The 238,530-nt window shown below is 42.6% G+C and overlaps 4 protein-coding genes and 1 long non-coding RNA gene across 8 annotated transcripts in view; 2 read left to right on the top strand and 3 right to left on the bottom strand.

Annotated features, from left to right (window-relative positions):
- The window catches only part of SLC16A4 (solute carrier family 16 member 4), a 16,520-nt gene extending 330 nt beyond the window's left edge, over window positions 1-16,190 (top strand). Inside the window, exons 2-7 of one of the 2 annotated variants that reach the window (XM_061630416.1) lie at window positions 2,483-2,626; window positions 4,515-4,676; window positions 7,139-7,702; window positions 9,539-9,750; window positions 10,530-10,623; window positions 16,035-16,190. In XM_061630416.1, the coding sequence (XP_061486400.1) occupies window positions 2,483-2,626; window positions 4,515-4,676; window positions 7,139-7,702; window positions 9,539-9,750; window positions 10,530-10,623; window positions 16,035-16,114 (1,256 nt within the window). In that variant the 3' untranslated portion in view covers window positions 16,115-16,190. Of the gene's footprint in view, window positions 1-2,482; window positions 2,627-4,514; window positions 4,677-7,138; window positions 7,703-9,538; window positions 9,751-10,529; window positions 10,624-15,983 lie in introns of both variants that reach the window. The other variant, XM_061630415.1, reaches the window with a different exon arrangement.
- A 23,079-nt stretch (window positions 16,191-39,269) lies between these two features.
- On the bottom strand, window positions 39,270-46,258 carry RBM15 (RNA binding motif protein 15). Its single transcript, XM_061632608.1, has one exon. The coding sequence runs from the start codon at window positions 46,169-46,171 to the stop codon at window positions 43,343-43,345; it is 2,829 nt and encodes a 942-aa protein (XP_061488592.1). The 5' UTR covers window positions 46,172-46,258; the 3' UTR covers window positions 39,270-43,342.
- A 69,756-nt stretch (window positions 46,259-116,014) lies between these two features.
- Window positions 116,015-173,015, bottom strand: KCNC4 (potassium voltage-gated channel subfamily C member 4). Of its 3 annotated transcripts, none has more exons than XM_061632605.1 (4): window positions 170,930-173,015; window positions 154,736-155,678; window positions 149,576-149,770; window positions 116,015-116,144 (listed from the first exon to the last, which is right to left on the bottom strand). In XM_061632605.1, exons 1-4 carry the CDS (start codon window positions 171,569-171,571, stop codon window positions 116,098-116,100), a joined length of 1,827 nt encoding a protein of 608 aa, XP_061488589.1. In that variant the 5' UTR covers window positions 171,572-173,015; the 3' UTR covers window positions 116,015-116,097. The 3 variants fall into 3 exon arrangements, with proteins under 3 accessions (XP_061488589.1, XP_061488591.1, XP_061488590.1); XM_061632607.1 differs by lacking the exon at window positions 116,015-116,144 and adding an exon at window positions 117,056-117,768; XM_061632606.1 differs by lacking the exon at window positions 116,015-116,144 and adding an exon at window positions 127,705-127,779.
- Window positions 173,016-173,296: 281 nt separating this feature from the next.
- LOC133387567 (uncharacterized) lies at window positions 173,297-194,318 on the top strand. The gene is made up of 3 exons (XR_009763514.1): window positions 173,297-173,686; window positions 189,806-189,901; window positions 191,297-194,318. It is a non-coding gene; the product is annotated as an uncharacterized LOC133387567 (long non-coding RNA).
- On the bottom strand, window positions 191,227-237,268 carry SLC6A17 (solute carrier family 6 member 17). Its single transcript, XM_061632604.1, has 12 exons — window positions 237,196-237,268; window positions 221,525-221,924; window positions 207,403-207,560; window positions 204,031-204,157; window positions 203,127-203,308; window positions 202,266-202,376; window positions 199,022-199,263; window positions 198,416-198,608; window positions 195,796-195,988; window positions 193,455-193,614; window positions 193,020-193,182; window positions 191,227-192,292 (listed from the first exon to the last, which is right to left on the bottom strand). The coding sequence occupies exons 2-12, from the start codon at window positions 221,802-221,804 to the stop codon at window positions 191,924-191,926; spliced, it is 2,178 nt and encodes a 725-aa protein (XP_061488588.1). The 5' UTR covers window positions 221,805-221,924; window positions 237,196-237,268; the 3' UTR covers window positions 191,227-191,923.
- Window positions 237,269-238,530: the final 1,262 nt, after the last annotated feature.

The raw sequence follows: 238,530 nt of genomic DNA, 5'->3' as shown, positions 1-238,530 counted from the left end.
GCCGCTCCATAACAAAGTTCTCTGAGTGGCTTACAATAAATATTAATTAATTAGTATCCCACCCAGGGCAGCAATAGGTAAGAAAACAACACCTAAGCAACTACTGTCATTAACCTATGTATGCCCCAGTCCTAAAGCTTCTAAGAAAGGTATCTAACAGCACATGACAGAAGATGCATACATTATTAAGCACAGACCCATATTTAATTTAATATCAATAACATCCTCACAGCAGCATTTCCCCAATAACTTTTCTTGAGAGCCAGTGTGGTGGGCAGACCAGGCTTATGGAATCTACTTTCTTTTTTTATTTAAACTCTGAGGTCCAGCAGCACAGCCAGGAAGGATATATACTTAGAATTATAATGGTGGGGGCATTTAGCATTAAGAACCAGGGTGCCTCCGAGTACATGCTGAGCTCAGAAATTTGTTTTTAGGATCAAAACTGAGCTCCTAGTCCTTCCACATAGAAGTCCACACCTGGTTTCCCCTATTTCAGCAGCCTAACAGACAGATTTTTGTTGTTGCTGCTGCTAAACCACTGGGAGTGAGAAACTCTTGCCAATCTACCACAACTGCCAAGAGCTCAACCAGTAGATCCAGAGTTACCTTCGGTCCATAACTGATGGATGGAAATTCTCATGCAATCAGCAGAGCTCAGTGGGTGACTTTGGGCTAATCACCATCTGTCAGCCTAATCTACCTCACAGACTTGTTGCGAGTATAAAAAATGCATACATCTCTGAACTCCCTTGAGGAAGGACTGGATATCCATGTGATATGAAAGTCCACTAATGTTAAAGACTTCTTCCCAACTATAATCAGCCATGTTGAACCAAGAGTTTTTATTCTCAGCGCTATTCACACTACACAACATATTCTCCTTACAGCTCTAATTTTTAGTTCCCCAAAACTCTTGGATGAAACCGATTATCTTGATCCATTTCAATCCGGTTTTAGGCCCGGTTTCGGCACTGAAACAGCCTTGGTCGCCCTGTACGGTGACCTATGTCGGGAGAGGGACGGGGGGAGTGTAACCCTGTTGATTCTGCTTGACCTCTCAGCTGCTTTTGATACCATTGACTATGGTATCCTTCTGGAGAGACTCACGGAATTGGGAGTTGGAGGTACCGCTTAGCGGTGGCTCCGCTCCAACTTGGTGGATCGTATCCAGAAGGTAGGGCTTGGGGAACATTACTCGATGCCTTGGACTCTCCATTGTGGAGTCCCGCAGGGATCGGTCCTGTCCCCTATGCTCTTTAACATCTATATGAAGCCGCTGGGAGCGGTCATCAGGAGCTTTGGAGTGCGTTGTCACCAGTATGCTGATGACACGCAACTCTATTTCTCCTTTTCATCTTCTTCAGGTGAGGCTGTTAATGTGCTGAACCGTTGCCTTGCCGCGATAATGGACTGGATGAAAGCTAACAAACTGAAGCTCAATCCTGACAAGACTGAGACGCTGTTGGTGGGTGCCTTCTCGACCCAGGTGGTGGATATTCAACCTGTTCTGGATGGGGTTACACTCCCCCTGAAGGAACAGGTTTGTAGCTTGGGGGTCCTTTTCGATCCATTTCTGTCGCTTGAGGCTCAGGTGGCCTTGGTGGCATGGAGTGCGTTCTACCATCTTCGGTTGGTACCCAGCTACGCCCCTATCTGGATAGTGATGACCTCGCCTCAGTCGTCCATGCTCTGGTAACCTCGAGATTGGACTACTGCAATGCACTCTACGTGGGGCTGCCTTTGAAGACAATTCGGAAACTACAGCTAGTGCAAAATGCAGCAGCCAGACTGCTGACGAGAACCAGACGGTCCGCACACATAACACCTGTTCTGGCGCGTTTGCACTGGCTACCTATTTGTTTCCGGGCTAGATTCAAAGTGCTAGTTTTGACTTATAAAGCCTTACACGGTGCGGGACCACAATACCTTGCGGAACGCCTCTCCCGCTATGAACCTACCCGCTCACTACGTTCAACATCTAAGGCCCTCCTCCGAGTCCCATCCCATAGGGAAGCTCGGAGGGCTGTTACTAGATCCAGGGCCTTTTCAGTGGTGGCCCCCAAATTATGGAACAGTCTCCATGATGAGGTGCGCCTAGCGCCTACTCTTCTATCTTTTCGGCGCCAGGTTAAAACCTTTTTATTCTCCCAGGCATTTTAATGTTTAATGTTTATTGTTAAGTTAATTTTATTCCAAGTGGTTAAATGCTCAAGCTGTATGTTTTTAGTGATTTTACCTGATTTTTATTTTACTGTATTGTATTTTATTCCTTTCTGTGAACCGCCCAGAGAGCCATAGGCTAAGGGCGGTATAGAAATGGAATGAAATAAAATAAATAAATAAATAAAACTAAGCATATGCCAAGTTCAATATTCTTAAAACTGGCATAAACGTATGCTCCCTCAATAGTCTCTCCTCTTACATATTGCACCGCACTTTCCCAAGCTATTATGGAGCCGTTTTTCCTTCTCTGTTGCAGCACCATTGGTAACCACAGTATGTGAAATGCTAGGGGAACGGACAGCTTCACTGATTGGGGCTGGCTTGGTTGGCACTGGCTATCTTATCAGCACATTGGCCACAAGTATCTCCTTTCTTTGTGTGTCTATGGGATTCCTATCAGGTGAGTGTACCCTGTCAATATAACAAGCCAGCCATAATAACTCCTACTGAAAACAAATGCTTACTGAAAACAGAAATCAGATGAATAACCATCTAATTGGCTAATGCTGGGTTTTGGGTTTTTTTTTGCTAAGACACAGGGCCCAAATTAGGGAAAGTTAGGAATGCTTAAAACCATCACAGACAGGTACTCTGTGCCTTGGGCTACTGGAGATCCCTACAGGCAAGTGCTCCCTTGCATTCCAGTGTTCTCCATTAGGTAGACAAAAACAGTTTTGTTGTTTTCCCTTACCCCCTCAAAAAAAATTAGTAACCTGAAGCAAGTGAGAAAGATCTCTGCAGTTCTTTTCCTCAGTGTTGTCAAAAGCTCTTTAAGAATACTTTTCAAATTGAATACATAAATGATCCTTATTTTAAATACTAAGATTTACCATTTTGGATTGTATCCAATGACAGAGTTCTGCCCATGAGTGCTTTCCACTTGCCCAATGGAAGTTTCCCTCCCTCTCCCTGCACAGCACCCAAATCTGGGGATTCCCCAAACCCTTCGTAGAAGATTTGGGGTGGGTATGGGAGGAGAGGTAGGGGAAGTTTCGTTCTGCAAATAGAAGTCACTGGCAAGGATAGCTACTTCTTAATTTTAGCAAATACATTAATAGCACACATATTACTAATTAGCCTTTAATGGTGTATATGTGTATATACTCAACTTGTAATTTTAAAACATTCTATCGTAATCATTTGATAAGTGATATTTGTATAAAATAACATTTTACAAATAAAGTGCATATGTCTATGCATGCATACATGTGTGTATATATAAATATAGGTATTTCCCAAAGCTCTTTGAAAATGTTTTTCAAACTGAAAGAGATAAAAATACAAGGACAAAACAAAGCTATGGATTTTCATACATAAATAAAAATCGCTTTCTTTACCTCACTTTAAAGCTGCCTTATACCAGGTCAGACTCTTCGTCCACTTGCTCACTTGCAAAGTCCACCTACTTTGCTCTGACAAATAGTAGCTCAAGCAGCAATCTCCCCCATTGCCTGACACATGATCATTTTAACCAGTGATGCCAGGGACTGAACCTGGGACCTAGCATGCAAAACATCTATTCTATCACTGAGGTTTGGTCCCTAAATGTCTCTTACCCCAACATTTGATTTGCACCTTAAACAAATTAGAGTTTAAAATGAGTTAAGGGATTGTTACCTCCAGCCACCCTACTGGTATCTTCAGGGAATCCTAGAATATAGTATTGTCAGACCAGTTATTCATTGGTTCCAACAGCAACATATGGGGCCATTCATTATGAGCCAAACTGCATGTAATGCTAATCCATCCTGTGGCTTAGCATGAACCCATGAATGCATGGGCTCCCACAGAGGAGATCACAGGTGTTTTGCTCCTCCTCTGGTCCTGCTGCTGGTGTTATGAGCTATGCTGGAATTTGGCTTAGCATATTATCTGAACCAGGGCTTGTGGTTTTTCTTGTTGGGTTTGTGATGTAATCAAGATTTGTTGTTGGGTTTACAGCACTTGGCTTGTTTGGAGGAGACAAGCCATGAGCCAACATTAGGACAACACAGAACGTCAAACCATGGCATAGCTCACAGCAGTGCAGCTGCAGGAGGACCAGGAGAGAAGCACAGCACCCATGCTTTATTCTCTGGAAATCTGCACATTTGTGCAAAACCATGATTTTGGCTTAGCAGTACATGCAAACCAGCTCAGTGTGCCAGATTTGTTTTCTTACATTGCAGTAAGTCCATATATTGCTGTTTTTAAACTGTGAATGGCTCCATTTCAATTAAATGAAGAAAACAATTACACTCAAGTAAGAGTAAAAAAGTCCTGTTCTTATTTTTCTTTCTTCATTTTAGGATTGGGTTTTGCTTGCTTGTATCAGGTAGCAGCTGTGATGACTGTTAAGTACTTCAAGAAACGCCTGGCTCTAGCCAATGCAATTGGCCGTTCAGGAATGGGACTGAGTGTTGTGCTAGCACCACTTGTTCAACTCCTGATAGAAACATATGGATGGCAAGGTTGGTAAACCTTCACTTCCACCATTTCATTTTAATTGCCAACTTATTTGTATCAGCGTTGGTCGCCCTGATGGATGACCTTTGTCAAAAGAGGGACAGAGAGTGTGACTCTGTTACTCTTACTCAGTCTCTCAGTGGATTTTGATACCATTCACCATTGTATCCTCCTGGACCAACTGCTTAGGATGGTTATTAGAATCACTATTATAGTAGTTTTGTTACTACCTGCACAGTCAAATCCCAAAAGTAGCATTAGGGGAGTGTGCTTCAGCCCCTGAAGGAGCAGGTATTTAGCTTGGGGGTACACGTAGATGACATATCTTTTGTCATTAGAGGCCCAAGTAATCTCTGATGCTAAGGGAGCCTTTTACCAGCTTCGTTTGTTATGCCACTATGGCTGTATCTGGATCAGGATAGCCTGGGCACTATGGTCTATGTATTGGTGACCTCAAGATTGGATTACTGCAATGTAGTCTATGTGGAGCTACCCTTGGACCAATCTGGAAGCTCCAGCTACTGCAGAATGCAGTGGCCTGACTACTGATGGGGGCAGGTGGCCAATAGCATGCGGCACTTTTGCTAAACCATCTGCACTGGCTGTCCATATGCTACCGGGCCACTTTGAAAGTTCTGATTAATATAGAAAGCTCTGAACAACTTGGGTCAGATTACCTTGAGGTCATCCATGTTGTTGTTCTCTGTGTTTCAGAAGCCCAACTAGCTCCAACTAGAAGTCAGGTATTTAATGACGCCAGTCCCAAGCTCTGGAATATTCTACCAGCAGATATGCAGCAGGCATCCTTTCTGCTAACCTCTTGGTGTCTCTTGAAGATTTTTTATGTCAGCAGCCCTATTCAGTTGTTTATGCTTTTTAAATACGAGCTAGTCATTTTGATTTTATATTTTTATGCTATTTCATGATTTCTGCACTTGTAAAAAACCCTGATATTTTATATGAAGAGTAGTCTATATATAAAATAAAACATGGCTACAACTTATCTTTTTTGTTCAAACTGTTCATGATTGAAATTTGGTTTATATTAAATCTGACCAAAATTTAGTTAAATCAGGGGTGGGGAGCCTTTTTCACCCTAGGAGCAACCTTCCCTTGTGGACAGCCTTCACAGGGCTGCACGCCAGTGGCAGGTGGGACTTGAAGGAAAAGGTAGATGGACCAATGGATGTGACTGTTGCCTTTTTACAGTGGGCTACATTCCAGCCAGGTTACTATACCTGGCCACACATATTTCCATCCTTTATCCAGGCAAGGGGAGTTTCTGTAAGAGCGGTGAGAAACCAATTCAAATTCGATGGAAACCTGTGGAAGGGGCAGGGGAGGTTTCTCTGAACCCTTGGAAGAGAAAGGCAAGTTGGATGCTTCTTGGTTTGACTTCCTAGGCAGTGGCCATTTGGATCTGGATCTTGTAAAACTGCATGACCTGGATGCCAACTTGCAGGAGGAAAAAGGACTGTTGTGGTATAGCTTTACAATCCTCTCTCCTACTGTAGTAAAACCATCTCTCTGAACAGCTTAGTGCCTGCAAAAGCAGTTCTGTTAAGCCACACTTAGGATCACAGACTAGCATCCCCATCCATCAACCAGATGTTCCAGCACGTCACCACATGTGCCACCATTGCTCCCAACTACAACTGAATAGCATCCATCAATGTGTTGGTCAGTAGAGCTGCTGATGAGATCTTGTGAGGCCCATTCATGAGTTGTTTGGATGATGGGTCCAGCACTGCCACTTCTTCCATCCAAAGAGAAAAAACTCTGGTGAACACAGAGTTTGTGATGCTTGCTCTAAAGGCCACTGCCAAGGCCTCAAGTCCACTATAGAGAGCTCCCTCTACTAGCTTGTCACAATGGTCCCTTAGCCCACCTTTGCCATCGATGGAGACAGCTAGGGATGAAGTTAGGACTGCCACTGCAGCACCCACCACTGGTACCTTAAAGAGGTCCATGATATTCTATGGTAGCACATATCTTGTTAACTTAGGTGATTATACAACCTGCTCCTTCGTGAGTTAGCCCATTCTGCATTCCAGACTTTGTTGAAGGACTTTGCAAAGGAAACTGTAATGTTCCTTGGCAACTCATGTAAAAAAGCTGCCTTGGCTCCCTTGGTAGTGGTGTGTGTGAGTATGCGTGCTAGCCTCCCCTTATGGCCTGTCTTCTGTGCCTACTTAACCCAAGGGGAGAGATCCTGAAGAATGAGTGAATCAGAATGCCCTTGAGGAGTCCTGGGACATAGGGGAGAAGAGTAGAAAACCCTCTGTCACCTTGTCTTAAATAATGGTAATCTTCTCAGCCTGATTGAAAATTAATTTATTTTGGACCCTCTGAGTCACCAAAAATGTTCCTTCACAGGAGGTGCTAATAAAAATATTAACAAGGAAATTCTATTTCCTTGCTGATGCCATGGAAAAATCACACCTTAATCTCTGTCAATTCAATTTAGGAGCCCTACTGATATATGGTGGCATGATGCTGAACCTTGTTCCTTCTAGCATGCTACTACGGCCAATTAAAATGAAGAAAATGAAAGTTCTAGGTACTAGCCATGAAGACAACCAAATATCTGCACACCATAAATTTCTACAAGTTGTTGAAGATGACCTAGATGAAATTTGCACCACAGAATTGGACAGATTGGATCCACTCAATCAAGAACGCACCAGCAGAAATGATCTACAACAGATTGGAGAAGTACAGTTAGACCCAGAAAACTATACATGTTCTGAAGTGCCAGAGAAAGACGGCCACATGAACAGTCATCCATATTGGAATGGTAATCAAAATTACCTTCCAACAAACTGTAAAGAAGATTCCAAGCTGCGACCTTTTCCTTATAAGCAATGCCATATTGATTTTTCCCAGCTGAAAAACCCTTTCTTCTACATTTTCACATGGTCTTTTCTCTTCAGTCAGCTAGCCTACTTTATCCCCACCTTCCACCTTGCAGCCAGAGCTAAAACACTGGACATAGACCTAATGGACACTGCTTATATCATTTCAGTGGCTGGTAAGAAAAACTCATCTTTTTAAAGTGCTTTTCTTAAGATCTCAGTATTAATACATCACTAATCCAATTCATTTTGGGGTGGGGGAGGGATGGGGGAAAACTAAGAACATAAGAGCACCCTGCTGGATCAGACCAATCTAGTCCAGCATCCTGTTCTCAGTGGCCAACTTGACGACTAATTATAATTCCTGTAGAAAGGAAGCACAGGATTGGACATTATAAGATTATAGTTCCTTGTGGCTCAAGATACAACTAAAAAAAGAAACCCAGAGACCTGTTGATTTTAACCTCGAAATCAAAACATTAGTTTAAAAAAGATCTTATAGAAATACAAGAAAGGATAAAAAAAACTGCAGCACAACAGGCATGGCATTGGGAAAATTAATTTTAGATTACTAAATAGCTTCCTGAAAGCATCAGCTTGGGTGTGCTGCAGCCACTAAGAACATAAGAAAGAGTTGCTGCTGCTGCTACTAACAAAAATAATAATAAATAAAGAATTCTCATTTTGGTGTGTGTACTCTGGGATCTCATCTATACAAAAAGAAGAATGAAAAATATGTTTATACTAACTTTTAAGTAAAACTGTTCTGAACAGAATCTGCTCCCCACCTTGAGCAATATTTGTAGTACAAAATAAGAAACAAACTCCAATAATTAAAAAGATTTTATTAATTGAAGCTATTTTCTCTCAATTAAATCAACTCTTTAATTTTTCATTTAACAATTGAAAGACATAACAGGCACAGCAAGTGGAGGTTCCAAGACCAAAAGCCAGTCCCCCATCCACCCACAAGGAATAATCTCCACCCCCACAACAAAAAATTGCCAACCAAAGGCCAAGAGTGATATATGAAGACAGCAGCATTGGTGGCAACAAGACTTGCAACTTTGAGAGGTAGCAACTTTGAGAGGTAGAACTTGAAGCCTTGGTCCTAACCCAGAGATTGCATGTAACAAGAGTGGCTATTTAAGAAATCTAGCTACCGACCAGGGATACAAATACGAGTCGTTTAGACCGAAGAGAATGGAATATGGCTATAATGTCAATGTGCCTACATTTTCTCAACAAAAAATACCTGGTTCCATGCATACATGTGATCTTATACACACACTTGCTAGATAGCAGCCAATCTACTTAATTGTAAAAGGAAAGCGGGGAGGGGAAAGGACAGTAAGGGCTCTGGGAGTCTTAATATTGCTTCACAAAATTATTCACAAATGATGTATGATGATGTGGCAATTTCTGAGACCCTTCAGGGTGGATTACCAGGATATCACTATTGGCCATTGATAGTAATCAAATACAAAATTGTAATGGGTGAATGACTTACCTGTCAATTAAGCAGACCAACAAATCAGTCCTAAACAAAACTGTATCAGTGAGAGGCACTGATGTTTTCATAAGACAACAGGTAAGCAAATTTAGAAGTAGCATAGAAAAGAATGAGAGCTACATGAACTGTTTTCATTTTATTTGGGGAAGATACTGTAGCATAACAGAAGTCAACACAATCAGGTTATTCCCCCATATTCTTCTAGTAGTACTTAGTGTATGTTATTACCTGTTATATGAACTCTAAGCCTATATTTTAGAAGTATTAGATGTTCACAAGGAAATATTAAAGGAGGAAATAAAAGTATTAGAGTAAATTCATTTCTTTCATGTATACTGCCATCAATCTTTGGCCATGAAATTTTGAATTTTCACATGCATTTTACAGTTACATCCTTTAGAAATGCAAGAAGGATCCCTTTCTGACCTTTTATATGTCCTTTGAAAAAATTCTAAAAACAATTGTTTTGAGTATTCATGATTTTTCTGCCTCCCTTTAGGTATAACAGAAACAATCAGCCTCTTGTTCTCTGGTTGGATTGCAGATCAGAACTGGATCAAGAAGTGTCATTACCATAAGACGTACCTTATTCTTTGTGGTGTCACTAACCTGCTGTGTCCTCTTGCCACAACATTCCCATTACTTATGTTCTATTCTGTAATCTTTGCCATTTTCAGTGGTGGATACCTGGCTCTGTTGCTTCCTGTATTGGTATGTAGAAAAAAGTAATTTGTCATCAAAAGACTAACAGTAAGGCAGCACTTTACACTTCCAATGGATGGTCTCTAAAATACACAGAATTCTGTGATCCACTAAAACCATTCCTAGAGTGGTTTAACAATTAATCCCGCTTCCCATGGAACTCTAGGAACTGTAGCTCTGTAAAGGGAATGGGGGGTGTCCTAAGAACGTTCAACACCTCTAACAAACTACTGTTCCCAGGATTCCTTGAGACAGCTTTGCTGATCTGCAGTGGAAATATGTCTATTTGGGCATGCAGTTTGAATATAAACCATACCTGCAAACAGACAGAGCAAGACTTCCTGTCAGAGCCAATATGCTGATTGGTGCTGACAGCAAACCCCTTTGAAGTTGTCAATTGACATCATAATGATGTCAAGTGATTGACCTTACCCCATAGGCCACATTGACAGGTAGAAATGTGAGAGGTTAGGATCTAGTCCTTCAGCTGGAAACAAGGTTTTCACCCGCAATATATGCCACAGCCAGGCTCACGTACCGATCACCTCCCATCCAAGAATGTCAGAAGCTTCCACTGGCTGGGCCACAGACTGGTCACCCACCACTTAATTGTCAAGGCTAGAAATTAATCCTAATTGTTTTTTCCTTATATATCATTGCAATTGTAACCCTACAACTTAAGTGCAACATTCAGTTTTTTTCAAAATGGGAGACAACATGTAGCTGATGTGCTTATTTGCAACTTTACAAAACACACATGAAATAACAAACACTGGTTGCTTCAACAGGTAGATCTTGTAGGTGCCTCCAGATTCCACAGCGCTTTGGGACTTGCCTCATTCATTGCTGGATTTGGAGTTCTCGCTGGACCTCCTATTGCAGGTAACATAAAGAGCAACCTCTTTCTTCCTTTGAAAGAGTACCCTAATTCCATTGTTGTCTAAAGTGAGCAAAATCGAGAGGCATCTAAAGATTGTATACAATGAAGTAATTGGGCAAATAGAATGACTTCTCATTGTGGAACAGAACTTTCTTTCCCTCTCCTCCTTCTGCATACTTCACATACACCCTCAAATCTGCTCTGAGGTTTTCTCCAACACTCCAGAGCAAATCTGAAAAGTTCAGTTGCGTGAACGGAACTCATTCCGTACATGCAATGACTTCACTGGATTCAATCTTAACACTGTAATTTTTTTCTACGCAAAATGCAATCAACTGACCAACCTATTTATGGACTTTCATTCATCTTATAGTAACAGCTGGACAAAAAGAATGTTTTCTTTAATCCTGCTAAAGGAGGATGGAAAGGGAAAATAAAACATGCATTTAAGTTTCTGAGGCTGCATAGCACAAGCTTTTTGGAAGGAAAAAAGTTTCCTCCCTGGGTTGAGAGCATGTCAGGGGACTAAGAAGGATGTGGATCTGACTCTTCCCCCTAGTCTGCCTCCAACACATGCCCCACTGGTAGGAGAAGGGCTGCAGGGGTTTCCACAGCGGCAGGAAATAGGTACCCAATGTTGGATCTCCCTCATGGGGAACAGTGCAATACAGGACCCCTACTTCACCAGATTATAGAAAACCTGAAGACACTTGTCACCTCTGACTAAAATGAAAATAGAATCTGGGACTGTGTGCAAAGACAGCGGTGCAGTCAGCAACAGTTCACTATCAGAAAATAGCCTGGGAACCTGTTGAAGGGCAGGGTATAACCTAACAAGCATAAAAATGAAATGGACTGCCTTCAAGTCGATCCCGACTTATGGCGACCCTGTGAATAGAGTTTTCATGATAAGTGGTATTCAGAGGTGGTTTGCCATTGCCTCCCTCTGAGGCTAGTCCTCCCCAGCTGGCTAGGGCCTGCTCAGCCTGCCACAGCTGCACAAGCCAGCCCCTTCCTTGTCTGCAACTGCCAGCTGGGGGGCAACTGGGCTCCTTGGGACTATGCAGCTTGCCCACAGCTGCACAGGTGGCAGGGCACGTAACCCCTGAGCCACTCACTGAGGGGTGGTCTTTAGCTGGCCCTTGACGCCCAGGAGATACGAGCCGGGATTTGAACTCACAAACTCTGGACTCCCAGCCAGGCTCCCCACTGTGCTATATGATGAACATAATGTTAGAGCACTACACACCAAGTAAGATTTGGCTAAATGCCTACCTCCATGAAGGCAAGTAAAGTAATCCCATTGCCCTCTGAAAAGTGTGCATGTAAGGCAGTTAGAGAGAAAGAGACAGAAAGAATAGGAAATGAATCCCATTTGCCCAGGCAACCAATGCTAATCCATGTTATGCTGGCAGTTTTACTTCCAGCCAGCAGAGACTTTCATCCCAATCTATCTCTAGTAATGCATGACTGGGTCAGAATGTGGATGGGGATGCACAGCTGTATTGCTATTCACCTTCTTGCAACTAGATCAAGGTTTCATTTTTCTGTGGTAGTGCACGTACTGTGGAATCATCTTCCCTCTGATCTTAGGCAAATGCCAACATCGATGATGTTTCAGTGACTACTAAAAACATATTTGTGCTCCCCAGGGCATTGCTAGTGCTTATCTCCAGGAAGATAGAGATAACTCTGCTCTGAGTTACCAGCTGCTTTTGTATTTGTGATTTTAGTCTTTGATATGTATTTTTAAATTGCTGTATACTATTTTGTGACTGATGCAGGAGGCAGTATAGAAAAGTTATACTAAGTAAAACAGAAGTTGAAAGGGTGTGGGTAAAACCCCTTCAGTGAGCTTGGAGATTATGTAAAATCATTGTAACAGAAGATCAAGTAAAATGTATACCATGGAGTGGAAAGGGTATGAACAAGTCCAATAGGATACCAGCATGGCTAAATAGCAGTGTGAAGAAAGTCATAGATGGCAAGAAGGCTTCCTTTAAAATAGGAAGAGGCAAAGTGGTGTCCTCCGGATGTTGTTGAACTACAACACCCATTCTTTCTGATCACTGCCCATGCTGGCTGGGACTGATGGGAGCTGTAATCCAACAACTGCTTTAAAAAGTGGAAGTCTTGCCCCAATGAGGAAAACGAAGGAAAGACATGAGTTCTGGCAAAGCAAGTGTCAGGCAACGAGAAAGCAAACAAAGGAAATTGAGAGGAAAATGGCCAAAGGGATAAAAATGAACAAGGAGACATTTATTTAAATACAGCAGGAGCAGGAAACCAAATGAGGGAGACAAAGTACCTTTATGAAAGGAGTAAAAGTAGTACCAAAGGCAGAAAGGGAAATTGCAGAGACTAAATGGAATCTGTGCAACAATTTTCAATGTGGCACAAGCTGGATAGAGATCCAAATCAGAATCCATTGTTTTCTCAAAGGGCATTTGAGGACATGTGCCAAATAGAAGCAACAAAGAAATATTTTTTTAAACCTAACTGACAAAGTACAAATTGACAAGTCACTGGGAAACAGTCTAGTCACATTACTTGAGAGTTCTCAAAGAACTCAAAATGTGAAACTGCTGAACAAGTAGCTGTCATTTATAGCCCCTTTTTATTAGCAGTTTCAAGACTGTTTATAGGACATGTGTGTGCGCGCGCATTAAAACAACCAAGAAGCAGTTCAAATCAATATAAAGATTCCAAACACTAAAATACAAAATACAGCAACAAAACAGCAGTAAAATAACAAGAAACAATAGTAAAATGGATTAAAAAAACATTCAAACTGTAAAAGAGCAGCTAATGGGAGTTCAGATACATCAACCATTTAAAAGCTGAAGGGTGGAATTCCACAACTGAGGAGCACCACAGGGAAAAAGCCTTTCTCTGTTCACTAGCTGGTTAACTTTTGAAAGTGAGGCTATCTGTCCTAGCTAAACTTCTAGAAAGAAATATTAAAGTTTGAACTGTAAAACACCTAGAACTGGTTTGGAGAACCTGTGGGCTTCCAGATGTTATTGGACTCCCAACATCCATGTGCCCTAGCCATCAAGGATGGGAGCTATAATCCAACAGTATCTGGAAGGCCACAGGTTTTCTGTTCCTGGTGTAGAAAAAGCCTGGCAGAGGACAATTCAGCATGGCTTCTGCAAAATGATGCCCTGCCTCATCAATGTTTTAGAATTATTTGAGTGTGTCAAAAGCAGTCGGCAGGGGAAATCAAAGAGCCATATACTCACAAAAGGCAGAATAAACTTAGTATGAGATAAAGAGGATGGTTTCAGCTGGTAACACAGTTAAAGAACAGGAAGCAGAGAGTGGCAGTCTAAAGACAGTTCTTACAATGGAGCAAAATATGCAGTGGGGTCCTCCAAGGATCTGTGCTGGGAAGATCATATGCTATTTAACTTATTCATAAATGAGCAGGAGCCAAGGAGCCAAGGGTGAGCAACACTCAGGGTGATGAATCCCAAAACAGTGAAGAACTTTAAAAAGATCTCTCCAAACTGGGTGAATGAGCAACAAAAGTACCACAAAGATAATTCAGAGGAAGTGCAAAGCTTCTTATATACAGTAATGAGGTCTTAAATGGATGAGACTAATGAGGATAAAAGATGTTTGCCTGTGGTGAACAGCTCACTGAAAATGTCAGCTCAGGACACAGTAGCAACACACACACAATGGTGGGAATTATTAGGAAAGGGATTGAAACTAAAATGGTTACTGTCTTTTTGTATAAATCTAAACTGCGGCTGCATTTGGAATTCAAACAGGGCATCATAACACTGGAAAGGGCAGAAAGAGCAACTGAAGTGATCAGGCAGCTGGATATCCTTCCCTATAATGACTATGAAGGCAGTAAGACTTTTTAGGGTTTGGGGAGGCAGGAGATGACTACAGTGTGACATAAAATATGTTTATAAAATTGCGCATGGTATGGAGAAAGCTGATAGAAAAATAATACTCACATGGGATCTCTCAACAAAATTGATCAGCAATAGATTCAGAATGGAAAAAGGAAGTACTATTTCACATAATACAGTCAATTTAAGGAATTCACTGCCACATGAAGTGGTGATGGCCCCTAGCTTAGAAGCCTTCAAAAGGGGGTAAGGCTGCAATTCTAGGCACATATACTTGGAAGTAAGTCAAGCACAGTGGGACTCATTTCTAAGTAAATAAGCATAGGCTTGAACAGTTGGACTAATTCATTATGGTCTATCAGTGACAATTAGGTATGATAGCCAAATGGAACTACCACATTCAGAGACAGTCTACCTCTGATGCCAGATGTCAGGAACACACAGTGGAGAGGGCTGTTGTCTGCATGTAGAGGGGATCTGGCTGGCTGGCCACTGTTATAAAGAGGATTCTGGACAAGAGGACCTCTGAACTAATCCCGCAGGGCTCTTATGTTCTCTTTTGATTCATATGAATGGCATGCAGAAGCATCCCATGAAATGTAAATCAGTACAAGCTGTCCTCAATCAGGCCTCCATTTCAGAAAACCTTGAAAAAGAAGTCTAGTATACCAATGTAGAAAAAGAGTAGGCCCTCTGGTGGTCATTTTGAAAACAGCTTAGCAAAGGACAAAAACATTGTGCAGAGAAAAACTGGTAGTGTTACCAAACAAGGCCATAGGGATTTATTCCCAGAGATTTGTGTGTACAGTACACCAATCAGATATCACAAAATAAGAACATACTTCATCCTACTGCAGTGTGGTCAGATTAGTGTTGCATGATCCAAAATTTATTGTTCGATAAATGCTAGGGATGGGATAAGAACTTACCTGAGGCCTTCCAGATGTTGCTAGATTTCAGATCTCATCAATCCCAGCCATCATGGCCAAAGATCAGAGATTATGGAATATGGAGTCCAATAACATCTGGAAAGTCACAGGTTCCCCATCCAATTTAAAGTCTACAAAGCATCATATGAGGAGTATCTTCCTCAGATACAGCACCTCTATCTCTCTTCCTCCAATAAGGCTTACTAAAAATCTGGTTGCTGATCACCAGTGCAGACTACTGAGAAAATTGGAAACAAAACAAAAGTATTGTTTAATAATCATTACATGAGGAAATGTTAAAGGAACCTAAAATAAAAGAGGTTAGCAAAACTATGAAGAACAGTATTTTCTTACTCCTACATACAGCAGGGCAAGAAGATATCCATGTTAGATGATGCAACATAATCCTCTCAGCTGTTTTCTTGGGTCTTTCTATATAAACTCTACAGTAGTAATGCCATGGGAAAAGGTGACAATCAAGATAAGTGATCTTTAATGGGAATATTTTCATCTTGGAGAAAAACTAAATACTTTAAGATCTGAATTCTGATATCCCTCCTACAGGTTGGCTACATGATTACAGTCAGACATATGCTTGCTCCTTCATTTTTGCAGGCATCTGTTTCCTTGTTTCTTCCATTTCACTGTTCCTCGAGCCTGTAGCCCAAAAATGGAAACTTGAACTGACTACATGAGCAAGAAATCTACATGAAGAAAATACTTACACTACATAAGCAAACAAAATTCTGAAGCAATCTGAAGAAACCATATCATGTGACATTTATAATAGTTTGTTCACAACGTAATAAATAGAAATAAATGATTTTCCAAAAATGTATCCTTTCAAAACTGTTGTGTCTAAATATCTGTGTGATAGTAAATTTATACCTCATGCAAACTGAAATAAGTTTAGTTCAAATCCTGAACATACTATACCTGAATGCCTTTGTTTTTTTGTTCTTAGTTCTTCCAAATGGTTAGTTTCAAAACTGTGTGTGTGTGTGTGTATGTCTACAGGCAGTAGTAGGGGTAGAGACACACTCACTGATCTGCCAGTTCCAGTGTGTCTCCACCTCTCTCTTTTGAAAACAGGAGCATACAACACTAGTCAAACCCTGACCCTTTTTACCCTGGTGGGAGCAGCTTAAGTGCATTTTTTTATTTGCTTCAAAGAGATTTCACAACTGATCAGAAGATCAATCTGTTCTTCCTCCAGGTGTGGCCGATAGGAATACTTTGCTATAGGTGATTAGTGTGCTCACAGCCATGGTCTAACAAACTTGACACCCCTTTCCTTCCCATACTTTGAAAGTTGCCTAATCATCCACTAACATTACAAAACACAGGAACAGCTAAATAACCTGTGAAGGTTATATCATGAAAGTGTGAAAGAGTTACACTACTTTAAGAGTAAGCAGAAACCCAGAGAAGTAAACATTGCTTAAGGGAATGAAAGAAAATTCACAGCAAATGCCCCTCCCCCAAAGTTAATTCCATTCCAAGAGTTATCTGTCACATACTAAAACTCTTGAGAATTTGGACAGAAAGTAACACTGCTGGCTCTCAGCACACTGCCTCCTAGAAGGGAGTATTTATTTATTTATTTATTATTTTATTTATTATTAAATTTGTTAGTCGCCCATCTGGCTGGTTGTCCAGCCACTCTGGGCGACGTACAAGATAAAACAGTATATCAAACAATTAAAATTTAAAAACAGTAGAAAACTAGCCCATCTCAAACGCCCGCCTAAAAAGCCAAGTCTTCAGGGTCCTGCGGAAGCTCATTATAGACGGGGCATGGTGTAGGTCACTAGGGAGAGAGTTCCAAAGGGCGGGGGCCACTATTGAGAAGGCCCTCTCTCGAGTCCTCACCAGCCTAGCTGTCTTGACTGGTGGGATCCAGAGAAGGCCCTCTGAGGTTGATCTTGTTGAGCGGCATCCCTGTCGATGCTGGAGGCACTCCTTCAGATAGGCTGGGCCACAACCGTATAGGGTTTTAAAGGTTAAAACCAACACCTTGAATTGGGTTCGGTACACAACCAGTAACCAATGCAACTCCTTCAACACAGGAGTGATGTGATCTCTACGGCAGCTGCCTGAAATCAGACGCGCTGCTGCATTCTGTACCAATTGTAACTTCCGAACCGTTTTCAAGGGTAACCCCACATAGAGTGCATTACAGTAGTCTAGGCGAGTGGTGATCAGGGCATGTACCACCGGTGGGAGCAGATGATTGGGAAGGTAGGGGCGTAGCCTCCGTATCAGATAGTTGATACAGAGCTGCCCGGCTTACAGCTGAAACTTGAGCCTCCATAGACAGCTGGGAGTCAAGAATGACCCCCAGGCTACAGACCTGGTCTTTCAAGGGCAGTCGTACCCCGTTAAGCACCAGGTCTATATCTCCCAACCTTCCCTTGTCTCCCACAAACAGCACCTCGGTTTTGTCAGGATTCAGCTTCAGCTTATTCCTTCCCATCCAGCCACTCACCGACCCCAGACACTTGGACAGGGTTTCCACAGCCAACCTTGGTGAAGATTTAAATGAGAGATAGAGCTGCGTGTCATCTGCATACTGATGACATTGCAGCCCAAATCTCCTGATGATTTCTCCCAGCGGCTTTATATAGATGTTAAAGAGCACTGGAGAAAGGATAGAACCCTGTGGCACCCCACAAGTGAGGGGCCAGGGATCTGAAACCTCCTCCTCCAATGCTACTCTTTGGTATCTCCCAGAGAGGAAGGAATGGAACCACTGCAATACAGTGCCCCCAATACCTAACCTCTGCAGGCGGTCCAAGAGGATAGCGTGGTCAACAGTATCAAAAGCCGCTGAGAGATCGAGGAGGACAAGGAAGGTGCCTTCGCCTCTATCCCACGCCCTTCTCATATCATCTACCAAGGCAACCAAGGCTGTTTCAGTCCCATGTCCCGGTCTGAAGCCCGACTGAAATGGATCCAGATAATCCGCTTCTTCCAAGTGTGCTTGCAACTGCTTAGCCACCACCCGCTCAACTGAGTAGACTTAAAGTTAACTGCAGTCATCAACTTTCAAATTTCATCAATCCCCCCGTGACGATCCCTCAGCTGGCTCTACCTGTGATACTCCCACCAGGGCCACCACCTGTCAGGATCTCGGTTTTTGTTTGTTCTCTCACCGGCTCTAGCACAGATCTCACAAGACCCACTGCTAGGCAGCACCACCAGCCATTCCCTATTTCACAATATTGCCTGGGGACTTTGCCTTAGTCTCCCTCTGGCTTATTGCTACTTAGTGTCTGGGTGCACTTGCAGGCCACAACCCCCCTGTATCTTTGTGCCAATAAAGCATACAGCCCTGGGTTGCCCTGGATACCCGATGATACACTATCTCTTCACCGCTGCCACCATCGATACTGTTTCCCAACCTTGGTAATTACCCTGCCCACACTTCTGGTCTGTGAAAGCCCCAGCAGAGGATCAGGCTTTTGGTAAACAAATAGAAGTATTTATTTGATAACACCACGAAATAACAAGATTACTTTAGGAATGTTTAACTAGCATATGGTTTCATTTAGTGTCACTTTTTATGTTTCCAGTCATATATATTCTGTCTAAATACCAGCCAAATATAATCCAAACCTCCCTCAGAACTCTGCCAATCACTCCTCTCAACAAATCTCCTCTCCCCAGAACCCAACTCCACTCCCTCTCTTCAACAACTCCCCCACAACTCCCCAACAACTCAACTGTCATCCTCTCATTTATACGTTCAGCCATTCAAACACTCAGCCAATAATCATCCAACATTCTCCAGCATTCTAGCCCACGTACTCCCCTCTCACTCAGTCACTTACCATATCGCTTAATAAACCCGCACTTACCATATATATAGATATTAAAATACAGGGACATCACACACACAGCCAAAATTTGGATGCAATGTGCCACTATAGAATATGCCCTTTTTAGGTTATATGTGTGTATGTGTGTGTAGGGGGTTAATATGGGGGGGGGAAGCAATAGTTTAAGAACAAACAACATTCCAAATATGAACTTGTACTTCCATATGTTATAGGAAAACATCTTTCCTGGCTAATTACTCAAAAGGAAACTGAGGCAGAAAAAAGATGAACCATCAATGTCACTTCTTATGACCTACAGGGGATATCATGCAAAACAAAGAGGGAAATCTGTGAACACTCCTGTTAATCTAATGATCACTAATTTCTGATAATAATGCACACAAGCGTTTTGCTGCATTTAGCTATCATCAAATGTAATGATTCCTACAGAGGATATAAATAAGTGCTTTTGATGTAAGAAGTTTGCAACATGTAAAGTGGCTCTATGTGAGAGCATTTTTCCGGTGGGCAAGAATGAAGTATTTAAATAAATCTTGTGGGATTTTTATCTTGTTCCCTTCCACATTTCCACTTGCTAATCGCATGAACAAATATCAGGTTGATGGCATCTGGAGCACAACAACTGACTATCCCTGCACTATCTGTTCTTGTACATAGTACTGCTCCTCCAAGTGTCTTTCCAACAGAATGGAATGCATAAAAGAGGAACTGCCATTTTTAACATTATACAGACTTTAAGACTTCTTAGCAATGAGGAAGAGCTGACCAAAATGAAAGGTATATAAGGTATATAAACCCTATAAGGTAGCAACTCCGAACATATATGCATACATAAAGCTTACATCACAACAGGATAGTGCATACTTTTTGTGTAAGATCTCAGGCAACTGCAGCTAAAAATTTAATACAGCCCTACATCTATGAACTGTGACCTCACACATCCTGGGCAACCTCTCTGTTTTTACAGTCCCAGGCAAGAACTTTATCATAGCCCAGTGAACCACCTTTCTTGGCTGTTGGGCTGGATTGACTTGATAGGTCTCACATTGTACAGGCTGCACTAGGTTAAGTGGCCCACTCATCTTCATTTCATTTGAATTGGTCTGATTAACTATACTGCAGAGGCTATTTGTTTAAGTTATTCCATTCTTTTCAGCAGAGAAACATACAAACACAACTAATAGAAACAAAGAAAATTAGGATCATGTATATTTATCTAGACTTGATGCTTAGGAGGTTTAAAGGCCACCCGTCCTACTTCAAATCTGATGCTTCTACTAAACGGAGGTGGAGTGGTGTAGACCTGCAGACAGGAAAATATAGGAGACCTCATTACCAGCAATCCTCAGTTGGGCAGACATTGTCCAGCAGAGAGGAAGAATTCCTGACCTATACCAATCTGTATAGACTCAGTTTCACAAGGACACCAAGACAGATATTCTGTTCCTCCAAACAGCAGGTCTCTACCTTATTTACTAGAGATGCATGCTACAGAGAAATCCATTGATTCCAGTTTTTCAACATAAGCATGGCAATATGAAAATTATGGCCAAAAATCTTATTTAATCTAGAAAGCACACTACCTGTACCACCTAAACATTTAGTAGCACTAAAATGACAAAATATGGGTTTCTAAGTAGTCTCTGCTGTTTGTGTTTACGTACAGATGCACACTGGTCAATGCACAGTTTGTGCGGGGGGGGGGAGGAAGAATGCAAAATCCGAGGACATACTGTAGTCCATTTTTACAGACTCTCTTTACATTGGGAGATGGTTCATTATCCATATTGTCAACTATTTTCAAGGGTGTGTGTAGCCCATACATCAATGGAATCCCCAGTTCCCTGCTCTCACCAGCATGCATGTGTGAGAATGAATCTAGGTCAGCTGTTTTTCATGATCAACTGCTAATGAATACGCAAAGAGGTGTCAACTACACTATAATGTAATATTGGTCACTCTTTTTCAAAACAGTGCTTCACTTCTAGGAAAGTATGTGTGAAGGTATGTATAAAGAAGCACAACCATTCCCACAACTAGTGTAAAGAGCCATCTCCTCCATAGCAATTCTATGTATTTATTCACCCTAGATACGAAACTAATTTATCAAATGTGCAACTGACCATTGAACAATTCTGGAACCCAACTACTTCACAATATCGTCTCATAACCTCATGACCCCTCTTTTCAGATTGCTAATTGTAGCGCAATTAATGTCAGCAATCTGTATGGAGAGAGTATAAAACCAAGGTTATCTTAGCAATACAAAAACCTGCAATTACCACAGGAAGAACCATGTATGAACTGGAAATGTGTGTAGGTTAGTTAACTGGACAAATACACAAAACAGGAAATTTAATACAGTAAGAGTGTTTATAGACACACCCTGGTTACCATGATTTTTTTCCTGTCTTGCCCATTAAATGTATGTTTCATTGTGCTCAAGGGTATGTGAAAATCACTTGCCAATTGAACTCATGCTCATTGTAGAATAAAAGAATGATTAAGGCTAGTAGTATTAACCAAACAGAAGAACAAGTTTTGTAAAAAGGAATCAGCATACCTAGGAGACCACACAAAAGAATATGAAGTTGACATACCAATGGATTCTTTGAATGACAACCTTGTGCGGTTGCTTTCCCACAGCAAGGTCAGGTTAAATTTCCTCAGAATGGCAGAGCTCCTGGAGCAGGAAAGCGAATCTGTGGCCCTCCAAATGTTGTTGGACTCCAACTCCCACCAGATCCAGCCAGCATGGCCAGTGAACAGGGACTAGGAGAGTTAGAATCCCCACAGCACCTGGAGTATCCTATCCCTGCCTTAGAGAAATCCTAAATCCCACAGCAGATCTCAACGTTAATATGGTATTTTAGAAGTACACATTCTTACTCACCTTACTACTTAAAAGCCTGTCCCTTTTCTATGTGCAATATTAGACACATGCCATTCTCCCTGGTGGTGATGTCAGGGTGGTGAAAGTGGAAAGATTCTTGTATATGAAGTAGCAGGAGGGGATGCTGCTGCCTGGTTATCCCCCTACAAGTTTTACAGTGGGTGGTATTCAACTAAATAAAAGCGCTAGCACAACGATTACCACTAGTGCAGTAGGAATGCCCCCACAATGCCATCCCCAAATTTACTCCAGAGGGTTGGGGGAAAACCCAGAACAGATTTGAGGGCGAGGGGGAGAACATTCCATTTTGCAGGGAAGAATTCTTGTGCTGATCGAATGTTGACCTTAGTACTATGTTGAATACAATCCAGTAGTTTTAAACATTGGCATCAATGCTTTTTTTATTGTTCAGTATTTCAAAAGCCTCAAACCATGTTTTTCATAATCTCATAAAGGGGAACGGTACATCCATAAATAATGGACATGGTTTTGCAAGATTATACTATGCCATTTCTTAATTATGACTATTGATTTCATCTGGAAGAACCTTACCTATACAGTGGCTTCTTTTACTTTGCAGAGTTCTGCTTCTGAGAACCACCGCAGACAAAACACATTGATCTAAAAATCGCTGCTCTTCCCTTCAAAGCCTCAACCATATGTCTACATTGACATTAATCATGGTTAGTAACCAATCACCTTTTTAACTATGGTTTTACAAAAGTGCTACAAACCCAACTTAAGAAGAATCTCATTTGTGTCATTGTAGCCATGATTAAGGTTGGTACAAGTATAACCCTTAACCATGGTAAAGACTGTGGAGTAAAGGACACAATGAATTTACAACAGAGAGGGAACAGATATGATACTGACAGGATGTGTAATTTCCTAGATCTTATCCTGCAACCTGTTTTGTAAATGGGTTGTTACACTGGTTACCTTCCAATCCTCTGCTTAAGGAGGACAAGTTTAGGAATACAAGATTGTAGTTAGATAGGTTAGTTAACGTAACAATTATGGGGTAAGAGAAGCAGCACACAGGAATCATAGAATAAATAGTAGTTAAGTAAACAGAAGTTCTACCATCTGTCTTAGTTAGCACTGGCATTATTTAATTTATTCATGAATGATATATAGTCAGCAGAATGGAGAGTGAAGTAACCAAATAAGTAGATGACACCAAATTATTCAGGGTAGCAAAATCTCAAGCATGCTGTGGTACAAAAATACCACAAATTTCATACAGCTCTTACACTTAGGTCCTGTTTGCAGGCTTCTCATAGACATCTGGTTGACCATATGAAAAAAGGATGGTGGATGGCATGGACCCATGGCCTGATCCACCAGGCTCTTCTTATATTCTTAATATATATGCTTCTGGACTGAATGGGTAACAGAATGCCAGAAGACATTAGAGGCATGCATTAGCTTCAAACAATGCCCAAACCAAGAAGCAAAGCAGCCTGTTTCAGGCCTTGTCCAAAGTGGACTGCTCTCAAAACTTCAGACCTACTTTGGAAACAATGACACCCCAAAACAATCCGTTAAATGCTGATACAACCCCCAAGCTCTCCAGAAACAAAGCATCCTGGGGGAGGGAGTGTGCATTTGTGACTGGCAGCTCTAGCTTCCAGTCAGGGCTCTCTCCACTTATAGTACTTTCGGGAGGAACATATCAGAACAGTTCCACCAATTTCCATTGCTGTTTATTAGTTCACTCTCTTAGGAGCAAGAATTCTGAAAAGAGTTTGGGGTGGCATGCTGATTGCTTTGTGTCTTATATAATCTAAACCAGGGATGGAGAGCATACGGTCATCCAGCTGTTGTCATGCCTCCAACTCCCAGTGGACCCAGCCAGCATGGTCAATTGTCACATCTGAAGGGCCACAGGTTCTCCATTCCTGATCTACATTTTTCTTATTCCAGAGAAATCATTTTCTAAAAACATCCCTTTAAAAAAATCCCTTGTATTCTTATTTTGTTATTGTACTTGCTGTTTGTATTTTTTCCACTTGAGCATTATTTATATTACTGAGGCATTTATAATTGTGAGGAAGGGCCATTACTCAGTACAGCAGCTCCTTTGCATGCAGAAGGTCCCAGGTTCCATTTCCAGTGGCATTTCCAGAGAGGGCAGGGAGAGGCTCTTCCACTCTGAAACCCTGGGGAGCCACTGCCAATCACTGCAGGTAATACTGAACGAGATGGATTAATCATCTGAGTCATGTCAGGCAGCATCCTGTGCTCCTACATTAGAGCTGAGTCACTTGCTTTCACCCCGGCTCACTCATTCTGGCCCAAGTTGTAAATGCATTTGATTTTAACTTCAGACTTTTGTGAATATCTCTGTGTGTCTTAGTACTGTAATCTTTCTAACAATGTGTACTTTGTTGCATGTGACTGCGTTATATATCTGCCTTGTTCAGGTATTCATAGACAGCATTAGAGTGAGCATGTAGGTGGTGCAGGGACATGCATGGAGACGCTCTCCCCCACGTCCCTGCTTTGTCCATCTCCAAAAGTGGGTCGTCTGACAGGGATTTCTAAGCTCACTCAAGTGAATGCACTTACTAAGCCCCCTTCAAAACTATTGGTCCTTTGCACTGCAGGCTCTTTGCCTTGAACCACGTCAGAGAAGCCCAGCTTCGCTTTGGTTCCAAAACAGAACCTTGCGGTGGAAAATCTGCAGCTTTAGCCAGGAAGGATGGGAGTGAAACAGACAGGGGGACATTACAGCCCAGGCTGGTAAGCACACTTATATGCACTTTTTGCCCTTGAGTATTTTTTGAGCACCTCAGCAGGGTTATAATGTTATAGCTGTAGACAAGGAGTATATTGCCAAGTTTTAGTAAAGTGTCATCCACTCCATCAAGGAAAAAAACAGGAGGGTGCAAAGCTCATGTTGTCCCCAAAGCAGTTTCTGGGAAGAGAAGCAAAAAGTGTCAAGCTTAGTCCACCCCTGCCCCAAAAGTCAACTTCAAAAGGGACCTAGCACAATAACCCCTGCGCCTATCTGTATGAAATGTGGCAAGCGTTATTGTTCCTGCTTATTGCATTTAATTGTTGAAAAAGGAAAAAATGGCTAGCTGTTTATTTCCCCACACTAGTTAACAGGACAAAGCACCAAATATTTTTTCTAAGCAGACCCCTCAAGTATATTCCATATAAGTGAAACACGTAAGTGCAACACATCCTGACTTTACACATTAAGATGACAATGGATCCAAATTGGCAGTAGCTCTCCAGGAAACTTCTTAGGATCACAGAAGAGTTCAGCTCTGTGTGTCAGAGTACCGAAAAAGATCAGAGTTAAGAATTACTGGGGAAATGACTGAAAATAAAGCTTCAAGGTTCATAAATGCCACATAGATATGTGATAGAGCCACATTAGAACTCTATGTACAGTTCAGTCAACTTATCTAAAAAAGGATACCATACAGCTAGAGGAGGAACTCTAATGATGAAATGGGATGAAGCATCTTCCCTAGGACAAAATGGTAATGCATTTGTGGCCTTATTGTTTATAGAAAGTTGGGAGGAGGGAAGAAAATTGGATCATTTAATTTAATTCAATTCAGTGTTATTCATTTATTCCGTATTTTAAAATGTTATGATATTTTAATGACTTTACTGCACACTTCCTTGATATTTTTAAGAGTTGGTGGTTTACAAATATTCTTATAAATAAATCAGTAATTTTGAAAAATCATGAACACTGTAGAGAAGCAGAAACTTGTGAATTGTTTTTCTTCTGTCTCACTACTAGAAACTAATATCACCCAGTAGAGTTGACTAGAAACAGATTCAGGACAGACATAAGGAAGCATTTCTTCACAACTCACATTTAATGGAGGGACACTTTATGATAACAAGTAATGGCCACTAATTTAAACTTTTTTAAAAAACCTTGGACAAATTCATATCCTTTCTGAGATGGGATAACCAGAACTATACACCGTACTCTAAATGTAACTGCACCATAGCTGTATTATAATGTCTGTTTTATTTTCAGTCTTTCCCAATATTAAATTTCCCTGCTTCGTTCCAGTGATTTACTCACTAAAAGGCTTATTGACTTTCCATGAGTTACTTGCACGTATACAATGGGGTAAAAACGTTTTAGCTTACTGCAAGTTTATGTCAATGGGTGGTATTCAAAAAAGTCATTTCGGTAGTCCAAGGTCTTCCACCTACACAACACAACTTGCTCTCCCTTTCCTCACTTTGTGCACCTTCTCCAAATCTGCTCCAGAGGATTGGGGGAACTCCCAAAACAGATCTGGGGCACAAAGGGAGAGGAGAGGAAGTTCCATTCCGCAGGCAGAAATCCTTGCCCTCTGAAGTTACACAGAAGCTCCTCTACCATTGTACTGCATTACCTTGAATAATTACAGTTCCCCCCAACTCAAGATCATGCTCCAACCTGAGTAATATAGGGTGAAAGTCAGTGTGACACGAGTGTCCAGTTATACAATGGAGCTTTCCCTTCATTATACAATGCTTATGCAATGGGGCTTTTCCTTTGCCTCTCCTGCCATGCTCTGCACACACCTAAAATATGCTCCAGAGCAGACTGGGGGCTGGCAGGGTAAAGGGAGGAGAAAATAAACCAGATATTGGGGGGGTGCAGGAGAGAAGAGAAAACAGTCCTATTGTGCAAGTGGATTTCTGTTGCACAGGCAGGTAGATATCATTGGATATTGCCCATAGTGTTTGGTGCCAGCCATGTTTATTTTGGCCTTGTGTGATTCATTTCTCTCCGGCACTCAGTCTTCTCTAACTCAAGTGAGTATCAAGACTGAAGCACTCGATTTGGATGAAAGGAAGAAACAGTTTGGTGCTATTATGCAGATTGTACTAATCACCATTTTTCCATCCTGAAGGATTTTACAGGAGGTGTCCTAGGAAGGCGATGGGCAGCTGCTCAGTAATACAGACCTCCCTGAAATACTAACTTCCAGGCAAAAGCCCCACTTCTCTATGCCTTTTGTCAGCCAGGACAGGCACGGCTTGAATTAGCAAGAGACATCCTACATATTCTCAAGTATACAGGGCAATATTGTGAAATCCCAATTCTGCATGTAAATAGGATTCCTCAATCCAGACTGAATGTGGTATTTTTCTTACACATAGTATCAGTCAGCGTGTGTAGAAATGCATCGTTCCTGGATGGGCAAAGCTCAGATTTACGCTACTCACTAATTGGAACTTTCTGCCAGATATCATTTTACAGAAAGCAGCAGAGATCTCTTTGATGCCTTTATTGCAGCAATCATCTCCCTTTCAAATCATTCAGATCCTCCATAAACCAGACACATCAACACAGGATAACTGGTAGTCAAGAATAACCATGAAAAGCTGCGCTGAAGATCTTGGTCAACCTTTTATTCTATGCAACAATGAGACCGGTAGGATAAATTCTTAGGTTCTTAGGATAAATTCTTAGGTTCGTTTGTTCCCTGACCTCAACTAAACCGCAGTCCCCAACCCATTGATGTAATAAACCTTAAACAAAATTATGCAGGTAAGAAGCCAGCAGGGGTGTGGGGGCTTTCCAGTGTTTTGCACCGCCTGCAGCATGTACGACTATCTGCCTGTTGGACAGAAGTCGTGGGTGTGCTCTTGGTGCAATGAGCTTCTGGCTCTCCGGGAACGACTTCATTTCCTTGAGGCCAAGGTGGCGGACCTGGAAAAGCTGAGAGAGGCAGAGAGGTGTGTGGAGGAGGCCTTCCGGGACGTTATAGCTGTGTCCCACTCCAACGATGATAGCTCTCCTGCTATCATGGAGAACAACGGTCTCGGGGAAGGAGAGCATCCAGCTGAGGAAGAGGGAAACGATCCCTTAGAAGGGACCCATTCCTTGGGGGATGAGCAGCTGTCCTCTCGTGCCGAGGATATATCTCCAGGGGGTGGAGGGATCCTTGTAGTGGGTGATTCGATCATTAGGAACATAGACAGTGGGGTGTGTGATGGGCGTGTAGACCGCAAGGTGTTTTGCCTGCCTGGTGCGAAGGTTGCGGATATCACCCGTCGTTTAGATAGTTTGGTAGACAGTGCTGGGAAGGAGTCAGTGGTCGTGGTGCACGTTGGCACCAACGACATGGGGAAATGCAGCCGTGAGGTCCTGGAAGCAAAATTTAGGTTGCTAGGTAGGATGCTGAAAGCCAGGACCTCCAAGGTGGCTTTCTCTGAAATGCTACCGGTTCCACGCGCAGGACCAGCCAGACAGGCCCATCTTCGTAGTCTCAATGCGTGGATGAGACGATGGTGTCGGGTGGAAGGGTTTGGATTTGTTAGGCACTGGGGAACATTTTGGGACAAGCCAGGCCTGTACAAAAGGGACGGTTTCCACTTGAACCAGAATGGAACCAGACTGCTGGCACTTAAAATTAAAAAGGTAGCAGAGCAGCTTTTAAACTGACTGAGGGGGGAAACCCGACAGGAGCTGAGAAAGGTCCGGTTCGGAATAAACCTCCCCCCTGGGATAAAAACCAAAGAAATGATGAAATTTTAAAAGGGGTAGGCCTAGAAGTAGGCATTGCGAGAGCAGGGGCACAGGATATAAATTCAGAAGAGCAAAATTACCACAGGCCAAACCACAAGTGCCAAAGACACTTGAAGAGAGACACTGCTTACAAGTGCCTGTACGCTAATGCTAGGAGCCTGCGAACCAAGATGGGAGAACTGGAGTGCTTGGTCTTAGAGGAGAGCATTGATATAGTGAGCATAACGGAGACCTGGTGGAATGGAGAAAACCAGTGGGATACGGTTATCCCTGGATATAAACTATATCAGAAGGACAGGGAAGGACGTATTGGTGGCGGAGTTGCTCTATACGTGAAAGAAGGCATTGAATCCAGCAAGCTCGAAACCCCAAAAGAGGCGGACTCCTCCACAGAATCGTTGTGGGTGGTGATACCATGCCCCAGGAGGGACCTAATACTGGGAACGATCTATCGTCCCCCTGATCAAAATGCTCAGGGAGACCTTGAGATGAGATATGAAATTGAGGAAGCATCCAAACTAGGAAATGTGGTAGTAATGGGTGACTTCAACTACCCGGACATAGACTGGCCACATATGTGTTCCAGTCATGACAAAGAAGCAAAGTTTCTAGATATTCTAAATGACTATTCCCTAGACCAGTTGGTCATGGAACCGACCAGAGGGACGGCAACCCTGGACTTAATCCTCAGTGGGGACCGGGACCTGGTGCGAGATGTAAATGTTGTTGAACCGATTGGGAGCAGTGACCACAGTGCTATTAAATTAAACATACATGTAACTGGCCAATTGCCAAGAAAATCCAACACGGTCACATTTGACTTCAAAAGAGGAAACTTCACAAAAATGAGGGGATTGGTAAAAAGAAAGCTGAAAAACAAAGTCCAGAGGGCCACATCACTCGAAAATGCTTGCAAGTTGTTTAAAAACACTATATTAGAAGCTCAACTGGAGTGCATACCGCAGATCAGAAACAGTACCGCCAGGGCCAAGAAGATGCCAGCATGGTTAACGAGCAAAGTCAAGGAAGCTGTTAGAGGCAAAAAGTCTTCCTTCAGAAAATGGAAGTCTTGTCCGAATGAAGAAAATAAAAAAGAACACAAACTCTGGCAAAAGAAATGCAAGAAGACAATAAGGGATGCTAAAAAAGAATTTGAGGAGCACATTGCTAAGAACATAAAAACCAACAACAAAAAATTCTATAAATACATTCAAAGCAGGAGACCATCTAGGGAGACAATTGGACCCTTGGATGATAAGGGAGTCAAAGGTTTACTAAAGAATGATAAGGAGATTGCAGAGAAGCTAAATGAATTCTTTGCATCTGTCTTCACAGTGGAAGATATAGGGCAGATCCCTGAACCTGAACTAACATTTGCAGGAAGGGATTCTGAGGAACTGAGACAAATAGTGGTAACAAGAGAGGAAGTTCTAAGCTTAATGGAAAATATAAAAACTGACAAATCACTGGGCCCGGATGGCATCCACCCGAGAGTTCTCAAAGAACTCAAATGTGAAATTGCTGATCTGCTAACTAAAATATGTAACGTCCCTTGGGTCCTCCTCCATGCCTGAGGACTGGAAAGTGGCAAATGTAACACCAATCTTCAAAAAGGGATCCAGAGGGGATCCCGGAAATTACAGGCCAGTTAGCTTAACTTCTGTCCCTGGGAAACTGGTAGAAAGTATTATTAAAGCTAGATTAACTAAGCACATAGAAGAACAAGCCTTGCTGAAGCAGAGCCAGCATGGCTTCTGCAAGGGAAAGTCCTGTCTCAGTAACCTATTAGAATTCTTTGAGAGTGTCAACAAGCATATAGATAGAGGTGATCCAGTGGACATAGTGTACTTAGACTTTCAAAAAGCGTTTGACAAGGTACCTCACCAAAGGCTTCTGAGGAAGCTTAGCAGTCATGGAATAAGAGGAGAGGTCCTCTTGTGGATAAGGAATTGGTTAAGAAGCAGAAAGCAGAGAGTAGGAATAAACGGACAGTTCTCCCAATGGAGGGCTGTAGAAAGTGGAGTCCCTCAAGGATCGGTATTGGGACCTGTACTTTTCAACTTGTTCATTAATGACCTAGAATTAGGAGTGAGCAGTGAAGTGGCCAAGTTTGCTGACGACACTAAATTGTTCAGGGTTGTTAAAACAAAAAGGGATTGCGAAGAGCTCCAAAAAGACCTCTCCAAACTGAGTGAATGGGCGGAAAAATGGCAAATGCAATTCAATATAAACAAGTGTAAAATTATGCATATTGGAGCAAACAATCTTAATTTCACATATACGCTCATGGGGTCTGAACTGGCAGTGACTGACCAGGAGAGAGACCTCGGGGTTGTAGTGGACAGCACGATGAAAATGTCGACCCAGTGTGCAGCAGCTGTGAAAAAGGCGAATTCCATGCTAGCGATAATTAGGGAAGGTATTGAAAATAAAATAGCCGATATCATAATGCCGTTGTATAAATCTATGGTGCGGCCGCATTTGGAATACTGTGTACAGTTCTGGTCGCCTCATCTCAAAAAGGATATTATAGAGTTGGAAAAGGTTCAGAAGAGGGCAACCAGAATGATCAAGGGGATGGAGCGACTCCCTTACGAGGAAAGGTTGCAGCATTTGGGGCTTTTTAGTTTAGAGAAAAGGCGGGTCAGAGGAGACAAGATAGAAGTGTATAAAATTATGCATGGCATTGAGAAAGTGGATAGAGAAAAGTTCTTCTCCCTCTCTCATAATACTAGAACTCGTGGACATTCAAAGAAGCTGAATGTTGGAAGATTCAGGACAGACAAAAGGAAGTACTTCTTTACTCAGCGCATAGTTAAACTACGGAATTTGCTCCCACAAGATGCAGTAATGGCCACCAGCTTGGATGGTTTTAAAAGAAGATTAGACAAATTCATGGAGGACAGGGCTATCAATGGCTACTAGCCATGATGGCTGTGCTCTGCCACCCTAGTCAGAGGCAGCATGCTTCTGAAAACCAGTTGCTGGAAGCCTCAGGAGGGTAGAGTGTTCTTGCACTCGGGTCCTGCTTGTGGGCTTCCCCCAGGCACCTGGTTGGCCACTGTGAGAACAGGATGCTGGACTAGATGGGCCACTGGCCTGATCCAGCAGGCTCTTCTTATGTTCTTATGTTCTTATGAATCTTACCAACTCCTGAAGCTTTCCAGGAAGAACCAAACTTATCTGCTCCTCCCCTAGTATGCAGAAAGGGGGAGCACTTATGCCTCCAAAAAGTTGCCTAACGTTCTGTCACAACCTATAACTAGAGTATCAATTTTCATACCAGTATAAATACAGGTTCCTGGTGTGTATCTTACTACACACAGCAGCCCAAACAGCTAGGTAAAAAAATCCAAAATGACTAAGGGCTTCAGGAGTCCCAGGCCTTCCTTGGAATGCCTGCATCAGCATTTACTGAAGTCATCCAAACCTATGTTTGAGAAAGTTCCAAAATAACCTAGGATACCAAGAGCTCTAATTCCATGAACAGAATTCAATGCCAGGAACATTTGGCACATTCTCTTTTTATGACGAAGGCCTCTTAAAAGACCACTGCTGCTGTCTTTCACCTTCACACACACATACACCACCCCATGTGATACAGAGTGCCTGGCTGGCTCCATCAGGGCACATGCTTCCCTTTGCATAGCCGGATCTTATAATAAACAGTATCAACAATCTCAGCCTTAAATTATAGTTTGTTGTTTTGCTCACTACTGGTCCTATGTCCGCCTGAAACGTTCCCGATGATCAGGAAATCACAAAAAGTTTATGCAGGACAAGGAGTAAGGCATTTTCTTCCGTTGCATTTTGAATTTTCTCATAACTTCAGTAGCCACAGACTAAATTCTGAATGGCTGCAAATGGAAAGCTGTATTGTATGCACTAAAATCAAAATTCTGTACCAGGAAAGCAGAAACAAATGATCGAGTACCACCATCAATGTCAACTCCTAAGCATCCTGTCACAGGTAGGACAGGAAGTGCTTCTGTCTCATGACCTTAAAGTGCTTTTCTTCACTCTGCTGTATCTTTTACTTCCCATTCCAAACTCAGTTGCCTTTTAGCCCCAGCCCCAACATTCATTCACTTCCCAGGCTAGAAATTGTTAGATTCAGCAAAACTACCATGTTATAGGCTAGAAAGACGTAAAGGTAAGGTACACAGCGTAGAATTAAGGTATGGAGCAGCTAGAGGCAGGGTGGGGAGCCTGTGGCCCTCTAGATGATGTTGGACTCCAAATTCCATCAGCCCCAGCCAGCATGGCCAACGTTTAGGGATAATGGGAGTTGTAGTTCATTAATATCTGAAGGGCACCAACTTCTCTACCCCTGATCTAGAGAAATCCTTTTCTCTATCCCTTACCATCCTACAACCTTATTCAACTAGGCTGATAACAGAAGAATTCTCTTTCTATCTGGAGAGAGTGTTAAATATGGAAAAGCAGAACACTCCCAAATTAATGCTGTATTTGTTCAAACTGAGATAGTACTTAGTTCACCAAATCCTCGGTGCTCAGAATAGGAAGGAAGGAACACAGTATACGGCTAGCGCTCAGTACATCACACGCTGCACTGTGTTATGCATGTGAGGGTGGATTCTCACACTTTAGAAGAAAAAAACGGTTCCCTATGAAGGGAAATTCTGTATGAGCCACAGAGATAAGTATCTGTGCAGAAAGCTCAAGTATGACTGGTAGCTACTGAACTGCAACCAAATTCCCATCTGTGATAGCTTTTGATGTTACACCAGCTAATTTTTTTATACTGCTCCAATTAGATTTGCAGTCCCAATATCAGAAATGCACATCAGTGTGTCTAAAAATCTACCTCCAGTATGCAAGGCAGGATGGAAAACAGAAATGGATATGCAAGCTATGCAAGACATCTTTGTGCACATATCGGAACTGATTCAGTTCCTGAACAAATGGCTACCAGCACCATTTTGACACGCACTGGCCTAAGTAGTAAAATATTATTACTACCCACAAGCACGCAGAACAAGGTATTATCCATTTGACTGATTCTGAAGATTGACCATCAAGGTGCTCATGACAGGCTCCTGGAAACAGCAAAATTTCCTACGTCATGCGTCCAAATACACCAGAGGTCCACCTGAAATGCTCACGCTGATCAGGAAAGCACAAAAAGTTAATATAGGAAAAGGAATAAGGCATTTTCTTGCTTTGTATTTTGAATTTTCTCATAACCTCAGTTGCCAGACTGAATTCTGACTCTGCAAATGGAAAGCTGCATGCACCAAAATCAAAATTCTGTACCAAGAAAATATAAATGTGGCTAACTATAAATTATGCATGTTTGCATTTGCTTGCTTTATATTGCATAATTTAGTCTGGTTTAGTTATTCATGAGGAACACGAAGCTACACAGGGCACCAAATTTCTACCTCTAACCAGTGGAAATCCTATTCATATACCCTTCCCTTCTACTGAAGACACAGTAAACATGTCCACACATATCTTCACTCCCAGTTTCAACGATGAAAGCAGAAATCCTCAGGATGCTGCCTTCTGTGCAGAATTTTTTAGTTTCAACAGGATTACAGCACATAGCATGGGCCAGTAAGACACTGCAGCATGGATTTATTATGTATAACAAAACTCTGTATAACATAACCTGGTGTGGGGAACCTTTTTCCAGCCAAGGACCACATTCCCTTCTGGACAACTTTCCATGGGCCACATGCCAGTGGTGGGCAGGGCCAGAAAAAGCAGGTAGAGCAATAAATGTGAATTTTACCTTTGTAGGGTAGGCTAGTTTCTTCACACTCACACAGCCTTCTCTATCCTCCAGACAGACAAGCCAGAAACATTCCAGCTGGGCAAAAATACTTGAAGGTGCCAAGCAGTACTGGTGAGAAGTGTGGCCTTGGAGAGAGTCCTGAAGGCTGGATAGAGAGGCCTGGAGGGTCGCATCCCCAATACAAGCAGTAAATGGATGCAACCTATAATTGCAGACATCCCTGACATTAAGTTTCCGAGGTGCAGGCAATCTAAGTCATTTCACTATACATCCTTTCACACACTCAAAGTTGATTTCTGACCAAAAGCCCTATTATTTGGACAAGCAATTTTGAATTCAAGCAAGGATTACAGTACCACTCTGGTTACCTGCTTGTTTGATATACTCTTTGAGAAAGAAACCTGGCATATCTTACGTACCTATTTTGACTACCTCTACAAGATCAATTAACTGAATCTTTTTTCTGTTGATTGAGAATTCCTGATCAAGAAGCATCACAAGGCAAAGTCCTCACATTGTTAAGATGTACAAAATGGGGTCCATAAACCTTGCATACCTTTCACTGGTTCAAGTGCAATACTGACAGCATGTAATGCAGAGGTGGAACCTGTGGGCTTCCCAATATAGCTGGACTACAACTTCCACAAACCCTCACAATTGACCATGCTGGCTGGGAGTCCAACACTATCCGGAGAGCCACAGTTTCCCATCCTTGACTGAGTGGTATCATAACTGATTTCTCATGATCTGTTACTCTAAAGCAGCCTTCTTCAACCTTGGGTCCCCAAATGTTGTTGGAATACAACTCCCATCATGAGGAATGAAGAAAGCTGTAGTCCAACAACACCTTGGGAACAAACGTTTCCAACTGCTCTAAACTCTTTAGAGAATACAATATTCAAAGCTAAGGGTAGAACAGCTTCAGTCTCACATAATTGATCTAACTCTGCCTTCGTCAACCTGTTGCCCTCCAAATGTTTTAGACTATAACTCCCATCAGTCCCTGTCCAAATCATCTGGAGGGCATCACACTGGAAAAGGCTGGTCTAACCTTTTTAAAAAGTGCAGAACTAGGAGCCCCATGGTCCAGCAATTAGTTTTAAATTAACAAAGCAGGAGTGCATACTTAGGGTATCTTCAGTTAAGGCATACCTAACTTATTTAATGAGTGCCTTGCTGGTTCATTTCAGGGCCTACCCATTCCAGCTTTCTTTGCAAGAACCCCAGCAAGCAACAGGCACAAGGTCTGCCAGAAAATAGTCAGTGATCTACTAATGGATCACAATCTACTTTCTACTACAGTCAACTGCCAGAATTATCAGTTGACTAATCTTTAACATATTGGCTTCAGTAATGACTTTAGACTTTTTTGTTATCTTAAGGTTAACAATATACCTGGGACAGAACCACACTTGTATTAGAATGGATATTTTAGATACGCTTCCATTGAGAATAGCTTCCAACCAATTAACTTTGACATTTATCAGCTTAACAAAAAGGCAATGGGTGGTATCTAACTAAGCTGTACTCAAGAGTCCATTGATTTCAGTGAGTCTACTGAGAGTTAGATACCACCTTATGAATACAGGGTAAGCTATTTTTGTATTCTATTAGCTCTTGTTGCGAAAGGGTAACAGAACATCTAAAACTATATGCTGGCATGTAAATTCTATAGGGATCTAATGGATACATCTTAAAGTTAAGAATCAGTGTTTCCCCAGTTCTTCAAAGACACTACTGGGGCACACAAATGAGAAACATAACAAATCGTTATTTGGCAAATATTCAGAAACAACAGAAGTAACAGGGTATGTATATGAGTGCAAGCCATCTCTTATGGAAGGACAGAAATATTTTATATTGTTCATCATTTATATAGTTTAATGAAATGCTTACAGCCTGAAGATTTAAAGCTTTGGATTGGTAGATCAAAGTTTACTTTTAAATGTTAGCAGTTAATTTTTAAGTTGATTTTGTCAACTTAAATTGTTTTCCTTTTGTTATCATTTTCTTATGTCCTAGCGCTAAAGAGATATGGTTAAGCACCTTCCAGTTCCATTTTCAGTGAGAAAATAAGCATTCTTATCTCCCCTTAATGAAACAGAGCCTGTTACTGGATCATGCTCTTAGTACACTGAATGGCAACCACATTGTGCAGTTCAAGATGAACAAGTAATTTCAAAAAGATTCTTACCATAGAAGACATAGTTCTAAAAAAACAGGTTGTGTTCAAATAATTTCCTGTGTCTGCTTGGCATGCTTACAGAGTTGAATCCATTTTTTTCATATTCTGTTATGCCATTGCCCAAGCCAACTTAAGGGCAGGATTTCAGTATTTTAAGAAAACTGTAGTTACCTTTCAGATAAAGATGTCCCTCTAACCAATCCAGAGGGGCTGACCAATCCTGTGAAGAAATAACTCACTATTATGGAGCAGCCACTAGAGCATTCCCCAGCATCACAAATGAACTGCAGTTAAAAGATACTGGGGTAAACAATAAGAGGGACAGTACAATCAACTGTGTAAGGGAATCAACACAATTTACCTGAAGCATCTTCTGGGAAGTCAATATTAAAGGGATACTGCACATACAGCAGCCTGCCATTCAAACATGAATATCTAAGTCAACGGTAGCATTCACTCCATCAGAAAGTTTGGAAAGCTGCAATTCTATGCACATTTACTTAGGAGTAAGTTCCACTGAATTCTGTAAGATTTACTTCTAAGAAGACATGTATGAGTTGCATTGTTGGTGGTCCTAATTACTCAGATTGTAACTACAGAGGATGTTTAACCACACCTCTTTATTCTTCTCTGGCTGCTTTCCTACAATACTAAAAGACATTTGAAATTCCAATTGCTTGCCAAATTCAGGACAGTTGGGACAAAATTTAGAATTGTGTCTGTTGGTACCAAGAAGCTGTGTACTAATTTGCTGCAGCATTCCACAAGCAGATCTGAATCACTTAATATCTAAAGATGACTAGCCACCTCTTCACATACAATGACTTTCCTACATATATTCCATATAGGAAAGGGCACGATTAAGCAATGAGCATGTTTATTTTGCTAGGTATGCACGCAGCACCAAGTGTGCATTCTCACAATTGCATTTTTTTCCTACAGCAAAGTGACATTTTGGACCATGTAGAAAGTCATTAGGTGTGAAGCAGTCCTTTTCGCCAGCACTTTAGTTTACCAAACAGAAATGTCAGCATTTATTATTAGGATCAATAGTTGGTATCCAACTAAGTCACGCTCAAAATACACCCATTGAAATCAATACTTAAGCCCACCATGACTAAATCTACTGATTTTAAAGGGTTTACTCAGAATATGACTTAGATGGATACCACCCAATATCTCAAACTATTTGCCAGTTTAAAGAAAACTTCAGAAACAAACTAAAAAGTGGCATTAAATGACATGTTCAAATTAGTACTCAGCCATGTTGGAAGTCATTGCAGTTGGGCAAAAGTGAATTAGTAAGAGTTAACCAGTAACCTAAGGACTTGGAAGGCTATAATGAGAAAAGCCTAAAAGCAGTAAATCCAGTTCCCTAGAATTACAATTTAGTTTGACCTCTTAAAATCCCTTACCTGTTTTAAGAGTTTTAAACAGCAGTTTGCCATGGGAACACAAAATTTGTGGAACACAATCGTTGCATCCTTGTGTTGATAAGCACCTGCTGCCTAGCAATCATCCTGCATGGATACAGGACAGTGCTAGTGTTCTTTATCCACAATAGGTTAACAATTTCAAGGCAACCAGAGCAAGCTTGCATTTCAAGATGTCTTCCATCTGCATGTCAAATGGCAACTAGTTAATTTTAAGACAGACTGGCAAACAAATGCAGTTTCTGCAGCCACGGTGCAGGTGCAGCACTGTTCGCTTCCTCTTGACATCTGGTGGTATGACGTCAACTGTGCCCCGAAGTCTCCTGCAGCAAAGAGTTGTACTCCTGCACAGTGGGAACAGCTTTCCAAAGCTCAAGGTCCCCAAATGCAGGAACTATAGCACATTTTTTTCAAAGTTTCACCACTTTTTTCCTCCTCTCATCATCATCTGTACTACAAACTACAAGTTTGCAGTGGTACCTACGAAACGATCAAGGTTGCATGCACATCCAAGGTGTGTAGACAATTTGCTTCAAAACTGGTCAAGAGCACAAATACCAATGGTACAGGTTTTAATGACAGCATTCTAGCTCTCAGGAACTCTTCATCCATTCAGAACTACACCCAGGAGTGCACAACTCTGGTGAAAAGCCCCTGGAGGTGGAGGAGCTCTTCAAGTGTGTCTGGAAACGTGCTATCACTTACTTTTTTATGAGTTACTTTTTCTTTTTTCAATTTGGTGAAAAGGTTTTTATGCACAAGATGCAAAGCAATTTCAAACTTTCTTCAAACTAAAATCAGAACTAAGGCCAAACAAGTTAGGTGAACAAAACAAATCAAGAACTTAAAATTCAGGAACTCCAGCTCTTCAAAATCAATAAAGTCCCAGATTTGTACACTGTTCTGAGACTTAAGATGCTTTCCCTGCTTCTTGCATGCCAGCAACAGCACCATTTCCTCGTAAAGATGAGGAGATAGCAGCCATTGATCCCCATTCACTGTAAACAATGGGACACAGCAACACAACAGACTAGATTCTTCAGATCTGATACAACAGGATGGTCAATATCAAAGCGTAGGTCTCCCTGCTTCTTGTCTGAGACCCACAACTATCAGATCGAGGAGGAGGAGGAGGAGCAGCAGCAGCAGCAGCAGCAGCAAAGTACCCCCACAGCTACAAACAAAGGGGTCAAAGGTTTGTCGTCAATTCATTTCCAGGCAGAAAAACCACTTTCCTCAAAAGAAACAATTTATTTAGAATGAAACAAAATTAGCTCGACTGTGAGCGCATGTTTTGAGTGACAGCTACTTTAAGCTGTGTGAGCCATAAAAAGGGTTTTTTTCCTTTACTTTTGCAGAAATCTTGTGTACACAGCACAAAGCAAAGAGGTCAATTTTCCACTTAAAACACGGGCATTGGCATCACAATAGCAGATACACAACTTTTTTTAAGCTGCCATTTTAGTAAAATGCACAAATACTAAACAGACAAGCTTTCTTCCATGAGGCCCATGTAAATTCCACACAAGCCAAAGCTTTTCTTCGCAAAGGTCCATTAGAGCTTGGAATCCCTTGTTGTCTTCAGCAATTCACCAGCCTTGCTTTCAGGAGGAAAGAAGAGGTTATTCAGTACAAGTGTTTACAACAGATTTGTCCTCTCCTTATATTAACAGATAGTTTACAGAACTACAAGGCTTTTCCTGAATATTCTAGGGAAAGTCTGAAAGTACCAATCACCCTTCACTGGCACAAAACTTTTGAAATGAATTAACATCTATATATAGATGCACAATGAATAGCTCTGGGGGTTTAAAACATAGAATACAGATTGAAGACATTCAATTGACCTGATAAAAAAAGATAAAAACCCAGGAGAAGAATCAACTGAGTTCTTTCACAACTCACACAATTTCTCTTTTTCAAAAAAGCAACTCAAACAAGAACATGAAATTTAGTGTTCTGTTTGTGTGTATATTTTCTCACTTTACTGTGTATCTCCAGCAGCAAGCTCATCAGTTACTGGAGGGGGGGAGCCAATGATGTACATTACATCCCCCCCCCTCTTCATCCTCAAAATAATTTCCCAGTTTTTCCAAAATATTGTAATTCGGTTTAGTACAACCGGAAATATTTATCTTCCATGACACATCTGGAGTATCTATTATTTTTATCTGCACAAAATAAATGGAAGTCAGGCTAGACTACCATACATCTTGTTATTTTTACATTGATTTCTTCCAATTAGTTTTCAAATTTTATCAAGTGCCTTCCAAGTACTGTTCCTGAATATATTTTAGTGGCAACCTCTAGCATTTCCATTTATCGTTCAATTGCAAGAGGTCTTTCAGATGCATTCCATGTACACACTCTAAATCATGGCCACACTCAGGCTCCTTAAGTCGTCCAAATAAGTTATTTCCTTTCCCTCTTGCACTCCTTGGGAAGTGATTCACACCGAAGATTTAAAAATGCTATAATCTTGCCTCCACTTTCAACGTTCTCATTTGGACTTCCCAAAATAGGAAGCCACTATATAGAACACAGAAGTGGATCTCACAGTAATGAGGTAGCCTTAAATTCATGCCACATTGTCAGCCAACAGCAGTCTATATGCTGAACCTTCAAGCATGCACAGTTGCTGGCTACCAGCCAAACAGCTGTTTAAGTTTCCAATTGTAAAAAATTTAAGTCTTAATGACAATAGACCACTTCAAAGTTTTTTTTTCCCTAAGCAACAAAGTGGCTATTAAACAATGTTTCAGAAAAAGACAATTCTCCATTCTAAGGCAATACACTGCAATGGATGGAAACAGTTGTGAATACATGCAGCATTCAAGTATGCATTGCTCCCACAGAAGCTCCATAATGCCATTATATAAAGACAATAACTCCACATTAATCTGTGTAAAAGTGGCATTAAACTCAACTTTTGCTAGGACTGAACTCTTACCCAGATGTCTCAAAAAGGATAATTGTGCTACTATGCAAACTCAAGAGCAAATACAGTCCCCAAAATTGGATTTAGATTTTATGGCAGTTTTGATTAGGTACTATGACATAAAATGTTGTTCTTCAATCATTTCACCCTATAAAGGGCTTTTAAAATTCTAGGTTTCCTTTTCTAGCTACAAATGAACCAGATTTTTTTTATCAAAGCAAACAACTTAAAGGATTTGGAAAATCTGAAACTGCCCATTTCATGTAACCTTAAAACACTTCAGGTCATGAAGATAAGCAGCAATGAACATAATTTGTTTTCATTTTCACGGAGGAAAATAAGATGTGGAGTTTTTCTGACACCAGTTGCCAGCAGCTTGCTAGTAAGCAAGTATATTCATACACTTTACTTCAAATTCAAGTTCGGTATGGCTTTAACAAAGTAGAGCACTGCATTTTGGAGAATGCACACTAAGCTTGACTCTTGAACCTGAACAAGTTTAAATGTTTTGAAGGGTTACAAAGGTGGCTTTCTGTAAGTGACCCATGAACTCAACACAGAGATCTGACTCCTTCTCCCAACAAATACAGTAAGAGAACTCACTATGTCACCAGTGCTTGACAAGTGCAATGGCATGGTTAACCCCATAATATTCATGTTATGCAGTAACTGTCAACATAGACTTGTCTTATTGACTTTGTCTGGAAGCAGGGAACATATGAAACACCTTCCTTGAAGTTGTTACTGTTTCAAAATACTACACAATTCTCAATAGTAAGAAAAGTGGCTAGATTTTGCATGCATGTTGAAGGGCTCTTAAGCCCACAATTCAAAGTTTTCTTCCTTTATTACAGGACAGCTGATATTTTCAGTATGCGTTATGTATTAACATAGTTATATCAAATCTGTTAGCACTCATCATGGGGTTTAGGGTGCTAGAGCTATGTTTTTTAAAAAAGTTAAAGAACCAACTGGTTTCAGAAGTCAGGCTTTGCTCTAAAAAGTGACTTTAACATGCTTCTCAATATAAGCTTTTACCAAGCAGTATGTTTTTTTCCCATCCAGCCACATTTCAAAAAATGTGAACCTTTATACCTGGGCAGAACCATTTTACATCAAATGGAAAACATTATTTGTTACTCAGAGTAATGTCTTAGAGGGCTAATAAAATCTTTGAATGAAAAGGTAAGGCAAATGAAGCCACACATTCTACTCCCCCCCCCATCCTTATCAAGGTATTTTTGTAGGGTTTTTTTTTTAAAAAAATTGTTTTTTCCAACAAATTGTGTTATTTGAATAAACTGAACTGCTTCTCCACCATTTGGAAATGCAAGATGATTGCAAAAGTGTCAGGATTAAAACAGTGCTATCCAGACTATAAAACCTTGCATAATGCCCATTAAATTTTACCTGAAAAATATGTACCAGGTGGCATTCCTTTCTATTTTTGTGGGTATAAAATAATATTGAAAGGGTTGTGCAGCAGAACCTTTTACAAAAGTTAAGTGCCATCTCTGAAAATTATATTTCCAAATTACATTTTGGAATTCACTATCCCTACCACAATTACCAAAGGGCAATAATAAAAATGCAAGCAATCGCAAGTTGTCTTAAAAGCACCTGCTTCTTGCATACTGAAGTACAAGATGTTTATGGATTGTAGAAAAGCTCGTCTCTTTATCATGTATTGTGACTACAATCCCAAATGCACCAGAGGTTCAAGGGTACACCTGTTACACATTCTTTGTGGGCTTGGCAAAAAACTAATACCCAGTGAAAGAAGTCTATAGTGTATCACAAAAGCTTAAGTATTAGCTGCCTCTGGGAAATCAACCTTGAATCAATTCAAACTCAAATTTTATTGTCAGGTTCTTGGGGAAGGGATTATTCTGATTTCAAGGCTACAAATCCAAGGCTTTCACAGGGTTCACAATGGGCATTTGCTTGTCTTTTTAAGCATGTGATTCTGTATGAGCCACAAATCCTTTAAATCTGGCCACTTAGATTTATATGCACAGGGAAGAGATTTTTTATATCTACTTTAAAGTTATGAAATGAAAAAGGACTAGTTAAAAAGCTTTTTAAAAAAACAGGAGAGAAAGAATCTTGGTTTGGGTTTCATATTTTAGTGAAGCAGACCTTCCCATCAGCAAGACAGTCAAGGTAGCCTAACCATACTAACAGACAGCTAACAAGTCTGCCTTCTAAAGAGTTTATAGAAAAATGAGGAAAGGTAAGATGAACTACATATCTAATTAAAAATTATACTTGGGGAACTGGCTAAGGCTCATCGCATAGCACCTGGCAGACACTGGAATGGGGGGGGGGGTGAAGCAGCAGGACAGAGCACAGAAAGTATTAGGGCTTTAAGATGCACCACGGACAATGATCATAACCAAATAGTCATCCTCTGATTTAGCCAGGGCCTTGGCTGTAGAATCCAGGAACTGCTGAGAAAAATCACAGGGTGGAAAAGCATGCAAGACCCCGCTGTTTTCTTTGTCTTTGTTGCCCCCTACTGGGAGGCTTATCACCCCAGCTGCCTGTTTTTGTTTAAGATAGGACACCAGGTTTCTGAGCGGCCGCTGTGTAGAGGTGGTGTTAGCTTCACCAGCCCCAGATGAGACACGGTTGTCTGTGGTACCAGGCACAGCCAAGAGAATAGCATATCCATTGGGTCCTGCCACTTTGATACGACGAGTAACTTCATCCAGCTTGGGCTGGTCCAAACGGAGGCGCTGTGTGATCTTTAGCTGGGCCACTTTGCCACCAGTTGCTCCTTCCACCAGGAGACTGCTGGCCACACTCAGATCCCCCTGAAGTAGGTGCATGTTAGATGGAAAGTTGCTGTTCTTCAACAGAAGCATTCCTTGCCAAGCCAGGCACAGTTTAGAGGATGACCCAGACTTTGAGGTTCCATCCTGCTGTTGTTGCTTTTGGGGTGGAGGTTTCAGCCGAGATCCTCCACCACTGCTTGCTTCAGATGCATGCTCATCCTTTTTTGCAGGACTCTTGCACTCTTGGGTAGTAGCCGTTATAAGCGTGCGATGTTTTCGTTCCCTTTCAGTGTTCTTGTGGTCACGCTTCTCACTCTGGCTTCTCTCCAAGCTACCTCTCCGTGGCTCTCTGACGGGTGAAGGACGATCTAGCAGGAGCGACCGAGAGGACGGTCGTTCTGTATCACTACTGTAGCGGTCTCTGCCCATACTTGGCTCAGGGCTACGGTCTTGTGGAGAGACTGCAGGTGGGCAGTGACGCTTGCGGGATGAAGACGATCGTTCACTGTCTGGAGAACGGTCCAAATGCCGTCCCCCATCCTCCACTAGCCTTCGCTTCCTAGGTGGGTCCCTACTGCTGCTGGCTAACTCCCTTTCCCCACGAGTTCTTTCTAGAGACCAACCATCTCGCCGACGTTCCAGACTTTCTAGTGCATCATAAACAGTTGTTCTGTTCCCTCTGTCCCGAACTGGAGGTGGGGGAGGCACCCATTCTGTTTCAGGATAGAGATCTCTATCACGATCTCCATACAGCAGGGGTGGGGTCCTATCCCGAGCACCTCTGAGTGGATCTGGTGGAGCACCACGATGTGCCCCAAAGGCAGATGTCTCTGCTACCAGTTCATAGTGAGCAGGGGGTGGAAGTGGCAATGGCTGCAAATAAGGTTGCTGGTAACGATGCTCAGTGTCAGCAAAGTCCACCCGTAGACGACGGTCTGGCCCACCCAAAGGAAAGCCACGCATGTGGGTACAAGCAGCTTGTGCAGCATCCAAGCTCTCATACTGAATGTAAGCCCATGAGTCACCTTTACGATAGTCAATGGTGCGAATAGTGCCAAAACGGTCAAACTCCCTGGCAAGGGCAGCTAATGGCACCCAAGGCCCCAAACCACCCACCCAGAGTCGTGTGGTAGGGGTGGCTTTACCATAGCCAATTTTGATAGGGTTACGCAGCAGCAGCTTGCCAGACATGGCAAGTTTAGCCCGGTGGGCCATATCCAGATTTTCAAACTTGAGAAATCCGTAGGTGGTAGTCTGACCTCGGGATGGCCTCTTGATATCCACCTCAGTGATAACCCCAAAGCGATCAAAAGCCCTGCGGAGATCTGATTCAGTCACTGATATATCCAGATTGCCCAGGAACAATGTACGATTGGCTCTCTGGTCATCCTCAGGGCTGATCTCTTCCTCGCTGGCAGTTCCTGTGCCACCAACTCCACGAAATGCAGCTGCTGCCACACCAGCAACTCGATCCAGACTGTATGCAGGCCTCACACGGTCATAGAAGCCCCCATAATCTCGTTCTCTTTCCAACTCCCTAGGCAGAGGTGGCGGTGGCAGGCGGCCCAGGGCAAGCTGCTGGAGCCTGAAGTCTCTGTATCCCAAGCCTGCTCCTCCACCAGCAGGAGAGAGGGCCCTCTGGGTAGCCCCGGTAGAGGGATGTCTGATAGCTGCAGGTGCAGCGCCTGCTACACCCACCGCTGTGGCTCCATAAGGAGACTCCTTGTCCAAAAGGGCTGGAGAGCGGCTGGCACGACGCCGGCCACTTCCTCCTCCACTATTGCCCCCCACATAGACAGCCTCGATCTTCAGTGGCCGGTCATAGAGAACCAGGCGCCCGCGAGCATGCTTGGCAGCCCGGGCATCCTCCGGGCGGCGGAAGTTGACAAAGGCCACCCGTTCGTCGCCAGCTCCAGTACCGGGCGGGAGGCGGCTGATTTTGACACTTACGTCTCCGAAACGCTTGAACTCGTGGAACAGCCCATCCTCGATCGCCTCATCGCTCAGCGCGGAGCCCAACTCGCTGATCTTAAGAGTCTTGTACTCACTGCTGCTGCCGGCGTCGGAGGGGGCCGCTCGGGAATCGCCGCCGCCGCGGCTGCCACGCGAGGACGAGGAGGACTCCGCGTTCTTGCTACTACTATTGGTGCCGCTGTAGCCGTGGCGGCTGCTGCTCCCGCCGCCCCCAGAGCTGCCCACCGTAGCGGAGTCGTACTCGCGGCTGCTGGCCCGGCTGGCCTTTTCCAAATGAAGACTCCGCCGACTGCTGCTGCTACCACCCTCACCAGAGCCGCCACCCGCCGATTTCCCGCCACCGTTGCTTGGCTTCTTACTGCTCCGCTCGCTCCGTGCCGAAGACGAGTCTTCGCCACCACGGGACCGTTTGGCCTTGGCAGGAGAACGTTCCTTGCCCTTCATGACGGCGAGCGCCAGCAAAAGGGAATCGCGCGGCGAGTATCGCGCCTCACGCAACTGCCGCCATCTTGAAACCTCCCGCAGACTCTAACTCCGCCCACTTTGCATCCATTGGACAACTTAATCGGAGCCCATCACTCTCATTGCACAAAGAGCCTGTCAGTAGGGGAGGAGGGAAGCTAGCCGTGCAACTCAGCACCCCGGAAGTAGAAACCCTCCTTCCTAAATCGCGCTCGTTATTCGATTAGATGAAGCGGTGGTTGCTCCGCGATTCCATGAGCTCGATGGACCGGAATGGCAAGAGTCACTACATAGGTCGACTATTGAAAGGCTAAAAGCACAAGTTCAGACTGGGTTGGACAAAAATTCATCAGTCCCAGGTTATCTGCCTCATTCATAGCCTGTGTTGTCCAAGCATTTATTGGCCATTTTCTTTGAATCAGTAATCCTACTCTCCCTGTTCCCATGGGGGGAGGGTCTCGCGCAAGCACTTTTAATTTGATTGGATGTTGGCGATGCCTATCGCAACCTTCTCAACTGGCGGCTCCGATTACCACCCGCTCATTGGTCAATCAACGGTTCTCGCTAGGAATTAGGCGAGGCTTTCTTCGTTTAGTTTGGTTGAGGCGCGAAGGAAGTAGGCGGGAGCAGGCAGCTCTGGAGGTTCTCTGACAACGGGAAATCGTCGCCTCAGATTTCGCACAGGGAGAATGCGGAGACTAGGGGCGAGTTGGAAGGACAGCACAGCACATAGGGAGAACAAACTGCTTCATGCACACAATGTCCTCCGCTATCTTCACAGGCTTCGTCCAACGGAACTTCAAACTCGACTGCCTCCGTTACAGGAATGCGAAGAACCGTCAAGAACTCCTATGGGAAGCCCCACATTTATAATAATGATAATATAAAACGTGTTAGTCCTGGCTCTTAGAGCAATGTATAACTGAAGACATTTAAACTCCATAACGTGAATACAATAAGTTCAGAATAATAGTAAACATCAACTTTAAAAGTCCTGGGGAAATAACAAAAAATATCTAGCGCCAAAACCCCACAAACAAGTCCCGCCCCTGAGAAGGTCTCGTTTCCCGCCGCACCTCTACCCAAAACCTTCACAACAGCAAATCCTAGCAACTGACTTACCGCTGTAGTCTGTTCATCTTTTCACTGAACTTTTTAGGTAGGCTGTTTGCGTGATACCTGCTGCAATTACTTTAACTGCATTGTTTTTGTAAGTCCTGGGGTATCAGTGGGGGTAGGTTCATTGCTCCCACCAGTATAATACAGCCACGAGAGGCTGTATACTATAGTCAGCATGGATTTTTTGCATTCAGCAATGTTAAACTGAAAATACCACCATGCCATTCTGATGCTTCCCATAAGCTCATTTCAAAACAAAACCTACAAAACGTATAGTCCTGAACTCAGAAACGCTTGCTTAACAACCGTCTAAATTTTCATGGTGATACACAAAATAGAGAGTCGAGAGTTCAAAGTGTAAAAAGAGAAAAAATCCAGACTCCTTTTGAACTTTTTTCTGTGAGAGTTCTCATAATCTGTTGAAATTAATTAAAAATCAGCCATGTTCACAGAGTACATGTAATCCTATTACTCACCTTGCCCCATACTCTGACCTTCATCTTCTGCAGTTTAAAAATTAAAAAATTGCTTGGCTGATTTTTAATTAATTTAAGAAATTTAGCATTGAACTCAATGAGGCCAGGAATGCTCAGTAAGAACCAACTGTCAATGTTCTAAAAGACACACAGCAGTTGGGCTTGGCTAATCAGGGCCACACCCATACTGAGAGGAGACTTACTCCCCTGACAGAGCTCTAGTGGCCAGAGTGGTTTAACAGTCAACCACTCCGACTGAAGGTCTGTGAAGAGAACAGGGCATCTCCTAGCAACTCAACACCCTTCACTAACCACACTTCCCAGGATTCTTTGGGACAAGCCATCACTGTGTAAAGTGAAATAAAGGTCTGGTGTGGATGTGGCCAGGGACAGCTTTGGTTTAAATTTGGGTTGGAGACTACATATGCCTGCTGTAGAAAAAAAGGTGGGAGAAACCCTGAAAAACAATGATACTGATTTCCTTCCCTCCTTCCCTCCCTCCTATTCCTGCTCCCCTCCCTGCCCTTCCTTCAGGTCAGTTTCACATATCCTAAGCATGATTGCACAGGAGTAAATCCTGCTGAACTCAAGCATGCAAATGATCAAACCTGCCCTCCCCCTCCTATCCCCTCCCTCTTGCTCCTTCCTTCACCCATCCCCTTCCAATGCCCTCCCCCCAGCCCCCCTCCCCCATGGTTAGTTTTACCTATCCGAAGCATGATTGCATGAGAGTAAATCCCATTGAACTCAATAAGCATGCAAATGATCAAACCTGCCCTCACCTCCCTTTTGCCCCTTCCCTCCTCCTTCCTTCACCCTCACCATCCCCTTTGAATCCCCCTCCTTTCCCCTCCCCCTCCTTCTGCTCCCCTCTTCCTCCTTTCCTCTACTCTCCCCTCCCTTTCTCCTCCCCCATGGTCAGTTTTACCTATCCTAGCCATGATTGCACGGGAGTAAATCCCACTGAACTCAGTAAGCATGCAAATGATCAGACCTGGCTTTCCCCTCCTTCCCCTCTTCTCTTCACCTCCCTTCTTCCTTCCCTTCACCTCCCTTCTTCCTCCCTTCCTTCTTCCTGCTCACCCCAGGCCTCCCTCCCCATGGTCAGTTTTACCTATCCTAAGCATGATTGCACGGGAGTAAATCCCACTAAACTAAATAAGCATGCAAATGATCAATCCATTCTCAGCAAACTTGCACAGGATCCCATTTCTTACCTCCCAGATTAAAAAGCAGAGAAATTCACAAATAGGCAAAAAAACCCTTAAGAACATACCTATAGCCCACAGATATTTCTATCAAACTTTAAAAAGCAGGGAAATTGGGCAGCTATAGTGAAAGCACCAGGGGAGCAGGAGACCGGACCACTTCTCTGAGATATTGGACTGCCCTACAAATTTGTCAAAATGCAAATGTGGGTTGGTCTTTCACAGTCCAATCCACTTCCTGTGTAACATGGTAACGTGCCTCTGAGTATATGGTGAGTGGTGGCAACACCTGCAATCGGCCCAAATGACAGAAACAAGACATAGAATCATAGAATCAATCATAGAGTTGGAAGGGGCCTATAAGGCCATCAAGTCCAATCCCCTGCTCAATGCAGGAATCCAAATCAAAGCATTCCCGACAGATGGCTGTCCAGCTGCCTCTTGAATGCCTCCAGTGTCAGAGAGCCCACTACCTCTCTAGGTAATTGGTTTCATTGTTGTATGGCTCTAACAGTAAGTTTTTCCTGATGTCCAGTCAAAATCTGGCTTCCTGCAACTTGAGCCCATTATTCCGTGTCCTGCACTCTGGGACGATCGAGAAGAGATTGAGCCCATTATTCCGTGTCCTGCACTCTGGGACAATCGAGAAGAGATCCTGGCCCTCCTCTATGTGACAACCTTTCATGTACTTGAAGAGTGCTATCATATCTCCCCTCAGTTTTCTCCAGACTAAACATGCCCAGTTCTTTCAGTCTCTCTTCATAAGACTTTGTTTTCAGTCCCCTGATCATCCTTCTTGCCCTCCTCTGAACCTGTCCCAGTTTGTCTGCATCCTTCTTGAAGTGTGGAGACCAGAACTGGATGCAGTATTCAAGATGAGGCATAACCAGTGCTGAACAGAGGGGAACTAATACTTCACATGATTGGGAAACTATACTTCTGTTAATGCAGCCTAATACAGCATTTGCCTTTTTTGCAGCCACATCACACTGTTGGCTCATATTCAGTTTGTGATCAATGACAATTCCAAGATACTTCTCACATGTCGTATTGCTGAGCCAAGTATCCCCCATCTTATAACTGTGCATTTGGTTTCTTTTTCCTAAGTGTAGAACTTTGCATTTATCCCTGTTGAATTTCATTCTGTTGTTTTCAGCCCAATGCTCCAGCCTATCAAGATCCCTTTGAATTATGTTTCTGTCTTCCACGGTATTAGCTGTGCCCCCCAATTCTGTATCATCTGCAAATTTGATAAGCATACTCTGTACTTCCTCATCCAAGTCTTTAATCAAAATGTTGAAAAGCACTGGGCCCAGGACCGAGCCCTGTGGCACCCCACTCGTTACTTCCACCCAGTTTGAGAAGGAACCATTGATAAGCACTCTTTGAGTATGATTCTGGAGCCAACTGTGGATCCACCTGATAGTTGTTCCATCCAGCCCACATTTAGCTAGCTTGCTAATCAGAATATCATGGGGTACTTTGTCAAAAGCTTTGCTGAAGTCGAGATATATTATGTCCATAGCATTCCCACAGTCTACAAGGGAGGTTACCCAATCAAAAAATGAGGTGAGATTAGTTTGGCAGGATTTGTTCTTCATAAATCCATGCTGGCTGCTAGTAATCACTGCATTGCTTTCAAGGTGCTTACAGATTGACTGCTTTATAATCTGCTCCAGAGTTTTTCCAGGGATTGATGTTAGGCTGACTGGTCTGTAGTTCCCTGGCTCCTCCTTTTTGCCCTTTTTGAAGATAGGGACAACATTAGCTCTCCTCCAGTCATCCGGCACTTCACTAGTTCTCCGTGATTTCGCAAAGATAATAGATAGCAGTTCTGAGAGTTCTTCAGCCAATTCCTTCAGTACTCTAGGATGCAGTTTATCGGACCCTGCCAATTTGAACTCATTCAAAGTGATCAGGCATTCCTTGACCGTTTGTCGATCAATCTCAAGCTCTAATCCTGCCCCTTCTACTTCATGTTTCCCGGGAGGGTCATAGACCCTTTTTTGGAAGAAGACAGAGCCAAAGTAGGAAATGAGCACTTCTGCCTTTTCTTTGACATCTGCCATCTTCATTGAGTAGCTGTGCCACCATTTCGTTTCTCTGTCTTTTACTACGGATGTACCTGAAGAAAGCTTTTTGTTTGCTTTTAGCATCCCTCGCTAACCTCAGCTCATTCTCAGCCTTAGCCTTCCTGACACCATCAAGTCGTAATTCCCCTCCTTTATTAAGAGTTTAAGTTCGTCCTGCTTGTTTCCCATGCTCATGCATTAGTATACAGACATCAAAGACCATGTGATTTGTGGCTTGGCTTCCTTACTATATTTTTCTGAGGACTGCTACTGGGCCCTATTAGAGCCAATCTCTCTGTTCCCGTTACTGTGCACAAGCCTTAATCAGTTGTCACCACCAAGTTTACATCTCCCTCTCCCTTAGGATTCAGTTTAAAGCCCTCCTGATGAACTACTTCATGCTGTGGCTACACACATTCTCCCAGTCCTTGTGAGATGCAACCCATCACTTGCCAGCAGTCCATTTTCCAGGAAGCATAGCCCATGGTCCCAGAATCCAAATCTCTCACTTCGGTAGCACCTTCGTAGCCATTCATTCTCATGGAGTATTTTTCTTTCCCTTTCTACTCCTCTTCTACGTACTGGAAGGATGGATGAAAAAGCTATCTGGGCCCCAAAGTCCTTGAGTTTCCTTCCCAGAACTTCAAAGTCTGATGTGATTTCTTCATAGCTCTGTTTGGCAGTATCATTTGTTCCCACATGGATGAGGAGAAGGGGATACCTGTCAGTGGGCTTGATGAGTGATGGCAACCCTTCCGTCACATCTCTAATCCGTTCTCCTGGTAGACAGCATACCTGGTGAGTCCATTAATCTTCTTGGCATACTTGGGTTTTGATCCCACGCAGTAGGGAGTCTCCCACTACTAGTATTCTTGTTGAGGGGCGTGGTTTCATTGCCCCTGCTTGATTGAGCTTCAGCCTCTTTCTTGTTGTCACATGGGGTCTCCTTCCACTACAGGCTGTCCTCCAGTCTCATCCTTGAGTGGTTGAAAGCGGTTCCATAGTTCCACTGGTGAAGAGTGTCTTCTAGCTCTTCTGCTCCTAACTGTCACCCTTTCCCACGGAGTTTCCTCCACTTAGTTGTTCTTCTCCAAACCAGTCTCCTCTTCTCAGAGCTTGGAAGATTACTTTTAAAAAGTAATAAATTACAGTTACAATTACATGGCCCAAAAAGTAGTAATTACCGTTACAATTGCAATCGGTCTGAAAGTAACTGATTACTTTACTTTTTCTCAAAAGTAATCACTATAGTTACATTTCAGTTACTGTTTTTTTTAAAAAAATGCCTACAAGGTGCTGGGCTTGGGTGCTGCACATCTAAGTAGCCTAAAACAACATTAAAATTAGGCACACACACACAGAGGGTAGTAGAATAATGTGAAGTGTGCCCCCATCTCCTCCCTATCTTGCAAGATCCCCCCAGTCAGAGTGGAAGTAAGCAGGTCGATAGCACAATTTAAAAAGATCATATTTGCATAATTTTTGCTCACTGAATAACCCTGCCTGGGCCAGTCTAACCTAGCAGAGTTGTTGTGAGAAAAAATGAAGGGGGGGAGCCATGTACAATGAATTGAGGTAGGATTTGAAGATGATGATCATAGAATCATAGAATAGTAGAGTTGAAAAGGGCCTACACTTGTACAAGTGTATAGAACACAGCTTGTACTTTAGTTCAGTGCAATGTGTGAACAAGCTTTCAAAGTTATTGTTTTACATGGCAAACAAGACCAATGAATGGCTTCTAGGACAAGCTTCCCCAGCTTGGTGTCTTCCAAATGTCATTGGACTCCCAACTCCCATCAGCCCCAGAGAAAGCATGGCCAATGGTCAGGGATGATGGCAGTTGGAATTCCAAAATGCTCTACTCTTTTCTGTCTCCCCTGTGGGATGCTATAAACTCACTTTGACAGCTAACCCAATTCCTGTGAATAACAACTGACAGAGAGAAAACACACATGGTTTGGTCTACCTTCACAGGCAGCAGCTTGGGAACAACAGCAATTGTAGCCATGCTGCCCAATGTGTGAATTAACTTTTACCACAATTGGGCAAGTAACAGTCATGCAAACAACAAGGTGCATCATCAGTGGCTTTAATGGGGTTGAGCGGAGCGCCTGGAACCACTGTTGTTGCTTCTATGGATGAAAGGGAGTGAGGATAAAGGTAAATGAAATGCAAATAGAAAAAAACAAACAAAAGACAGTGATGGTTTCCTAAATGCAATATCATACCATCCACAACAAGGTTCCTATAAGTAGGGCATTGGCCATGGGCTACTCACTATCTGTCATCCTAATCTGCCCCTCAGGATGAAAACAACAGAGGGGAACCATTAACACCCCAAGGAAGAAGGGCACACTGAGCATGGGGTTTAACTATTATTTTAACAGCCTTACAACTCACAAAGCAAGTTTACAGTCAGGAAGTCAGTTCCATAACTAGGAGCACAAGTACTCAAAGCGACTGCTTGAGCATTTAAATGGAAACAGACTGCCTTCAAGTCGATCCAGACTTATGGTGACCCTATGAATAGAGTTTTCATGATATTCAGAGGTGGTTTACTATTGTCTTCCTCTGAGGCTGAGAGGCAGTGACCGACCCAAGGTAACCCAGTAAGCTTCATGGCTGTGTGGGGATTCCAACCCTGGTCTCCCAGGTCATAGTCCGACATTCTAACCACTACACCACACTGGACTTCCCTGCAAATGATCAGATACATGCTCTGAGAAGGAAGGAATGCCTTTCTTTATATTAATGCCTCAAATAGACTTTACATGCATTTTAATTTTATTTAAAAATGAATTTGTGGGTGGAGAAGGGAAATTATAACTATCGTAGACACTGGTAATTCATTTATCTTGATGCTGATCAGTGAATACAGTAACATCAGTAAAAAATATCAGTTTGGGCCAAAGCTTGTGCAATCCACCATAAGCCCAAGGAACACAATAAGCCAGAAACTGAAATCAATAGCTGTAAGAAGTTCAATAGAGAAAACTATGGGTGCAGGGAGAGTGAAAGTAAATCCATCAGACTGGCTGAGAAAGCAAGACGCTAATAAGGAAGAAGCAGCTATGGAATTGCAGATGTGCATGGAGAATTACTTATCAGCCCAATCAAGGTTCTGCAATGATCCTTCAAGTCCCAGCTACATGACAAATGGCCTTTAAAGTTCCAGCTGCTCCCTCAGAGACACTGCTTGTGAGTTAAGTCCCGCAATGGCAAGGGGGCGGGGAGAAGCAGGGGCAGTATACAAGGTCAATGGCACTTTTAAACAGTAATTTTGAAGGCACTTTCTGTTAAGCCTCCCAGTTATGGGCAGTAAGAAACAGCTATCTTTACAAAATACCTTTCAAAGGCAGAACCTTGGAATCATTTAGTCTCAGCATAAACATAGCAATGCTTGAAGCAAACTTTCCTGTGTTTTGCCAATATTAAAACGTATCAGTATTAGATAAATACGCAATTTTTTAAGGACAAAAGAAAAACATAGGGAGGGGGAAAGGAGGAAGAGGCGGGCAGAGCTGCAAAAGTAATGACTACAACCCTGAAATCACAGCCATTAATTCCACATGTGGAGGAGCATCTGGGTTTCAGAGATGCAGGGAAGGCACACTGCATTGTTAGGGCTGGATTCCGCTTGACAGCAGCTTTGATGGCAGAAACAGGGATCCAGAGCTCTCCAGTCTCAAGCTTACGAGCTCATAAACGCAAATAAATGGAGATAGAAGCTCTGGGAGGGGAGAGGCAGTTACAGAGCAACGCAATTCAGGCGGGAAATTTGAACGAAGTCTTGGATTCTCTGACCTTTGCAGCTGCCCAGAGCCTGAGGGGCTCCTCTCTCGACAAGAATGCTCAAAGGTGCTGGCTGCACTCTGAACGGGGAAAAGATCTGCGCCCATGTGGTGCGGGGTCAGGTGGTGACATGCCTGTGGGAACAACATGCCTGTGGGAACAGCATGCCTGGCACCGGCCCTGAGTACCGCTTACCTTGCCCTCCCCACGCTTCTGTTCTTTTCTCCTCGGCTCGGAGGGAGGGGGCAGGCACGAGGGGGAAAGTCGCGAGGGGAAAGCCGCAAGGGGAAAGCTGCAAGGGGGCGCACGCGCACACACACACACCATCGTCACTCACCTCAGCTCTTCACCTCCATTCTGCTGCTTACTCTCTGGCACGGTCTGGCTCTCCACTTCCTCACTTGTGCTTCCTAACACAGAGCACGAGGGAAGAGTTACACTGCGCAGAAGAGCAGTGCGAGGCACATATCTTTTGTCCACCAATCACAGGAGCAGAAGGCTTCCCCTGCTCCCCCCTCCTAAGTAACGTCCAAAAGTAATGTCGGAAATGTTATTGTTACTGCTAAAAAGTAAGGAAATTGCTAGTCATTCTGTTACTAGCAAAATGTAATGAAGTTACCCACTCTTTACTTAAAATTGTAATGAATTACAAGTAACTCATTATTTCTAATGAGTTACTTCCAAGCTCTGCCTCTTCTGCTACCACACACTATTGCTCTTCCACCTCCACTTCTCTTTGCTGCTGTTGTTCCAGCATTCTGTCTAAGAACTCTTCATCTTCTCTTATAGTCCTCAATGTGACCACCCACCGTTCCAGGCCTCTCACTTTTTCTTCCAACAGTGCCACAAGGTTGCACTTGTTGCACATGTACGCCATGTTGTTCTCAGACAAGAAAACAAACATGGCGCACACCTTGCAGGTCACAACCACTGGAGTATCCTTCTCATTCATATTCTCTTCTACTTTTTGTTTCTGACTACTTGTTTTGGAGTGGCCTGTGCTTTGTCCTGTCCTACTTCAGGGTAAACTTGAGAGTTCCACTGGTATGCGGTGCGCTGTACAAGGAGAATTAGTAATGTGCTGTGCTGATCTTGTTTTAGCAGGGAGGAAGCAACAATATTAAAACAATTTATATAGTTCAGATAGTCACTTTAAATATGTTTGATTTACTTTGCAATTTTAGTGACGTTTCCTATAGTAAATCATTTTCTTTTGCTTCTGTTTGTGTGAATATGAGAAGTACAGCAACACTTTGCAACATTGGAAAAAAGCTCCAGAAATAATTGTGGAATAATGGCACTGACTGTTCTACAGAATAGTTTCCAATGGACATGAGTGTCTCAGTTTGCACAAGATAAAACAGTGGGAAGTGAAATATATTCTAGCAAAATTCTAGGTGTACTCTATATCCACCTTTCCTTAAGTGGAGTAGTTTAAGCAAAGCGGACTGAAAACATGTTGGAATAGTCAAATGTTGCATGTTTCCTTTAAGGGATATTTGGGGAATATCCCATGTACCTGTTTTACCATGATGTAACTTCCTAATGGGTGGGGTTACTTACCTGACTTCCTCCTCCTTTGTCCTGGGGGATTTTTGAATATTCTCCATTGCTGATCTATCCACCATTGAGAGAGGCTGCATGGCACAGATGCTCTCTCTGAGAGCATCAATACTAAACCACTAAAATGAACTGAGACTCCTATTTTCTTTCTTCTAAGCTAGAGCCTATGTTCCCAACATATGAGGTCGTAAGTAAACATTCTTTTCTTTTACCTAAAAGATTGTGTCTGTTGTTGTTTATATAGAGAAAGGTGGGGATGGTTTATTCTCATTCTGCTGCTTGAAGTTTTTATATCTCTGCTAAGAAATAGGACCAACCAAATTAGTTCCTATTTCTCTCTGGTATTTTTATAATACCGAACAAAACATGCATCTTGGACAGGCCAAGTTTGTTGTTTCCAACAGCTAGAGTCATTGCTTAAGTAGCAACATATTGTAATCAGTCTGATTTTACATCAAATTGCAGTTGCAGATTCAACTGTTAGTGTGCCCAAAATAGAAATAGAGCATAACCTCCAGTTTGAAACGCAAAAGGCTGTGTTCACCATCATATGACATTGACCAATAAAAAAGTTTTGAAATTAATAAAAATAAATTTGACACAGATGTCTAGGATGAATAATGAGAAAAATAATTTTAGGTTAGGTTAGATTCTCTGTAGAAGTAGTAGTAACACAGAAAAGAAGCAAAGTTAGAAGAACACCAACAAACATACAAAAATGCAATTCTCCATCTTTGGAGATGGCAGGTGTTGCTACCACTCCCTATAAACTCAGAGGCACATGTTACCAAATTCTTCCAAGCTACACAGGAAGTGGATTGGACTGTACAAGACCAACCCAAATTGTGTTTGCATTTTGACAAATTTGTAAGGCAGTACAATATCTCAGAGAGGAGGTCAGATCTCCTGCTCCCCTGGTGCATTTACTATAGCTACCCAATTTCCCTGCTTTTTAAAGTTTGACAGAAATATCTGTGCACTGTAGGTATGTTCTTAACCCGCAAGGTTTTTTGCCTATTAGTGAATTCTTATGGGAGGGCTTAGTAAGTGATGTTGACTACTTGCATCCCAATAAAATTTTCCTTGAGAGATGAGGGGGTAGTAAGGATAACTGATTATCATATTTGGAGTTGGGCAGGGAGTTTGTTTTCAGTAACAATAGTGGCAGTACTGTTTGAAAATAATGCATACAATCTAAAGTGGGATGCTACACATGTATATGCCAAACAGAAGACCCATTGAGTCAGTGAGACTTACTCCCAGGTAATTCTGGATAAGATTGCACCCATAAAGTAGCATGAAAACATTTTCCAGCAGATGTACTAACTTTTCACAGCCACACAATATGACACTATTTGTAATGGAGAAATCCAAATACATAAAATAACACAATATGCATGGATTCATGAATCCAGATAACTGTGCCAGTTCTAATGATGCCCCATCCTGGAAACACAACAAAACCTAACACTTCGATGTATCTTTAGTACGCCTAGGAGGAGTCAAGTGATTATTCCTGCAATAAGTCCTATTGAATGTAGCAGGCCATGAATAAGATTATACCATTGGGAAGACCAGATGCAAAAGAGATTAGGGCTCCTGTGGGGTTGTGTTCAAGGAGAATTTTAGTAGGTGTAGCATATCATGCAGGCTCATACCTACTGAAAGTCCCTCTTGTACATCACTTAAAAATACAGGAGCCCAGTTGTCTTTCATCTGACCATCCAATATACTGTATATATTACTGGATCCCACATTCTGAACTGAGTGAAAGCTGTTGATGGTAATTGGGGATTTTATCTAATTCTTTAAAACGTTTCAGTTCTACTTGGCGTTTTCAGGATTTCAGGCAATAGGTATCAAAAGAATAAAAATAATGTATAGTAATGCCAGAAAAGTGTTCAAACAGAATGTGTGTTTATTGAGCTTTAATTTCATGTCCTACTTGTAATTTAGGCTAGTGGGTTCTCTTTTTAGTAAAGTTTTTAAAGAAAAAAATGATACAATTTACAGTCCTTAAACTTTGTATTATTTTATTTTTAAATGTGGTTCAAAATACCTTTGTTATATCAAAACTCAGTGGCTGTGAAAGCTCACTCCATTTTAAATGTCTTCTGTACACGTCTACTCAGAAGTAAGCCCCAGAACAAGTTCCATTGAGCTTGTCATGTAAGCTTACACCTGCTGAAAGCCCCTTATGTACATAACTGTTACAGGTCTGATCACCCTAAATTCTGGTGAGCTGTAAAAGGATATTCATCCTACTCTAGATGGGTTTGTACTCCTCATGAAGGAGTGGGTATACAACTTGGGAACACTGTTACACTACAGATGTGAAGGCCTGAAAAAAATTAGGAAAAGTAAAAAAAAACCAGTTTTTTTTTTCAAAACAAATTGAAAAATGGGGAAACCCCAAGATTTCCCCACATTTTTCAATTCCCCCCTGCCCGGGCCTTCACATCTCTATCCTAGACCTAATGTTTTCTCTGTATGCAAAAGGTAGAGACAGTAGCCAGCGGTACTTTTTATCACAGACTGCATCTATAGGCAGTTGATTTAGCAGCTGTAGCCTATCAGAAAGGACCAACCTAACATCAGTTATCCATGTGTTAATTACTTCCAGACTAGACTATTGCAATGTCCTCTGTGTGGGGATGCTTTTGAAAACTGCTTTGAAAGTTTGTTTGTTTATTTATTTATTTGTTTGTTTATTTATTGAATTTCTTAGTCGCCCATCTGGCTAGCTATCCAGCCGCTCTGGGCGACGTACAAAATAGGTATACAAATATAATAGACATTAAAAATCTGAAAACGATGACGATAAAATCTAGCCCACCCCAAAAGCCTACCTGAAGAGCCAAAACTTCACAGCCCAGCGGAAACTCATTATAGAGGGGGCATGGCGGAAATCATTTGGGAGGGAGTTCCATAGGGTGGGGGCCACAATTGAAAAAGCCGTCTCTCTAGTCCTCACCAGTCTGGCTGTTTTGACTGATGGGATAGAGAGAAGGTCTTTTGAGGCTGATCTTGTTGGGCGGCATAGCTGATGATGCTGGAGGCGTTCCTTCAGATAGACTGGGCCAAGACTGTATAGGGATTTAAAGGTCAAAACCAACACCTTGAATTGGGCCCAGCAAGCAACTGGTAACCAGTGCAATCCTTTTAGCACTGGAGTTATGTGATCTTGCCGGCAGCTGCCTTTTATCAGGCGTGCCTCCACGTTCTGTACCAGTTGCAGCTTCCAGACCGTTTTCAAGGGTAGCCCCACGTAGAGCGCATTACAGTAGTCTAGGCGAGAGGAGACCAGGGCATGCACTACCAATGGGAGCAGATGATTGGGAAGGTAAGGGCGCAGCCTCTGTATCAGATGGAGTTGATGCAGTGCTGCCCGGCTCACAGCCGAGACCTGAGCTTCCATGGACAGTTGGGAGTCAAGAATGATCCCGAGGCTGCGGACCTGGTCTCTCAGGGGCAATTGTACCCCATTGAGCACCAGGTCCAAATCCCCTAACCTTCCCTTGTCTCCCACGAACAGTACCTCGGTTTTGTCAGGGTTCAGTTTCAGCTTATTCCTTCCCTTCCAGCCACTCACCGACTCCAGGCACTTGGACAGGGTTTCTACAGCCAACCTCGGTGAAGATTTAAATGAGAGACAGAGCTGCGTGTCATCTGCATATTGGTGACACTGCAGCCCAGATCTCCTAATTATAGTCCCCAGCAGCTTTATATAGATGTTAAATAGCACTGGGGAGAGGATGGAGCCCTGCGGCACCCCACAGGTGAGAGGCCAAAGTTCAGTTCATCCAAAATACAGCAGCTAACCTCTTTGTCTAGTCCTGAAATTCAGAGCATCACTGATATTGTTCTAGATTTATTGACTGTGTGTTTATTTCAAGGCTCAATTTAAATTTCTATCATTGTCATTTAAAGCCCAGACTAGTTTTGGGCTTTGAAGGTCATCATTGTGAGTGACTGAGCACAAGAAGAGACAAGACGATCTTGGTGGTAGCTCCAAGACTTTGGAATATCCTTCCTGTGGAGATTTCCTGAACTCCCTCTGATATATTTTATATAGAAATTGAAAATGTTTTTATTCAAATAGGTTTTAACATCTAGTTCTGATAGGAAAAGGGAGTGTGGCCCAGGAGAGCTTTGAGGGACAGACAGAGAACAGACTCCACTCCTGCCCAGAACTGTTTAAAAGCAGTGTATGTTCTTGAACCAGTCACAGTCTCTCAGCCTAACCTACCTCCTTGTGAGGGTTGTTGTGAGGATAAAATGGGAAGGAGAACCATGTACATTACCTTGAGCTCCTTGGAGGAAAGGCAGGAAATAACAACAACAACAGGTCTAGTTGAGCATTAACTTGTGTTTGTATTGTAGCCACCTATATTTAAGCTAATGTCTGTGGCTGTGATTCACAGATTGGTGAAGTCTGGGTACTGGACCTGGTCATAAATGTGTTATATTGGGGGCGGGACTTCCTAGTGAAATGGAAGCGCTATTTCAATCCAACTTAGAAATTTCACCCAGTTTAGAAATGGGATGTAAAGATCCCTTTGGGGCTAAATGCAGGCTTTTCTAGCTTAACTGGATGGTGGATTGGGCTACAAAGTTTGTTCTTAAATCTTACACTGAATTAGTCTGCGATGTATTAATCTTAGAAATCAGTGCCAATAATTTCACTTTTCAGTATAGGCTAGTTTCATGCAGATAAAGATTTAACTGGCTGTGTGGGAGACAGGCAGAAGAATATACTCAGACTGGGTGTCATAGAAACGAATTAATGGTTAGCATGAATCTATTTTCAAATCACATTGACAGAGCTTCCATTAATTTCTATTTTGAGCTGCTTTACTGGGTTTGGAAAAGAATGACATAGCAGAAGAACATACACAACTTGCTTTGATCTTAATAGAATTTAGATCGGATTGTCATCTGCAGTAAACTGTCATTTTACATCACTTTTGAATAGCATGCAGTATTGTTGAATACTATGCTGGATCTATCAATGGCTTAACCACTTTTCTCCCCCATCTTTTTTTAATTAAAATGCATGTAATTAAAGTCTTAAGACATGCAAAATGTATTTATTTATTTATTAGATTTATATCCCGTCCTTCCTCCCAGTAGAAGTCCAGGGCAGCAAACAAAAGCACTAAAAACACTCTAAAACATCATAAAAACAGACTTTAAAATACATTACATCCTTTAAAAAATGATTATTTTATCACTGAGAACACTTCTAGACTAATACTCTTTCCATTCATAAGGGAGGTCATGCAATGTTTAATATAATTTCAATTTTTAAAATTTCATATCTCTATCTAGGACATCCTCTGTCAGAATCACAGAAAAAAATTCATTTCTGTCCATTGTTATCACATGTTGCTGTTGCGGGCAATGAGGAGAGCAGCTGTCCCACTGGCACCAATACACCAAAAGAACAAGGAATACTTGGTCCTAGGGTATGGTCTCAAGGCTCATGAGGCCACTACCTTGCTGTAGCTAAGCAGGTCTAAGTCTGGTCAGTGCCTGGATAGGATATAAATGCAAGAAAATATAGGGAAAACATTAGCGAGTCTGGTGTACTTCAGCATTCAGCAAATCTTAGGTAACTACTTTAACAAAAGCTTACAGAGCAATCCTCTTCTTTCATTATGCTGGGACTGGAGATATGCTGCCTCTGTACCAGTGAAACAGCCACTATATCTGATGCATGTTCAGTCAGGGAGGGGAAAAACAAGCAACAAGAGAATATAAAAACTGCCTGGGCACTCAGGTGGTACCACTCCCTCACAAGAGACCTATTATGCTTCCAGGTCCAGGGACTGTGCTCCAGCTGATGACTGCTGCTTGTTGTCGTATCTGAATTGCCCTTTGCCCTCCATAGGCTGCTGTCCAACAGATGCATGATTCATCCTACACCTTGTTCTATCAGGCAGGACTGGGAGGCCCATCCCATGATTCTGTGGAGGCTAGGAGGGAGGATCATCCCATGATCAGCAGTAGCAACCTGGATGCTGCCAGCTATTCCTTTGTGGAGTTGATATCCTTGTTCCAGGCAGGCTCCTGTACACTTGCAAGCTGTATGACAGACAGTTATGCAACAGGTAAAAATTTTCCTAACATGGAGCTGTTGCCATAAGGCACATTGCACCTCAATGGAGACTGGTCCATTAGGGCAAATGGGGCACTGCCCCACCAACCTGTTTGCTCTCAGCTGAAAGGAGGATGGGGACAAAACTACTTGGCTCTGCCTGTTATTTACCTTTAGCTCCACCTACTGTTGGTCCCCCTGCCTCCTGCCCTCCTACTCCTAATGGGCACAACAAGCAGGTTGCACCTGCTACCCAGCTGCCTGTTGAGCCACTGTCTAAGACACAGAGACCTGCTGGAGGAACTGATTAGCAACCCCACATATTTGTCTTTCCCTTTCAGGATCTCCTTAATCTCAGGTGCTTTTTAATGTAGGCTATGACTTTGCCACATCTCTTGTTTCTTGGTTGCTAGGGAGTGGTAGATAGGGAACCCTTTCCCATAAGTATGATCTGGCTCCATTTGGCCTCAAAAAGGGGTCATGAGACTCTGAAGGGATGAGTAGGAAGTTTGATGGGCTCAGGGCCAGTGGTCCCTCCGCTATCTGCTCACTCAGCAGGATCCCTGGTGTGTGAGGGGGGACAGGCCTCACAAAAGTGGGATGTCAGGGTAAATGAGGCGGTCGGGGGGGAAGCTAAGATGATGAGGTGGCAGGACAATGCGATCTGCTGAGGTGCTACCTAGCAGGGCTAGCTTGTCAGGTAAAATGGAGGAGGAACTCACATGGGTTGCAACACTCTTTGTGATTGCCTCAGGTGTGCCTGGCTGTTGAAATGCCCTAACCACTTTTCCTAATTTGGGGTTGTACCCTAGATTCAATCCTGGGATCCCCTGAGCATAAATCATAAACTGTTCCTCCTGGGTAGAGCTCCTCCTGCTACCCTTGTGCTCTAGGAATCTATGGCTGGGTGTAGACAAATGCACCATGATGTGCCCACAGCCTGTTACTGTGGTTAGGGAACTGCTCTGTGGACCTTGCAATGTAGGTTTGTGTTCTCGGAGTTTTCTCTTGTCACTAACATGGCTTTAGGATGAAAGGGGGGGGGAGCAATCCCACCCATCACCCATCCCATGCAGTGAACCACTAGACATTGCTCCTAGAGGTTTGGCTCTGGCTTTCCTGGTTGCATGTTCTGAGAATCTTTCCCTTCCTGTGTGGGTCTTGAACCATTGACCCAGGGAAGCCTGCATTTGTGCCTACAGGCCTCATGGCAAGGAACCCATATTGTTGTGTGGGATCTCCTTTGAGTATTGTGCTGTACAACACTGGTTGGGAGCAGCATAAGATTCAAACTTGATAGGAGGCTGACTGTGTTTTGGGGGTGCTATGGTATCATCTTGTGTATTGTGTTTCAGAGGTGTATGCTGGGATTGTGGCCTCATTGTCATGAGTTCATTGACTCACATCATGTTATGGATGGTTGGCATGTGGGCATCATCACTGGCACAGTCCCTGATTGGTGGATTCTACTGGAACCAGGGGGGTGGGGTGGGAGGATGTGGCTGCTGTATTTACACCATTTTCTGGGTTGTGTGTTTTCTCCTACTCTGCTGGGCTGAATTGGCATAGGATACAATGGCTATTCTCCTGGTGTAGCAGTAGCACATCTTCTCTCATCCCCTGCCCCTGACACAATTGTATAGAATTGTTTGATGAAAGTATATTGGAACAACCGGCATTTTCTCTTTACCACTGACCAGCAGAGGGCAAAGCCTGTGTAGGAATTTCCTCATTGTTTTTCCAAACACACTTTTCCATCTGCGGTCTGGCCTGACCCCTTAGATAATAGTAATAAGAGCTTCCAGAATCTGAGCTGTATATCTATGTAAATGTCTCCTCTTACCAGAGTAATTCTGTCTAATTGTACCAGTCCCACTTATGTTTTGGGTCCCCCCACCCAATCAAATGGCTGCTGGTAATGCTGAGTTTTAATAAATTATAAGACCCATAAATGCAATTGCTGGTCACTTTCTTCTAGTGTTCTGTTACTAATGGAGAAAAGTTGAGGAAAGTGGCAAGCTAGCCAGCCAGCCAGAAAGGCTGGGCTATTGAGTACTACATGAACCAGAGAGACTGTGGAAGTTCCTTTGCTAGAAGCTGCTGAGAATGATTTTTATTTATTATATTTTATTTTTAAAATGTGTATACTACCTTTTGTCAAAAGACTACAGGGTGGTTTACAACACAGAACATAGTGTTGAAATTCTGTCTCTCTCTCTTTAAATTCATTTTAACCAAAAGCAAAATAAAACAAGGACTCTTTAGTGACATCTGCACTATTAACTCTGTTATTACTGTTACAACAGAACCAGTAGCATGGCCAAATATCTCTGCATACAGACAAAAACAAAGCAGTGGTGGCTGGCGTCCAGTTTAGGAGTGGATGGGCAGAAGGCAGGAAGACCAACAGTAGGTGGAGCCAAAGACCAACGGCAGGCAGAGCCAACTCGTTTTGTCCCCATCTGTCTCCCTGCTAAGGGCAAACTGGTTGGTGTGGCATTGCCCTCATGGACCCGCCTCCACTGGTGGTGTGGAAGAATCCTGCACTGACATGGGTCTTCTTTGCACTCCAAACCAATATAGGCCACATGCAGGGCCCAATTCAAACTTAGTTTAAACAACAGGGATTAAGCGATCTCTTGCTCAGATTTCACTGTTTCCAGATTTCTCCTGCTCAAAGCCTTCATAGTAACACTGTCTTTATGCCGAGGCCTTTAATTTGGGTGGAACAATTGCTCTTTTTTCTTTCCTTCTTTTATGGTTATTATGTGTTTTGCTGGTTTTCTCTTCATTATTATAAAAAATTGGGAACTACTTGGACTGGTATTGGGAAATATTTTAAATATGCAGTCTAGATTTGTTTAACTGTCAATTAGGCCTTGAACAAAGGTATTGGTTTATTTTTTCAGAACTGAAAGGCTATTTTAAAATTTTTGAAAGATGACACAAAAAATAACCTTTTGTTTTTCTGGCATGATACTAGTACATCAATTGTTCCAGTTTAAGTTGTGCTGCCTTAAATGGTCATTTTTCTGGAGGGGCTGATCAGTTTCTTCCTCTTGTTCTCCCCCCCCCCCCCGGTCCATGCAATAAGTCTCTTCACTATATTGACTCCTGCCAAGTTTTTGTCTATGGTGAAGAATATTTATATCATAGGTCACTTTGAAGGTAACCATCTGCCATTAATTTATTCTTAATTTTCTCGCATTCTCTATTCTATTTTTTATTCTATTCAGACTAATGTTTTCTCACTGAAATGACAGAAAATTATAGTGCTGATAAAACATGCAAGTCATGCAGATAGACACCATATGTTGAGGCAGGAGCTCTATATCAGAAATGGAGAGTCTGGTGCAATCATATACATGTTTACTCAGAAGTAAGTCCCACTTCCTGATAAGAATAAATAGGATTGTAACCTGAGGCACATTCATAAAATACACTTCCTTAAGAACATAAGAAAAGCCCTGCTGGATCAGACCAAAGGCCATTTAGTCCAGCATCCTGTTGTCACAGTTGTCAGCCAGACGCCTATGGGAAGCCTGCAAGCAATGCCTGGATTTCATTCTTGGAGTATTGGTGGCATATAGTCTGAGGATGGAGATAACAAGATACTCTAAATGTGATAGTATTGATGCCCTATTTGTGTACTTTCAGTAGCTGATAGAAGACCCTACATTGAGGCTCTGGAGGTGTATCGATGCAGATTTTGGCCTACACATCTGTAGGAAATTCTCCATCACGTTAAGTAGTTCCTTCTGGTATTCCTCAGCAGTGTCTGAGGATAGGAGCCTGTAAGATGTGGTGTTGGAGAGTTGCCTCTCAGCCTCCCATATGTAGTCCAACTTTTTTAAAGATGACAGCTCCTCCCTTTTTGTGGTTTCTTTACTGTAATTAAGATGTCAGGATTGTTTCTGGGGCTGCGGATGGCATCATGTTCTGCACAGCTAAGACTGAATAGTAAACAATGCTGCTTACTGGTTACCTCATTTGGGTACAGTGGCAGATGCACTCTAGGTACTAAAAATCAAAATTGTCTCTTCAATGATACATTTTTGAAAGTGATTGTGTCAATGCCCCCAAGCAGTACTATTATATGGTGATTATAATGAACCATTAAAAGTTTTCCAGAGCTAAATCCACAAGCAGAACCTGACTGAACTCTAAAGTCCTATTTATGATTTTATCCTGCAATGTTGCAGTCTCCATGTAATGTTTCTGTATGGAGGTACCCATGTGGAAAAGTCTGTCCCTTGCCATTTGAGCCACAAATGGCCTTTTTTTACTCCCAAGAATCTGGCTCCAACTTGCTTTAGGTCTAACCGTACTTTATTTCCTTGACCATGCTAGATAGGATTTGGTGAGTGCTAAATTGATAGTCAAGCAGAGACCATCAAGAGCTCCACGGAGCTGCATGGGGCCCATGTTTCCCTCAGTCATTGGATCTTTTATGTTACTCTTGCAAAGATGGGAAGCCTTATTTGGGATGGTTAACCATCCCAAAATATAGGAAGGCTTTTTCCCTAGCAAGGTTTAATGTTCTCCTTTCTAAATTACTCGATGGCAGATATAATAAAACTCCCATGGATGCTAGACGTTGCCCCTGTCACAATGTAGAGGTTGAGTCCATCCTGCATGTTCTTTTGTATTGCAGTTTCTATCAAGGGGCCAGGAAGAACTTAATATATCCTATTATCCAGTCTTTCCCTGGTCATTCTAGCAAATCTCATATGATTATATTACTTCAAGATACTAGCAAGTCACTTACGGAGCAAATTCTTGACCAACTGTGTGTTATTTGTTCCTTTGTAATTTTTTTAAAGTATTATTTCACTTATTTATATATGTTTCATTTATATATGAAACATTTTGTTAATATAATAAAAACCTCTGTTTGGTTAATCACAATTACGTTTATATATATTTTAGGTGATTAACGGAATCCTTATAGGGATCCAGAGCAAGCTTGAGTAAAGTTCTGTTTGTTGCTTTCAAAACTGTTTCATTTATATATATATATTAATTAGGTTGTAATAATATGTTTTTATCTGGTGATTCAATGGTCTGTTGACAGGACAGGAGTGGCATTTCTAAGGGATGGGGCAACGGGTTGATGAAGGGAATTTCCTGGAAGAGGACCATAGCAGTATAGAAGCATTCCTAGTAGGCAACCACTGTGGAGGTCCTCCAGCTAACCCCCATTCCAAGCAGCAGCTTCTACTTTGGGATTCCTTTCTGCTAGTGCTGACTGAAAAAGAGATGGGGAAGAGAAATAAAGTATGCCTGTATTGGTATGATAGAGAGATGGACAGGATACACTTGTGGGTTATGGCTGGCAGATTGCACAGGTCACCAGTCACCTGACAGTGGTTTTGCACCTGATCAGCAGTCATGTCTGCAACAGATACACTGGGGTTTCCTGTAGAAAATGCATAGTGTGTGGAAAATAGGCATGTGTACTTTAACACCCATATACATTGTCCTGGGAGCCCTAGTTAGGGTACAACTCCAAAATACATGTGCATGGATATTAAGGATGAGTATCTATCGTCTACACTAGTGGTTCCCAACCTTTATTAGTATGGGACCCCCTTTGTAAGCTCAAAAAATGTTGTGACCCTGCCCCAAGCTAACTGTAATTTTAGTCTCTGTTAATTGAAAAAATGGTGCATGGCAAAATCACATCCCCAAATATCCCTTTCCATAATGCAAAGATCCAATCAAATTGTACCCCCCCAGTCTGTACAGTTCTGTCTCCCAATACCAGTGGGTTACAGTATTGGACTAAGATCCATGTTCAAATCCCCACCCAGCCAGGAAGCGCACTGGGTGACCTTGGATCAGACACAGTCCCCCGTAGGGTTGCCAGGTGTCTGGTTTTTGCCTGGAGACTCAGAATTTTTGGGGTCTTTCTGGGTGAGTCAGCTTAATCTCCGGACTCTAAACTTTCATTTAAAAAGAAAAATTAAGTTTCTAGGTGGTCTGGTTCATGAGATATACACCAAAATGTCAGCCAGCCACCCCCCGCAACTTCTTTAAAATCTTAGCTGGCTGCTGTAACCCTACCCTTTCAGGTTTGTAGCCAAGTAAGTGAAGTCAGGGTTGGGATTGACAAGGGATTTCTGGGCCTCCATTGCAAAGGTAGAAAACTGTTGTTTTTTTCCTGCTTATCTGAAAATCTCATAAATTGAGTAAGTATATAACTTTCAGCAGTTCCAAAAGTCTTTTTTCTCTCTTGTGTGCAGGAGTCAAGTTTAAATTTTCCTGGGCTGTTGAAGAGGGCAATGTTTTGAAAACCTTCCCAATATGAAGTTTTAATGCAATACTTGCTTTTCTGGGAGTAAAGCTGCAGTGCTAATCCCACATACCCAGAATAAACCCCATTGAATGCAATAGGATTTATGTTGACATGGTTAGGATTCTGTTGTAAATTAATGGGACTTTTGAGTGAACATAGCAAAGGATTGTGCTTGTGTTGTAAATATTTCTCTCCCCCTTCAATCCTATTTTTAAAGCAATTAGGCAGGGCTTACATAGATATCACTGCTTTTACTATGTAGGAAACTAATACTGATTTTATTTTATTTTTTAAATGTTTAGCAATGACCAACTGGTTTTGACAATAAACTGTTATATGGGGTGTATGTATTTTTACATCTCCAGTGTCTTTGTGTATATGGAGTTTTCCCAACAACCCTGTCAGGTAGGATTGCCGATTGGAAACCAGGGGAGCTCACAACAAGAAATAAATTCCTTTAAAATCCGATAACCATAAAAAGTATAAACAGTTGTAAAATAGCTTCAAGTGGCATGTTTCTGAATTTGGGGTTGGTTGAATGAAGTTCCTTATCATTTGAGGCTGCAGTTCTCTCCACACTTCCCTGTTTAAGTAAGTCCCATTGAATACATTGGGACTTGCTTCTGAATAAACAAACACTGGATTGCACTACAGATATCGTTACAGGTTGTGTAAACAATAAACATATTTGACAGCCATGCTTATGTAAATATTTCTTCATACTATGTCCCGATAAGTATTTGATTTCCTACTATGGTTGTGCATTATTACTTCCTCTACATTTTCAGTGTGCCCTTCCTTTGGTGGTCATGGTTCCCCTCTGTTGTTTTCATCCTGAGTGGCAGATTAGGTTGAGAGATGGTGAGTAGCCCATGGTCACCCAGTAAACGTTATAGCTCATTTCCATTTTTAAAAATTCATTAAAATGATTTACATGCAGGCAAAGTTTGTTAAGTAGATCCACACAATACATTTAAAGCACATCCAACTGGCATTTAAAGCGCATGACTTCCCCTAAAGAACCCTGGGAAGTTTAGTTTCTCCCTCATAGTTATTGTTCCCACTACCATTTAACAAACTACAGTTCCATGATTCTGTGGTGGGATTCACGTGCTTCAAATGTGTGTTTAATGTGTTTTAAATGAATGATGTGGATCTGTCCTAAGTATGCTGTGCATTCATTAGTTAACTGAAAAGAACAATTTTAAAAGATTTTTTTTTAAAACAGGGGAAAGGGCTGTAGCTCAGTGGCAGGGCATATGTTTCGCATGCAAAGGTCCAAAATTCAATTTCTGGAAAAGACTATTGCCTGGAATCCTGGAGAGCCAATGCTAGTCCATGTGATCAGTATTGAGCTAGATGGTATCAAATGGCCTGAGTCGGTATAAGGCAGATAGATTCCTTTGTTCCTAAAAGTGGAAAGAGACCCAAGGGCCACAGTGACTCCAAAATTTATTGATGTATTTTATTTATAACCTTAATATACTGCTTTATTGTAAAAATCTGAAAGCGGTTTACAGAAAGAATTAAAAATAAAATTATTGGCAAAAATAGTTAAGGACAGGTATTTAAAAAAAATTCAAAATAATAAAACCAACATGTAATAATATTCAAACATTCAAACAAATGTTCAAATATTCAAACAAATAATATTCAAACTTTCAAAATAATAAAACCGTAACATGGAAAGCACACTTTGAACTTGGCCTGGTAGCAAATCGGCAACCAGTGCAGAGGTATTATGTGCTGATAGGGTCTCACTCTTTTCAGCAACCATGCCACAGCATTCTGCAGTAACTGCAACCCTCAAGTCAGGTTGTGCTGCATGGGGATTTCTGTGACCTTGGCTGACTGGCTGCCAGGATTTTTTTATTTTGGTTTTTAGTTAGCAATCCTGATGTTGTGGAATGCTGAGTTTTCTGCCTTACTCATGGGAATTTTGTTGTAGTTGGTATGGTATTGCATTTAGGATATCATCAGTCTTTTGTTTTCCTTTTGCATTTCATTTACCTTTAACCTCACTCCCTTACATCCATAGAAGCAACAACAGTGGTTCCATGTGCTCCACTCAGCCCCCTTAAACCCACTGATGATGCACCTTCTTGGTTGCATGATGGTTTGTTTCTTGCCCAATAGTGGTAAAAGAGAATTCACATCCTGGCCTGTGTGGCTGCAACTGTTGTTGTCCTAATCTGTTGCCTGTGACCAAACCATGTGTGTTTCTGTCAATTATTACTCACTGTAATTGGGTTGGCTGTCAAAGTGAGTTTATAGCAGCCCACAAGGTAGACAGAAAAGGGTAGGGAATCTTCTTACTCTTACTCATTTCTCAGACCTCTTTCTGAAGGGAAAGGTCAAATCTGTAAAGAAGTTTTGGAGCAGCCATGTTAAAAGGTAGAGGCAGGGCATTTCAGGCAGGGGGTTGCCAACCCTGCTTGGATATGGATATCTTGGCAGAGGATCCCTAGTCAAGCTTTACCAACAGCACAACCCAAACTAGGGAAGTGAGGAACAACAAAAAGGGGTTTTTCAGATATGTTTGAAGCAAGAGAAAGACCAAGGAAATGGTGGGACTGCTGCTCAATGAGAATGGCAAAATGTTGACAGATAACAAGGAAAAGGCAGAACTGCTCAACGCCTATTTTGCCTCCGTTTTCTCCCAAAAAGGGAACAGTGTGCAACCTTGCATCGGTAGCAATCTCAGTAAGGGGTCGGGATTCCAGTTCAAGATTGATAAGGAGATAGTCAGGAAATACCTAGTTAACCTAAATGAGTTCAAATCTCCAGGGCCTGATGAACTGCATCCCAGAGTATTGAAGGAACTTGCTGATGTACTCTCGGAACCTCTTGCCATCATCTTTGAGAAATCCTGGAGAATGGGAGAGGTGCCGGAGGATTGGAGACGGGCAAACATCGTCCCGCTCTTTTAAAAGGGTAAAAAAGAAGATCCGGGGAATTACAGGCCGTTCAGTCTGACTTCAATACCGGGAAAGATATTAGAACAGATAATAAAAGAGTCCATTGGCAAATATCTAGATGACAATGCTGTGATTAGTAGGAGCCAGCATGGGTTTGTCAAGAAAAAATCCTGTCAAACTAATCTCATCTCTTTTTTTGATCGGGTCACTAGCTTAGTAGATGGTGGGAAATGCTGTAGATGTCATCTATCTAGATTTCAGCAAAGCGTTTGACAAAGTCCCCCATGACCTTTTGATTAGCAAACTGGTCAAATGCGGACTAGATGGAAATACTGTCAGGTGGATTCACAACTGGTTGGAAAACCGTACTCAAAGAGTGGTCATCGGTGGCTCTGCTTCGGACTGGAAGGAGGTCTCGAGTGGAGTGCCACAGGGTTCTGTCCTGGGGCAGATACTCTTCAACGTTTTTATCAATGACTTAGATGACAGGGTGGAGGGAAGCCTTATGAAGTTTGCGGATGATACGAAACTGGGAGGGATAGCTAACACAATGGAAGACAGGAATAAAATCTAAAGGGACCTGGATAGACTAGAAAATTGGGCTGAAATTAATAAAATGACATTCAATAAAGACAAATGCAAGATTCTGCATTTAGGCCACAAAAACAAAATGCACGGGTACAGGATGGGAAATACCCGGTTTAGCAGTAGTGCGTGTGAGAAGGACCTTGGAATTGTAGTGGATTGCAAGTTGAACATGACCCAGCAGTGTGAAGCTGCGGCAAAAAAGGCAAACGTGGTTTTGGGCTGCATAAACAGAGCTATAGTTTCCAGGTCGAGGGAAGTAATAGTCCCACTATATTCTGCATTAGTCAGGCCTCATCTGGAATACTGCGTTTAGTTCTGGGTGCCTCATTTTAAGAAAGATATAGACAAGTTGGAGCGGGTTCAGAAGAGGGCGACGAGGATGATAGCCGGTATGGAGAACAAGTCTTATGAGGAAAGGTTGAAGGAACTTGGCATGTTCAGTCTGGTGAAGTGAAGGCTGAGGGGTGACATGATTGCACTCTTTAAGTACCTGAAGGGCTGTCACATAGAGGAGGGTACAGATTAGTTCTCTGCTGCCCCAGAGGGTAGGACTAGGTCTAATGGTTTTAAGTTGCAGGAGAGTAGATTCAGATTGGACATTAGAAGGAACTTCTTGACAGTAAGGGCAGTTTGGCAATGGAACCGACTGCCTAGGGAGGTGGTGGGATCCCCTTCGCTGGATGTCTTCAAGCAGAGGCTGGACAGCTATCTGCGGGAGATGCTCTAGCTGTGGATTTCCTGTTGTGAGCAGGGGGTTGGACTCGATGGCCTACAAGGCCCCTTCCAACTCTATGATTCTATATCTACTCAGAAGTAAGTCCTATTGAGTTCTATGTGGCTTAATAAGTGTGTTTAGAGTTGCAGCCTTCAGGGGCATCCATCTTTACTCCTGAGTGCTCCTATCTAACATCTCCACAACACTAGGCTCCTTTCTTCCTACAGTGGCCTTCTGGTGACTGGGCTGGCCTGTGGGCACTTAAACCCTTTTTGCCAGAAGCAAGTAGGCTAGATTAAATGTTCCCTACCCAGGCTCTATCTTTTAGCTAAGATTTCGATTTTAACTTCCAATCGGGTATATTTTTTGTTTGAGTGGTATGCTCCAAGTAACTGTGGTTGATGCTTAATGTAATCAATTGGGCCCATCCCTGTGACATCACTTGGGCCCGACCCCATGACATCACTATGACCTGCCCCCGTGACATCACTAGGGCCCACCCCTGAAATCTTAGGGTTTGGGATCTTTCTGACCTGGCAGCCCTATTTCCCAGCCTGACCTATCTCACAGAGTTGGTGTTTGAATAAAATGGAAAGGGGAGGAACCATGTGCCCCACCTTGAGCAACTTGGAGGAAAGGTGGAATATTGTTGTTGTTGTTATGTGCCTCCAAGTCGACTACGACTTATGGCGACCCTATGAATCAGTGACCTCCAAGAGCATTTGTCATGAACCACCCTGTTCAGATCTTGTAAGTTCAGTCTGTGGCTTCCTTTACAGAATCAATCCATCTCTTGTTTGGCCTTCCTCTTTTTCTACTTCCTTCTGTTTTTCCCAGCATTATTATCTTTTCTAATGAATCACGTCTTCTCATGATGTGTCCAAAGTATGATAACCTCAGTTTCATCATTTTAGCTTCTAGTGATAGTTCTGGTTTAATTTGTTCTAACACCCAATTATCTGCCTTTTTCGCAGTCCATGGCATGCGCAAAGCTGATGTTTTTTAAAATAAAAGTAAAACTAATAAAAAAGCAGCAATGTGGTAGTGGTGGCTAGATTGTGAAGACAAAAGGGAAGATAGATTGAGGAGGGGGTGAGTGCTTTTAGGCCTTGGGATGGTCATCAGAATCATCAATGATGACTTGGTTAGCATGCACTTGGGGAATGAGAGTGGAGCAGAAGACAGAGCAGTGCACAACACACTTGCCCCTCTACAAGCAACTGCAGATGTGCATGCATTTGGGCACAGGGGAGGGGGGAAGCCCTCAACAGCATCTTGGAGAGAGAGATTGGGGGGGCGATGTGTAGGTGGAAGAAAGGGGGGACGCTGGCACACACACTTAGCCTCAGAGATGAGGGGTTGAGCAAGTCCTGAGTTTCCTCACTGGGCCAAAGGCAAGATCTGCGCAGCCTCGCAAATAAGAATACTTTTTAAAAGGAGGTGACAGTGAAGCAGGAGCCAAGAAAGGCAGGCAGGTTAGCTGCCAGAAAGGAAGGGGAAAGCAGACTTTCCTTGCAGCTTTGCTTCTTTTTGCTTCACGAAAAACCCTCTCCTCTTATTCTGAGTAGTCATCAGCCGCAGCAATGCGAAGAAATGGGAGTCAGCGACAGTAATCCCCTCTTCTTCCTGGAAGCTCCACCCTCAGCCTCCTTTGGCATCTACCATATGTTTTATAGGCAGATGCTTGTCCTTGGTGTGCCTGAAAGACACTCTGGTGCTTCAGCAAAAGTCCTCCCCTCTCATTTGGAGCAAGAGGGAGGTCTCATCTGCTGCAGCAGTGCGGAGCAGACATTATCCAGGGAGTGAAAACTTTTTTAAAAATAATAATAAGTAATTCATTTCTTTACTGTTCGTGGCCTGCTCTGGATTACTTTGTAGCCCCCATGGAGGTCCCAGCCCTTAGGTTGGGAACCACTGATCTACACTTTATGTATGTGTCTGTTGTGGGGATCACCAGTGGGACATCAGGTGAGCATGACGCTTGTTTAAAATGTGGAGGTGCACCACATTCTGCTCTAGTAACAGGGATTCCAAAACTACCATGCTGAGCTGCCTCTCCAACTAACTGTCAGATTCGTGAGACATACTGAAGTGGGGAAGGAGGCGTTGAATGTCCTAAGGCTGCACATGCTACTATTTGTGGGGATGGCAATTCAGCACTATGACCTAAGATGCAGACAAAATTGTACTGCAAGTGGTCCAAGAGTAGTTTTCACCTCTCTCCATGCCTCCTCAAGCTACTGTAGATATGTATTGAAATATTTTAACACATCAGACAGATCATAGTTTGTTAGAAGCCGAGAACAGATATAGGCAAAGTGTGTCACATGGGAGATGCATATAGAACAAGGAATGTGTCAGCTAAATAAAAATGACTCAAGCAAATGATATGTGCCATAAGATGGCATGAAAATCCTCAGTTGGAGCAACTCTTGGGTAGAGTTTGCACACTACTGTGTTAAACCATTTCTCGTGTTGGCCTTCATCACATGCATTCCTGTGTAGCACCACACGTGGCTGGGTAATTATTTTGAATGCACAGCAAACATCTAAAAGAAAAAGCATGGAGGGGGAAATGGCCAATCTGCACAATGATCCAGAGCCACTGGACACAAATGGCCGTCTATTTGATAACTGCATTGGGACATAATTTGTAATGTAGCTTTCATGTGAGAACCACAATATACAAACCAACAAAATGTGTTAATTGAACTAAATACTCTTGTTTCTAAAAAATCAAAACCTACAAAATGTGCCTATGATTGTTTCCAGGAGATCTGTTTCCTGAGCATTTGTTCTGATTTGTTTGCAGGGAGATTATATGATGTTGTGTCAAGCAATTGTTATCCCACGTGTTCCAGCACATTTTCCTGCCACTTTCCTTACCCAGAAAGACCTCTCTCTTTTTTAAAAAGCAGATTTGTTGTCAAAAGCACCAAATCCACTTTAATTGCGCAGCCTGAATTTGCTGGTATCCAATTGAGTCCCACCAGCGAAACAGCAACAGACTAAACACACCGTAACAAGCTTAATGTAGTTCAAAAGAGAAGACCATTTTAGAAATTGTCCTCTTGAAGTTGTTCTGCTGTTGCTGTTGTTGGTTAGAGTCATGTAAAAAGGAGGGTATATCTTTTTATTTGTGGAGGGAGAAATGAACCAAATTATGCCTTTGAGTCAAAAGGAGACTTGTAACAACTTTTTTTGTTATTAAACAGTACTGGTGTATGGGCACAAATGAGTTTAAAATGTCTGTTCTTCAGTTACAGTAACAGGAATGTCTCCCCCTGAGGAGAACTGTGCTCATATGACTGATGTTAACAGTGTGCTTGTATTTTCTCTTCCCTCACAAGCATATTCAGCTTCTGTCCAACTTAATTGAATCATTCTGCACAACCTGATTTCAAATCTGTGTTTCCATTCTAGAACACAGGAAGGTTCCACTCACTCTAGCACACTTGCTGTGGCATGTCAGCAAATAGAATTTCAACAGACTTGGAATGATCGCCTGCCTGCAGCTCCAAGCTTATGGCAACAAGACCATGTATAGTGTGCTAAGCCACTTGAGAGCCACCATAGCTAGAAATAATAGAGAGCCTTCCTGTGATACCATCCAAGAACGAGAAGGAAGCGTGACTTTTTCCATGCACAGATATCCTAAATGAAATGCAATTTACCTTTTTTTCTTACAAGAAAATAAGACATCCTTCAGACAAGTGGATATAGCTGGTTCGTTTTCTAAACTAGAACCAGGAAGACACTAGCTTGGGTGTTTAATTTTATATGAGATCACTTGGACCCAATAGTCTTTTTCAAGAAGTTTGTTCCTTGGTACTACATGCATAGATGGAGAAGAGTGTCTTTAAGCATGTACAGAGTGCTTTCCCCTCACCATTGTGCAACCACACACAGGGAATGGTGGGAATAGGATTGTAAGGCAGGTGGTATAGCATTCAAACTAGCTTGTGCTTCAGCCTATTTCACTTTACAAGTCAGCATCAGAGCAGGGGTATCCAACATGATGCCCTCCACATGTTTCTGGACTACAACATCCATAATCCCTGACTATTGGCCATGCTAGCAGGGGCTGATGGGAGTTGGAGTCCCACAGCATCTGCAGGACACCATGTTGACTAGTCTGCATTTGAGGTTCCAGCTAGGAAATCTCAGCAAGAACAGATAACCTGGATTTAGTGCAGACAGAGGCAAGGGAAGCAGACCAAAGATACTAACACAGCAGGACCAGTCATGTGTGTGTTCCTCTGCCTTTAATAACATGATTACCTATTCAAACAGCAGTAGTTTACTTTCACGTTAAATCTGAACAGTAAAGTACTTCCCTTTTCTAGTGTTAACCTCACCATGAGGAATAAACTGCAGGTGTTCCTTTCTGTTTTCTTCACAGGTTGAAGAGAAAAGTAGGTGCTATCCCATGTTCTTTTTAATTACATAAAGGAGTATGGGCTGTGATGGTGCTTTTGATTAAGATAAGGATATTTACCCAATTGTTGATGCCTAAGAAGACAGAAAGAACTTCACTGTGCTTCTGAACCACTTTGCTCTCCTGTCAAGAAGCCTAGGAAAAGAAAAGAACAAAGAACTAGGAATTGTGGGGAAATGGGGCTTAGGAGGTAGAAATGAAGCAGGAGAAAGATTTGTTGAATTCTGTGAAGCCTATAATTTGTTTCTTGCAAACACATGTTTGAGCAACCAAAAAATACACATGGACATCACAAAATGGTCAATATAGGAATCAAATTGATTACATAATTGGTAGCAGAAGATGGAGAAGTTCCATACTTCCTGTGAAAACAAGACCAGGAGCAGACTGCGGCACAGATAATGAACTGGTAATATTGAAAATCAGAGTAAAGCTAAAGAAGAATAACAAAGCAATTATAATGCCAAAATACAGTTTAAATAACATCTCAGAAGACTATAAAGATCAAATAAGGAACAGATCTGAGGCTTTAAACTTAGTTGATAGAGAACCAGAAGAACTGTGGAGTGAAGTCAGAGACATCAGGGAATAATGCAAAAAGACAATACCTCTAGTTAAAAAAAGAGAAAGACCTCAAAGGATGACTGAAGAAACTCTTACAATGGTTAAAGAGAGAAGGAAAGCAAAAGCAAAAGGAGACAGAAAAATGGTTAGAACCCTAAATGCAACAATACAGCGACTAGTATGTAGGGACAAAGAGAACTATTACAATAGTTATTGTACAGAAATAGAAGAGGACAACAAAAAGGGTAGAACAAGAGCCCTGTTCCAAAAGGTTAGAGAAATGAAAGGGAAATTTAAACAAAGAGTAAGGATGTTGAATAATCCACAGGGGAACACACTGACTGACTGAGATGAAATAAAAGGAAGATGGAAGCAATACACTGAAGAACTCTGTAAAAGAGATGCAAGGATGACAGATTCATTCATGGAGGAACCATATGATGAAGAACCAGAAATTTTAAAATGTTAGGTGAAAGCTGCTCTTAAAATACTTGGAAGAAGCAAATCACCAGGAACAGATGGCATACCAATAGAGTTGCTACAAGCTACTGAGACCGAATCTATCCAAATATTGGCAAAAAATTGTCAAGAAATATGAAAAACTAAACAATGGCCCACAGACTGGAAGCGTTCCATATACATCCCAATTCCAAAGAAAGGGGATCCCAGGGAATGCAGTAATTACTGAACTATTGCCTTAATATCCCATGCAAGTAAAGTAATGCTAAAGATCCTACAACAAAGGTTCTTAGGATATATGGAGCGAGAAATGCCAGATGTCCAAGCTGGATTTAGAAAGGAAAGAGGCATCAGAGATCATACTGCAAACATACTTTGGATAATGGAATGGAACAAGGAATTTCAGAAGGAAATCACTCTGTGCTTTATAGATTACAGCAAAGCCTTTGATTGTATAGATCATGAAATACTATGGAATGGTTTAAAAGAAATGGGGGTGCCACAGCATCTGATTGTCCTGATGCGCACCCTATACTCTGGACAAGAGGCTACTCTAAGGACAGAATATGGAGAAACCATTGGTTCCCAATAGAAAAGGGTGTGAGACAGGGGTGCATTTTATCACCCTATTTGTTTAATCTATATGCAGAACATATAATACAGAAAGCAGGATTGAACCAAGATGAAGGAGGTGTGAACATTGGAGGGAGGAATATCAAAAATTTAAGATATGAAGATGATACCATACTACTAGCAGAAACCAGTAATGATTTGAAACAAATGCTGATAAACGTTAAAGAGGAAAGCACAAAAGCAGGACTATAGTTGAATGTCAAAAAGACTAAAGTAATAACAACAGAAGATTTATGTAACTTTAAAGTTGATAACGAGGACATTCAACTTGTCAAGGATTATCAATACCTTGGCACAGTCATTAACCGAAATGGAGACAATAGTCAAGAAATCAGAAGAAGGCTAGGACTGGGGACGGCAGCTGTGAGAGAACTAGAAAAGGTCCTCAGATGCAAAGATGTATCACTGAACACTAAAGTCAGGATCATTCAGACCATAGTATTCCTGATCTCAATGTATGAATGTGAAAGTTAGACAGTGAAAAATCAGTTAAGAGAAAAATAAACTCATTTGAAATGTGGTGTTGGAGGAGAGCTTTGCGGATACAAAGGACCGTGAAAAAGAAATAATTGGGTGTTAGAACAAATTAAACCAGTACTATCACTAGAAGCTAAAATGATGAAACTGTGGTTATCATAGTTTGGACACATAATGAGAATACATGATTCACTAGAAAAGACAATAATGCTGGGAAAAACAGAAAGGAGTAGAAAAAGAGGAAGGCCAAGCAAGAGATGGATTGATTCCATAAAGGAAGCCACAGACCTGAACTTACAAGATCTGAACAGGGTGGTTCACGACAGATGCTATTGGAGGTCACTGATTCATAGGGTTGCCAAAAGTCATAATCGACTTGAAGGCACGTAACAACAACCAAGGAAAAGCAACAACCATAGTTAAACACCAAACCATCACTGATGAAGAGCAAGCACTATAGTAGAAGTAGACATCCAGCAGCAATAAATCAGTGGGTAAAATGTCTGTGAACAACCCAGTTTTCAAAGGCTTCATTTCTAGCACTTAGTAGGCTTCTTAATGCCCTATCATAGCCAAACAGGCAACATCTAAAGTCAGCCCATCATAAATCTTTGAATCTGTTTCTGCACTGTAATTCCTAGGAGCAGAGGTACTAATTAGACAAACCATGGAATAAGATAAGGGTCCTTCCCAGTTTGTCCATGAAAATCCTGGTGAATCTCTTGACATTTTGCTTTTCCACAGGGGAAGAACTGTACCTGGGTCCATTTTAGCAAAGCTAGTGGTGTAGCAGTTAAGGTGTTGGACTACAACCTGGGAGACAAGGGTTTGAATCCCCACATAGCCATGAAGCTCACTGCGTGACCTTGAGCCAGTCACTGCCTCTCAGCCTCATTATGGGTCGCCATAAATCGGAATCAACTCGAAGGCAGTACGTTTACATTTAGTGGTTGTTCACAATCTTTTTTTCATCATGCGCCTGCCAGCTTTCCACATGGAATGAATTTGTAGAAAGCATAGAGAGAGGAGTAATTTTTCTCATTTTTGTGTGATAATATGCAGGAAATGGCTGTCAGGTTCCAAGCACACAACTGTGCCACCCCCTTTTTCCTTCTTGCTCTCCAGCAGTATCAGCTTCTGTGCCACATGCACAAAATCTTCATCAGAGATGTTCATGCCATATACACTAAGTTAGTCTGTGTTGCTTAGAAATGATGTGTAGATCCATAACTAGTGCTGTCATTTCTGTTTGAAAAGCAGCTATCATTACAAACATGCTTCTGATCTTCTCAACAGAAGGAGGGCTTTGGCAACTGAGCACACCTAGCAAGAGATACGCACTTTTCACCATCCTAATAAGTTTGTGTCCTTTTTCATTTCTTGATGCTTCTAGACCTCTCTGGCTCCTTGCCTGTCTTGCTGATACTTCCTAAATATTATTTCCTTGAGACAACCTGCCAGCTTCAGCTTCCTGTCTTTGGCTGCAACTCACTGGGGACAAGGGTTTTGATTGGTTGTACACTTCCAGTCAATAGTCAAGTTTGTCCATGTCAGTGTCAGAGAATAACAGCTGGATCTAGTGCTGTGCACTGAAGCCTGTCCTCCAATTTCTCCAATTTTCTTCCCCCTATGAAAGAGGTTTCTCGTCTCTCCCCCCCCCCCCATTTGCAGTGTGCTTTAGAATTTCAGATCTGGGGTTAAGGACAGGGATAAATTCAATTTGGTTTGCATTTAAAGGCAAATTCACCTAATTCACACTTTCCAAACAATTCATGAATCAAAACACAGCCAAATTCACACATCTCCCAATTTGGCAATGCTAAGTAACATGCACAAAATGTATATACTAGGATAATGTGTGCATAAAAATATATTTATTAATTAAAATAATATACAAAAATGCATTCTATTGGGACAAAATGCTTTATAAAAACATGTATATTAGGCAGAATTACACACAAAAAGTGTAAACAGAAATTTGCACTACATTGCTGATGTATTTTCATGAGGACTTTAAAAGAAAATCACAAACTGATGTGGAAATGTAGAGAATTGAACTTAAGCTTGGAAAAATGAGAAACCAAAACTGATATATCCACCAATCTGTTGTGCTGTGAGGTGGCTAAGGGTGAATTTTTTTCTTTCCATTAAATATTTCTCCAGTGTTTTGCAGTCTTAGTAGCTGCCCGCACTTCCAAATTTGAAAAAGCCCCATGGGAGAAGTTACTTTACAACATCTTTCCCCAGCTTTAATTGAAGTGTGGGAAGCCCTGGAGGCTGGCTACTGTGTGCCTCAGTTCCATGCACTCACTGATTTTATTTGTAAAGGAAGTCTTTTACTTTTGAAACATATTTCTACATTGATTTTACTTTTAAACACCATTTTTAAAAAATGAACAGCTATCAGGGGCATGGTAGACAGCCTCCCTGGCTTCCCCCACTTACAGGACAGCCCAGCTGAGGATATCATGGAGTTTTCAGAAGCTGTGGGTACCTGACAAGTCTTCAGGCCACTGGAGATATTATCTGTAGAATGATAGAAGTTACACTAGCAAAACCTCTTGACTACCTCAAAAGTAAGGTAAGCACAGCAAACACCGTATACCCTCTCCTTTGATAACTCTTGAATACATTTTTTTCTCATTGAATGATGGAGAATGGTTTTAAAAAATGGAAGAAATTTTCAGCAACAAGCTGGATTATATGTTGCCCTTCAAGACTTATCTGGAGCAAAAACTGGGGTGGGGAAGTATAAAGCTTTTTTTCCCTTAGCATGTTACAAATGGTACTTGGAGGTGCTGCCCTCCTACAGGCAAATAGATGCCTGTAACTGTAAGTAAATGTGCATACCCCATGTAGGGTTGCCAGGTTCAGGGCCTGAGACTTGATCCTGTATCTTTAGAAGAAGAGAAAGTCAGCCAAGTGCAGGTGTTCTTGCAACACTGTAATGGGAAAAACCACAAGGTGGAATTCTCCCTTCCCCCTGCACAACTTTTAAAGATACAAAAGACCTCTTGGAGGCTGGGCCTGGCAACCAAGAGGTCTTCTGTATCTTTAAAAGTTGTGCAGGGGGAAAGGAGAATTCTGCCTTGTGTTTTTTCCTATTACAGGGTTGCAAGAACACCTGCACTTGGCTGACTTTCTCTTCTCCTAAAGATATAGGATCATTCTCAGGCCCTGAGCCTGGCAACTCTAGCCCCAGGCCTGTCCTTAGCATGTGTGGGGCCCAGGGCAAAAGCATAGTTGGGGGCCCCCCACATTCTTTCTCTCTTTCAAACCTCCTGCCCAGAATAAGCCGGCAAGCACTGCCTGTAAATGTGCTGCACAGCTGATGAGCAGGCGGCAGGCAGCAGAAGGAAGCCACTCAGGCAGGGGATTCAAACCTCCCGCCTAAAATTAGCTAGCTAAGTGCCACACGCATACCCGCTTCACAGCTGATGAGCGGAGAGGGGGAAAAACGCTCAGGCACGCAGCCGAAGAGCAGGAGATTCCCCAAGAGCAGGAGATTCCCCAAGAGCGGGAAGCGGCTGGCGAGACTGCACGGCTGAAGAGAAAAAACCCTGCCACAGCCCAGCTTCTCATCGCCAAGCGCGGGGGGCCCCTAAAGCATGGGGCCCGGGGCAACTGCCCTGCTTCCCGGTGCCTAGGGGCGGCTCTGCCTAGCCCCATGGCATCTTGGAGATGGCTCACTACTACTACTGCTGCGCCAAAGCACCAGAGGATGACAACCACATCCAGAGGAGGATGTTAAATGGAGAGAGGTAGAGAATGAGACCAGTACAGGGAGAAGCAATGTTGTTGTTTTCCACTTCAGGCATCAAAAAGACCACAACCAGTCCTTCCTGCATAGTTTTATAATTCCACACGGTTCCACTAGTTCTTTTTGCCTGTGGAAGCTCATGTTAAGCAAACCACTTAGCTTCTAAAATGTCACAGTAGTTTTTCTGTTCCTGCTGTTTCATTTTAACATGAGTACTTTTAAAAAAAAAATGTGTTTGTTATATACATGCACACTTTCCGTCAGAAAATAAATAACACTATATCCTACTTTAATATTTTAGCCTTTTGCCAATAAAACACCACCAATAACCCGCTAGCATATACTTTAAAGACTGATGAAGCTGAAACACCACCACTGTCTTCAGGGTCAGATGATGACATGTGAAAACAGCAGGTGTCACGAGCCATTTGTCAGAACTGCAAATGACAGCATTTGAGCCAAAATGCATGCCCACCACGACTACAATAGGAAGCAATAAGAAAACAGAATGTTACATTGCATATACATTCCAGTACAGTGGTTCTTTAAAATGACAGAACTTAGAAAATAATCCCTGCTAAGTAGTACTCGCAGAAGTAGGGTAATACTCTAAGCAAGGTGGGAGACAGGAAAGGCAGTAGGTAAGTGGGAAAGAAGACAGAAGGAAAGTGAAGGATGCTCATTGTGGAATCAGAAAAAGGGTGTAAGCCACATGAGTCTCACCCATCTGAGTTTGCTTCTTCTCACCTCATCAGTGATATGTCCATCAGAGCTTCTCAGCTTTTTGGCTAAGATGAAGTGTGGTGGTGTGGTTTTTGATAAGGTGACTGAGGGACAATTCACACATGCACAAAATCACTTGATTGCTCATCACTATAACTTGCAGTAGAATGGGTGAGCGTCTTATATTGAAAAGCTTTGTCTGAGTTGTTTGATTTGTGTTGGCTTTTTCATACATGCACATTATTCACAAATGTTGCAGGCAGGAAGTGATGAAGAAGCCATAGTAATCTGAAGCAACTGTATGTTTTATGCCAGTAAAGACCTTGAGTCATTTGAACATTCTGCGTCTAATTAGCATTCCACTCCTATAATGTTTCTTAGCAGAGAAGTCAGTATTTTTTTTAAAAAAAATTAATTAAATTTATATCCCACCCTTCCTCCCAGAAGAAGCCTAGGGAGGCAAACAAAACATTTAAAACATCTTAACAGAGTTTAAAATATATTAAAATAAAACATCTTTAAAAACATATTTTTTAAAAAGTTTTAAAAACATCTTAAAAAGCAATTCCAACACAGATGCAGACTGGGATAAGGTCTCTACTTAAAAGCCTTGTTGAAAGGGGAAGGTCTTCCGTAGGCACCAAAAAGATAATAGAAATGGTGCCTGTCTAATATTTAAGGGGAGGGAATTCCAAATCATTGTGCCTCAACACTAAAGGTCCTCTTCCTATGTTGTGCAGAACAGACCTCCTGATAAGATGGTATCTGCAGGAGGCCCTCAAGGGCAGCCCCACATAGAGTGCATTACAGTAATCCAACCTAGAGGTTGCCAGTGCATGGACAACAGTGGTCAGGCTATCCTCATAAAATGTGTACTAACCTACTGAGATGTCTGTTATGAATGTTTGGCCAAACACACCATAAAACCACTCACCTCAGCTGTTGCCCCAGCCCTCAAGTTCCATCTTTAGTGGGACTTAATCAAATCTAATTTTATGCAGATCGATCTCTGCATCAAACTTCACTTGTAGATGCATATTCTGTTCTGTTTCCTTGGCTTTTAGTCTTGTGTGCACACACAAACATATCCCTCATGGGGGGACACACTAGAAAAGCATTGTGATATTTATAGAGGCATTCAGTTTTTCCCATGCACATTTGGCTTTAAAGAAAAAAACCTAATCCTGCTCTGTAACCAGGGGTGCAGTCGTGCAGGGTCTCAGACGGGTCTTAGACCCCTTACTTTTTCGGGAGTAGGATCCCAGCAGGGTCCCTATGTCTCCAGCATCCTACAAGCCAATCAGCATGAAAGGGGAGTGTGTTAGCCACTGAGAAGAGTCTTCTAACATGCTTCCTTGTCCTCTCCTGTGGATTGGAGCCAATCAGAGTGAAAGGAGGTGAGTCAGCTGCAGAGAAGATTCTCCTCTTTCATGTTTATTGGTTCCTAGGCATTATCAAGGATCTAATTTTTAACCCCACAGCAAAAAAAAAACCGGGAGGGGGATGGCTGTGATTAACATAAAGGGACCATGCACTGCTGAATTTGACACTACACTACTTTCTGTAACCACCCACCGATCCAAAAGGAGGAAACACATTTATATGATAGACCCATTAAGTCCTGTAGGAATTTCAAGCAAGAGCTGGCAGGAAACAAACTTAGGTGTTAAGAAATGTCAGAAGAAAATGATACTGTTGCATGTACCCCAATCTCCAAGCAGTGAGAGCCTTCAGAGCCTTCCAAGAGTTCCAGTGCTTACCCAGGATTCAGTTTCCTTGGAATAAATATAAGCTGAGAGTGTCTGGATAGGGTTGCCTAAACAAAGAAGTTTTAAGCAGCAGCAGAAAGTAATACTGTGAAGGCACCTGCCTGATGTCAATAGGCAAGGAGTTCAAAGAGTAGGTGCTGCCACAATAAAATATTTTTTTTACAAGTACTTGACAGACACATTAACTTAAGTAAGAAATGGGCTGGATCAGTTCTGCAGGTTTCTCTACTGCAGATTCCAAATTTCCAGATACAGAATTACAGGCTTAGAGGGTACCCAAAGGCATCATCCAGACCAACCCTCCAATCCTATAACAATACCTTCAGTCAAGCCCAAAGGCTTAGCTTTATCTCGTACGGCATCATCCATTGAACACCATCAAATATTATAACACAAAGGGACCAAGTTGTGTCATCCCTGCTGCTTTGACCTCCTTAGAACTATCACAAGTACACTGCTGGTATGTGATCTGTACCTGCACAGAGATCATCCCAGGAAGTTACTTTTTCAGAAGAGTTTGATGATGTGTCTTGTGCATGTTTCTGGTGAAGCACCTCAAGGATGAATTCAGGCAACATGGTTTCCAGAAATCGGATGACTTCTAAGAGGATTTTGTTCAAAGCAAGATTATAGATCCAGGTGTTCTGAAGAAGCAATTTCCATGTATAAGCTGTTCATCCAACATGTGTCAAGTTACGGAAATGATTTGCAGCATCTCTCTTATGCTTGGATTTTCTGCTGTATGAATTAACCCTAACCTGTTTGAGCTTTGACAAGGTCATAGAGGCAAGATGGTGTTGCCTGCTGCAGATTAAACCGTGTCTAATACAAGAAAGACAATTAGGAGTTTCAATCCATATGATACTATGTCCTCGAGACAGCCATTTCCACATTGTTCTGACTACCCAGTAACCTGAGTTATTAATGGGCACACTCTGATGGCGTAACAAAAGCTACAGATAATCTCTCTGAAGGTAATATAAACCCTTTCCCTTTTAACAACAAATGCTCTTTGGACTTCAGTACCTAATATGATGGTATCACTTCCATCAACAGAAAAGGGTATCTTTAATTAAAAACAATCTTTCCAAGAATTGTGTCCCCCCCCATTTTTCTTTCTTTTCACTTATAAAGTCATGCCCACATGTTGTTTGAGATGGTGCCTTTTTCCTTTGGAAGCAATCACAGGCCTGATGTGTGCTGGCAGATATGATCAAAATGTGTCTACAGAAGGTTTTTCTATCCTGATCTTGAAATGTGTTCTTTTTAAAGCGAAATGTTTCAAAGGTATTTTGCCACTTAAACATTTTTAATGATGTGTGCCTTGTCACCTCTGCTTAGAAATGAAAGCCTTTAATGTCTGAGTCCTATTTTATTACACTGTGGGTATCTAAGGTGAGTACTCCCTTCTCTTCCAAAATAAAGAAGCTAAATTTAGCGCTATGTAGAGATAGTATGAATTAGGGAACTAGGAAACGAAGGAGAGAAACTACAGAGAAATTAAAAGGTTTTGCTTTCTGTATGCACAGGAAAATACAGTGTAACTCCAAACACTCCAAAATCTTTTGTTTCAAGTGTACTTATTTATTCATTTCCATATAATGAGTATTATTGTTATATCTTTGAAGTCCTAACTTCAATATGAAGGCCCAGAAAAAAAAAACCTGGAAAATTCAGGAAAAAACCTGGGGGAAAACAGTTGGGGGGGCAATGAGGGAACAGAAAAATTCAGAGGTGAACTTTTTTTCCTGAATTTTTCTGTTTTTTTCTCAGACCTTCACATCTCTAGTCCTAACAATAGTTCAGCAGTGTGTTTCCGTCTTATTTTGGAAGAAAGGAGTTGGTACTTCTGACTTCAGCTTGATTATTTTGATCCACCAGATACAGAAAGAAAGAACGGTTGTGCTGGAAAATGGTTGACCAACCATTCATACTATAGCATCCTTTGTACTATGCTACTCTTTACACTATGGCTCTTGCACTCAAATACTTATTACATAATAGTCCATATATTTCAGACTTCATTTAGGACAATGTGAATTCCATAATCCCATGCAAGTGCCAGAAAAATACAGAATTTGGTTTGGGGTACTGAATCCAGATTTTTTTTTTAAGTTTCTAGTCTATATGCTTGCAAGATTATAGGCAATGTCTAGTGAAACCTCTGAAGCTACAGAGGAGTCCAGTAGACTTCCCAGTGTTCAGAGGTTATGCATTTAGTGGCTTACAGTGCAATTGGTGGCTTCCAGTTGATGCGGCCTGATGATGTGGAGAAAGTGCTTGCGATGATTTGGCCAACAATGTGTCCTCTCAACCCTTGCCCTTCTTGGCTTATTAAAGCTTGCCAAGGGGGGTTGACCAAGTGGATCCACGGTGTAGTCAAAGCATCATTGCAGGAAGGAGTGGTTCCAGTTGCCCTGAAAGAGGCGGTGATCCAACCACTCCTGAAAAAGTCCACCCTGGCTCACTGGTTTGCGACAACTACTTCCCAGTTGCAAATACCCCCTTTTTAGGGAAGGTGATTGACAGGGTTGTGGCACAGCAATTGCAAGTACTCTTGGATTAAACAGATTATCTTGACCCATTCCAATCTGGGTTCAGGTCTGGTTATGGGACTGAGTCAGCCTTGGTCACCCTGATGGATGAACTTTATCGGGAGAAGAACAGTGTGACCCTGTTATTCTTATTTGATCTCTTGGTGGCTTTTCATGCCATTGACCACGGTATCCTTTTGGACCAATTTTGGTGGGATGGGTATTGGAGGCACTGTTTTACAGTGGTTCTGATCTTATCTCCGGAGTTGTTTTCAGAGAATAGCATTGGGCGATTGTCTTTTGGCCCTCTGGCAGTTGTGCTGTGGGGTGCCACAGGGTACCGTCTTGTCCCCCATGACATCTGTAGTGTTGTGAGTTTGGATGTTGGAATGGATTATCCCTGTGAGTCCCCTTCCAGCCTCTGATTTGGAATCCTGTGCCTTGGGGTGAGGGGCTGGCTCTGCTGGCTAGATGAGTTTCTTTTGTTAAGCTAATAGAGTGGCCAGTTTGTTAATGGATCTTTCAGGTGCCCAGCAACTGGTGAATGGACCAGGAAGATATTTTGGCACTGAAACTCTTCAGGAGAGCACCCCCCTTCCTGGCTGCTAGGAGAGGCTTGTGTTTTTAGTGTGGAGAGGAAAGGATGGGAATTGGAGACAGGCAGAGAGACTGTCTCTCTGCACCATGGCTTTAGGATGCCTCCTGTAACCCTGATGGAAAAGCTGGATATTGGACTGCTGATGCCTTGAACCCCTCCATCCTAAGCTCAGGTTGGAATGTGTGTAAATAAATAAACCATATTTCATAAAGACACCACAGTCTCTGCTGACCTTCTTCCCAAGGAAACCAAGCACAGGGCGAGTACAGGGAACCCTGGAATCTCACCACTTGGAGATTGGGGTGGCGCGCAACAATATGAAGCCCTTGGGAACAGTCGTCAGGAGATTTGGGGTCAGGTGTCAGCAGTACGCTGATGATACCCAGCTCTATTTCTCTGTAACATCTGAATCAGGAGAGGCCATGCAAGCCCCGGAGCAATGCCTGGACTTGGTGGTGGGCTGGATGAGAGCCTAGCAAGATGGAGGTGATGTGGGTTGGTGGTTCCCAAGTTTGGATAATTGATCAGTTGCCTGCTTTGGATGGGGTAGTACTCCTGAAAAAGTAGGTCTGTAGTCTGGGGGTGGTTCTGGATCCATCTTTGTCGCTAGAGGCCCAGGTGATCTCAGTGGCTAAGCGTGCCTTTTACCACCTTCAGCTGGTAAGGCAGCTGTGGCCATTTCTGGACCAGGATAGCCTGACCACTGTTGTTCATGCACTGGTAAACTCCAGGCTAGATTATAGTAATGCGCTGTATGTGGGGCTGCCCTTGAGGTTCGTCTGGAAGCTGCAACTGGTGCAAAATGCAGCAGCACGACTGCTTACTGGGGCAGGATATCGCCAGTCTGTCACCCCATTGCTGAAAGAATTACACTTGCTGCCCATTAGCTACAGGGATAAGTTCAAGGTTCTGGTTTTGGTGTAAGCCCTATACAGTTTGGGACCAGGATACCTGCAAGATTGTCTTACCCCTTATATACCCAGTTGATCACTATGCTCTGCAGGTGAGGGCCTCCTGCAGATACCATCTTATCAGGAGGTTTGTTCAGCACAACATAAGAAGCAGACCTTTAGCATAGTGGTACCTACCCTTTAGAATTCCCTCCCTTAGACAGGCACCATCTGTTATCTTTTCAAAACCTACTGAACCTTCCTCTTTCAAGAAGCCTGTTAAGTAGAGACCTTATCCCAGTCTGCATCTGTGTTGGAATTGCTTTTTGAGATGTTTTTAATGGTTTTTTTCAAGAGATGTTTTTAATGGTTTTTTTCAAAAGATGTTTTTAACGATGTTCTAACATGTTTTTAAAAATGTTTTATTTTAATATATTTTAAAGTCTGTTTTTATTACTTTTTAGAGTGTTTTTAGTGTTTTTGTTTGCCACCCTGGGCTCCTTCTAGAAGGAAGGGCAGCATATAAATTTAATAACTAACTAACTAAATAATCCTAACCATATCTACTCAGATGTAAATACTATTGAATTCAATGGGACTTATTCCCAAGTAAGTGGGATTAGGGCTGCAGTCTTACATAGCTTCCTGTCCTTCCATGTGTCTACTAGAAATGGAATAAATTGGGCCAAATAAGCAAAATAAATACAATTTTTCATAATTTGTATAGATTTTGCACAGAATATGGATTACCTTGGCAAAACATGTTAATTTTTAATGCAGAGTATGCACAGCCCTGAGATAAGCAAAGTATACCTACCAGAACTACTTTAAAAAGCACATGTTTGAAAAAACCAAGTCCAGATGGCTGAAACAGAGGAGTCATGATGCATGTTACAGTGGAAAGACCACACCCCTTCAATCATCAGCTAAACTGTCCTGAAGAAAATATTTTCTTGATGCTAAAAAGAAAAAAATACATCATGCATATGAAAGCAAGGACTGTGATCAAGTATTTAGTCACTGGAATGCTCCTGCAAATCACTCCCATTAAAAAAAATAAGGATAAGGATTTATGTTAGGGGTGTGCACCAACCACAAGAATAGCTTTGGGAAGCAGGCCAATCTGTTTTGGAGTACTTATTATTTGGGATTGTTTGAAGTTCTGTCCCACCTACCTACCTGCTCTACAATGTGGAATCTAAACATGGGGCTATAACTTTTTTCCATTTCAGAAAAATGTATGCAATTTGCAGGTGTAGCAGCCCTTCCAGAGTGGATTAGGGTTGCCACATTACAGGCAATACATGAGGTTTTCATACAGCGTATCTTTAAAGTTTGATTTTTAAAATGAACCATTTATAACTTTTTTATTTTCAGCCAGAAGCGGATGCAATTTGCAGGCATGATCACCCTTTCTGCGATGGGTAGAGTATGAATCATGGTGAGCAAGGGGCAAAGGAGGGGAAAAGAGCATTGATCCTCAGGAAAGTCTGGGACAGAGGAAATGTCACCCTCCATCAAGGATCTTGTTATTCCAAGTGTCACTGACAGAGTGTGGGCTTCTGCCCACCCCCATTTAGGGGATCCAGCCTACTCTCCCTGGGAGAGAAGATCAGTCCATTGACATGCATAGTACAAGGCATAAATCCCCAGAAAAGAGTGGGGTGAGGGAAATGTCACACCTCCCAGCAAGAACCATGTTACCCCAAGGGTCATTGATGGGTGACTTCTGCCTCTCCACAGACTTTTGGGGATATAATGGAATTTCTTCATTGGCTTTCACAGGGGAAGGAATAGATACACATGAAAACACATTTTAATCCCTCCCCAGTTTACTGATTGGAGTGCCCTGAGAAAATAATTCACTGATTAAAAGCTAGACCTGTCTGTCAAAATGAAAGATCTGCCCACTCTCAACCCCCACCCCCACCCCGTCCTCTCAAGCTCTGTGTGTTTTCTCAGTCAGCTTGGTTTTGTTTCTCAGAGAGGGGGGAGTGTAGTGGGGGGGGGTTGGACAACTGAGGTCACAAAGCTACTCAGAATCTTAGGCAGTGAATGGCAGAAACAGGAAAACCTTCCCCAAATCACCCCAATTTGCCTTGTAATTCGGGATGTACACACCCCTTATTGATATATGCATCAACACACAAGGCAAACATGAATACATCAAGTCATTTCTAGATTTTGGGTATACTTGTGTCTTTCTTACAAGTATATATGTATAAAGCCTTTCCAGGTTGTGATTTGCTTGTCTTCTGATTGTTGCATGCAGCTCCATTTAACTGATTGGCGAGATGGACATACACCATGAAAACTCGTGTATATATCACTTGGGAATTTGGCACTTGTGAGTGAAGCGTTTTGAGAGATGCTAAGCACTAAGCACTATGAATCTCTGAGCATCAGTTACTCACGGCCCTAGTCAAGCTGCTGATTCCTGTGGCTATCACCACTAGTCTAGACTGGAAGCTGTAGCTCTTCACCTGCCACAAGAGTAGTAACTATTCTTTGAGGTACTTCCTGTTGCCCTTCCCAGTCAAGCACAACCTTTGCAATTGCCTTTTGACTGCTAATAAAAGGGCACTCTAGCTCATTGCCTTGACAAAGTTCTGTTTGACATGAAGCTGGAAGGCGATCAATGACTGGCAGGAGGGACTGGTCATTCTGCCTTAGAGAAAGAGCCAGATCTGTTTCCTAATTGTATAAATAAAAAGTGCTTCCATAGAAGGTAACAAAGTTATGTAATTTCAGTGATGACACAATGGTGGTAAAGCCCTTTGGAAGGCTCTTTATACAATGGAGTGCAGAAAAAACATACAATAAATATGGAAAATATAAAACCAATATGGGGAATCGGGAGGAGGGATTATAATGGCACAGACACTAGTCAATCAGGGCTGTGCACAGCTGACTCTGGTGCAAGACCTGCAGGCTCATTTTCTCCTGAGCTGGACCCTGCAGAGTACATAGTCAACAATTTGGTGAGTGTGTGCCACAGCACAATGACTGGTCTATCTATGGGTGGCCACTCCGTGGCTCTCCAGATGCTGCTGGACTACAGCTCCCATCATCCCTGACCATGAGCTGTGTTGGCTGAGACTGATGGGAGCTGTAGTTCAGCATCATCTGGAGAGCCACAGAGTGGCCACCCTAATCTATCTATGGCTATACGCACCCTTGGATAAAATGAAACAAAGAGCAAAATGGGATGGTGTACGCAAAAAGAAGTAGATTTAAAAATACATTAAACATAAGGGGGCAGTTATATAATGGGAATGTGAACTGTTAACAAAAAGAAATAATTGCTCAGTGACAACTTTGCTCCTGTTGTCACAAAAAAAGGAAAATGTAAAGCCATAAATCCACAACATTAACATAAAGGAGGGAGAGAGGAAACACAGTTTGTCACATATGAATGGAATTAAATCACACCTTAAGAGTCAAATGCTGAAACAAATGACTGAGTCTCAGAAGCACTGGCAGTTATTTTGATAATTTGTTGAAGATAGACAAGGTATGGGGAGACTGAAAAAATGTAAATATAATTCCTATATTTGGAAATGGGGAAGTTATAATATAGGAAATTATAGACCAATCACTTCAATTTCAGTATTTAACCATATGCTAGAATACAAAATAGCTGCCCTTTGCGCATGGAGCGGCATTACTAATAGCCAAAATGGATGTACTTGTATATTGAAGCGGATTTTTTTCTTCAGATGGCATAAAAATGGATGGGATTGCAACCAACTTGGAGGATATAGTAAACTGAAAAATCAGTAAAATGAAATACAACATAAATGGAATAACGAAACACAGGAGGATTACCAGCTCCATTTCACACTCCTGCAATGGGTCTTGGGGAGTTACAGCTGATCAGAAATGGGATACATTATATTGCAAATGACCAATGCCATTTAGAATGCAGCAGGAAATATATATATAAAGAGAGTGTAGAACAATTTAAAAATTACATAAACTCTATCCATCCATCTATTAAGTTTGCATTTAATAGTACAAATGACAATCCGCACATCCCTTTTCTGGATGTCCTTCTCACCATTGAAAACAACAAAATAGCCACTGATCTCTACAGCAAACCCACTGATGCCCACACCTATTTAAACTGGAAATCCTGCCATCCTAGGCATATAAACAACATTGTGTATAGCTTAGCTCTGAGAATCAAACTTATTTGCAACACTGAAGATAAATAGCAGAGAAGGATCAGTGAACTTAAAGAACACCTTCTTCTAAGAGGATATCCTCCACATATTATCAATTGCAACATCCACAGAGCCTCCATTCTGTCCAGAGAAAACCTCCTCCATCATACTGAGGTGTCAAAGAGCAGACAGCAACGGATTCCATTTGTGGTAGATTTCCATCCAGCATCTCCTATCACTGAGCAATCAGGGAGAGCTACCCATTGCTGGCAAACTCTGAACATCTTGCTAGAGCCATCAGCAGGCCTCCTGTTGTAGCATTTCACCAGCCTCCTTATTTGTGCAGACTGTTAGTGAGAGCTGTGCTTAAGCCACCTATCACTAATCCTGGGTCTCATCCTTGTCACTTGAAACGCTGTATCACCCGTGTATACCTCAGGGAGACAGCTACTTTTACAAGCACTAGGACAGGCAGGACATATTACATCAAACAGAACATCACCTGAAGGTCCTGCAATATAATTTATGTCATCAAATACAAAAGACCAGGATGTCATATCAGTACGTAGGAAAAACCACAACTGACCTACGCACACACTTCAGAACCCACAAATTGGCAGCAACCAGTTGCATTTTATAGCAGCTGATCCTAGTGAGGTGTTCGGAGCACAGTCTTGTCATGTTTTACTGGATGAGTTTCAGTTGGTTCAGCTCGAGGACGTGGACAAGGTGCTTGGACAGGTACGTGCAACCACTTCGGTACTGGATCCTTGCCCCTCTTGGCTAATAAAAACTAGCAGGGATGGAACAGTTGGCTGGGCCAAGGAAGTGATAAATGCCTCTTTACGAGAGGGAGTGGTCCCTGGCTGCCTGAAAGAGGCGGTGGTGAGACCACTTCTGAAAAAACCTTCCTTGGACCCAGAAAATTTCAGCAGCTACAGACCTGTACAGACCTATTGGATGAAACCGATTATCTAGATCCATTTCAATCGGGTTTCAGGCCTGGTTTCGGCACTGAGATGGCCTTGGTCGCCCTGTTTGATGACCTATGTCAGGAGAGAGACAGAGGGAGTGTAACTCTGTTGATCCTCCTTGATCTCTCAGCGGCTTTTGATACCATCAACCATGGTATCCTTCTGGAGAGGCTCGCGGAGTTGGGAGTTGGAGGCATTGCTTGGCAGTGGTTCCGCTTTTACTTAGCGGGCCGTCTCCAGAAGGTAGTGCTTGGGGAACATTGCTCGACGCCGTGGGTTCTCCAATGTGGGGTCCCGCAGGGGTCGGTTCTGTCTCCCATGCTTTTTAATATCTACATGAAGCTGTTGGGTGCGGTCATCAGGAGTTTTAGAGTGCGTTGCCATCAGTATGCTGATGACACGCAGCTCTACTTCTCCTTTTCATCATCTTCAGGTGAGGCCGTCGATGTGCTGAACCGTTGCCTGGCCGCGACAATGGACTGGATGAGAGCTAACAAACTGAGGCTCAATCCTGACAAGACTGAGATGCTGCTGGTGGATGGTTTTTCTAATCGGATGGTGGATACATATCCTGTCCTGGACAGGGTTACACTTCCCCTAAAGGAGCAGGTCCATAGTCTGGGAGTCCTTTTAGACTCTTCCCTCTCACTCGAGACTCATGTAGCCTCGGTGGCACGGAATGCGTTCTACCAACTTCGGTTGGTAGCCCAACTACGTCCCTATTTGAGTAAGGAGGACCTCACATCAGTTGTACATGCTCTGGTAACCTCGCGTTTGGACTACTGCAACGTGCTCTACGTAGGGCTACCTTTGAAGACAGTTCGGAAGCTACAGCTAGTGCAGAATGCGGCGGCCAGATTGCTCACTAGGACCAAGCGGTTTGAGCATATAACTCCTGTTCTGGCTCGCCTGCACTGGCTTCCAATATGCTTCCGGGCCAAATTCAAAGTGCTGGTACTGACCTATAAAGCCCTATACGGCACGGGACCACGATACCTGTCAGAATGCCTCTCCCGGTACGAACCGGCCCGTACACTGCGGTCTTCTACGAAGGCCCTCCTCCGGGTCCCGTCCCATAAGGAGGCCCGGAGGGTGTTGACAAGATCTAGGGCCTTCTCAGTGGTGGCCCCCAAATTGTGGAATAGTCTTCCCGAGGAGGTGCGCTTGGCACCGACACTATTATCCTTTCGGCGCCAAGTTAAAACCTTCCTCTTCTCCGAGGCATTTTAAGCTAATTTAATTTTAATTTAACTCTAATTTCATTTTTAATTTTAGTTTAAGTTAATTTTTACTTTAGGTAATGTTGTATTGATTTTAGTTTGTGTTGTTTATACTACTTGTTGCATTGTACTGCGTGATTTTATTGCATTTGTGACTTTATGATATTCGTGTTCGCCGCCCAGAGAGCTGTTGCTAGTCGGGCGGGATAGAAGCTGAATAAATAAATAAATAAAATAAATAAATAAAAACATTTCAACATTGAGGGTTACAGCCTGTTGGACTGTTCTATAACAGCTATAGAGATGCCAACAGATCCAGCAGCATTGACTAAAAGGGAGAACTTTTGTATATACTCTCTGGACACATTGGCACTACATGGCCTGAACCTGGAGGACAGCACCACCACTACTTAGCTTCTGCAAATGAAGCCCCTCTGAGCATTCCATCCTCAAAGCTCTATAACTGCCACCTTGTTAGCAGCTGATGAAGGCGGAAGCTGAAAAGTTTTGTTAATACAATAAAAACCTCTGTTTTGTTAATTACAATTATGTTTTTATATATATATATATTTGCATGGCAAGGAGGACTTGTGACTCTTAAGATTTCTGTGAATGGGTTCACTATCAGTGTAGGTTGCCTGATTAGAGTCTTGGACTTGTTAATAGTTTTGGCAAAGTTACTGGTACCTTCCCTTTGTTGGGGAGGTTAGCTGATGTCTCTTAATAGCTGGTCTTAATATTGACTAAGGAGTAGGCTGGAGACTATTGTGAAAGGGGAGAGTCATTTTGGAGAAGGGAACATGTCTTTCTTTCCCCCCTTAATTGGCTGGGGATGGTGCTGCCGTCAAGCTATGCGTGTGAAGAAACTGCAGTTTGGAGAAAGGGAGACTGGGAAACAGGGCCAGTGCAAGATATTCTGCCACCTGAAGCACAGCCACCATGATCACTGCCCCACATGCTAACCCCCCCCACATCCCTCCTGCTTTTAGTTTTACAGCTGAATCAGCAGTGGCAGAATGCTGAGACTCTGCAGGGTTTCCCATCTGACAGTGCCTCATTCTGATGAAGGACTCTGGGGAATGTAGGGTCCTTCCAGAACAAAACATGGTGAGCAAGGTGGTCTCAAAGAGTTCCTGTGTCACCTCAGCAAATACTTTTTAAATTTAAAAATAGCAATTAGAGTTTAAACTTTTAACACTTTACTACAGTTAAACTATTTGTTGTGGCAAAGCAACAGTGCCCTCATTTTCTGTGGCCACCTCACCCAGGAAATCCCTGGGACCTTTCCTCAGACCAAAGTGTGGCCTAGGGCCACTGGAGAGCCCTGTGGGAATATAGCTGACCATTTTGCTGCAGTAGCAAGGTGGCAGCGGCACTTCTAGAGAGCAAAATGGTGGTGGATGGTCAGCCTTGGTGGGCAGTGTGCAAATTCACTACCCTTTCTAATCTTCAGTGTAGCTAAGGAGCAGGTTGATCCTGCTGGGGAAAGGACAGCTAACAGATTCAGAAAAATCTTAGGATGCTGACTATTCTTCATAAAATCTGGTGTGGAAACAGCAGATTTGGGGGCATTTGTCACAATGCTAATGCTCAGCCTCCACTTATGCTTGTATATAACCTGTATATTTATAAATACACACAAATATTACAGTATGCCAATAAGCCTCCAGTTACCTCCTTCCAAAGCACCATACCCCTGAAATGTCTCACCATTTTGAGTAGTGGGGTGCATGCAACAGCATGTTCAGCCTCAGGGCACAAGGCTCAATCTCATTACTGTAGCGATCCCTTTCAAGTTTCTGTTGTCCTAATCCTGAAATTGTTGTCCTTATTCTAATCTTACCACTTGTTTATTTCTTCTATTTATTTCTGTCAAAGACAGCTCTTACATTCCTTCCAAGAAGGTTTTTGACTCTCTCTTGAAAGGTCTTCGGCTTTCGAGGATATGAAAAAACATGATCAAAAGAGAAATAAGGTTTGGGGAAATGTACAGTGTTTCAACTGATGCTTTTTAAAGCCTGTTTTCCCTGTCGGGGATCTTAAGACCAAAAATCCTAATTCTAGTTTAGCCTGTATCTCCCAGATGGGGTTTATTAAAGATGTTTGCTTTGTGGAGATTCACTGTATGACATTCTCTAAACTGCTTAGATTTCTGACGGGCCATCTTTCTACCTGTGTAGCTACTTTCTGACAGGAAGTGCTGTTGCCCTGGAGCTGAGTCTCCATGGTAACACTTGCTTTTCAGACACTCAATGGAAAATGCTGGTATGGAGAGACTCATGCTGGAATACTGATTCAGCCCTAGCGTCTGTAACACAGACTGAATTTTAATACCACCCAGCTACCCCACAGGCTAAAAATATACACGTTCATTCCCTTCCTGAACTTTAGTGAGCATCTTAAAGTGACTCTGCTTCTGCGGTAGCTTTTGCTGAGACTCAGAATTTCTATGAATCAGCTACAATTAAGCCTGACTGAACATGGGAAGAAATGTCCAACCAAACTATTGCAGATTGCATTTGCAGTTGTTCATGCAGAAATGAAATAAGCTCTTACCTCAGAAACAAGTAGAGTATCTGTCTCTCTGTCTGTCTGTCTATCTATGTGTCCTAGAAACACTATTACCACAATGCACTTCCTGTTTCTGGGATAAATTACATATATTTCCAAAGCATTTTTGAGAGTGTGCTATTTTTTTTAAAAAGTATGCTCTTTTTATTGCTGGGTGTGGGTAGGGAGGGATGGGGGACAAATTTGATTGAGTTTGCGTTTAAAGGCATACCTAGTTAATTTGCACATTCCAAAACAATATGAGAACTGAAACACAGTCATCCTTCTAAATTTGCAGTGCAGTTCTCCATCCAAGTAATGTGCACATAATGTATACTGGGATAAAGTGTCCACAAAAATGCATATATGTGAAAATAGCATACAAAAGTACGTTATTTAATATTATAATATTGCTGTGCAAAATTGGGTATATTGGGCAAAATTGCATACAAATCTATGTGAAATGGGAAATCCACTAAAAAGCTGATGATTTTTCATGAGGACTTCTTTAAAAATATTATGTGGCAATGTGAAGAACGGAACTTTCTATTGGAAAAATTAGAAATTTGGAAAAATTACTGAGAGAAATGGACAGTGGCATAGCTGTCCATCCTTATGTGTGGATCTCTCACTGGAGTGATCTTTCAGCCTACAAGGTAATTGAATTTTCCCTGCTCTTAACTTTCAGTATTGATATAGGAATAAAGCAATTGGTTTGAATTTGTCTCATTGAAAGCAAGACTTAGTCCCAACTCACTTTAGCTGGATCTCAGCCAGTCATCATCTCGAGCAACAATGTTGCATAGTTTCACGTTGCAATCAGTTCAGCCACTGTCCTTGCTTCTGGTTTCCATCTCACTGTGCCAAGGCACAGTGAAGATGTATGAAATGAAGCAGTGTCTTTCTGCTTCTCCTTTTAAGGGCACCTGAAAGAAGGGAGAGCCAGTGACCTTTGGAGAGGTAGCAGTGTTAAACATGACAACCTGAACAAATTTACTTTGGCAGTTTTCAGTTTCCAGGAAGAAAATCTGCTCCTTTTTTCATGCTTTGTGGTCACCACTGTCATGTCTTTCTTTGAGCTCAGTCTCTAACATCTTATGGGAGTCATTAGCATTAGCAGCTTCCAAGGCAAGATTCTGCATTCATGCAATGATTTTGGAGCTCCTCGGAATATGCATGCAAAAGCTGGCCAGAGCAGTTATCCAAGTGGTTTTATGAAAGTGTTCTGCAAGCAAGTCCCCATATTTTTGTTGAAATTTTCTAACTGCCTACAGGGCTCCTATGCAGAAAATGTAGCATTTTTTTCCTGGGTGACAAAGCAAACAGGTGGAGCAACTTGCATTTTGGGGGCAGCTTATATTAGATGTTTAACAGAATTTTTTCTTTTGAATGGGATCACAAAAATATGGACTAGCTCGCTCTTGGGATGAGATATGCACCGTCAGTAGCATCCCATGCAGTGGGGAAAAGCTGTAAAGTTGCCTTCCCAACATTGGTGTCGGTGCAGTTTACCTGGACAGGGTAGGGAAGGCAAGGGCAGCAGTGAGGTTAGGGTTGTGTGTGCGCGCTGGCAGAGCCAATCCAGTGCTCCTGCTGGTGTGCATGCCAGCCCCAGCCAGGTAAGCTGTAGTGATGCAGGTATTGCAAGGGAGGCTCCATGGCTCTGCTGGTGACCACGTGCCCATCTTTTCAGAGGACAGCCCTCTATTTGAAGGGCTCCAAATCTGGTTTAAACATAAAATTCTAAGAAGGGAGAGCAGGGCCCATCAATAGTTAGCACCTGGACAGCAGACTGAGCAAGCACCCAGGCCGCCTGGTCACAGGCTTCCCTCTGATGGTGAGACTCATTGTATTTCTATTTAAATTCTAGTAATTGTTTTTTACATTTGCACCTATACATATTAATTAGCATGTGCAAATTTTATGCAAATCCATGTTATTTTTTTACTTCTTTTTTATGATGATGATGATATGTTTCTTCTCTTTTGGCAAAATACGTAAAGCATGCAGTGTTAATACCCTGATCTGTGTCTTCATGTGTTCCCCATTTCCTTCCTATATTCATGATGGGAACTTCCCTGTGTTTGCTGTCCACTGAGGGCTCCCTGCTGCATTCAGTTTATGCTTGTTGTTTTTCTTCCTTTATTGCTGACGTTATGGGTATAGTTGAGAAGGAGTGTTAGGTACAAAGCAGAGCACCCGTATCTTCCCCCCATGTCCTCAAAGTATTTTATTTATTTATTTATTTATTTATTTATATACCACCCCATAGCCGAAGCTCTCTGGGCGGTTTACAGTAACTAAAAACATTAAAACAAATATACAAATTTAAAACACATCTTTTAAAAACAATTTAAAACACAATTTAAAAATTTAAAACAATTTAAAAACACATGCTAAAATGCCTGGGAGAAGAGGAAAGTCTTGACCTGGTGCTGAAAAGATAACAGTGTTGGCGCCAGGCGCACGTCGTCAAAAATATCATTCTATAATTTGGGGGCCACCACTGAGAAGGCCCTCTCCCTTGTTGCCAGACTCCCAGCTTCCCTTGGAGTAGGCACCCGCAGGAGGGCCTTTGATGTTGAGCATAGTGTACGGGTGGGTTCGTATTGGGAGAGGCGTTCCCTCAGGTATTGTGGTCCCAAGCCGTGTAAGACTTTATAGGTTAAAACCAGCACCTTGAATCGAGCTCGGAAACATATAGTATGTGTTTATTTTATAGCAATTTGGCCACTAGTAATCCAGAGTCCCAGACACCCAGCTCCTATAGGTTTTGCTTGCAATGGGGAGCAGGGGATACACACTGTACTTTGTGGCATGTGGTGCGGGGCTCCCCTCTATGAATTACCAGAATGGAATTCTTTGTTTTCACACCTTATGTTGTAGCTCCTGGTCAGCATTTGTGTCTAGAGTCAGATGGATGATGCAGGAAACCTAGGGGGACTCTAAAAACACAGATATACAAATTGCCGCTCTGTTTCCTCTTTTATTATCCTTTTGTCCTTGGTAGTTGATGCTAGTAAGAATGCTCTCCTTTCTGCTTGGTAGGGCAGCTACCTTTTTCTTGATGGGGACTTTGTGCCATTAACAGCCACCTGACAAGTAGATGTTCAACAAGTGCAGCTTTTCCCATTCCTGCAAATTTCAAGGCAAGGAAAACAGCACCTATTGAATGTCTGAAAGCTGCTAAAAGCACAGAACCTCTGCCAGAAAAAGGTGGCTACATTAATGCTTGGTGTTTTAAATATTGTTCTCTATCACAAATTACCCTTCCATGCAATTGTGCCCTTGTGTCCTCACTGGCCTGTTGTTTGGGATGTACATATCTCAGTTTCTATCCATAGTTTAGTGGCCGGGAATGAACATCAGGAGTGCACACAACCGCCTTGCTGCTTCCTCACCTCTTCCCTTCCCCAGCATGCCAATCATGCTTAAACTACAGTTCCCTGTTACAGCTGAAACTGGGATCTGTGTGGTTTAAGTGAGTTTACTAACAAGCAGAGATGCAGTTGTCCAGGGTCTTAGACCCCTTGCTTTTTTGGGAGCCAGGTCCAAACAGAGTCTCCAGCATCCTACAAGCCAATCAGCATGAAAGGGGAGTGTGTTAGCCACTGAGAAGAGTCTTCTAACATGCTTCCTTGTCCTTTCCTGCTGAGTGGAGCCAATCAGAGTGAAAGGTGGTAAGACGGCTACTGAGAAGACTCTTCTCAGTAGCTGACAAACACCTCCCCTTTCATGCTGATTAGGTCCTAGAAACATCTCTTGTTGTGGAACAAGGCATGTGTGGGAAGGACTGAAGAGTGTGAGGATAATCATGGAGAGCAAGCAAGCGAGCGATTTTAAAACATACTGAAATAAACATATTTAAAAACATATTGAAACAAAACATCTTTTTTTTAAAAAAAAAACAGCTATAAAAACATCTTTAAAAGCAATTCCAGCACAGGCACAGACTGGGGTAAGGTCTCTTCTTAAAAGGCTTGTTGAAAGGCTTTTCAGTAGGCCTGATCTCATTCTCAACCCAGCAGGAAGAAAGGGGGGAGGGGGATGATGTGTGCTTTTGTTCCAGCCCAAAGCCAGGAGGAGGAGGAAAAGAGAGGAAAAAATGTTCGGGGGGAGGAGAAGGTGTGTGTGTGGTGGAGTTTCAGCTTTTAATAATGTGTATTCATGTGTCATGCATGGGTAAGATGAAATGCAAATTAATATGCCTAAGAAGGGGTGTGTGTGTGTGTGTTGCAGCCAACACCAGCGGTTAGGATCAAGAATTTCCATGCTTAAGTTTCCTCCTAAAACTCATAAACGCTGCCCAAATGCAGTTACTCTGAGTCTCAGTATGGCAGGCAAGAAGGGTAACTCGGCAAAGGAAGTTCCTTACTATACAGCATACTGATGATGATGATGATGACTGCCTGAATGGGCTAAAACCTTTATCTTTTTCTAATATACTAGGCATCTGTTGAAGGAAGAGGGGCTGACACGAGGAGATAGGAGAAGGGGTAGAAAAATTCCTTCCTACCTTCTAGATTGAAGGTAGCAAAGTTTAAAAGGTTACAGGGTCCTATACAAAATGAACGCCTGACCTGTTTAGAGAGAATGAATTCCTTCATTTATGAAAAACAGGAAGCAAAGAAGACCCCAGCAGCAAAAAAGACCCCAGAGAAAGTGAGGGGGAGGGGAAAACGTATGCACACTGCAGCTTTTAAAAAGTTTGTATTTTTCCCTATTGCTGTAGGGCTTTCTGAGTCAGTTACGCAGGCCCCAATGAGTGTCAGCTCCAAGCAAGCCTTTGTTAGTTCCTACTTCAAAAAGCCAAGACAAGTTGTGGAGAGTGAGAATTCTGTAACTGCAGAAGAGACAATGAATCCTGATGATAGCATCCTATCTTCATCATCAGGTAGTTTGGTAACAGCAGAAGATAAATGTGTAGATACTGAAATCATTAATACAAGCAATATCTCTGACAGTAAGAAACAGAAAAGCAGAACGCAGTATTGAGACCTGGCCAGATTATTCTATAATCTTAGAAAGTTGTATAAGAAGGAAGTGTGGCTGTGACTATAATGAAGGGGCCTGAACTTCTGAAGTTGCCACTACACTACTGCTAACAAGGATCTTATATCATATACTAGGGGCTGCCGCCCCAGCTCACTTTACTTGCCAACCCCGCCTACTGCCACCAAAGCCCACCCCCTTCACCAGGGTCCACCCTCATCACCCAACAGATCACTAGGGCCCTCCCCCTTCCGTCCCCATGGGTTGCCAGGACCCTCCCCACGTGGGTCTCTAGGGCCATCTCCTCCCTCCCCACATGAGCTACCAGGGCCCTCCCTCCTCCTCCCACTGCCACCGCCACCAGCCTCTTGCCCCCAGCCATGCCGGGCCTCTCCCCCCTCTGCCTCCACCACTGCCGCTGCCAGCCTCTCGCACCCAGCTATTCTGGGACTCTCCCACCACTATTGCCTGCAGTCTTTCGTGCCTGGCCATGCCAGGCCTCTCCTGCCATTGGTGCTGCCAACCTCTCATGCCCAGCCTCCCCAGGCCTCTGCCGCCACAGTCAGCCTCTTGCACCCATCCGTGCTGGGGCTCTCCCGCTGCTGTCGCCAGCCTCTCACGCCTGGCCTTCTCAGGCCTCTACCGCCACCAGCCTCTCATGTCCGGGCCTCGTCTGCTGTTGCGTAGCCTGCCTGCTCTCCAGGTAAGCTGTCTTTGCCACCACACACTTCCCCTGATGTTTTGCTGCATGGTGTCATGACGGTGTAACAGCTTACCTTTTTATTATATAGTAAGATAATACAAACCACAGGAATTTTTATATAGTTATGGGCATATTTTAGGCCCAAGTCATACATTATTCTGATTGTGTGGTTGCCATGGGAACTCAAACTACATGACCATAACTCTAGTTAGCTGCTTATATAAAGTAACACCCAGGTGAATGAAACTGAGTTTAACTACATGAGGTAAACCATTTGGAGCAATGCCCCCTGCCACTCACAGTTTGGATCCTCCTCATTACAGTAACCATGCTGTTGCATATTATCTATAACATGGGCCTAAATTGTATATATTTGCCGTTTTAAATGTTCAGCCTAGGGTGACAAGCTACCTTTGGCCATACACTGCTTAAATGACCGCCACACATTTAAACAATCACTAGGAAGTTGGAAGCTAGTGGTAAATGTGGAATGAATTAAATTTAAAAAGTAAGAAACATAGAATTTAGCAGAGGTTCTTTAGAAAGGTCCATCAACCAAAAAGGAAGAAAGAGGAAGAGGTGAAAAAACTGGGTTGCATCCCTTAAAAAAAAAACAAATCATACCAGGACTTATTTCTTCACAAGCTTGCTTCATGTTAAGTGAAACTGCACTAGTTATAATGAGCTCTTCCCCATAGCACTAGAGATCCAGACAAGTAGCAGTGGATTTCTCATTTCATCCTGCCAAGGAAGGTTTCTTGGGATGCATTGAGACCTGCAGCATGCTACTGAAAACTCCTCTTCCTTAATTGAATCAGCAATTGTAATTGGTGCAAGTGCACTTCCTTATCAATTTTTAGTTGAAAGAAATACAACCGGAGGGGGCCTTGTTGGCCTTCTAGTTCAGGGGAGGGGAACCTGAGGCCCAGGGGCCAAATGTAGCCTTCCAGCCTTCTCTGCTTGGCCCTTGGAACTCTCCCCAGGCCACATCCCTCGTTGGTCCAACTTGGCACCCCAAGTGTTTTTGCCTGGCTGGAATGAGTCAGACTCTGATAATGCCATTTGCTTGTCTGGATGGAGGACAAAGAGGGGTGTGTGAGAGACTGTAAAGCTACCCGTTCAGTCCAACCCCGTTTGATGCAGGCAGTCCAGAGCTACAGCATCCCCAACAGATACCTGTCCAGCCTCTGCTTGAAAACTTCAAGTGGGAGAGAGCCCATTCATCCAAGTAATTGGTTCCATTGTTGAACTGATCTTAGCATTAAGTGTAACATTCAACCAAAATCTACCCTCTTCTAACTTAAGCCCATAAGTTCTACCCTCTGGGGCAGCAGACAACAAGCCCTTTTCCTTCTCTGTGACAGCCTTTCATGCATTTGACGAATACTAACCCGTCCCTCTGTTGGGCTGGTGACCAGTAGGCATTACTGTCTCTAGTTGTTTTCCATGAAGCCTGCAAGTTTGAAGACGTAACTGTGGTTAAGGGGGAGTTATGTCTATGCCCTGTCTGGGAACCGTTGCTATGGTAGCCATCTGATAGCGACTGGGAAAGTTCTAACAGAGTCTGTGTGTTGTCGTCTTCTGAATTATGCCTCTGAGCTGAGAGGCTGTCTTTTGTGTTTATCTATGGAGAGAGATGTACCAGAAGGGGGGTGACTGAAGAATCTCTACATGTATTTACTCTTAAGCCTCTGGCCTTAATGTCTTTCAATAAAGACTCTTAACATGCTCTGAAGAAGTTTCTTGCTCAACTTAACTCCAACGTAATGTATGCTGTTTCACACAACAACGCACACATGCCAACACCCTCATCCCTCAGTTTTCTCCTCTCGAGGCTAAACTGAAACTGTTGCTACAGCATGAAGTTTTCTCTGTGTGGCAGCAATGTAATGCAAGAAGCCATCTACGCTCAGGTTTCCATTCCTCTCTGTTTCTTTGCTGCATTTTGTGATTAGATGACATACAGTAGGGCCCCACTCATACAGCGGGTTACGTTCCAGACCCCCGCCGAAAAGCGAAAACCACTGAAAAGCAGAACTCATAGAATAGAATGGTGCGCAACACCCGAAAACCGCCGTAAAAGCGGAACAAGCACCATATGAGTGGGGCTTTAGTCCAATTGCGTCTAACTGAGACCGCCGCATTAGCGAAGCGCCCTAAAGCGAAGCACCGTAAAGCGGGGCCATACTGTACTGTATTTCAGTTCTCATTGGAGGGAAACATTTCTGAATTTTGGGCTAGAAATAAAAAAAAAACTTGACATCTATTTAGTTTCAATCCCATTAGGTGACAATTAGGGTAGTTTTCCTAGATCAAAAGTGTTTGTCTCCTCAGGTCTGTTGAGTCCCCTTTCAAAGTACATTTATTTACTGAGATGTTCTCCTCATATTCAGCAACTACTCACAAGTTCAAAAACTCCAGGCATGCTGTGAGTGAAAAATCTATTTTGGGGTTTGTGAATTCGTTCCACGGCTTTCTGTGCTTTATTCTTCTTTCTTCCTCTGTATGGATCTTTCAGTGCTGGCCTCTTTTATCTCATCTCATCTGCTAGTTGGCTCTCTTTACCTTTCAGGCTTTCAAGGTCTTTTCACTCCCCTTCCTCCTCTTCCCTTCCTAACACTCTCTGTAAAATTGAAACACTCTTGTAGTTGTTGTTATGTGCCTTCAAGTTGATTACGACTTATGGCAACCCTATGAATCAGTGACCTCCAAGAGCATCGGTCATGAACCGCCCTGTTCAGATTTTGTAAATTCAGGTCTGTGGCTTCCTTTATGGAATCAATCCATCTCTTGTTTGGCCTTCCTCTTTTTCTACTCCCTTCTGTTTTTCACAGCATTATTGTCTTTTCTAGTGAATCATGTCTTCTCATGATGTGTCCAAAGTAGGATAACCTCAGTTTCATCATTTTAGCTTCTAGTGACAGTTCTGGTTTAATTTGTTCTAGCACCCAATTATTTGATTTTTCTCTTATCCACTTTTTTCACTGTCCAACTTTCACATCTATACATAGAGTTCGGGAATACCCTCTACCCTGGGAATTGAATCCACACTTTTGTCCGATCGCAAATCTTTACTCACTCCCCCCTGTATTGTCTGGGGTGGATTTATTCCAAAAGACAAATGAGCTAAGCAATTTAGATTAGGCAAATTCTTTCTTCCTCTAAGGCTTTGTGGCATGTGCTGAGGAGAAGTTTCAAGAAAAACTATCCCCAGTTTTAAAAGAACTCCCCCTGCTTATTCTCTCTCTCTCTCTCTCTCTCTCTCTCTCTCTCTCTCTCACACACACACACACACACACACACACACACACTCACTCACTCACTCACTCACTCACTCACTCACTTATATGAATGCACACAAGAATCATGGGAGGCTGGTGATCAGGGCAAGGTGAGAAGAGCCCTGTCAGTACTTTTACTGCTACATTGGATAAGTGACCACAGTGTCTTCGCAAAGCAGGAGGGTGGGCAGAAAACCAGAAGAAATTAGCCCCACTTCTGGTGACTCTCCCTTAGGTGCTTCACGAGGTCCAATGGTTAGCAGCCACCACTGAAGATTGGGGGTACCTTCTGAACCTTAAAGGTCTACAGGATGCTTGGTATGTTAAGACACCAACATGTGTACAGTTTGGGGACTTTGAACCAAAACTTGTTGCTCTTGTCCCAGGACAGAAATCCTAGAAGTCCAGCTGAACTGTTTCATCTGGACTTTCTTCTAGATGAATGTATTTAAGATTGGAATGTCACTTTAACTGGTGAGGAACACTGATGTACATAAATTACATCCCAGAGCCAATATACATATTGTGGAGAATGACTTGGTCGACTGAGATGGTAGAATTCTGGTCTGTCTCAGGGTGGCATGTAGGTGTGGGCCAAATTGTGAAATGCTTCCTCTTTGAAAAAACAAAACAAACCCAGGGTTAACTCTAGAGCAGCCTTCCCCAACCTGGGGTCCTTCAGTTGTTTTGGACTTCTCAGCCCCACCCAACAAATGGTGGCTGCTCAGAGGATGATGAGGGTGAGGTTTTTGGTCTCTTTGCTTTTGTTTTGTTAAGGGGGGGTCACTGAGGGTGCCTTGACCCCTAATTCTCGACCAGTTCTGTAAAAGAAACTTGCACCATGAACTGAACTAGCACACTGGTGGGAAGTTTTAACATAGTTCTCTCCCTAAACGTTTAGGGGTTTTTTAAGTGGGAAAGATGTAAAACCACTTGCAAATATGTAACCTGCAATCTGAAGCGGTGTAACATAATTCTACCACTGCAGTCTACTACCACCTCCTTCTGCACAATGAGTAGAACAGCTGCCAGTCAGGATCACCAGACCTCCAACATGCACATTTAAAATGTGCCACCCCCTGACTCCAACCAGGTAAGTACCACGAGTATGGCAGATTCTTCTTACATGTGTGTAGTCAGTGTGTAACATGATGTAAACATGATGTGTAAAAGTGTTTTCAGCAGCTGTACTTGTCCTCATATTTAGCTCTGTGAGAATGTAAAAAAAAACCTGATATGGCAAAACATGAAACCACACAATTGGTGCCGCCCAAGTAGATGTTATGAACATACGAAGCTGCTTTATACTGAGTCAAATTATTGGTCCATGTACTTCATTATTGTCACTGACTGGCAGCAGCTCTCCTTGGACCAGAGCTATGTTCAGTCCAGTAGCAAAATACTCCATTTCCTGCAGGGATCTTGATTTTTGGCTTATTAAAAATCCCCTTAAGCTGCCACATTGGTCTCATTTAGAAAACTACCTTCTGTCAGGACATGTAGCTTAGTATTGTGTCTACACCAGTTTCTGCCAATCTGGTGTCCGTCCAGATGTTTTGGACTAAAACTTCCATCAGTTCCAGTGCTAGCTGTGTGGTTTGATTTATGTACTAACTGGCAGTGGCTCTCCAGGTTTCAGACAGAAGTTTTTCCCAGCCCTGTCTGGAGATGCTGGGGACTGAGCCTGGGACCTGCTGCATGTAAGCCATGAGTTCTGTCGCTGAGCAATGGTCCCAGTAGCTTTGTGTGAGTGTAAATGGCCCCTCCCCAATTTCAGAGGCAGTATCCATGCACTGTTTCCATAGCCACAAGGGTTAGAAATTCCTCTCTCTCTCTCTCTCTCTCTCTCTCTCCCCTTTTCTAGAATGAATGCTGAGATTCTTGGAATGCCAACTTTCATGCCAGAGTCTAGATCAGGCACACTAAACACATACACTTACTATATAGGAACAGTACACAATGAATAGGGTATCCTCTGGAATCCTTTGTCTCAGCACGGCTGCCACAAGTGGCCACCACCATTTAACACAGTACATCAGAACCCATTAGCACCATGTTCCATCTTGTAGTGAATGCACACTCTCTAAAAATCCTTCCAACACAAACACGGGCCCTCCAAGTAAATACATAGGCCCATCCCAAATGCTATCCCAACACAACATGCAAATATTACTTTCTCATATCGATGCATTTACCCAATCCCACATTGCATGTTGCAGGCAAGCTTTCTGTTTGCACCCCACTCTGCTACCACCTTCTTCTCACTTATGTACAGAAGCATTTAACACAAACCATTTAAACTCCACTCAGCACAAGGCTTCATTGTATTTGACTGAAACATTAAGTGCTGGTAGAAGGTAGCAAGTTTAAATGCACAAAGGAAGTAAAAAGAGTTTCCTTTTGCTGCCAATCAAATTTGGCAGTGAGGGAGGCTTACAGAAGACGCCAATGACAGCTCCTAGATAATCCATATGGAAATGTCCTGCTGTGCTCTGCGATCTTTGCAGATAGTTGCATATGTTTCCTAATAATTTACCCTTTGGTGATGGACTTGCAAAAATGTCTTTCCTCTGCAGAGATATCTGTCAGGCATAGTAACATGGCATATAGGGAGCTGATGGAAGCACGGCCTCCACGGAGCAGGTGGGTGCATAGTCAAGAGTTGGTTTGGGCCACAATGGAGATTTGAATGTTCAAGCTCTGATCAGATCCAGGGATTTCTAATCCTTGCATGAACAATGACCAGTAGACAACCCAAAGAGAGTTTGGACAGGCAAAAAGCAAATTTCTGGGTGGGGTGAGCAAGAAGAGGAAGGAGGGAGGCATGGGAAAGTTCAGGAAGCAGGTGACTTACAGGATGGAGAGGTACAGGAAAGCAGAAACAGCAAGACAAGAGCACAGTCTAGTGGCAACCCGTGGAGATTAGGTGCAAAAGGGCTGCTTAGATGAAGAAGGGAGCATTTACCACTTCAGGTTTGCCAAACATCATCCCATTGCATGGCAAAATGATTTGCAGCCCAAATGCTGATGCACCTTTATGTACAAGCAAGCAGGGCCAGCCCAAGATTTTGCTGTTTGAGGAAGAGCAGCAAATGGCACCCACACTACTGGCAAGATGCATTTTTCCCAAGACAGGTCAAGTTATTTTGGTACCTAAAGCAGAAAATCCCACAAGTGCCTTTCCCCACTCCCTGGCAGTAAACAACAACAAAAAACTACTAATTGCCCTTTCATGACACCCAAAATCAACATCCTGAGGTGGTTGCCTCACCCTGCCTAATGGTAGGACTGGACCTGAAAACATGTACATAAGTAAGCATGCATAGAATTGCATTCTTAGCTGTATCCTTTCAGCCATTGACCTTGGTTAGTGGTTAATTTCCTCTGCCATTCTAATGTTCCTTTTCTTTTGCTGGTGTTGCACCTTGTATATTCCAGAAGTTGAATGCTGGAGTGTGAGTCTCCCATACGCCTTAGGATTTTTGTTTAGAGTAGATTCATTGAAGGTACGTTCTGTATTTATTTATTTATTATTTGATTTCTATCCCGCCTTTCCTCCCAGCAGGAGCCCAGGGCAGCAAACAGAAGCGCTAAAAGCACATCGAAACATCATAAAAACAGACCCTAAAATACACCAAAACAAAACAACTTTAAAAACATTTTTTTAAAAGAGCTTTTAAAACATCTTTAAAAAAGGGTTAAAAACATATTGTTTTAAAAAAATATATTAAAAAGCAATTCCAAAACAGATGCAGACTGGGATAAGTCTCAACTTAAAAGGCTTGTTGAAAGAGGAAAGTCTTCAAAAGGCGCTGAACAGATAACAGACAAGGCACCTTTCTAATATTCAATGGGAGGGAATTCCACAGGGTAGGTGCTGCCACACTAAAGGTCTGTTTCCTATGTTGTGCCGAATGGACCTCCTGATAAGATGGTATCTGCAGGAGCCCCTCACCTGCAGAGCGCAGTGATCAACTGGGTATATAAGGGGTAAGATGGTCTTTCAGGTATCAAGGTCCCGAGCTCCATAGGGCTTTGTACACCAAAACTAGAACCCTGAACTTGGCCCGGTAGCAAATGGGCAGCCAGTGCAGTTCTTTCAGCAGCGGGGTGACATGTTGGTGATACCCTGCCCCAGTAAGCAGTCTCACTGCCGCATTTTGCACCAGCTGCAGCTTCTGGACCAACCTCAAGGGCAGCCCCACATAGAGCGCATTACAGTAATCCAACCTGGAGGTTACCAGTGCATGGACAATGGTGGTCAGGCTATCAGGTATTAAAGAGCTCTTAGACTTACCTGCAGTTAAACTAGCGCCTCAGTCACCGAGGAACCTGGTACCCTGTGTGGAACAATTGCAATCTTTTCTCAGGCATAGACAGTTGCATCTGCTCATATTGTTCAGTAGCAATTTTGGAAACTGGCCCTGCTGTATAATATTATTAGTGCCCCAGCAATGCAGTCAATGTCATTATTGGACCCAGCAGTGCAGCTTTCAGGCCATCCTGATTTACAAATGGCTTTTCCCCATCAGTTTCTCTCTGTGCATCAGAGAGAGGTTTTATCTGTAATTGATGCTTGGCCATCAGCCACAAAGCTTGGATTGCTCAGGATTTGACGCTGTTTTCCTTTCCAGTTTAAGTGAGGGCCTTAGCTTCAGATGAGCAGGGCTGGTGCCAGCAGCCAGACAAACTGGGCAGCATTCCAAGGCCCTCAGTCTCTGGGGCAAGGAGATACCATAAGGGCTGATCCCAGCTCACTACTGTTGTTGCCGTAGATGGACCTCAGATCAGGGGGGAGGGAAAGCACAATTTAGGCTCCCCTCTGCAGTATGTTACCTTCCTGCCTACAGTAGAGGATGGGAAGGATGCTGCTGCAGGAAAGCTGGCATGCCAGAATGAAATTTCTCTGTCAGAGTTTGGAACTAGAGGTGAAGAACAGCAGCACACATCAGAACCCGAATCTTGTGGTTCTGGCAGTTTCTTGCATGCCATCTATATTTCAAGAACTACAGCCATCACTTTGCTGAGGCCCTCAGCTTGGTCCTGATTCCCCCTCACTTGGTCCTCTTGAACTGGATTACCAAAGGGTGAACCTGATGTTAGGGAGCAGCAAGACCAACCTTAAGAATTTTTACAGCTGGAGCAAAACAAGGCACAATCCCCGCCCCGTGTGTGATAACACAGCGAGATTAAAGGTGCAGGCAAAAAAATAATGCCCCCTCCTGTGGAATCTGTTACTGAAACGACTGTTTCACCCCAGTTCGTGGAAAGCAGCAGAAGAGTGGAGAGTTTTAAAAAAAGAAAAGCACTGCTCCCCAGTGTCAGTCCCATTTGTTTGAAGGGGTTCAGAGTAGCCAGAGTTAAGCCAACCTGTTGTGAAACCCTGCATTTGACACAAACACAAAACAAGCAATCATGTTTCATTGCAACCTGTGTGAGCTGGATCCAGGTTGCTATGTAAAAGGATCGTCTGCATCGCAAATAGTCTGACACAGTAGCTTTGGGAGGTATACACTCCTAATCTCCTGCCACCGAAACATGCAGTTGTCAGTGCAGGTTGCTTGTTTTTGTTGTCTTTGATGAAGAGGTGTCCTAACATTTGTCTCAGTGTTCCAAAACAGCACTTCAGTTAATTTCATTTTGATAGAGGGGCAATGATGAACTTTTAAGAAAATAGAAAGAATTAAAAAACAAGAACCGTTTGGTCATCTACATTTTTTTTGTACTCCATGAGCATTTCCAAGTTTATAGGATTGTCCCAAATAAGGAGAATCATAGCAAAATACTAAAGCAATGTTGTGTTTAAAATGTCTAGAAAGGAGACCAGTAGTCATTATGAATGGTAATAGAATAATCATATAAACTAATCCCAGTCTTCAAGGGGAGAGTGCCATTGCTTAATGGCACCAGACACAAAAGGGATTTGTCAGCAGACTTGGGGAAACCAAGTCCAGAAATAGTTTTAGGGAAAACTTCTAGAGGTGGGGGGTCTGGGCATGCTCAATGGCCATGGAATGCTGACAAAATGACAGGGGCAGGGAGGGGGAACTTTGAGGGAGGAGAATGAAGTGGAAGGAATCCTGAATAGCAGCATATCATTTTTTTGGATGTGGAAGGTCCCACTTGTTCCTTCTATTTCCAGTGTTCAGAGGTGAGTGCCATTGCTTATGTAGCCAAATGACACCAGCTACACACGAGAGGGGAGGTATCAGCAGCTTGGGGAAACCCAAGGTTTAAAGAAGTTCAAAACAGTAACAACAATAACAGTAATAATAATAGCTGGGCATGCTCAGTGGACATGGAATGCCAACTAGCTATTGGGGAGAGTGGAACAGAGAACCAGGTGGGAGGCAGAATGGAAGGGAGTATTGAGGAGGAGGGCATGGCTGAACACTGAACTGCCCCACTCCACCCTGCAACATTTTCTTACGTGTCCCACTTCTACTTACTTAATACTTATTTCCCCCCACAACTGAAATTTTGTTTTCACAAAATAAATTATTAAGCCTTAGCCAGTGGACCATTGTCATACAAAAAAGTGCATCAAGTTCTATTTGTTGTTTTTTTAAATAAGTGGATCAGCTATATAATGGCAAGTTGAGTAGCATTTTGTAACTGGAAGATCCTTCAACTTCATAGCAAATCCTAAGAAATAAGGAGCTTGGGGATGCAATCCTATACCAACCTAGCTGGAAATAAGTCCAATTGAACTCAGTGGGGCTTACCTCTGCGTGGGTAAGTGCTGTGAACCTCACTTCTGACTGATGAAACTGGTCTGACAGCTATCCCAGCTTCCACTGAGCACAGGAAAGAGCCTCTTGTCCAAAACCTGCAAGCTACCTAGTACCTATACAGATAGTAGAAGGCATAGTAACACATACAACAGATGTGAACTGTATATTGCGGAGCCAGTGGCTAGAGTTTTGGCTCTCAGTGGGGAAAATCCATGTTGAAATTCCTGCTCAGTTTACTGGGTCCTTGAGCAAATCACTGTCTCTCAGGCTAATCTACCTCTATGGGTTGTTGTGAGGCTAAAAGACCACTCTGTTCTTTGGAGGAGGAGCAGAATACAGATATAACAAATAAATTGTGTATGGTAACGAGGGGGTATATGTGGGCTAAAGTCAGTAGGGTGTAGTGACTGGAGTGTCAGAACTAGGGCTGAGGAAATCCAAGTTCAAATCATCATCTAGCAATGAAACTTATTGGATGCCCTTGGGCCAGTCACCACCTCTCAGACTAACCTGCTTCACAGGGTTGTTCAAACAATCAAATTTTCAAAGAGGATCAAAGAAGGGACACATATGCCACCTTGAGCTCTGGAGGAAAGGTGGGGATATAAATAGATGATGATGATGATACCTGCACATGTGGACTGGGATGATTAGATAACTGAATTGGGGCCAAACTAGATGTGATTTGAAAGATCCATGAACTGCATATCTCATAGGGGTGAGGTGGGGGTAGAGATGGAAAGATCTGTCAGTTTTGGTTCTCTCAGCTTCTCATTTTTTCAGTCCTAAATTCAGTTCACATTTCTTCAGGAATTTGCAATTTTTAAAAATCCTCTTGAAAAATCTTCAAATAACGTGAATTTTTCCAAATAAACACATTTTGTATGCAGTTTTGACTAATGTACACATTTTTGCAGGTGCTTTTTGCCAATTCATTTTTGTATGTTATTTTCACTAAGATAATGATGTTTATACACATTTTCCCTAATATATGTATTTTTGTAAAAATTGGTTGGAGAATTGCATTGCAAAATCCGGATAAATCTGAGTTTCAAAGGATGGCTGTGTTTTTGTTCTCATATTGTTTTGGAAAGTGCAAAGTTGATAAATTCGGCTTCAAAGAAAGCGGAATCAAATTTCTCCCCATACCTAAGTGCGGGGTTAGATTGTGACCACAACAGTGGGCAAGAGGAAATATAACTCTTCTTTCCCACCTGTTTTCCCAATTAAAATTGTTTCCCCAAAAGTGCTATTTGCCCCATGAGGGAAAATGTACATTTACCCATATTTACCCACCCGTAAAAGTTTTTCCCCATGAAGGAAATAGCAGCAGCTTCTGGGAGAAGGCAGCTTTAATTAGGAAAGTGGCACAGGAGGGAAGGATTCAGAGTGAACACCTTCCTTCCACAGCTGCTGTTGACATTTTTTTAAAAAAAATACAAGATTCTGTTCACCAATAATTATTTATTCATTTATTCTTACATACATATCACATCTTTCTCCCAAGAGCTGAAGCTGATGTACATGGTTCTCTGCCTTGCCTCCACCATTTTATCCTCACAAATACCCTGTGAGGTAGGTTAGGACAGGACTAGTTAGCAGGTCTCACTTTTATCCCATGTATGGGTCCAGGCATATCTATGGAAAGGGAGGAAGCATGATGTTCTTTTAGAAGCCCCTATGTGTGGAGCTCTGTCTGGGACACAGAAGAATGCTACACACAATATGAAGCTGCATTTTCTTTCAGCACATCTAGTTCAGAAGGGAGGCACACAGCCAAGCAGTTTACACTAAGTGGAGTAGAAAAGGGCCATGTCTTTATTTTGCCTCCTGTCTGAATCACAACAGCTTCAGCCCCCACCCCCCATGAGATCTCAGACCTCCATAGAGAAGCCACCACTTGACTTAGCTGATTCCACTGCCGATTATAGAGAGACAATACCAGTTGCTGGAAACTGCAGGTGAGGAGAGTGCCCTTGTGCTCAGGTCCTGCTTGTGGGTTTCCCACAGACATCTGTGTGGCCACTGTGAGAAAAGGATGCTGGACTAGATCGGCCATTGGCCTGATCTTGCAGCCTTATGTTCTTAATATGTGGTGATATCTTTGTACAAACACTCCCAATTAGGTGAAGCTGTCAGCAGGCCCATAGCTGGGGGAGCTAGGGGGTGTCTGCCCCCCAAATATTTCTGCCCCCCATTTTTTTACAACAAATAAATACATTTATTACAGAAAAAATTCTCCCCTCCCCTAAACTTTTAGGCTTGCTACAGGCCTGGTTGTGAGTTAGTTAACACGTGATGGGAGCCATGTGAAAATGAGTAGATGAGTGCCTAGGCTTTTACAACAAGAGCACTGCACAGATGTTGCAGAAGGTAGGAGACCATGCCATAGACACAAGAGTCTTGGCTACATAATTACGGTCCACATCACTGGCAAAGCAGTCCAGTAAAACTTCATTCTAGCGACTTGGTTGCTTGAACCTTCCCAGTAACCAAGAATAAAAGAAAAGGCAACAGCAGGAAAGCAAGTTAGATCTCATCTCCTATATCTCTTTATTAAGATTCTAGTACAGTTTGACAGGAAGAGGCAAGTGTACAGCACAGAGGGCAATAGTACTAAATACCATCTGAGATGCAGTAACAGCACTGGAAAAAAACATAACCACCTCTCCAGTCTAATGGTTCTGCCTCTCTGCTGTTGTACTCATCCACAAGATACTTGTCAGGAAGTAGAGACTTCTCTCAACATCCTGTGCGTTCAAATTTCCAAACAATTCCATGAATATCATTTTTAGAAAGGGAATTTTCCACTGAAGAAGTTTGGAGCACACACGGTAGAGTCTAAAAAATAAGAGCTGCAGAGAATGCTTAGCACTTACATACTGAAGCATCTGCAGGAGCCTGCAAGAAAGTATCTAAGATTAGCAACGTCCATCTATGACAAGGTCCAGGAGCCATTTAAGTTACTACAGTGGAGCAGCAGATATGCCGGCCAACAAGTCAGTCAACACAATAAAAAGGGAAGGCTGCTGATGGAAGAGTTCAGGTGCTTGTGCAGGACGAGAGCCCATGATGACATTGGCAGTGTGGAGAAACCCTGGGATGTCTTGGTCATGTTTTTATACATTGAATACACAGCAAGCAGGATTACAGCAAATAGGAAGGTCCTCCCAGCTTACATTGTCCCTGTTTACATTTCTAACAGGATAATTGCTTGAGCCAATCCCAGCTTCTAGTGACAGTCACTGAGGATTCAACAGTCCTGCAAAAACAAGCATTTTCAGATTCTTTCCCAGTAAAAGATTCCAAACAGGCAAAAAAAGAAAAGAAAAGGGGGGGAAAGTTTTCCAACCAACGCTTCATTTAAGCTTGTCTCTCTGTGTCCCATGACCAAAAGCTTGCCTTGGAGCTGGTTAGACAGGAGGGCATCTTTTCAGCTCTTTTGATTTAAGAGACCTGGCACTGAAAATACTGTGAGATACTTTTTGCCTCCCATTGATTCCTAGACATGAATGGTTTTTAAAAAGTAAGGGAGAAAATGAGAGCTGCGCGCTGGAGAATCCAGAGGTGCTTCAAAGGGAAGAGCGGTGGTGATTCATTCGGCCTTCTAAAGGCTGGAGAAATTGCCCAGACAGCACATATGGTAGCTTGGCTGAGTCAGAGGGAGAAGACAGAGGCTCAGTGGAGACTGACAGCACCATGACCAACCAACCATAGAGAGGGTGAAAGCATTGTTACCCTGCCTGTATGCCCCTGACACTTGAGAAATTCCCACTACACCATGTTATCATCTCTTAGGGAAGGAGCAGAACCATCATATTAAGTTAAATTCTTTATACAGTATCATCTGTGTGTAAAAAGCCAGGGCCGTTTCCTACTTCGTACTTCAGGCTATGTGTAAGCATTTATCACGAGTATGTAAATTTCTGGCCAATATGCAAGTTCTGCACTGAATGACTATTTATTTCAGCATTATTTTTATAAAACTTTAGGGAAGTGATGAATCAGCCTACATACTAGGCAGGCATGCTAAAAGCACAAGCCCTGATTACGAAATGGTGTGTGTGTCTAAGTTGGATAATACTACTGTAACTATTGAAATGGAAATGGACTGCCTTCAAGTCGATCCTGACTTATGGCTACCCTGCGAATAGGGTTTTCATGGTAAGCGGTATTCAGTGGGGGTTTACCATTGCCTCCCTCTGAGGCTAGTCCTCCCCAGCTGGCTAGGGCCTGCTCAGCTTGCCACAGCTGCACAAGCCAGCCCCTTCCTTGTCTGCAACTGCCAGCTGGGAGGCAACTGGGCTCCTTGGGACTATGCAGCTGCACAGGTGGCAGGGCACGTAACCCCTGAGCCACTTACTGTGGGGGTGATCTTTAGCTGGCCCTTGACACCCAGGAGACACGAGCGGGGATTTGAACTCACAGACTCTGGACTCCCAGCCAGGCTCTCCTCCCCACTGTGCTATACCAGCTGTGCTGTAACTATTAGGAGGTATAAAAAGTAACAACAATAAATGCTCTTATAACACACTGCCTTTTGCAATCTAATCTTGAATATATCTAAGAGTGGATTTTTAAACCTTGCTGAGAATCTTGCACCCCAGCTTTACAGAAAAATTTACAACATGTGCATACGCATACATCTGAAATGGTGAATCACCAGTTAACCAACTTGAAGCCAGCTGTGACTCACTAAATAGGCACCTCAGTTGTGTGTCATGGATGAAATATCTCTACCTGAATCCTCTGTGGCCTGAGCACAGCGCTCATAAAGAATCCACAACTCTGGTTAGGCTGTGACTGCCCCTTGGGACTGAGCTCACTAATAATATGTAGGTTGAACAGCCTGGAATAATCTCCTAAGTAGGTATTCCAAGTGATGGTTCACCCTTACTCTGAGCAGCAGAATATCTCTGCTTTCATTGTACAGTCTTTCAAATCTTTTCTCCTTGTTAACCATACAGAAAGGACATGTAGGAACACAATCATAAAATTATATTAACATAATTTCATAACATTATATTAACATATATCAATTGAATGAAATGGGAGCTTAAGAGCTCCTTTAGACTGCAGTAGCCCACATGTTGCATGGGAAGTCAAATGGAAAGATACTTGTCAGTTACAATGCCCATATCAACCAATAATCATTGTTGGTCCAGTTCTTGGACCATTGATTCAGTAGCACTTAGAATGCAAAAATGAAAGGAAGGGAGAAAGGTATTTATTTAATTATGGTTATTTTTGAAGCAGTTCCTTATTAGATACCAGCAGTAAAAAATGGAAACTACCACCCTTGTTAGCCCATGACCTGGGCATATGAAGCCAGTATATAAAGCAAAAGGAGATCGTATAGAACAGGGTGGTCACGTTCTTTCACAGTGTATTCTGGCAGGAATTTCAATTTTTGGCAACATTCCTATTATTTATTTTTGGAGTTTAATTTTAAAACAGTTCTCCTATTTTAGAATCCTGTATGTAAATAAACAAAATGGAAATATTTTGCATTTGGACATATGGGTCAACTAACTTTTTGCACTAGTGCAGTGATTATCGCTAGCACAAGGGGATTTCCTTCCTCTCCCCCATGCCATCCTCAGATCTGCTCTGCAGGGTTGGGGAAACCTACACTGATGGAGCCTTAGCCTTATGTTGAATACAACCCATGAAGTTCTGCAGGGTTGGGGAAATCTCTAACACAGATTTGGGGGGGGGTGCAGGGGGAGGAGAGAGGGAAAGCATTCTGTTGCACAAGGAGAAATCCCTGCACTGACAGAACCTTAGCCTTAGCATTACATTGAATACAACCCATGAATTTTAATTTTGTCCATAGACCATGTCTATTTTAATAAAATGGCTCCTTTGAGGCAACTGTTACACATCATATTTCTCATTAAAAAGCCCAGAATTGTTATCTAAAACACTTGGAAATAATAACTCTTACCGTCTCCTTTCTGGGTGGCTATGAACCAGACAGTAATAGATAGAATCTTCCTCTTACAGAGAACTTACTTTTTTGGAAGAGAGGAAATTATTGCATGGATTTTCCTAAATTTACAAGTCAGATACTTAGGTATAAAGTGGAGTGGCTTGCCCAAGCTTTTATGGCATTCAGTCAATAATTAAATGCCAATATCTGGATTTTTCATCCACAGCCTTAATTGCCAGGCTAGCCTTTGCTTGGAATCCACTAATGGTTATCCTTCTGTTACTGATATCACAGCACAGTCAATTATGAGAATTGCATTCATGGTGGTGATAACCCTTTTTTACTAATGGAAATATGTGCCATTAACAGCTGTATGAGCTGTCCAGCAAGTGCTGCTCTCCCCATCATTGCAATTATTTGCTAGGCAAAGCTTCATCTATTGAATTTTGCCTATAATCCTGCTGTTGGAAGACATGAAGGAAAGTCAAGGGAAAGCAATAATTCTGCTGTGTATGAGAATCATCATCATCATGGACTGCCTTCAAGTCGATCCTGACTTATGGCGACCCTATGAATAGGGTTTTCATGGTAAGCGGTATTCAGAGGAGGTTTCCCATTGCCTCCCTCTGAGGCTAGTCCTCCCCAGCTGGCTAGGGCCTGCTCAGCTTGCCACAGCTGCACAAGCCAGCCCCTTCCTTGTCCGCAACTGCCAGCTGGGGGGCAACTGGGCTCCTTGGGACTATGCAGCTTGCCCACGGCTGCACCGCTGGCAAGGCACGTAACCCCTGAGCCACTCCCTGTGGGGTGATCTTTAGCTGGCCCTTGACACCCAGGAGACATGAGCGGGGATTTGAACTCACAGACTCTGGACTCCCAGCCAGGCTCTCCTCCCCACTGTGCTATACCAGCTGTTGTGTATGAGAAACTGAACATTAATGAATTATCTTCTGTATAGTTATACTTTGTGCTTCAAGCTTTCATGGTTTTTTAATATGGCCAAATACTTTGTCATAATAAGCTACAGGCTGGTTTACACATGCATGTACATCAGTAATGATTTCATCTCTTGATGACTAGATACTCTGACTTGCAGTTGGCTGTGTGAACTGCCTTGATAAAAAGAAATGATGGTGTTCATGACATGATGGCAGGTGATACGAAAGCTCTGTCATGTTGTTTGTTTTGTGATGGCTGTTTCACACATACAATGCACCATGTAATGTGCTGCCATAAAGTGATGAATGTGTGAACTTGCTGTAAGCTGATTGGGATCTCTCTCAGGAAAGGCACATTCTATGAAATTCAGTTGTTGCTTATAAAAGCTTGCATTGGTAATGAAGAGGAAACCCTCCCCATTCAATAAGAAACAGTGGGATAAAAAGGTTCTCTTAGAGCAGCCTTTCCCACCTAGTGGGTCACCAGATGTTGTTGGATCACAATTCCCATCTTTCCTGACCATTTGGCAATGCTGGCTGAGGCTGATGGGAGTTGTGGTCCAACAACATCTGGTGGCCCACTAGCTGGGAAAGGCTGTCTTAGAGCATCAGCAGATCATTGATTGGCACTGATGTGAAGGCTCAGTATTTGACATACTAAGACTCCAAACCACTAGGGCAGCTTCGCACACAATGTTTTCCCTACAAGGGTAGGGTGGGAAAAGCATAAACCAGATATGGGGAATCTGTGGCTCTACAAATGATGTAGGACTCCAACTCCCATCAACTCCAGCCAGCATGTCAGTGATGATAGGAGTTGTAATCCTGTAACATGTAGAGGCCCAAAGATTCCCTAAGTTTTTATCATGTGTGAAAACTGTACAAGTGTAATTTTAGCCATGGTACCATATGCTTGGAAACCACAGCAAGATGCAACTCTCAAGCATGTGTACAGTGCTTTGCAAAAGTAATCAGACCCCTGACCAATGCTCTCATATTACTGAATTACAAATGGCACATTGTAATTTTGTTCTGCATGATATTTTATTTTGAAACACTGAAACTCAAAATCAATTATTGTAAAGTGACATTGGTTTGATGTTGTGAAATGTTTGAAAGAAACATAAAAAGCTGAAACATGTTGCTTGCATAAGTATTCAATCCCTACACATTAATATTTGGTAGAGCCACCTTTCTCTGCAATTACAGCTTTAAGTCTTTTGTGTAGGTATGTACCAGCTTTGCACACAATGTCAGAGAGATTTTGGCCCATTCTTCATTCAGGTTGGTTGGACATCACTTGTGGACAGCAATTTTCAAAGAGCACCAGAATCTCAATGGGATTGAGATCAGGACTTTGACTGGGCCAGTGTAGGACATTCACCTTTTTTCTTGAGCAACTCCAATGTTGCTTTGGCCTTGTGCTTGGGATCATTGTCCTGCTGAAAAGTGAATTTCCTCCCAAGCTTCCGTTTTTTAGTGGACTGAAGCAGGTTCTCTTGTGGTATTTCCTTGTATTTTGCTCCATCCATTCTTCCTTCCATTTTAACAAGATGCCCAGTCCATGCTGATGAGAAGCATCCCCACAGCATGATGCTGCCACCACCATACTTCACTGTAGGAATGGTGTGTCTTGAGGCACAGGCAGTGTTAGGTTTGTACCACACATAGCGTTTTGAGTTTTGGCCAAAAAACTCTTTTATCTTGGTGTCATCTGACCACAAAACCTTTTCCCACATTGCAGCTGGGACACTCATGCTTTCTGGCAAACTCCAGACATACTTTCAGATGGTACTTTTTGAGTAACAGCTTCTTTCTTGCCACCCTCCCATACAGGCCAGTGTTATGCAGAGCTCTTGATATGGTTGACTGGTGCACCATTACTCCACTCCCAGCCACTGAAATCTGTAGCTCCTTCAAAGTGACTGTTGGCCTCTCTGTGACTTCTCTCACAAGTATCCTTTTTGTTCGAGCACTGCGTTTTGAGGGATGGCCTTTTCTTGGCAGTGCCTGAGTGGTGTGATGCAGCTTCCACTGCCTGATTATTGATCCAGCTGTGTTTACTGGGATATCCAAACACTTGGATATTATTTTGTACCCTTTTCCTAATTATACAGCCATAAGAGTGGCTGTATACTATAGCCAGCATGGATTTTTTCACATTCTGCAATGCTAAATTGAAAATACCCCCCATGCCATACTGCTGTTTCCCAGAAGATAATTTCAAAACAAAACCTACAAAACTTAATAGTCCTGAACAGAGCTTGGAAAAGTTACTTTTTTGAACAACAGCTCCCATCAGTCGAATCCAGTGGCCATGCTGGCTGGGGTTGATGGGAGTTGTAATTCAAAAAAGTAACTTTTCCAAGCACTGGTCCTGAACTCAGAAACGCTTGCTTTTAACAACCCTCTAAATTTTCATGGCAATACACAAAACAGTCAGAGAGACTTGAGAATTCAACGTGTAAAAATAGAGAAAAAAAGTTCAGACCCCTGTTGGACTTCTTTCTGTCAGAGTTCTCATAATTTGTTGAAATTAATTAAAAGTCAGCCATGTTCACAGAGTTCCTGTGAACTAATCCTATTACTGACCTTGCCCTATAATCTGACCTTCATCTTCTGCAGTTTAAAAGTTTAAAAAAATGCCTGGCTGATTTTTAATTAATTTAAGAAATTTAGCATTGGAGTCAATGGTAAGCGCAGGCATGCTCAGTAAGAACCACATGTCAGTGTTCTAAAAGCCAGACTCACAGCAGTTTGTTTTGGCTAATTGGGGCCACACCCATGCCAGACCTTTATTTCTCTTTAGACAGTCATGGCTTCCCCCAAAGAATCCTGGGAAGTGTAATTTGTGAAGGGTGCTGAGAGTTGTTAGGAGACTCCAATTCCCCTGACAGAACTCCAATGGCCAGAATGGGTCATCAGCTGCTCTGATTAAAGCTCTGTGAGGGGAACAGGACATTTCCTAGAAACTCTCAGCACCCTTCACTAACTACACTTCCCAGGATTCTTTTTGGGGAAGCCATGATTGTCTAAAGTGAAATAAAGGTCTGGTGTGGATGTGGCCAGGGACAGCTTTGTTTTAAATTTGGGTGGGAGGCTACATGTGTCTGCTGTAGAACAGAAAGGTAGGAGAAACGCTTAAAAACAATGATATTATACGCAATGTTTTTGTTTTGGAAAGGAAATGGGCTTTCCCTCTGCTCAGTGCCACCAAATCTCCTCCCCTCCTCCTCCCTCCCTCTTTCCCCCTCCCCCAGGTCAGTTTCACCTATCCTAAGCATGATTGCACAGGAGTAAATCCCACTGAACTCAAAAAGAATGCAAATGATCAAACCTGCCCTCCCCTCCTCCCTCTTGCCCCTCCCCCTGTCCCTCCCCTCCCCATCCTCTTCCAATGCCCTCCTTCCCCCTCCTCCTCCTTCCCCTCCCTTCCCCTCTCCACTCCTTTCCTCTTTCTCTCTCCTCTCCCCTCCCCCTTCTCCTCCCCCATGGTCAGTTTTACCTACCCTAACTATGACTGCATGGGAGTAAATCCCATTGAACTCAATTGATCAGGCCTGCCTTTCCCCTCCTTCCCCTCCTTTCCTTCTTCCTCCCCTCCCCTCTTCCTTCCTCCTCCCCTGCCCACTCCTCCCCATTCCCCAAGCCTGCACCCATCCCCCTCCTCCCCTCCCCACCCCCCATGGTCAGTTTCACCTATCGTAAGCATTGCAGGGGAGGAAATCCTATTGAACTCAATAAGCATGCAAATGATCAATCCATTCTCAACTTGCACAGGATCCCATTTCTTACCTCGCAGATTAAAAAATATAGAAATTCATCAATAGGCAAAAAAACCCACATCTTAACAGTTTAAGAACGTACCTATAGCCAACAGATATTTCTGTCAAACTTTAAAAGGCATGATTTAAAAATCATAATACCTTTGTTTTCTCAAAGGAGCCTGGGAGTACACAGAAAATGGAAATACCAAACTTTCTATTTGCATTTTGACAAATTTGTTTGCATTTTGACAAATTTGTTTGCATTTTGACAAATTTGTTTGCATTTTGACAAATTTGTAGGGCAGTACAATAGAGAGGAGGGCAGGTCTCCTCTCCCCCAATGCATTCACGATAGCTGCCCAATTTCCCTGCTTTTTAAAGTTTGATAGAAATATCTATTGGCTATTGGCACGTCTTTAAACCGCACGGTTTTTTGCCGATTAATGAATCTATGCATTTGTATTACATTGTCTCTCACTTCTGTAGAATGCTCTTTGGTCTTCATTTCCTTCAGATCCACAGCCTGACCAATGATCCTTCAACAGTGGGGTTTTTATCCTGACAATGTGACAGCAACTTTAATAGTTCACAGGTGGAGGTCAATAGTAAGGTAACTTACTATGTCTTCAATAGGGCAATTTCTTCCATCTGTGTAAACTGGGAGCTTCCACAGCACTGGGGTTGAATACTTATGCAAGTAACACGTTTCAGTTTTTATGTTTCTTACAAACATTTCCCAACATAAAACCAATGTCACCTAACAATAATTGATTTTGAGTTTCAGTGTTTCAAAATAAAATATCATACAGAACAAAATTACAACATACCATTTGTAATTCAGTAATATGAGAGCATTGGTCAGGGGTCTGATTACTTTTGCAAAGCACTGTATGTGTGGCAAAATAGACAAGTGTGCAATTTCCACCCACAATAGTGTAGGTACTGTCCCCCATCTGTATAAGAAAAAAGTAACTAAACCCTCAACCCCCCTTTTTCAAAAAGAAGAAGAAAACTCCCAGTCTCAGTGAAACTGAAGCAATCTGGAATAAGGATGTCAAAAGTAATGAAATCTCCCTGGATCATTCCATGTTCTCACAGAGAATTGAAGTAGGGAGCACTTCTTCTAGTCCCTCCTTCTAAAAACGGGATTACAAAAAAACACATAGGAAGCTGCCTTTAGACCACATTAGGCTGCTGGCCCATCTTGCTCAGCCTATAAGGACTGGCAGTGACTCCAGGATTTCAGCCACGAGTGTTTCCTAGCACTACCTGGAGATACCAAGGAACTGAAGTTGGACTTTTTGCATGCAAAGTTTGGTCTCAAACCCTGAGCTATGGCCCTCCCAGAAGGAAAGGGAGTGGGGATCAAACAATTTAAGAAAACATGCAGCATGAATCTACCCATGCTTACTCAGGAATTCCAGTGCATTCAACTGGATACTTACCAAGTCAGTGCACTTAGGGCTACAACCTTAAAAGGCCATATAGTCTAACACCAAAGCAGAACTGAGCTAGTTCTCACCTCCCCTTTTTCTGAGGTTCCTCTTTACTGTCACACAAAGGTAAGAAATTAACACCAGGGCATGAAGTTTATATGCATTTACCTGCTTCTTGTATTACACAGTCTAATCTTTTAGGCGTATTTTGATTCTTCCTCCATGGAATTGGGCTGCATGCAAGTGAGATATGTCCAAGGCTTACAGTTCTGTGCTTCAATAAATGTATTAGGAGTCAAATGTTTGCTAGAGAAAGGCTTCCCTTTATGCTAATCTTGCATTTGATCCAGCTGCTCTTTTACTTCATCGTAAGTAAGTAAGTAAGCAAGCACAAAGGAGTCTTGCTGGCAAGGCAGCAAAACAACTAGCGCAAATTATTTCTGGGCAACACAATTATTGCCATGACATTTAAACTTCTTGGCCAGCTAACAGTTTGGTCTTTCCATTTTCTCTGTACTCCCCGGGCTCCTTTGAGAAAACAAAGGTATTATGAGAAATGGAACAACAGCATTAATATACAATGTATTTTGCTTGTGCATTGCTCCTCTTGTCCAAGGATCTCGACACAGCCCTAAATATAAATGCCTTGTTCCCCATTTCAAAAGGATTAGACAAATTCATGGGAGATAGGTTGGTCAATGGCCATTAGTTGTTATGACAGAGCAAATGGAAGCTCTGTGATTAGAAGCGCCATGCCCCCAATTGCTGGAAGGGAGGCCACAGCACACTAAAGCTAGTACATCATGCTCTGCCTATGAACTTCCTATGACATATGGCTGGTCATATAATTGGAAATGAAATGTTGTACTAGATGGATACTGAATAGCAAGTCAGTTCTTGTGTTCCCATTATGTCCTTCCTTGAGACTCCTGCAACAGAGTGTGTATACAGGTGCTGGCATAGTTGCAGAGCTGTTCCTCCGTTGAGAAGAAAATACAAATACAAATTCCTGGAACAAACAAAAGAGCTCTCCCTGGGAATAGGCAGAAACCAATCAGTTTCCAGTCAAAGGGACTCTCAATCACAAATGATGTCAACAGAGGCAAGCAGAAGCCATATTCCAAAAATGGGTTGGGTCCTCACCCTTCATCCATGAAACAATCCAAGTAAAGGATCACCCTCTTATGAGAAGTGCTGGTCCTTCTGCATTCCAGAGAAAGAGTTTTTAAAATGTGTTCTGTTTAAGTAGTATCCCATTTTCCCATGAAATGATATTCAATGCAGAAATTAACAGAAATTTAAAAAAAATACAACACAATAACATTCTGCAAACTGAAGGGACAAAGAGGATCACCAGCCTAACCACCAGAGCTAGAATGTCTTTCTTGTTTTACGGGCTTAAGATGTTTCCCAGGTCAGCTACTCTGGGAGTGCTCTTGATTCAAAAGCTGCATCCTGTTCCCAGGGATGGGTCAGGAGATCAGTAGTTGCATGGGTTAGAGTGATCATTCCCCAGAGATTGGATCTAATCCAGCTCAATTAGCAGGGAAGAAAATGTCATGTGGGTTCAGTGGTCTGCACAAAGTTTTAAATTAGCAGGTTTGGCATAGTATGCCTAACTATTATTCCTCTTGCTACCCTTCCTGACAGTCTCAATAAAACTAAGTGAACATGAAGATCAATTTAGAGCTCTTACATAATAATAATAATAATAATAAGACAGTGGCGAAGAGACCTGTACCTGCAGATGTCACTTTTGCCATTGTTAACCTGTACATTAAGATGCTGAGTATTCAGGACTCTCAACTCCATTCAGGCAACTACATTTTCCCATGCCAGGCAAAGCCCTGTTAAAGCTGTTAAACACACAGAAACCCCTGCTAAAATTAACAGTAGCAACCCACGATGGAGGTCCCAGTAAAACTGAGTCACATGGAAGTCACATAAAACATTACAGATTCTTGTGCACTATCCAGTTCTATAAAGATTGCATCATTTACTGATGTTACAGCAAACAAAGAGTATGGTCGTCAGATAGCTGGAAAATAAGCATTTAGCTTTAAATGGATCAATCAAGTAGAGGATGAGGGAGTTGCAGCAGTAGCAGCAGTAGCTGCATATTTATCCAGTGGGCCTCTTGTCTGCCCTCCCTCCTCCACAGCTTGTCGGAGGGCAAACATGTAGTCCTTCTTAATGCTGTAATTGGGGAGGAGTAAGAATGAAATAAAGATCCTCCGTGGCGCAGAGTAGTAAGCGGCAGTAACGCAGCCAAAGCTCTGCTCATGGCCGGAGTTCGATTCCAACGGAAGGAGGAAGTCGAATCTCCGGTAAAAGGGGTCGAGGTCCACTCAGCCTTCCATCCATCCGTGGTCGGTAAAATGAGTACCCAGCATATGCTGGGGGGTAAAGAAAGGCCGGGGAAGGAACTGGCAATCCCACCCCATATATATGGTCTGCCTAGTAAACGTCACAAGACGTCACCCTAAGAGTCAGAAACGACTCGCACTACAAGTGCGGGGACACCTTTACCTTTAAGAATGAAATGAGAGGGGGAGGAGAGAGTGAGATCAACCACAATATTCTACTTGATCTGCACATTTCATGGCAATTGTTCATTCTCCAGCTTGCAGCCTGGCAACCCTACAGACAAAAATTTTATCATTTGAATCTTTCCTTACACTCGGGTCCTAAACACAGTTACTGGGAAGTGTGTTGATTGCAAGGGGAAGCATTTCAAGTAAATAAATTTGAGACTGCAGCCTTGACCTGAAAACAATTATGTAAAAATGGTGGTTTATCATCCCTCTTTGGTGACTAACTCTATGCCTCTGGCCTTTTTTGTTTTATTCCCTGAAAGTTTCTCCTGAATTTGAACATTTCCCTCTCTCTAGGTCTCTTTGGAATGTCTCTTTCTAGGGAACATTTTGCACTGCCATTGTACGTATGGACTCCACATTTTATTTGCTTGGGAAGAAAAGCAGGGAAAGGGGGAAGAGATGGCCCACTGGTTTCTCAGTAGCGTGGAGGCTCCTACCAGGCTTCCTGGTATCTCACTCCCTAATTCTGGTTTTTGTTCTCACAGCAGCAGGACTATTAGTCATGCTTTATATACCAAGTTGCATAATGCCAAGTCTAAAAATTGCATAGCAGAGCTGCATGTCAGTTCCAATAAGCACTGCCTGAAACAATATTATCCTTGCTGATTATGAATATTTGGTCCACTAAGGATTTTCCATGTCAAATAGCAATAGGCTAGTCCTTGGTTTAAGCACAAATCAGATTCAGACCCCAGCTGTCTAACACCATCACACCAATAACAAAATCCATATGGCTATATATAACCCAATTACTGCTCCTAAACCTTCTTCAGTGTTCCCACCCTTTCGTCCGGAGCCAAATTCCCTTTTTAAATACTTATCAAAATATTTAGTGCATCAGTTTCAACCTGATATCCTTTCCAGGTTTCCCTACAAATGTGGGGACATTATTTATGAAGCATAGAACTGGAATGGCGATAGGATAATTTGTTTTGACTTCCCCCCTTACAAAGGCCACAACTGTCTAATCAGTAATTAATAACCTGGTCGTGGCTCTGCTAAACCCCTGGTCCTAAGGGCATGCACACATACCTTATTTTACCCTTGACTACAATTTTAACACATCACTGCTGCTTATCTAGTGGGAGCTAGAAGTCTACCTTCCAACTGTAGCTAGCAGTGATTATCTGTAAGTGAGTGAAAACTAGGGTTGCCAGGTCAGCAGCATCCCAAACTCTGAGATTTCGGGGTGGGCCCTAGTGATGTCATGGGGGCATGCCCAAGTGATGTCATTAAGCATTATACAATAAGCATCAACCACAGTTGCTTGGAGCATACCACTAATTTTTTTTTCTCTGATTGGAAATTAAGATAGAAATCTTAGCTAAATCAGAGCTTGGAAAAGTTACTTTTTTAAACTACAACTCCCATCAGCCCCAGCCAGCATGGCTGCTGGATTGGGCTGATGGGAGTTGTAGTTAAAAAAAAGTAGCTTTTCCAAGCTCTGCCTTAGGGTGGCCATGAGTCCTACTTTACAGAGGGCAGTTCCCTATTTGAAGGAGTCCTCTGTTTGAAGGGCTGTCCTGCCAATGCCTGGTTTAAAGTTAACCATAAGAAGGGAGGGAGGAGGGGCTTTGAAGTTGCCCAGCAGTAGTGAGCACCTGAGCAGCAGACAGAGCAAATGCACCAGTCATGTGGTTACAGCTATCTCCACTATGGCTACATGTACTGTATTTCTATTTCTATTCTAGTAATTATTTCTAAATTAATATCCCTACATATTTATATTATTTATTAAGGTATGCTAAATGAGGGTGTTTCCAGGTCCAGCTGAAGCTTAGGGGGCTTGGGTAAGGAACATTTAATCTAGTCTACTTGCTTTTTGCAAGAAGGGTTTAAGTGCCCTCAGGCCAGGCCAATCACTAGAAGGCCCTTGTAGAAAGAAAGGAGCCTAGTGTTGTGGCGATGTTAGATAGGAGCACTCAGGAGCAGGGCTGTGGAGTCGGAGTCGTGGAGTCAGAGTCAGAAGCAATTTTGGGTGGAGTCGGAGTTGGTAGAAATGTGCTGACTCCGACTTCAAAATAAATTTTGATTGACAAATTTTTTAAAATATAAATTCAAAATGTCAAAGAAGCTTTCCATGAAGTCAGCTGTAGTTGAGCATTTCACCATAACTCAAGATGGAAAACATTTTGTGTGTCAGTATATGACACAGGACCCAGATGAAGACAAAAAGCTGTGGTGCCAAGATCAGCGCATATTAGGCAGTGATAAAAATGCTCCTATGAGAGCTTCCAATTTAAAAAGACATTTACAGCCCTTTCCAGGGCTGTGGAGTTGGAAGCAATTTTGGGTGGAGTCGGAATCGGAATCGGAGTTGGACAGTAGAAAAATAGAGGAGTCGGAGTCGAAGGTTTGGCGTGCTGACTCCACAGCCCTGCTCAGGAGTAAAGATGGATGCCCCTGAAGGCTGCAATTCTAAACACACTTACTAAGGGACTAAGCCCCATAGAACTCAATAGGACTTACTTCTGAGTAGAAATTGTTAGGATTGTGTGGTTGGTAATGCTTGACTACGGATCCTCTGCAACAATATCCATGTCGCAGCAGGGTTGGCAACCTACTACCTGGAATGACCTGCCCCTGGCTGCTCCAAACTTCTTTACAGATTTGACCCTTCACTTCAGAAAGAGGTCTGAGAAATGAGTAAGAAGATTCTCTGCCCTTTCCTGCCTACCCTGCGGGCTGCTATAAACTCATTTTGACAGCCAAACCAATTCCGATGAATAATAATTGACAGAGAGAAAACACACATGGTTTGGTCTAATTTCACGGGTAGTAGATTGGGAAGTACAGTAACTGCAGCCACACTTCCCAATATGTGAATTCTCTGTTACCACTACTGGGTAAGAAACAAACCATCATGAAATAACAAGGTGCATCATCAGTGGGTTTAAGGAGGTTGAGCTGACCACATGGAAACACTGTTGTTGTTTCTATGGGAGTAAATGAAGTGCAAATAGAAAAAGCAAAGACAGTAATGTTTTCCTAAATACAATACCATAGCAACCACAAGAAGATTCCTATGAGTAAGACAGAAAACTCAGCATCCCACAACCAGTCAGGGTTCCTAACCAAAACTAAAAAAAAATCCTGGCAGCCAGTCAGCCAAGGTCACAGAAATCCCCATGTAGCAGAACTTGACCTTGGGGCTGCAGTTAGTGCAGAATGCTGTGGCAAGACTACTGACATGAGTGAGACCCTATCAGAACACAATATCTCTGCTCTGAAATCTGCACTGGTTGCTGATTTGCTACCAGACCAGGTTCAAGGTATGCTTTCCATGTTATGGGTGCCACATAATACTTGTTCTGCTCTTGTAAGAAATCAGTCCTTTAGTGTAGCAGCACCTACGCTTTGGAACTCCCTGCCTATTGACATTAGGCAAACACCTTCATGGTTTCATCCAGAATCATACTCAAAGAGTGCTTATCAATGGTTCCTTCTCAAACTGCGTGGAAGTAACAAGTGGGGTACCACAGGGCTCGGTCCTGGGCCCAGTACTCTTCAACATTTTTATTAACGACTTGGATGGGCAGGTACAGAGCATGCTTATCAAATTTGCAGATATACAGAATTGGGGGGCACAGCTAATACCATGGAAGACAGAAACAACACTCAAAGGGACCTTGATAGGCTGGAGCATTGGGCTGAAAACAACAGAATGAAATTCAACAGGGATAAATGCAAAGGTCTACACTTACGAAAAAGAAACCAAATGCACAGTTATAAGATGGGGAATACTTGGCTCAGCAATACGACATGTGAGAAGGAACTTGGAATTGTCGTTGATCACAAGCTGAATATGAGCCAACAGTGTGATGTGGCTGCAAAAAAGGCAAATGCTATATCAGACTGCATTAACACAAGTATAGTTTCCAAATTGCGTGAAGTATTAGTTCCTCTCTATTCAGCACTGGTTAGGCCTCATCTTGAGTAATGTGTCCAGTTCTGGTCTCCGCACTTCAAGAAGGATGCAGACAAACTGGAACAGGTTCAGAGGAGGCCAACAAGGATGATCAGGGGACTGGAAACAAAGCCCTATGAGGAGAGACTGAAAGAACTGGACATGTTTAGCCTTGAGAAGAGAAGACTGAGGGGAGATATGACAGCGCTCTTCAGTACATAAAAGGTTGTCACACACAGGAGGGCCGGGATCTCTTTTCAATCGTCCCAGAGTGCAGGATGCGGAATAAGGGGCTCAAGTTGCAGGGAGCCAGATTTCAACTGAACATCAGAAAAAACTTCCTAACTGTTAGACCATATGACAATGGAACCAATTACCTAGCGAGATAGTGGGCTCTCCAACATTCAACGTTCAAGAGGCAGCTGGACAGCCATCTGTCGGGAATGCTTTGATTTGGATTCCTGCATTGAGCCCCATTGTAGGCCCCTTCCAACTCTACTATTCTATGATTCTACTCTTTTCAGCACCTGCTATAAACATGTTTATTTAGCCCACCCAGGCATGCAGGAGCTATTTTTTATCTGTTTTTAACTCATTGTTGGTTTTATTACTTTGAATGTTATAAAATGCCTGTCTAACTATTTTTGCCAATAATTTTATTGTTTTAATTCCTTCTATAAACAGCTTTGAAGTTTTGTTTTTTTTTACAATAAAGCAGTATACAAATGTTGTAAATAAAATACCTAAATAAATTTTGGAGACACTGTGGCCCTTGGGTCTCTTTCCTCTTTTATACCGAGTCAGGCCATTTGGTACCATCTAGCTCAGTACTGATGACATGGACTAGCATTGGCTGTCCAGGATTCCAGGCAATAGTCTCTTCCAGAGATTGAATTTTGGACCTTTGCCTGCAAAGCATGTGCACTACCACTGATCTACAGCTCTGTTTAAAAAAGTATCCTTTAAAATGGTTCTTTTCAATTCACTAATGAATGCACAGCATACTAGGGCATATCCACACCATGTATTTAAAGCACATTCAACATATATTTGAAGCACATGAACCCATCACAGAATTCTGGAAACTGTGGTTTGTTAAAGGTGGTGGGAACTATAACTGTGAGGGGGAAACTACACTTCCCAGGATTTTTGGGGGGAAGTCATGTGCTTTAAATGCGAGTTGGATGTGCTTTAAATGTATTATGTGGATCTGCATTACTTCATAAACTTTGCCTGCATATAAAATCATTTTCATTAAATTTTAAAATGGAAATAAGCTACAAAGTTAACTGGGTGGCCATGGGCTATGCACCATCTCTCAGCCTAATCTGCCCCTCAGGGTGAAAACAACCGAGGGGAACCATGACCACCCCAAGGAAGAAGAGCACACTTAAAATGTAGAGGAAATAATGATGTACAGCCGTAGTGTAAAATCAGATACTTATTGGGACACAGTATGAAGAAATATTTATATAAGCATGACTGTCAAAGATATTTATTATTTACACAATCTGTAAAGATATTTATTGTGCAATCCTATGCATGTTTACTCAGAAGCAAGTCCCAATGTATTCAATGGGGCTCACTCAGACAGGGAAGCATGCAAAGGACTGCAATTCAGTGATAAGGAACTTCACTTGCCCAATCCAAAATTCAGAATCATGCCACTTTAAGCTGGTTTGCAACTGTTTTATACTTGTTTTTATGGTTTTTGGATTTTAAATGGCTTTATTTCTTGTTGTGAACTGCCTTGTTTTCCAACCCTACCTCACAATGTTGTTGGAAATTTTCCATATACACACACACTGGAGATGTAAAAATGCATACACTCCATATAATAGTCTATTGTCAAAACAAGTTGGCCATTGCAGAACATCTTTTTTAAAAAATAAGTATTAGTTTCCTGCCAAATAAAAGCAGTGACATCTAAGTAAGGCATGCCTAACTGCTTTAAAAAAAGGATTGGAGGTGGAAAGATTTCCAGCACAATCCTTTTCTATGTTCACTCAAAAGTCTCATTGATTTCCAGCACAATCCTAACTATGTCTACTCAAAAGTAAGTCCTACTGAATTCAATGGGGTTAACTCCCAGGTATGTGGAATTAGCATTGCAGCTTTACTCCCAGAAAATGTTCATACTGGAAAGGTTTTCAAAACAGGTTATGAATAAGACAAATAAACTGCCCTCTTCAACAGTCCAGTAAAATTTAAACTTGTTTGACTCCTTAATTAGAAAAGTATAACACTGCAGCATGTACACTTTTAAAACTTGTTTAAAATTATTTGAAAGATAAAATATGTAATATGCCATTTTTGCAAGTAATTAAAAAAAAACCTGCATGTACACTTTTATGCCTACCAAGATCCTGCTGTGATCTTCTGTTGTAGCGCAATACTCAGAAGCAAGTCCAAATCCTGTATAGAGAAAGTATTCTTTATGCTGCTGAAAGCTATATATTTACTGAATTTCTGATGTGAGACAAGTAGGAAGAGAAAACTGTTCTCAAAACTTGAAATGGGGTTTAGCTATTGTTTAGCTATCAATCACAATCCTGATGTCACTTGTTGGCTAAAAACCTGAAAGGGCAGGGATTAGAGCAGCCAGTACTAACAGAAGTTGCAGCGGGGGACAGCTAACATTTTGGTTTATATCGTTTGAACCAGACCACCTAGAAAATATTGTTTTTAGTGAAAGCTAAGAGTCCAAAAATTAAGGTGACTTACCTGGAGACCTGGAGAGGACCCCCAAAAACTGGAGGATCTGGGCAAAAACTGGAGACCTGACAACCCTAGTGAAAACCTATCAAGGGAATAAGTGACTCAGGTCTACACAACTTCAGGCCACAAACCCAACACTATGTATACTGTTGGCCTACCAGGGCTTAGCTAAATCTCCTGTGTTCTCTGCCTTTCTGAGGCTGCAAAAGCAGGGATTTCTTAATAGGCCATGATACATGGGTGGAGGTCTGTGTTGGACTTTGGGGTGGGGATTGCAAGTTGTGCAGGACTGCTCACTGTTAAAATGTAAAGTGCAAGCTCCAGGGAGAGCAGGGACCTGTATTTTTGCTCATCATGTAATGTGCTGTGCTCATAGACAGCACTATATAAAAAATAATGCATGATGAATTTAAGATACTCCAGGGCAAATTCCACAGAAATATAATATGTACAAGCCCTTAGATTAGAAGCCAGTCCCTCAACTTGCTTAAACCCTACTTTTCAGCTAACAGGCAAAATAGGTAAGTTGGGTGGGTGAGAATGTGAATAACAATGAGAATATGTAAGAGTCCACAGGAGTTATTTGTGCAAGTTCAGCATTTAAAAAAACAGGGCACAAGATAGGAGCTCCAAGATGCTATGATTCTTGTTTTAGTTCATATTACAGTTTTTCCTGAATCAAATGTCAACTAGACTTTCACTGAGCAGTGACTTCTTCTTTCCTTCCTTCTGAGTAATGTCCAAACAGTGACAAGTTCTAGCTGCACACAGCATTGCCTATTTGGTCATCAGTTCAGTCCTGCTGCACCCAGATGAAGGTGCTACCAGCACTCCTAAATATACAACAACAATCCAAAACCTTTCCTCAACTGGGTGTCTACTAGGGTTGCCAAGTCTCCAGTTTTTGCATGGAGACGCTGGATTTTTGGAGTGCTGTCTGGGTGAATCACCTTAATCTCTGGACTCTCAACATTCATTTAAAAAAATTAAGTTTCTAGATGGTCTGCTTCACAAGACATAGACCAAAACGTCAGGCAGCCCCTCTACAACTTCAGTTAAATGAGCTGCTCTAATCCTACCCTTTCAGGTTTGTAGCCAATAAGTGAAGTCAGGGTTGTGATTGACAAGGCAGTGTCTAGACCCCTTTGCAAGTCAGAAAACTTTTTTTCCTGCTTATCAGAAAATCTCATAAATTGAGTAAGTATATAGCTTTCAGTCTTTTTCTCTCTTGTGCGCAGGAGTCAAACAAGTTTAAATTTTCCTGGGCTGTTGAAGAGGGCAGTGTTTTGAAAATCTTCCCAAGATGAAGCTTTAATCCAATAGTCGCTTTTCTGGGAGTAAAGCTGCAATGCTAATCCCACATACCCAGAGTAAACCCCATTGAATTCAATAGGACTTACTTTTGAGTAGACATGGTTAAGATTGTGCTGTAAAGAGATAGACGTTTGAGTGAACATAGCAAAGGATTGTGTTTGTGTTGTAAATCTTTCTCTCCCCCGCAAATACTATTTTTAAAGCAATTAGGCAGGGCTTAGTTAGGTATCACTGCTTTTATTTTGTTGGAAATTAATACTGATTTTTTAAAAAATGTTCTGCAATAACCAACTGGTTTTGACAATAAACTATTATATGGGGTGTATGTAGTTTTACATCCCCTGGGTGTGTGGGTGTGGTTAGTCTTTCCAACAACTCTGTGAGGTAGGGTTGCAGACTGGAAACCAAGGCAGCTCATAATAAGAAATAAAGCCATTCAAAATCCAATAACCATAAAAACAAGTATAAACAGTTGCAAAACAGTTTAAAGTGGCATGATTTTGAATTTTGCATTGGGTGAGCGAAGTTCCTTATCACTTGAGGTTGCAGTTCTGTGCACACTTCCCTGGTTGGTCAGCCCCATTGAATACATCGGGACTTGCTTCTAGGTAAACATGCATAGGATTGCACAATAAATATCTTTACAAGTTGTGTAAATAATAAATATCTTTGACAGTCATGCTTATATAAATATTTCTTCATACTGTGTCCCAATAAGTATCTGATTTTACACTACGGCTGTACATCATTATTTCCTCTACATTTTGAGTGTGCTCTTCTTCCTTGGGGTGGTCATGGTTCCCCTCGGTTGTTTTCACCCTGAGGGGCAGATTAGGCTGAGAGATGGTGCATAGCCCATGGCCACCCAGTAAACTTTATACTTCATTTCCATTAAAAAAATTAATTAAAACGATTTACATGCAGGCAAAGTTTGTTAAGTATGTCCACATAATACATTTAAAGCACATTCAACTTGCATTTAAAGCACATTACTTCCCCTAAAGAACCCTGGGAAGTATAGTTTCTCCCTCACAGTTATAGTTCCCACCACCCTTAACAAACTACAGTTCCCACACTTCTGTGGTGGGATTCATATGCTTCAAATGTGTTGAAATGTGCTTTAAATGAATGGTGTACATCTGCATTAGGTATGATGTGCATTCATTAGTGAACTGAACAATTTTAAAAGATTTATTTTTAAATAGGGAAAGGGTTGTAGCTCAGTAGTAGGGCATATGCTCTGCATGCAAAGGTCCAAAATTCAGTATCTGGAAAAGACTATTACCTGGAATCCTGGAAAGCCAATGCTAGTCCATGTAATCAGTACTCAGCTAGATGACACCAAATTGCCTGAGTAAGTATAAGGCAGATTCCTTTGTTCCTAAAAATGGAAAGAGACCCAAGGCCACAGTGACTCCAAAATGTATTGATGTGTTTTATTTACAACCTTAATATACTGTTTTATTGTAAAAAAATCTTAAAGCAGTTTACAGAAAGAATTAAAACAATGAAATTATTGGCAAAAATAGGTATTTAAAAACATTCAAAATAATAAAACCAACAATGAGTTAAACACAGAGAAAAAACACAATAGCTTCTACATGCCTGGAAGCTCGGAGGGTGGTGACTAGAAATAGGGCCTTTTCGGTTGTGGCTCCCGAACTATGGAATGGTCTCCCCGATGAGGTGCGCCTGGTGCCGACGCTGCTATCTTTTCGGCGCCAGGTGAAAACCTTTTTATATTCCCAGGCATTTTAATGCGTATTATTATATGTATTGTTGTATTTTGCTACTGTTTGATTATTTTTGTTTACCTTTGTTGGTTTGATTCTATTGTTTTATTGTATTTATATATTCCTGATTGCTTTATTTTATGTACACCGCCCAGAGAGCCCTTGGGCTTAGGGCGGTATATAAATAAAATAAAATAAAATAAATAAATAAATAAATAAATAAATAAACATGTTTTTAGCAGGTGCTGAAAAGAGTACAATGAAGGTGTTTGCCTAATGTCAATAGGCAGGGAGCTCCAAAGTGTAAGTGCCACACTAAAGGACTGATTTCTTACAAGAGCAGAACAAGTACTATGTGGTACCCATAACATGGAAAGCACATCATGAACTTCGCCTGGTAGCAAATCAGCAACCAGTGCAGATTTCAGAGCAGAGGTGTTATGTGCTGATAGGGTCTCACTCATGTCAGCAATTGTGCCACAGCATTCTGCATTAACTGCAGCCCCTGGATCAGGTTGTGCTGCATGGGGATTACTGCGACCTTGGCTGACTGGCTTCCAGGAGTTTTTTAGTTCTAGTTTTTGGTTAGGAACCCTGACTGGTTGTGGGATGCTGATTTTTCTGTCTTACTCATAGGAATCTTGTTGTGGTTGGTATGTTATGGCATTTAGAAAATCATCACTGTTTTTTTTTTTTTGCATTTCATTTACCTTTAACCTCACTCCCTTTCATCTATAGAAGCAATAATAGTGGTTCCATGAGCTCAGTTCAACCCCCTTAAATCCACTGATCTTTTTGTTTGCACGAAGGTTTGTTTCTTGCCCAGTAGTGGTAAAGAGAATTCATATACTGGGCAGCATGGCTGCAATTGTTTTTCCCAAGCTGCTGCCTATGAAGGTAGACCAAACCATGTGTGTTTTCTCTCTGTCAATTATTACTTACTGGAATTGGGTTGGCTGTCAAAGTGAGTTTATAGCAGCCCACAGGGTAGACAGAAAAAGGTAGAGAGTCTTCTTACTCTTATTCATTTCTCAGACCTCTTTCTGAAGTGAAGGGTCACATCTGTAAAGAAATTTGGAGCAGCCATGTTAAAAGGTAGGGGCAGGGCATTCCAGGCAGGGGGTTGCCAACCCTACTTGGATATGGATATCTTTGCAGAGGATCCCTAGTCAAGCTTTACAAACAACACAATCAAAATATCTACTGAAAAGTATGTCCTGTTGAGTTCTATGGGGCTTAGTCCCTTAGTAAGTGTGTTTAGAATTGCAGCCTTCGGGGGCATCCATCTTTACTCAGGAGGGTACCCATCTCACCTCTCCACAACATTAGGCTCCTTTCTTCCTACAATGCCCTTCTGGTGACTGGGCTGGCCTGAGGGCACTTAAACCCTTTTTGTCAGAAGCAAGTAGGCTAGATTAAATGTTTCCTACCCAGGCTCTATCTTTTAGCTAAGGTTTCTATCTTAATTTTCAATCAGAGAAATGTTTTTGTTTGAATTGTATGAGCCAAGCAACTGTGGTGAGTAAACAACATGGATCAGATGCACTGTAGAACGGTATTTAGGATGACCAGATGCAAAGCAGAATAAAGCTCCTGTATATAGATGATTTGGGGTTGTGGTTTTTTTCCCTCCCCACTTTAAGTGTTTATTTTAGGATGAGCTAAAGATGAAAATATGGAAGCTAATAAAATAAAAACATGCTGCAAATTTCAGCAAGAGTAAAAACATTTGTTGTTTCAAGTAACTGGTAATTTAAAAAATATTATAGAAAATTTCCAAAATAATAATGTCATAACAAAACAAGGAACGAATAGTTAGTTGATGTAAATATAATCCGGCAAACATGCTGGTCATTGACCGTAACAATAAAGATTATTATTATTATTATAATCAGGCAAACTATACCTCCAAACAACTACAATTATTTTAAAATGAACTAAATAAAGGATGCTACCCCAACTCCCACCACTGAGCACACTGCATTCTTCTGCACACATGTGGTGGGCCATTTTCCCCCCCATGGATGAGAAAGCCCTGTCTGTATCTTTATGGAATTTCAGCTTGGCCTGCAGAGCTGAGAATAGCTGTACCTGCTAAAATTCCCTCTTCTGCATAACTGTTAAGGGTACAAAAGCCCTGTCCTCCTTTACATCTGGTCACCCTTAGCACATTCAGTTCCTGAAATGAATGCTATGTGACTTCTTACTTGCAAAACTGGCATTATTCCACATCAGTGTACTGTGTAGCTGAGCTGATTATTACTACTACTGATATTCTTCTCAGGTATACCACAGTGATGACGAGAGCTATATATCAGTGCTTTATCATTACTCTGATGAGCTGGATCCTATTTTATTTCTCTCAGATGAATAAGGATACAGTATTAAGCATATTTATTGCATGACTCACTAAGTGTTGAGGATGGAAGGCTTAATAGGTAAATGAATTCACTTAATTAGTCAAATCACACAAGTGCAAAGTATGCCTCTATGGAACAAGTGCCTGAGAAACCTGCTGGATGTAAACAGCAGATTATTTGCTGGCATAGTGCAGAGTTCATTCAGAGCTACCAAAATGCAGGGATCAAAAACTGATGAACGCCCTGGTGTTTTCTCTTTCACCTTCCTCAAGTTTTAGAAATGGGGTTTTATCCAAAGCAGCACTATCTGAACATCCCATCAGTGCAAGGATCTCTCTTTGTGCAACAGAACATTTCCCCCCCTCCTCCCTTCACACACACTCTAAATCTGTTTAGGGGTTCCCACAACCCTCCGGAGCAGGTTTGGGAAGGTTGTGGGGTGCACACAGGGGGAGGAGGTTTCATTGCACAAGCATAAATCCTTGCACAAATGGAATGAGTGACTTGGAAACCACCCAGGAAGCTCTACCACATCAGAGAATAATAAAGAAATGTGTGCAGCAAGAAAGCAGAAGCTGAGGAACCCTCCAGCTCAGGTCTTCGAGAAGTCCTTGATCAGCCTTTGCCAACTTGGTCCCTCCAGATGTTTTGGATTACAACTCCCATAAGCCCCTGCCAGCATGACCATGCTAACTGGGGCTGGTGAGAGTTGTAGTCTAAAACACCTGGAGGGTATCACATTGGAGAAGGCTGTACGTAGATCAGTATCCAGGTGGATGTGCATAATGAAGTTTATTAACTATTTATTATAACAGTATCCTAACAGTTTTCAGCTTCCAGTCCTAAGTGTAACATCAAGTGAAAATAATTCTTGAGTGTGGTAGAGCTTCCTGCGCAGTATCTAAGTCACTAGTAAGCAAGCAAGTCCCATTTAGGATGGCCAGGTCCTCCTGCAGAGATGGCATCTATACCTTTAAAGCTGCAGTCATTTGCTCACACTTACTTGTGTGTAAGAACAACGGAACAGAACAGGGCTTACTACCAAATCAACATGCATAGGATCAGGCTGCTTATGCTCTAAGGCGTTGATGTTCAATTGATGGGTGGAGATGTTGAAGCAGATTGCATTCTGGTATAAGGAGGATCACACTAGGATCAAAAACTACCATGGCCAGAGAAAGAAGAAGGGGAGGACCACTGGGACAGAACAGGAAAAAGAGAAGGAACAGAAAGACAGACAGACATGGCTAAAAATAAAAGTGGGACCCATATTAGAAGTCAGATGGGGAAGGGGCAGAGCATCTGCTTTGATACAGAAGGCCCTAAGTTCAATCGCCAATATCCAGTAGTGTAGTGGCAGATTCAGAAGTGCAGGGTCGCTTCATGATAGTCATGCCACACACCCTCACAGCCACGTCCCTTTTTCTCCTTTCCTCATATCCCCCACTCTCCATGTTGTCTCCAAGTCCACACTCCTCTACAACAGACATCTCTAGCAGCCAATCAGCATGAAAAGGGAGGCAGCATGTAAGCTGTTGAGAAGAGTCTTCTCAGTGGCTGACTCACCACCTTTCACTTTGATTGGCTCCAGTCAGCACAAAAGGACAAGGGCTCTTCTCAGTGGCTAACATGCTCCCTTTTCATGTTCTTGGCTCATACATAGGGACCTGGCAGGGACCCTGCTCCCAAAATAGTAATGGGTCTGCAATCCTCCACAACCCTGGACAACTACATCCCTGCAGGTATCTCCAGGTAGGGTTAGAAAAGAGTTTCAGACAGTACTGAGCTAGATGGACCAATGGTTTAAGCTGGCATAAGGCAACTTCCTATGTTCTTGTGTCCTGGCACTGAATACCAACCTAAGGCAGCAACAGAGAAGGCAGCCTTTGTGTCTCCTTTCCCCCTCTCTGCTTTGGTTATTAAAGTCTGTCTGTACTGCACTTTAGCTTTAGAGTTAATTTTTGGAATGTTAACAAGTAACAGCAATACAATGTTTAGTTGTCTTCAGTTATTTTGTTGTTGTTGTTAAAGTTAGATTGAAAGATTTTTTAAAAGACTCCTGCTGGTGAGAGCAAGCAGGCGAGGAGGGTGGACAAGGGGAAATGTGGGAGATGTAGCATGATGGAGTCCAACCTTTTTGGCATAAAAATTCTACACAACATAGATGGGAAGTAATGATCAGAATAAAAGGCTGGCACTCAATTTTTGTGCCTAAAGCCGCATCCAAACACTAGCTTCCCATGGTGTTGATTCAGCCTTCATAAGCTAAACTGTTAGCGTGGGAAGCAAATGGAGCAGGTGTTTTGAAAAGACAGCTATCCTTGTTTCATAGGCCCACTGCAAAATCTATACCTTATAATGGCATACATCAGTGGCTGTCACCTTTACTTCTCCACAAGCCTTTGGACCAAGGGTGGGGAATCTGTGGCCCTCCAGATGTTTTGTGGACTCCTACTCCTATCAGCCCCAGCCAGCATGGCCAATCATCAGGGATGATAGGAGTTGTAGTTCAACAACATCTGGAAGGCCACAGATTTCCCACCCCTGTTTTAGTCTATGCCTGCAATTGTGCCGTTTCCATGGTGTGAGCTGGTTTTGAAATGGATGCCATCAATGCACAACCAACCCACAATCTCCTGGAAATGCAGCACCATAAAGCAGGCGCTGCAGGTAGAGGAATGGTGTTGGCATACAATGATACTGTACCAGACTGTACTTAATTTGTACATTCTCTCTGTTATCTGTGTCAAAGAAAGAGCAAAGTAAAACTGTACAGACACAGACAATTGACACACAAGCACAAGACCCAAAGCTACTTCTGAAACATGAAGGAAAATTGCAAAGTGGTAAATAGTTGTGAGAAGGTGTTTTTGTTTCATTTTGTTTGCTCCACTAATTGCTATGAGTGCAGCTTAGCGAGACAGGCAGCTTTCCCAGCAACACACACAGATGATGGTTGAAGTTGCCCGAAGTGGTTAAAAATGGGTTTGTTTGTTGCCAGGAAACTGTGTGGAGGGAGGCATTTTATAAAGAGATGAGGAAGGCAGCTGAGATCATTCTTTGGTATCATAATACTTTAGAGGTTCAGTACGCAGGCATTCACCACACAGAACGCACAGATTTATGGGCATGTGTTAATGCTGGGAAAATAGACATGAAATGAGTTGCATCACCTTATGATCAATTACTCACTTCCATGTCCATGTATGGGTGTTTAGACATATACCATCAAGCTTCAGTTTAGGGCTGCCAGAATCAATATGATCCCATTGTCTTCAGTAGCTGGGAGAAGCTGCATCTGATACAATTCCCAGTTCTATACAACTATAAGAAGCATCGGAGGACTATCACGGATGCACTGAATCCAGGACTCTCCATATGTTCTTGGATGATTTTTACTTCAGATACACACTATGCTCACAGACATGCATGTGTAAACATATACTGTACATTGAATTATGCAAACAAGCACATTCTCTTGTCAGCATATGACTCACATGCAGTTTGCTCATCTGCATTTTAAAAATAGATAGCATATAAATCCATGAATCCCATAGTTAGGACCTTTCCAAATGACAGGGAAAAAACAGAATGCTTTGAGCTAGCAACAGAAACCTGTCATGATTTAAACAGTCTGTTCAAAATACCCCTCATAAGGCTACATACACACCATATATTTAAAGCACATTATCTTCCCCAAAGAAACCTGGGGAATATAGTTTACCCTCACAGAGCTACAGTTCCTAGCACAGCCTTTCCCAACTAGTGGGCCACCACATGTTGTTGGACGGACCACAACTCCCATCAGCCTCAGCCAGCATTGCCAATGGTCAGGAAAGATGGGAATTGTGGTCCAACAACATCTGGTGGCCCACTAGTTGGGAAAGGCTGTCCTAGCACCTTAACAAAGTACAGATCCCAGGATTCTTTGCAGGGACTCATATGCTTTAAATGTGGTTTAAATGCATGGTGTGCACGCAGCCCTAGTCCTTATCTGACTTGCCAGTCCCAAACAATATCATAACTTTGTTTATGTTCTCCTTACCATCCTCCGTCAGTTTTTTTTGGTGGTGGTCTCAATAGCAGCCTCCCATGTCTGCCGTCGGACACTGAAGTACTCAACTAGATGTGTCTTGAAACAGGTACCTATGCTTTCCTCTTGGGACATGCCCAAATGCTCCTTGTGGGATGCCCCCTATGAAGGCTGCACATCCCATGTCGGGTCCCTGTCAACTGCATGAGTCAGGCAGGAACCATACAGGCTGAACTGCAGGCCTGGGGACAGGGATCAACAGACACTGAAAGAGGCAATGGTGCATTCAGGTAATGACTGTAGACTTAATGGTCTTGCAGCACTCCAGACACATCCCTGTAGATGGTAATATGTATTACTTCATGTACTTCAAAATGCAGTAAGCCAGCCTTACTGCATTTAGGTTCCTCCTAATCATTCTGCTGAATGAGAGCCTGGACTTCTTCCCCAAAGTCCTGCCTGATGAACACGACCTTGACTGACCCACCTCCAAACAGTTCTGCAAGAGTTCAGTGTCTTTTCCAAGGTAGACACTTTCTACGTCCTTCTAGACCACATGCCCAAGGGAATAAATAGGACAATGACATGGATTCCAATGGAACCAAAGATGGAGACCTTCCTAACCCAAACATTATTGCATTGTCTTTCCCATCCTAATTTTTAAAAACAGACACTTGCTTAGAGCACCTCATGCAGCCCACAGTCCAACCTGTACATGAACTAACTTATGTCATCTTAATTATTCTATTTTACTTTGACTTTGAACGTCCATACCTGAAGAACAATCTCTGGAATCTGAATGCTTTACAATACTTTTTTTAAAAAAAGTTGGTCCTCAATGTGTACGTGGAACACATGCTTCCCGTGCATCCCTTTTAATCCTGCCCTATTTGCAGCAAATGGGGTTGACAATGCTTCAAATCTAAGCAGACAGGGCAGGGATGGGAAACCTGTGGTTTGATTCCAATAAACCTCAGCCACCTTAGCCAATGGGCTAATGGTCAGGGATTATGGGAACCATAGGCCAGCAACAACTGGAGGACCACAGGCTCCCCATCCCTGAGCTAAGGCTTGCTTTCAGCTCTCAACAGAAAGAGGCAGAGAGCCAACAGAACTGCTTGTGCTAATGACTCAGTCCTATTTGATTACGTTTTCTCTACTGTGTCTCTCTTAGAAGTACTGCCAAATAGCTGCTGACTGCTAGTGTTATTGAAATCAATAAACTTACCCAGGCTAGTTACTGTGAGCCTTTTTTTTAACCAACTATTTTTCTCTTATGCACATTAGTGTAAATTGGAGCTTAATTAGACTGAACTCAAATGAGATTAACAAGGACAAGATTTGTAAATCAGGGGAAAATATGCCCCTGTTGCTGAGAAGGGATAGAAAAAAGCAAGTTGGAAAAAAGGCTGGCAGCCACAAATATAGCACAGAGACAGAAGGAGGTTAACTAAACAGGTAGACGGTCTCAACAGATTAAATGGAAGGGCAACAAATAGATTGAAAGATTTAAGGGATACAAAAAACCGGAAAAAATTAATTACTGACACAAAGAGAATGCTGATACAAAACAGAGGTGATGTCACTAAGGCCTGGTTCACATATAATACTAAGCCAAAGTATGGCTTCGTATGAATGAACAAGCATGCTGGTGCACAGTAAGAAAATCTCTGCCCTTTCGCTTTTTCCCTGTTCCTCCTGTTGCTGTGCTATCTTGAACAAAGCTATGGTGGCTCGGTTTCATGGTTTGTCTTGCTCTAAACAAACCATGAGCTGTAACCGAGGTTTGCTCTTGGTTGGTGATGGTTGGTTTAGGGCAGAAAAACAAAAGCCCAGATTCAGATATAACACTAAGCCAAATCTTGGCTTAGCTCCCAATAGTACAAAAGCAGCGGGGCCAGGGGTGGAGCCAAGCAGCTGTGATTTTTTGTACTGTACAGCAGCACATCTGCTTGTTCATGCTAAGTCACAACTTGGCTTGGTGCTATCTGCAAACAGGGCCATTGTGTACTTCTTCACTAGTTGCTTGTTCACATGACTTTGTGCCTAAATATGCTGCTAATAGCTTAAGCCAGGGATGGGCAGTGGGCAGACTGGGATACACAAGGAGACCTCTAGGTAACCTGAAGTAATAAACTAGGATTCCTGACTTCCAATTGTTTAACAACAGCAACAACAAAATGATTCTCCCCAAAATTATAATGCTGAAATGCTGTTGCGCTCAGGTCCTGATTGCATGCTTCCCACAGGCATCTGGTTGGCCATTGGCCATTGGCCTGAACCAGCAGGCTCTTCTTATGTTTTTATGTTTGCTGGAAGGGATAACCAGAAGTGGATTATTTATTTATTTATTTATTTATATCCTGCCTTTCTTTCCCCATGGAACCCAAGGCGGCATATATGTGGTTCCCAGGCAGTCTCCCATCCAGGCACTGACCAGACCCAGACCTGCTTAGCTTCAGCAAGGTGGTGGCCTCATGTGCCTTCAGACCATAACCTGGGACCCGTCTCATCCTTCCTCCCAGTAGGAGCCCAGGGCAGCAAACAAAAGCACTAAAACACTCTAAAACATCATAAAAGCAGATGTTAAATATATTAAAACAAAACATCTTTAAAAACATATTAAAACGAAACATCTTTAAATATTATTTTTGTGTGGAAAGACTACAAATTTCTTTCCATTCTAGTACTCAAAAGAAATTCTTAGGCTCAAAATTCTTTAATTCTAAGTACATGCATTTTGCAACTGCCTCTGTCTGAAGGATCTCGGGATTTTAATGAAAAACAAAGTAGATCCTGCAAACGTGTAGCCTACCCACCTCTGGCTTATGCAGTCCATGTCTCATCCTGTGAGCTGTTCTGATTAATGTTCCACTTCCAGGGATTTGTTTTCTCAATGTGAAAGCTGGGACCTTATTAAGCAACTCCAGTGAAGTTCCCTATGTTTGTGTGTATGAATATCTTAGTGTCCTCACCCTGCTGTCTCATTCCTCATCCATTTTCACTTCTTCTTTCTTTGCTTTTGAATAATGTGCATTTCCACCTATTCATCCATACAGACTGCCCTACCAGCAGAAGCTCCTTTTTATTTGTTTTGAATGTTTCTTCCTGACATTACACAGTCCTAACTGCTTCTGTATTCCCACAGAGATGGAGGCTGCATGCAACCTGCTCTTTTTTTCATACTTCAGTGCAAAAGTAAGAGTACATAGGAGTTATCTGCGCATGTTCAACATGTACAATAATTATTAACCAAAAGAACTGCCCACAGCTAAAGAGGACAAAGAAGACGCACACAGAGGCAGGAAATGCACAGAGTAGTAAAGTGACAAGGAATAAAAAGGGGCAAACTAAAATGAAAGAAACTGTGAAGAACCACAGGGGCTTTGGTGCAGATGTAGCCAGAAGAAAGGAAGGAAAAAAGAAAGGAAGGAAAGTAAAATCAAAGACAGATACCCTCCAAGTTTCATGAAGACTGGATGAAAGGAGAAGGTTGATGGGAGGGATTGAAACCCAACCTGAACCAGATATTTTGCAAATCTGTTCCAAGGACACCAGTCACACCGCCTAAATAGTTGGAGATGGACCAGAAGCACAAGTCACTTTAGGGATGGAGTTGCCCATGAACAGTCCTTTCTGATGTATTATTGACATGTAAGAGGAGGGTCTTGCTCCTAGCAGGAAAAGTAAGCAGCAGTGTGGAAGCGGCATGAGTACCACAGACCAGAGTCCTGAGGTTGCAACCCAGAGAAAGTTCATATGCCTTGAAATATCTCATTGCAGTGAGAGGCAAGGCAGCCACAACTTCGTTCATCCATTCGCTCCCTAATCTCCTCATCATGCTGTGCAGCATACTCAGAGTCTTACTTGCCACTGAAGGTATCAGAGGGGGTTGTTGACAGGACCAGGGAGGTAATGGGTGGAAGAAGTCATAGTTGCCTTGGTCACATTCAACCACACCATGGGAGACCCCTCATAGAGCTACAATTCTGACCACCCTTAACAAACTACAGTTCCCAAGATTCTTTTGGGGAAGCCATGACTGTGAAAGTGGTGTAAGAGGGCTTTAAATGTATGGTGTGGACGTGACCCTTGTTTACTACTGCACTGGGAGAGTTCTATAAACGTCCTCTGGGTTCCAGCTTAGTAACTCTACCACAGACAGGAAAAGAGCATGGAGGGGTGGACTTACAAAGCAGTGTTTCCTTCCCTTTTAAACTGGGGCAATGACTGCGGAGTGGCCCACCTGGCAAATTTGCCTCATAAATTTGTCTTGTTTCCTTTTTCCACAACCTCCCCTCCATCCACCAGCACATGGCTCTGGCTCTCCTTCATACCTTTCCGGATTCCACCGTCAGCCGCAGCAGCAGCAGAGGAGAAATCTCCAGCGCTCAGAAGAAAGCAGGTCGCTGCTTTCTTGTTTTTGTCTCTGGTGCTGGAGCGCCTCATGGGCGGCTTCTCATCATGTGGTGGTGAAAGAGGCTGCTCCTCGTCCGACAACACCACATTGGCCTCGCCATTCTGCTTGGTATCTTGGGAAGCAGAAAGAACAGAAAAGAGATAAGTGTTTGAGGTGGGAGTAGACTGCATTTGCGCCTGCTTTGGCAACAGGGAAAAGAAGCAAGGAAGACAGAACTTTCTGGAACACAGTGCCAGGGCTACGGAGAGTTCCCTTTCTCTGTTTGAAGCATTTTGAAGTTGGTGTGTGTAGCAATGGCCACTGCAGAAGTGTGGGAGTGGGGTGGCTTTTGTCCCTCAGCTATCTTTTCTTAAACTGTCTGCCTTGCAACCTTGAGGGAATCCAGAGAGAAAAAGAGAGGCAGTGAATTTGAAGGAAATGTTCACTTCACAAGAAAATTGTTAGGTATGTTAGGTACACTGCTGATGCTAGGGCAGCCGCCATAGTGTAGCTACTACAAGAGTGACCTGGACTAGGCTTTACCATGTTGCAACCTAGTCATGCACCTTTAAATCCCTTAATGCTGTGAGAGACAATGAATCCTTTCTTCTCCAGCAATTTGCCAGCAGTTTAAACCATCTGGGAGCCTGGCCGCAATCCTTGGATGTTTCCAAAGTACGTGAGGATCAAATTCTTGATTGGGGCTCTGCATTCTGGTCTTTCACCAATGCACAACACATTAAATGCTCACAGATATTTTATCAAATACTGCACATTATGGAAAAGAAACAGCATCTTGTGTAGTGGAAAAATTTGGTCCTATATCCAGTAAATTTGTGTGAAAGACAGAGGGCTTGCTGAAAATGTCTGCCAATATAACAAATGTTAATGCTGTGGCTATGGCTTGATGGTTTCTACAGAAAATGAAGTTTGCAAACAGCTTTCTGCATCAAGCAGTTGCTAAGCATCTAAGGGCATACATCATAGTATAAAGATGCCCCTGATAAGATGCCAGCCCTACAGTCCTGTTCCAGTTCATATATAGTTCTCATACCAATGCCTCAGTTCATGTCTGAAAAAACCAAGTGAGCTGGTTCACCACCATGCCCTGAAGTTCTTGGATTCCCTGCTAAGGATTTCATCAAGAAGGGCAATTAGTACCAGTTGTGCTAGTTGCATCACACCTGATTCACTTTTCTACAAATAAAACAGCTTCTACATTCACCCTGCTTCTGTCATCTGGGTGGCAAGACTGGCACTTGACAATGGCTGCAATCAGCCTGGCATTGAGCCTCTTTGATATGCCAGCCTGAAAGCATCATTTGCTGACTAACAACCTTGGGAACCTTAAGAGCAAAATCAAGACTGGCTTCCTGTTATCAGAGCTGCACTGAGGGCAAGCTAAGTGCTTCCTGAGACCCTTATCTGAATGTCATTTGTTATCTAAATCTAGAGAGCATCCATTCAGGCCACATTCTCAGCTGATGGAAGGTGCTGCTCCAGCTTCCCTGTTATTGATGCTCCTCTGAGTTACATTCACGCCTGTGTGTGTGACCATGCACACCCCAAAGTCTTTAACAGTCATTACTGGAAGGCTCTTTAATAAAAATGTTTTGCCTCTCTTCTGGCACTCTCTCTTCCCATTTAATTCCTGCTGTACACTTAGGATCCCCACAGAAGTCCCAGAGCACTTCCCGCTGCTAGCCAGGAAACCCTAGAGAGCCACTGCCCTGGGCAGTAACTACACCTCACTTAATAACTGCCAATTGCTGAAGCAAAAAAGCACAGCAGCAATCAGAAACAAATTGCCTGCATCAACAAACTGTACTTTTCATGTTAAAAAGCTTAACGCACATGATACATATTGTTAGGGGCTGCCTGGCTGACTTTGGGGTGCTGAAGACCACCCTTGTAGATACTCGGTGTTGCAGAAAGGGTCAAAGAATTAATCAGCGTCCATGAAGAACAACCATCATTCAAACAGCCCAGGCATGGCAGGCCACTTAAATGCAACATATGGCAACATTATCGGTGGCTTCTCATATTATGGGAAGTTGATGTGCAAGAGACTATGGGCAATATTCAACTCACATGTCCCGTCAGTGCAAGGATTTCTGCTTGAGCAATGGGACTTTCCCCGCATCTTCTCTCCCCATGCACACCCCACACCCTTGTCAAATCTGCTCCAAAGGGTTAGGGGAACCCCTAGAATAGATTTAGGGGGCACATGGGGGAGGAGAGGGGGAAAACATTCTGTTGTGCAACCAGAAATTCTTGTGCTGATGGAACGTTCTTGTAGCACTAGATTGGATACAGCTCTGTGCATCTTCTTTTGCACTTATAAGGTCAAACTGTACACAATGATTCAAAGCACCCATGGAGAGATCCATATCAGTACCAGGACATGGGGGATTAAGCCACCCCACTATTTTCTTGCTGAACCCTTCTGAGCTATTAATAGCAACAAACAGCAGCTTTGGAGACCAATAGTAGCTGGTGGGGGATGGTTTTCTGTTGGAAAACAGCACAAGGACAACAGCTTAGCTCTTTTCCCTGCACCCTCCCCAACCAGGGCTGTGATTTAGACCAGGTCCTCTCAGCTGCTGTAGCTTTTTTAAAAGTAGGACAATCCCGATGATTTAGCATCATGTGTAATTTGACCCTCAACGTAATGTCCAAGGGAGAAGCTTGCACACCTCTTCTGAGGGCGAAATGCCACAGCTCCCCTTGCAGTGACTCTGACTACAATGTTTAGTTAGTTAATCAGTCACTTCATTGAAAACCTTTTGATCCATTAAAACTTTTTGATCATCTTAAAAAGTGCCTCCACTTTATTGGGCAGCAGATTCTTATTTTTCATTTTTATTTTTTAGAAAAAGTGCTTGGAAAAACTGTGGGTAGCAGGTGCCACCTTAGAAAAGCCTGGTTTGAAGGCACATAATGCAACATAGGGCTGTGGACACTCACACCATCCACCCCATGGCTCCAATCCACAGGGGGGCATCAGGCTGACCCACCTTCAGTCAACCCAGGGACCACCCACCCCAGCTCAGAGCCACTCCCAAATAACTTTAGGCACGGCTCATTTTTAATGAGGGTTTAAAAAAAACTAATTAAACCTATGGAAGGGAAGGGGGAAGAAGATGTTGCATCTCCCCCTCTCTGATAGCAGGGTCAATTTACCCTGTGAAATGCTGTTTTGCAAAGGGCTTTCCTGCAGGAAAGCTCCTTACAAAACATCACCTGCACCCCCGGAGGATCACTGCCTCTGCTCCTCAGGCCAGAAGGAGAGCCGTGGCTGTCTCTTCTTCCTGCCTGATGCCCCGCCCCCTCACAGCCCTGCATTACTCTGGATCATGAAATCTGACCCACAGTGATCCATGCCTGCCAGAATCCGACACTGCCAAGGCCCCAAAACATCAAAATGTACCCAATTTGGCTCGGGATTTGGCCAAATCCAGTGCACAGCCCTAACAGAAACATTGCAGCTCTGAGTCTGGTTAGTGCCTGGAAGGGAAACCACCTGGGAACCCTATAAATACTGCTTTGAAGTTCATGATAGAAGAATAACAAATTATAAACCAGTTCCTGAAGTGGGATGGGCTGCCACCCCACTTCTTTTCAGGTGGACTTCAACTGACTTTTGTCTATTTCCTTTTTTCTTCCACTTTAAAACCATTCCACCATCACCATCCCTGCAACACTGGCACTGATATAATCAAATAAAGAGAAGAGGCATTCCTTCTTCTTGCTCTTCCACAAGAGGGAATACCCCTTCTCAGATGGTACCTCCTGCATCACATGTGTGCATAATCTAAAAACAAAGAAAATAATTGGCTTTTCTCCCTCAGAGGTACTATTCTATTCATTTGCACATATATACAGATGTAATAATTTAATACGTCGCTGAAGCCATATGTAATTAATCAACTAATATTTCTTTAATCAGGCCAGCCCTAATGGTGACAGATCCTTGCACATTCTCGCTAAAGAGCTGAACAAATTCCCCTTTGGCTGTTATACTGGAAGGACAAACGGTGGAAGGGAAAAGCACTTTTTTTCAGTACTCCATATATTGTCCAAGGGCACTCTGTACTACAGGTGTGCGGAACCTTTGGCCTGCCAGATATTGCTGAACTACAACTCCCATCAGCCCCAGCAAACAGGCCAGAGACGATGGAAATTGCAGTTCAGCAAAATCTGGAAGGGCCAATGATCCCCACACCTGCTGTACCGAGTAAGGCTGTGCACCAGAATTGGCTGAGGCCCACGGACTGAGCCAAACTGGGCCCATTCAGCCATTTTTGGGCCTCAGCCAAGTCGAGTTCTGACTGCCACAGATTGCTTTGGGTCAGATTCCATGGCCCAGAGTGGCCCAGGGCTGTCAGAAGGCTGCGGATCAGGCAGGAAGAAGAGGCAGCCGTGGCTCTCCTGCCTGCCTGAGGAGCAGAGGCAGCAGTCTTCCAGGGGTATGTGTGATGTTATGTAAGGGGCTTTCCTGCAGGAATGCCCTTTCCAAAACAGCATCAAGCAAGATCGCAAAACATTCCAAAGGATCTTCCACCCCAGAGCCAGGGGAACAATCCTGAGGGGATGCTGTTTTGCAAAGCGCTTTCCTATAGGAATGTATTATAGAAATTGAGTGCAAACAGGCCGTTGGTGAAAAGACCACCAATCAAGCAGTATCTCTGCCCCCCCCAGCAAACACTTGTCCTAATTGTAACATTACATGGAGACATTAGTTAGAACAAAATTACTAACTGAATAAAGCAACTTCTCATTTACATCGAAGTAGAGAATTTGGCCACTGTCAGAGACTGGTCTGACATACTGACCAAGTCAGAAGCTTTGACTAAACATCTCCAGATCCATTGATCCATGGACACAAAGGGGTACATTTAACAGAGGCTGTTGAGAGAATTGCTTAGAGCCAAGCTTTGTTTTTAACAATGAATCCAGCATAATGACAGCAGTGGTTTAACACAGGAACATGCATGATGGAGAATCTGCCTTTTGAGTCTCTGCAAGGTGTTTAGCTGCATCCAGACTCCTACCACTAATTTTTGGCTTTGGTTGAGCCTGAGATCTTGCATCTCACCTGATCTTTTTCTTTCCATCATCCCTGCTGTTGCTGCTGCTTCCAGGGGGTTGTTGTAACTCTGAATGCTGTTGCGGGGTGAGTTGCCTTCTGACTTGCAGTATGTTGGTGAGTTAAGTGGTGCTGGACGGGGTATGTGCTTCTTTTTCTTCTTTGGGAGCTTCTGCTTGGCCATGGCCAATGAATAGTACATTCCAAAGTTGTTGACAATGACTGGGACAGGCATGGCAATGGTGAGGACCCCAGCCAGTGCACAAAGAGCCCCTACCAGCATGCCTGACCAGGTTTTGGGGTACATGTCACCATAGCCCAATGTTGTCATGGTCACCACTGCCCACCAGAATCCAATGGGAATATTTTTAAAGTGGGTGTGGTCACTTCCACTAGGGTCAGATGGCTTGGCTCCAATCCTTTCAGCATAGTAAATCATGGTGGCAAAGATCAAAACCCCAAGAGCCAGGAAGATGATGAGAAGGAGGAACTCATTGGTACTGGCCCGAAGTGTATGGCCCAGAACCCGAAGTCCCACAAAATGGCGTGTCAACTTGAAGATCCGGAGGATCCGGACAAAACGTACTACTCTCAGGAAGCCCAGTACATCACGTGCAGCCTTGGATGATAAGCCACTGAGTCCCACCTCCAAATAGAAGGGCAAGATGGCTACAAAGTCAATAATGTTAAGAAGGTTCTTAACGAACACCAATTTATCTGGACAGCAAACAATGCGCACTAGAAACTCCAGAGTGAACCACAGCACACAGACTCCCTCAATGTAGGTGAGGATGGGCGCTGTCTCCATCTTTTTCATCACCAAGATCTGGGTTGTGTTGTCCTTCCCCTGTGTCTCAGTCACGTTAACATCTATGATGAAGGCTTCATGAGTTTCCAGGCAAAATGTTGTAATGGACACCAGAATGAAAAAAAGTGAGGCAAAGGCAATTATCTGAAAGGGGAGGAGAAAATAAGCTCAGTGGTTAAAATGAACAGGACATAAGAGAAGAAAAATAATATAATACAAAAACCACAACAAGCTTGAAAGTAATTTTTCCTTCTCTCTCTTTCTCATCTGCTTTTATCAATTACTACAAAGGAGACACAGAATGAAGATGCATGCTCGATTTGAACCTAGGGTGGGACATAGCCATGATCAAAAGACATGCCTGGTGTTGTTGTCTGCACATTTTATATAGCCCTACTCCTCTCCTCTCTCCTTGGTCTACTGCGATCAGTGCACGATACAAAAAGTCTTTCCTGAATGGATCCTGCACTTCATGAATGAATCCTACTTTTCAGTTCCAGACACACCCACACCCAACCAAGTGCCCTGTACTTGTTTACTCAAAAGTAAGCCTCGTTGAATACAGTGGGACTCACTCCCAAATAAATGTGGAAAGGATTGAAGCCTGAGTGACTCTACAGAGTTAAAGAAGGTGGATGAAGGAAGTTGGATGGAGACAGTGAGGGTTAATATGCCAAAATCATGGGCTTGCAGGCAGGCTGTCTTCTCTGTTTTACCTTCAACACTAAGCTAACCTTGAAGGCATAATCATAATCAGCAGCAGCAGCTTGTGCCAAGGTTAGGTAAGGACTGAACAAGCCAGAGTCTTTTGTGTTATGTCCTTTTCAGAGCCAGTTGTTGGGCAACATGAAATTTCCATCCCCCTGAGGGCAATGAAACTTGTCTGCAGTTTTGGTTTCTCTTGTATCCCAAAGGCCAGTCTAACACCTTCCACCATACTAACAATAAACAGGAAGGACTCAATTACCCAATTGGGACTGCTTGTATTTGTTTGTGCTCCAGCCTCATTCTTGTTCCTTTTTCTCTGCACATTAGTTTGGCAACAAATGGAGAAATTAAAACCCATATGAACAAGAAGGCTATTTCTCTACTTTGGTTCATGAAAAGTTGAAGCAAGGGTCTGGCAATTTCAATCAACAAGAAAAAAGTTTGTTAATAATTTAGATATCATTTTTATGATATCAATTAAAACACTGGTGCTTCACTAAACATTCATACTACCTAGCAGTATAATCCGAAAACTTTAACTGTGCACTGCAGCCTACATGCCTTTTGTACTACAGAATATATATTTACTGAAGAGAATCCATTGTAAAATTTGTAGGTCTTGCTTTGGCTTTTTTTCCTGTACAGATGAGAGCATATTAAGCAAAATACTTGAAGGCTAAGGCTAGGATCTTAGTAAAACTAGTTCAGTGAGCATAAAGGAGCTTCATGTTTCTTTTCCCCAAACAGTGCGTCTCCCCATCACTTGGCAAACTGCCTTTGAAACTGAGAACTTTCCAGAAGAAAGGGCTGCTGCTTATTGGGCAAATCAGGTTTTCTCCACAAGATGGAAAGAAATGTCTATGCTGTTTGGTTGACAGCATCACAAATATTTATAATTCATCACCATCTTCTCCATAGAATGACCTGTTGTGAAAGAGTTGGGACAGACAAAAGGAAATGCTGCTGCATACAGTGCAAACTATAGAATCCGCTATAGATCCAGCTCCAATGGCTTTAAAAGTGGATTAGACAAATTCACCAGGATGAGGCTATCAATAACTGTTAGTCATGATGGCTGGGTACTACCTCCATTATCAAAGACAATGTGCCTCTGAATGCCAATTGTGGAGAATGCCACATCACAGAGTGCTGCTGTGCTCGTGCTGTGCTTATGGGCTTCCTTTATGCATCTGGTTAGCCACTGTAACAACAGAATGCTGAACTGGATGGATCTTTAGTTAGCTCTAGCAAAGCTCTTATGTTCTACCCCATCCCTCCCCCCCTCCACAAATAATTCTGTCTTTTACATAAAAACGCAAGCTTTAATTCAATGTGCCTCACACAAGGTCACTGGTTCGGTTTCCTGAGATTATTAGGGAAGATATATAACATGTTTGTTTGTATTGGATTCTGAATACAAACATGTTAAAAAAACCAGTGATTTTTTTAAAAAAAGCAGAACTAAGGCTTATATACACTTACCTGAGAATAGGTCCCACTGAACTTGAACAGAACAATTCTATGTATATCTATCCACAAATATGCCCCATTGAGTTACCTGAGAGTATTCAGTGGGGTTGACTACTGAATTTACATGCATAGGATTGTGCTATTACTATAACTAAAACTTTTTTTAAAAAAAGAGATTGCTTAGAATGCTCTTTGACACCCTTGCTCTCAAGCTGATGGCTTTTTCATTCTACATACTAAAGAAGAATTCAGCTCTATAGGATGCAATATGTTTAAGAAAATGAATAACTGGAACAAATATGAAATAAGCACAAGGGTATACACACTCAAATACACGTACATTATTTCTCTCAGAGCCATTTGATGCTTTATTTTAGAAATCAGTCCACCTACCAATTTTACCAAGGTGATGATGAGCACGCTGAAAACTACAGCAGCCTCATTTAAATGTCCCCCTTAAATGTACTGCCTTCAAGTCGATTCCGACTTATGGCGACCATATGAATAGGGTTTTCATGACGCAGAGAAGCAGTGACTGGCCCAAGGTCACCCAGTGAGCTTCATGGCTATGTGGGGATTCGAAACCTGGTCTCCTAGGTCATAGTTAACATCTAGTCATTACACTGGGTCATTGAAGGAGGAATTGAATATGAAGGATCATGGAGAAATTGCTCTATCTCTAAGCACAATCCCATTAAGTTCTGGCAAAAGCTGACTCCCATCAGTTCTGAATGCTGGATCAACCCTTATGCTAAGTAAACAAGGAAGTAAGCTGAATGAATTCTTTGCCTCTGTCTTCCAGTGTGGTGTAGTGGTTAAGGCAGCCTTTCCCAACCAGTGTGCCTCCAGATGTTGTTGGACCACAAGTCCCATCAGCCTCAGCCAGCATTGCCAATGGTCAGGAAAGATGGGAATTGTGGTCCAACAACATCTGGAGGCATACTGGTTGGGAAAGGCTGGTTTAAGGTGTTGGACTACAACCTGGGAGACCAGGGTTCAAATTCCCACACAGCCATGAAGCTCACTGAGTGACGCTGGGCCAGTCACTGCCTCTCAGCCTCATGAAAACCCTATTCATAGGGTAGCCATAAGTTGGGATCAACTTGAAGACAGTCCATACATACATCACAGCAGACAATATAGGGTAGATCCCTGAGCCTGAATTAACTTTCACAGGAAGGGAGTCTGAAGAACTGCGGCAAATAGAGGGGACAAGAGATGAAACTGCCTTATTGACAAAATAAAAACTGACAAATCAGTGGGTCTGGATGGCATCCACCTGAGAGTTCATAAAGAATTCAAATGTGAAATTGCTTATATTCTAACAAAAATATGTAACTTGTCCCTAAGATCAACCTCCATACCTGAGAATGGGAAAATGGCCAACGTAACACAAAATTTTAAAAAGGGATCTGAGGGGATCCTGAAGACTACAGGCTGGTTAGCTTGCATGTGGGGAAACTGATGGAAAGTATTGTTAAAGATACCAAAGATTACCAAGCATATAGAAGAAGTCTTGCTGAAGCAGAACCAGCATGGTTTCTGCAAGGGTAAGTCCTGTCTCACTAACCTAGTAGAGTTCTTTCAGAGTATTAACAAGCATATAGATAGAGGTTATCCAGTGGACATGATATACTTAAGACTTTCAAAAAGCCTTCGACAAAGTACTCCTGAGTATGTTTAGGGTTAAGAGGACACCCCTCTTATGGATCAATAATTCATAAAGATACAGCAAACAGAGAGTAGTAGTACTTTTATTGTTCATAGCCATTGGCCGCCACAATATACATAAAAAAAATTACGTATAAACGAAATTCAATATCAAAAATAGTGATGTACTTAATATATAACATCAGACTGGACAAACAGAGTTAAAACAAACTAAAAATTAGAACCATAGATATTAAATTAAAAACTACGTAGATAAAATTTAAGATGGATTTTTATGCAATCTAGCTCTGATTTTGCCTGCCGCCAGGGCAAATTTCGCTACTTGTGTGGTTAGATAAATATCAACCCCGGCAAGAAGTCTACAAATTTGCTCCAGGGTAGATCTATTTGACAATGATATAAGAATAGAAGAGATAAAATTGAGTCTTGGAGCATTATACAGGGTACAATTAAGGAGGTAATGTGCAACATCTTCTATGGCCCAGAGAGACAGGGACAGACTCGTTGGTCAATAGGAACTTTTGCATATCTCCCTTCGAGAAGGGCCGTGCACATAGTCTGAAAGCCCAATGATGTAAACGATTTTCTCAAGGAGACGGAAGTTAAAAAGGTGAAATATTGTTCCATACCGGAACTTGTTTTAAACAATTAATACCCCGGGGAGAAGTTCGAATGATTTATAAAATACAAATCCCATGTTCTGGAGTAAAGGTAGATTCTTTCCCTTAAAAGATGCTTCGCTCTCTTTGATGTATTTGAGGGGAAAGAATCAATACTTATTCCATAGACAGAAAGTATTGTCTTGGTCCGTTTGAACCACGTAAATGTGGATGGGTTTTGTATCTGTTCGACTAAACATTTCTTGGGGAGTCGTGAGTCTTGCATGCAGGCCAACTTGAGCCAATAAAGGGCAAGGGCCACGTGAACCGCAGATTCCAATGTGTGGAGTCCAGTTTCTATCTGCAGTTGAGCTGCTGGAGTGCCTTGAGGGACAGCCAGCATGGATCTTAAAAAGGAATTTTGGACTGACTCTAAAGAAGAAAAGTTATCGTGTCCCCAAGTGTCAGCTCCATAAAGAAGCTGAGGGACTATTTTTCTCCTAAAGACCTCGACAGTTGGAAAGACCAGACCCCCCCCCTTTGGTATTATAAAAGCGTGAAAGGGAATGCGTGGAGAGGGAGGCCTTCAGTTTAACAGCATCAAATTGTGATTTCCAAGAAAGATTTGCCTGATAACTCAGCCCCAAGTATTTAACACTATAATGTTGATTTATCGGTATGTTATTTAGTTTCCAGACATGGGTTTTCCTTTTTCTTCCGAATACAACCACTACCGTTTTGTCATGATTAATTACTAGATGTTCTTTGGTGGAAAAATTGTCCAGAGCTCTTAACAGCCTTCTCATCCCTACTTGCGAAATTGAAATCAAAGCTAAATTGTCTGCATATAAAAGAACTGAAAGTTTAGTATCTAAAATTGTGACAGGAAAGTATTCAAGGCCTTTCAATTCATGAACAATATTATTTATATAAAAATTAAAAAGAAAAGGGGCAAGAAGACAGCCTTGACAAACCCCTCTCTGGACAGGGATGGTTTCAGATAGCAGACCGGCAAACAGAGAGTAGGAATAAATGGACAGCTCTCCCAATAGAGGGATGTAGAAAGTGGAATCCCCAAGGATCAGTCCTGGGACCTATGCTTTTAAACATGTTCATAAATCATCTAGAATTACAGGTGAACAGTGAGGAAGCCAAGTTTGCTGATGATACCAAATTGTTCAGGGTGATTAAAACAAAAAGGGATTGTGAACAGCTCGAAAAAGATTTCTCCAAACTGGGGGGATGGGTGGTAAAATGGCAAATGCAATTCTATGTAATCTAGGGTAAAGTGATGCACATTGACACAATAAATAAATAAATAATAATTTCACATGTATGCTCATGGGGTCTGAACTAGCAATGACTGATTAGGAACAAAACCTTGGTGCTGTAGTGGATAGTTTGATGATGCTGATGTCGATCCAATGTACAGCAGTTATGAAAAAGGTGAATGCCATGCTAGGGATCATTAGGAAATGGACTGTAAATAAAACTGCCAATACAATAATGCCATGAAACAAATCCATGGAGCAACCATCCTTAAAACACTGTGTACAGTTCTAGTTGCCTCACCTCTAAAAGGATATTTGACAATGAGGACACTGACCTTGTCAAGGATTATATCAATACCTAGGCACAGTCATTAACCAACATGTAGACAATAGTCAAGAAATCAGAAGAAGGCTAGGACTGGGGAGGGCAGCTGTGAGAGAACTAAAAAGGTCCTCAAATGCAAAGATGTATCACTGAACACTAAAGTCAGGATCATTCAGACAATGGTATTTCCGATCTCTATGTATGGATGTGAAAGTTGGACAGTGAAAAAAGTAGATAAGAGAAAAATCAACTCATTTGAAATGTGCTGCTGGAGGAGAGCTTTGCGGATACCATGGACTGCAAAAAAGACAAATAATTGGGTGTTAGAACAAATTAAACCAGAACTATCACTAGAAGCTAAAATGATGAAACTAAGGTTATCATACTTTGGACACATAATGAGAAGGCTTGATTCATTAGAAAAGATAATAATGCTGGGGAAAACAGAAGGGAGTAGAAAAAGAGGTCGCTGATTCATAGGGTCGTCATAAGTTGTGGTCGACTTGGAGGCTCATAACAACAACAAATTGCTGGAAGACGTTCAGGAAGGGGCAACCAAAATTATGGAGGAGATGGAGCAACTCCTCTGTGAGGAAAGGACACAACATTTGGGGCTTCTTAGTTTAGAGTAAGAGCAGGCATGATAAAGGTGCACACAGTTATGCATGGTGTGGAAAAAGTGGATAGAGGACATTTTCCTCCCTCTCAATACTAGGAACATCCAATGAAGCTAAATGTTGGAAGATTCAATACAGACAAAAGCAAGTATTTCTTCACATAGTACTTACTTAAACTGTGGAATTCATTCCTACAAGAGATAGTGATGGCTACCAACTTGGATGACTTTAAAAGAGGATTAGACAAATTCATGGAGGATAAGCCTATCAATGGCTACTAGCCACAAAGGCTATGTTCTGCTTCCACTACTGGAGACAGTATGCCTGTGGATACTAGTTGCTGGGAACTGCAGGTAGGGGGAGTGCTGTTGCATTCAGGTTCTGCTTGCAGGCTTCCTACAGGCATCTGGATGGTCACTGCGAGAACAGAGTGCTAGACTAGATAGGCCTTTGGCTCTTATGTTCTGAATGAAATGGTTCATTCCTTCACCACATAACAAGAGAGCAGCAGCTTACTAGAAAATTGTTTTAGAACTAGTAAAATACACATCTTTAGCCAGTAGCAAGGGGGGTGGGCTCCAAAGCATTGGATCTTCCCTACCATCACAAGATACCTGCCATTTGAAGCCAGGTCATAGTAACAGAGGAGGCACCCTCCATCTCTCAGCTTCTGTAATGCTGTTAATACGGACAGAAATGGTGAGTGGAGAAGATAACTGAATGTGTATGTGTTCTCTGTGTGAACAGGTTAGTAGAATAAAACTAACACATTGAAGATATGTGGGACCCCAAAAGATTTGTATCCTGGAGCAGATTCATATGGGAGCTACTGTCTTCAGATATTCTGATCTCAAGCCATATAAGACTTTATAGATCAAAGTCTGCATTTTGAACTATACCTGGAAACAGTGAAGATGTTCTAGTTCTAGTTCAATAGTTTTAGTCTGCATGCCACATTCTGAATCAACTGAAGTTTCTGAGTAGTCTTCAAGGGCAACCCTGTATATGATGCATTACAGTAGTCAGGTCTCAATGTTATTAGCTCACAGAGAACTGTGGCAAGTCTTTCTCTGTTCAGAAGGGGCCACAGGCACTCGCACACCAGCTTAAATTAGTGGAAGGTGCTCTGCACCACAGATATTCCCTTGGCATTGAAAGCAGAGGCTAGATCTAATAACACCACCAAGCTGTGAACTTGACAAATAACCACCATGACCTTGAAACATTTTAATCATTGTTTAGCATTTTTCCCTTTCCTATGTAAATATATTTGGCTCAATTTCCCATTCCATTCTTGTAAACACTTACATGAGGTAATGGTGATGGTTTGGGTGTGAGCCTTTCCATTTTTGCAGGGCTTAACTGCAGCCAAGATAGCTCTGAGAGACTGTCCCAGAGTTATGCTTGGTCCACAGCCAGGGCACACAATCTGGGATTTGGAGCAAGGTGTATAATTTAGAAGTCATGGTTTCCTGGAAGAGTTGTGTAATGGTACCTCTTTTCTACCACTATTTTCTTTAGAGCCACTGGATCATTTCACACCATGCAGTTGTTCATGAAATGTATAAATAAGTGTGCTTGTTCATCCATTCACTCAGGTCCACCCTCCCAATAACTGCTGAAGAGAACATCTAAATAAGTCCATAGGTCAATTTGCTTGTTCCTGTGTTCTAGATGATTCCCTTTCTTGTTGATTACATATGGAGACCTTGAAGCATCTTGATGTGTCCTATTTGTGCACTGCAGGCATGCACTTTTCCTCTCTTGATGGTTTTATGTGTTGTGCAGTTTCTAGAGCTGTCCTCCTATCCACTTGGACAATGACAGGAGCCATCAAGTTGACATGATTGCCATCTTCCTTACTGAATATGTTATGGTTTCTGTATTATTATGATGGGGTCTCTTTGTTACATTGCTCTGTGCAGTCTGCCATTTTTTAAAAAGAAGTATCTTGTTTCAGTTGTCCTCCTTTGGCTTGGCGTATTCCAGGTAAAGGCAGAGCTTTGCAGGTTTTTCCTCTCCTTCGCTGTTTCCATGCAGTCTGAACAGAGTATCTAATGTGACAAAACCAGGTACTTTGGTCTAGCAGCTTCTTATTTATCATTTCATTTCTACCCTGCTGTTCTTGCAAGGTGCTCAGGGGACATATGCACACTACACAGTTCTCACTCACCCCATTTTTTATCATCACAACAAACCTGCAAGGTAGCTTAAGTTGAGAGAGTATGACTGTCACAGTGAACATCATGACTGAGTGGGGCTTGGGACCTGGATCTCTCTGCCCCTAGTCTAACACACTTGCCACAACCTACCACTGGCTCATAACCAGATCCTAGTATTCCTGCTGTTATTGGAACATTTACCATCTGATGGCAGGCCAAATGTGAGCTCCCATTAGATGCAAAAAGCCTCTGTATGAATTCCTAGTGAACTGTGGCCACAATACAGCTCTATCTTTACCTTTTGCACAGTCTAGGAGTGACTCAGGATACAAAATTAATGTCTGGCTGTAACTGGCAGAAAGTCAGGTAGGAGGTCTGCTTTCATTTGGGGCTTTTCAACTCTGCTCTCTCCTGTTGAGCAAACTGCGGTAGTGTTTTCATGTTCGTGATTACAGCTGTTTGTGTGAATCTCCAGCATGCCATTTCTTTGTTCATCACTGCAGGGGTGCAGTGCTTCTTCCCAGCATAAAGTGCCAATTCCTACTGTTACTTCAAAGTCAGCCACTTTATGCAGCCAATCCAGCTTTCTCTACATTTCATATGGAGCCAATGAGTCAGTGTATGTTGTGTTAAGGGACTTCCTAACTTGATTTAGTGTAATTCTAGAACATGTACTGTGTCATGATATGCCTCAATTCCCACTTTGTATTCTGGAAACAGCTTCCGTATAACTGTGAAAAAAGAGCTTCTTAAATCCAAAGCATTGGTCCAAATGTGTTTTTTGGTGTTCCAGGTTCTCCCCAGAGAACAGCTTTTTGGATCAAAAGGCTTTATGACGTTGGCTTGCAGAGAGTGGGGAGACTGGAGCAGACTGTGAGTAGTGGGGCCCAGTCAGAGAAAGGGCCTTCCTGGGCAGAGAAGGCTGAGATTCAGTATGTTAATCCCAATACCATCTGCAAGTAAAACCCAAACATTCTCACATCCCAGTGAAGCATCAGTAATACTGATCTCGACCAACAACTTGGCCATGAAGGACGATACTTTGCTTTCCCTGTTTTCATACAACTACATCCAAAGGTCCAAATCTTTTGAGCAGAAACACTGAATGACATCAGGAACTTTTTCCTATGCAAATATAGTATTATTTAGAAAATACTTCCTGGCCTGATAAAGCAACTCAAAATGTTATACACCCAGTGAAATCACTTCTGATGTACAAAGGTGCAATAAGGTCCATCACGTTCAGCTACAATTTATTCCAGCAATGAAGATGAAAGAATCTATGGTAGTTTTTGGAAAGTCAAACCCCAGCAAGTGACAAAGATCAGAGATATTGTTTGTGGAAACATGGGGGGAGCTTCATAACATGAGCCCATTAAGGAAAAAAGAATTACGTCTACATCATCTACCTAAGCACAAGGGCACTTTCTACGACAACCCCTTTCATATTTTATGAACTGCTTAAACACCCTTCTCAACTCCAGTATGTAATGTTAGCAGCACGGGTGTTGGATACTTAGACTGTACAAAGTGCGATAACCTTACTGAATGTCTCTTGAGTTTGAAATCAGTTGAACAGGACCTGTTTTATACCACATGAGGATCCTTATCACTTGTATAAGAAAGTTTGGTGATGGAGATGAACAACACTCCCACATCTAACTCAGCTTCCACAAAGTACAGCAAAGTCTGCCAGGTCATGCCATCTAGCTAATGCTGGCTGGATCGTAATACATATCCTCTTTCCTTTAACTTAGATGGCTTTAGAAGCCATTGTGGTATGGACCTGTGCCTAGATAACTGGGACAGGAGAGCCCTGCCCTGCCAGATTCTCTATCAGGCATTGACAAGTAGGCCCCTTAGTCTTACTTTCTCCAACAGACTGAAATCTTGGCCAAAAAAAAAAAATAGGTACTAAGACAGTAGCTCTCAAAAAAATTGCTGAGGGTCTTGGTGGAGCAGTTAGTGGTTTTTCTGCCTGTTGTAGGAATTTTAATGCACTGTGCTAGATGCTGTATGATTTTTTAATTGTATTTTTACAGATACTCCATGGCCCACCTGAATGAAGCTTGTGGACCACTAGTAGTTCACAGACCACAGTTTGGGAACCCCTGTACTAAGATATTGAGGGAGTGAGGGAAAGACCTAGGCTTCTTTTTAAAGGGTTTCAGAAAGAAAGTAGGGGAAGATGTCCTTATCACTACTTATTAGCTATCAATAATCATCATTGGGACAGCCTTTTAGTTTCTAGCTATGATAATCACTATATCATCAGGCTTCATTGAGGTCGATGGCCGGGGAAAGCATTTTCCAAGAAAAGATGAGAGACAGCAGAATTAAGTGTGGGAAAATCCCTGGAGGCTGTTTTCAGCAAGTCTATTTTGGACCCTCATAAACTGAGAGCAGCTTTGGAAATCTAAGACTTCTGAGACACAAAAGGGGTCTGTAATTCCATCTTTGGAATGTGTCATTTTGGGATATAGCTCCCTAAATTGTGTATTTAGGGTGTGTGTGTTTATATAGTCTCAGGCACGCATGTTGGATATATGTATATACAGCTATACCATATGTTTATATACCTGCAACGTAGGATAACTCTTCATGCATCTGATAAAGTGGACCCTACTCTGTGAAAGCTTATGCCAGAATAAATCTATTAATCTTTAAGGTGCCAAAAGACTCTTGTTATTTATGTTGGATATAAAAATTCCAACACGCCCCCCAACACACAGATTGTACTGTGAACTCTGCCAGAAGCTAACCAAGTTCAGAGTGTGTCCTTGCATTTTTTACACCTCTAAATGCCAACCAAAGTCAGGATCATTCAGACCATAGTATTCCTGATCTCTATGTATGGATGTGAAAGTTGGACAGTGAAAAAAGCTGGTAAGAGAAAAATCAACTCATTTCAAATGTGGTGTTGGAGAAGAGCTTTGCGCATACCATGACTGCGAAACAGTCAAATAATTGGGTGTTAGAACAAATTAAACCAGAATTGTCACTCGAAGTTCTAAAATGATGAAACAGGTTATCATACTTTGGACACATAATGAGGAGACATGATTCTCTAGAAAAGACAATGATGCTGGGAAAAACAGAAGGGAGTAGAAAAAGAGGAAGGCCAAACAAGAGATGGATTGATTCCATAAAGGAAGCCACAGACCTGAACTTACAAGATTTGAACAGGGTGGTTCATGACAGATTCTCTTGGAGGTCACTGATTTATAGGGTCGCCATAAGTCGTAATTGACTTGAAGCCACATAACAACAACAACAAATGCCAACAATGCTTTTGCATCCCAAGTGTATGTATGTGAGATAGAGAGAGCTAAGAGCATATGTGCCAGCATTTATGTGATAGGTGTGATTAAGGAAAGAGATATGTGATCTACCATTTCTGTATAAAAGCAAGAGTGTATATCTGGATGGCAAAGATTGTGCATACTGTATTTGATTGTGTGTGTGCATGTGTATGTGTGAAAAAGCAAGTGTATGTGGAGATTGTCTCTATTAATTTGTGTGGGTTTGAAGTGGGTGTGTCTCCATCCGTATGCATGAAAAAGTGTTTCTAAAAAACGTGAAGAAGCAGAATTTCTATAGGCAAGGAGTATGCAAATTTCCATCAATCTGTATTTCTTGCTCTAGAACTTGTAAACAGGCAAGAGCGGTAGGCATCACTGATCTGCTCATAAGTTATCATTCCAAAAGATGAAAAGTAAGTTTACTGCTGCACTGGGGGAAACCATGGGGTCACATCACAACTATCTCCAAAAGAAAGGCTTGCTTTTGACTAGTGTGGATCAGACAGGCCAGCAGAAAGAAGTTGGCTTATGCTACTCTATCCAGGTCTGTAATACTGGAAGTAAGGGCCTACTAGAAGCCCCAACTTCATCTAAGTTTTTTGTCTGCTTATATATACACATATATAGTCTCAGGTACACATGCACTTCTGTGCGCAAAATGCACATGCATGTATGTAAACAAAGAATGGAAAGGGATCATGTGTTGTATGCTTTAATGCTGCATGCCAGTGATGAATCTAGGACACTAAAAATGTATAGTGTACACCAGGGGTATAGTCATCCAGGGTCTCGGAGGGTCTTACCTGACTTTTTAGGGAGCCAATCCCCAGCAGGGTCCCAATGTCTCCAGCATCCCATGAGCCAATCAGCATGAAAGGGGAGTGTGTTGGCCACTGAAAAGTCTTCTAACATGCTTCCTTGTCCTTTCCTGATTATTGGAGCCAATCAGAGTGAAAGGAGGCAAGTCAGCCACTGAGAAGACTCTTCCCAGTAGCTAGCATACTCCCTTTTATGCTGATTAGCTCCTAGGGATGTCTGTTGTTGTGAGAGAAGGCATTAACCAGGATAGAGAAACAGAAAGCAGTATTCAAACCTGGCCAGATTATTCTATAATCTTAGAAGGGGTGTGCTATAAGGGGGCGTGGCTGTGACTATCATGAAGAGACTCTGCACTGCTATGCTACTGGTGTATACGCACAGAACAGAAATATATAACTAATTATTATTGGGCTTTATATATATATATAAAGACACACACAGGCACACACAAAAGGAGAACTGAGACATTTCCCTCTCCCCTGTGTGTCAGCAGGGTACAAGTATTCTTGGATGCAACAGATTATCTTGACCAGTTCCAGGCTGGGTTCAGGCCTGGTTATGGGACTGAATTGGCCTTGGTCGTCCTGATGGATGACCTTTATTGGGAGAAGGACAGGGGGAGTGCGACCCTGTTACTCTTCCTTGATCTCTCAGCGGCTTTTGATACCATTGACCATGATATCCTTCTGGGCCAACTTGGTGAGATGGGTATTGGAGGCACTGCTTTAGAGTGGTTCTGATCCTCTCTCCAAGGTCGTTTTCAGAGAATAGCATTGGATGACTGTCTTTTGGCCCCCTGGCAGTTGTGCTGTGGGGTGCTGCAGGGTACCGTCTTGTCCCCCATGCTGTTTAACATCTATATGAAGCCCTTGGGAGCAGTCATCAGGAGATTTGGGGCAATGTGTCAGCAGTACACTGATGATACCCAGCTCTATTTCTCCATAACATCTGAACAGAGCTTGGAAAAGTTACTTTTTTGAACTACAACTCCCATCAGCCCCAGCCAGCATGGCCACTGGATTGGCTGATGGGAGTTGTAGTTCAAAAAAAGTAACTTTTCCAAGCTCTGCATCTGAATCAGGAGAGGCCGTGCAAGCCCTGGACTGCTGCCTGGACTCAGTGGTGGGCTGGATGAGGGCCAATAAACTGAGTCTGAATCCTAGCAAGATGGAGGCGCTGTGGGTTGGTGGTCCCTGAGTTCAGATAATTGGGCAGTTGCCTGCTTTGGATGGGGTTGTACTGCCTGTGAAAGAGCAGGTTTGTAGTCTGGGGGTGCTCATGGAACCATCCTTGTCATGAGAGGCCCAGGTGACCTCCGTGGCTAGAAGTGCCTTTTACCAGCTTCGGCTGGTAAGACACCTGCGGCCGTTTCTGGATTGGGATAGCCTGACCACTGTTGTCCACGCGCTGGTAACCTCCAGGTTGGATTACTGTAATGCATTCTATGTGGGGCTGTCCTTGATGTTGGTCTGGAAGCTGCAGCTGATGCAAAATGTGGTAGTGAGACTGCTCACTGGGGCATGGTATTGCCAACATGTCACCTCGCTGCTGAAAGAACTGCACTGGCTGCCCATTTGCTACCGGGCCAGGTTCAAGGTTCTAGTTTTGGTGTACAAAGCCCTATACAGCTTGGGACCAGGATACCTGGAAGACCATCTTATCCCTTATATACCCAATCGATCACTGCACTCTGCAGGTGAGGGCCTCCTGCAGATACCATCTTATCAGGAGGTCCGTTCTGTACAACATAGGAAACTGACCTTTAGTGTGGCGGCACCCACCCTGTGGAATTCCCTCCCCTTAAGAATTAGACAGGCACCATCTGTGTTATCTTTTTGGTGCCTATTGAAGATCTTCCTCTTTCAACAAGTCTTTTAAGTTAAGACCTTATCCCAGTCTGCATCTGTGTTGGAATTGCTTTTTAATATGTTTGTAAACCGTTTTTTTTTTTAAGTATGTTTTTAACCTTTTTTTTTTTAATATGTCTTCAAATCTTTTTAAAAAATTTTTTTTAAAGATGTTTTGTTTTAATGTATTTTAAAGTCTGTTTTTATGATGTTTTAAAATGTTTTTAGTGCTTTTGTTTGCCGCCCTTGGCTCCTGCTGGGAGGAAGGGCAGGATATAAACTAAATAATAAATAAATAAATAAAGGAGAGAAGGTCGTGTGAAGGGAAAGAAGAGACAAGCAAGGAAAGAACAGGAGGGTGATCACAGTGGAAAGAAACTCCATTCAATCACCTTTGGGAGTGGATGAAATGCAAAGCAATTGTTGTATCTCAAGAGAAAGAGAAGGTGTAACAAAGATGTGACCTAGCAGGAGTCACTGAGTGCTAGGGGCCCATGTGTACCCAGCCAACCCTCCGTAGATTTGGCTAGGGTGTGGGGAGCCTGAGTTATTGCAGCCCGCCTCCCCTCCCCTCCTTACTCCCAGCGATTGCTCACCAACTCACCCTGGCTGCCCTAGAGGAATAGGGATCCTCAAAGAGTGCCCACATCCTGGGCTGCCAGCTGCGGCAACAGCCTCCTCCTCCGGTGGCCCCAGGTGGCCTGTCATCCAAGCCCAGGCGCTGAAGGTTCATTTCCCTGGCCCCTTCCTCCTCTGCCTCCTCTCCAGTCCCGCCAGCCCCCGGCTCAGGGCTCTCAAAGATATCCAAGGCTTCCTCAGCGTCACGGTGCTGTCTGTAAGTCATCCAGCAGCAGGGCTCCACGTCGGTCTCGTCGATGCCCCAGTAGGTGAGCTCCTCTTCAAAAAGGGGCCCACAGATGTCCGCGGGGCAGTGCAGCTTCCCCGTGCGGTAGTAGTTCAGCACGTAGGAGAAAATGCCCGGGTGGCGGTCAAAGAAAAACTCGTTGCTTTGTCCGTCAAAGTCAAAATTGCTCTGGGCATCGGGGTCAGCCAGCCAGGCCAGGCGGGTGCCAGGCAGGGTGCGCAATGTGCTCTTGTAGGTCTCATGCCGGGTGCCCCCCACGTTGATGGTAATCTTGTCCGACTCTTCCCCTTTGCCCATCTCTTCCTTCAGGCATGTTTTGGAGGGTGGCTTGTTCCCCGATTTGCGCCCACGGTAAGAGGAGACACACACCGAGCTGATCATAGATCAGGTTAGGTGGGCCGGAGGTGTCCCCTTAGTGACCCTTCTTCTGGCAAGGAGTTGGGTTGGTGAGGAGGGCTCTTTCTCTCCCTGACCTTCGACAGCTTCTGCCCCCTTTGGTTGGCACCGTCTGGCTCAGAGGTCGCCCAGGACTGGCAAGTCAGTCCTTCTGGAGAGAGAGTGGAGGAAGCAAACGGGAAGTCTCCTCTCTCCTCAGTCCTCCAGAAGGCCACCGAGCAGCAACAAGTGCATCGAGAACCAGGGCCAGATGGGAAAGGAAACGGGCCTGCCTGGCCAAGCCAGAAGACCCTCTACCCCGTCGCCTTGATGCAGAGCTGGAAGCAGATGGCCCCAGAACTGGTGTGAGTGCGTTTATCAAGGGTACAGAATTCTCCTGAAGAAAAACAAAATGTTAGGAACAAACCAAACAGATATCGCAGCAGCAGGAGGAAGAAACCATCTCCTTTCCCGGCCTCTATCTTCTGGTACTCAGCAGGTTGCAGAAGCTTCCCAAAGTGAAGATGAGAGCTTGACTTGACTTTAAACTTTGAAAGAGCTCTCTGGCCAATGTTGGATTCACGCGCTGGTTCTCTCTCTCTCACACACACACAGAGAGACAGATCGGCAGCCAACTAACGACCTGAGTCTCGCCCGCCTTTCCCCCTCCCCTTCTGCTCTTGAGTTGTTGCTTCGCCTTTTCCTCTCAGGCAGGGTCGGACTCGCAATCAATAAGCAAACAACAAAATCATGGACGCCTTCAGCGCTCAAGGAAGGAGCCGCGACTGTTTATTTCCTCGACGTGAGAAGCCGAGCAAGGAAAGCCAATGGAACGAGGAGCATCATCCGTAGTTGCTTCCCGGCTGGACTGGTTCCCCTCCAGCACTCCCAAGGGAAGTGGCGAGGTGAGGCGGAGGTGGTGGGCAGGCGATGTGTCCAAGGCTACGCAGAGTTGGGTTTCCTCTCCTCTTTCCTCCGCCTGATTAGGAAAAGCAGGTTCAAGCTCCCGACAGAATCCGCTTCCCGTCGGAGATCGTCGTCGGGTCCAGGCGGGATCCTGCTTTTCCTACGGCTCCGGAGAGGGATGGTATTGGGTCTCGCCGGCCTTCAGGTGCGCCTGCGAAAGGACGAGAGGAACGCGAGCCAGCTCGGAGCTGTATCATTTTCAGACTGTGGGAGGGCGAGAGGGAGGGAGTGGAAGCACCACACCGCTTAGGCGACTTGGCCTCTTTCTTTCCACCCCTCCCCTCCGCCAGGATTGGGAGGGGCAGCCTGCAGGGACCAGGGGAGAGATTGATCGCCACGGGCAACTTGGGGGCAATAAAGAAGTTGAGGGCGGAGAAGGGCTGTGGGCAGCCGCAGCCTTAGTCGCGCATCCTGCAAAGCACCCTGTTGCACGATCCGCGGCGACGGCGTCCAGGCTCCAAAGAATATCCGAAGCCAGAACCTCCCGGTCTTCGGAAGGAGAGAGGAAGCCAACTGAGGCAGGAGCATTTCTCCTTTTGTCCAGAGGGGGCGCTCTCTGGAGGGCAGCGCGAACAGGACAGCGCCGGCGGCTTTCCAGCAAGTGGCTTCCCGCAGCCTGTTGCCCGGATACTCAGCTCTTGAATTCCCAGCCCAGCCTCTCTCCCTAGCTTAGCAGGAGCGGTGTGGGTAGAGATTAACCCCGTCAGTGCTGCACCGGTTTACAGCTCTTCACTGGAGGGTGTGTGGACGGGGCGGGGTCTCTCTTTTTCTCTCTCTCCACGCGAGTTGCGGCTCCCGCCGGGGCAAATTCAGAGGAAGAACGACAGCTCATGGAAGGGAGGGGCGACTCGATGCTGGGGCCTTAGTACTGGGAGTGTAAGCGAGCCTGCGTGAGAGGGTGCAAGGCTATCCCTAACCCTCAGTCACCATATGATTCCGGCGTTCAGATTTCAGCAGAGGAAGTTGTTGACGGGAGAAGCGGAGGGGGAGGAGAGGACCCCAGAGATATTTCACAATATGTGAGTCGCACAACGACAGCAGCTCCTTTAGGGGTGTTCAACGTGGCGAGCTTTCCGCTGTGCCAGTCCCAATAGTAGCTCAGCTGGAGGTACCACCCACATCTCCCAGTACGACACGTGACGCCAAGGCGCATGGGTGAGGTCCATGGCTCAGCGATAGAGCACTTGCTTCGCATGCATAACCGTCGCAGGTTCAAGCCCTAATATCTCTGGGTAGGACTGAGAGCGTCCCCAACGTGAAACCCTAGAGAACCACTGCGGATCGGTGTATATAGACAAGGCTGAACTAGATGGCTCGATTTATTTATTATATTTATTTTATTATTTCAATTTATATACCGCCCTTAGCAGAATAGCTCTCAGGGCGGTGAACAAACAATCTGCTTCTTCTGTTGCTGTGGCTCAGGGCCCCTCCAGAGTAGCTGTTGATAGAGCACTCATTCTGACTTGCTTGCACAAAACTTAGTCGGAGGTTGGATTCTGTCTGGTCTTTATTGAATGTTCATTCTGATTTGTTTGAGGGGTGGTTATATGACAATCAGCATTCGTCCCGCATTCACCCTGATTTCTTGCAGGGTGTTCACCCATCTTCTGGTTCATCATTCGTTCATTCCACACTTTTCAATGCATTTTCCGAACCACAAAAAATCTGGTTCTTTTTAAAAATGGATTTGTTGTACTATGGTTACAGAACCCCCTAATTCACTTTAACCACACAAACCTAGAGTTCCAGTATGCACTTGAATCCCTTCTACAAAATAGTGAGTTTAGAGGGGGTACCAATCTGGCTGGTTTGTGTGCAATTGGCTGGTAGCCAATTCACCAGTCTCTCTTTTTCAAGCCCGAGAATCAGTTATCCCATCCCAGCTAGATGGTCCAGAAGGATACCATGGTTGATTGTATCAAAGGCCGCCGAGAGGTCTAGCAGCACCAACAGGGATGCAGTCCCCCTGTCTGATGCCCAGTGTAGGTCATCAAGCAGGGCGACCAAGGCAGTCTCTGTCCCATGACCAGGCCTGAAGCCTGATTGAAAAGGGTCTTGATAGTCCGATTTATCCAGGAAAACTTGGAGCTGAGCAGCCACTACCCTCTCAATCACCTTGCCCAGAAAGGGGAGATTAGAGACTGGGCAGAAGTTGTTAGGATCCGCAGGGTCTAACGAAGGCTTTTTTTAACAAAGGTCTTATCACAGCCTCCTTCAACAATGTTGGCACAGAACCTTCCCTTAGGGAGGTGTTAATTAAATATGCCAACCAGTCAGCCACTCGCCCTCTGGCAGATTTGATTAACCAGGATGGGCAAGGGTCAAGGGAACAAGTAGTGGCCCTCGATTCTCCCAGAATCCTGTCCACATCCTCAGGCTTTACAAACTGAAAAGTATCCATAGAAAAATGTCCAGAGGAAGCTTCGGGGAGATCTGGCACAACTGTAGTTAATGAGGAGTCCAAGTCAGTCTGAATGCGAGCAATTTTATCTGCAAAGTGTCTTGCAAACATGTCACAGCGAGACTGAGGGCTCAGAGTCTAATGTAGGGCCAGAGCCCAAAAGACCCCGGACCACCCAGAAAAGCATCACTGGACGACACTGAGCAGACGCGATGGTGGCAGAGAAGTGCACTATCTTCGCTGCCATCACTGCCACGATAGGCTCAAAAATGAGCTCTAGCCCGTGTTCGATCGGCAGCGGACTGAGTTTTTCTCCATCATCACTCTAGCCATCGTCCCTGCCGTTTCATCAGGCCCAAGGTTTGAGTAAACCAAGGTGTATTATGGGCCTTCCCTGGTGGGAGAGGGCGCTTTGGAGCACTAGTGTCTACCGCCCGGGTCACCTCCATATTCCAGAGATTGACCAGGGCTTCGGCAGTATCGCAAGCCATGCTGGGAATATCCCCTAGAGCATTCAGGAAACCATCTGGATCCATGAGTCTCTGGGGTGGACCATCTTAATCGGCCCTTCACCCCTGCGAAGGTTACCCGGGGCACCAAGTCTAAACCTTGTGCAGTGGTGATCTGTCCATGACAACGGAGTTACCAAGAACCCCTCCACCCTCAGATCACCTTCCTGTCCCGAACAGAACACAAGATCAAGTGTGTGTCCTGCCACATGCGTTGTTCCAGATGATATTAGAGACAGCCCCATGGTTGTCATGGCAGCCATAAAGTCCAGAGCTGGACCTGTGAGTCTAACCTCGGCATGTATGTTGAAGTCACCCAGGACCATCAGCCTGGGGAACTGCAACACCAACGCTGAGACCAGCTCCACCAGCTCAGGGAGGGAGAGTGTTGGGCAGCAGGGTGGACGGTACACCAACATAATCCCCAACGCCAGGCACACACACTCAAAGCTGGAGGTGTTAGGGACAGGGTACCTGACAGGGGAGATAGATTCCCTGCAGACAATTGCAATCCCTTCCCCGTCCCCTGGATCTAGGCTGCAAATCAGGGTTCCAACTGAATCTTGTGATTGGTGCACACCCCTGTCTTTTACTTCCCGTGTTCCTATTAATCACATTATTTAGTCCTTCAGTATATTTAGTGTTCCAAGTGGCACCAGTGTGTGTGTTGGTTGCACCTGGCGGAGGAAACTTTTTCAGCCAGAGGGCCACATTCCACCATGGGCAGTGGTTCCAGGGGTTGCATCCCAATGGTGGGTAAGCAAAATTGAGTATGGCTAGAGACACACCATTCTCCAACTTCCATCCAGGCAAGCAAGAGGCCTTGTCACAGTTCAAGGACATATCTGAGGGAGGCAAAATCACTAGAGGAGAATGCAGAGCAGGGCCAGTGAGGGGTGTGGTCTGGAGAGAATCTCAAGGTCCAGAGAGAGAGGTCCGGAGGGCTGCATTTGGACCCCAAGTCTGAATCTGAGATTCCCCACCCCTGCTCTACACACTGACTTAGGAATCAGCCCCGTTGGACCCAATGGAACTTGCAACCAAGTAAATGTGGATTGCACTGCACCACACACGTCCATGCCTTCTGCATTTGCTACCCAAATCAAGATGGTAATGAGAGTAAGACCCCTGAAAGCAAAACCGCATGGCCAGATTAAACTGCCTAAAACTAGGAAGCATTTTAGTTATGGTAAAGCATGAAACTAGCCAAGAACAAGCTAGCATGGCAGAAGCAGTTGGATTTTTAAAACTATGGCTGAAGCTGCTGTATACAGTCAGATCACTGATAAATTTTGCAGGGTTTTTTTACAGCCTTCAGCAAGTCTTTCCAGGACCTGCTGCTTGAGATCTTTTTATCTGCAGATGCCAAGGACTGACCATGGGATCTTCTGTATGTTAAGTATATGCTCTGCCACTGAGCTATGGCCATGAAGCTGAGAGCACCTGATCTGGCTGGGGACATTAAATAATGTCCCATGATGAGACTTTCTTTGAATGTTATTCCTTCTATTTCTAATGTTCAGAGGTGAGTGTGGATCCGTATGTAGCCAAACCAAGAGGAAGGTCTCACCAGGCTTGGGGGGACCACAAGGTTTATAAAAGTACAAACAATCTCTAGGAGGGGAACCCTCAGAAGAGCTCAACAAAAACTGGTCATGCACAGTGGCCATGGAATACTGACTGATCACTGGGGGGGTGGAACAGAATGTAGTATCACAGAGGAAGAGTGAATGACTGGAACACTTAACAAGTGCACTCCAGTGTGCAACTAGGGGATAGGGTCATGTGTCCTACTTTACAGTGGACAGTTCTCTGTTTGAAGGGCTCTCTGGTGGAAGTCTGGTTTAACTAGCAAGAGCCATAAGAAATGAGAGCAGAAGCCATTAAGTTGTCCATCAGCAGTTATCACCTGGAGAACATATTGAGCAAGCACTGCACACAGATTACCTGGTCCCAGTCTTCTTCACAACTGGGGGATGTTGTGTATTTCTATTTACAGTGCTGTAATTATTTCTCAGTTAGCACATATACATATAAATTAGCAAATTTGCTTGCAAATTTTATGCAAGCCTTTGTCCTCTGTTGGGGGGGGGTGCATAAGTATCCTCCCATGCAATGTTTTGTGCTGGTTCCACTTGTTCCTCGTCAAAGTCCATTATGGTGAAGGCCTGTAGCTCAGTGGCAGAGAATCTGACTTGCTTGTGGAAGGTCACAGGTTCAATCCCTGGTATCTCCAAACAGTTGGGAAACATTCCTGCCTGAAACCCTGGACAGCTGTTGCCAGCCAGAGTAGACAACACTGAGTAGACAATATTGGGCTAATAGTCAATTCCCCATGTTCCTGTAAGACAGCTATGACAGTTTCCCATGTTCCTATTAATCACATTATTTAGTCCTTCAGTGCATTTATTGTTCCAAGTGGCACCAATGTTCTTCACACCTAAGTCTTGTGCCTTTACAGCTATGTGCTATTAAACTCTTGTCACCATGTTCCACCCCCGAAAGAAGCTGTCTTTTGGACTAGTGGAAGTCAACTGAGCTATGCTGGTTAACAGTTGCTGAGGATATGGCTATCAGTTCCAAAAGTAAAGTAGCAATATTATCATGAAATCCTTCAAAAACATTGTCAGCTTGTCACAGTATAAAACATTTAGCTCCCTTTGGTACAAGATTTAGGGCATCTATGTTCTTTGTGTTAAAAAGTAACAAAAAATGCAAAATTGGAAAGGAAATATACAAAGCTCTTAGAGGAGCTTTGACCAAATCCCAGGGAGCAGGGAGACATCTTGTGGTTGTACAACAACACAATGGTGTCACTTCTTCCAGGCTTTAGCCAATCTGGTTATCTGCAGACAAGACTGTCATTAGTCCTTAGCTCTTCAACACCTTCTGTAGACTCAATTAGAAATGAAATGCACCCTTATTCACAGCATTTTAGTATAAAAACATGCCCACAAGAACATGTTCCACATTAGACTCAAATTGGCATGAAAACATTTTCCTGTAGGTTGATGAACGTACACATGGGAATCAGCCCATAGTATGAGCCTATGCATGTTTCCTTGGAAGCAACGGTGCAGTTAGGACATTTAGATTTTGGAATTAATGATCTTACAGGTGCCCAGTCTAGGTAGTAATATGTATGTATGCCCTGATGCATGTGGGGGACTCTCCTGCCCATTCTGCTGAGTGAGGCCCTGGACATCTGCCCTAAGGTTCTACACTAATAGCACCACAGCTTAGAAGTCAGCTCTGCTGAGAACAATGGGCCTCGTTTCCAATGAAATGTGCATAAGCTTATTGCAGAAGTCCAAAGACGCCACTGATCCATTTTGAGACAATCATAGTTATCATTAGCCAGAGAGTAAAACAAGCCTCTCTGTACTTGGCTGCTGAGCAGTGACCGAGGGTTGGATCAACATGCTTACCCATAAGTGTCAAGAGGCAGTGTCTGTGGCAGGGTGCTGCAAGTTGGGCATATGCTAGCACGGTGCTCACCCAGCATCTGATGTGATTTCTTGACGCCCACCAGTAAGGATGCTGGACCCCCACCTCACTTTGGTTGCCACTTAGCAGAGGTAACTGAATTATCCCATCCATTCTCATCAGCTCCATCTGCCAACTCAAAGCAATTTCCAGGTTACTGATTTGGCAACCCTACTTCCCAACATGAAGGCATGTCACTAAGGTCTTCAACTTTTACCACACATAAACATCAAGTCCATAGCCAGGACTTTGCTACTATATTTTATGGGTACACTGGGAAGGCGAAGGCCATCAGAGGTGAATGCAAAATAGCAAACACTTAAATACAAGACGCAAAATATGTTTGTTATTAAATTTTGGGTAAAATATAAACATTTTTGAAAGATACACCTGGGTCAAACTGCATGTGATGCTAGATATGTCGTTCATTAGCAAATATGTTAGGTTTTTAGAAATTTAATAGCAGGCATGAGGGCCAGTTTTCTCACTGGCTTCAATAGAATTTACTGCCATGGTAAGTGTGCATGGGGTTGCAGCCCAAATGTGGCTTGAAGTTATTAAGTGAACACTTCCCCAAATGCCAAGCTCAGCTAGTGAAATCACTTGAGATTTACTTGGAAGTAAAGATGCACAGGATTGCACTATTTATGTGCCATTTTAATCAGCTTTGTGATGGTGTGATAAATGTGGGAATGTGATAAAGCAATCACAAAACCACTTTGCCACTCTCCAAACTCAGCTCAGATCCATTCATCCCTAAACTGGTTTTATGAACTAACACATATTCATTCCCCAAATAATCACTGCCCTAGCTATTGCCCCATTATCACCATGAGTGATTTCCAAATGTTGACAATACCAGAGAGAGAGAGAGACCCCACCCTCTCTTTAGAATAGATAGAACTGAGTGTGGGAATTCTCTCCTTAAATCCCAGATCCTGCACTCTTTCTTTTAGGACTGCACTTGTACTGAGGTTCTACCTTGGACATTAAACAATGGCTTTTATCAGTTACAGGTTGATACCACCTGATACCTCTTCTTGAAGCAATAGTCTTTGCCAGAGCTAGAGGATGTCCTCTGCCTGTAGGAATGCCTAAGACTAATCTGTAAAGGGGCCATTGCAGTTGTGCTGATGAGGCTGAAGGACTGGCGATGCTATGCTGCCTTATGTGTTGTAATGCAAGGATGTGTGCTGGGTGCACGTGTCCCCATTATCATGTGTTCATTAGCACCCTGAGTTTAGGCAGCATGTGAGTGTTATTTCCAGCACAGACCCTGATTGGTAGCCACCAGGAGTGTAGTGACAAATTCAGAAGAGCAGGGTCCCTTCATGTTAGTCACAGCCATGCCACACCCTTTTTTTTGCTGCTGGGTTGAGAAAGAGATCCTTGTTGATGCCTTCTTCCACAACAACAGATGTCCCTGGGAGTCAATAAGCATGAAAGAGTGTTAGCTACTGAGAAGAGTCTTCTCAGTGGCTGACTCACCTTTCACTCTGATTGGGTCCAATCAGCAGGAAAATACAAGATAGCAAGTTAGAAGACTCTAACACATTCCCTTTCATGCCGATTGGATTGAAGGATGCTGGAGACATAGGGACCCTGCTCCCCAAAAAGTAAGGGGACTAAGCCCCCCCAAGACTCTGGATGACTACACCCCTGGTAGGCACCTGCAAAGTTTGCAGAGATTCTGGGGGCATGCCTGCCATTTTAATGCCATTTTTGTATTTTCTGGCTGTGTGTGTGCCCATTCCCCTCCCTGGCTGAGCATGCACTGGATACAGTGGCTGTTCTGATGACATGGTGGTGGCAGCATATTTTCTGGTTCAAATGTAACGAGAGTATAGAATTGCTCTGTTAGTCAGACAGTTCTGCTCCAAGCCATACCCTTCATCAAGAGCCTACAAATAATACTCCCAGGTGGTCTGATATTATGTACAAGAAAGAGAAGAGACCCAAGAGACATTGCATGGTAAAGAGGAAACTCTTTTAATTGCAGGCTGCTGTGGGTAGTTACAGTATTTCTCCCATACAACAGAATTCCCCTGCTGACACAAGGTGCATATGGTAATTACACTGGCTACACTGTATATTAGACAAATCACTACAGTCTGTGCTGCCGTTTTGTTGTTATACAGTAAGGTTTAATCAGAGACATGTGCGTTCCAAGTTTTTCATTGCACAATGTTACAACCGTTCAGAAAATTCACCAGTTCCACTCCTGCCCCATGTTCTGCTTCCTCACTGCAGTTAGAGGCACCCCAGTAGAGATTTAGGGCCCAGCTACTGAGATCAACCTATCAAGCATTGCATGCCAGGCTCAAATACACTCTCCCTTTTACTGTCTCTTTTCCCCAGAGCACCTCAGTTCTTCAGGCTAATGATACGACATGCATCTATTTCTTTGAAGCTTGCTATTAAGTCAGAGGGCACTTCTGTTCTGCTACTGAATCAGGCCTTTGGTTTCCAAATGAACTCAGTAACAGGTTCTGGGAAGCCTTCACTATTCTGCCAAGGTATTGATACTACAGTGTGTTCTGTTCCCTGAACAATGCAACATCCTATTTGGGGCTTGCTTTTGGGAAAGATTGCTGAGTGGGTCTGCACAGACCTGCAATGCCCAGTACAAGAATGCGCCCACTGCATGAGGCTAAAGAAAGCAATGGGGTGAAGGGGAAGCTTCACAGCTGGAGCAAAGAAACTATTCATTGCAGAGTGAAGGATTCAGAGTGGCTGCCTGATGGATCCAATGCTACTTTAAAACTCTACAATGCAAGGCTCTAAGCAAGAATATATAGTGATATTTGCTTAAAAAACTTGTCCCTGTAAAAGAGACTGAGATGGGAGGAAATAAATGGTTGAAGATGCAGGGTCAGGAACTTGACTCCCTGATGTATTAACTTCTATCTTTTTGGCTAGATATTTTATGAAAACTGCAGTTCATTATGTTATGGGCTATTTAATCTGAAGTTGATGGAAGATGCGGTTTACTAGAATTATTCAATAGCTTTGAGGCAAAGTGAAAACTATCAGCTGGTAAAAGAAAAGTTCACCCAGAGCAACATTCCTGGTTAAATGATTAGTGCTTTCCTTAGTCCTTGGAATCCAAGATCATAAGAACATAAGAACATAAGAAGAGCCTGCTGGATCAGGCCAGTGGCCCATCTAGTCCAGCATCCTGTTCTCACAGTGGCCAACCAGGTGCCTGGGGGAAGCCCGCAAGCAGGACCCGAGTGCAAGAACACTCTCCCCTCCTGAGGCTTCCGGCAACTGGTTTTCAGAAGCATGCTGCCTCTGACTAGGGTGGCAATTGATAGCCCTGTCCTCCATGAATTTGTCTAATCTTCTTTTAAAGCCGTCCAAGCTGGTGGCCATTACTGCATCTTGTGGGAGCAAATTCCATAGTTTAACTATGCGCTGAGTAAAGAAGTACTTCCTTTTGTCTGTCCTGAATCTTCCAACATTCAGCTTCTTTGAATGTCCACGAGTTCTAGTATTATGAGAGAGGGAGAAGAACTTTTCTCTATCCACTTTCTCAATGCCATGCATAATTTTATACACTTCTATCATGTCTCCTCTGACCCGCCTTTTCTCTAAACTAAAAAGCCCCAAATGCTGCAACCTTTCCTCGTAAGGGAGTCGCTCCATCCCCTTGATCATTCTGGTTGCCCTCTTCTGAACCTTTTCCAACTCTATAATATCCTTTTTGAGATGAGGCGACCAGAACTGTACACAGTATTCCAAATGCGGCCGCACCATAGATTTATACAACGGCATTATGATATCGGCTGTTTTATTTTCAATACCTTTCCTAATTATCGCTAGCATGGAATTTGCCTTTTTCACAGCTGCCGCACACTGGGTCGACATTTTCATCGTGCTGTCCACTACAACCCCGAGGTCTCTCTCCTGGTCGGTCACCGCCAGTTCAGACCCCATGAGCGTATATGTGAAATTAAGATTTTTTGCTCCAATATGCATAATTTTACACTTGTTTATATTGAATTGCATTTGCCATTTTTCTGCCCATTCACTCAGTTTGGAGAGGTCTTTTTGGAGCTCTTCGCAATCCCTTTTTGTTTTAACAACCCTGAACAATTTAGTGTCGTCAGCAAACTTGGCCACTTCACTGCTCACTCCTAATTCTAGGTCATTAATGAACAAGTTGAAAAGTACAGGTCCCAATACCGATCCTTGAGGGACTCCACTTTCTACAGCCCTCCATTGGGAGAACTGTCCGTTTATTCCTACTCTCTGCTTTCTGCTTCTTAACCAATTCCTTATCCACAAGAGGACCTCTCCTCTTATTCCATGACTGCTAAGCTTCCTCAGAAGTCTTTGGTGAGGTAACTTGTCAAACGCTTTTTGAAAGTCTAAGTACACTATGTCCACTGGATCACCTCTATCTATATGCTTATTGACACTCTCAAAGAATTCTAATAGGTTACTGAGACAGGACTTTCCCTTGCAGAAGCCATGCTGGCTCTGCTTCAGATAGCATTTAGCATTTAGGGCTGAAAACACTGTTTATCCTGATCAAGCTCCATTGGATGAAACTCCAGGGCTGAGCATATTGGGCTCCTTTCTGATGGGGTGAAGTCTACCCAATTTGACTTCACTACAAGATAAACCTACCATGTGGTCGATGTACAGGCTGAACCTAAGCAAAATCAAGCACATCTAACTCTGCATAGGACTGAGCTGTTAACATTGCATCCACAGTCAATCCATTTTTTACTTCCCGTGTGATGAAACCATCCACACTGGTGAACTAGGCTTTCAAACTTCATTGGCAACTACCTTTCCTACATTTCCTGAACTCCTAAAATCTCATTCCATTTGAGTCTTTCGCTAAGCAGAGGGGAAATGGTTCAAAATCCCTCTTACGACAAGATTTTAAAAAACCCTGCTTCTGTCAAACAATCAGGATGTTTGTGCCTGGAGTCTATGGCCTCCCATCCAGATCCAGATCAAATTGAAAGCAATATAGTGTGGACTGATGACACCTATATTTGGATGAGCATCTCAATGTGCAATCGGTTTACCCAAACAATTAGATCCACGTTTGGAACTTGGTACTTCAGAGACTTCATTCTCTGGATTGGAATGTAAATTTTCTCTGTTGCCTGTGCTATTGTCTAGAGTTATAGTATTGGAGGCTGCTAGCCAAACACAATTAAGTATATAAAATTAGTGTGCCAGCTATGATTGGCATTTCTCCATAGGGCAAACTTTTCAGCAACTTCAGTATTTATGTGGCTGCACCAAAAGAGAGAAGCCTGATATAAAGTGACCAAATGGTCAGGGTACAGAAAGTGTATAAAGGAAAAGTGCCCCTGCCAAGTGGATCTACTCAGCATGCTAGCTCCCAAGTGCTTAGGGTGAAACTACTAGAACTATGGGATACACTCCAAAGAGGCTGTGTTGATGGGAAGGGCTACTGGAATATTGCTTTCCCTTCTGGGATTTTGTGCTTCAAGAAGTTACAATTTGTGCTATATTGAATTAGCCTATCCTAAGTGTAAAGATAAGGTATCATCTGAGGGGTCAGCTGAATTGCAGATGGGGAATTTTCTGAGAATTGACCCATTCTCACTATTTGTGCAATGTTTGGGCACATCTAATCATGCAAACAACAGGTGCTTATATCTAAGTAAGTATCTAAGTATTTTATATCTAAGATGTTTTGTTCTGATGTATTTTAAAGTCTGTTTTTATGATCTTTTAAAGAGTTTTTAGTGCTTTTGTTTGCCGCCCTGGGCTCCTACTGGGAGGAAGGGCGGGATATAAATGAAATAATAATAAATAAATAAGGTTACTTGACCCTGCCTACACTAAAGACAAGGTCAAATTTTTCTTTTGACTTCAGAAGTTCTCCATCTAACATCATCCATCTCTGTATTTCAGTTCAACAGTACCCGTGTTCATATTTTTGGCTCATTCTTGTAGCTATGAAATATAGTCTGAACATGGCCACAAAACATGCTGTGTCAGTTTTATGCTTGCCAGAATGAGCCATAAATTTGGGGACACCCTCAAGGCAGGCTTATCAAATGAGAATATCCATCATAACAAAAGCTACAGAATGGCCTTGAAAACAACTGTATTATAGATAGAGCTAACCCTAATATAAAACACACAACAGCAGTTACAAGCCCTAACACAGACTCAATGGAGCAACTGCTCAAGGCATCTAACATTTAATCTCACCACTCCCCAATTCTAACGGCTAGCAAAATGCCACAATGTAATACTGTAATATTTCCACAGAAATAATGAAGGCAGTGCCCCTCTGTGCTCTCCCCACCCCCAAATGGGCAGCTCAGCAGGGTGTGGTCACCAATCGTACACTAAAAAATTATAAATATATCAAATATACAATAAAATACATCTGTACAGCACTGAGAATGAAAATAGTTCACGGATCACTTTGGAATATGTTTTGTCATTTAACAGAATTTACACCAACATTTACATAATAAATATACAATAGAAATAGAATCTATAGGTTATTCTTTATATATATATACACACACATAATATAGTGTTTCTTTGTCTTCCCATTGCCACTGGTACTACACCACAAGAGAAGGAAGTGCAATGGTTTCACTGCAGAACCATAGGTATGCCCCATTCAGTGGTGGCCAAGATCCACAGCAACATGGCACAGATCTACTTCACTTGAGGATCTGATCCACTCACTCCAGTAGAGGTGCATTGATTTACATCAACTCTAGTCTATCCTATAGAGTTTGAGAAACAATGTACCAATGTGCATAAGCTGAAAATCTAGGCCGGCAGAAAGACATATAGGCCAAGAAGGCTATGAGTGCCTAGCAACCTCCATTCTAAAGAAGAACAGGAAGAAAGAGTATAGGCAGAGAAAGAGAACAATAGAACTAGTTATGAACTTTCTCTAGTGACTAATTATGCAATGGCTTATCAGCCAGTGGCGGCTGGTGGCTCCATGTTAGTGGAATCTCCTCTGAGTTTTAGTCCAAACTTTCAAGGAGCTGTCCAAGATGTTGTCAGCAGATCTACTGAAGCTGATTTTCATAGTTCCCAGTAGGCTACAGTGGCCACATCCTGGGCTTGATTAACCATATTTTATTTCTAAGGTAAGGAAGAGAGGCCGGAGAAACAGACAACAAAAGGAGAGAGAAAAATAAAAGGAAGAACCATCTAGATTGCAGTTCTTTCAGCTGAATCCCTCCTTTGTCATGACTCACAAGTTGCCGCCACAAAACATAAGACCTCACAACAATCACTTCACAAGATATGCAGTGCATTAGGGACATGGAAGTACTCTTTGCTTCAATTTCCCTGATCAAATCAATGATATATTGAAGTCAGCAGGAAGAGGAAACAAATGGACACCAGAGCCTCAGTTGGTATTAGGCACCATAAATCTCCTGATATATAATAACAGGCTCTACAGAACCGCTAGATTTCAAAAAACCCAATTCTAAACCAGGGCTTGCATAAGGAGGGAAGAGAGAAAAAGAGAGTTGGGGCTTAATGAAATTCACAAGCCCCAGCCCCTGATCTCAGTTTTAGTCAAATCATGCCCCTGCAGTAGCCTTCTAAAAACATCAGCCATCACAAAAGGTAAGAGCTGGCCCTCCTCTGAATCTCTTGTAATTTGAGCCCCGTTCCTAATTGCCATCCATGATATCATATCAACTGGCACTTGCCAATTGCCACTGGCATTCTGATCCTTAATGTGGTGGAAATAAGCACCATTGAAATCAATGAGGCTTATTTCCATAGCAGTGTGTTTATAATTAGAGAAGAAGCAACACACATCTGGCTTCTGACACATCCACAGTGCAACAGCCTGTCATAATCTCCAAATCAGGATGTAAGGCTGTTATCAGGTAGAAAAAGGACACTGTGACTTACTGGCTACCACATTTCTTCCTTACTGCTCTATTAGCTGTCTTAAGGTCACATATTCAGGGCCCCCACTTGTTTTCTCTGTAGGAGTACACAACTTTATAAAGAGATGTTCGCGTAAACCAGCCAGTACAAGGAGAAGCCTCAAACAATTGCCATGATTACTGAGGGGTGAGCTGCAGCAATCCTGGAAATGTGCTTCTGTGTATTGCTTAATTCACATTGTTTCGTCATTTTGTTTGTACCTGCATGCAAACAAACTTGCACGGGTTGGGGGGCTCAAATGTGTGGAGCAACCTTTAGGCTGGATGCAGTAAAGCCCTGCCACCCACTGGCAGTAGGGATGGACTGATCATTTGCATGTGTTCATTCATAAATATGTTCCATTCTGGTTCTGCAGTGATCTGTGATTCTTTTTAAAAAAAAAACTGCAAGAATTTTTTAATGTACTAGAAGTCCACCCAATTTGAGTTTGGTACTGAATTTTCCATTAATTTGCTTATTCTCTATCGTTGCAGATTGAATTTTTATGTAGCAATTTTCAGAAGCTATTTTAGAAATGGATTTCTTTTTTAAAAAAAGCCACCTCTAAAATATCAATTTAAGAACAATAATTTTATCAGCATTTCCTCTCATTTATCAATACTTCCTCTAAAATTATTAATATCGATATTTTTAAAGGAGGTATCAATATCAGTATTTTTTGTGACAGAAAAGACGGATTGGTAAAAGCAGTGGCTAGTGGACAAAGAACAAACTTGAATCAATACCAGCCTGTTAGGTCAACGGAATGCTTTCAAACTGGCAACAGCCAACAGATCCCATCCCTAATTCTGACCTATGGATTCATCTGGGAAGTGCAAATTGGGCTATTTTCCTTAAAAATGCAGATCAAACTAAAAACAAATCAGGCAAGTGTCATTTATACCCACATGATTACATCTAGCAGGTAGCAGCCTTTCAAATTAATTTATTCCAGTGGACCTATATTAGCTCAAACAAGCAGGAATATCTGAGGTTTATCATCTTGACTTGTTCCGCTGCTGTGACGGGTCTGCCTTTTCTTTTCTGCAGTAAAGCTGCTTTTACGGGGATTCTTTGTAATATGTTGCATTGCAACACAGTTTGCATGTGGTAGAGAGAACAGAGGGATGACTGAAATACAAGATAAATTCATCACCTGTGTTGTCTACCCAGACTACATGACTTTGTGTCTGACTCGCGGGCTCATTTAAATAATCCAGTATTAAAAAATCCCCTCTTAAGGGTAACTGAGCATAAGGATGCATAACTGAGCACAGGTAGCATGAAGCCAAATCAGAAGCTGAGAACAGAAAGAGAGCCATTTTCCAACTGAAGCGTAAAATGTTGTGAACTATGGGCATGCATATGCAATGACACAGGCAAACAAAATAATCAGTAAACACTGTGAAGAAGCTCTATGTTTTAGGATTCTGGACAGGAGAATGCTTTGCCCCATGTTCCTATTCCTGACTTTTTCCTGACAACACAAGCCACTGTCCTATAATGAATAAGCTCTAGCCAGTTTTCATTCCTGTACAAAGATTACAATCTGTGCAATGTGGCCAGTGGCACTATCATTATTAGTGTCCCTTGATGCAGAATTTGTTTTCTTTTTTAAAAAGATGATTACCTCACCCTTTCCAGCCATATTCCAGCTATATTAAACCAAATGGGTAAAGCCAAGAGGGGCTTGGGTTAGGAAGCTAGAATTCAGCTCTTCTGTTGTTGATTCACATTGAAACAGACAGACTCAAGAACTCATATCTTCATTTCCTCACTTCCAAAGGCATCTTAAGAGTTTAGTTAATTTTTGTCAATGGGGTTCTGAGATGCATCTGTCAAAAAACATTGAAGGGCAAAGGGTTTTGTTTCTAAAGCTCCCCAATGCCCCCAAACTGCTTGAAGCAACTCAGAGAAAGTCTACAGCAACTAAACAATAACACAGAGTGGAATTTAAGGAGGCTGCAGGAGGCTTTAGCTGCACGTAATCAGGAGAATGATATATTCTAGAGCAGGGGTAGCCAACGTGGTGCCCTCCAGAAGTTGCTGGACTACTACTTCCATCTTCTCTGACCCATTGGCAATGCGGACTGGAGCTACTGGGATTTGGGAGTCCAACAGTACTTGGAAGGCAACACATTGGTTACCCCTGTCTTAAGAGGATAAAGCAGAGAGTGGGGAGAAGATCTTCCATGCCTAAGACAGAAGAGGCAAAATCAAACCAGGACAGAAGTTGGCATAAAGACCTTTCCATCTGACATGAGGAATTATCTTCCACTCCCACGTGACCAAGGATGGATCACTATTGTACTAAATGTCTATGATTCCCCCCTCCCCCAGCCTAGGTCCTAGAAGATGTCACAAACAGAAGTGCTGAGACTGCAGAGAGTGGCCACTGCTAATGGCAAAAGACACCAGGTGATAAAGTACACAAATATGTGGTCCTCTGGTCAGGTGTACATGAAACAGCTCACCATGGAGGCTGCCTCAGTGCAGCAAGCTGTTCACATGTACAACACATGGCTGGAGGTGGGGTGGGGGTTCCCTTCTCTGCAACGAGCCTGTTTGATTTTGGGGGAGATCTGCAGTTGTGGGTAAAGAATCCACTCACAGCACAAGCCTATGCATGTTGTAAGTCCAACTGTGTTCAGTGGTGCTTACTCTCAGGTAGGGATGCAGGACAATTTTGTTTGATCTAATTTGCACCTCCCAGACTAATACATGGATTGAAACATAATTATCATTTGAATTTTGCACTTTTTCAAATTTTGTGGTTTGGTTCTTAGCCCAAAAATGTACTAAAATGTGTAAAAAAAAGAATGCATATTTTAGGATAAAATATCTTAAGAAATCATACATGAAATACGTATTTTATGATCAAAGGTATTTAAGTATTATTTCAATCTGTATTTAGATACCAACTTTCATACACATTTTTTTTTTAAAAATTTGCAGATTCATGCAGAAATGGGACAGAGCAGACTTATGAATACACACATGCAAAACTGATATAGACTGGAAATAGACTGATCTGTACACCCCTACTCCCAGGTGAGTGTGCATAGCAACGCAGCCTCAGACTGTGTTGCAATGAATACATGGAGGCAGTCTTTATGGGTGGTCATTTAAAGCGACCTCCACAGCATAGCTGGTTGGGAGGATCAGCCGTAAAGTCACTGGAACCAACATTGCTGTTTGCTGCAATCATGCACTTCCTGAGCCAGACATTTCCCTAGCTTAAGGCCACTGGACATCTGTTCATGAGACAACCTGGCTGCATGTTATTAAGCATGAAAATACTTAAGAATTCAATTTTTCTCCTGTTACACTGTAACACTCTCACAATGAGCGAAAACCACAGACATTCTAGCCATGGGTCTTTCTGGGGATATATGCATATGATTGGATACTCTCAAACCATTTTCATTTTTCAACCCTATTCTCTATTCACATGAGCACATAAAGCCAATGACTGCACAACGATCCCAGAACAGCACAATATTCCTTTGCGAATAAAAATATGTGGGGTGGGGTGGTGCAAAACAGCCTTGTTCTCCAGCAAACTAGATGTGTGTTCCCACACATTAATTGTGCAGAGAGGAGTGCTCAAAGTACAAATTAAAAAAGAAAAAGAAATCTTTTTTAAAAACAAAAAATTATATGGCATGTTTGAGCAACTATTTTTTTTAAAAAAAATCTCACTATGTGTGCACTCCCACACAGGAACTGCACAGCCCCCAGGTATCTAAAATGAAAACAACAGAAAACTTTCAACATAAGTTTTTTTGAAAAATGCTTCAGCATGTAGAAAAATGCTGCATGCTTCAGTCACCACCTGAATGTGACTAACTGGCAGGAGATAAATTGCTATTCATTAATCATGTCATCAGCTATATCCCATACGTGACTGTGACACGTACACAACCACATTCCACAATGCAACTGCAAAAAGCAATGAATGCACCATCTGAAGGAAGTATTACATTTTCTTAGGTACAATATATAGTGCATTGTTCAGAAAATGTGATAGACCCAATAGGCATATGGGACCTTGAAAGATGCTATGGACTCTGTTTAGTAAGGGGCTTTTTATTTTAAAAATGTGCTTCTAGTTTCCCAGAACTGACTATGCAGAAAGGCTCTAGTATGCACTCAATGTGTCTGCAGAGAATAGCTGCTATTGGAAGTGTTTTGGTCATACAGAGTATTTGATAAAATGACTGAGGTCAACGCCTGCTCAGAGTGATGTAGATATCAAGAGCAACACCATGAATTCTAAAAAATTACATTGATGCAACAGTGTTCTGATTCTGGCTTACACTCATGGCACATACCTGAATTTGCACCACTGCATGAGCAGACTTTTGGTAGAGGAACACTGTGAGTAACACTAGCAAACATAACAATGCAAACTTCACTGAAACAAGATTCCCTTGATTCTTACAGGTTTTGATCCAACATCAGCAATGACGTGGCAGATATCACATGATGGCATCGCCAGGCATTGTATGTGCTGTCTACATAAGATATATCTTGGCCCAGACTTGTAAGAAGCATTCACCAAGGGTGTGCAATTTGGATATTATCAGAGTGTCAAACCACAGGTGGTCTGGTGGAATCCATATCACGAGAGTATTCCTTGTGCTATGAATGGAGATTATTAGACATACTCAGTGGAATGAGACAAATCTCTTTTCCCCACTAGAGGAAAGGGATGAACAAGGAGAGAAATCCAGAAAGCACAAAATCTTTTCTTTGGCTGTTGCCTTATTTTATCTCCCTTTTCTAGCCTCTGACTGCTTAAGCATGAACAATTTGTGTTTTTCAATAGCAACTGGCTAAAATTTTCCTTATGCCCATGAAATTTATTGCAATGTCTTATTACTGTTATTCACTGAGGAGGGATCCGGTATTTCAGCTGGAGAAGGCCCCTTCCCACCTTTACACTCTCTCGACATTTTCTGGCTCCTCCATCTCTGCTGTAAATTCTGGGAAGGGGTTCTCAAGCACAGGATCCTTCTCTATGACCTTCTCTCCTTTACCCAGGAAGCAGGGGAGGTTGCTGGTTGAAGGTCACAGTTCGGATTCAGGAGTGGTAGCCGTAAGGTACCCACTACTATAGCGTCCATTGGCAACACTGCTCATCTCCATTGGGGATGTGCTCCCTGGGCCCAGATAAGAACGATGTGTAGGCATTGGGGAAGGGGTCTCACTAGGTACTTTACTCAAGATGAAGCGTGTCTCATCATTGTCTTCTAAGTTGGAGATGTCCTTCATCATACGCCCCTTCTTGTATGTGACAGACAGGGCATTCGAACCATCTGATACCAGATGAAACTGGCGGAGGATGAAGACAACTGGCAGAGGAAGGGTGGCCAGGATGATCAGCAAGACAAGGACACCCATAGCCCATTTGGGGTAATAGAGAAATTTCTCGGCTGCCTGGAAGAGAAAGGGAAATGTAATTACCATTTGTCAACCTCGCCACAAGTGCAACCCTAGAAGTGACCAAGTTACTATTCATGTGGCACCAAGGCAAATATAGAATGTTGCTTATACTTCATCTCCAAGAGAAGGGCTAGCATGTACTGCAAGGGGAAATTTTAATACAGGAAAAGAACTTCTATCAAATGACCATTCTCATCCTTCCTTTCCCTTTCCTACATGTACACCTGGCAGCTGGCAAAGGGTTACTCTCACAAGAGTAATGCATTAGAACATTTTACTCTTGTGGGAGGCAACCCCTATTTAAATAAAATATTAACAAAGAAGAAGTAGCTTCACAAGGTTATAAAGCTAGGACAATTTCCTGCAGAACAAATCAACATTTACATGTGTGTTCAAGCTCAGATTCCACATCCTGGACTACCACACCTTAATATCGGACTACCTTAAAGCAAGGGAGCATTTGCAACACTGGAATTTCAACAGCTATTGCTCTACATGGATCGGACAGCCTCTTGCTCTCATCTCCTTGGAAGGTGTTGGCCTAGCAACTGCACAAATAATCACAGCCATTTGCAGTGAGGATGCTGTGGCTTTATTGTATACTGGCATGCATTTTCAACTTGTATGTGGCATGGTGAAAAAATTACATGGGTCGGTTGCATATTGGAGCACAGTTTGTGGATCTGTGGCCTTTGGGATGCACTCTTATTCACTAACTCACCTCTTCTCTGATCCAGGCATTATACCCTGGAGGACTGACTGCCAGCTGAATCACACTGGCTGTCATTAGGCCAGCCATGCAAATGGGCGAGATGTACTTCCACGTGTAGAAATAAAACCGGTAAGGCTGGAAACCCAGCATCTCTGTTAATTCTTGCATGAATCTAGAAAGAGGACAGGAAGAAAGCACACAAGCAGATGAAACACAAGGGCCTGGTTCCTCATTCCTTACTTCCACTGATTTGGATGGGGAATTCTGAGTACAGAACTTTGATGGGGCCAAAAGTCCAAAGAAGCATCTAGTAGTCTGAGTGTTTCAAAAGCAATTAAGCCCAAGTAGCGGTAACAGGGGCAAAGTGTTAAGAGGCAACATTTAAGAATTCAGAAAAGTCAGAAGGAATATGAAGAAGGTGACCCCCTTTGGAAGAACTCTTACTTCTTGGTGCCATAAATCCAAGCCACAGCAATGTTCTCCAGGATTACAACAAGAGTGAGTGGCAGAGTTGCAGAGTAATCATCAAACATGTTGACAAAGTAGTTGCCTGAGCGTTGCACAAAGATCAACCCCACGAAGAAAGCAAAAATACAACAGCCAACTGTAAAGAGCAGATCATAGTAATAGTTAATACACAGTTACATGAGAGTACATAAAACTTCTTCTGGCAAAATGGCAACATTGTGTCTACAGAAGAGAAGCAATGTATTACAAGGGCCCCAATACAATCATGACACGTGAACTGATGGTAAAGACTAAGGACAGGAATTAGAGGGATATTAGAGCCATTCAGACATACAAAAAATGCATCATGGTATATCTGTCACGAGCACTCTAAATACATTGGAAAAAAGATTTGAGGGCTGTATGATCCCCTCAAATGTAGCAGATACCTGTGAAGGTGTTAAAGTTATCACATTGTTGCTCACTGTGATATAGAGAAACATCTCCTTTGCATTGTGTTACTGAGGCTGTGAAGTCGAGCGTTAAAGATGTTCCAAATTTATGGCTGCCTATGTAACACAAACTAAATCCCATGTTCCTTATATTTGCTGAATAGTTTAAAAATAGTTTAAAAACTTCCTCTTGAAGATTTAAGATAAGTGACCTTTCTTTATTCATCCAGACAATAGCACCCTTATCCCAATTTTCAAATGGGAAACTGAGGCTGGGCAACAGCTGAACTCATATTTGCATCCAAGTAATCCAGGTCAAAGTCCAACCTCCGCCTTCTGCGATATACTGGTGTCTTTGAATCTAACATCCTTCACATCGACTCTGTGGGAATAGTACCCACACGTCAGTTCTCCAACACATCCAATTCAATTCACCATTGGAGTCTGAATACATACTGAGGTGCATGAAAAAGTTACCCTGTGATAGAGATACAACAGTGGTGTGATCATGATACTTCTGATTTTTCATTTTCACCCAACCACACTAGATTATGCAGTTGTTTCCCGTTTGTCATGCATCACAGAACTGGATCAGCCACTATTGATTCTTCCTGCCATGGGTACTCATGATGAAAGAGGCATGCATGTGTGACAACCTTTATGTGTGATTCACACAATTTTCTGTGTGTTAGGGATTTCTATGTACGAAAGTTTATCTTGCGGGAAGCAGTCCCGATTGTCCACTACAGGGAAGCAGACTTAAGGCAGGACAGAGAGTACCACATTTGGTTTTCCTGAATTTGAAGTACTTGATTTTGTTATTTAAATGTTTAAGGCTGCAATCCTATACACACTTCCTTAACAGTAAGCACCACTGAACACTGTGGAGCTTATTTCTAAGAAAAAATTCATGGAGCCTCCCTGTAAAATGCACTTAAACTTTTAATATGCAGGGTATCTCAACAGTGTACTTTTAGAGAAAAGTAAAACAAATTCTACTACATACAAATCTGCAAGAATCCAGACAGATCTGCATATGGAGACCACAGAAGGTATTATGTACATTAGAAACAGCTTTACTCTTAGCTTACTGGTGAAAATTGATCCTGACTACAAGGTTCACATTAGGTTCCAGACAGAGATGCTTTAAATTTTGAGTTTAAATTTTGGTTTGTGCTTTTGCCAGCTACTAAATTGTAATGGAATTTGTCACCAGTGCTTCACAACTTGGCTTGCTTAATCAGGATATATGTAGCTCCCTAATTTGGACAGGTGCGTTGAGCAGATACAATTTGAGTTTGGCGTGCAATGAAGTGCCAAAGCACATTTGGTCTGCAACCCAATGCACACTTACACAGCAGTAAATTCCATTGAAAACCACTGTAATTTACTTCAAAGTAAGCAAAGCATGCATAGGATTATATTGTTAATGTGATACTTATAGCCATTTGGAGCAACTTTGTACTTGTATGATAAATGTGGTGATTTGATGAAGCAATCACAAGATCACCTTGCAACTTTCCACACTCAGTCCAGATCCACACACCCATAAACTCACCACAATCTGGTTTTATGAATTAACCCTTAGTCATCAACTCCCCCCCAAAATCATTTCCCTCATTATCAGTGTGTGAGCTTCCCAGCCTTGACAATTACCCCTTAAACTCCAAATCCTTCCACTCTTTTTGAGGGACAGCAAACATTTTTTAGCACTAAAGGTTCTACCTTTGATGTTATGCAATGACTTTTATAAATTACAATTTACTACAATCCATTAAATAATCTTGTAGCACCAGTCTTTGCTAGAGCTAGATGATGTCCCCTTTGCATGCACACCAGCGATACTCTGTGAGTGGTTCTTTGATTTTCCCCAAGCGAGGCCTTACCTGTTAATGCTTCCTTGCGCACTTTGAACATGTCAATGATGGGTGTGGTGATGCCAGCCATGGTCCCAATCATACTCCCCAAGCCCAGGTTTATCAGCATCAGGAAGAACATCACTGACCAGAAAGGAGAAGCTGGAAAGTGGGTCATTGCTTCCGTGAAAGCTATGAATGCAAGGCCAGTTCCCTGCACTGACTGTACACAGCCAAAAGAAGATGCTTGTGTTACTCTTAGCAGAAGAGAACATTGTAAAAGCAGGTGTGCATGTATTCATGTAAACAGCTTTCTATCTGGAAAACCACAGGCTCTCAGATCCAAACAGCCAAATGGTTGTAGGTATAAGGAAAAAGATGCATAATGAATACTGATGACTGGACAAGCATCTTTTTCACTACATATACATGCTCTGAGAAGCCATGATTAATTGTGGCTTTTCAGTGCATGTATACCACAGGCATGATGGACTGTAATTTATTCCTCCATTTCCCCACCCACAGTATTCTCAGGAAGACTGGAGACTGCCTTACACCAAGTCAGTCCAACAGATCATATAGCTCAGTATTGTCTACACTGATTGGCAGCAGCTCTTCATGTTTTCAAACAGGAAACATTCCCAGCCCTACCTGGAGATGCCAGGGATTGAATCTGGGACTTTCTACATGCCAAACATCTACTCTGCTATTCATAGCCCTCAAGCACATTTGTTCCATAACATTGTTGTATATTGCTATATCGCCCAGTTCTGCCAATAATTATGAAGAAGGGAAGATTCCATCAAACAAATACCACCACTACCAGCAACTTCTGCCCAATAAGGAGATTCGTGAGATGTCTTCCATATCACATTCAAAGCCCGATGTCATTTTTCTACTGTTTTCTTTTTTGCTCAGCTAGCTCCGTAAGAACGGAGGCCAGAACTGATGCAGTGTATTCTTTGATAAAAGACAGCACTGCATGTGTGGGCTGAAGCATCTTCAATGATAAAGCAGCAACAATATTAGCAAAACCATAAAAGGATGTCTGTAGTACTCTTTGACATATTTAGAAGGTGTCACCATGCTAGAACAGTAGTGTGATTTATCACTGCACTGCCATAAGGTAAATATAACATCTGAAAACAGTATTCCTTGAAAGACACAAAGGGCTGGTTCAGATGTAATTCATAGTTTAGCATGGGGCGAATAACCTACAGCAAGTCTTGGGTTCATGCATTCCCCCTCAGCTTTCCTCCTCCAGTGCAACTGAGCAGAAGCATTTAGAACATGCAAGTCTATATAAAATGCAGTTTGTTGTGTCATACAAATTCAGACAATGATTACATTTAACTGTGGTTAGTGGAAGCAAGTGAAATTCAAACCATGATTTACAAAGCTGGCTTGTTTCCACCAACTATAGTTAAGATTAACCACAGTTTAAAGTTTGGATGGCACACTAAACTGCAGTTAATTTAAAATGAAAGCAAAAGCTTCCGATTTCCTCCTCTCAACTGCACCAGAGGAAGAGAGAAGGGGGGGAATGGTATGAACGCAAGGCTCACTGCACCTTGTTCTTGTAATGCTAAGCTATTTTTTGTGTTAGGTCTGATCCAGGCCAAGACAGAAACACACCATATATGGTGTTTATTGACACATATCAGCACTTTACATTTCTGCTACAGCACCATGAGAGGAAATTAGGGAGGAATTTTTTTTTCATTGAAGAGGAATAGTGTGCAATCTCATTCTGCCTTCAGTGCAGATCACAAGTTGTAAGTTACACAACAGTTTCTGGACTAACATAAAAGTATTTGTACAGCAACTTATTGCTTAAAAAATTTCATGAACGTATTTAACAACTTGACAAGGTCACTCTGTTCACACATGTGCACGAAGAGGAACAAGCTACAGTGAGATTCAGGCTCACATACCCCCTCCTCCCACTGCATGACTGAGAAGAGAGTTTCAGAAGCATTTGCTTTTGCTTTTAGTTAACTGGGATTTGTAATGTTGTCTGGTACATCATATGGTGGTTAACATTCACTATGGTTGATTTCAAACAAGCCAACTTGTATTTTTGAAGCTGGTTAAATCTAACCACAGTTTTAAGGGCAATTCCAGGTCTGGACAACACTACAAAATATGGTCAAAAAAGTGGAAGCATGGGAGGAGGAGAGGGGAAGGGGAGGCTCACTATGGTTTGGGCACACCACTTTAGCATGACACTTGAACACAGCCAATATCTACATCCAATACATGTAGGTTATATTGTTTAGGGTTTTTGCAAAATATTTTTTAAAAAATATTTGGGTATACTCAGGTTGCTTGTTCCTTGTGTTAGTGAAGTCTTCATCAGCACATAGCAGCAGTTCCCACAAGGAGTGATCATAAACATCAACCATAAGGTTTCTGCCTTAGCCTTCTCCGAGGGGAAATTTTCTATATACAAAGAGGATTACTTTAAATATTTGGGGAGTATGTGATTCCTCCACCTGCACAATGAAGATGTGGTAGAGTCCCAAGAGAGCTCTACCATGTGCTTTTTCCAAACATGTTGTCTGGCAATCAGTCTTCAGTGAAGTACAAGTGTGGACCAGCATTTGGGGTCCAAAATGACAGTGAAAAGCAACCCTGACTATAAACATACCTTGTTAAGCTCATCTTCCAATAGACAAGGATCCAGCCCCAGTTTCTGGAAATGATCCTTCTTTACTGTCTTTATCACACCATACATCTCACTGTAGTCTTTGGCCGTGAGATGGGAGAAGTTCACTTGGGGAGGAATAAGCGCGTGGCTCAGGATATTGGTGTTCAGATAACCCAGAATCTTCTCAGCATTCCTAAGGTGGGGAAACAAAAGGTCACTACAGAGCCATTTCCTGGCCTTTAGATATTGTTGTTCACCTTGTTCTGGATATAAAGTGAAGAGCATCTTCTTCCAGCAATACAGGCAAAGTGAACCTGTAAATCAGCTGATGTGGGAGGAATTAGTCTGATTATTTCACAGTACCTTCTGCAAAAATAATGACGTGAAAAGCTGCTTTCCCTGCTCCACAGAGCTCTCTAGATTCCCACTAGGCCAGAAGGAAACTATAGTCTCTAGCTATCAAAGCTTGAGGCCAAAATAAAACTGCACCATCTACACCAGTTGCTTTATTTAGGTAACTATAGCTACCCTGAAATGTAGATAATGACTGTGGTTATACCATTTAGAGAAGCCTTTTTGGGGAGATGGGGAGAGATTGGAACTTACTCAATCACACACTTCTCATTCATGACATTGGCTTTGAAGCCCAGCACAGCAAAGACTACCAGCGTGGCCAAGATGGAAGTGAAGAAGTTGATGAAGGAGACAAGGGCTGCATCAAAGTGGCAGTTATTGTCCTGCTTGTTGTAACTGGAGAAAGCAATAACTCCACCAAAGCCCAGACCTAGGGCAAAGAAGACCTGAGTGGCTGCTTCTCGCCACACCTGCAGATCCAACATTTTATCAAGCTGTAAGGAGAGATAAGAGAGAAGCCAAGTCATCCATCCTGCATCTTGGATGGTCAGCTTGGTACATATATGACACATTTATATATAAATGTATAGAGTTGGCAGCTGAAAACATCACATCATTGCTTGGATATCTGCTCCTTCTGCATGTGCTAGAGTTCTGTATCTTTCTCTTCCATTAACTGAATTATTGATGACTAAGAGCGCAATCAAAAGAATGTTAAGCTTAGGTCCCATTGAAATCAATGGGTCTTAAAACACTGAACTATGCACTCAAGAATGCCTAATGCTTCATTGCACTCTAGGTCTTTACTGTCTGTGCACTTTGTGGGCTCACCAGTTAGATAGGGAATTTGATGTCCTGAAAAATGCTCAACAACTTTAAAAAAGAAAAGAAAGCAATGTTCTATCCCTCATGATTTCTAAGAAAGAAAGCTTGAAAACACAGTGTCCAAATGAAAGTTTAGAAAAAAGAAACTTTTCAAATTGACTCTTGCCAGTTAGAATTAGCTCCCATCCCTTTATCAAGAAAAGCTTGATTAACCTATAAATTAAAGCTTGCAGCTTACAAAACACACTGAATAGACTACATAGGATATGGAAGCAAACTATGCAAGTGCCTTTTGCAAACAAATGTACTAGTACCATGTTAAGCACTTTATTCTCATTCAGTCCACTACTGCATGTGGCATAGAAAGTGAGCCACAAAGTGTGTCCATGGTGGGACCTTCTGCCACTTAAAATCTGGACAAATCAACTCTATCTCTCTGTTCCATCTGAACTGAGAGAGGCAGCTGAAGTCTGGACCGGTGCTTGGAGGTGGTGATGGGCTGAATGTGGGCCAATAAATTGAGGCTGAATCCTGAAAAGACAGGGGTGTTATGTGTCCAGAGTTCTGATGTCCGGGAGTTGGGGAGGTAGTCTGTTTGGGATAGGGCTGCATTCCCCTGGAAGGAGCAGGTTCGCAGCTTGGGGGTACTCTTGGATACAACGTCGTCACTGGAGGCTCAGGTGGCCTCAGTGGCAAGGAGTGCTTTTTCCAGTGCTGGCTGGTTTGCCAGCTTTGGCCCCTTCTGGACAGAGATGACTTGGCCACAGTACTCCCAAGCTCTGCTAACTTCCAGATTGGATTATTGCAATGCGCTCTACACGGCGCTGCCCTTGAAGATGACTCAGAAACTTCCACTGGTGAAAATGCAGCAGCCAGATTACTGGCTGGGGTTCCCTTTAAATCTCATATAACCCTTCTTTTAAAACAGCTACGTTGGTTGCCAGTTGGTTCTGGGTCTAATTGAAGGTGCTTACACTAGTGTTTAAATCCCTAAATGAGTTAGGTCCCAAATATCAGAAAGGCGCCAACTTCCCTACAGACCCCTCTTGGGTGTTGAGATGGGGGCCCTTTTTGTAGCTCCACCATCCTCAGAAGCTCGGGGGATGGCCCAGGAGAGGCATTCTCTGTGGCGGCCCCTAAGTTGTGGAACAGCCTCCCCACCAAGGTGCATCTGGGAACTTTGCTGTACAGTTTTAGGTAAATTCTGAAGACACACCTCTTTACCCAGGCCTTTGACACCTGAGATATGTATTTTTAGAACTCACCCTATTTTGCGATTTTAGGTTGTTTTTAATGTTGTATTTTAGAATTGTTGTAACCCACCTTGAGACCTTTGGGTGAAGGACAGGTAGTAAATGATTTTGATGATGATGATCATCATCATCTATCTATAATGAGAATTTGTAAATTAGGGTTGCATTTTTATATTTCTTATTCAAAATTAATCAGGATTAGTGACAGCTTCACAAAATGAACCATCTACATCTTGATTCAATGAATTAATTAACTAGTGAATTAATTGATCCATTTTGCAACTGTCCTTTTGCAATCCTAGCTAATTTGACACACTTCCTACCAGGAGTGGGAAGAATAATGAAACAGACCTGTACTGGCATGCCCAAGACAGTTAAGCTGCAGCATTTCAATTTAAGAGGTTGTAGCACCAGTGCACCACTGACTAAAAAGACTACTCCAGTCACCAACACTACTCCTGTCCCTATATAATATTTGCTATCTTTGGTGCTCTCCAGACAGCACCATAGTTGCAGCAGTTTTACAGAGGGAATGGTTTGTGATAATCATCAAAGGCAAATGATTCTTGGTATCATAGCCAAGAAATTTGGCACTGTGTGTTACATTAAACAAAGCATGATCATTTCTTCAATTATTAATTCATTTGCATGCTTCTGTTTTAATTTACCTATTTTTGCACTGTTGTGCAAAAATATGATCATTATGATCGTTGAACTCAGGAAAGAAATAGCACCAGCAAATTTACAACAGCTAGGAAAAACTGTCTGAAAAAGCCTGCAACATTAGTACATTTTTGCCTGTCTCATCACATGCACGCATCTCTCAGTTGTGCATATATACAGCCTACAGACCTCCAGCTTGGAAAATAACTTCCAATCTTTAAGGAAAGGGTAGTTTCAGCTAAAATCTGGAAGCCAAGGGACCTCTCTATTTGTATACCTAATAGTCTGAAGAGGGTCTGAGACACTTCCAAATCAGTTGCAGTTCCAAATCTCATTGGCACAACTTCCACAAGTGATTCCCAAGGCACAGCTGAGTACTGACATGAATTAGGGAGGGCTCTCTCCCATTCCCTATTCTAATTGGCTGATGGGGAGATTTAATCTCACAAACAAGTTTTGGTAAGCAAACAGCTAAGGGGCAGCTGGATGAGAGGAGTTGGAACAGCAGCAGTCTTTTGAAAAGTATTATAGTTAATTATAAATTACTGTCATTAATATAAAATGGCTCTTTAGGCATACACAACAATACAGATCACCTTAAACAATATGAGAGTCTGAGAATATATACATACATGCATTATATTTTAAAACTGAGGAGGCATGCAGTGCCTGTACCAGAATACAAAACATTCTGTGAGAAGTTTCTTTGAAGTGTCTAAAGGCCTCAGACCACATGGTGAGTGTGGTGGATTTACCTTGGGAGTTAACATGTGCAGAATCCCATCTATTGCCCCCCTTAAGAGCAATCCCCGGACCAGGAAACAGATCAGCACCACGTAAGGAAAGAGAGAGCTGAAATACATCACCTGGGGGGGGGGAGAGAGAGAGAGAGAGGATAAACCAGCAGTAGACTGTTTATAATGAAAGTCTCATGGATGAACAGTAAGGCCATATCTACACTACTAGAAATATATATCAGTTTTCTCTCTTTCTGCAAAACATTTTGGGAATTGTAATTTCATGAAATACTTTGGTGAATTCTCCATTAGAGATCCCTAGCTCTCCCTCCAAACAGACCTACAATTCCCATTTCGTTTTTGTGGATATGCCCTAAGACAGTGAAACTGAACAGGTGTACCCCCAAAAGAGTGGAAGTTGTGCCACTGAGGGCCATTGGCCACTGCTGACCTCATTTCCCTACAGGCACAGGACAAGCACTCCTGGATTTAGTGGTTGAGAAGACAAAGTCTGCACCCTTTCCTTTTTCTTGACTGGCTTTACCATCTGTGGTCTCCTGGGTGCTAGGGGCTGCTCAGGATGTGTGGAAGTGGTTGAATGTTCCTGGCCACAGGACTGTGACCCGAACAGCAATTACTGACTTACATATCCCTTAGGACCGGGAAGGGGAAACTGTGACCCTCCAGAACTTGTTAGACTCCAGTTCCCATCAGCCCTAGCCAACATGGCCTATGAGCAGGGATGATGGGAGTTGTAGTCCAGCAATATCTGGAGGACAACAAGTTCCCCAACCCCTGGATCCACCACTTTGTAAGTGAGTTCATTTGTGGGTTCTGACAGGTTCTGTTCTGCTTCAGGTTGCCCCCATCAGCACTTACCTTCCCTGAAGACTGAATTCCTTTGATCATGGCCAACCCCACAATGCTCCAAGCTGCTAGCAGGCATAGTGTCATTCTCCAGTTCAGCCCACCACTCTCTGAAATGGAATTGGAAATGTCCAGGGCATCCCGGTACCAGAAGAAAGTAGTAGCAGAGCTTTTGTCACATTCTGGTTCCACCACTGAAAAATGACAAGATCTTAGGTTTTACAAGGTCTTAAGTCCTTATGCTTTGACATCTCATAAAGATGCCTAAGTCACAGCAAAGTGAGACAGCATTTAGAGGCTAAGGAGGACAGACAAGCATCATGGGGCACTTCAGGAAGGATGCCCAAAAAAGAATACAAGATCTTGCCAACTGAAACTAAAAGTTAAATAAATGGGGCAATTTACACCCACTATAAAATATTCATGTATATGCTGGGAGACGTTCAAATTCTATTAAATACTCCATTAACTTCCAAACTGTCTCTATAGCACTCTTTGGAAAGTATCCATTTCCTGACATCTAATGTCCAAATGCAATTCCCATAGTCTAGCAAGTGAAACAAACTTGAACTATTGTTACGTTTTTGACCAAAGGGTTGTTTCCTGCCAGTGCTCACAATACCCCTAGCGAAAGAAAAGTGGAATTACTTTAATATAGTAACTATAGAGTACAAGGCAAGTAAACACTTCTGTCTCCTTGTGTCCCATAATCATGGAAAAGAGAAATGAATGGATGCATGAACCTGAATTATGTGACATTAGCCAACTTTAATTACTCTTGCAACAATTATCCACACTTGAATTCTAAGTAGTTGGAATGACAACAATCCCAACACTGGATCCCACTTATAACCCAGAGAAAGTGTGTCTCATCTCCCCTCTCACACATGCAAAGTTGGAAAGACAAGGTACTTACTTGCCACTGTGCCATTCTTTACGATGGGGCACTCACTCCAAGGCAAAGGGTACTGGAAGGATTTAAAAAAGTAAAAGATGCTCCACCCTATGATCACATTGTAATAGAGCCCTACAAACAAGCAGACCTGGCAAAAGGAGAATAAAAAGTGATTGGATCCTAATTAACAATATGTCTTTTGAACCAACTTATACTAAAATGAATGGAGAATGGTCCATTGAAATGCACTGGATTATATCCAACACTGCATGCACAGAGTTCCACATGCACAAGAGGACTTCTTCCATCCTCTCCCCACACACCCTCAAAAATTGCTCTGGAGGCTGCACTAGCAGAACAGCAGCATTCAGTATGACCCAATAGTTTTTTCTGAACAGCCACTGGAATGCACTGAACTGTCCTTATGTCCCAGAGAGAAAGCTTAGCAGGACAGCTTGGGATGCAAAGCTACCCATATTCACAAGACTTGGTAAGAAGAGGTTTGATACATTTTTAGTATAACAATTTTTATATCATTATTCTGAGCTGCATTTTCATTGTTTAGTTGGTCAATACAAAAATCTAATTTGTACATCTAATGCAGGGATAGCCAAAATAGTGCCCTCCTGATGTTGTTGGACTCTTAACTCCCATCAGACCCAGTCAGCATGGCCAATGGTCAGGGGTGGTAGGCATTTCAGTCCATCACCATCTAGAGGGCACCATGTTGCCTACCTTGATCTAATGTTTCTACAGTATTTTTTAAAGTACAGATCTTTGCTTTTCATATTAATCTTATCACTTACTATAACATTTTGCAAAACTAAATCAGAAATGAGGAAAATAAAAATGATTTTTAAAATCATTCACAACAAAAGGGAAAAACATGGTACGCAACTAGAAAAAATGTACACGATTAATAGAATTTTTTTTAGTAGAAAACTAGGGAACGATTTTCTACAACTTTCAGATTATCACAACTCTTTTTTTTTTTTGGCTAACCCTGTACATCTTATGATAACACAAAGCTTTAGGTAAGTGAGCAGAAAAAGTTCTATGGTATTCCAGTGCTTTGAAAAGCTGAATTGTATATGATGAACCATACTCTCTAGCACATCAGTGCCTTCTGGGTCTGGGAACTCCACTGTGCAAAGGAAATACCCACACACACAAACTGCCTTAGTTCAATGGAAGTAGATCTATGTGTGAATTCTATCGAATGCATGAATGTGCTCCCTTCAATGAAATTAATGTGACAATTTGCATGTGCAAGGCTGGGCTAATGATATATGTTCTTCCTTTAAACATGTGAGTAATTTCAAATCAGAACATCAGCAGATTCCAAATGGGAAGGCAAGTGCACTGAAGTAAATGGTACTAAATCAGCTTTTAGGCTTTGATTTAACATGACTATAGAATGAACCGATTGTAACCTTTTATATGAAGGCCCCACCTGTCACAGCTTCTCAGAGGCTGAATTTTTTTTAAAAAAGGCTAATCCACCAGGGCACACATTGCTTGTTTCTTCTGCAAGTCTCATTAAAATGAATGGGCACCATGAAATGACTTAATAAGCCTTGGGCTACAGAAACGGGGGAGTGAGCGTGCAAGATTCACACTAACAAAAATCCCGAACCTGAGAAATATTACTAGAAAATGCACACCCACCCATATGTGATTGGCTTGGTCCTATTACCATCAGCTCACACAGAAAATGTGATAATTGTTAAATAAAACAAAGTGAATGGATTATTCACCCAGGATAATGAATGAGTTCTGTTCCTTGTTGAATTATCACCTCCATGTTTTTCAGTGAAGCTGCTTTTAAGACATAGTAACAAAAAGTAAAAATGAGTGGGGTGGAGGGCAACAATAAAGTCAAACACTTTGAAATGAATTTCTCTGGTGATTCCCACATGACTGTAAGTCATGTACAGTGTCATGTTTTGCAGGCAAGGTCTTGTTAACTTTTTCTTTGTGGAGCTCCTAACCATTTTAGGCACTTTACTTACTGAGATACTCAGAACTTACTAGGACCAGTTTCAGAATTTCCTGAGTACCTGCTCTGAAGTTTGATATGGCAATAATGCTCTTGCAAGATTGTTTGGAAATTGGAGAACTGGGACAGTACAATACATCCTGATCCTATGGGGCTGCTTTAGTTGCAGCAGCCTAACACAATCATACAGTTCTTTTCCACTTGCCATGTGAACTGCACTGCAATCCCTCAAAATGACCAAAAATCAAGGCTGCAGTGTTGCACTTGTAGGAGATCCAGAACTGCACCAACGACCCTTGAATGCCGGGGCCTTTGGTTGTCACCCCAGTGATTCAAATAAGATGCTGAATGGAACAACTCTGTTTAAGGGCCAGGAGTGAATGGCGGTGCTGAGCTTGGGTTCCCTTATCAGTGCCATAAGGACAATTGTGCTTTTAATTAGCACCCCAAGCTGCTGATCTCTGTGTCAGCAGAGGGAATCATTAGGACTGGACTACAAGGAGGTTATTTTTGACAGATGCAAGCAGAGGATCCAGCAGCTAGGACACATGTTACAGAAATATATATATATATATATATATATATATATATATATATGCAGAGATACTTAGCGGTCTGAGCTGCCTGTGCCAGTGTGTGTATTTACCTTAGAAGCAGGCTTTTACCCTGCATTTAGACCACTAAGGCTTCAGACTTAGTAAAATAAGAAAAGCTACTTTATTTATAGAAATACATAGCAGATAGGAAAGGCATACCTAGTTCTAACTAACTAACTAAGGTGGAGGCACAATGCCCAGACTTGGGTATTGCCCTCATGGCTCAGGAGAGAGAGCAAAGACAAAGATGTCTCCTCTCTCCTCAGACAGTCGAAGAAGAAGACGACAAAGGAAGGAGGGGCAGGTCAGCTTCCCTGAGGATATCAGTTTACAACGGAAAGAAGTTAGGTAGGAAGAGCACAGATAAAGGTAGGCAAGCCTAGCCAGCTGGAGCCTAATTCTATCTTCTTTCTGGAATACAAACAAAAGTACCCAGACAGGAGTTGCTCCTGAGCCACTTCCAACACATTCTTGAAAGGCATGCTCAGTCTGTTCAAGTGTACATGTGAAACTATGTATTCATTCTCCATTTGGTCTGGGGAAATCAAAGGAAGTCAGACCTTGATGGTAAATGCTGATCCTGTTGTGCAATTTCATGTTCAAGGCATGGACCCTTTGTTCCTAGCTAACCAATTTCACAGACTGATGTCTTCGAATTCTATTCTGCAATAAATAACTGTCCTTCATTGTAGGAAATGGGTTTATTATAGACATGTCCGCCAGACAGCCCAGCTGGAAAACCACCTGTCTATCATCCATGCAACCACCCCAAAGCCAAAGCCCCATCCAAGCACTCACAAGACAGCTGGCAAATCCAATGCCCCCCAACCGAGGGCAGACATAATTCCACACTCCTATACTGCCCCGGCGGATCCTCTGGCCGACAGCCAACTCCAGAAAGAAGAGAGGGAGTCCAATGAGGATGAGCAATACCAGATATGGAACCAGATAGGCACCTGGAATGAAAGAGAAGGGTCATTAGAGATGGCCACCTTTGATTACAAGAGGCAAAGCATGAGAAGGTGACAACAACTGCAACTAGGAGACAGCCACATCTGCTTTATCTGACTTGTCTGGCCCATCAATTCACCCAGGGATGAGGACACCGGTGGCCCTCCAGATGTTGATGGACTCTGACTCACATCAGCCCCAGCCAGCATGGCCAATGTTCAGGGATGACAAGAACTGTGGTCCAGCAACACCTGGAGGGCCACAAATTTCCCACCCCTAAGTTAACTCCATGGCAATTGAAAATATTTTACAATGCTCTTCAGACAAGAAGGGTCCCAACTTGAACATTTTTACCTCTTATTCTCAGATCTAATCCATGAAACATGATGTCTGCAAACACCAGTCCAGCATAGAACAAGCAGAAGGACAAATTGATCAGACTGTTGGGCTGTAAAAGTTCCAAAGCAGTTTAAGATTGGGTGAGGAAATATTTGCAGTGGCAGCTAGGAAGAAAAGGGAAAGCCAAGGTTATGGGATTGGCCCACAATTACACAGGCAATCGGGAATATGTCTATGCCTGTGGAACGCAAACTGAGTTTTCTGATATACATAGCATTTGAATGCTTACAAAGATACTCAAAATGTGGATATGCAAAGCTATAAAAAGACTTACAAATGTTCAAACACCCAGATGCAACTGTAATTCTGTGGCAGATATTGCAAGAAGCCAGTGGGACCTGCAACAAAATGTTGCAGAGCTCCCTGTTCAGAACTCCAGCCAGTCCATTCCACTATATTCCATCCACTTCCCATCTGGTTTTCCATTTCTGCTCTCCCTCCCTGCTACAGCATTCCATAGCCATTGAGCATGCACAGACCTCATTGGGCAGTTTACCAACACCCCTTAGTATTTCTCCTCAAGCCTGCCGATACCTCCGTCTTGTACATGGGAGGTGCTATTTTGGCTACATAACCAATGACACCGACAGCAATGGCACTCAACATCAGAAACAGATGGAAATGTATGTATAGAGCCCTTTAAATCCTAGGATGGGAGGGGGAAGTGTAATACTGTAGTTGCACATGTTGAGTGAAGCTTTTTATTGAAGCACTCTCATTCTCTGGTGACGAGATGGTGAAAAAGCAGCCTTTTTCATCCAAGGCATGGGAAAAGGAGATGAACAGCATAGCTCAGGGTTGAACTGAAGGCCTAACAGATGTGGATTTGAATTCCTCTCACCCCGTAGAGGTGCCCTCCGGATGTTTTGAACTACAAATTGCATCAGTCCCAGCCAGCACAGCCAAAGAGGACCACCAAGCCCCCCACAAAATCTGGAACCGATCACAAGAACATTCCTGCTGGATCAGGCCAAAAAGCCATCTCATCCAGCATCCTTTTCCGCAGTGGCCAACCACATGCCTGTGGGAAGCCCAAAAGCAGGACTGGAGCACAAATGGCACTCTCCCTACTTGTGATTCCCTGCAACTGGTATTCAGAGGCATACTACCTCCAGTAGTGGAGGCAGAACACAGATGTCCTGGCTAGTAGCCATAGATGCCCTCCATGAATTTATCTAATCTTCTTCTAAAGCCATCCTGCTATCACTGCGTCTTGTGGAAGTGAATTCCACAGTGTAATTATGCACCATATGAAGTTTTTTCTTTTGTCTGTCCTGAATCTTCCAACATTCAGCTTCACCAGACGGCCCCAGGTTCTAGTATTATGAGAGATGGAGAAAACAATCTCTCTATCCGCCTTCTCTGGATACCACACTATGCATACTCTTATACACCTCTATCATGCCTCCCCTTACTTGCCTCGTAGCCATTGAGCGCCCTACCCTCCATGAAATGTATACATTTATGAAAATATATAAATATGCTCTGTTAAAAGCAGCATTCCTTGAAGCAAGTTCCTTGATTTATCCTGGTGCCAGGACAATAGAGAGAAAGGTTATACAACTACCATACACAGTATCACTCATGGAGAGGGAGGCACACATCTTTAATATTTCATATACAGATGTATATACAGTGTGATTATTTTCTGCCTTCACAGTTGCTGTTCCAGGGCCAGCTATGCGATTAAAGAGAACAATTCCTGGAACAGCTAGGTGAAAATGCTCCACAGAGGACCTTAAATAGCAGGACCATCAATCTCTGGCTTATTGGAGAGAGTAGGAAAAAGTGGGCAGTCTGAAAAATATAAATAGTTGATCAGAGAGGCCAAAAACTCTTGTGCTGGAAGTCTGAGCTGTTGACTAAAAACTCAAAGCAAAAACAAAAAACAATATTCCTGGAATGTCCGTAATTCTAATACAGACAGCAAGCCGTGTAGGCAGAATTTTGTTCCTGCTTCATATTCAGGGTATTCAGATAAGCAACCTAGAAATGATTAAGCACAACCAGCACAATATCACCGGCTTAATTTTTGACACAACTCACAGCATTTCAGCAAGATACAAAACAATTCCTTCAGCTCCTAATAAACTGACAAAAATCCACTGAAAGACTCTGATCCAAGCAAATGACAGCAAAGTTTCTTTTTCTCTTTAGAAAAAGGTCTCTGGTATAAATATAAACCTCTGAAAGCAATGGGCATTTTTAACAAAGGTTACTTCAAACTTTACATAAGACTCTTATTGGTTCTTCCATGGCAGTATTTAAACAAATTTCCAGAATGGCTAATAACAAATATTAGTAAAAAAAAGGGGAGGGGAACCCTTCAAAACAGAACAATAAATAAAAGCAATCACATCGCCGCAGACCAATAAACAGAACCTTTGGGGACAAAATGCAAGCAGGTAGGTGCGATTTTCAGCAGAAATCAGTGCAAGGTCTTGATCCAGATGAAGAGCACAATTCTGAGTCAGGAGTCTGATACAATGGCTACTTTTCTTCAAAATAAAAGCAGCCAGACTAAGCACTCTTATTTAAACATGTAACTTCACAGCTGATGTAATTTGCCCCTCAGACAAAGGGAGTTCTTGGCTTACTCTCCGCTGTGCTGCAGTACTACCGCTACAATGGCTTGAGATGGGTCCAGCACTACCATTAGGCAGAGTGAGGGAGTGGTGGCGTGCCATAGCTGTTCCTTCCAAGAGCCCTGGCTTTAACTTTCTGTTACAGGGCCAAACTGTCCATGCCATGTAGCCTGTCCTGCAGCCCCTTATCTACCCTGCTGCTCTCAGGTGTGGCAGAGTATGCTGTTCTTAGTACTGAAGAAAGATTCAGCTACCAGTCCAGTCAGCTTCTCTTTGTGACATGGTGTGGCACCATCTTGCCCTTTTCCTAATGCAGCAAAATGTCTTGGCCAGTCCCAAACAGAGATGCTACTGCTGCTCTCCAAGCCAGTTAGACGAGGTTACCAAAAGAACCAATACAGGTCTGTCTGGCTCTATCTAACTATTGGTCCAGGCTTGGTTAACGAGCAAAGTCAAGGAAGCTCTTAGAGGCAAAAAGTCTTCCTTCAGAAAATGGAAGTCTTGTCCGAATGAAGAAAATAAAAAAGAACACAAACTCTGGCAAAAGAAATGCAAGAAGACAATAAGGGATGCTAAAAAAGAATTTGAGGAGCACATTGCTAAGAACATAAAAACCAACAACAAAAAATTCTATAAATACATTCAAAGCAGGAGACCATCTAGGGAGGCGATTGGACCCTTGGATGATAAGGGAGTCAAAGGTGTACTAAAGAACGATAAGGAGATTGCAGAGAAGCTAAATGAATTCTTTGCATCTGTCTTCACAGTGGAAGATATAGGGCAGATCCCTGAACCTGAACTAACGTTTGCAGGAAGGGATTCTGAGGAACTGAGACAAATAGTGGTAACGAGAGAGGAAGTTCTAGGCTTAATGGACAATATAAAAACTGACAAATCACCGGGCCCGGATGGCATCCACCCGAGAGTTCTCAAAGAACTCAAATGTGAAATTGCTGATCTGCTAACTAAAATATGTAACTTGTCCCTCGGGTCCTCCTCTGTGCCTGAGGACTGGAAAGTGGCAAATGTAACGCCAATCTTCAAAAAGGGATCCAGAGGGGATCCCGGAAATTACAGGCCAGTTAGCTTAACTTCTGTCCCTGGAAAACTGGTAGAAAGTATTATTAAAGCTAGATTAACTAAGCACATAGAAGAACAAGCCTTGCTGAAGCAGAGCCAGCATGGCTTCTGCAAGGGAAAGTCCTGTCTCAGTAACCTATTAGAATTCTTTGAGAGTGTCAACAAGCATATAGATAGAGGTGATCCAGTGGACATAGTGTACTTAGACTTTCAAAAAGCGTTTGACAAGTTACCTCACCAAAGACTTCTGAGGAAGCTTAGCAGTCATGGAATAAGAGGAGAGGTCCTCTTGTGGATAAGGAATTGGTTAAGAAGCAGAAAGCAGAGAGTAGGAATAAACGGACAGTTCTCCCAATGGAGGGCTGTAGAAAGTGGAGTCCCTCAAGGATCGGTATTGGGACCTGTACTTTTCAACTTGTTCATTAATGACCTAGAATTAGGAGTGAGCAGTGAAGTGGCCAAGTTTGCTGACGACACTAAATTGTTCAGGGTTGTTAAAACAAAAAGCGATTGTGAAGAGCTCCAAAAAATATCTCTCCAAACTGAGTGAATGGGCGGAAAAATGGCAAATGCAATTCAATATAAACAAGTGTAAAATTATGCATATTGGAGCAAAAAAACTGAATTTCACATATACGCTCATGGGGTCTGAACTGGCGGTGACCGACCAGGAGAGAGACCTCGGGGTTGTAGTGGACAGCACGATGAAAATGTCGACCCAGTGTGCGGCAGCTGTGAAAAAGGCAAATTCCATGCTAGCGATAATTAGGAAAGGTATTGAAAATAAAACAGCCGATATCATAATGCTGTTGTATAAATCTATGGTGCGGCCGCATTTGGAATACTGTGTATAGTTCTGGTCGCCTCATCTCAAAAAGGATATTATAGAGTTGGAAAAGGTTCAGAAGAGGGCAACCAGAATGATCAAGGGGATGGAGCGACTCCCTTACGAGGAAAGGTTGCAGCATTTGGGGCTTTTTAGTTTAGAGAAAAGGCGGGTCAGAGGAGACATGATAGAAGTGTATAAAATTATGCATGGCATTGAGAAAGTGGATAGAGAAAAGTTCTTCTCCCTCTCTCATAATACTAGAACTCGTGGACATTCAAAGAAGCTGAATGTTGGAAGATTCAGGACAGACAAAAGGAAGTACTTCTTTACTCAGTGCATAGTTAAACTATGGAATTTGCTCCCACAAGATGCAGTAATGGCCACCAGCTTGGACAGCTTTAAAAGAAGATTAGACAAATTCATGGAGGACAGGGCTATCAATGGCTACTAGCCGTGATGGCTGTGCTGTGCCACCCTAGTCAGAGGCAGCATGCTTCTGAAAACCAGTTGCCGGAAGCCTCAGGAGGGGAGAGTGTTCTTGCACTCGGGTCCTGCTTGCGGGCTTCCCCCAGGCACCTGGTTGGCCACTGTGAGAACAGGATGCTGGACTAGATGGGCCACTGGCCTGATCTAGCAGGCTCTTCTTATGTTCTTATGTCTCCCTGAGCAGCCACACAGTCTCCCTTGCCTCACTCTTCTTCTGTAACCACACTACTGGCCTACCTTTGACCCAGTCATCTGCCTCTAGTGCTTGTCTGCCTCCTGCTCTGGAACTTGAACACTGCCCCATCTTTGACTATGTCATTGTCTCTGACCCTGGTGGTCCCAATATGCAACAGTTTTCAGAATTCAGCATACACTAGCTAAGCAGTAAGCTCCAGTTCCAGACATGCCAACTAACAAACTCTGACGCTACCCACAAATTTAGTGCACGCCAGAGGCAATCAGTACATACAATAGAAAAAGCAAGCATTGTCACAGGTTAATAAGTATCATTAGAGGGTACCAATTTGCATCCTTAACCTGGGTCTCAGCTGAGTAACTGTGATGCTGGCTTTCAACAAAGCTTTAAGCTAATGCAACAACATCCTGTAAGCTCTTGAGCACACAGTGTTCCAAAGAATTGGCCCAATACCACCCCTTTTCTAATGGGAATCTGTTCTCATTGCCAGACATATGCACACTTTATTACTGAGAAAAACAACAACACAAAATTTACCATCCTCACATACAGCAGTATTAACAGAAAAATCTTGTATCAAGTAATAACACATATATCATCAAATAACTGTATTTATCACAGACACATCTGCCTATCAATAGTTCAATCCTGTTGCATTACACCCAATTGATACTGAGCCAGTGCTTTGATTAATATCCGTGGCTAATCCAGGAAGATATTTAAGCATATGCTTACTATTAAGCAGATAAACATTCATGGTGTAATGACTATTCATTGAATGTCCTACTGAGAGAAAACACCATTGGGCTCCACCCATTTGTGCAGCCAGCAATGAACCTTACACAGCTGTCCTCTGTGGTTATGCCTTCAATCTGCTTCCTCCACAACGTTAAGCAACATGGTGGTTAAAAAAGATCTGTCATGGAATATACATGGCATGTCTCAAATCAGCCATGTACAGGCTAGCAATTTCAGGTGCCATTGTGGAGGCCATGGCTATGTGCTTGGTTATGGCAAAACAGCTGCCCATTAAAAGAAAACTAATTCTTACATTATTTACTGGCTACATCAGCCAAAGTTAAAATGATTTGGTGGTGGATATCTGGTATGTGGTCTCATGTTAAAAGGGTTCTCTGTAATCAGTAGAGCTTCTTGTTCGGGAATGCACATACAGAGAGACACCTTACATCAAATGTGCCCAAAATATTCTTTTTATGCATGCCATTGATACTTACAGATTTATTAGTAAAAGCTGTGAAATCTCATGCATGCCCTGTTATGATGACTGATGAGGAGGAGGCGGCATTTGTTTTGCTACCAATATGCTAGATGGTAGCAACATTTTTGGTCTCATGTAAGATGAATCAAGAGCAGCACTACTATTCCATTTTTGTCAGATCTTGCGATCTAATGTAGCTAATGGATCTACCTGATCTTTACACACACCTTCAGGGATTCTGAAATAGAGACTGCATCTATACAATGTCCTTTTGGTCCAGTGCCACAGTATTTGCTCGAAGCACACAAAATCATCTTTAATTTAATCTGAGACAGTAGCTTTAAGCATCATGAACCAGCAAGGTCCATCAAGCTAGGGAGTGAAAGCTGAGCAATATATGAGCAGGCTCAGCGGGTGAAGGTAACTCAAGAGACTGACATTAAAGAAAACAACATTAAAGAAAACAAGCTTAATTTATATACTGAGCTTCCTGGAAATGTGAGAGTTGCAGAAGTATGGGTGTATATACTGTGACACGAAAGGAAGGAAGGCAGTACACTGTCAGAATTAAATCCCCCTTCAGTGCTGTATTTGTGAATGGGAGGCAGACTCCTGTTCTTCTGTCATGCAGTATAAATTCAGCATCAGTGAACCAACTACCAAACAGGACAGAGAATGAAGTAGCTGGATAAAAATCTTGATGTTTCAGTACCCCTACATCTTCATAAGAGCCTTTAAGACCATATCTTCAAAAGGTGCTGAGTAGGATTGCCACTTTGATTTTTACCCCTGGAGGAACTCCTGTAATTTTAACTGCTATGTGACATGCCAAAATTCAACAGCTGCAGCAATCTCCCAACACTGCATCCTCATGTTTGGGAAAAATGTCACCTATTAATTTTTAAATTTTGTGCATGTGCCTGTTTTGCAGCACTAAGGACCAGGAGACCTGCTACAAAAATGGCTAAGAATTCAAGTGTTGTGTCACCTGATCTGATCTCCAAGTGGTTGACACTCAACAAAAGCACAATCGAGTCCTCAGAATTAGCTCACTGGCTCTAATTCTGGCTGTTTATGCTCATAACAGCCAGAAATGACTAAAGGCAAATAGTTTTCTTGAAAATGGTTCAGAAAATAACTTGACACTGGCCCTACCAGTGGACTTTTGGTGCTGGTGGACTAGAAAAGAACCTTGGTGACATTTGCCCAAAGGTAAGCTCCAAATCTTGGGATCCAGGATTTTAGCCAGGAATAGCACCAGCAGAAAACCAGATCAGGCACTGGCTGAGGGTCGCAGAAGCTGCCATTTACTGCCATCTCGCCAGGCTCCTGAACAGCTGTTTTAGCAGTGGGTGGGTGAATGGGAGCCAAACTTGTCTCCTGTGTTGGCTGCCTATCATTTTTATTAACCCAAAATGCAGTGCCCCAGCCCATGCATCTATAGGCTAGGGTACTGCACCACCCAGGGGCCTGGCAAGAAGAGCAGTAAATGGTGTTGCTGCCACAAGAAAAATGCAAGTGGGGTAGGGCATGTGTGTCAGGGGTCCATCGGTGGCACTGTGTGAAGGGCCCCCAAGACAGATGCCAGTCCCAATCTCACCCACAGAATCCTTCACTAACCATCATCTGTACTGGGTAAAAAGAAGCCAGTTAATGGTGCCATTGCACCTTGGTTAGTTCTATTGGCATTATCCTGATGCAAAATACACTAAAGGAAGAAGAGTCTAACATTTTAATGGTAAAAAGCAATACTGATCTGCATGTTTCTAGAAATAGCCAGCATGAAGAATATTAGTACTCACTCGCCTCCCCCAGCTCTCTATGCAACAATCTTCCCCCCTTCCTGAAAGTTCAATAATAATTACCATCCTCATTCCCAATAAGAGAGGGAATGAGAATTACACCAAAGAATTACACCAAAGCAAGTGAATTGGTTAAGAGATAGTAGATCACAAACTGTAAACCTGAAATAAATTCATAGTACATAATACAACTGAACAATTTGAAACCACCAGAAGACTTAGCTGAGTTCATCTGTGTGAAAAGGATAACTAAGCTTCAGAGGACTTTACACATTCATATATTTTGAGATAATAACAGTTTAATATGGATTTGCCATGCATGATCAAGAAACCTCGACATGGCTGAAGCAAATTATAGATAAGACACAGTCCAAGAATAATCTGGCAGCCTTTCACTATCTCAGGTTGTTACCTTGACCCACATAAGTAGCAACTATTTAAATAGTACTTGCAAGCTAGCAAACAGGAACGGAGGCCTACCTGCTGAATGTGATGAAGCAGTCACAGAGTAATCTGGAGAAATAATCTTGGTTTGTATAAACAAACATAAGGGTTTGATTCAGGATACCAGCTCCTCATTAACTTTAATGAGTCCCACTGATCATACAGACTAGGGACAACAACAGTCCATGGAAGGGAAGGCCATAGCTCAGTGGCGAAGCCCATGCTGTAACAAGTATTTCCAGGCAGAGCTGGGAAAGATTCCTGTCTGAAACCTAGACAACCGCTGCCAGTCAGCAGAGGCAGTACTATCTATGGTCTGTCTTGCTATGAGACAGCATCCTATGGCCTTCAGGCCTAGGCTCCATTTCTCTTACTTGGAGCAGGAAAGCAGAACACGTGTCTGTCTTTTATATTGATGCTTATAGCGCAAGTGGCAAAAGATGTGCTGTGAGGCTGATCAGGCACATCATAATTGTGCCTACTGTGTGGCAGTGAGGGCAGTGAAGAAGGCACACTTCTCTGTCTCATTGCATCCTCAAGCAGCCGTCCAATGGAGCTTTTTTGTATCGTCCAGAATCTGCTCCAGGAAATGAAGTTTTAGACCTTATGGAAGCACACTGTGAATTGTTTGCAAGCCACTTTGAGGGTAAAGTTGCTTGCCTCCATAGCAATCTTGACACCACATCTACATTCACTGCAGTGCCCAGTGAGGTGTCCAGTGTAAGGTCTGCTGCAACTTATTGGCATCATTTTCAGTTGTTGTGGCCTGATGATGATGATGATTGATGGGCCAGCAATGTGTCTTCTTGATCCTTGCTCTTCTTGGCTTAATAAAGCTTACCGAGGGAGTATGACCAAATGGATCCAGGGTGTGGTGAATGAATCTTTGCAGCAGGGAGTTGTCCCAGCTGCCATTGGTTTCCGACAACTACCGCCTTGTTGAAAATGCCCCTTTATAGGGAAGATGTCAAGGGGATTGCGGCACAACAATTGCAAGTACTCTTGGATGAAACAGATTATCCTGATCCATTTCAATCTGATTCAAGCCTGGTTATGGGACTGAATTGGCCTTGGTTGCCCTGATGGACTACCTTTATCAGGAGTGCAACCCTGTTATTCTTATTTGTGCCACATTCACACCATGCATTTATTCCATTATTATTCCACTTTAAACAGTCATGGCTCCCCCAAATAATCATGGGAAATGTAGTTTGTGAAGGGTGCTGAAAGTTGTTAGGAGACTCATGTTCTCCTCACAGAGCTACAATTGTCAGAGTGTTTAATATTCAGTCCCTCTTCCCAGAGAACTCTGGGAATTGTAGCTCTGTGAGGGGAATAGGAGTCTCCTAACAACTCTCAGCACCCTTCACAAACAACACTTCCCATGGTTCTTTGGGGCAAGCCATGACCGTTTAAAGTGGAATAATAGTGGAATAAATGTATGGCATGAATGTGGTCTCAGCACTTTTTAATACCACTGACCAAAGTACCATAGTATACTGGGAGTGGTCACTATGAGATTTATGGTGAGGTGTCAGCAGTATGCCACCCTGGGCTTCTACTGGGAGGAAGGGCGGGATATAAATAAATAAATAAATAAATAAGCAAGCAAGCAAGCTGATGATACCCAGCTTTATTTCTCTGTAACGTGAATTGGGAGAGGCCATGCAAGCCCTGAACCAATGCCTAGAGTCTCTGGTGGGCTGGATGAGGGCCAATAAACTGACTCTGAATCCTAGCAAGACAGAGGCACTGTGGGTAGGTTGTTTCTGAGTCCAGATAATTGGTCAATTGCCTGCTTTGGATGGGATCGTAGTCCCTCTGAAATAGCAGGTTCATAGACTGGGGGTGCTCCTGGATCCATCTTTGTTGCTAAGGTACAGGTGATCTCAAAGGCTAGGAGTGCCTTTCACCAGCTTCAGTTGGTAGGACAGCTGCAGCCATTTCTAGACTGAGAAAGCCTGACCATTGTTGCCCGTATGCTGGTAACATTCAGGCTGGATTACTGTAATGCATTCTATGTGGGTCTGCCCTTGAGCTTGGTTCAGAAGCTGCAGCTGATGCGGACTTCCCAGGAGGATCCCTACGCCTGTGCAGCCTCTGAGACGAGCTCCGTCTTGGATGAAACTTTTCCAGTTTAAATTCAGTCAGAAGGCTCTTTTCTGACTGGGAATAATTTCTTCCGGTTAAAGAAGAAACGTGAGATTTCCTACATAGCTTTGTTTTGATTGTTGGAGTCTGGAATTCGTTAGAATTGTCTGTCTTCCAGCAGCTCAGACGGAGCGAGGATTTTTATGCTAGCTCAGCTGGATAAGTGACCCGTTTTTTTTATACGGATTAACAGGCAAACATCCTCCTGTCTACATTCATCATTTTCTTATCTATACAGCTAAAGAGATTTGTCAAAGTAACAGCAATTGAGATAACCTAGGTGAGGTAAGACTTTCCTTTTTTTATTCACGGAACTAAGGGGGAAGAAAATATAAATAGCGTATCTTTTTTTTATTGCAAAAAGCTGACATGGAAAATAGCATTCTAAAGATTAAACGGATGAGAGATTTCTGATTGAAAGAGATAAGAAATCTTTTTGATTTATTGGCTGGGACTATTTTTTTTGATCTACTTTTTTTTCTTTTTTTTTGACGAATCTGCTCATTCTCTCTGCTACTAGCTATTTCGACGCTGTGAACTAAAGCCGTTCTTACACTTCTGGGCAGATAAGAGATAAGGGCTGTCTAGCCTGTGACGTTAGTTGGCTGGAAAGATTAACTCCTTTGTAACTGGTTAAAGAAATAAGCTGTTCTCTGTTTGGGACATTGAAAATTGAAGGAGTTTTGTTCCTTTGGTTTTAAGAATGACAATTAAGAAGATCATGGATGTACAAGAAGGGACTTTATCTCTAGACATGTTTCAGAAAATAATGAATGGGATTAACTCAATAAAACAAGAACTGAGAAATAATAGACAAGCGTGGAGAATTGAATTTCACAAAATGAGACAGGAGCTGAAAGAAACTCAGGATTCTATGAGAAAGGAGAATAAAGATAGATCTGGAAAACAAAAAAAGGATGAAAGAGAAATTAAAGGCAAGGTTCAAACTATGGAGATTGGCTTAATTATGGACATGAAAAAAGATTTGGATTTCCTGGCTGTGATGGATCCTGGAGACAAATATTATAGTTTGGAATTCAGCGCTGTCCTTGAAGGAATTGAAGAGATTGGAGATAAAGATATTATCGGTTCAAGAAAATTCTTGGACTGGAAGGATTTGATGGAACTTGAAATGGAGAAAGTTAACAGAATTAATCCCTGTTTTGTGTCAATGGAAAAACCTTCAAGAGATGTACTAGTGTATCATGTGGAAAAGAGGAACAGAGATGCGGCTTTGCAACAATACTTCAGTGATACGTTTGGATTTGATGGCAAGAAAATATCTGTGATGGAGGAAATTCCTATCAGACTTTTATTATATGACTATGACAGCAAGATTTTTGGGTGCGTAAAGATGGAAGGTGGAAGATGGACCCAATATGGATAATGACAGAAGAGCGATTTAAAATTACTGGACTTATTTGATTTGATGAGTTGGATTAATTGGCATGTTTATTTAGAAAAAAAATTGATTGACATATATCTCAAGGATTGGAAACTTCTCTTTGACTTTTTGTGGAAGATTAAAATGATATGATGTTAATGAGATTTGAAACCAACTAAGATAACCGCTGGAGGAAGGTGATTTTATAATCTATTAAGAGATAGGTTTGTTATATATTATAGATTTATAGCTGAACTATGACAAATCGGAAGTCAATATTCTTTCTTTTTTATATATATATATATATATATATATATTCTTTCTTTTTGTATTGTACTAGTTATTGATTTGTGTTGTTTTCTTTTTGTATTGTTTTGGTTTTGAAAATTGGAATAAAAATTAATTGAAAAAAAAAAAGAAGAAGCTGCAGCTGATGCAAATATACCCTTATATACCCAGTCAATCACTGTGCTCTGCAGGTAAAGGCCTCCTGCAGATACCATCTTATAAAGAGGTCCATTCCACACAACGTAAGAACCTTTAGTATAGTAGCACCAACCCTTTGAAATTCCCTCCCCTTAAATATTAGACAGACACCATCTCTGTTATCTTTTCGGCACCTACTAAAGACCTTCCTCTTTCAACAAGCCTTTTAGAGAGACCTTATCGCAGTCCATGTTGGAATTGCTTTTTAAGATGTTTTTAAAGCTTTTTTAAAATATATATTTTTAAAGGTGTTTTGTTTTAATATATTTAAAGTTTGTTTTTAAGATGTTTTAGCTTGTTTTTAGTGTTTTTGTTTGTCGCTGTGGGCTCCTATTGGGAGGAAAGGTGGGATATTATTATTATTAATGATAATATTAATAAGTATAAGTGGCAGCTTGATTTCTCATTGGGACAAGATATTACTAACACATTACCCCACTGTTGAAAGAATTGTACTGGCTGCCAATTATCTACCAGGCTAAGTTCAAGGTACTGGTTTTGGGATATAAAACCCCATAGTTTGGGACCAGGATACCTGAAAGTCCATCTCACCCCTTATGTACCCAGTCAATCACTGTGCTCTGCAGGTGAGGACCTGCTGCAGATATCATCTTATCAGGAAGTCTGTTCTGAACAATATAGGAAGCAGACCTTTAGTACTGTGGCATCGACCTTTTGGAATTTTGGCGCCTACTGAAGACCTTCCTCTTTCAGCAAGCCTTTTAAGTCCATCCCTTTAACCCTGTCTGCATGTGTATAGAATTGTTTATAAGACATTTTTTTTACATAGTGTTTTATCACTTGTTTGCCGCCCTGGACTCCTGTTAGGAGGAAGGGTGGGATAGAAATTTACTAATAAATAAATAAATAAAATGTGGTACACTGTACCTTCTCCATTGGCCACTTACCTCCACCATTCTTCTGACACAAATATGGAAACCGCCAGACATTCCCCAGCCCCACAGAGTAGCCAATCTGAGCCAAAATGTACTGTAGTTTGCTATTCCATGCTGGCCTGTCTTCACCAGCTTCCTCTCCATCCTGCTGTTTGTTCCAGTTTTCTGCAGCCACATTTAAGGCACTGTGTCTATAGTCAACAGGCTCTTCAAGGGCCAGTAGGTCAGCCACTGATTCAGTGACAGGCTCAGTGCTTTGTTCCCGCTGGGTCACTTTGCTGCTCTTAGGCATTGAGACTGTCTGATTCAACCACTCCTATCTAGGAAGGGGTTTGTGGGGGCAAGATGGATATCGGATAGGGTAGATATTAGCTTTGAAGATCAGCCCTCAGATCCTTGTCATCTGCAGGATCTAAAAACCAAAACAAAAAGCAAACAAATTTAAACATTAAACTTCTCTGCTTTCCATGGTGTAGATATATATCCAGAGCTACATGCTCCATCATTCTACAATCACATGATGCAGATATGGGTATTGGTGCCAAAAGTTATGTGCCTGAGAACTCAGTTTTCATTTTAAAAGAAGAGCAATTTTCTCATCCTTAAGACTTGAAAGGCAATGTCTTTGCAATCATGGAATTTGGGGAAGAGGTCGAACTAAATAGAAGATATGGGGGCAGAATTGTATTGCTCTACATAAGTATCTGTCACTATCCATGCAGAAGCAAAATAAATTATATGAAATATGCAAATTTGCTTCATTTGCATAATTGATACAGGCTGCAGCTTTTCTTGCTGCAGAAATTGAGGCTTCAGCAAAAAAGTTTTTTGATGCACTATATGCGCAGAGTTGGGATACACCCAGTAAAAAAACCCTGTGAAATGGTTACATTCCCACAATACTCTACCCCATAAGGCCAAGGAAACTCATCATCCAGTTACCCTTCTTAGTTCCTCCTCCTTTTTGTCTAGAATTTATGATAGTCTGAGGACTGGCAGTAATTTCCTACTATGACTTCTGTTTCACATGTGCTTAGTGCCAGCAATGTGTCAGGTGCTATTTAGCTTAAAATATTGTGGCACTGAAGAACTGGGCCGACTTTGGCAGTTCTTGTATGATAGCAGCAAGCACCAAAGTTATCTCTTAGCTGATGACATTATCAGAGCAACCGGGATGGCCAGGAATCATTGGTTAAATTGCCCGTGACAGTTTTACAACAGATAGTATCTGCAAAATGTTTGGCACTGCATGCAAAGTCATCACTTACTCCCGCCTCTTATTCAAGGGTTGCTGTCTCTCAGTACAGGTCTCCAGCTATTATTAGCTATTATTAGCCTAGCCCCACTGACTTCAGTGAAACCCTGCCAGTTTACACTCAGCAAGAATCCGATGCTAAACTATTTCAAGATGAATGGGGTTTGGTTTTCTTAAAAGCGTATCTAAAAGGGGCAAAGAAAAGAAAGATCTTTTGAAAGGAGTTTTTGCCAGCACATTCCTGACAATATTAGGAGCAATTCAGGTCCTTGAATGTAACATCTGTTCCACAAGGAACAGGTTATGAATTATACAAACCTTGTGTATGTTCTTATGGCCAGGATATATTTGGGCAAACACACAGGATCACTTTACACTATTGAGTCACCCTGTTGTACTTGCAAAACAGGTGCACTTAGGTGGTTTTCCTCTTCATTTCGTCACTAAATGTTTAGGAGTAAAATGGCAGCTCTATTCTGCTTTAATGGCTGTGAGTGCAAAATCAAGATGGCTTATAGCGGATTAACTTGCACAGAGCAGAGTGTGATCTTGCACACACATCACAAGCTGATCTAACACCAAAGGAAATAGGATCAGGTTCACCGATTAGAACCATACTTCACGATTTCCCCTGCCACCTGCTCTCCCACTCAAATGAAGAGCAATAGTAGAGCTATTCAGGGTACAGTGCAGAGCTGGGCACAACTGGCCCTTCAACATTCTCCAGCCTATTTGTAGGCTGAGAAATAGGGGGGATTTCACTCAATTTCTTCAATGGGAAGAGAAATGTTTACAATAGTGATGTGGGAGTAGGGCTCACCTTTAGCTGTAACAGAAGCACAGCTTCTTCCCCCTGCCCCAAAAAGATTGATTGTTTCATTATTTTGCTAGTACTAGCAGCAACAACAATTATGTTGGCAGCCTGGCTACCATTTTGTATTCTCCACAGTACCCCAGATCTGATATCGTTCTGAGGCGTTGTGGAGGCAGGTCATGGTAGCTGCCACACAAATATGGTGGAGAATATTTGAAAAACTTCTGGAAAGTAGACTTCTTTTCCTAGGGATGGGGGTGGGGTGGAAGTGGGAGAGAGAAAAGAAAAATATTGTAAATTTTATCAGAAAAAAGGTTTTTAAAGAAATTTCAGCTCAGGTCTCATACAATAAATGTTACAGTGACAACATCAGCCTATAAATGATTGCCTGTCTCAAGCAGAATGAGCTATCCATTCCAGATGCAGTGCGCTATGCGTATGTGGGGTGCACCTGCTGAAGATGACCTTGTAAACCATACTAACCTCAGGATGGTGAGTATGCCCATACTGGGCTTATTTAAAACATTCCCACCGCTCAGAAGACAGTGGTTACTCCTCAACAGAGGTAGTAACAACAACAAAGATCATGATCCCAACTGGGAGAATTTGTTTTTTCTAGAATCCTGGCAGACAGGCCTTTGCAAGGACCAATATGCTGTCACAAATACAGAAGGGACACAATATGCATGAAGCACAGTATGACTCAGAAGGTGGTATTGTGAAAGTCTTGTGTGCACATACACACACACATGCCCTTAAAATAAAGCCTTATGTCTCAGGGCACATTTAAGAAAGAAATGACCATCAAACTATCATCAAAACAGAGAGGGAGAAAATGATATAAGGGAAGAATTTGTCCCCAGAACACACAGCATCACAGTAACAGAGCCCTGAGTGTCAAACTAATGCAGTGTTAATCATAAAGGCCTTGGTAACTCTTAGGGTAGAGGCACACTCACTGTTCGCCCAGTTCCAGTGCATCTCTACCTCTTCCTTCTGAAAATAGGAGCACATGACGCAAGTCAAACCCCACTGCTTTTTACAGTAAAACCTGGTGCGAGCTGCTTAAATGCATTTTTTAAAAAAGCTTCAAACAGATTTCACAACTGATTGGCAGATCAACCCATTCCCCCTCCAGGTATGGCTAACAGAAATGCTTTGCTGTAGGCGACTAGTGCATTCACAGCCTTAACTACTGCAGCTATGACCGAACGAGGTGCAGGATTGATAAGCAACTTCCTTCAAGAACTCTCTTCCATTTTATACCATTTCCTTTGCCAGATGCTAAGTACTGTTTCCTACCTACATGCAAACTGAGTAAACTTCCAGAAAATCCTCTCTGATAAGAGGCTGACCCCTTTACCCATCTAGCTCCCTCCAAGAATTAAACTTGAACAGAAATAGTTTGAGATGTTTTCAATCTCCATCTCCATTTGTCTTTGACCAGTTGCGTGGTGGCAAATTCAGCAGTGCCGGGTCCGTTCATGTTAGTCACAGCCATGCCCCCTCCCCCTTTTTTTGCTGCTGAGTTGTGGATGAGATCCTTTTTAATGCCTTCTCCCACAGACATCTCTAGGAGCCAATAAGCATGAAAGGGGAGAATATTAGCTACTCTCAGTGGCTGACTTGACTCACCTCCTTTCACTTTGATTGGGTCCAGCAGGAAAAGGCAAGGAAGCATGTTAGAAGACTCTTCTCAGTGGCTAATACACTCCCCTTGCATGCTGATTGGCTCGCTGGATCCTGGAGACATAGGGACCCTGCTGGGACACTGCTCATAAAAACATAAAGGGTCTAAGGCCCCCCAAGACCCCAATCGACTACATCCCTGCCTTTGACCTAAGTTGAACGGGATTGGATCCCAAGCTCCTCCTCCTCCAGCTGTAAATCTCTTGATTGTAACAGTGTTAGTTTCAGCTAGGAAAATCACTGGTTTATTTTCTTTTCTTGATCTCCACTTGCTTTACATGGAATTTTTTGAATAAGATACTTAAATTGGAATTATGGAAATGACCCAGTGTTCTACAAACTAAGGATCTGACCCATTCACTCACCTGGCCATTTCTCTAGTCTTCAAGACAAGGAGAAGTGGGGATTACAGATTTTGATCTGGCTGCCTTAAACAGGTGGAAATTTGTCAAGAATGTTCCCTCATCTTGATTCACTACCAAAACCCAAGTCTTGGGCTTCTTCCCCATTCAGACCTTGGTGATTTCAATGAAGGTAAATGGTGGTGGCTCTACCCAGGAGTAAATAATGAAGGGTGCTTCTCAGCCTGCCTCCCGGGAATAACGAAGGGTGATTCTCAGCCTGCTTCCTGGGATTGGTATGTGGGTTGGCCACCAGCCATGTGAAGCTAGTGGTAGGCATTTCCTTTGCCCCATGGAGAGGCTTTTGGAAAAAAAATGTCAGGGGGTAAAGACTAAAGTAATTTTTCCTGTTTCAAAGCTAGACAATTAGTTCAAAGAGATGATGAGATCTGAATAGTTCAGACAATATTTTTACAAGGGTGACAGAGCTATTTATGTGTTCCACACAAATTGCTACACTATTAGTCTTTGATATGAAGACTAATTATAAGCCAAGAGACTGAAATACCAGTTTTAAATGTACATCAAGCTCCATCTTGTTTGCTGTGAAAGATGATATTAAATCCCAACATGTATTGAATTGCTCTCATTCTGCAAGAAAAAATAATATGCCATAGTCACAGAGAAAAGCTAAGACAATCAATATTCCTAAACCTGGTAAAATTACATTTAAAGTCAAATACTATCATCCAATTTCACTGACACTGACAACAAAGTCTTTACTTAAGTGATGGGCATGGCTCAGTGGGTAGAGCATCTGCTTTGCGTGCAGAAGGTCTTAGGTTCAGTTCCCAGCATCTTCAGGTAGGGCTGGAAGAGAACCCTGTCTGAAAACCTGGAGAGCTGCTGCCAGTCAGAGTAGATAATGCTGAGCTAGATGAACCAGTGGTTTGACTCTGTATAAGGCAGCTTACTATGCTCCAAATCAATAGAGAAGTATTTTGTGCATGTATGTACACCCTGATGAATCTGACTTTCTGATAGGACAGAATCTTAATCAAAACATAAGAATAATCAGTCATGACTATAAACAGAGAAATCCCATCAACCATCATTATCTTCCCTTGATCTTGAAAATGCACTTGATAGAATAGAATGTGTGCTTGAATGTGTTAAGTACTAAAATAATGTTCATGCACTTTGATTAATTTTGATGTAGTGTATGAATAATTAAAGAAATAATCCCAAAATGTACTAACAAGTTCACTAACAAGTAATTCCATTAATACTGGAATATCTTTGGTGTTCTTCACTAAGGTATAGATATGGCCGAGAATTTTAATACTTTTTCAGGACATTTAATTTCAGGCCTGAATTATTGAGCAAGTGCATGAGCAATACAAGAGGTCATGTTTATAGGCAGGTGTGGATCCAATATTTGTGGATGAAAAGGAATCCACTACTATATTGTACACATGACACTAAAGTTCCCTTACTAACCCTTTTTGAGTCTGTAGTCATCTTCCACAGCTGCCCATGACTGCAAGACGTCTGTGTAACTTCCCTTAGAGTGCTATAGAAGATTCCTTGGCCATTTGCCAGTTTGGTCTATGGCATCTTAGAGCAAAAACTGGAATACACAATATGAGACAGCAGAAAGTTGGTTGCTGCACCCCAGTAATCCATTACAGCAGCCTTACCCAATTTTGCACCCTCCAAATGTTTTCGACTCAACTCCCATCAGCCACATCCAGAATGGATAATTGTCAGGGATGGTGGGAGTTGTAGTCCAAAACATCTGGAAGGTACCAGGTTGGGGAAGCCTGCATTACTCTGCATCTGTACTGGAATTGTTTTTAGATATTTTTAGATGCTTTAATTGTTTTATCAGTTGTGTGTTTGCCACCCTGGGCTCTTTTGGAAAGAAGGGCAGGAAATAAATTTAACTAATAACTAAATTAGTGTCCAGGCTTGGGACAATATCTATCTATTTATCTATCTATCACATTTGTATCTAGCTCTCTGACCAAGGAACTCAAGGCGGAGTTCATGAGATTACTCCTGTTTATCATCACAACAACAACACTGTGAGACTGAAAGACAATGATTTGTTCAAGGTCATCAGTGAATTTTATGACTAAGTAGGGATTTGAACACAGTTCTCCCTGGTCCACACCCAGCACTCCGTCTGCTATACAGCACTGTCTCTCAATGTGCAGAGTTTAATATAATTAACATCATTGATTAAGGCCGTTCCCCCCCTTACTCACAAACAAGACCCTCCCTGACATGCTTAAGCAAGAGGAACCTGAAGTTACTTTCCATTTGAGCAAATATAGAAAGCTAAATGTTTAGGGTGGGGTCCTAGTTAAGCTACCCTGAAACAGGAGCATATACACTGTGTACCTTAAACTGCAGATACCTAATTTAATTGGATAGCTATTAACCTGTACTCACAGTGACAACCATGATGAGTTTGGCCAATCTTTCCCTGTAATCTCCTTTCATGTGCTTCATCGAAAGAAATATTCTGAACAAGGCAGCCATTCTGTGACTTAGGGGAAGTGCCTATGCTATATGGTGGAAAGTCTTCCTTATCCCTGAGATGGTGATGTGGAAGTGTAATACCCGAGTTCTATGAATAAGTCACATTTTAAGCTAACATAAAGAAAAGACCATTGAAAAAGCTGGATCAATGAGAACCTTTCAACACATCCAGTGGGACATGTTGATGAAGGTTTTAGCTATTTACTGTGTACCGGGGAAAGGTTCTTTCTGATTCTGTAATAATCCTTCCCTGAAATGTGAGATCTGATGGTACTCAGCAAAGGATGTACTTTTTAAAGGTGACTTGTCCCTGAAGTAACTGCCATAAGCTATGAGAGAACAGAATGGCATGTTTTTACCAAACTATACCCTACTGTAAATTCTATGTTAATTTGGGGAAACTACTTAAACCGATTGGATGTATCATTCCAAGACACTATTGATACAGCAAGGCCATAGAACTGACAGTGTATCTTAGCAACAGTCAGCTTAAAATAGCATTTCTAATAGAAGCAGGAACTGGATGAGTGAACTGTGAGTTCTCAAAAGAAAGGGAATAATGAGGTGAAGAAGCAAAACAGTCTAAAATATCTCACTGTTAAGCATTCCTAGTCCCTTGTGAGGCTCTCTTAGACACACAGGCAATTCACTGGATCTTCTGGAAGCTCACAGTTATTGTCTGAGCTGGTTTCCATAAACATTCCAAGGCAAAACAGGGACTCTCAGACAGTACTCACACAAGCAAAGTTGTATCTTCTCAGCAGTGTCTACACTCATATAAAGTGCATTGGTTAACAAATGAAGCTACATTATACAGAGGCAAACCATTGACCAATCTAGCCTGGCACTGTCTGACTGACAATAGCTTTTCATAGAATCATAGAATAAAAGGGTTGGAAGGGGCCTACAAGGCCATCAAGTCCAACCCCCTGCTCAATGCAGGAATCCAAATCAAAGCATTCCCAACAGATGGCTGTCTTTTCATCTCTGGCAAAGATCTGTCCCAGACAGAAGACCTGATTCTTCTTAGTCGTCATTTTGTGCAACTGCGTAGTAAATATATTTGATTTTGTGAGATGAGGTTGCACTGGGGTGAAGAAAAAAACCTGGTAATAAACAATAAAGGTCTATGTTCCTGTGGAGAGAGAGTGCTGTCCTTGGTGCTGATCCCTCCTTCTAGTGCAGCATTATTGTTATAGAACACAGACAAGACAGTATTTAAAACATTATTTCCTTCTTATGGGACCACATAAGCTTCCTGGTCTACTGCAGTAGCATGACCTGCATATCGTATGCCAGCTGCATTACCATATGGTCTCTTTTTTTGCTTTATCTTGCCCTACATCTCCACATCTCTGCTAACAGCACCTCAGAAAGCTTCACTGATCCTAATTTTCAAAATATAAAAAGGTGCCAGAGCTCATTAGAATGACCTACAGGGCACCATTAACAAGGAAGCGTGACAATCTGACCTTGGCTACATAGATGGAATTCCACATACCACACTAGAAATGAATTTAAGTGAAAAAGCAACATAGAAGTTTTACTGCCAGCTTTTTTTTGAGGAATCAACCACCAATACACCTTTTGCTACCACCCAATCCAAAAAGTTGCCAATATCTAGACGACTTCCGGGAAGGGTGACTTAGCCTGTGCCTGCTTTTGAGACGGGCTCCTGCCTCAAAAGAAGCTTATTCAGATATATCAGTCAGATTTTCTTTTTTTTTTGACTGATTAAACTTCTCCCGGGTAGGGAGAAACGAAGAGATTAACCTCAAAGCCTATTTTTGTTGGGACGACCAGATCTCATTAATTTATGGGACGAGGTCCAGCCGACGAAGGTGGGACGGATTTTCAACAACAAGCTCTATCTGATAAAGCGAACGTTAATCTTATCTTCTAAGAGAGAACGCACTAACAGGCAAGCACCCTTCTTTCTATATTTTTCTTTTATTTGACTTAAATTGTTGCTGTTTAAAAGAGATTTGCCAGATTGATCGGTTCTTGACATCTCACTGGGGAGCCATAACTTCTCTCTGCTACTCACTAATTAATAGCTTATCTCTGTTTTTGTTGCAAAAAGCTGTCCTGGATTTGCATTCTAAAGATATACACAGAAGAGGGATTTCTATTCCAGATTTTTATTTTGAAGAATATTATATTGTCTGAGACTACTCTCTTTTTGGTCTATTTTATTTTGACGAATCTGTTTCCTGACGACCGCCATTAATTGTTTCGAGCCTGGGAACTGCATTTTGTTTACTTAAACATGGAGAGATAAGGCTGTCTGCTCTGTTTATACTGTGATGTCACCAAGTTTGGAGTATTAACCCAATTGTTGCTGAAATAAGAAGTGGTTTTCCTATATTTTTCTTTTAAAATGGCAATTAAGAAAGTGGCTGAGAATCTGGAAATAACTATGTTTCAGAAAATAATGGATGAGATTGAGATAACGAAACAAAACCTGCGACAGGGTTGTAAGGAGCTGAAAATTGAATTGAGTAAAATGAAGCAGGAGATTAAAGATACAGGGGTCCCTGTGAGAGAGGTGACCCTGGAAGGGGTCCCTGTGAGAGAGGAGACCCCGGAGATTGGAACAAACGTGGAACAGGAAAAAGATTTGGAGTCTATGGACTTTAGAAACAAAATCTATTGTTTGGAGACACAGGAGATTAAAGACATAGGGGTCCTTGTGAGAGAGGAGACCCTGGAGACTGGAACAGGGGTCCCTGTGAGAGAGGAGACCCTGGAGACTGGAACAGGGGTCCCTGTGAGAGAGGAGATCCCGGAGATTGGAACAAACGTGGAACAGGAACAAGATTTGGAGTCTATGGACTTTAGAAATAAAATCTATTGTTTGGAACTCAATGTTATCTCTGAAGAAATTAATGAAGATTCTAGAGATAAAGTTATCAATGGCATGGATAATCTTCTGGACTGGAATGATGTGATGGAGCCCAATATAGAGAAAATCTATGGAATTAACTGCAGCCATGTGACAATGGAAAAACTTTCAAGAGATGACCCAGTGTATTTTGAAAAAAAGAACAGAGATATGATTTTACAGCAGTATTTCAGCAACCTATTCAGAATGGATGGCAAGAAAATTTTTGGGATAGAGGTAATTCCCATCAGACTCTTACTATATGACTATGGCTTTGACAGCAAGATTATTATGGAATACTGATAATGGAAGATTGGATACTGAAATTACTGGACTTAACAAGACTACTGAAGATGGAAGATGGAAAATGGAACTAATAGGGATAATAGAACAATGGCTACTGAAATTACTGAACCTAACAGATTCTGATGTGATGGATTAATTGAAATGTTTATTTTGACTATGGTTATGACAATAAGATTATCATAATTAGTAATGAGATGGATTAATCGATATGCTTATCTGGAAAAAAAAATTGATAGATATATTTCTTAAAGAATTGAAACCTCTCTTTGACTTTTTGTGGAAAGAATAAAGTAATGTTTATGAGATTTGATGATTAAGTAAGATAACTACTGGAGGAAAGTGATTTTATAATATGACTTAAGAGACAGGATTGTTATATATTATAGACTTATAACTGATTTGATCTTTGACAAATGGGAAGTCAATATTTTACTCTTTATTTTTTATTTTTGTTTTTTTTTTTTCTTTTTTTTTCTTTTTGTTTAACTATTTTTGATTTTGTTTTTTGTCTTTGAATGTTTTATGATTTCGTCTTGTATGTTTTATGAAAATCTGAATAAAAATTATTGAAAAAAAAAAACAAAAAGTTGCCAATATCTAATGAACAATTTTGAAGCAAATCTTGATGATCTGAAATTAATAGTAGAACAATACGGCTATATGCTTGAAGCAGGATGGACTACATTGTTATTCTCCCAGAAAATATCATCTTTGTCCTCTGACATTTTCTGCTCCTGCAAATTCCTCCTTGATCTCAGCACTATCCATTCTCCTCTTGATGCTATTGGCTGATCTGCTCCAAAGTAAACATGGGACTTTGCAAGTAGCTTGCCAGCAGCCCTCTGGCTGCTTTTGACTCAAATGTTCTGATATTGCCAAGACTCAGCAGCCTTGAGCCATGCGGCTGAGGGTTAAGAAGAATTTAGTAGACACAATGGGAATTCCAAGGTCCACAAGGAACTCTTACATTCACCTATGTACGGTAGGCCAATGTTATTGTCCACATATTACATATGGATGGCAGGGTGGGGGCTAAGGCAAACAGAGTGGGGCTTGCCAAGGCCATTCATGACAAAGCAGAGATTTGAACAGAGAACTACAGCTCATACTCTTAACCACTGTACCATGAGAATTTCTCAAAACATTCTTTTTACTTCCTGAAGTCATGGGGGAAATGTACCTAGGCAGAGTCATTCAAATGCCAAAAGCAGTGCTGAGGGATCTCAACAAAAACGTAACTTTTGGGCCTCATGAGATTCTTCACCGAACATATGTTCAGCATGTACTGAGCATGCAATGGGAATAAGGTACAGTGGATCACAATCAGCTAAACATAAATCCATGGAGACAAGGCAGAATTAGCTTGTTTAAATCGCATAGTGCCACAGGTGTTCCCTGGCTTCACCCCTTGGGCATACTTTATACACCCCATTGGTCTACTTTTGCCACTTGTTGCCTAGTGCATCAATCAGTATTTCTTAATGGTATTTCTAGTCTTTTACTTGGATTACAGATCTTCATAGCTAACATTTTTCATCTAATCCTATGAAACTGTTTAAGCAGATTGGTGCAAACTGTGGCTTGCATTATCCCAGTGGAAAAGGACATCCTTTCTTGGAAAGCAGCAAGAACCAACAACCTTTTCTCTTTTTGTCAGGCAAATTCCTAAACTCCCAATATTAGATTAGGACCGTGATGGGCTTCAGAGCAAAGAATTTCACATGTCAATCAGCATTCAGTTCAGATAGGAGCAGGGGGCATCTCGACAGTCTGGTCACCCTTTCCCCTTCCCCTGCGAGTAGCTTTCCATGTCATTTTTCCTTGCATGACAACCCTCTACATGCTCAGTAGAGTAGATACACATGGGGATACTATAGCATTCATATTTGGCATCTGATGATGGCGGCAAAGAAGTGCTGCTCCAAACTGCTGCACTAACATATTTCCTGGGTCAGCTGGCAATGCCAGCTAGAGGCATTGCGCTATTGCCGTGCTCATTGCTCCCAGTTTTAGATGAGTTTTGCTAGTGCAGTTTCTGGCAAGATCAAACCATGACAGATCATCTGCTTTGTCTGCTGAAGGTTGCATGTTCAGTCCCTGGCATCTCCAGGTAGGACTAGGAATGTCCTCTGCCTGAAACTCGGGACAGCCACTGTTAATCAGCATACACAATACTGAGCTAGCTGAACCAATAATCTGACTTGGTACACAACAGCTTCCTATAGTCCTATTGATGCTAATTCTTTACACTGTAGTGCATAGGCATGAAAAATGAAAATTTGCCCAGACAGCAAGAGACAAGAAACTGAGTTAATCCTGGAACAATCCACTGGGACATTCTCTTCTGCAACCGGCATTGAACTGAGTAAGAGTTGCTCAAGAGCACAACCCACACTGCATCACTGTCCGTAAGGGTACCAGAAGGCCTCTGGCAGTGTGAGGGCCATCCCGCCAGCAGGCCTGCTTCCTCTCTGGCGGTGGAGCAACACTTACACTGCGTTCAAGACCCCCTCAGCTGGCCTGTGTCAAGCTTTAGGATTACATCCTAAAAGAGCTATAGACATTTATTATTAATAATTTTATTACTACTAATAAATGGTGCAACGGCTTACCGGACAGCACTATTACACTTAGGGGTGTGTGTGGGGGTCAAGGCTTCCTTGTTATATAGTCAATGTCTGTTTAACAGCATTGCATTTGGGAGTCCAGCAGGAAGGGATAGAGAATTAATTGCAAGGTCCCCACTTCAGTGCTTTCATAAAAGTTTCCATTTGTTTTTGTTTCCTAGGAGAGAGATAAGAGAACTTTGCAACACTGTTGGTCAGAAAGCGCGTTTAAAAAAAGGACCATTCATCCAATAAATTCCATTTTTATTTCTTGTTTGGTATCATAGCAGCACATATTGGCTATTAACAATATGACCTTGTATTTGAAGGCAGTGAAAGCCACTAATCATATGACCCCCTTAATGCTATGAATACATTTACAATATGGTGTTTTTCTACTCAGTGCTAGAGGACAAACTGGTACTTTAGTATAAAACACAAGGCCAATCTCCCCATAGAAATCAGCAGCAATGACTGAAGATTAAAACTGGGCCACTCCATCACAGAAGACAGCATTGCCATTGTAAACTACATTCAGATAATTTCTAGTCTTTTGCAGCAAAAACAACAAAGAGTCTTGTGGCACCTTAAAAACTAGCGAGTTTTATTACGGCATGAGCTTTCGTGGACTATAGTTCATTTTACATATCTGCAGGAATAATAGTTTCCTCCCCTTGCCCCAAAATACAGCCTGCCCGCTCTGATCTGGAAGGATTGCTGTAGCGATAACAAAGAAAGAAGGCAAAAAGGCTTTGCTAACCACCCCCACCCCGGGAGAGGTGAAAGCGGAGTAGCAGCAGGATGAAGCAGGTGTGAGGCCCAGAGCCGCTGAAAGGGAAAAGGTTACTCTTGAGGAATGGCAAGATGAGAGGGACAGATGGAGAGATGACACTGCTGAATAATGTCAGGAGGACCCTCCCCCCAAGGCCACCAGCAATGCGTTCTTCATTATTAATAATGTATGCAGCACTTTTAGCTGTGCAAAGTACCTTGCCATTTTTAGCTCATTTTTAACCTCTTGTTCCTCTTTTGCCCACACAAACCTTGTGAGTTCAATCACCGCTAGTAGTATTAGAAATGGGAAACAGATAATGCATTGGTCCAAAACCACCTAGTGAATCTATGGCTAAGCTAGGAAGGCGACCCAGAATTCCTACACCCAAAATTCTGTCTGATGGTCCATACTGACTCTCAGCATCAGAGAATGAGCTTTCTAGAGGATAGGGAGGCACATGGAAACTTTATTATTCCCCTGAGAACATCAAGATGGATGGAGATGACCTTCTACAAGGATGTTTCTCTGCAGCTAAAAAGAAGTCACAGGCTGGGAAGATCTATATGCGCTGTTCAACAGAAGACTTGATTATTTGACTTGATTGAACCTTAGGATCTGTGGAATATATGTCTGCAAATAGCAAGGGCCAAAAATAGGTAAAGGGCCATAGCTCAGTGTTGGCGCATCTGCTTTTGAAACAGAAGGTCTCATGTTCAATCCTCAACATCTCCAGATAGGCGTAGGAAAGGCTGTTGTCAGTCTAAAACCCTGGAGAGTCACTGGCAGTTAGTGTGGACAATATCAAGCTTGATGGACTAATGAATATGGCTACCTCCTACATTCACTATTAATATGCATGTTGCAAAGGAATTCAATGTCGTTTGTAGAAAGAGTCACATGCCAGGCTGGCCTTACTATTAGGTGATCCTTGCACTGTACTCTGTAGGGAGCAGTGTTTTTGCTGCAGCAGCACAGCAGGGGGAAAATTCTGTATCTTTCGCACATGTGCTTTTGTCACTTAGGCACAACAAGGTATGAACAGAGGTCGGAGGACCTGATTCTATGGCTGGTGGGAAGAGGTGTGAAAAGTGGGCTGAGGCCACATGTGAAGCATAAATCAGGGCAGAGTCCAGACATGCAGGGAAAAATGGAAACCAGGTACTCCAGTTGTCTGACCCAGCTACAGGAACTGGAGTAGTAGTGAAAGAGGCCTTATCAGAGTTTGACAAGGAACATGAACAGGTGAAGTGGAATATGTGAAGAAACTCCACCAGTCTCAGGAGTCCTGGGATGCTATAGGCACCATTTAAACATTTCATCTGGGACATCAAAATACTCACAGTACCTGCACACAGCTCTGGTTAGATGTCTACACGAGATAAGAATTTGATTCCGGATTCACTCTGATTTAAGCAAAAGTGTTAATGGAGCTTCACAAACAGTTGTAAATGTAAATCAGGAGCAGAAGCCACAAATGTGATGTATTTTTTAGGCAGTTAAGCTAGAATCAGAACAGTATTTCTGACCTCTGTTTATTAACAGGAAAAACATTTGGACCTGTCAAATTTAATCTCTTCTAAACCCCTTCAAGTGAATCTCTAGCAGAAGAACTAGATGTAGGTCAAATATAATGACACCTTTCCCTCCACTAGGAGATTGTGCCCATTGACATCAGAAATGGCCTCCCATTGCAACCCACAGTTTCTCAAGTGTCCAGTTTTGTTTTTAAAAAAACAACCCTAAAGTCAAATCACTAGTATCCTCCCTTCCCCTCCCGCCAAAAAAACCCCAGGTTATGAGCCAAATGAATGCAGCTTCTTGCTGCCCATATTTTATGCCCCTAAATTAGGAGGGGAGGAGGGGTGAGCGAGGATTCGAGCGCCATCCTTTAATTATTCATGAGGATGGAGAGGCTTCTGCTTCCTTTCCCAATGTTACAACCAAGGTCACACTTCAGGCTGCATAGATTTCAGGAGGGCCCCCAAGGATCTGTGCTTTCCTTCCTCTCCACCCCACGCTTACTTAAAATGTCAATTCTACAAGCATCTGTTCAAAAGGGAGCAGGCAATTTACCCTGGCTTTAGGAAAGGGCCATTTACTCTCCACCATCTCCCTGCTTTCCTCCCTCAGCTGTGCGTGCAAGGACTTGGGTCCTCCTTCCGTTCCGCATCGCTGGCTATTTTTAGGCTTCAGGTGATGCTTCTCTTCTCCTTCCTCCATTTCCCTTCTCCCTTGGTCCACCCGCCTTCCTCTCTCACCTCCTCTCCATCCGTCCCCAGTTGCTAGGCGAGATACCTTTTCCACTCTCGCTTAGCAACTAGGCGTTTTCCTTCTGTAAGCAGTGGAAACAAGCAGATCCTACCTGTTTGGGGGAGGAAAGAGATGGAGGCCGAGGCAGGGAAGAAGAGTTGCGTAGACGGGGTGCTGCACCTACGAAAAGGTTGAACACTGCTCGCTCCTCCTTACCTCGGTGTGCCGTCGAGGAACTCCTCCGGGACGCGGGATGGAAGGCGGCTGGGCTGGGTTGAATTGGTTGGCCGGACCTCTGCCAACTCCTTGCCTGCAAGCCCAGCGCAGGCGAAACTGCATAGGGCTGGTGGAGCGAAAGCCACGTTCTCTGACGCACCCCCCCAGCTTTCCCGGTAGCCGCGCTGCGCTTGCACCCCGGCTACTCTCGCTGCGCTCCGGCCGCTTTGAACCTTCCTCGCCGCTGCCGCCACTTCTTGCGAGGGTTCACTTTCCTGTTGCTCTCCCAGGTCCCGTTCCTACCGACCCGCCGGCCCCCCTCCCTGGATCTCAGGGAAGTCGACTAGCTGCAAAACGCGCCCGTCCGCACCGCCTTCAAGAGACCGTCGAGAAAGCACCTTGGAGCGGCTCCTCTTTCCCAAGGCAAGGAGACCGTCTTTTGGCTGGGCGTGGGTGACGTAGGTTTGAGTCACTTGGCGATGCGCGTCAGCGGGAAAGCGCGGGGTTTTGGTTGGCAACCAGAGCGACTCGCCCTTTGGGGATCAAGTGCCGAGGGGGGGCCTGGGAAGGCCCACTGGAACGGGCTGGCTTTCCCCAAAACAAACCCAGCGCCCAAAAGCGATGGGCTGGGCCCGGAGCTGAACGTCGCGGGATCAGTTCCTCAGACCAGCGAGATCGCCGACGCCCCCTCCTACCCCCCCCAACGGCAGGGCCAACCAACACCTGATGCTTCACCCAAAGGCGGGCTTTTCCCACAATGCCTTGAGCGAGTCGCTTTGGCAGTGCGGAAAGTGTCCGGAGCAGCTGCGTGGTTGGACTTGAAGATTAATTATAAATATTCTTTCTTCACTAGTCGCAAATATGGTTGACAATTAGCCAGTATTTGACTGGCCCCAATTCAAGGAACTGCTCCTGCATCAGCCTAAAGACCATCTGCCTGAAGGTGTCCAGCAGCCGAAGCACTCTCCCCACACCCCAAGAGTCTGTCTAAAAAGCCATGTGCCCTAAAAGAAACAGCCAGGGAACTCTTGCCATCAATTTCTAAAGTGACACCAATGTTCTGAGGCAATTCTGCTATTTATCTTTTATTGCACAGCTACCCATTGGCTAATTATTTTGTTATTGGTTGTTTTAGTATTTTACATTGTAAAGTGCCTTTGATTTATTCAGTTTATACTCCACCTTCTGATTCAGAAGGATCCCCTAAGGCATAAAATAATACAATGCAGTTACATCCCTAGCCACTTGTACACATTCCACTGCTCTAGATGGCATATCCTCCCCTCAAAACCAATTTTCATTCTGTTGTAGCTGTCCCTACATATTCCCTTCCAT

Source organism: Rhineura floridana, chromosome 6 (assembly GCF_030035675.1).
Source record: "Rhineura floridana isolate rRhiFlo1 chromosome 6, rRhiFlo1.hap2, whole genome shotgun sequence".
NCBI lineage: Eukaryota > Metazoa > Chordata > Lepidosauria > Squamata > Rhineuridae > Rhineura > Rhineura floridana.
Note: the sequence above shows the minus strand (reverse complement) of the source record. Positions and strands in the feature narration are given on the sequence as shown.

Excerpts from the sequence above, each read along its gene's own strand:
- SLC6A17 (XM_061632604.1), bottom strand. The coding sequence starts at position 221,804 with ATGCCTAAGAGCAGCAAAGTGACCCAGCGGGAACAAAGCACTGAGCCT. Across the intron at positions 198,609-199,021 it reads AATGAGAAGTGTGTGATTGA|GAATGCTGAGAAGATTCTGG; the intron begins GTAAGTTCCAAT and ends TCCCCACCTTAG. Across the intron at positions 193,183-193,454 it reads TGGATTTATGGCACCAAGAA|ATTCATGCAAGAATTAACAG; the intron begins GTAAGAGTTCTT and ends TCCTCTTTCTAG.
- KCNC4 (XM_061632605.1), bottom strand. The coding sequence starts at position 171,571 with ATGATCAGCTCGGTGTGTGTCTCCTCTTACCGTGGGCGCAAATCGGGG. Across the intron at positions 149,771-154,735 it reads GATGGAAAGAAAAAGATCAG|ATACCAAGCAGAATGGCGAG; the intron begins GTGAGATGCAAG and ends CTGCTTCCCAAG. Across the intron at positions 116,145-149,575 it reads TGACGGTGGAATCCGGAAAG|ATATGCCTGGACCCATACAT; the intron begins GTATGAAGGAGA and ends CCCTTTCCATAG.
- RBM15 (XM_061632608.1), bottom strand. The coding sequence starts at position 46,171 with ATGAAGGGCAAGGAACGTTCTCCTGCCAAGGCCAAACGGTCCCGTGGT.